Source organism: Ornithodoros turicata, chromosome 5 (genome assembly GCF_037126465.1).
Source record: "Ornithodoros turicata isolate Travis chromosome 5, ASM3712646v1, whole genome shotgun sequence".
Classification (NCBI taxonomy): domain Eukaryota; kingdom Metazoa; phylum Arthropoda; class Arachnida; order Ixodida; family Argasidae; genus Ornithodoros; species Ornithodoros turicata.
Genome location: NC_088205.1, coordinates 56676772 through 56932870, shown reverse-complemented (window position 1 = coordinate 56932870; position 256099 = coordinate 56676772). Strand labels below are relative to the sequence as shown.

Genomic DNA, 256099 nt, shown 5'->3' with positions numbered 1-256099 from the left:
AAGGAGGAGCCGCGAAACGATTTCATTATCGATGCATTTCAATACGTCCTAGACATGGTCGTATTCGGAGATATGGTACAAACTACAGAACTGAAGGTGCAAGAATTTATATGCCGAATCTACAATACTTATAAAAATATCTGCACATCAACGTCGGAAGGGCCACTAGGATTGATGGCGGAGTTTTTGAGATTTGCTAACGAAGAATTGAAATACACTAGACCAGATGTAATTGTAATCATTGCAATAGGCATTGCGTACATCAAGAAAACAGTCGGATCAAGCGGTCTATATCGCACGATTCGTTACGGATTTGTTGAAATTACACATATCTGAGATGGAAAGTACATAAAATCTTATCATGTGATATGTTCCACTACCACGACAAACGCAATTATTCTACCAGTCAGTGATGTCGAATGAACAGAAGTTCAATATTGTTGTGCAAGGTCTGATGTATTGTCACCTATTGAAACTCAACAAATATATCAATTGCGGTGGACCACTGGACGATTTTCATCTAATACTCTCTTGTACGCCATTCAAGAATCTTCATACAAAGAGAGGAAACATCAATAAGAGACTGTGCAAGTTCATCGCGACAAAGTGCAAGTTGTTGAAGCAATACAAACACGGCGACAACATAGCGCCTGCGTTAATCAACGCTGGATTCATGCGCCCAATAATCAGAATAAACTATTTAATGTCTTCGGAATTCATCAATGAAGACAACAAACGAAAACTTCAGAGTTTGAAATAGAACGGTAATCTATCGAAATAAACAAGTGTATAACTGAAACAATAAATGTAATCTTTGTCATCATATAATGAATTCTTCGCATCACAATGAAAAAACTTTACATTTAGCATGGCTAGACTGAGAACAGTGATCGCTAAGGAAACGAATATTCCACAATTTCTGTAAGAATTCTCATATGGAATGAGACTTGACCACCAAATAGGTTTTACTCGACTACACTCTGTACAGGTTCAACACCCGAAGGATAGAATTGCCGGAGAAGGATCGATCATTGAAATTTAAAGATATGATACATCAGTCTATGATTACAAAAAAAGGATCACTAATCTCATGTGAAAACTTATCATATTTCATAAATTAAATTCTACAGTGCGTGTATATTTCTCAATCAGTTGCACTAGCCCAGACATAGTAAAAGAAGAAGAAAAGGCGTCTTTGACAAGCAACCGATTGGAGTGCGGAACAATTAAATAAATAGTTTTGTCAACACAGTTGTCCGTTTGTATGATTGGATAGGAAAAATGAGCCGTCCAAGATAGGGCAAAACGGGAAATAGGGCAAGATAACTGATTGCGGCGGGATAAGTCAAAGCGTTCGCGACACAGTGTCATCGACTTTTACAATCGCATTGGGGTTCACTGCCTGGGAGATAATACGAAGCCCTCGCGAAAAGCGAATCTATTATCAGATGCCACAATGCAAACGAAAGATTTTACGAGTACGACGTGCAGGCCAAGTCTACACTTCTAATCACATAGTCTTCGTAACACACGGCACACAAACTTATATGAAATAATTTCCAAGTGGCAATCAGATTTTGGGAGAAGCGGATCACACAACAGCCATTAGAAGTGCTCAACCAATATACAATGAAGATGAGCGTTATGCATAAACACAATGGAAGATATGTTATATTATTTATAATAACCAGATCAGCGCAGGTCACACATAAACGTAGATCAAATTCTCAAAATATACTCGAGATTTCCCGTAACCATACAGAAAAACTACCATTTTATTTTAGTGTCATAGCATCCGGGCACTACAAATGGAAAGGCCATACTTTAATTTTATAAGTCTTTAGCTCATAACGTTGTAAAACGCAAATTCCACGCTGAAGATCATTTTCTTCTTTAAATTTTCAAAGTCAAAACTGCACGCTATTTCTTGCATTTCTCTAAAGATATAGATTAAAAAGTTGTGCATATACTCACAGAAACTATACAAGATATTCGATTGCGGATTAAATGCTAAAATTTATCGGTTCACATTCAGGAGAAGTGGTGACTACCACACATCAGTAAGAGTTTAATTAAAATTTGAACAGGTGTTGCGATTTCTGATCAGTGTTGTAGAATGTGTAATTTCACAATACGCGAGCTTTAGCTCGATCACTTTGACGAGCACTCTTTCACGATGTCAGAGAGTTAATCGAATGGATTGATATTTTCTGTATACACTATAACATAATGCGATTTCTTTATGTCGTGGATATTAAAAGTTACGAATATTTTCCGAACGAAATTTACTTAAGACTCGAAGAAAGAATCACCCGCGTCGACGAAGACGTTTCGGCAACACGCTCGCGTGCGGTATCGCGTTAACGCGTCGGGCGCAGAATCGCGTTCGGTTTCGAGTACGGCATTCGGGAAACGCGGCCAGGCGTGTTGCCGAAACGTCTTCGAGGATGCGGGTGACCCTTTCTTCGAGTCTTAAGTAAATTTCGTTCGGAAAATATTCGTAACTTTTAATATCCACGACATAAAGCAATCGCATTATGTTATAGTGTATACAGAAAATATCAATCCATTCGATTAACTTCTCTGACATCGTGAAAGAGTGCTCGTCAAAGTGATCGAGCTAAAGCTCGCGTATTGTGAAATTACACATTCTACAACACTGATCATAAATCGCAACACCTGTTCAAATTTTAATTAAACTCTTACTGATGTGTGGTAGTCACCACTTCTCCTGAATGTGAATCGATAAATTTTAGCATTTAATCCGCAATCGAATATCTTGTATAGTTTCTGTGAGTATATGCACAACTTTTTAATCTATATCTTTAGAGAAATGCAAGAAATAGCGTGCAGTTTTGACTTTGAAAATTTAAAGAAGAAAATGATCTTCAGCGTGGAATTTGCGTTTTACAACGTTATGAGCTAAAAACTTATAAAATTAAAGTATGGCCTTTCCATTTGTAGTGACCCGATGCTATGACACTAAAATAAAGTGATAGTTTTTCTGTATGGTTACGGGAAATCTCGAGTATATTTTGAGAATTTGATCTACGTTTATGTGTGACCTGCGCTGATCTGGTTATTATAATTAGTATAACATATCTTCCATTGTGTTTATGCATAACGCTCATCTTCAATGTATATTGGTTGAGCACTTCTGATGGCTGTTGTGTGATCCGCTTCTCCCAAAATCTGATTGCCACTTGGAAATTATTTCATATACGTTTGTGTGCCGTGTGTTACGAAGACTATGTGATTGGAAATATAGACTTGGCCTGCACGTCGTGCTCGTAAAATCTTTCGTTTGCATTGTGGCATCTGATAATAGATTCGCTTTTCGCGAGGGCTTCGTATTATCTCCCAGGCAGTGAACCCCAATGCGATTGTAAAAGTGTGCGATGACACTGTGTCGCGAACGCTTTGACTTATCCCGCCGCAATCAGTTATTTTGCCCTATTTCCCGTTTTGCCGTATCTTGGACGGCTCATTTTTCCTATCCAGTCATACAAACGGACAACTGTGTTGACAAAAATATTTATTTATTTGTTCCGCACTCCAATCGGTTGCTTGTCAAAGACGCCTTTTCTTCTTCTTTTACTATGTCTGGGCTAGTGCAACTGATTGAGAAATATACATGCACTGTAGAATTTAATTTATGAAATATGATAAGTTTTCACATGAGATTAGTGATCCTTTTTTTGTTTTTGTAATCATAGACTGATGTATCATATCTCTAAATTTCAATGATCGATCCTTCTCCGGCAATTCTATCCTTCGGGTGTTGAACTTGTACAGAGTGTAGTCGAGTAAAACCTATTTGGTGGTCAAGTCTCATTCCATATGAGAATTCTTACAGAAATTGTGGAATATTCGTTTCCTTAGCGATCACTGTTCTCAGTCTAGCCATGCTAAATGTAAGGTGTTTTTCATTGTGATGCGAAGAATTCATTATAATGATGACAAAGATTACATTTATTGTTTCAGTTATACACTTGTTTATTTCGATAAATTACAGTTCTATTTCAAACTCTGAAGTTTTCGTTTGTTGTCTTCATTGATGAATTCCGAAGACATTAAATAGTTTATTCTGATTATTGGGCGCATGAATCCAGCGTTGATTAACGCAGGCGCTATGTTGTCGCCGTGTTTGTATTGCTTCAACAACTTGCACTTTGTCGCGATGAACTTGCACAGTCTCTTATTGATGTTTCCTTTCTTTGTAAGAAGATTCTTGAATGGCGTACAAGAGAGTATTAGATGAAAATCGTCCGGTGGTCCACCGCAATTGATATATTTGTTGAGTTTCGATAGGTGATAATACATCAGACCTTGCACAACAATATTGAACTTCTGTTCATTCGACATCACTGACTGGTAGAATAATTGCGTTTGTCGTGGTAGTGGAACATATCACATGATAAGATTTTATGTACTCTCCATCTCAGGTATGTGTAATTTCAACATATCCGTATTTGTTTCAATTGTTCACTCGATTGACATAAGTAAGTACATCTAAGATGGGAATGCCTCATAACTCAGAGTTGCATTTCACATTTGATATTTCTGTGTGGTTCATTAGAAATTTCTGTTGAAAGATATTACAAAAATTGACGTAATTAAATTTGTTTCTCGTTTTTGATTGAGTATCGTTGCTACCAATTAATAATTTGGACTTTCTCTACATCTTCAATAACAATATCGCATCTCTACAAACTTAGCCGACTTGTCAACCACTTTGACAAAAGATTTCCGTTTCAGGGAAAGGATGCGAAAAGATAGTGACCCCCGCGAGTGATATCGACATCTATTTGCGCTGCACGATAAAATATATCGCCTTTGAACTCTCTCTTATCTGACCTCTAGAGCGTTCTGTTTGCGGGACGAAGGAATATAGCCCCCAATCCTTTGAGTGATAAAGCATGCGCAGTGCTTTGGCCATATAGATAGAGACACAGTCTCCCGGCTTTCAGGAAAAGAGTGAAAACAGTGCATATTTCCTACGTCTTGGATACCTCCATTAAGGTTCGTAGTGTTTGTTAGAATGAAAATTGTATATTGGTTGATTTTATGATGGTTCAATGGTAGATTATTTTCCTCTGTTGTTGTTTACGTGTCGCCGCGTGTTCCTCTCTTCTTCAGCGTTAAGTCTGTGCTATTTCGCCTTTGATAGATTGATTAGCTATTATTTCTCTATGTGTTGGATGGTGCGCAGGTTTGGCTCTCTATTAATTGTAGCTGTTGATTGTGTTGTTTCTCATTATTTCCTTACGTCTATGCTATTCACTTAATAAGAAATTAAAAGTTGAGTAATGTTGGAATATGAAACTTCCCTATTGCGCTCGAAATGTTATGACAGATATTCACGCTATTGCAATGATGGTTCTCACGTCTCAGACTTTTTATAATATAACCTGTAATTTGATTGTAATCGTATTGATTAAGAATATCTTCTTTCTAGTGGTATAGATTTTATTTCCTCTTGTGTTCTTGTCGTTCGTGTTCTGTTTGTTGGCTAGGAGCGTGCTATGTGGTGAAGTTCATTTTTAACATGTCTATTTTCTGATGAGTTTGATTTTTTCTTCTGATTTTCTGAATGATAGACTACTCTCTTGCTTTGATTAGGAATATTTTCTTTGTAGTGGTATAGATTTTATTTCCTCTTGTGTTCGTGTCGCTCTTTGTTCTGTTTGTTGGCTAGGAGTGTGCTATGTGGTGAAGTGGAATATCTTCTTTGTATTGGTATAGATTTTATTTCCTCTTGTGTTCGTGTCGTTCTTTGTTCTGTTTGTTGGCTAGCAGCGTGCTATGCGGTGAAGTGGAATATCTTCTTTGTATTGGTATAGATTTTATTTTATCTTGTGTTCGTGTCGTTCTTTGTTCTGTTTGTTGGCTAGGAGCGTGCTATGTGGTGAAGTGGAATATCTTCTTTGTATTTTTATAGATTTTATTTCCTCTTGTGTTCGTGTCGTTCTTTGTTCTGTTTGTTAGCTAGGAGCGTGCTATGTGGTGAAGTTCATTTTTAACATGTCTATTTCTTGATGAGTTTGATTTTTTTCATTTTCTGAATGATATATTACTATGTTGTTTTGATTAACCAATGCAGTGGTATAGATTTTATTTCCTCTTGTGTTCGTATCGCATAGTCCTCCAGAGTCTCTGCTGTTCACATTTAACTGCATACAACTATCAAAACTTCCCGCTATTGCACTGATGGTTCTCACGTATAGGAATATTAGACGTTTTATAATACAATTTGTAATTTTGATTGTAATCGTATTGATTAAGAATATCTTCTTTGATTAAATGCGCTATCAATTCTGATTCATTGAAAACTTGTGATTACTGTTAATAAAAATATTGTGTTTGATTTGTGATACCTATTCAATGCTAATGTACCATACCTATAATAAGTATATTCTTTGTTACGTGTATTGTGTTCCTTCTATTTCAGATTTTTGGCTAAGTTTTTCCCATTCACGTAGAGTCATAACATAATTCCTAATGACTTTAATAAATATATTTTCACTTGTACTTTTGTGTATGGCTATCCTTTGCATGTAAACTGCACACCTGTTGTAGCTGGAAAAATTACGATTCAAGTCGACTAAGGCTGAAAAATGACGAAAGTCGGCGGCCTAGGCTGAAAAATGACGAAAGTCGGCGGCCCAGGCTGAAAAATGACGAAAGTCGGCGGCCCGGGCTGAATGGTAAACGCGCACGCAGCCCTCCGGCCACGCGACGCCCAAGTAGGAAAATTGTGAAAGAAGTCAGCCCAGGGTGAAGGGTAAGCACGCACGCAGCCCTCCGGTCACGCTCCGCCCACCACAGCAGCCCTCCACCCGAGCACCGCCCACCTGTCACGGGAAGGAAGTCGGCCCAAGTAGGAAAATGGTGAAAGAAGTCAGCACAGGGTGAATGGTAAGAGCGCACGCAGCAATCCGGTCACGCTCCGCCCACCACAGCAACCCTCCACCCGAGCACCGCCCTGTTACGGTTGGTGAAGGTTTTTCGGCTGGGTTTTTCTCCTTCACCTGATTGGCATCACAATTCCCAGCACTATTGACTTTAATAAATATATCTCAACTTGAATGGCATTAATAAATATATTTTCACTTGTCCTGTTTTGTGTATGACCCTTCTTTGCATGTCTCTGCATGTAAACCGCTCACCTGCTGTATCGGAAAAATATGTGAAGTCGGCCAAAGAAGTCTGCCCAGGCTGAAAAATGTGAGAGGGTAAGCGCGCACGCAGCCCTCCCCCGCCGATAATCACGTGGACAACCCTCCGCACATGCGCCGCGCAGCGAAAAATACGCGCAGGGCTCAGGGCAGGGATCCTGTAGTTTCGCCACCCTGTAGTTTAACACAAGTCGGACTACTTACGTGTCTCGCCCGTCGCTCAGGCTTGCCTATCATGTTACTACATATGCTATCAAAGCTCTCCCGCGACGTTGGTATCTCGGAGGCTGTCAACTGGAACTAGCGACTGTATATTGGGCTATAAACACATATTGGGCTGCACACCGCGCTTACAACGTCGATCTGGAAAATCTAGTGCTCGAAACAATACTTTATTCCTGCACTCGCTTACACTCAATTTACCTTGATAATACCTCTATTATTCATGCAAAAATGACATTTTGGGATACCATATATTTCGGGTAAGTAGGTGTTACCAGGTATCTGAATTCATTTTCAATGCGTTGGTGCAAAATACTTTACAAAATTTCTGTCTCAAAATACACTGCTTATTATTACCCGGAAACTTCAGTCATATATTTTACAGACTCCTGTCCTCCGTGTTTTCCCTTCTTTTTCTTTCACATAACACGAGCCCCGAAAAATGACGTCAGTGGAGAACCCTCAGTGACAGGGAACTTCTTTTTTTGTTTTGACTGATCCTCCTATAGTGATAAGCCGTACAAAGAAAGGCGGACTGGGGGGGGCAGGGGGAGGATAGAGGCTTTGGGTCAACAACACACACGAAACCAGCCAATGTCGAACGGCGGAGCCTCGCAGCGGGAGTCGCGATATTTCCAACAGAGGCTGTTTCTTTTTTTCCCCTGGACACCAAGAGGAACGATGCGACAAATAATAAAAGGACATAGAGTAAAAAAAAAGTAATAACGGTCATTTGACAACGTAACATGTCGTGTCAGTGTAGGAAACAGTGCAGTTCGACCTCCTTATATTTCATGTGAAAAAATCAATTCGTGCTTTTTTTTTTCTTTTTTAAGAACTCTGAAGCGTAAATTTTTTCCTCCAGATTTCATCATGTTGGACGCTGAAGTCTCAATTAATTCAATCCAAACTTGAAAACGTGTAATTCGGTCTTGGAAAGAGCTGAAGAATGGGACACCTGAGTTTATGCGTTTTAGGCAAATCACTATTCTTGTAGGGCAAATGGGCAACACAGACACAAATGAAGTTAAAAAAGGGGGGTTTCCAGAGATGAATCTGAGCGTTAGTCAATTCCCAACTGAAGGAATGATCACGGAGAAGTTATTTCATATAGTCGATCAAGGTCGATCCAGAGTTACGCTTTGGAGTACCACCTTCCTTCACGCGACGAACGACGACTGTCCTACATAGGCTTGGACAGACATCGAAATTACGTGAATTTGTGTGGTAAATAGCGATCTTGGATTTTTAAACACGGCATATCATGGTACGAAGCAATCGAGCATTGTCGTTGGTTTTCCTTGTTTCGAGAACGTGAATTTGGGTTCCGGAAAAAATGGTTCTTCATTGCGTGGGCGGAAATAATGGTGCAGCGGTCGCTTGATCGTTTTTTCTTATTTGTTCACCTGTTGGTTCACAAAAAAGATAAAAATAAATCAATAAAAGAAAGAGAAGAACAAAGAAAGCTGCAGTTGTCAATGCCGTTATCCTAAGTTCCCCAGCCCTTTTTCAAGTAATAATTGATGTCAAATAATAAACATTTTATCAAATAAATCAGTCAAATAAATAAAATAACATCTTCGGATGATGCTCACTGGGTGGTGCTCCTATATCGCATATCGTATTTCCTGTGTCATATTTTCCTGTCTGACACAGACTTTGCAGTTGTTCTCTCATACTTTGGATGTCGATGAACCGTATCTTCAGCAGAAGCGGAGTTGTACGGGCGATGAAACAATGAATAAATGGGTGTACAGCTTTCATTCTACATAAACATCGACACAGAAAAGATGCATGGGACAACTGTAGAACCCGTGTCTGGCCAACTGTAGAAGAATATTAGCATCCAGAGGACGATATCACTAGCGAACTAGTGCAGCGAATTATATCGATTTTATGTTGCCTACTGAATGGAATTTCAAATCAGGAGAGCGAATGGTAACACTTGGACTTGGTCGGCTGTGATGTGCTCCATCGGCTATCTGCAACTACGCCCCTGTATTTTTGGCAGCGCAGGTGCTTGCGGGACCATTTTTTCCGTCCACACAACCAGGGACCTTTTTTTTTCTTATACCCCGCGAATTTCGAGATCGTGGATTTCGCAACCGGGAATATCGAGGTCCTCCCGAAAGCTTCAGAAGTTTGGAACTGACTGAGGAGTGCACTCTTAGCGGAAAGAAAAGGAAACGGCGAATTATTATTATGAGAGGCGACGGTAGAATTTATAACATTTTTTCAGCATTACGAACACTACAGCACAGTCCTGTTGAACGCTACTGTAAAGAATTACTGTAAATCCCGGCTTGCACTAACCGGAAATACGAGAGATTCTCGTTAGCCTTATGAGACAGTTCAAACAGTAGGCTGAGTCCGCACAAACTCGAACCGGCAAAATCGGGCGAATTCACGTTTCACCGTGAAGCTAATAAACTCGTCTCACTCTTCTATACGCGCACCGTGCGCAGAGAGAGAGAGGAAAGAAGAGGGTTGTTGGTCTCTGTGTGCTTTCTCTTTACATTACACAGGCACGACTATGCAAGCTCAGGGGATAATCCCTTTACGAGCAGCTAAGCAACCTTTTGTACTGGTCTCCAAGGCCATGCTCTATGTCAGTGGGCCATGAAAGTAATGAGAAGAGAGGGAGAGAAAGAGGATGCAGGAACCAGCATGCCATCCACACTCCATACGACCTAGCACTATGCTGCGCATGTGCACCGCTTGCTCGGCGGATGGATACGGTCCGCGCGGTTTCTCCTTTGCGTCACCAGATGGCGCCACAGAGTGACATGCTTTCATCGGTGTGTATGTGTACTTATATTTCATGCTTTTTTATAAAAACGAAAAGTGGTAGACATATAAATTTGGTATCTATCGATTCCTGAAATATTTCGAGAGAAAGTAAATGGGAAGTTTTTTGCGAAATGGCTATAGAAGTTTAATAAAAACCTGTTCAAAGAGGGAAGAGAAAAATTGTGTATTTTTCTCACATTCGTGACGTCGCCGTAAAATACATACAACATGTATCAGAAATGTATCGTTATCCGATTCATCTCGTCTTCCTCTTTATAGTGAAACCACCCGCGTTAAAATCTGCGCGGTGGTTACCGAGAAAAAGCATAAAATATGTTCCATAGGAAATACATTGGGACGGAGAGCTGGTATGCCCTCTTAGTAGTATAGAGTCTGGTCCAGTACGGACCCTAGGTGCCTGATTCGAACCCACACAGCGTCTGGGCCGACTTCACTCGCGTATTTTTTCCCGCGACCGGCGGGCGGCGAGAGGGTGGAGGGTTGTCCGCGCGCTTACCGGTGGGCGGCGCGTGGCCGGAGGGCTGCGTGCGCGCTTACCCTCTCATATTTTTCAGCCTGGTCCGACTTCTTTCGCCATTTTTCCATCTGGGCCGCCTTCAATCGCAAATTTTTTCCCGCTACAACAGGTGTGCAGTAGGCGGTTTACATGCAAAGGATATCCATACACAAAAGTACAAGTGAAAATATATTTATTAAAGTCATTAGTGTAGGAAAGTATGTTGTGACTCAGTGTGATGGTGAAGAACCAAGCCAAAAAAAACCCTGAAGCAGAATAAACACAACACGATACACGTAACAGATGTTATACTTATTACAAGTATGATGCTATAGCATTGAAGGGGTATCACGCATCATACACAATATTTTTTATTAATGGTAATCACACAAGTTAAGTTTTCAATTAATCAGATGGGATAGCACATTTAATCAAAGAATACATTTTTAATCAATATGGTTACAATCACACTTACAAGTTTTATTACAAAAAGTCTAATATTATTATATGTGAGCACCATAGTGGAGTTTTAATTACAAAGTTCTGGTAGGATGTACGTAACTTCAAGAACAGCTAAGTTTGGTTGTACATTCGTTTACCGTCGGGCATTTTCAACTTGGGCCGACTTCTCTCGCGAATTTTTTTTTTCCGGCGCACGGTGGGTGGTGCGCGGGTGAAGGGCTGTCCGGGTGCTTACCAGTGGGCCGAAGGGCTGGGCGTGCCCTTATCGTTGTGCATTTTTTCACCCTGGGCCGACTTCTTCGGCGATTTTTCCGCCTGGGCCGACTTTGTTCATAAGTTTTTTCGATACATCAGCTGGGCGGTTTACATGCAAGTAGGGACATGGGCACCGGCAACCCTAGCAAGCGACGATGCCATCACACCTGGGCCGAATTCATTCACGATTTTTCCGCCTGGGCCGACTTCATTCGCAATTTTTTCAGGTGGCGCGTGAGTGGTTTATATGCAAGTAAGGGCATGCACACTGACAACATCTGGGCCGACTTCGTTCGCAATTTTTTCAGGTGGTGCGTGAGTGGTTTACATGCAAGTAGGGACAAGCGGGTGAGGGGCTGTCCGAGTGCCTACCAGCGACCCTGTCCGAAGCGTCCCTGTCCGTCAGCGAAATAATATCGAAACAAACGATCAAAACAAGAAACATTACAAATTTAATAAATGGAAATGGAAGTAATCTATCTTTTGAACTATCATAGAATCATCCTTGCGACCTAATCTAGTCGAACAATATACAATTTTCATCCTACTCAGGCACTATAAAAATTACCTTGACAGAGGTATCCAACACATGCAGTACAAACAAGCTTTACACAGTACAGCCAATCTTTGCTACTTGAGCTCGGTGGAGGTCACTCTCTCTCTCCCTCTATACAGCCCAAAGCGAAGAAACCCAACGTCCTTTGTCAATCTAGGGGGTGGGGAACTCTCTCTCTCTCTCTCTCTTTCACATTCTTTCATCCAAACGGAAATATTCTTAGGACTGGTGTACAGAGGCGAAATTTTTTATTGATCAACTATCTCAAATAGACGTTACAATTATTCGATTCTCAAGAACACAACAAGAATTCTATCAAAAACAAACAATAGCACGCCAAAAAAAAATCTAAGAACAGACTTCCATGTCAGTGCAAACTGGTCTTAGAGAAACATTATCTAAGCAAACGAGAAATATTATCGATGGAAACAATACTCAATCAAAACGAGAAACGTTGCATTTAATGTATTTCAGATCAGACACAACTATCATGCATACATTATTCTCAACTCACAAATTATCAATCGAGTGAAAGTCAAGTTTATTAAGTGATAGAAACAATAGTAATTCGAAAACGAGAAACAAATTTAATTACATCATTTTTTATGATAACTTTGCAATAGTAATTTCTACACGCAGAAGCCACAAACAAACAATTCATCTGAAATGCAAATTATTGTAAAAGCTTTCTACAGCGGAAATCAACGCACACAGCTCAAAAATACATTCCCAACTAGTAGAATATTTTTATTAATATCAATCGAGTGATCATCTGAAACAAAGTCAAAAGCAGTAATTAATTTAGGCAAACATTTTTCATAACCACGCAGCGTGAACTTGTCTTTTTCATTCAGGACCCAGTAGTGGAAACGAAAAGAGAGGGAAGCCGCTAGCCATAAAGTTCCCGTACACTTTCGTAAAGGTTACGCCCGCAGGGAGTAGGAGAATCCAACAATGGTCTTGGTGCACAATGTATAGTTGAAAGCCATTAACTGATTCCTGCAAGTCAAGTTAGGGAAGGGGGGTCTCTAGCGCTGTCTTGTACGTAGAATCATTGAAAGCACACGTTTTTTCCTTACACATCGCATCGTTTTGTAAATCAATTTTCATAATTCTCACGACAGGTTCATATTAATAACATTCTAAACCAGATAATAAATTTTCAAACAATAAAATGAGCATAGATATGCTTTTAATTAAGTGTAGAGGCACACTCGAAAACAGAACAGACATTTGCTCTACATTAAAGAGATGGACGGATTTTGTACTCGCTACCATAGGTCATGGGAGGACATGATAAAAAGCTGCTTCGAAAAAGAAGAGCAGCGAAATGATTCTATTATCGCAGCATTTCAATATGTCTTAGACATGGTCATATATGGTTCTGGTTCAATATATGGATATGGTTCAAATTACAGAATTGAAGGTGCAAGTACTTGTATACCGAATCTACAATAGTTATAAAAATATTTGTACGTCAACATCGGAAGGGCCGCTGGGATTGATGGTGGAGTTTTTGAGGTTTGCTAACGAAGAATTGAAATACACTAGACCAGATGTAATTGTAATCATTGCAATGGGCATTGCATTAATCAAGAAAGCAATCAGATCAAATTATCATATACAAGCAGTCTATATCACGCGATTCATTACGGATTTGTTGAAATTACACCTATCGGTTGAAATGGAAAATACATAAAAAAAATTTATCACGTGTTATGTTCCAATAGAGCCTCTACACATTTATTTTTCTTCTACTAGTTCTTGCAATGATGTCGAATGAACAGAAGTTCAATATTGTCATGCAAGGTCTGATGAATCATCACTTATTGAAACTCAACAAACATATCAATTGTGCTGGACCACCGGACGATTTTCATCTAATACTCTCTTGTACGCCATTCAAGAATCTTCATACAAAGAAAGGAAACACCAATAAGAGACTGTGCAAGTTCATCGCAACAAAGTGCAAGTTGTTGAAGCAGTACAAACACGGCGACAACATATCACCTGCGTTAATCAACGCTGGATTCAAGCGCCCAATAATCAGAATAAATTACTTGATGTCTTCGGAATTCATCAATCAAGACAACAAACGAAAACTTCGGAGTTTGGAATAGAATTGTAATTTATCGGAATAAACAAGCATATAATTGAAATAATAATATAATATTCGTCATCAATGTAATGAATTCCATGCATCGCAACGAAAACAGCCTATTAGTATGGTTAGATTGAATATTCCACACTACGTACAAGGATCATCGCATGGAATCAGCGCTGACAATCAAAAAGGTTTTACACGACTACACTCTATACAACATCGACATCCGAAGGATAGAATTGTAGAAGAAGAATCGCTAATTGAAATTTAGAGGCTTGTTACATCTATCTTTGTTTACAAAAGAGGATCACTAATATTTTGCGAGGGCTTATTTTATGAATTAAATTGCACAGTGTATATATTTCTCAAACGGTTGGACAGTTGACAATATATATTGAAAGGAATCTATTATCAAATGACGCGATGCAAGTGATGGACAAGCATGACGCGCAGGCGGAGTCTACAATTCTAATCATCGTAACACGCGGCACACAATTGTAATCAGATTTTGTGAGAATCGAATCACACAACTGTCATCAGAAATGTTTAACCACTATACAATGAAGATGAGCACTATGCATAAACACAATGGAAGATATGTAATTATAATAAGTAAATATTCCTTTTGCAAACTAACCAAAGCAGCACAGATCACACATAAACCTAGATCAAACTCACAAAATGTACCTGAGGTTTTCATTAGCCATACTGAAAAACTATCAGCCTATTCATAATGTCATAGCATATGAGGCACTACAAATGGAAAGCGCATAGTTTAATTTTAGAAGTTTTTAGCTCATAATGGGACAAAACGCAAACTCCACACCAAAGATTCTTGTTTAAATTTTCAAAGTCAAAACTGTACACTCTTTCTTATAATTTTATAAAGTTATAGATTAAAAAATTGTATATATGGTCACACATTGTATACAAGATATTTGTTTGTACATTAATTGCTAAAATTTATCAGATCACATTCCAGAGCAGTGGAGACTATCACACATCCGTAAGTGTTTAATTAAAATTTGAACGGATGCCGCAATTTACGAACTCAGTTCTAGAAAGTGTAATTTCACAGCTTTAACTGGCTCACTTTGACAAGCGAAGGTTTTAAGAACTCTTTCATGATGACAAAGAATTTAATCGAATGGATTGATATTTTCTATATACACTATAACGTAATGCAAATTCTCAATGTCGTGCATATTAAAAGGTACGAATATTTTTCGAACGAAATTTACTTAAAACTCGAAGTTCCATTTCAATTTATTAAATTTGTAATGTATCTTGTTTTGATAATTTGTTTCGATATTATTTTCCTGCATGTGTCTGTTGTTTACAAGTTGGCAGATGCGCCGTTTAGAGTGTTTCTCTGCTATTCAGTGTTAAGTGCGGGCATGTTTCTCGTTTTGATAGATTGTTTTTTCAATTATTTATCCTTTGTGTACCTCTTGTTTACGTGTTGGATGGTACATTGTTTTGGCTCTCTATTAGCTGTTGATCGTGTTTCTCATTATTTCCTTGCGTGTGTGCTATTCACATCATAAGAAATGGATTAATTGTGTCGTGTTGGAATATTCAACTTAGCTTCCCATATTCTTTATTATGTGTATTGCGTTCCTTCTGCTTTCTTTTTTGGATGAATTTTCTCTCAACTTAGCTTCCCATATTCTTTACTATGTGTATTGTGTTTCTTCTGTTTCATGTTTTTTGACTGGGTTTTTCTCCTTCATGCAGAGTTACAACATAACTCCTGCCACTATTTGGCTTTACTATACTTGCATGTAAACCGTCCACCGCACGGCTGTTGTAGCGGAAAAAAAATTATGAATGAAGTCGGCCCAGGCCGAAAATCGCGAATGAAGTCGGCCCAGGTGTGACGGCACCATCGCTTGGTGGGGTTGTCGGTGTGCATGTTCCCACTTGCGTCTAAATCGCCTATCGCACCGCTGTTGTATTGAAAAATATTATGAAAGAAGTCAGCCCAGGAAAAAAAATTGCGAAAGGAGTCGGCCCAGGTGTGACGGTATCATCACCTGGCTGGGATGACAGTGTGCATGTCCCTACTTGCATGTAAACCACTCACGCACTGCTTGAAAAAAATTGCGAACGAAGTCGGCCCAGGCGGAAAAGTCGCCAAAGAAGTCGGCCCAGGTGAAAAAATACAGAACGATAAGGGCACGCGCAGCCCTCCGGCTCGCTGGTAGGCACTCGGACAGCCCCTCACCCGCTTGTCCCTACTTGCATGTAAACCACTCACGCACCACCTGAAAAAATTGTGAACGAAGTTGGCCCAGGGTGAAAAAATGTGAATAAATTTGGCCCAGGTGTTGTCAGTGTGCATGCCCTTATTTGCATGTAAACCACTCACGCGCCACCTGAAAAAATTGCGAATGAAGTCGGCCCAGGCGGAAAAATCGGGAATGAATTCGGCCCAGGTCTGATGGCATCGTCACTTGGTAGGGTTGCCGGTGCCCATGTCCCTACTTGCATGTAAACCGCCCAGCTGATGTATCGAAAAAACTTATGAACGAAGCCGGCCCAGGCGGAAAAATCGCCAAAGAAGTCGGCAAAGGGTGAAAAAATGCACAACCATAAGGGCACGCCCAGCCCTTCGGCCCACTGGTAAGCACCCGGACAGCCCTTCATCCGCGCACCACCCACCGTGCGCCGGAACAAAAAAATAAAAATTGGCGAGAGAAGTCGGCCCAAGTTGAAAAATGCCCGACGGTAAACGAATGCACAACCAAACTTAGCTGTTGTACTTGAAGTTACGTACATCCTATCAGAACTTTGTAATTAAAACTCCACTATGGTGCTCACATATAATAATGTTAGACTTTTTATAATAAAACTTGTAATTTTGATTGTAACCCTATTGATTAAAAATGTATTCTTTGATTAAATGTGCTATCCCATCTGATTAATTGAAAACTTGTGTGATTACCATTAATAAAAAATATTGTGTATGATGTGCGATACCCCTTCAATGCTATAGCATCATACCTGTAATAAGTATAACTTCTGTTACGTGTATCGTGTTGTGTTTCTTCTGCTTCAGGCTTTTTTTGGCTTGGTTTTTCACCATCACACTGAGTCACAACATAATTTCCTACACTGTTGACTTTAATAAATATATTTTCACTTGTACTTTTGTGTATGGATATCCTTTGCATGTCTATGCTTGCATGTAAACCGCCTACTGCACACCTGTTGTAGAGGGAAAAAATTTGCGATTGAAGTCGGCCCAGATGAAAAAATGGCGACAGAAGTCGGCACAGGCTGAAAAATATGAGGGGGTAAGCGCGCACCTCCACCCTCCTAAACCCTCCACCCTCGCCGGTCGCGGGAAAAAATACGCGAGTGAAGTCGGCCCAGACGCTGTGTGGGTTCGAACCAGGCACCTAGGGTCCGTACTGGACCAGACTCTATACTACTCCTCTTAAGAGAAGGGTTGAGGATTGGGCTAGTTGGTAATGAGACATCTGAACTGAGAGCGCAAGATACACGGACAAAGAACGGAGAAACAGACAGGACGGGCGCTAACTTCCAACTAGGTTTATTGAAGAAAATGAAGAATTGAAGAAGACACGTGTGCTGTGAAGGGTTTATGCTTTCTTACTCATTTTCTTCAATAAACCTAGTTGGAAGTTAGCGCCCGTCCTGTCTGTTTCTCCGTTCTTTGTCCGTGTATCTTGCGCTCTCAGTTCAGATGCCTCTTAAGAGGGCATACCAGCTCTCCGTCCCAACGTATTTCCTATGGAACACGTTTTATGCTTTTTGGAAATACAGAAAGGGCCGCTCCTTCTTTCAGCATGATGTACTTCGTTGACAAGCCAAGGCTAATGAGCGACTCTGGATTTGTTTTGAACCATTCGTCAACAATATGTCTGCGCACTACTTGTCTTGTTTCACCTGTCTGCAAGTAGGCACAGGCGGATTCGCGGCGAGAATAAGATTCCTGTCTTTCGGCAACAATTGAAATATGACAGTCATCAAAAAAGTCAGACATGGGCGGAATTTGAACTTCGCATCTCTCGATTGCCAGTCGAGCGCCAATGGCCCATACGGCCACGGAAACAACCACAGACTGGTAGAGCGTGTTTGTTCTGAAACATATCCTGGCCGAACGCAAGGTAAGACAGCCAGCAATGTAAGCAGCAAGACTCTCACCCCTAGACAGAATGAGATCACCTTCCTTCGAATGGATTTTGGGGGCCAGCCTCGGTAGTGTTGTCTTTGTAATAAACGTCAGGCGATGTTTGATGCTGTGTTTGTGCTGTCTATCTGTGTGTCGTTCGTGCAAGGAACACTATGTCCTCGCGTTGCCGAAAGGAAGTCGGCAACATGCTGTGGCACAGCTAGGAAAGACTTCACAAGTATGAACAATTTTTCTTGTCGCGAAAATCAACCTCCGATCGCGAAACAACCGCGAAATGAAAGTCGGGAACTCCAACAGTAGAGACAACGTGCGTTATCTTCCGTCACTGATCTCGATTGTAAAAGGCTGGATCGCGGATAGGGAGCGCGAGCGTGAAGAAACCGGCCGCCATCTTACGGTGCCCACAACAGCCGCCGCAGCGATCATGGCAACTTCTTGCAATTACGGTCGTACCAACCGTACTGGCAAGGTTACAGGGCCTAAATTTATACAGGTGAGTCACTCTTTATCGAGGAATAAATAGGCATTCATTCTGTATATTTAGTTGACCATTATGAAGATTTTTTTGCCCAAAACGAGCACTGGATGCAGGTTGCTTGATCGCTCTTCCGACGTTCAATCGAGCACACTTGCATTTTACTCGGCGGCAAATACAGTTTGAGTGCATAATATGCTTGAAAGAACATGTTACACTACCCAGGTAGTGTTGTCATCAATATACGTGCGCGCACTCGAGCGCTTTTTTGCATGCATTGCTAGCATGGTACACGGTGTTCTCTGCAGAAGCAAGTGCCACATTCATTTCTTTGAATTACCTTCACGCACGAGTTCGGTATTACGTCATAATGAGACCACGATTGTCACATTTTTTTCATGTATTGGTATTGTTTTGTGCCTTGGTTTGATTTGTGACAAAGAATCCTATGTAACGGTGGTGTGGCGCGACATGAATAACGCCTTTGTCTGAGCTGTATCGTCAGCTTGTTACGATAGTAATAATTTGTAGCGTGTCGTGCTATTTGAAGCAGTTTTTAAAGCAAAAGTGGTCTCTCAATACAGGTTTCGTCATGAGGGCTACCCAGTGAATAATCTGTGTAGTGTGATACGGCTGGGTGTACAGGTAAGTATCACGTTCCTCATCCACTGGTTTCTACTTTACAGGAAGGAACAACCTCAGTGCACGCACTGTGGTTAGCCTCTCTCAGTTTTGCATATTTTCTTACATGTTCACATCAGAAACACACCTTACACTTTAGGCTCCTTCACCCAGCAATATAATAATTAGAGATTATAATTCTTTTTAGAATAGTTTTTCATCTTTTTAATTTTTAGAAGATACAGGGATTGTAAACCATGTTTTAAACTGATGTTTTAACATTTGTCCAATGCATTTATTAAACAACATATTCATTTTTAACTGGTTGTACCCAAACCAATGTTCTGATGTATTATTTCCTTTGTTGTCGATGCACCATAAAAATTGGAATAATCATCATCAATGCAGGTTACTTCACAGCTGCCTCGACATACTGAAGAAATGGGTGCAGAACCTGCGTAATGCCCACAAACTTTGATTACCACAGCACCTCCAAAAAGTATGTGTCACATGGGATTTTTAAATGTATTCACAGTATATAATACCTTGTATTAACTGTTGTAGATCTAAGCCATCTCTTCAGTACACTCTCAGAAATTAAAACCGTGAGAACCGTGATAATTGTTTCAGTTAATAGGCATCCACATATATGCTATAAGAAGAAATTATTTCTTGAGAATGCACTTCTCTGGCTACTGGTGTTGTTTACATCTACTGTTGATCACATTCATTTATCACATATTATATGCTTATATATATTATTATATTAACACGTATTTGATCACATTAAATTCAAAATTCATCATATATAAGATAATACCGGGAGGGATTGCTCATTCTAACCTAAAATTGAGTGCTACAAATTTAGAGAGAGTACCTGTCCATTGTCATTCCTAAAATATATATTGTCATTGTAGCAAGGTCATAAAACAATAAATGTAGTCTTTTGTGACCTCCCTGCACATTCATTGTATCCTGAAATGCATAAGTGCAAGAAATAACTTGAATAAACTTGATGTTGTATAAACTTCATATAAAATGTTGAATAATATAATGTATGATATAAAATGTTGAATAAACTTGAACTTGTATATTCTCTTTACTCACCATCAGTGACCTTCTTTACAAAAGCATATCGTGTTAGATTTTTTTTGTTTACGTTTCACAGACGGGGTACACGAGGGCCAAAATGACAAAATCACAACTGTTTCAAGCTCCAAATTGTCCTGCTGCAATTATCCTGTTGCAGACCATACGTGTGTAGTGCAAGAAGGCCCTTGCACATCAAAATGTAAGATGGGAGTCACAGTTAATGCAAAGTGGTTCCTATGAGAGACTTCGATGCTGAACAAAATTGTGCAAACTGCGGAAGGTGCCATAGAAGATATTCAGAAAGCGTGTCTGGTCTCACAACGGTGCTACGACGCTCTCTTTTAGATGACGATGATACTCATTGGAGTTTCAGATGTGCAGCTGCATTTTTTCGAACGTGCTCCACATAACAAGCATGACAAAGTCAGCACTGGATAGCAGGCCCCCGTTCCTAAGCAGCTTTGCTCACGCTGCAGTTGTATTCAGCAAAAGCATGTGGGTACTCGAGAAGGACATTCAGTTTGGCACAACCGCGCCTGCAAATAATCAGAACAAATGAAGGAAGAAACAAACAAACATAGAAGGGCTGTACTTCAAAAAGAGGTAAATCTTGTGTCTCAAGGAGGTGTTACCACTTTTAAGTAACTTAATTGATTAAGCTTACATCACTACCTGATTAACTGTCCTAACGAGCGTGTTCTAATTGCGTGAAGCAATTAGATCACGCTCACAACGTATTTGGGCTGCTTCGGTGTGCCCATATTTGCGAGGCAAAGCACCGCAGTCGTTCACTAAAAGACACTTTCTGCGGCGGTGCTTGATATAAATCATACGAAACCGATACACGGCTAAAACAACGGCTGTGATTCTACAGAACGATCTCTTTCTGCCATGCTAGTATATCCTTTCCCGGACCGTTCTTTATGGAACAATTTTTGTCCAGAACGCAGCGCGGGATATTACATACGTGGTGGTTGTTAACCTCACATCGTTTCTTGTTGAAATATTGGCTGGGAAACGTACTGTAGTACAATCCCCAGCGCTGCACTGCTGTGACGGTCTAGTTTCGGAATGCAAAACATAACGTAATTAAGAATCGAACGGCAGGACACCTGTGAAACACTGTTAGGATACATCAGTATACTGGCACCTTACAAAATTGTGTGATGACAAGCAACGATCAACGCCTGCAGCGCTATAAATACTCACAATCTCCGTTGCCTGCCATTGTTTTCTATGGGCGCACACTGCGCTTTAGGGCCTCCCAACATGGCGGCCCGAATGCACGCCTCTCCCCCGCGAGCCCCTCTCCCATGCGCCATCCAGCCTTTATAGATAGAGATCAGTGTCTTCCGTGGTCTGCTATGGCGGCGCGGCGACGCTCACCAGGGGCTCAGAGTGCTCCGCGGTCGAATTTTATATCGCGATTATGGCGGCATTTCAACTAATATACTAAATATAATATATATAGATATATATAATATACGTAAATCTAATTCGAATATATATATATAATATACGTAAATCTAATTCGAATTCCGCATTGTTTTGGTACACACCGCAATATGAGGTAAACAGCTTTGCAGCTTATTTTCGCTTCCGTCGTCCTTTAATGCGTTCCACCTTGCTCGCTATTCTTCCACCCAAAATTCTAGTCCCCTTTTCGTTCTGTCTATGTCTTCGTCGGTCCCAAAACCGAGCGCTTCTGAGAGGGAGTCTCTCGCCGCTTCGGGGGATATTTGGCGGCACCACAAGACAATGGCTGCGTTCCAATACCCCGGTTAGTCGACTGCCTAGCGGTCTAACCGGAAGTGCCGCCATGTTAAGTCTCATTCCAAATCTCGCCAAGTCCGCTATTCAGTCGGCTACCGCCCAGTGCGCATCGATGCAGTCTAGTTATACGCCTGACCATCTGACAGCCGGGATGGAGACGCGCGTTGACGGTACAAGCGTACCCGCTGTTTCTGCTGGCTTTAAATGTAAAGTTGCACAGAGTGGTATGTTTTTTAAAACTGCGTAGAGGGTTGCAACATATGTTTAGTTGTGAAGGTGACAGTTTATGCACGATGTCCTACAAACTTAGCGCATTAGAGTCCTGCTGCGCTTGCGCCGTACGCATTTCTTGCGTGAGCAACGAGATGGCGCCAGGGGCGCCTCGGCTAGGCAAGCCTGTTCCAATAGTGACAAGCAAAGGGGTCTACTCAGCTGCCTAGTCAGGCGGCTTCGCGGGCGCGAGGTATTGGAACGCAGCCCTGGTTGGTCATGGAAGGCGTAGCCTTCCGTTGGCTGCTTGATTCCGCTAAACTTGGCGTGGTCGTTTTCCTAAATTCATCACTTGCTATCTAAATTCGGCGTGATATGTGGGTATCTCATATGTATTTGTTAAGCAAATAAGCAGTGAATACTTTCCCACTACATCACTTACTTGTGTGCTGTCGTTCGTTCGTCACTTTATTATCACAAAACTCGACAGACCAGAGCATGGAACGGCGGGTGGTTTCGTTTTTGCCATTTCCGGTTCCCGTTGGTTCGCAGAGCAGAGGCACGTTTGAACATGACGGTTTACTGCGTGTATTCATCTTTGGATTATTGTTGTCTTCGGAAATACATGCCTACATGTGTTACGATGGGTAACGATTTATTGATTTCGCTCGCAAAGCATACAAACGCCACTTCAACACGTCATAGGCGGTAAATTCATTCTGGCTTCCATTAACCTTCTTTCTCATGAGATCAACCACTAACTTTTCATTCCTTCCCAATAAGCCACAGTTGCTAGTCAGCGCTTCGTTTGTCTACTCACGTCCTGTCTCTGCACTGTTTTTTGTGTCAATAGGCGGTAAACTTCTTCATGTGTGTTGGTGGAAAGCAAAAAGTTGGCGGTGTCGCAAGTAATCTAATAGATAAAATATGATTCACGTTTGATATGACAACGTTTACCTTGTGATTCCGATAGCACTACTCAATTATGCACGTATCCCGAAGGTTCGTACATACTCAACGCAATTACACGACTTGCCTCGCTTCCTACGCTGGACGTCGTCGACTACATCGGCTCGTTTCCCGTTTGTTATCCCACGTGACTGCACAGGGTTGGCAACAGACGGAGCATCTGCGCTGTAGTTAGGGGGCAGAAATTCGTCCACTAACACTGTCCATTCATGACCAACGGATGGCTGCGCCCGGGCCATCACGCTCGAGGACAGGAGAATCCCATTGACGGCGCGCCAAGTACGTTCTCTCGAGTCTTCCTATATTAACTCTATGCGGCATTCGGTATGTGGGAAGCTATCCCAGCTAGAGGTAAGACAGACAGGTCCGGCCAGCAAGCCCAAAAACGAAGGAATGATTTATTCTGCACGGCCTCACGCTCAGGCGCGCGGCGTGGGGCTGACCGCCTTCGTCGTCGGCAGTCACCACAGCGCCAGTGTGGCCTCCTGCCAGTGTTCCGGAGTGCTGTCCTTCCTCTTGCCCCCTCCACTCACCGGCCAAATGACGAAAAGGCAGAGTGAGTTCAACACCTGGACAATCACAAAGCCTGATATCAGGAAGACCAGCCACGTCTGGGAATTGACGGATCTCAGCATGATGTTAAACGAAGTAAGAAAGATCTATAGTGATCCGTTTGTGGATACAAGCGGTAGGCGATGGAAGATGTGCATCACGGCGCCGAAGGTAATATTATCTAAATATTTCGGTCTCTATATTCACCTTCTGGAATGCGAGGCAGCCGAGGTCCGTGGAACCTATCTGATCGAGACGTTTAATAACGACCAAAAATTAACATCTAAGACCAGCCGAATGTGCACATGGTCGGTAAGAAACGTAGTCGGGACCTCTCGATGGCTCACGAAGAGCCAGTTAGGACACCAGATAAAGGTGGTCCTGGAGATCTCAACCTTCCAAGGAATTTTGCATAAAAAAGTGATGACCTCTTCTGCCCACCGCGATCGGGATTTGAAAAGTGATATCACTAAGTTGTATTTGGATCAGGAAACATCTGACTTTGCGATAGTCGCAAGGGACTCAGTTCTGAGAGCCCACAGTACGATACTGTGTTCGAGGTCAGAAGTATTCCGCAACTTAGTCCTGTCCAAAGAAAACAAATGTATTCTGATAGAATATAACAGCGACATTGTTTCAAAGTTCTTACATTTTATATATACCGATATGTTGGAACCTAATTTCGAAGATTGTCTACAGTTACTGATATTGAGTAACCTATTTAAGGTACCACTACTTGGAAAATTATGCTCGTCGTTTATCTCAGACAAAATTACCGAGCAGAAGTGCTACGAGCAGCTTTCTGCAGTAGTTCTGAAGGGCTGTTGAACTCACTTGCAAGCTTCATTAAGAGTAAGCCAGATGTGGTTAAATCTGAGGTCTGGAATGAACTCTTGCAGCAGCAACCAGAGGCTGTGGCTGCAATGTTAAAAATTGTTTTCTAATATGTACCAAACGCGCGTACCGTACTCCAAAATTTTCTGTGAAAATGGCCGGTGGGATGGGCAAGAGGAAGGCTGGATTGCTAATTTTAAAGGTATGTCACAAAGCAGTTAAGCATTTCACATTTTAGGTGTTGTACTGTATAGTATTTGGAAACAGACGCATAGGTAGATTATCAGAACTTATGACAGTTGCATGTGAGCTTGTAGGCGTATGTGAACACAATAATCCGCACATAAATGAACCTATTGTTAACGCTACCACAGTATAGAACTATACACTCAAAACTGAACCGCGGTATTGCGTTTTGATGTCTCTGACAGCAATCCACCCTTTACAAGCAGAGGACAGATCACTGCCGAAGCTTAAACTTGGAAAAAAATGCGAGAAAAAGCGCTTTACAAAGTGTCAACGACTGCTAATTATTGAAGCGAATAATCAAACCATGATACCGCAACCACGCAACAAGGTTGTGTGCTTTGTGCTCTCCCCAACGTGTCACAACCGGTTCACTTTATCATTGCTACAACAAGTGCCTACTTCACACAATAGGAACAATCCGGGTTGTTGGTATAGGTTCATGATGACGAATAGCAGCAAGAAGACAAGGACAGGGTAGAAGTAGACAGGACAACTGCAGAATCTCAACTATGACCTAAAATGTACAGAGAGGACAAAGGTTTATGTAGCCGTCTTTGATTAAACTTCAGTTGAGAGTGTGCAGTTGTCCTGTCTACTTCTACCCTGTCCTTGTCTTCTTGCTGCTATTCGTCATCGTGAACCTACTTCACACTCTTCGCGGACGTTTCAGGTCCAACATAGACTTCGGGTGCAATTAAAGGCATGGGTTGATTGATTTATTGAAATATTTAGAAAAGATATGGAGATGTGATGCCCGACAATGTGGGTTCATGCTACTGCAGAACTCTGGAATACAAAAGCAAGTAGGAAAGAAAAAAGGATGGCCAAGAGGCATTAAAAAGAGAAACAAACAAACCCGAAAAAGCGAGGGGATGAGACGGCAAACTTGGGATCTTTCTCGGATATTCACCTATCGCCCAGGCAGCACAGACCATCGGGAAAAGCATGGAAACACAATGGGGGCTTCGGCTTCAGAACGGGTTAGAGATGTCAAGAACTTTTTGCGAACCCGATGTTCGCAGTCGAACCTGGTGGTTTGCAAGGGTTCGACGAACCTTCGAGCTTCAGTCGGGTTCGCATACGTTCGCAGATTTGGCCTTAGTCGTGAAAAGTTGAAAATTCTGTGACTAATATAGCTCTTCAAATGTCTGAAGAAAGGAAAAGAACACAAGCTTGAAATGTCTGCCTGTCAAACATGACAAAACATTGGTTTGGCTATAGTCAGTACAAGTTCACGATGAAACGAGCGCAGCACGGAGAGGGGCCGAGAAAGAACGACACCACGCAGGCGCTCAGTAGCAATAAGTACGGAAATTTTGTTGAAAACAGTTCTTATAACCACTGGAAGTGTAATCGAGATTGTAATAATGCACCCGAAATCGCATGTTATGAAAACAAGCGACACACAGGAAAGTACGGTTGTTGTCCGGCGGCGTCTCAGTAGTGCCAGCAGGTGGCTAGTTGGTCTCTGGTAGGTGGATGAGGCATCCAAGATATCTGGTCTTTGAGCACGCTTCTCGAAATTCTAAACTGGACCTACCTGTTTCTCCCAGGATCCATCTCCCAATTTCCCCTTGCTGTCGTTCCAATGATTTGATCGTGTCGTTACGGTAACGTAGCACTTCATTGGCGTAAGTTGCGTTCGGGACAGCGACTGTTTTCCAAAGTAGAGTCTCTACGATGTACGGATTATACGAGTGTTGGGCGAGGTGCCAGACATGGCCTTTCCTTCTGTTACTCGTTGTTAACATCCCCTTTTCATGTGCATCTATATAGTTTACTTGATTTTGTAGAATTATTCCCAGGTATTTGTATCGCGTAATTTTCAAGGCTTTGAAACCTGGAGTGAGAAGGATTCGCTGGCGTCGCTCTCTCTTCCAACCTTCATCCATTGCATCTTTGCTTGACTAAATTTGATTCTGGTGGGCCGTGCTTCTTTGGTACGAATGTCTAGAAGGTGTTGTAGGTCTTCTGATGATTTTGTTATGAGCAGGATATCGTCCGCGAAAGCAAGTACTGGGATGTGAGTTTCGATCAGTTGTTTTGTCGTATTCATGGTGGATATCCTGATATCTTTGTTACTGTTCTGTTAGTGTGCAGGAGTTCGTCAAGGAAGATGTTGAAGAGTGTTGGTGATAGCGGACATCCTTGCTTGAGACCCGCGGCATGATGTATTTTCTGTGATTGGAGATTCTCAAATTTATACGAGCAGAAGCAGCCTGTGTACATATTTCTGAGTAGTGATTTTACGCTGTCCGGGAATCCGACCTTTTGTATCTTTTTCCAAAGGATTTCCTGAGGGATCGCGTCATACGCCTTTTCTAGGTCAAGGAAGGCTAGATATAGCTCGTCGCCCAATTTCTGGTAGAGCTCCATGAGTTGGGTTAGAATAAACAAGTTATCACTGCCCTTTCTGCCGTTGTTCCGGAACCCGTTTTGCGATTCACTTAATTTGTCGTCACATCCCTTTGCTAGTCTTTCATTTATAATGGCTGCAAATAGCTTTGCGACATTACTTTGATGTGTGATAGGGCGATAGGAGTTAAGTCTTCTTTTGGTTTACCTTGCCGTTTGTATAGCAGCTTCACGGTGCTGTACTTCCATTCTTCTAGTATATTGTTGAATATTTTCCTTAGGTTTTCCCTAGCGTTGCGATCCACAGCCTTCAGCATTTCATTCCGTATTCCGTCGGGGCCGGAAGCTTTCCCCTTCGCTAACTTGCTGATGTGTCTTGACAGTTCCTGTTCCCCTATTTGCCTTCCTAGATCAAGAGCTTTGAAGTCTACAACGAATAATATTTGTCAGCCAAGGAAGGGTTTTATGATGATTTGAATGAAACCCATATCGCTGATGATGACTAGGCTTTCGCTCGGGAAACATATGATCCTTTTGATTGTAAGTCACTGAAAGATAATACTTTGATATACTTGGAATGCGATGTCCTGCTCTTGTTAGATGTCACGCAGCATTTTAGACAGCTTTCTCTGAAGACATATGGCCTGGAAGTGCTGCACTTTGTCAGTCTACCTGGATTCAGTTGGCAGGCGGCACCGAAGTATACGAAGGCTGAGACTGAATTGCTTACGGATTAAGATATGTACCGGACCATTGCATCTTCTATCAGAGGTGGTATTTGCCAGCAAGGATTGAGATACGCTGCCACCAATAACAAACATTGTGCAAACTTTGACACTGAGAAGTCACAGAGCTACATCTCATACTGGGATGCAAACAGCCTTTGTGCCACCTGTCAAACCCTGCCCTTGCCCATTGGAGGATTCGAGTGGATGCCCGAGTCCGGGTTTTCAAATTTGGACCTCAGTAATCATCCTCAGGATGCAGAGTTTGGTTACATTTATGTCTGTGACCTCATCTATCTACCAGGTCTACACCAGAAGACCAGGTATTTTCCATTAGCTCCCGTAAAGCAGAAGGTTGATGAGAGTTGGTTGACAGAGTACCAATTGGCTCTAAAAGAGCAGTTGAATTACAAACCTGCAGCGCAGGCTAAATTACTTCTCACATGTAATGATAAAACAGAGTATGTGGAGCATTATCGTTTGCTGAGTCTATCTTGCAGGCTGGGTATGCGGGTGAGCAAAATTCATAGAGTGCTGAAATTTCGTCAGTGTACAGTCTTTCATCCGTATATTGAAATGAATATTAAGCGACGTATCGCAGCTCAAACGGACTTTGAGAAACAAATTTTGAAGTTGAAAGTTGGAGTAATGCCCTTTACGGGCGTTGTTTACTTTCCCCTAGGCGATTTCGATCAATTAACATAGCCTTCACCAAGGAAGAGGCCGAAAGATATCGCTCCTCAAACGATTGCATTCGCTTTGAGATTTTGTCGCCGAATTGTGTGCTGTATGAGATGAAGAAAAGGAAGGTAAAATGCAACTTTCCATTGCAGGTTGGTTTTTGTATTTTGGACTATAGTAAGTTGGTTATGTATGAATTTGTCTATTGCACTCTATTGGAAAAGTTGAGCTGTGCCATTGCAATCATGTATTCGGATAACGATTCTATTATTGCTGTGTTTCATACGTCAGAGTATGAAGAGGAAATTTAGAAAGATTGCAGACGATCACCCCTATCTTTCGTCCTATACAGCTGATCATCCACTGTATAGCAATAAAAATAAAGGGGCATTGTCAAATGGGCAATAGTGTGAAGGTGAGTCATCCTCAAAGGAGTATATGTAGTAAACGTAAACGTGAATGTATGTATGTATACTGTTGAATTAACAACCAAGCTTGCCCTCATGCCATACGATGACACAAGATATATCTTTAATGCTATTTAATCATAATCACATGGGAGCTGCGAAATTGGTAAGGGGTAAGTACTATATTCTTTGATATTTGAATTGTACTGTCTTTCTTGTCTCTATTTCAGATCGTGAAGGTTTTTCGGCTGGGTTTTTCTCCTTCACCTGATTGGCATTACAATTGGCACAATTCCCAGCACCATTGGCATTAATTGGCTTTAATAAATATATTTTCGCTCGTACTTTTTATGTGTGACTATTCTTTGCATGTCTATACTTGCATATTGGAAGCGCAGGTGCGCGCCGTTATGCACGAGAGGGATGACGTATATCACGTGCGGGGGGGTTAAAGGGCGCAGCTGGCTGTTGCTAGGGGACTAAATGGACGCTGAGATGATACGAGTCTCTCACTCACGCTATTAAATGGCGGGAGATCGGGCACTTTCACCGGGTACCTGTATTCGTTGGACATAGACAATTAAGTGAGTCACTTGCTCCTGCAGACCGACTGGGGCCCTATATTCTCGTCAAAGTACTTAATCGGCCTCGATTACTTTGCGTCTCGTCTGTCATTGGTCGTCACGCCTTCTTCACGTAACGACCAATGACAGGCAAAGACACAAAGTAATCGAAGTCGATTACTTCGACGAGAATGGGGCCCCGCAGGAGACACGACGCACACAGGGGGAAAAGGCGACAAGGTCGGCAGTTGGAAATCCTAGTCGAAGCAGTGCATGGCTAGTCAACGGCAGCGCTGTCCAACTGCCCAAATCACGTGCTACGTGACATGCTGACGCCATCCGCTCAAACGTTGCCTGCATGCGTACTGCTGACGATGGCCCAATAAGGCCGAAACAGCTGTCCAGTACTGGCATGGCGACGTTTGAGCACTTTCAAACATACGCTATACGTGCAGCCAAAGAGCCTCCGGTTATTGTTTTGCTTATGTACCCAAATGAGTTCTCCCTGAATTGCCTAGTGAAAGGCCCTTCGTGGCTCCTTCGGCTTTCGCTTGCCTCTGACGCCTCTTTGACTCCGCTTCGGCGGCACGCACTGCAGGTTCTTCGCGTCTATGTTGTTTTGTCTCAGGTTCGGCGGCACGCGCGTTGGGATCCGGACGTCGCTCTCTCTTGTTTGCGGCCTCGGCTGCACGACGAGCTGGGTCTTCGAAGACGAAGAAGTTCGATTATATTTGTTTATGGTGCCCTAGAACATTCTAGGGCACCATAAACGAAGATAATCGAACTTCTTCGTTCATAGTTTTTACATGCTGCGGACGATGCAGACGCCACGATCTCGGGAAACAAGGCACTAACCTACACCTACATGCGGTAACCTAACACCTAACCTAACCTAACCCGTACCTACATGCGGTACACATGTGCGGAAACCGCCGGTGGTTTACGCGGCTCTCAAGATATCTACGCTGACGACGCTGTCAACGTGCTGCAGACTGTGTGGGTGGCCGGAAGAAAACAAGAGCGTTGACCACCTGATTGGACAAACATGCGTGGCATGCCGCTAAAGATCGTGCATTGCGCAGTCAAGGGAACGCGGACGCTGAATCTACCACACCGCGGCAAAAATTTGCCGCTCCGCATATACGCGTTACTGCGCGCATTTGCCGCATGTGAGTACATTTTGCCGCGTACTCACAGCCGTCGCTGTAAACAAGCCGTCGCTGCAAAAAAGAAAGTTGTCACGGGGAACATTTTCGTATTTCGCGCGCTTTCTTTTTTCCCTTCTTTTTTGCAGTACACAATGAAACACAACGAAAATAATACGGGCGAGTATGGCACGAGACTGAAGAGGCTTCATTCGTATACTGTTCGCTCATGGTCACAGTTGTCTCGCGACGTAAAGTCCCGAATTATTATTATTGTTATCATTCGTGTAGTGCGCCCCGTCTATTTTTTAAAGTTTGGTGCATTCTACTTGGGACAGCCTGTCAATGTTCACCATGGCTTAGCATAGGATTGAGCACGCGCTCGTTGCACGTGCAGGGAGTGCTGCCAAAGATATTGAGAATGAGTCTGGCACCCGTACATACATGCGAACGGGCCATATAGTTCGGTTTCCGTAGTGTTTCCTGACGAACTAGACAGCCCGTAACACGTTTTTCGCGGAAGGCTGGGTTGGTGGAATCCCAACAAAGGGGTAAGGAGGTGAGCAGCGAACCACATAATGCCATATGACCATTCATGGCTAGAGGTCGCGATAGATCGCGTGTTTCATTGTGTCCGTGTTCCTCGTGAAGATATGCTATTGTCATCCAGATACCCTACCGTCGGCCCAGTCTCGTACAGTAGTTTCGTTTCCTCCGATGGCGCCCTCCAAACAGAAGAATACCTGCACGTGTCCCGCATACATGTCGGAGGAGGAGGAGGAGGAGGAGTGTCGTTGGGAGGAACCCGAGAGGTCTGCCTGCCTAATTAGGCGGCATGTTTCTCGGGAAGGGAAAGGTGGTGGAGAGGAGGAGAGGAAAGGGTGAAGTGGAAGACCGAGCGGAATCCGCTCGGGGGGAGGATAGCTGCGTCCATGGGCCGACTTCAGGGGAACTGTGCCGGCATACGCCTATTACACATCTGAGGGAAACCCAGGAAAAACCCCAGACGGCACAGCCGGCCCGCGGATTCGAACCGCGGACCTCCCAGTCTCCAAGCGCACGCGTTACCGCTGCGCCACCGGAGCTGGTTGCATACATGTCAAGTGCCTTTTCACGGGCTTTCTGGTTGAGCACAACCTGCCGCGGAACGTAAGCCACCCAGTGTGACCGCTGTTCCAGATGATGTTCCCAAAATGTGACGAAGCGAAGCGCTACAGGTGCGGTCAGACGAAGACCACCGTCATCATCGGTGAAATGGCTGCGTCCGCGACAAATGCACTGTTGGGGAGCCAGTTCACGACGCGTCTTGGCAATGGACCTTTTTCACATCTGCTTATGCACTGTGACCTTGGATGCGCCGGACAAGATTATCCTGCGTTCAATAGATGGTGCTGGATGGGGGCGACAGGAGTAGGAACCAGGGGGTACATCGCACGATCTTGTCGGCCCCATTCCAAGAGCGGTTTTGATCCTTTATGCTACCCACGCGGGTTTGTTTTGGCGCCCACAAAGGATATGGCTCGCTGGGATACGACGCGAATGTGAAAAAGATCCTTTGCGATCGACGGGAGTAACGACAGCTCCGCCCGATAGTGGCTACGTATGACGTAGAAGGTGGCAATGATATCTTCAGATCCACGCCCCTGAGGTCAAGATCCAGGTCCTTTTGCCGAGCTATGACATCTGTCATATATGCTACTTCTAGAAGACGTGTCTTTCTTCCATGATGTCGCTTCATGCTTCACGAACTCATGTCCTGAATATCCTCTCCTTCAGCGTTCTCAGGAAGCCCTTCCACACGCTTCAGACCTGCGAAAGCCTGCATTCCCCTACTTTATCGACCTCCTTTGCAGGTGCGAAGACCCATGCACGCTGCTGCAAAATCATTCGCGTATCGAGAAAAGCAACTAGCACGAACGCCATCTCAACTACGCGTTTGCAGACCACGAGCTTCTGTGTCTCGTCGAACCGTACGAGAGAAAACGATATACACAACCGCCAGTACAAAGAAAACACACAAAATTCCTACTTACCGATGTTGTTCTAGATGCTGCTTAAACTGAAGGCTGCCACGTGTCCACTGTTGCCGTTATCAGCATCAATAATTACTCGTATTATGGTGGGCTGGTCGTATCCTGAATACACGCGCAGTGATATCAGGTCATCGTCTGCCGCGGGGGAGAGGGAATAAGTTGGCGGGCGGCCAGCAGGTACGGCGAGAAGCTTCCTCTTATCTTCTTCGTCTTCGGTAGACAGCAGCGTTACGTTCTGCTTTTGTCTAGCCGTCAAGAGCACATCGTACGGCTAGTTGGTGATACTGAATCGTTGACAATTGAGTGCTCACACAAATGAAGACAGGAGACAACCAGACAGACCTGGACTCACTACCAATATGCAAATTTAATAAAAACAGGCAATAAACGTAATATTGTTTATTGCAGCGCTGCTTGTTGCATCTTTTTATCAAATTTATCAAAGGTAGTGAGCGCTGGTGTGTCTCGTTGTCTCTCCTGTGATGATATATGTTAACATTTCATGGTCTAGTGGTCAAACACGAATTCCATCGAAACGTGTCTGCACGCTATATAAACTCACTGAAAATATAATTCCTCGCCACAGTTAATGAAGTGCGCTGCCACAAAGCCATATTACATGAAAACCATATAAAACAAGGCATATAGGCGTCGACTGCGGGGGGGGGGGGGGGGGGGGGGACTCTCCGGAACTTTCCCAGGGTGTGCACGGCCCCCTCCAGGAAATCTACCCAGCTGACACTCAAGATAAACGTTTCGAGGGATATCCTAAGGATCGCGTGTTTCATGCGGGTGATCATGAAAAGCCTGTAAAAAATTGGGTTGTGCCTCATATGCACCAAATGCTCATAACCTCCAAACGCTCAAAACCTCCAAACGCTCATATGCACCGAAAAAAAGTTGGTGGTTTTGAGCGTTTGGTGGAAATGAGCAGGAGGGGAGAACCTGCTCATAAGTATCCAAACGTCCAGAACATCCGAATGCTCATATGCACCGAAAGGCGGGCGACCCTTACCAGCTCCGGTGGCGCAGCGGTAACGCGTGCGCTTGGAGACTGGGAGGTCCGCGGTTCGAATCCGTGGGCCGGCTGTGCCGTCTGGGGTTTTTCCTGGGTTTCCCTCAGATGTGTAATAGGCGTATGCCGGCACAGTTCCCCTGAAGTCGGCCCATGGACGCAGCTATCCTCCCCCCGAGCGGATTCCGCTCGGTCTTCCACTTCACCCTTTCCTCTCCACCACCTTTCCCTTCCCGAGAAACATGCCGCCTAATCAGGCAGGCAGACCTCTCGGGTTCCTCCCAACGACACTCCTCCTCCTCCTCCCTCCTCCTCCTGCGGGCGACCACAAAGGCCGGGTCTTCCTCTCCCGCATTTGGAACAAGGTCAAAGGGCGAGAAAGGTGGAATGAATGGCGATTACCAAGGCCGCTTAATGTGTCAGTTTGAAGTTTATGTAACAGCTTGGTCCTGCTTGTATTTAGCCAGAACGAATAGCGCCTTCTCGTTTATGGATTTCAATTTGAGCTTTATTTTCATAGACATGGAGGCAGCCTAGGACAAAAGACTTGATTCTAGCTCGAAAGGCACTCGGCTCCCAGGGCTGTAGCAACAAAGAGCGTGGTCCCCTCCGAACATATGTCCGGGTTCACTTAAGCTGGAATACAATACTTATATAGGGTTTATATTATGCATACATAGGCCTGCAGTGAACATTTGCGCAAAACCCTTCTTTCGAGCCTTGTTCTTCGCAAGTTGGTTAATCAATGCGTCATAGTCCAGAGATATGATGATCATGTTTTCGGTTGACTACGAACTGAGAAAGCCTGACATCTCTTATATGGTTAATTGAGCGCAGGATATTCTTGATCGGTCAGTTTCATTGTGCTGAGACTTCTTTCAGCATCAGCGACAGTAGCTGGTGTGGTCAGAAAATAAAATGCTGACGCAAATGCAAGGATTCAAATATATCTCCTGGAGGCTTTCTTGTATGTGTACGTTAAAAATTGTTTGGCGTCTCTTTGTTTGGCGTCCTCTCTTTTTCTCAATGACACAAAAGGATATTTCATTATAAGTTCGCTGGCATCGATGTCTACCATTTTTACTTCAAATTTTTTTGGTGCGATTCTCCAGTTCAAGTTCCCATTGACGCTGCCCCAAGTTGTTAGCGTTTTACAGAAATCCAGACAACTTTTACCACTCCACGAGTTGGTCGATAAAACAGAAGATATGGCCTGATCAGTGAGAATAAGAAAGAACTGAGATTTGAATTTTCGTTCTGCAGAAAGACGACTCTTCCTTTTTATTTATTTATTTATTTATTCACTTTTAGGAGGAGGTAGCAGACATTGCAGAACTGCTTCATGATCTTGTCGCGTTGTCTGTACTCCGCAAAATAAAGAGAGGAACAGAAAGAACAGACGCAATTTGTACAATACAAGCGGTGCAGCAAATGGAACCACTTTTATGTTCCTCATTAAATGGCGTGCAGCATTTATTGTTCATTAAGAGGGATGTTAATTTAAAAAAACATGTCTTCCAATTTCGAACAAATGAGGGGTGCGAATGATAGCACTTGATTGGCTATGATTCGGTTTATCAGATGTCCACAACGACGCTCCTGTATTTTTGGGCGCACGGAACCGCACGGGACCATTTCTTCCGCCACGCAACCAGGGACCAATTTTTCCAGGGCGAACTTTTCCGGGATTTTTCCGAAACTCCATCCCACATGCTCTACACATTCTCGCTCCTATAGTTATTCTACCTTCGGTCTGGAAGATGACTGGCTTGGTTCTTTGGATGATTGGTTTTCAACTCATTTCTGTTTGCGCACCGTTTTAGGCATTCAAGAACAACATTACTTCCTCTTATAAGTAGAACTCGGAAATTTACGTGCCAAAACCATGAAAATAGACAGATATTTAGACCCCCAAAAATACCTAAACAGGCAAGAACATTCGAAAACAGACACGTTGTAGCACATGCCAAAACTACTTCTAATGTACGCTTCACGACGCAGACTTTATACTGTGGAACTGTAGCGAATGCTAAAGAACCATTCGATGACGCCAGTGCCTGACTGCGACGCTGTGCAGCGTCAATCCTCCTTCGAGCACCGCTAGTTCAAGCTCACTGGGTGTTATCGTTGAACATCTAACATATATTCAGTTTAATGTTATTTCTTCAGTTTATTTTTACTACTCGTTTTCTCTTGTGTTTACTCGTTTATGTAGCTTAAGGTGCTATGGAGTAGACGGCGTTTCATGTTGATATCCGTTCATCGGCCACATTTTCTCTTACACGTTTTGTCAACCACACTCTACCTCAGGTAGGCGAACTTAATTCACTGTGGTGACGATGAAAGGTCTCGCCGTTGTTGGCCTCACAGAGGTGGGCAACGTCACGACTGACGGCCTGGGGGAATGTGCGTCCTGGTCGGCTTCTATAGGAACTGTGCGGACATATGATTTGGTCGAAAGACATTTCATCGAAGATCGAAACGGCAGCGGTCGTTTGATCGATTTTTTATTGGTTCACTTGGAGTGTTGAACGCCGGAGTTCTAAATGCCGTTATCCTAAGCAACATTTAACTGCGTGTAACCCGTTTGCTCGTAAACACATTCCTCATGGTAACCCACTTTGTCAGATAATAATTGATTTCAAGTATTAAACATTCTTGGCAAATAAATAAAAAATAAATTAATGACATTTTTCGATTATTTATTCCTGTTGAATGTGGATAAATTTTAACAATGTATTATTGTTTCTGACAATCAACTGACCATTGTGTAGGAGAAAGAACAGTTTTAGTTTGTTTACTTTTCGCCTATGTGCAGGTGAATCTAAATTTAGTTCTTGCAACAGACATGTAACCGAAGAAGTCCTTCGAAACCTAGACAAGATAGGCAGGGCAGCAGACCTTTGTACTTTCTCTATTTTTTCGGATAGCGTGCATGTGTAGTGACCCAGATTGCAGATGCATACACTAAACGAGGTTGGTGTTATATGCTGTTAATTTAATATCTTTCGTTGTGCCATGGCGAAATTTCCTTCTTAGCAACCACAGACTTCGAGTGGCTTTCGCGCACATATGGCTATCCCGTTTCAGACCGTTCCCTTTAAATATGTCACCAGCAATGGTGCTCAGAAGAAACACAGACTATCGGCTGCTCCCAACCTGAGGCCACTTTCTTCAACATGTGTCCGACTGGTTCGTAAATTACAAACGTCTGCAAGTAACCAGCGGTCTACCTGCAAAAAAAGAAAAAAAAGAAAAAGAAATAATACAGTCAAACTCCTTTACAACGAAACTCAGGGGACAGCAAAAAAAATTTGCAGTAAAGGTATTTTCGTTAAAAAGGATGTCCGTTATTGGACCTATAGGGCTCCAGCGGGACCGCAAAAAAATTTGCTGTAGTGGTATTTTCGTTGAAAAGGTGTTCGCTATAAAGGAGTTTGACTGTAGTAATAAAAATGAAAAAAAAAAAGCAGAGTACCCTGATTGCCAGCTCCGTATGCTCGAGTCAAAAGTTACAGAAAAAGAGGTGCGGATGACACAGTGCATGCAGTTTTGAACTCCCTTCGAACAAATGTCTCTCGAACAAACGGCGTCGATCAACCGGCTTTCGATCAAACGATTTTCGACCAAGCGGCGTTCGATCAAACGCCTTCGATCAAACGTCATTAGACCAAACGGCGTTCGACCAAATGGGCGGACACTACGGCGTTCAAACACCCATTGACTCACGATAGATAAAAATAAACTTCCATGAAAATTCGTTCTGACTACATACAAGCAGGACCAAGCTGTTACATAAACTTCAAACTGACACATTAAGCGGCCTTGGTAGTCGCCATTCATTCCACCTTACTCACCCCATGACCTTGTTCCAAATGCGGGAGAGGAAGACCCGGCCTTTGTGGTCTCCCGGCTTTCGGTGCATATGAGCATTCGGATGTTTTGGACGTTTGGTGCTTATGAGCAGCTTCTCCCCTCCTGCTCATTTCCACCAAACGCTCAAAACCACCAACTTTTTTTCGGTGCATATGAGCGTTTGGAGGTTTTGAGCGTTTGGAGGTTATGAGCATTTGGTGCTTATGAGCTACTACCAAAAATTGCCTCACAACACGGCATTCCTGATACCCTGCGTGACCTCTGTGTATGAAAGGGGGGGGGGGGCGTTGTGCCCCCTCCGGCAGATTGAAAGCTCAGGCATCTTAAAACGGGAAATCGCGATACAGCTAAATCCTTTAGATTCTTGGGTAACTTTTAGTCATACTGAGAATGCCTACAAGGTGACTGAATGCTTTATTTGCCAATTTATTGCTAGTCTGCCATTTGAGAAAAGATTGGCGCCGCCAGGAAAATTTCAATGCCAGGAAAAAGGGGCGGGGTAGCAGGTAAACAAAGGTGCGTTTCCGTGTCAGTAGACGAGAAAAGGCCATCACAGCTTGCTTGCCTCCTGTTCATATATGTTCTGTTTTATTGTGATATCGTCTGAGGCATAATATGCGTGTACCGTCAGGAAATAAAAGTGAACAAGTCCGCATTGCCTTTGTGCGCTGAATTCATGCAGGTGAGTAAGGCACCACAGAAATTGAACAAAATATGTTGAAAAAGGGAAACCTCGATATTCCCGGTTGCGAAATCCCCGATCCCGAAATTCACAAGGAAAATCAAGGAGAATGCTCGATTGCTTCGTAAGATGATATGCCGTGTTTGAAAACACGACATCCCTATTTAACCACTCAAATTCACGGGTTTTCGATGTCTGTCCAAGTCGTTTTAGCGAACGAAAGCCACATTTTAGCGGCCGTTAGGCTTAGCAGGCCGGACACGACGGAGCAACACCTTTGTCAGTTTATTATTTGGTTAGATCCAACTTCGGTGTTTGTCCGGTGTTTGATATGTCCAGGTTAGTCTAAGTTCGCTGTTGGCAGTTTCCCGCGCGCGACTGTGCATTTTATAGTCAGATATAGTCAGACCCGCCACCGTTTCGCGCATGCGTCGTCATCTTTTTCTCAAATGGCGGATTATGCCAATCATTTACCTTGGAGCCTACACAGAAAGGAAGCTGCCACACTATATAACCCAAGCAAAAGCGCTCACAGGTTAAGGTTTATTTTGTACTGTCAGGAGCTGAGCAGGGGACAATAAAATAAAAAGATAGTTTTTCCTATGTCTACTGTAGCCTAGCAAAACTGCTCTAGACAGTGGATAATGGGGCATTTTGGTCCAAAACACAGGGGAAGGTGCCATGATTATCCCAGTCAAAAATCACAAGCTGGAACAAGTTAGGGATCATGCTGGTTCTGAATGGTTCTTGTGGGTTTGAACTGGTTCCAGCTTACCACGGGAGACCAGCTGATGTGGTCTAAGCAGGAAATCTGACCAGCTGCGATGGTTCCAGCAGAACCGGAGTCCATGTACAGTTGGTTTAAGCTGGATAATATCCAGTTGAAAAGGTTCCAGCAGAACTTGAGTCAATGTACAATTGGTTTAACTGTGTAATATACAGTTCAAAGGGTTCCAGCAAAACTGGAGTCCATGTACAATAGACCTATCCCTGTTTACAAACAAATGACGTCAGATGGTACAACAGCGCCGCCAACTTGGTAGACTGGAACTACTATAGCAAAAAATAAATAAGTCACAAGAAAGTTACGTTTAAATGTGGCTTCTCATATTGTAAGATTCTTTTGTAATCTAATTCTAATAAAATTCTTTTGGCAGTCCTAAGGACATCCGATGTATGTCTGAAGCTGGATGTTGGAATATCCTGGGGATAACGAGTTTCGTCCGACATATATGTACGCTCACAGGTCCAAGTGGAGAAAGGAGTCCTCTGGGACGTCCGACAGACATCCAGTGTTCTGCGCTGCTTGCCCCTGACATCGTTATTTTATTTTTATTTATTTTTTGTGAGATTCAAGTGCTTGATATGACATCAGACTTGTGCCCGTTACCCAAAAAAAGGAACTAAATACCGTTACCCGTTACTTCAGAAAAAAGTAACTAAATACGTTACTCGTTACCGACATACAAAAGTAACGAGTTCTCGTTACTCACAGGTAACGAGTTACTTTTACGTTACCAACAGACATGCCGCCACACATGTCAACGTGATTAGTGACCGTTCGTTTTGTCTTGTTGCCCCTCTGCGTCGCGTCTTGGGTCATTGTAATAAACCTTTTGCTGAGTCTGATAATGTGTCATCCATCCTTCGTGGTCCGTGTCTCTCGGCCCCTTACCATGAGGCTATATCAGCTTGCCTGGACCCTTCCTTCTTTCCGAAGTGGGGGTGATCGGAGACTATGGAGACACAAGAAAAGACACCGGTTTTCGTGCCACCGATCACCAACGGTTCCCGAAAACAGACGAGGGGCTGCGTCACAATTTAGGGCGCTCAGAAGCTTAGCAAAGACAAGAAAAGGCTAGAAGTCGAAACGCGTTTTTTTGTAGCCATAACACAATCGGTGCCCATTCTTGGGAAGGAGTGATGGTCGGAGATTACGGAAACAAGAGAAAAGACAACAACACATCCAGCCAGTGATTGCAATAATACTTTGAGTCACACGTGGTCGTGGGTCACGCAAGTCAGATCCGCACGCATTGCGCCACACGGAGTGCCGAAATGTGCTGCCCCGCGCTGAAGAAAAGGAACGAGTAACGTCAGTAACGAGTTACCAAATTTTGTAACTGATTCCGTTACTATTACCATATTTTGAAAAGTAACTGAATCGTTACTTCGTTACCAAAAAAAGTAACCGTTACCAAGTAACGAGTTACTTGTAACGAGTTAGGCACAACTCTGTATGACATATTTAGTAAAACTAGTATTTTTTGCACCGTTAAAGGGACTATGAAATGATTTTTTTCTCGTTTTCATCAGAAAGAAGACATTTTTCTGAGTCTAGAACCAAAATTTTACCTTCGTCATGCGAGGAGTTTTCTCGGGAGCGAATTTAAACGCAGCGGCGAAGGGAGTACAGCTGGCGCCGCGCCGTGGCGAGCTGCCGCGCGGAGACACAGTGAGTAACTTGACGTGGACCACGGCCGGGTCCGCGACACGTCATCGTGACGTGTCGTGGTCCCGCCATGAGCGTGCGCCGTAGGATCCCGCGTATGCGTTCATCGGGAGTGGAAATCTCCATGACGCCAGCTTCCGCGCGGTGGTCGCAGGCGCATCCTGTGGTTTTCGCCGACATACCGAGACGATGTTGGATGGTTGGTTGCCCTAATTCACGTCAATATTCGCCGAGCATCCAGCGTCATATGCTTCTCAGTGACGAGACTTTTGATGCCAGGAAGCAATCGGATCACCGGAATGGAAAGACGGCGCGGTGCCATCGACTGCCCGTGTTTGTAGCGAATATTTCCATGATTGCGATTACGAAGGAGACGCTTAAGCTCTTCAGCGTACTGGATACCGAGCTCAGTGTCGTTTGAATAAAGGTGCAGTGCCATCACAATACCTGTCCACACCGGGGAAAGAGCATCCACCTAAACGGCGCAAAAGTGTGAGTACTTTTCGTTATTGGGGCTAACAAGGTTGGAACCTTGCGGCCGCTTGGGGCACACATAAGGGAGAGAGAGGGAGTGTCAAAAAAAGACAAAATAGAAGTTACCGAATCTCGTCACTAAACTCAGGTGATGCACTGTTGATAGAAATAGACTTCGTTTAGCATGACCTTAGAAACCATGCTTTAACATATTAAACATGTGTATCCGTTCTTTTCTCTTCATTTATCTGCTTTCATGTTTAGAGGTAATTTCCGCAGCAGAGCCTGAAACCCCTGAGTTGAGACAGCATGGCCAAGAGCTGCAACCCACTATTCAGTAGACAAATGCTGTGCAGCCTCCTTCCGGATTCCTTTTTGCATCATTATCTTGCCTACCATTCAGGCTCTGTATATTGTTCACAAGTATTTTTTTAAATTTTGTTATTTGATTTCAGTTTACCTTATCACATGCACAAATATGATATTGAGGGGGACATTTTCTTGTTTGCACCTGAATAAGCTAGGGTGCTTTTAAGAGGTGCAGACTTTTGTTCCTTATCTTATAATCATTACTCAGGTGGACTACATCCATTTGCATTCACCGGAACTGGAGCTGCATACTGTGTTATTCATTTTCTTCTCTCAAACCAGGGAGGCCCATGTGTATGGCAGCTGAAGTCTTTCACCAGGGTAACAACGCCAGAACAACTCCAGCAAGTGTTCTGCAGGTCACCTCTAAAATTAAAGAAACCTACGTTTGATGCACTATGTCCTCATGAGATTTTGTTCCTGCTACAACTCTGCACTTTGTTTCACGTTACCAAAAAATAACCTTACCAACCATTGCCATATCAGTGGTGTACTGCTGTGTTCAACCAGTTCAACTCATTCTGTAAAGCCTGTGCAGCTACTCCTGCCCTTATTTGCTGGTAACACTGGTGCCAATACAGTTGTTAGATGAGCTGTGTGACAGTGTATAATAGAATACATCCTGTGTTTGCATATGCATAAAAATTATGCATGTGTAGCATATAATGTGTATATGTAGATGTTAGGTCTTATGTATTTTAGTTATCGTACTATTTGAGCTAAATGTCGACATTTCAGCTGTTTGACCCTATTGCCCTCAATCTTGACACACATACAAGTGTGCCCACACCCTCGGTGGAGCCTGCACAGCGGAGGACTCTCTGTCCAGGTGGCAAATGGAATAGTTCTTTCACGAAGAAAGCAGATTTCCGCCAGAAGACAGTTTATTTGAAGAAGACAGATTGAAGAAGACAGCAGTTTATTTGAAATAGTACCAATTACATGTCTTTGTAATTGCAAAATATAGGGCATGCTACGCGACTACTGGGGCTTCTTGCTTCTTTTCAGTTACCTCAACTCGTGACTTCAGACTTATGTAACACAATAATAGAGGGTGTTCAAAATTAAGCTTTCGCTAGCATTTTATCAATAGGCGAACAAAAGAAAACTGGTGCTCTTTTTTCTGTTCCTTGAGTAAGAAACAGGTGCTACATAATTAGCAGCACCTGTTTCTTACACAAGTAGCATAAAGTTATCATCCGGTTTCCTGTCATCGCTGTGTTTGCGTAGCGCTCGTGAAAGCTTAATTTTGAACACCCTGTATAAGGTGACAATGACGCAGGTGAACTGGTGTCGTTGGATTGTGTTCCTCAGTCTCGGGGTTATGGATGTATTGCACAGTATTGGAAACCTGGTTGAACAATAAATGTGTTAAACAACAAACAGTTATCAGAAATATATACGATGTGCAGAATACTCTTACAGAATATGCTGCAGTTGAGTTTCTGTAGGCACGGTGGGTGTTAATGCTCAATGTTCAGATTTACGACGAGCTCGACATTGAATACCTTGTAGCAGACAGCAAGTCAGGAAACAAAGATGTTTATTCGAAGCTGTCTGGCTACCAACTCAAGAATACCGGCACGGAGGCCGGGTGTTAAATTCGGCGGGTCGCGCGCTGTGAGGCCGGCGCGATGGCGCTGCGGCCGCTACAACCTCATAAAACATACATTCTTGCGTAAAACATATTCTTAGGAAAACAACAAGTCCGTAGCAAAGGAAGGAAATACAGCCGTCCCGTCTGTAGACCAAGCAATGCAGAGTAAATCAGAATCGCTTGAAGGCGCGAAGCTGCTTTGAATAATAATAGTAATGATGACGGAGAACACGGGTTGAAACAAAGTAAAACAATACATTAGACCACCCAGTCTTTTACGACAATCCGTGCAAACAAATCGAGCAACAAAGGGGGACATCTTCCAAATATCACAGTCGCACTTCACAACGCACTTGTTAATTGTCACGTTGCCAACATGTAAATATAACTGCAACGCCAAGCAACCACCAGACACTTTCCACTGGTGATGGCAATAGAACCAATACAACGTTGCGGTGAATCGCTAGAGGCCCACGTAACGCGTCAGCAAAAACCTCATAGCCACGGAGGTGGGTGCTTGGGTTCCTTGTTGTGAACAGCCGCCGAGCAGAAGACGATTTCATTCATTGAAAATGCACAGCTCACATGTCATACCTGCCAGCGCAAGTGTAGCAAACGATTCACACACAAAAAGCTGTTCATTATCGCGTGTTATCCGAACGCCTTCAACGAACGAAGAGAAACTTCAGCTTCAGCCCTCAGACGCGACCAGAGACATTGTGACCTTGTAGGTACGACTAGAGTCACCAGCAGGCCCCAACGCCGCCAAGGAGGAGGAGGAGTGTCGTTGGGAGGAACCCGAGAGGTCTGCCTGCCTGATTAGGCGGCATGTTTCTCGGGAAGGGAAAGGTGGTGGAGAGGAGGAGAGGAAAGGGTGAAGTGGAAGACCGAGCGGAATCCGCTCGGGGGGAGGATAGCTGCGTCCATGGGCCGACTTCAGGGGAACTGTGCCGGGATACGCCTATTACACATCATACATCTGAGGGAAACCCAGGAAAAACCCCAGACGGCACAGCCGGCCCGCGGATTCGAACCGCGGACCTCCCAGTCTCCAGTTACCGCTGCGCCACCGGAGCTGGTCCAACGCTGCCAACGGGGAGCATTTCTTGGCATTACGCAACACCGGTGACGTAACGGGGGCCAAAAAGAGAGCCCGTATAATTACCCGATCTGCAGGAGAAAGCGCGCGGCAGAGGAGGAATGCGGAAGAGACACTTCAAGCGCGCCCTTCTCACAGAGTGGAGCGATTTCGCCCGGAAAAATTTCTGGCATATTAGTTTCTCGACGGGAAGAACAGTTTCCAGAAAAAAAAAAAAAAAAATATGGGGGTTCGGGAAATTTCATAGTCCCTTTAATGTGGATCGACAGCTAAGAATTACTGAAACCGGAATCCGCAATTTTGTCATTTTCGAAACATAACTCACAACAAAAAGTGACGGTAGCTGTGACAGTAGAATCCACCCTCCCCTACGATTATTGTACCCTATACACGCGCCTTTCCTTTTTCGGAAACATCAAAGAACCAGCATAGTGGTGTTTCTTGGAATATTCGAACTTGGCAAGTGCGCACAATACGTCAGCGCACCGACACAAAGCGAGCAATGAACGGACTTCTCCCGCTGGAGAAGTCCGCGAGGTTTTGAGCGTAGCATTTACTGTGTTAACCATTAATTTAATGTAGTCCAACAATTTCGTTTTGATTAATTAAATTATTCACATTAGTAATATAGCGTGTGTGCTTTAAAATTTATAATATAATATGTCTGCTTTATTAGGGGTATTAGCTGGAAGAAATGTCCAGAAAACGTCCCTCCCCTCGTCAGCACTCTTTCTTGCTCTCAGTTGGACGTGTGAACGTACATATATTGGACGAAACTCGTTATCTCCAGGATATCCCAACATCCAGCTTCAGACGTACATCAGATATCCCTAGGAAAGCCGTGTGTTGTTGGGCTGGATGTCTGTCAGACGTCAAAGTGGATTCCTTCTTTCTCTCATTTGAACCTCTGAGCGTGGATATATCGGACGAAACTCGTTATCCCCAGGATATCCCAACATCCAACTTCTGACGTACATCGGATATCAATAGGAATAGGACAGCCTTGTGTTGTTGGGGCTTGTTCTGCTCCATATTCTACCTGTAGCCCTATCTTTTCGGTACCCTTTCTGAAGATGGCTACCGGGCTCTTCCATCTTCTGTAGCCTGAAGGGGACGAATCTCTCTCGGAGTGCACGTGGCGCCTCTATACAAAGCAAGCGCGAACTAAATCGTAATAACAAACCACATTCTGCACAGTATTACGACATTGACTTTCTGACGATGCAACTCTTGGTATGAAGCCTTCTTTTCTTTCCGCGGTGGACAGGGAACGCGAATGAAGACACAAAAGCGACTAAAAACGTGACCTCCCCAGACAGAACACCATCTCCCACGGACGTCCGAAATAGATCCCAATGTCCATATCCGAAAATGGATCTCTGTGGGACTTCCCTGGGAGGTATATCCGTAGCCGTATATCCGCAGGAGGTCCCGTTGTGGTTGTTTCACGGATTGTCCAAATCGACTCCGTGATGGGATGCTGCATGGATCATGTATTCCAAGAGAGAGAGAAACGCGGGATGATGCAGCACAGCACAAATTCGACTTGCCATAAACCAACTCAGTTTCTCAAACTGAATGAGTAAGAAACAGAGACATTACCTCCACAGTGACTTAATACGCCAAGCAGTTTCTCACATCACTGTTGTTTCTGCACGCAATCGAATTAAACTTGCACATCCCACCCTTCATTTCGACCCACAGGCGAACAGGGCTCTCGTACTTCTAGAAGCTCGCGAAAACACCAATGTACAGTGTCTGTTTTCTGCTTGGAAGTTAATACGACTTCATATCCAAAGCTTTTCGGCTAAGTGGCCCAATCTCTTGTTGCTGTTTTTTTTTTTTTGAATGCACAAATGTGCACTGGTCCTGCCTGTCATATACTACAAGTGCTTGTACTTTTTTTTGCGGCGTTTCGCGTCTTAATTGCACAAGTACGCTGTGCAGAATTTGTGATCCTGGTGAACGTTGAAAATTAACACTGCATTCCCATGCTACATGCATTTGTAACGTTTAAAAATATATTGTTCTTAGTTCCTACGGTGTTTTTCTATATGTTACATGCTGTTACAATAAATTCCAATAAAAACACTATGCATTTTGAATACGTGTCTGTTAAGGCTGATAATCCTGCTAAAACAGCTGTGGGTGCATGAGCTGTAACAGTCCCATACATGTCCCTGCTATGACCTCTGAGGATCATAACAGGACTTCCACAGGATATCAAAACTGCGGCCACGCGGAGCTCCACAGGACATCCTCTACATGTCAACTTCCCAAAATGGTCATATCCTGTGGACGTCCGGATCTCCACCTCAGGTTTTCCACGGGAAATCCACAGGAGAGCATTGTTCCCTCTGGGTCATTTGTGTGTACCACTAATACGAAGAAACCACCGGTGACCTTCGTGAAGGAAATGGCTTTGTGAAACGGCGGTGTTCTCCGCCCGCGCTGTTTCGGTTTCACGGTCTACCAACGTCATGATTACGTCACAGTGACGTTTCTTCGGTAGAGGCCTATTGGTTCAAGCTGGATAATACCCAGTTGAAAGGGTTCCACCTGGATTCATCAAAGCTGGTCTATGCTGGGATTTGTTCCATGAGCCAGCTCAAGATGGAATCACTTGAGTTTCCAAATGGTTCCAGCTTGTGATTTTTGACTGGGTAGGACATGAACCTGCCCCAGCAAACCATTAATATCCCTAGGACATCCCTACAAGGTCGCGCACGTCCTGAATATCTCGACATCCATAGGATATCTATGGGATATCGCACAATTTTATTGCGTTTTGGGCTTACTCCAGTAAACAGATGTCCCTGGTATGTTGAAAGGATATCGCCCACTGGATGTTTGAATGTCCCATGACAGGCAGCCTGCAGATCCAATGGGATCTGCATCCAGAGGGATATCTATGGGAGATCCAGGAAATATTTGTTTGTCCTTATAGAGACGGTATCCTGAATTAAAAACAAAGTAGTTGATAGGAAGGGATGTCAGAAATGTTGGGTATACTGTGGGTTGATGCAGAAACACAGGAATTGCGAAGATACATCCTCGTCACCGTTACAAATGGTTTACGCCACGCTACCCCTAACGAACGTGTGTGTAACGATTTGTATTTCAGTATATGTTCCATCCAGTTCGCAAATAGAGGTTACTGCGGGTTTCCCCAAGTGGTCCAAGTGTGGCGGGCAGGGTTCGGCACATATGCTGGCAGGTCCCACGGTGTTGCTGTACCGTGATGAATCCTGTTAGGCTAAGGTAATGTTTCTGTTCCCAAATGGGAAACAATAGTATCAAATGGGTTAAAACACACAATAAATATTATTTGCTGGTACACAGTTGCAGTGGTCTCTACGCACTCTACAAACACTAAAGATCTGATGCACAAAATTTCTGAAAGCAAAATATGTACGATATTCGTAACCTCCCGTATATATCCAAATATCCGTGACAGACGTCGCAGGGACTTTCAGTGGATCTACAAACATGGCAGAAATGCTAGTCGCTGGGATATCGCATGGATGTAAAACGGATCTGTGGCAAACTCCAATGTATATCCAAACATCCCGGGTGTGATATCTTACGGACATTTGCTGGATGTATCTGGTTCGCTGGGATGTACATTTGGTGGGACGATAAAGTGACTATCTGGCATTTGTCAGTGTTGCTACAATAGTTCCTAAATGTCAGTGTTTAGCTGCTGTGGCCTTATGTAACCCACATATGAGGTATGTTCAGTAATTTGTGTACCTATCTAGGAACGTAGTAAATTATGTGTAAAAGAAAAAAGGTAATGACTCCTACAATGACTTTATCCCGTTTGAAAACAATTCTTATGGTCGACCTTCTAGCTAGTACTTCATTGCCTCCTTGACTTTTCCATTGCTTGTGAAATACTGTCCAGGAGGATAATCTTCGGAGCTCGAAACAGGTAACAATCCAACGGAGCCAGGTTTGGACTGTAGTATTTGTGATATAGTTGCTGAAACCTACATTGTTTGATGGCAGCCTGCACATTTCCCTGCATGTGTACTGTCATGTTGTTACGAAGGAGGAAACCTTATGGCTATTGTCACTTTTCCTCACCCTTTTCGCTTGAAGGACTCTCACAGAGGTACCGTGGTCACACCATAACACATGCCAGTCACCATGACTTCAGGGCCCACTTGAACAAACATTGAGGAAATTCGTCAGTGATGCTCTCAGTAGCTTCGGTAGTGCATATGGCACATGCCACCGTATCCAACACTGCTCGCTCAAGATGAGTTAATGAAGAGCAAAGGCAGCGAGGAGGCACTGAGGAATTTCCTCAATATTAATCAGTGTTAAGGGTAACTTCTTACGGTAACTAAGTACCTTTTTTCTGTTAACTTTTAACTTCGCTCGTTACTTTTGAGTTCCAGTAACTTCATTAAGAACTCGTTCCATTTTTGGCTAACTTTGACTAACTTGGAGTAAGTTCCAAGTTCCTTTTGTGCAATTGTGGTGCACAAACGTGAGCTGTGTGCATCTCTAATGAGACGACAGCCGTGTGCATACTGGTTGCATGTGCATGGCGTGTCTGACTCTGCTCCCTTGTTGTTGGGCAGCGAAAGCTGCAAATCCAGTTTTGGCATGTATTCAGAGCAGGGTGTCGAACCGCAAAAAATACGGGTACGGTTCGGGTTCGGGTTCGCGTTGTTTTGATTTCGTTCCGGTTCAGTTCCGGTTCGGCCACGCCAAAAAACGAACCGGTTCGCAAACCGGTTCGCAACCCCGAACCGGTTCGCGAACCGGTTCAACGCTTCCGTTTTATATGTTCCATAAAACTGCTTTTATCAGGAAATGCGTGGAAACAGCTTACTGCTGTTGTCTGCATTGACGTCTTTAGCGGTGAGGTAGCTCTTTAGCGAGAGAAATAAGAAAGGGATGAACACTTATTGCAAATAGAGTCCACGCTGATGAAGAGGTGTCGTCCCGCTACTTTCTGTTCCCAAAATTGTTTTTCACACGCACAGTGCCAGCAAGATAAACTTAAAGGAAGCCTAATAAGATGGACAGTACTTGCCGGCACACTGCCTTCGCAGCGTGAATCGATCTGAAACCGTACTGAAGCATGTCGAAAATAAGCCTGCCAGCCTTACTCTGTCCCAGCTCACAGCAGTGTACTAGTTAATCCACCTCACAAAGGCAATGTATCACGACACAACTGTACTACCAATAAGCAGAACCACATTTACTTTTCAAACCACGACCAATCAAACAGGCACCATTCTGCGTACGCTCCTTCTCCACTTCTCATGTTTCTGACTTGTTTAATTTTTACTGCTCACGTGTAAAAGGAAATCTTGGGCGCTTATTTGATCACATATTCGTCGTGTAGAGCTACATAACTGGCCTACACCATTCCTGTTGCATTCGTCCGCGTGGTACCTCGTCTCTAAAGAGTAGACGCCACATCACCGCGTGCGTCGGGCGCCAGCCGCGTCGGGCGCCAGCCGCGGCGCTCACAAGGACAACTGCGCTTCAACATGTTAAAAAGATGCTGTAAGTATACTTACTATACGTCGTCGTCTGACTGCTAGGTGAAAATTTCTGAAATCCATGATATAGGCGCGTGATGATGATACCGATGTGTCTTCGTTCGATGTGTGCTGACTTCTATGTCCGAACCGTTTTGTTGCGAACCGGTTACCGCTATTATTTTTTAGGGTTCTGCTCCGGTTCGGGTTCAGCAGTGTTATGAAAATTTCGGTTCGGGTTCGGGTTCGGTTCCGGCAAAAATAACGGTTCGGGTACGGTTTTCGGTTCGGGTTCGGGTTCGGTTCGACACCCTGATTCAGAGACACAGGTGGCATTGCTCATAACAGAGAAAAGCAGCATAGTTGTAATGGTGGAGGGCACTGTGTAGCTAGATAAAATGCCACACATAGCACTCTTCTATGAAATATGCGCAGATGATGGCAACTCATCGAATTTAATTCCGATGCCTGCCTTCATCAACAGCTGTCCAGTGCGGATATGGTGACGTTCGAGTTACAAACTCATCTCTTGCTGTCCTTCAATGTAACTGCACATATTATTTGACGCTCTTCAGTGTCAGACTTCAAATATTTGCTGAAACATTTTTTCTTCTGATACGCAGACATCATAACAAATGCAACTTCTCTCCTGCTTCTTTGGGCCGACAGAAAGAGCCACTCCCTTTCAAGGTTAATGACAACAACAACATCATCATCATCTCAAGATAAAGTTGTTGTTGGTAAATGACAAAATCGGTCAAGACTCATGAATACTTTGAACTGAATTCTCAACAATGCCGTCTTCTATCATGTGGCTAATCTCACTACTTTGAATTACTGCATCTCTGAACATTTGCTTTCTTTGTATTTTCTAGGGTAGATGGCACAAAGATATTACTGGAGACTTTAGAATGCTACTTGACTGACATGCTATCCTAAAAAGCAGCGTGTGCTTTTTTCACTCATCCTCCATCATGCTCTTTTTCACTAATGACTGCCCTCGTGTAAGGACGTTCTGCTGGGTTAGGGCACTGATTGACTTTCTAGATTTGGCTTTGTACTCAGCCAATGAGGCTGCCAAGATCCCCTGCATGTGCCAGCTGGCACATCTACATGTTCGGCCACTACTTCACACAGCATGACAGAGGAACAAAAGGTAGTGCAATGGTAATTGCTGGTAGGTATATTTCAGCAGGTATACTAGTGGACTGAGTTCAGTTCTGCTTTTCAGCATTACAGCTCAACGTAAAAGAGCAGAATTCTTTTCATATGTACAATGGAGCTATAGGGAGTCATACTTATTTAGTGACAAGTTCAAGTATGAATTTCTCCCAACACAATCCATTCCTGAAGATGGACTGGGAACAGGCATGTAAGAAGAGAAATGCTTTAGTGAGGCACCTACAGGGGCTGACAAACATTTACTCTCACACTGCATAAAGAATAAGCTCTAACTGTTACCCACCGTGTCTTAGAATAAACATAAAAAAAGGGTGTTGTCCTAGTGCAGGTCAAACTGCATCGTTACTGGGATTATCCCTCAAATGCTGCTGCCTCTGCTTGAAATACTGTAAATGTATTTTTATTCTCGATGTATTAATTTTTGCGAATCGCGCATTAAGTCATTTTCAAAGTTATTTGCGAGTATTTAATTTCACGATTCCAGGGCTGCTGCCTTTCGCGGGATAATCTTAAAGCTGTGTTCGCAAGTACAATTTTTCACAATCTTTTAGCGGTCGCGAAAATTAATACGTCGCGAATAAAAATATGTTCACAGCACATCAGTAGAGCCAACATAGTATTCACCCAGGAGATTGTCAGATCACTGCATTAATGCTGTTTTTTAAACTTTGAGCCACTAAATATTCTGCACTTCAGAATACCGTTCAGCACCCGTTGTTGGCTGTTGCAGCACCCCTGCCATTTTGCCAACATTAGCGGTAAGCAGATTAGCCAAGCTTGCAAAGAATGGGAAAACAGAGTTCATTTTTTATTACAACATAACTACAATGAGTTGTAGCACAACCAACCCACTCTCCTGTTTCCAAGCTGCAAAAGGAGTGGTACATAACTGTACATCGGAATATGAAAAAACACTGTCCAGTCACAGTCACACGTGAATTATAACTACTCTAGACAACTGCAAAGCTTATGCGGCCTTGTCTGCCTTTCAGACGACAAGCTGGTCAAGCTTAAACAAAATCATTCAAATAAAAAAAGGCTCATGTTTGGTCATGCACGGCTCTCATCCTTGATGAAATATAGGCGTGGGACTCCCATCAAAACATTCCGAAACCTTTGGAATAACAAATGGCCTTGAGCAGACGCTCTTGTAACTTTTCTTTGGAAGAGTATTCAGGGAGCAGAAGAACGTTGAAGCACGTGTGGGCCGTTGGAAGCCTGTCAAAACAAAAATTTTTCTATTCCAGTTGTCAATCTGTCTACTGCAAATACTGTATTTACTCGAATGTAACGCGCACTTCTCTTCCAAATTTTTTTTTTTCGAAAATAAGGGGTGTGCATTAGAATCGGGGACGGTTGCGACAGGTGGCGTGGAGGGCAACTGACGACGTGTAGCGTCCCCACTTTGGTTGCGTCCCGTGGTTCTCCCGAAGATAGTGATCTCTGTTCCCCGTTCTCTTCGTTCGTCACGAGGTGAAAAGCGAAACCACGTGTCACGTGGTTCTCCCGAAGATCGCAATCTCTGTTGCCTGTTCTCCCGAAGATAGCGATCGAGACCTGAACTGCCTCCTCTGCCTGTTTTCTACCATCAGTTACGATGAAGCAAGGGCGGGTCCACTACGAGGCCGCGTTTAAGAGGAAAGTCATCAACTTTGCTGAAGAAAACAGGAATCACGGCAGTAGGATATAGAATCACGGCAACGAGAACTCTTTCAAGAAATTTTGCATTACGAACGTGCTTGACGACACAGATGGCGCACCACATGCTGTTGTGCATTGAAAGTGATAAGGAGTTGTCTGATGACTCTAACGATGACTATGTGTGATAAATACTTTTGTTGCTGTTATCTACCTTTTCCCTCGTGTTTACAGCGTATTTTTGCACCCTCAACGATGACACGCTTTAGATTCGGGGGCGCGTTAGAATAGAGTTATTTCGCGTTTTAGTGGGTGCGCGTTAGAATCGGGACACGTTAGGCTCGAGTAAATACGGTATGGATGACATACACTGGGACAATCAGGCTTTGCATAATATTAGGTCAGGCTGATACTGTTAAGTGAAATACACTGCAGGTAGCACTCACATTTGAATGCAAGAATCGTGGACACATAATAAGCGAAGGGTTTGCATGTGTATCGTGTCAACTACATTGTGTTGCCTTTGATGCTATTCTATGCAAACAATCCCTCAGTGCACCAAGCCAGTTTGGTTTGATCCATGTATTCCACGGCGTGACAGGGAACAGGTAACGTAGCGTGGCATGTGTGTGTCTTCCGTTCCCCTATTCACGTCGTGAACTACATAGGCATGCAGATAAGTTTATGCGCTCAAATAAGCTTACCTGTCAGAATCAGGTCCATGACGTGCAATGACAAGTCTTAGCTTCGATAGGCCACCGACGGGTACACGGTCACTGCCAGTTGCAAATTGTAGTAGCTTTCTTTTCTGTTCTATGCTAAATTCGTGGACCAGTTCCCAGAAATGCCTGCAATACGAACAGTGCCCATTGGTTAGCCATGCCCTCCATGACGCAAGATAAAATCACATAAAAGCAAGATTCTGAAACAGGAGGTACTTAAAGAGCTCATCTGTAAATGAGCTACATTGAATGGATAGGTGTCATTACAATGCTTGCTGACAAGAAACGTCAGTGCCTACATGAACGATGCAGAGTAATCTTTCATGGGATGTTTTCCTTGGAATGGTGGTGGACAAGCTCTCCCGCCATCTAACTTGTGGGGGACAGCATCCCACTGATTTCTCTCTGCTTTACACCTTTTCTTACCTTATTATTGGTGTGCTAGCCATATAACCTCCATCATACTCTGTTGACTCCTCAAGAGCATTGAAGTCGAAATTCTGGGGAGAAATAAGCAGAATATTTTTGTTACGGTTTTCATGCAGGTAGAGCAGAACATTGGTCAAATACCTAAACATTTTTGGAGCCCGATGTTTATCCTATAATTGGGAATTCCCGCGTGTTACATATTAATGCATGCTGCACGTACAATATTCATGTTCAGTTACTGTCCAATGAAGGTCCGACTTTTTTGGGCTATACCCGATTGCACCCGATTATTTCCCCCAGATCAGTTTTGGAACACTTTGGGTTAAACCCGACTAGCCCAAACATGGGTGTTTTTGAAAGTAAAACAATACATTGTGGAATGGATTAAGTGATAGGGTCTCTCACAACACCTTGGATATTGGATATCAAACAATTTCATGGCACAAAAAACGTAGCATGCAGCACTCTTCTGGGATAAAGGTTAGCTTTACATTTCGATGTCTTTATGCATCTACTGACCTCGCGACTTAGGGTGGATTCACACGAGGGACCGGAGCAGAGAGAAATCCTCATGTCGTGAGCGAACCGTTTGTGTGAGAGGCAAATGGTCAGCGCTCCCTGATCTGGTCCCTCGCGGACCGGAGTGCACCCATTTCCATGACGTAAGCTGCGACATTTACGCAGTCCGCGGATCAATCCTGAGGATCCGTCCGCTGTGTGAATCTACCCTTACTGGCTTCAATGGCTTTTGTGTGTTCTGTTACTCTGTCAAGGCAAAACCTTGTCTAAACTATCTACACATACTTCTTCGGGCTATAAAGTCCAACCAACCAACCAACAAGAGCAAGTGACGGCATTGCTGAAGTTGAACAGATGTCCCTCATTTACCTTGCTTCCACAGACAAGAAGCTCCACCTCTTCAGGCCTAAAAAGTATCTGAAGTGGAGAATCGTCTGTAACCAGCAGAAAGCCACGTCGGAATGCAGAAAATTGTTTCTCAATGCTCTTGTTGAGGAGGAAGTCAGCATAAGCATCTACAAATTCCTACATGGAGAGGAGAAAGACGCATATTGTTAAAGTATGGCAGCATAAAAACCGACTTTTATTAATGTGTCACTCCCGACATATATATACAAACAACTATATTTATTTTACTTTGCAAAAAAATTGTGCTAGCTCAAAAACTCAGTACGCAAAATATCATCGCCGTCAGTGAATATTATGCACTTCCATGGATTTTCAAAAGAACCCACAAAACTTCGTAGTTTGAGATTCTCCAACAGTAGATGAGGTCATCATGTGCTCTGGCATCTGTCCTAGCAGCTGTGCGTCCCAGCTCTCCGCCCAGCGTTGAAAGACTCGGTGCATTAAGTAGGCGCCCCTCTTTTGGCGCACCCAAACGGTGACTATGAGACAGCCGGAGTGGCCACCTAACAGCAAAAAAACAGCTTTGGGGCATCACACTGCTCTCTTGCTGACGTCACTTCCTGTCGACTGCTCATGCAGTGAACGGTTTTGAGGACGCTTTCTCTCAATAGCAAATGAGACGCAAACGATGGAAATTTGTAACAGATACCATAGAAGCAATTTTCAATGAAGGTGACTGCTTAGCATGAACATGCTTGCATTAAAACCCTGCGTGACCAGCAAATAACCTCCGACATCCCGATGGAAGTGGCCAAACAATTATAGTTTCGCCGAAATGGAAGAATTCAGTAACATAGCACGTCTATATTTTGCTTCCAAGCGTACCATTCAAACTAATTAGAAGTACTTTTCTCCCATCGCCAGACATTTGCACCCGGTGGATCGCACGCTCAACAGGAAATACGTCACTCCAAATGTTTCGAGCACCAAGCACTTGTCGTCAGCTTCAGTGCACCCATTTAAGATGGGAGCGCGAAAAACTGGTTGGTGTCTGGCACTCTGAAGTGCGCCGATGGCTGAAGTCGCGGTAAGCGAGTGGAGTATGAAACAGTCATGCCCTGGGGCACCTACTTAACACACCCATTGCAAGCAGCTGTGGTGGGGAGACGATAGGCATGACCTCGGTGGATCAGTGTTGCCAAACGAGTGGCAGATTGTGCACACTGCGACGACATGCTTATCAAAACTAGATATTAATTTTACCATGCTTCAACATAGAGGGACCAAATTCTGGGATAATACAATGTGAGACATGTAGACTGCAATGGCATAAATTTAGTAGGATTCTGAAGACATAGGATTTAGTTCCATAGTGGTGCTTCCTCCCAGTTCCATCTTCATTGGAGCTGCCAATTGCTAATTGTACACACAATACCCGTATCACGGTATGTACATGATTACTCGGGTTTCCAGACTGCAGTGTTTAATTTTTCTGAAATTTGGCGTGAAAAATCTGTGGTCATTTCGCTCACTACGAATGGTCGACTTTTGGTGAAATATTTTAAACGTGAAGACACTGAGTGAAAATCGGCGAGAAATGAAACTAGCATTTCCTATGCATACAGTGAACGGAACACTTTTCTTTACATTTTTTTCAAAACGGGGCCAACTGCTAAAACTTGACCTTGTTGTAATAAATTAAAATGTGGGTTTCAGGCAATATCACGCAGCACTACTTTTGTTGCAACAACATTAAGCCTTTGTTATCCTGGTACCAGTTAATTTCAAATAAACAAACCAACTATCACTTGCAGCAGTTTCATGTACCGCCAGGTACCTTGATGTAGCAGACAATTTGAAGCGCTTATTCCACTTATTATCGGTGTATAATTATTTTCACAGACCGCAAAAAATATTTACCGGCATACATTTACTGGTGCGTTACCAGAAAACACAATTGTTATTAAGGCTCCTTCATTTTCGTGTTGAACCCAATTTCCACGATAGTTGCACCCCAAACACAGTTTCTGAAATTTAGGTACAACATGATTTCTACCGGGCCTACAGTAAGGCCCCATTTCTACAGTAAGGCCCCAGAGGGGTGAATCATGATATCAGCTAAAACAGGTCCATGATGCAACCTGCATGTCCTTCTTTTATAATCCCGCCCTGCCAATCCTGAAGACAAGCAGTCACGGTGAAGGTAGGGCGCCAAACAGATGTAGACGAAGACAAAGAAAAGTTACATGACACAGTGCTACTCATTATTGGGAAAATGGGAGGGAACACAAAACACCGCCCAGAATGTGACATCAGACGACACAAAACAAGACAAAGCAGGTCAACCACAACGCAACCATCATCACTGGAACAGTTACGGTAGTTTATTGCACGCTAGTTTCCACTTTATCAAGGAACGCAATCTCTTTTGTGCCTCATGCTATAAATGGCTGGCTAATATAAAAGTTTGGTCATGTTCTTTGTATGTTATACTTAGGGCCTGACTTTTTTGGGTTATATTTTCCAGCAAAATCTGGGGTAAACATAGGGTTATTTTTTACTTCAATAATTTGGGTGTAACCTGATTCAGCCTAATTGTGGTTGAATCAGGTTGGATCAGGCATACATCTTTGGTTTATTCGGCATAATACACATGACACCACCAGTAGACACAAAGCATCAATATTTAGTCCATATGCATCTAAGAGACAGCAGGGTCTCTGTTTTGAGAGTTTGTATGAACATATTTACGCACTTACAACACAGTTTGCAAAGTTGTGTGTTAGTTGTGATAACTTCGGATTCCCATGGTCCAGCAGTTTTCGAGGAAATACCGGGTAAACCCCATTTTTCCCAATTTGAATCGGGAGGTAAATATCGGGTGTAATCGGGTATAACCCTAAAAAGTTAGGGCCTAGCTATACTATGCCTTAATTATCTTTCTCGTCACCTGGTGCCTAGAAGAGCCAGGACTTCCACATATTCGAATCTTACTTGACATCCACAGTCACGTGAGTGAACGGCCCGATGCCCCGAGGGTGTCAATTTTTGTGGTCGACCTGCTCTTTTTTGTTTTGTGTGGTCTCACGTCGCAGTCTGAATCAGGTTTTGTGTTCCTTTCCCTTTTCCCCAACAAACCTTCAGGTGTGAGTAGAGCTTCGTCCTGTCACGTTCCTCTGTCTTCGTCATTTTGGCGCTCTACCTTCATCATGAACCGATACCAACTAGCCCAGCTTCTTGTTCTTGGCTGTCATGTATCTGGGACACGTGTTGGAAATCCCCTGGTCACTCAGTGCCCTAGTTCCAAGTGGTTTGTGTCGAGTGACCTGTTCCCACCAGTGCGAGTGCCACAGGAGGTCAAAGAACACAGTAATGACATGTAGATACACAGCACCTGAGCTTTCGTACAATGGCAAAGTTTGTGCGCTGTAACCGTGGAACATTAAAAATTCTGCTTTCTGGACTCATTATCACAATGGTGGCTTGAATCAGGTGACTTGGGTTTCACCCAAAAATCCCAAATAGCATATGAAATGGTGAAAGAAACACCAGATTTCGCCAAACTTTTTGTGTGAAAATATCACCCAATTTTCACTCCCGAATTGCAAAAGTCATAAAACCCAACAATGGAGAACCTCAATTATTATGTACATATAAGGTGCAACATTTCAGTTTTGCTTGGGGCTATATGCAGGATATGTACAGGAACTTTTCTGTCCAAATGCTCAAAATTCAACTTTGCGACGTATTTATCATTGCAGCAACAACATCACACATTCACATGAAACAAGCAGCAGGCACCCACCCTTTTGTTCTGCTGGTTGACTAGTATTTTATCACCATCTTCCTTGAGATCATGCGTGAGGACAGAACCAAACACGTCCTGGTACGTGATCCGAAACGTCTGCATGAAAACGTCTTCAATGTTGTCACCTTCATACGCCAGTAGCTGGTCTAATCCCTGAGCTAGGGACTGGGCAAGAAATACAAAGTTAGACTTTTTGTGGACAAAGTGAAGACTTTTCGAGCTAAGCATGCAGAAACAGAACCTGTGCGCTTACAGGATTCCAATCGGAGAGATCACGATAAGTCCCTCGTTTTCCCAGCAACTTGTAGTAGACCACCATTGGGAAATGGACGTCCAATATGATGTTGTTGTAGATAGCCAATCCAAGGATGATCCCAATCAGCTTGAACTGGGCGTCACTCTCAAAGGATGTTGGATTGAACCAGTATGTTTGTGTCTCGTTGTTTAATGTAAACATTGCTGTTATAAAGAAAAGTACAGACCTTGCTTTAAGGGAAGTTACGGCATTATAGCATCCCAGCACTGCGCGACTAAATGTTACTGGAAGCTCAATGATTGCAAAACTGTAATGTCATTCATTCGGTACAGCTTCTTTTATGTCTTGCCAGAAACATTTTGAGCAAATTACATCACACTGAGACTATACCGTATTTGTCCGTGTTTCTCGGCATGCCATACTACTCCAGAGGGTTCACTTTTGAGATTTCTAAAATTTGGTCATTCACAAAATACACAGCTAGGATGACACAAAATTAGAGCTGTGCAAATAGTAAAAATGTGGAGTACAAATCGAATACGAATATTACAAATATTTGACTTCGAATATGTAATCAAATAATGGCTTCAAGCAACCCTGCTTTCTGCAATGTGCACATATACCACATACAACCACATATTGATAATCACAGAAATAGGTAGGGAGCATGAACTATTAGAGCTGAGCAAATATTCTAAACTTAGAATATGAATCAAATAGTTTATGCTATTAGAATGTATACTTTATATATAATAATATAAATATTACGAGTAAATTAATATATATGTACATTAATAAATACAAGGAAATTATATGTATAATAATTTACTCGTATTTGCAACAAATCTTGTCTATTTGATATTTTCGAATAGTTCTAGAATATACCGCGGCACCGCTGTGACGGTCCGAGCTTCTTGATAAAATCGGTTTCACAGACTTTTTCCAATTTTCTAACATCAAAGGGACAGCGCACCCTGCTGCTTTCAAACGGTCGCAAAAGCTCGTGTTCCCCCACAGATGAAAGCCATAAAACTTTAGTTGACATGTATGCAGTGTCTCTCCGTGGGAAGGGTGACATCTGCTCCCATTAGACAGTGTTGTTTTCCCCTAGAGGTGGCTTTGTGTAGAAGGCAGCATAAATGTATGTTAATGGAAGCAGTGGCAATTACAGCGTTCTTCGAATGCAGTGTCGGACGCACATGTGCTTTTGGTTTGGCGTACGTGACTGACCCGGACTGTGACATGGCGCGGGAAGGTTATATAAACCATGGATGACTTCGAGAGAGGGGGAGGGAGACAGTCGCCTAAACAGTCAGTGGTAGTTTGCGTCGAGAGTCGGAACCAGCGAAGAGTTGTCGAGATGTGATCCAGAGCGGGAGCCCGGACGGATGTCCGGAAGGAGATGGACGGCGCCTTGATGCCTGGAACCCACCTTCGACCTGAGGGTTCGTCCCCGAAGTCTCCTTCCACCAGCGCTGACATCCGGGCAACTGGCCCAGCTGGTGGTGACAGACTGGAAAGAGGTGCACCCGACAACGATGTGGCGATCGAAGAGACGGATCGTGAGGGCGGTAGCCGAGCTCCTGGGACCGAGCCTCCAAGTGGGACGGTAGGCCTCTCGTCAAGTCACTGTCTTCACTATTGTTCGACCCGGCCGTGGACCAAGAATGGAGACTAGAGCGGATGAAGATCAACGGAAGCAGCAACTGAAAGCCACAGCATGGAAAGCCGGCCGCATAGGTCACTGCCGAAGTAGTCTTCAGAGCTCGTCTGCCACGCCATCGTCCATGGCCTGGTGAAGATGTGGTATTGTCGGGGTGCGCAAAGTCAAGGTCAGTCACTCTTGCCGCAATGTTATGTCTCCCGCACTTACATTTCTTGTGCCAGTTTTCAACGCCGATAGTTTAAGGTGGACAATATCATACATTTGAGTTGTGTTCACTTTATCGCATGTGGGTTATTGTCGCGATTTGTGTTATTGTCCATTTGAAGTATCATGTCTTAGCATTTAACAGAGTTCATACTAAATCATGTTTGTTATTTTCGCGGTTTGTGTTATGGATAATTTAAAGTGAATACAGTCAAACCTCGTTACAACGAAACGCGATACAACGAAATTCGCGATAGAGCGAAATAATTTGGATTCCCCGGCAGATGGCAATAGAGATCAATGTATTTTAACTCCCGCTACAACGAAACACTTTTTAGCCGCCGCCTCGATACAACGAAAGAACGAGATAAGGTTTATGACCCCAAAGCCGACTTTAGGGTCATGAAAACAAAGGGCGCGAGCTGCGTCCTGTTCCCGCGGCGAAAGATGGCACGCGCGATTATGGTCGGGAGGAATCTGGTGCCTACAAAAGGAAGTCTTAGTCATTGGAAGGTTAGGGATTTTCTTCCGAGGCTTCTCCTTTTCGCGCTTGTTTTGAACTGTCCGGTTGCAGCCAACTAAAAAGAGCACGAGACGCAAGGCGCCATCGCGCGCGTTGGAAACGCTTCGTTCGCGTGGCGGCGTAAATGACGAAATCAGCCTAGATGATTTTCTTGACAGGGACAAACATGCCGTAGCAACGGAGAGCCTTACGGAAAACGCACTGTCATAGACGTAGAAGGTTTGCGGGAGATCGCAACACGATATGGAGAAAGCTGCGGAGGCTTCGGCGGCGTACGAACAATGCGTGATACCGCGTCTTCTAGGCACGACGCAGACGCGTATAACCGGCTATTTCACGCAAGAATAAAATGCCGTAGGTGCACCTTGGCGCTGTATTTGTAGTTGTTGTCATTTTTCACGAAAAACATTTCCGCATCGTCGCGGGAGTTATCGACGCTTATCTACAGCGCGCACCCTCGCAAAGGTCGCGATCCGTGACCTTCAATTCGGTACAACGAAATGTTCGATACAACGAAAGAAATTGCAGTCCCCGTGGGTTTCGTTATATCGAGGTTCGACTGTAATACGCGTTTCGTGGTATTCATTAAATTATGTGTTGTCGTTGTTAACGAAGTGCGTGGTGTCATTCCTTCTCGCCTCTGCGGGTGCCCACGTTGAGTGTATCTCCTTTTCTTGGTGAATTTTGTGCTCCGTCCCCTTCGGCTACGGCGAGGGACGCCACAATTGGTGGCAGCGGTGGGATTGTTGAGGACACTGAACATATCTTATCCTGTCCATGGTATCAGCAGCACAGACAATCTCTACAAGCTTCCTTAGCTCGGCTGGATGGCAGACCATTTGATGTTGTTAAGGTTCTCGGCCCTTGGACACCTGACCATCAGTTTCATGTCATGCAGGCGTTTGTGTGATTTTGCGCAGACTCCAAGTTGATGGACACAGTGTGTATCCTATCTGTGTCCAGCAGCAGCTGACTGCCGACTTAATACATAACATCCAAGACCGAGTGGTAGTACATATACACAGATGGCTCCACAACAATGACTGGATCGACAAGTGCCTTCGTCATACCTGCCTGTGGTGTTGAAAGTGGAGTGCGTTTGTCCCATGCGACATCGTCTACAGCAGCTAAACTGTACGCTCTGCTCATGGCTATGGAATATATAGCGTCGGCTCATTCACGGACCAAGTGGGTTATTATCTCGGATTCCCAGGCTGCTCTGCAGTCCCTTATTCCTGCAGGAACTACCAGTGCTGTCAACGCTGTAGTTGCTGATGATGTTATAAAACTACACGCAGAGGCAGTGGCTGCTGGACATGATATGTTCTTTCAATAGATTCCAGGACACTGCGGCATACCTGGGCATGATGCGGCTGATGCTGCGGCACGCAGAACACATCAGATGTGTGCGTCACGACTCATATATTTCACCAAGTCCGACGCTAGGGCAATGTTGACTGCTTTGTGGGGCCAACTGGCTAAGGCACAGTGGCTCTCTGGCGGGGCTCGCGCCTCGCTGCTACACCGCGTTGACCCGGAGCTTGCCTCTACTTTCCCGACATAGTTCCCTAGGCCGTTTGCGTCACTTTACCACCGGCTCCGCCTCAACGTGCCCTACAGCCGACGTCTTCTTCACAAGCTTGGAAAGGCGGATTCACCCAGCTGTGGCACCTGTGGGACTGTTGAGGACACTGAACATATCTTATTATCCTGTCCACGGTATCAGCGGCACAGACCATCTCTACAAGCTTCCTTAGCTCGGCTGGATGGCAGACCATTTGATGTTGTTAAGGTCCTGGGCCCTTGGACACCCGACCATCAGTTTCACGCCATGCAGGCGTTTGTGCGATTTTGCGCAGACTCCAAGTTCGTCGACACAGTGTGACTGACTGAGAGTCTTTGTCACTCATTGGTTTTATTGTAGATAGCCATTTGTGTTTTCCTAAGTCATCTGGAGTGGCCGGCTCTCGTAATGAGTGCCTATTTCTCCATTTTTTCTTTTCTTATCAACTCAACTCAACTCTAAGTGTGTGGTTGTTATTCCTTCTCGCCTCTGCGAGTGCCCACGTGAGTGTGTCCCCTTTCCTTGGTGAATTTTTTGCTCCGTCCCCTTCGGCTACGGCGAGGGACGTCACACCGCTTCGTTGCTGCGCTTTGGCCCCATTGTCATCACCATTGTCATCATGGTGGGTGCGTGTGGTTGATACGAAAATGGGCGTTTGATATGGAAGTCTTGCAGTCTTGCACTGCCGCAGTGCTGTTCATATGGAGGACAAGGGGATGCTTGACGAGTCACTGGGAACAGGGGGAAGTGCCATATGGAAGTACTTTGACTACTCCAAAACCGCTGGAGCATGTAAAACGTGTGGCGCAACACTACACACGCCGACGGGAAGATTGGCTTTCAACGTTTCTGAGAAGGAGAAGGAAGAGTGCAAAGACACAAATCAGCGAAAGATAGCTGACACGATGCAGCCCAAAGATCGACTCCCCGCGCGAAGGAAACAGGCGCTGGACGCTAAAGTTGCGCGAATGGTTGCAATCGACTTGCAGCTGTCCTCCCAGCGCAGTTCTCAGCAGTATCTCCGTGTGCGAGCCACATCGGCACCAAGTGAGCGCCTTTTCTCTGTGTCGGGAAATATGTTAACTTACGGAGAAATTCACTCAGCCCGTAACGTGTACAGCAGCTTGCTTTCCTGCATGACAACTTGCAGTGCTGGTGATGCGCTCCTATCTAAGTCTACAAGCACAGTTCTGCTACATAGATGTGACTGTGCATCTCTACTACACATTATTGTAGTCCCTAATGTACAATGTACACTACAGCTCCCAATAAACATATTCACAGCTTCTACAACTGTATTCAGCAATAGGGAAATATTCATACTATAGTATAGTTTGTAAGCTAATGTACTAGCGCACTAAGTACTAAGCACATGCTTAGCAGCAACATCTTGAGATCGATGGTGGATATGAGAAGGTAGCAGGTCAGACTCAAAATGCTACGGTTTGCTCGCGTCCACGTATCACCCGTGATGCTATCGCGCTGGTCCAGTCGGCTTAAACCAGCCCTCTTATGTCGTGGCAGGTGGTAGAGATGCGGCATGACCAGAGCCCGGATTCCTAGGCAAATGCCTATTTTTTTCGTGTGGTTCTAATAGTGGCTCTTCGATGCATGAGCACGAATTGGGTGCTGGGGAACCTCCTGTATCGATTTGATAGTGCCTATAAATGCCTATTCCGGCGTAGATGCCTAAAACTCTGATTAAACACGAAAAAATGCCTATAATGGCCCCAAAGCGGTGGCGAAACACGTGCTCGTGGCGAAATTGACATGGGTGACGTCGCACGTCCTTTTGAAACCATCGATCATTTGATAAGAAGCAAGTATAAAGCTATTGGAATGTAAGTTGAGAATTACAAATCGATTACTCGTACTAAGCTTACTCATTCTTTCTCTCCATTCCAGCATTGTAGTGTCCCGTGGGTCATTATTAAAAAGTATAAGCACGTTTCGTTACGTTTTTCTGTCAATCTAGAACACGCATTGTTATTGCCTGCTTACATTCAGAAGAGTCCCCGAAGCTTTCCTTATCTTCTTTTTTTTGTCAACGAGAGGGCATGACGTATGAAGGTAGGTACAGCTCCAGTCAACCTTAATAATAACACTGGAAAAAATGTGGTCTCGTTCCCGAGCGCGATTACAGCAACCCTTGGGGCCATGAAGAAATCTTAACTGAACAAAATTATTCTGTCAGTTTAACGCAAGGATTTTGTTCACTTAACATTCCTCCAGTGCTCCAAGGGTGGCTGTTATCGCGCTGGAAAATGAGACAGAATTTTTTTCCAGTGTTATTATTAAGGTTGACCGGAGCTGTACAAGCCCCTACAGTTTGGCAACCTTAGCAGGCTCCCTTCCTCGCGGGCTGTCGGGGCCACAGGTACACAAGCGAAGATGACACGTGACACCGTGTTCAGTGTGAGCAGAATTGATCCGCCGTATTTGGTCCCCCATATTATTGCGACCCTTGTGATAATGCTGAAAACGAAATCCAGAAAGCGAAGCCTAAAACATTCGAGGACTAAAAAATTTTATCGTCACACTAAAGCTTCCGATGCTCAAATATCGCCAGTACATGCTGCCCGAGACAAGTCCTCCAGAGAAGTGTCGTGAAACCGGTGGCAATGGCTAGAAGTCTTGCCTCTTGACCATAGTAGGATCAATAAGTTTTGCATTTCGTGCAGCAAACAATTATAGAAACAGTCACAACCGCCATTTACAGTATTGTTCCTGTGGATAAAACTGATTTATTCATTTTCTTTCTGCGCTTTCAGTGCTACAGATGAAAAAAACGTAACAATTTATAGAGCCTATAGTGCCATTTTTAGCACCTAAATCGGGATTTTTTGCGCCTTTTATAGGCACCTAAAACATGTTTTTTTCGTGCCTAAAAATCCGGGCTCTAGGCATGACATCTCTCGAAAATGCATCCTTGCTGGCTAATTGTAACCAGGCACTGCTGCTCTCATTGGAGCCTTGAACCTCCACCTTCTGCAATGCTAAAAGGACGCACACTAAGTGCTATCATTCCAGCTATCTTTCACGTCAAAGCTGCTGTTCTCTCACGTGACAGTGGTTGCTTTCGCTTCATGACAAATGTGATGGCTCGGTCACCTCCCATCACGTTCACAACTACCACCTGTTTGGAGAACTCGATGCAAGCATTTCTGCAGTCACCGGCGATTTGCGCGTTAAGTGCTCCCTCCTGTGTGTCTTTGCCAAGTGGCAGTCTGAACGTTTACATGCTGTGTAACGCACAAGCAGCTTTCGGTGTATGTGTCATTCGAATATCCATGTATTCACACGAGGGACGTCCCCGTGGAATATTCTACAGACATGTAGTGGCAGGAAAAGTAAAAAGGTGCTGACAGGACCGAAGTTCTGCTGCGTCTTATGTTGAGCATTTGCACTGCACCGAGATATCACGAGTTGGCGAGCAGAAGTATAGCAGACGACACCATTGGTCATGTCGTCCGCTACGGAATATGTTGTGACTGATCTGCAGGATATTCCCTGCGGTTAGCAGAGTGCGAAAAGGCATGACGCACATAGCAGACGACACCATTGGTCCTGTCGTCTGCGAACGAATATATTGTGACTGATCAGCAGGATATTACCCGCGGTTAGAAGACAACGTAAAGGCATGACACACATCTTGCAGCTGAGTCACAAGATATTCCGTAGCAGACGAGAGGACCAATTGTCGTCTGCTATGTGAGTCATGCCTTTCATGCTCTTCTAAGCGCACGGAATATCCTTCAGCTCAGTCAGAAGATATTAGCAGATGACAGCACCAATGGTGTCGTTTGCCGTACTCCCGCTTCCACCCCCAATATGTCGGCGTCGTGGGAATGCTCAACATAAGACGCGGAAGAACTTCAATCCCATCACCACCTTTTTTTTTTTACTTCTCCTTCCTCTACAATATTCTGCGGGATGTTCCTCGTGTGAATACACGGTATCCCAACACTGATTCCCTGTTCTGGTACATCATTCGAACATCTCAATCAGACGAGGAGAGGCCACTTATGCGAGCACAACACGAACCCACGCACAAGAACGGCGAGATGAAACGAACTCCCGATAGTGATTGCACACGCCCATGCAACCTGCGCACGCCGCTGTTGCGTAGTTTTGTATCGTAGAAGTTTTATTCATGCGCTGATGCATCTGTATGGATTTCTCACGTAAAATTTCAGCACTCTATTGTGTGCGTTTCACTACTGGAGGTTCGTTACTATGAAAGAGCGGCTCCGGACAACGCGCATCCTGCCAGACTGTCGAGAAATCGTTTGAAGACGTGCTTGATTAATTCGCATGACTCTGACATCACGAGCATGGAACGCACCGTTACAGTGTGTTCCTGTCAGAAAAACGTTGCGCGAGTTAAGCGCGTAAGGTTCGTGAATTTGGGAAATCTCGAATATTCGAAGATGTTTGATTTATTCGAGAGCCAAAAATATAAAATAATTGAATAGAATCGAATACGAATACTGAAAATACTCAATTCCTATTCACAATGTCGAATATCTGGCCTACTTTCAGCACTTTTATCCTCAAGCATATGCCAACATGCCTGTGACAGGTTTTAGCAAGTTATGGTAAAGTGGCTACTGCCACACAGAATCACTCCAGTGAGCCAGAAATCAACAGAGAAAGGACACATGTGAGAAGGGACAGCAGCTAGGATCACAAGCTGGACAAAAATTTCCAAACTTTTTTAAGGGCCCCAAGACAAGGCCCTTTGCACGGTTTTTGTGATTCTGTACTATAAAGCATGAAATAGCATGTATCTTGACAGTTCAAAAATTATATTTTTACTGTACATCTACAAACTGAGCTCAATGCATCTCACTGCCACAAGACAGATAAGCAATTTGCTCCAACGCTAAACATAACTGCTACTTACCAAAATCTGGGTTGAAAACCTCTTCGACAACAAGCTGAAAAAACTCTTTCGAGACCCCACCCTCATCAATGCCTTGCTCCCCTTCAAATTCAACAACCAGCTGCTTCTTGAGACTTGAGGGATCTTCCAGTGCTAACATCTCTAACTGCAATATCAAAAGTATGCGAGCATGAAAGAAAATACAGGTACAAAGCCTCTTTGTGATTAACAGTCCAGGTTTAAAAGCAGGTTCTGGTTTAAAAGCTGATCCACATTGGAGTGCCACTGCCATGCAATTATTGCAATTGATGTGCAATATCTTCCAAAACTAACTCTGTGGTAACTGTTGTTCCCTACTACTTAGTACTTACCCTATAGAGAGCATCATCAATGATGTGATCCCTCCTGACATTTAGTCTGAGATACGGGTTGGCAGGATTCCCCACCAGCATTTGGAACATGGACAGGCTTCGTTCATTATACATTCGTATCCGGTTATCGTAGTAGAGCCCAAGGGCCTTCACAGCTGGTGTCAGCACAAAGGCATGGTTCAGGAAGGAGAAGGGACCATCTTTGGCTCTGCCATGGGCAAACCCTCGATCTGTCTCTAGCTGCTCACTTAGGGGTTCGTTGTAGAACTCTTCAAACGGGATGATGGGCTTTCGACAGTCAATCACCTGAAAACGCCGAAGTGGAGATTTATTTGAAATGGATAATGCTAGCAGAGCTTTTTTGAATGTGTGTTTTTCCATACAGAAGTCACCAATGTCAACGATTCCACTGGTGTTAGCCAGCTAAAAATATTACATATTACATATACATATTACATATGTACATACCACAGTCAAACCCCCAACTTGAGGGAAACACGAAGGACGACACAGCTAGCCGCTGTTCTCTCAGTTCTCTCAAATATTCTGGATAGTTAACACAGCTCATAAGTCATAACTGCTGGATGGTAACTACAGATGACATCATATTAACAATTGTACCTTCATTCCTTTGAATTTTTAAAACATTTTGAGAGAGTACATGTGTTACCATGTCATAGCTGTGTTGTAAGGTTTTGCTGTTGTATTAGAAGCATTGAAGTGATGCATTTAAGAAAGAATTCCTTTTCTTGTTGCGCACTACATATTAATAGTATAGGAATCCTGCCACTGTACCGATATAAAATAAAGCTTTTGGACTGGAAAATTCATCCTGCTGTCAGTCACCTGAATTTGCATGAATTTGGCCATCCAATATATAGTACCCCGATTTGTACACCCCAAACTGAGAAAAAAGTATTTCCCAAAACCTTTTCGTCCTAATATAAAACCCATTTTCTCCCTGCACCACAATGCACTAGCACAGTGCAACGAATTTCACCCGATATTTGCAGGAATTTAGGGTATAAACGTATTTCCCCGATTTTTACTCCCCGAATCTGAAAAAGAGGAAAACCCGAAAACTTCTGGCCCTAGTCATAACCAAGAAATCACATTGTATTTTCATGATCTTAATGAGTGCCATTTATATTTCCACTGTGTCTAGATCTCTTGTTACTTCAGATAACGCCTTCAGTATATTTTGTGGTACCCTTCGTAATGTTGTGAAATTTATAATCTGCTCATTTTGTATGACATTTCCTGTATAAGCACTTCTTCCTGTACACTTGGAAGTGTCCCACTGCTGTTATGTAATGCCCTCACAGGGCCCTTGATGTATCATCAAATAAATAAATAAAGATTGCACAGGTCTAAGAGGAGGTGCCATGTAGAACAGACTTACTCTGATTCCCAACTTTTCACAAAGTGGGTCCTCCTTAACAGCTGGCACAACCTCCACAATGCCTTTTCTGCCCGCAGTATCTTGTCTGTTGCGAGCGGAGTCTTCGGAACAAAGCTCAGTCTTCTCCAAATCTCCACCCAACATGTTAGCCATGAACAGAATTTTCATCATCTGCATCGAAAAATGTAAAATAAATTAAGTAAATGCCGTTGGTAATGGAGATGCGCAGTTATTTATGTTTTAGAGAACCAATAAGAAGACTTCTACTTCAACATAAGACTGTATTCAGATGCTTCGATATCCTTCGTCAGGACACGCAGCGCAGTACACTTTTTTTCAGAATTACAAGCCAGAATTTTTACCAGTAGATATTTGCCCAAAAACCATCCCTGTTGTCAAAGGTTGGATGGATGCATCAACACTGACTTTATCACTTGCGTTTTGAAAAGGAACTGTCAGTGCTGTGGCAGTACCAGCTCAACAAGTGTAGCGCACTGATAATACAGAATACACAATAACAACAACAAACAACAACTTCATTTTGTAATAATGAGTGGGGTGTTTTATCACAACAGGCGGTACTCTATCCCACTGCTGGTGGTAATTTGGTGAAGATGTAACGATGAGCTCGTGGGAACCACCGGCCCACAAACCCATCAGGCTCTAGCCCCGACCCACCACAACCCCAAAGAACACAAACCACAGCAACAGCTAACAACAGGAAGAGCGAGTTTATTCACTCACATCACAAAAATGACTCGAGAGCCTCCACCAGCGTTCCGTGCTCCCAAATACAGTTTAACCTCTATATAACGAATTTGTAAATGCTGACTCTTTGTTTCGTTAAATCGAGATATTCGTTAAATGGAACACGCCAAGTTAAACGAAGATGGCCGCCGCACTACCAGCGCCGCGCGTTCCGCAAAACGTCATTTGTCATGAAACAGGTACTAAGGTAAGAAGGGCACAAAATATCAAGCTTTATTCATTATATAATGCTAGGTAACACATAATTTGTGCACAGTGTCGCTCTGAGCGTTCATTACCTTCGTAACTCCGGATGAACCTCGACTGCTTTTTCCTACGCGCTCGCGTATCGAAGTTTCTTTGGTTCACTTTCACTCATGACGTCCGGAAAGAACAATAGTACGCCGCCGAAAAGAACGAGAAATGGGTACATGTCGCGTAGACGCCTGCGCCGATGGAACCTTGAACGGCAGCGGCATCATGCCCATTTTACCACCGTCAGCATTAGCGGCGCGAACAAAAAAAAAGTAATGAAAAGGCACAAAACCACAACGTACTGTCGTCGTCATCAACACAAGCAGATAAGACTTCGCGAGGCGTGAGCAAAAAATGTCAGCAATGCGTGTTTTCTTGTCCGAAAACGGGTGCGAAGAGAGCCTTGTGCCGGCGCGACGCACCGTCGCGGCGCACAGCATCGGCGCACCGATTATCGGCAGAGGCGAAGCACACGTCGGCACGTTCGCGCCCCCAGCACGTGACAACCGAAGTAACCAACGAAAACTCGCGTAAAACCAACGGAGAAGGAAAGTTTCTCCTCCTTTTCTTTGTGGTTAAGGGGTAAAGACACGCGCAGGAGAGCCCGGGGACTTCGTTAAATAGAGGTGACCAAACGAACGTATTTCGTTAAATCGAGCTCAAAAATACATTGGCGTCTATGGGGACGCGCTTGTGCAACGGAAATTTTTCATTAAACGGAGGATTTCGTTAAATGGACGTTCGTTATTGAGAGGTTCAACTGTACAATGTGTTCTTCGGCTCCTTGGCGCATGAAGAATACGCCCTCACCCCAAAACTTCCCGTTTAAGTTTCGTTCGGGAAAACTGACAAACTTGAGGGGCGTGACGGCACATGCAGTGCCGGCGCGTATTGCGGCTCGCGATCAGTGTCGATCACATTCTGGTGATAGTGTCCCCACAAGCTTCACAGTGACTGAGAAGTACTACAGAAAGGTAAGCAGAAAGGTAAGCAGTGCTTTTAGGGCATGGTGCTGGTGGGCTCCATTTGACCACGGACGAAGCAAGTTTCCCATAGTGAGAGGGTGAGAGCCCAGCTGATTTAAAGACACTGTAAGTGTACTCCTGAAAAGGTTGGTACTATGGGCAATGGAGAACGAAGTGCTCAAGATTTCCCAAGTGGTCACAGCGGCGTCAGCTTAGCGAGCGATAACGCGACTGACTAGTAAAAGCGGCACCGAGTTGCATCCGATGCATCCTGACGAGAGATATTTAGTGACATCTGGAAAGTGAGTGTTATATTGACTCTTCCAAGCATAGATGTGAAGGGAATGTCGGTTGACCTCTGGCACTAGGTCACAGGTTCCATTAAGTGTCTAAGGATGGACTGACAGTCTCCACTTAGCAGTTTGTTACTCGTCTTTCTGCTAGAAGAGGTAGTCGCTTCTACAGCGTGCCCAGCCTGCTCCTTCCTCACGACTCCATAGTGGGCCGGAACCCACTGGAGAGTCAGCCTGTGGCCTGCTTCATGCACCTTGTGGCAAGTCACTAGCACTTCTATCTCCAAAGGGGTGGGCATCTGTGCGCCATCTGCCACTTGAGCTTCAGGGCAAACTGTTCTGTTGCTATGTGTGGTGCAACATGGACGATGCGGGTGCCTGGTTCGCAGACACATTGGTCGAATTATACGATGTGGACTGCCTTCACATTCGAAAGAACAAACTTTTTTTATCAATTGAAACATATGGGCATTTGACGGGACCCTCAAATTCGATCGAATTAAGCGAAAATACGAATTACCGGAAGTTGTATTAACGGGAGTCTACTGTATTAAAGCTCCATGCTCACTGAAGGCATGGAGTGTACCAGGCGCCCATAATTCAATGAACAATAGAAATATGGCAGTTGTTGAAAAAGACAAACACAGGCAGGATTTGAACCACGAACCTCATGATTGCCACTCAAGAGATACTTAGGGCCTGACTTTTTCGGGTTTTATTTTTGGCCAAATTCGGGGGGTAAATATCGGGTGATAGTTTTCATTTGAAAATTCGGGTGTATTCGGGTTAAATCCCGTCACGGCATATTCTGTCGTCAGGAATTCGGGTGATTTTTTTTTTGTTTAATACAAATTTGTCTTAACATGGAACTAATGTTTAGCAATGTTATCAAACTTTATTTTAATGCACGCTTATGAGTGTGCCACGCGACCCGGATGTTTTCGGGTAGATTCGGGTTAAACCCAAATTTTACAGATTTCGTTCGGGGGGTAAATATCGGGCGGATACGGGTTTAACCCTAAAAAGTCAGGCCCTAGAGATACTATGTCGGGTGCAGTATTTAGTGTGTTACATTAGTCCTTATTATCATAGTGTGATTACCTCTATAGCCCCTGAGTGGGTTGTTCTGTTACGGCATCGTGCTCTCAGCAAATATAGTTTTGTTGTAATACTCTACAGGGTGTTCAAAATTAAGCTTTCATGATTAAAAAAAAAAAAAAAAACACGAGTGGTAGAAGGAAGCCGCTTGTGCAGGCAGGTTTTGCGGCCAGGCGGACACAAGGTGAACTGGTGGTCGCCGCCCTTAAACTCGTAATTAGCTAAAATCGATTAATTAACTTTTTAATTATTGCAGTTAGCGGGCAAGTTTATATTGGAAATTTGGAGGCAGTCATGTTCCAAGACTATTCCACTTTGTAGAATTTTCCTAGCTCACCCGTAGTCCAAAATATTCGCCTTCAAATTTTCCACCGAAACAGTCTAATTACGGATGCAGAACGAGAGCACAAGGCGGCCCCTTTGTGACGCAAGCTGTTGCGTATGGTGGTCAGGTGGGACATGGGCGTGCAGCTTCAAGTGAACCTGATAACTCCGTTGTTCCGGAAGGTCATTCTCACATTTCGTTATCAGAGTGAAAGGGAAAAAGTTATCAGTGGAAAAGTTAAAAAGTGGAATAGTCTTGGAACGTGACTGCCTCCAAATTTCCAATATAAACTTGCCCGCTAACTGCAATAATTAAAAAGTTAATTAATAGATTTTAGTTAATTACGAGTTTAAGGGCGGCAACCACCATTTCACCTTGTGTCCGCCTTGCCGCAAAAGCCGCCTGCACAAGCGGCTTCCTTCTACCACTCGTGTTTTCTTTTGTTTTTTTTTATCGTGAAAGCTTAATTTTGAACACCCTGTATGCTAAATACAAATTTCCCTTTTTATTCCCACTGTATCTCTTTAGATGATACTCTACACACACCTTGGTAGCAAGTACTATGACGGAGTCCTCACTGACGCCGAGCTCCCTGCCAAAGTGACCTTCAATGACCCGGGTGGTGATGACATGGTGAAGGGCGTTCACCATGTTACGAAAGTGACGTGGAGAGGAGTGCCGTGCCCAGTGGTGCGCCAAGCGACAGTGGGCTTCAATTGGAAGGAGATCACAGGCCCTACAGATGGCCTGCAGGGCACCCCCACAAAAAGGCCCCTCCAGCAGTGGGAGCTCCATGAGGACCACAAAGATGTTTAGAAGGGACGGGTCATTCTGGTAGGAATTATGGTACCTGCGAGAGGGATCAAGGTGTCAAAAGATGAGGTCCAGGACAGATTAAAAAAGGATACTTCAATGTGTCATATCCAGGAATGCGGTGAAATCCTCCAGATGCTGTTTCTTTTTTTTTTTTTAGCTTTTTTTCGTGTTCATAAGAATACCGCCCAAGACTCAACAGGTGCCGTTTTTCTCACTCAACAAAACCTGTTATGAACAGCCTCTGTGAGGATATCTATGAAAATTTCAGTGAATGCATTTCTCTTGCGTGCTTGTTTGTTTCAAAGAAAGATATTCAAAAAACTGCAAAATTTTTTGCATTTCCAGTAGTGCTAAAATATGCGTCCCACAGAGTACCTGTATGGAGGACAGAACAAAGACGTCTAGATGCGACGAGATCAGCTACGGAGCTGATCGTGATTTTAATTCGGCCGCGAGCCTTGAGCTCACTTCCTCTTTCTCGCCACAAAGGCTTCCCCCCCTTAGAAGGGACGGAGTCACTCGTGGTCTTCAAATGTGAAACTGGAGGCCGAGACGTCGGCTTCGGTAAAAGCAGGTTTGAGCCGCTCGATCGATACGGTGTCTGGTCTCCCGTTGAAGTCGATGGTGAAGTGCTTGGGCCCGTGCTTCAGGACGGTGTAAGGGCCCGAATATGGAGGTTGGAGAGACTTGCGGACCGCATCCGTGCGAACGAAAACTTTCGAAGCGGAGCGGAGGTGCGGGGACACGAAAGTTGTTCCGGGTTGCTGAGCACGTGTTGGAGTCGGACGCATCCTTGAGAACTGCTCACGGAGGCGGGACAAGTACACCGAAGGGTCGACGGGAACCTGCGAGGGGCTGTCGAAAAACTGGGCCGGAAGGCGAAGAGTCGTACCGTAAACGAGCTCAGCAGCCGCGCACCCGAGATCTTCTTTCCAAGCGGACCGGATCCCGAGAAGGACGAGGGGAAGGGAGTCGTGCCACCGAGATGGGTCCTCTCGCGCCATGATGGCTGCTTTGAGGTGCCGATGAAAACGTTCTACGAGCCCGTTAGCTGCCGGGTGATACGCGGTCGTACGGCAGCGGTTGGTACCCAGGAGCTTCGTCAAGGCCGTGAAAAGGCGAGATTCGAACTGTTTTCCCCTGTCGGTTATGATTTGGGAAGGGGTACCAAAGCGGGCGATCCATGTTGAGACAAAAGTGCGGGCGACGGTGTCGGCGGTAATGTCCTGCATCGGGGCTGCCTCAGGCCAGCGCGTGTACCTGTCGATGCATGTCAAAAGGTAACGATGGTTGTTCGAAGGAGGAAGCGGCCCGATGATATCGATGTGGACCTGGTCGAAACGCGTAGTTGGCAATGGGTATGTGGACAAGGGGGGAACAGTGTGTCTGTGCACCTTGGCTCGCTGACAAGACGCGCAGCACCTTGTCCACACGCGAATGTCAGTGTTCATGGACGGCCAGACGTAACGGGCGCTGACGAGGCGCTGCGTAGCCTTGATACCCGGATGGGAAAGCCCGTGGAGGGCTGCAAAGATTGGGCGCCGGAGGCTCCTAGGAACGAATGGTCGCTCCGAACCCGTAGATGTATCACAGAAAATAGGCTCCGAAATTCCGTGATAGCGTACTTCGTGTAGGGTGAGGGAAGAACGTCCAGAGAGAAGGTGCTGCAGCTCCTGATCGTCGTGCTGACGCTGTGCGATCTCCTCGAGGCTAATTGGGTTGTGGTGAATGGAGGATATGCGGCTAAGGGTATCGGCGGGGATGTTGTCAGCGCCCTTGACATGCTCGAATGTTGCGTTGAACTCTGCCAAGAAAGCGAGCTGACGGATTTCTCGAGGGGAGTAGCGGCTACTGCCGGATTGATAGGCGTATACGAGTGGCTTGTGATCAGTGTAAACGATGAATTGCTTGTCTTCCAAGAAATATCGGAAGTTTTTCACTGCGGCGAATGCAGCCAGAAGCTCACGACCGAACGTGCTGTATTTTTCTTCTGCTGGTGAGAGTTTCTTGGAAAAGAAAGCTAGTGGATGCCAATGGCCACCGACGTGCTGCTGCAGGACCGCTCCAAGTGCCTGACCGGAGGCGTCCACCATTACAGACGTGGGAGCTTCGCAGACAGGATGGAATAACGTTGTTGCTGATGCTAAGGCACGTTTCGCTTGGTTAAACGCGTCGGTTTGCTCCGGTGACCAAACGAGACCCGAAGACTTACTGCGGGCATTCTTAAGGAGCTCCTCGAGTGGACGGAGGATTGTCGCACAATGGGGGACAAAACGCCGGTAGAAGTTTACCATGCCAATAAATCGTCGGAGTTGCGTACTTGATGTTGGGAGGGGAAACTCCTGTACTTTAGTGACTTTGCTCGCGAGTGGTGTAATCCTGCTGGCATCGACCCGATGACCCAGAAATTCGAGCGCGGGGACTCCAAATTCGCATTTGTCGGCGTTGATAAGAAGGCCGTGGTCGGCAAGGCGGTGGAATAACGTACGGAGATGATGTGTGTGTTCTTCACGGGAGGTACTGGCCACAAGGAGGTCGTCAAGGTAAGCAAAAACGAAGGGCAGGCCCCTTGTGATATTATCCATGAAGCGTTGGAACGATTGGGCTGCGTTTCGCAGTCCAAAGGGCATTCGGAGAAACTCGAATAGGCCGAAAGGAGTCACGATTGCGGTTTTGGGGATGTCCTCTTCTGCCATGGGTATCTGGTAGTATGCCTTTGTGAGGTCAATCTTTGAGAACATCTGGGCTCCTGATAGACTCGCTGTGAAATCCGATATGTTGGGTAATGGATAGCGGTCGGGAACGGTTGCCAAGTTAAGTGCACGGTAGTCTCCACATGGCCTCCAGTCGCCAGTTTTCTTAGGAACCATGTGGAGTGGCGATGACCAAGTGCTGGCTGATGGGCGAACGATTCCGACGGCTAACATATGATCGAATTCTTGGCGTGCAATTGCCAGCTTTTCGGGACTCAGCCGTCTGGCCTTAGCGAAAACTGGCTGACCGGATGTGGATATGCGGTGGACTACGGGGTGTTTGACGGGCTGGGTCCAGTCACACTGCGACGTTAGGGACGGAAATTCCTTGAGGATCGCGGCATAGGTCTCATCTTCCGGAAGGAGAGTGGCGAAACCCATTGAAGGAAGGCTTGTGGTCACTCCGTTGATGCTAAGGCCTGTAAGAGCGTCAAGAAGCCTTCGCTGGCTGACGTCAACCAATATGTTGTGATGCGCCAGGAAGTCACTGCCCAGAACGCTGTGCGTTGTGTCGGCAACAAGAAAAACCCAGTGAAATACTCTTCTGAAACCAAAATCAAGGGTCAAGGAGCGCCGGTAGTAAACTGGAATACGTGATCCATTTACTGCCCAAAGGTACATAAGTGGCCGTCGCTTGCGGTCGGCAACAGAGGCGGGGAGGACGCTAACTTCTGCCCCGGTATCTACTAAAAACTGCTGCCTTCCGATCCGATTCCTGACATAGAATAGGCGACATTCTTGCCGATGGTGATGGGAATCGCTCGTCGCCGCTAGCGATCCCCGCGGAAGTTTTCCTGCCAGTCGCAGGGTGCCTCACAGCGCCTTGCGCGATGGCGAAAACGGCTATGGTACCAGCAGAGGCGTCGAGGTGGGGGCGATTGGGCAAGCTCGGAATTTGCACGGTTCGGGCTGCTGTTACGGCGCGGGCGGGAACGGCTCGGAGGGCGAGGAGAGAAGGAGCGGCTGCGTGGAAGGTTGCCGAAACGAAAGTCCTCCATAATGTCCACAAGTCGGCGCACCTGCTGACGTAGAGACGCGAAGTCTGCCTGGCCACTCACAGAGACTGCCGCCTGACAGGAAGCACCGGGGTCGTTGCTGGGTGACTGGAGCGCAGAGATACCAGTTGCAAAATCGTTGCTTCGCCCTAGCTCCATGAGTTTGTCCGCACGCTCTGCCAACGCCTCAATGGTGGTATCTTCGGAGGCGGAGAGGACCATCTGGACCGAAGGTGGAAGCTTCGACAGAAACATTTCGCGAAGAATCCTGGTGTCGAGGAGCGGCGGGGGGCCACTGAGCAGGTACCGTAGTCTGCGGAGTAGTTGGGAGGGTTTGCGGTCCCCTAACGGTTCATTCGATGTCAGCTCGCGCAGACATTCCCGGTCCGACGGAGAGGCTCTGCTAATGATAGCGTTTTTCAAGGCCTCGTAGGGGTCATCGGAAGGAGGGGAGCTTAGGATGTCTGCGACCTCGATCAGTACGTCCTCGGGTAGCACTGACATCACGTGATGAAACTTTGTTGTTGGTGATGTGATGTGGCCCAATGTGAACTGGCATTCTGCCTGGCTAAACCACAGATCAGGCCGAGGGCGGATGAATTGTGGTAACTTGATCGCGAAGTGCGACAGAAGAGGGGCTGGTGCATTGTCGTCCATGGTGAAGAACGTCCGGGTCACCACTATGGAGGACAGAACAAAGACGTCTAGATGCGACGAGATCAGCTACGGAGCTGATCGTGATTTTAATTCGGCCGCGAGCCTTGAGCTCACTTCCTCTTTCTCGCCACACCTGTATGGTGTAGGGAAAAGATTAGTAAGGCAGCGGATAGAAGAACATTCCGCTAGCAGAAGGCACGTTCACATCCAACAACAGATACAAAAAGCATTCACCCTTGTCACACATTCCCTTACATGCTGCTTCTTTCTTATGTTCGCATAATGAGGCAGGCTACATCCAATGACTTCTGTTTGTCTACTATTGGGAGAGTTACCCCAATTTCCTTGCTATAACTATTACTTACATGAGGTACGCTAGCTATTTGCCACTGACTTGAAACACCCGAGCAAGGCTGTCAAGTACAGTGAAACCTTCCTATGTTGGACACCCGCGGTGCAGCCGAAGCGTGTCCCACTTATAGAGGAGTCCGAGTTACAGAATATGAGGGAAACAAAAAATGGAAAAGATCACAGCTGTGTTGCCAGAAATGTCCCCTTCTTCAATTTATGGTCCTTCGTGGTACCTGGTGGTAGTGGTACCTCTACCCATTCTTCACTGATAATTATTACTGATTTTGGTAGATTCAATTCCGTTCAGATTCCACTCAATGGCATTACCTCTGGAGCTTTTCGAGCAGCGAGGACATGTCTCTGAAGCGTCAGCCCGCTTTTCATTGCTTTGGTGCAGTGCGCGTTCAAAGGCTCTACACAAACCGAAGACAAGTGCTCACGCAAAGAATTACAATGTGGACTGACAGCACTTGTTTTTGGACTCGAAAAACTAAAGCAACAAAATGCTGAGACCAGTATAGGGGAAAAAAGGGGCGAAAGTCAAGGGCCACTGGCTCATTTTGAGTCTTTGGTGCAAAGATGGGCCGAGATTGAGGTAATTTGGCCAGGGTTTTGTCCGACTTAGCAGGGAAAACCCTGTCCTACTTCCGGGAAAGGGAGGTGTCCGACATAGAGAATTTCGTCCCCATGTAGTTTCAATGGGAGCCTGCCTGTGCAATGAAATCTTGTTCGACATGGGGAGTTGTCCGAGGTAGGGAGGTGTCCGACTTTGGAGGTTTTACTGTAGTAAGGCCAACTAAATAATCTGTGCTGCCTTAGCACATTGATGAATTCCTACGAAAGTTGCTAAATATAGCAAAACCTCTTTAAAGTGAAGTAGGTTGGACCACTAAAAACTTCACTATCTCAGTAGGTCACGGTTGGGGTTTCAAAACATTGGGCTCTGGGGTTACTTCACTGTATGCACACTTTTACTATGTGCATGTTCACCATACAGAGGTTCTACTGTCCCATATAAACAGCCTAAAGCATAGATTCACAAACTGCATTCTCTCTGGGTTCTGTGAGCAGCTCATCGCTTGCATCCCGTCACGTCATCAGAACTCCCGTGGCTTGACTCGCCACAAGTACGTGAGCCAGGACAATGCTAGCACGGCCCGAAACAACAGATGGCAGCATGACAATATCTTGTTCAAAAGCTCAATGTTCTCTGTGCAGATTTGGGGACTTTATATGGTCATAGGGGAGGGTGAAGTTGTGCGCTTTCACCTCCTCTCTTCCTCATCAGTAGACATGCGTGCTTGTCTCCTTTCCGAGGCAACCTACTTTAGAGTTGCTTACGATGGTTATATCCCAGTCTCACTCTGTGTTGGTAGGTTCCTTGCTACTTTTCTAAAGTTGTTGAAGGGTTATCGATAATGAAAGTTTGAGAACCCATGGTCCAAAGCTTTGAAGTAAATATGCAATGAAAAGAACACTCCTGCCATATAACCCTACACAGGGCACGACAAGTACTGAAAAAAAAAATTCCTTGCTACAATACAACTCAATTTCCCCAGAACCTGTTTTTAAAGGGAATATTGCATCCGGAAACGTGTGTATGAGACGGATACGGTAATGCTCATCACCGTGTCACGGTCAACTTGGCCAAGTTTTTCTTCGGAAGACAGCTTACACTTACATATTCAATAAACGAGTTTCAAAGCTTCACACTCCCTGTGCAGTTAAGGAAGCCCCAGCGGTAGTAACACCATGACGATGCCAGCCAGGCACACAAGGCGATTGTCTCCGAGGTCACCTGCTTCGCGTTCGTATCACAACATACTACGTGAAAAGACCTCTGTAAATACGCCTACTTTTGCTCACCAGTGTGAGTTCTGACTCAGCCATGTTGCGTGGAACATGGTGTTACACTCCTGGCTGTACAAACATGTCCGATGCTAACCAAAAACAGCATTCCACAAGCCGATCGCAGTCTCTCCGCGACCAGCAGACACTGTCCCTCCCGCCTGCCGGTTGGCCTCCCAGCCTAACAAGGGCCTTCCAGTCCCACACTGGACTTGCCCGTGCCAAAGGGAACTCACAGATTGGCCTTGTCCGAGTGATGTTTTCTCTGATTTCCAGAGAAGGAGTTCCAGAATACTCTCAATATCTGTCGTCTGCTCTTGCCATGCATTACATCAAACTGCACAGGAACAAGTTCACCAATTCGCGTCCCATTTTTTCGGCGTCACTGTCAGTGATGAACGCGGAGTAAAATGGCACTATAGTTTTGGAGTCGACCGAGACGGATGCGACGGTCCCTTTAAATTGGCTCAAGTGGCTCAGCTTTGGCTCAACGAAGGAAAATTCGGCGCCTCAAGCTTTTGCACGATATAGTTAGCGGTACTAATGGGCTCAAGTTCTGCGATTACTTAACTTACAATTCGAGCCGATCCACAAGACTGAAACATAGTAAATTAATCCGTGAGTTTCGTTGCAATAAAGAGGTGTTTAAATTTTCTTTTTTTTTCCTCGTACTGTACGAGAATGGAACAAATTGCCCTCTTGTCTTACACAAATTTCATCACCAACCCGGTTTTTACAAGGTCTTGTAGGCTAACTTTCTTTCTTGACTTCAGATGTTTAACACTTGACATTTTGCACTGTGTATAGCCGTATGTTGTATGTGTTGTATGCAGTGTACTCACCTCATCTGCCATGGCCATCAAGAGATGGCCGGCAGTATCTTTCAAATAAATGAATAAATAAATGCTACCCACAGTTTTTGAATCTATTGTGGTGTTTTCCCTTACCTATCAGAGCATATGTTTCAACTATAGATATCATAAATTAAAAACACTTTGTATTACAGAGTGTTGGGGTAACTTGCGCATCCTTTGCAGGTGCACTGTGCCTCCACATCCGCTGCTTCGTTCTTGTACTATCAAAGCTACGAAGGCTACAAATTCAGTTTTGGCCCTGCACTCTGACACTCCGGTGGCACTCATCATAGCGACAAGTTGTCCATTTCTAATGGTGAGAAGCACTCTGTAGCTACGATGTCACACTTGGCATGGTTCTACGAAATACAGTAGACTCCCATTAATCCAGACCCCGATATTTCGTACTTTTGGTGAATTCAAACATATTTCGAATTTTTGTTTGGCCCGCTATATTTTAAACGCAATGATAAGCTCCTTCATTTGACCTTCGCGTAATTCAAACTCTCCTAAAGTGTTTCTGCACGCAGGAAGCGACAAAACGAAGCTTGTGAAGAGCCAAGCGGCTCCTGTTTTTGATTGGTTATGCCATTTCATGTGGCATCGTGAACCATGTGCCAATCGTGCAAGCACAAAACGTGTGCACAAAACAAAACTTTAGGTGCTTGGGTTGCCCATACACAGACATCGTCCGCTGCTGCACGCTTCCTGAAAGCGAGTTACTTCAAATGTGCCGCACATAATGTCTTCACTGCTGGGGAAATACAGTCACCAACTGATAATTCGTACTTTACAATTTTTTTGACAAAACTGTTTGCAACGTCAAATGCCTCATAGAACCAAATGTATTTCCACGTCCAGTGGCGCAGAAGTGCAGAGCGCGCATGCAGGAAGGCTGAGCTTATTTGCGTGCGACTGAAACCAAACGACTGCTTTGCTTCAGACTTGTTGCAAAAGCTAATTTTCCAATACGCGTGTCTTTGATTACAATTATCTTTGAGCATCGGAAATACTGGAATATTGTCCTCAATTTCAAGTGGGGATGTCGATGATACTGCAATAGACGTGTTTAGTGGGGGCAACATGGAAAAAATGTGCTTTATATATGCAGATTCATACATAAGGAACTATAATTTTGTCATGCAGCATATACATGCAGGCAAAATATTGCTAAGTCAAACTTTCAATATTTCGAACAAGAATCTGTGGTCCCTCGAGGTTTTAACTAACGAGGGTCTACTGTATGTTTAGAGAACGGTAACCCATCAAACCTAAAATTCCATGCCTGCTTTGATCTCCACTGAAGAATTTTATGGTGCCGCCAAAATCACCAAACACCAAGCTAAGGAAGCACATGAAGATACCACTTTTTTGATGATACACATGATTGGTATACTTCTGATGCATCAACAAAACTATTAAAAAATGTCTGGTGCAACCCATTCTAACATCAAGGTCTGAACTAGTAATTACACAAAGTTAAAAGAACTAAAGAACACATGCTGTCTAGCAAGTAACTTGAGAGTAACTCGTTTGCTTTTACAATGTAACATGGCAACTTCAAGTTCATTTTTATAACTTATAAGTTCGTTAGTGTCAAATAATTCAACAAGTAATTCACAAAAAAAGTCAATGTGTGCTAGTGCAAATTACTTGTTGACTTTGTCCCTCAGGCTCTTGGAGGCTGTACGTTGAAGAACATCGCAAGAGGAGGCAAGCAAGCTGGTGTGAACTTGATGAGGGTAACATATGCTTGAGTCTCAGGGAGGTAGACGGGGAGACGAACACGCAACGTCTTGTCCACTTCGTCGCGTGTTCGTCTCTCCATTTACCTTCCTCGGACTCAAGGATATGTTACCCTCCTCAGGCCCTATGTGTTGTGTTTGTCCCTGGATGGAGCTCACCTCAGCTTGTTTGCCTACCTATTTGTTAGTAACTTGGTTACATTTTTCACACAGTGCATCTCTGCTTCTAACCATGGACGTCACAAGGTCGGACCGACCATGGCGTCCGAAAGGTTCTACGAAACTTTAACTTTCTGACAATTCTACGAGGCCTGCATGGTTCAGTGTCATTTCAGAGCAAAGCCCTGATAGAGGTACAAGGTCCAAGTACTGTTCCATGTATTGCTACAGCAGCTAAGGACAAGGAAAGATTTATTGGTTCAAAATAATGCTCATGGAGTACCTAAATGGATTGAAGCTGGTGAGATAGAGATTTTCTCTTTTATGCAATTTTCTGCCAAATCTACTAGCAGTCCAGCACTGCGAGCACTGATTCAATTGATAAGAATAGTGTTTTGCTTGTGCATATCTGCCAACCTGACGAACTCCACATTTGGGAGATTGCCCGCAGCACGACATGGAGGGGGGAGTATGAGGCAACTATTGTTGCTTGACCGCAATTGCAGAGATGTGTCAGCAACTCTGCATTTCTCACAGCATTGCATTGCATTGCATTTCTCACAGACGCAGTCATTTGACCGATGATTGCACTGGTCTTTGTCTGTCCACGCCTGCAGCGCTTCGCTTCGTCACATTTTGGGAACATCTTCTGGAACAGTGGTCACACGTGGTCGCTTACGCTCTGCGGCAGGTTGTGCTCAACCAGAAAACCCGTGAAAAGGCACTTGGCACGTTTGCAGAACACGCGCAGGTATTTCTTCTTGTGTTCGGTGAGCATCATCGGAGGAAACAAAACTACTGTGCAAGACTGAACTGACAATAGGACGATAGCATATCTTCTCGAGAAACACGGACGCAATGGAACATGCGATCTGCCACGACCTCCGGCCATGTCTGGTCATGTGTGATTCGTTTCTCACCTCCTTACCCCTTTGTTGAGATTCTGCCAACCCAGCCTTTTGTAAAAAACGTCTTACGGGCTGTCTAATTTTTCAGGAATACGTTTGTACAGATTTTAAAGGAAAATGAGAGCAAAAAAGCCCAAGTCCCCAAGTTTCTGGAAGATTCGAGGGTGCGACAATCGGTACAATCTTGAGACTGAACGAAATGCGGGAGTCTTCAATGCACATTTCTGAGCATCTCCCGTGGCGCTTTGGCTGTCAAGAGCTTTGCAAATATTAGAAATTTCAAATATGAAATGAACGTCTGATGCTATTCGAATGTTATTTGCAACTGTATTTCATTGTTCGAAATTTTCGAATATTTTTCGAATAGTACTGAAACGAGGAATCAGTATCGCATTTCTGCAAGTGCGCTTCGCCTCATTTCATCCAAGACTTAGGTGAAGCCCACTTCACGTTATCGCCATTTTTTTTTTTTTTTGCTGTGCGACTTTGTTCTGCGAGTCGGCTTCACCTCATTACACTCGAATGTTAGGTGTAGCCCGCTTTACACTGTTCACAATATTCTGTCACTAAAGTCTACAACTTCTGTGAGATCATGGTCAACACTGTACTCTGGGCACGGCATGTTCCGCTAAAAGTACTCCCAACTTTCAGAGTTCTGTTCAGTAACAGATGAAAATATGCGCAGTTTCTAAAAAAAGTACAGGAAATTCCCGATGTAAACACAGAAATGAGGAGATGCACACAAAGCAGGCTGCATGGAACATGTTGACTAACTCTCAATGCAGTTCATCCCACTAATGCAGTCTACCATACACAACACAGAGGGACCCTTCTCTCACGATACGTTATGCTGGGTGGAAAGGCTCACAAGTTTGGAGCAGAACATCATCGAATGAGCACAACACCACAAAATATTTCACCATGAGGTATTAGAAATTATTCGAATTGGGATTTTTCTGATTATTCAAATTTGATTCGCCGTCTGAATAAATTATTCGGATTCGATTCGCAGTGCAAGTGAAATATTCGTAAACTATTTGCAATGGAAATTTTGCTCTAATATGCATACCGAAACATTTAAGCCAAAACAGGTATAAATAATTGAGCTGTTTCTCAAAAAATTAGTCCAAAATACTGGATGTGAAAATACACTGGTTCTATGAAGAGTTGCCAATGATCTTCGAAAAATGAAAAAGCCAGAATTTTGGGAGTCTGAGAAATCACTTGGAGACTAATTGCGATATGAGCATCCTAGAATGTTGCTTCCAACTCAATTCCGTAGTACAGTTCACATGATGGGTATGTGAGTGAGATTTAGGAAGTCCTTCTAGTGGCAGTTCATTTAAATATACAGGGTGTTTCAAAAAGCGTGTCATTCGGACTTTATAAAAAAACGGGGCGACGGAAAAATATGGGGTAAACGGCATTTGTGTGGCAACTGAATTTGCCACCTTGAAAAATTATTTTCATTTCATTTTAATTAAAATAAATTGAATTTCTTTAATTGAACTCCAAAATTTCCCAAGTCAACCTAACGTTTTTTTTACAGAATTAGAGAGCCCGTAGCGAACTTAGTCAGATCCACTAAGAAATCCGCTCGATATTGCAAATGGAACTGCCCAAAAAAGTCCCGAAATTGAGGCTTCAAAGTTTCGGGTATTCAACGGTGCACCAAATCAGACGCAAAGATTTGTGGAGAGGAGGACATGCTCCTGCCCCCATGAAAGATAGAAGGTGGAAAAAACACAGGGCGGGAAAAAAGAGGCGGAATCATTTTGTTTGCCGCTTATCAACGTATGGTGGAATGTCACCTGCCTTGTTATCTGCGCGTCTTGTGCTGCACGCCGGTCCGGCGATAAACTGTTCTAGCTTCATGGGGGCAGGAGCATGTCCTGCCCCCCGCGCATTTTTCCCGACTGATTTGGTGCGCTGTTGGATACCCGAAACTCTGAAGCCTCAACTTCGGGACTTTTTTTGGGCAGTTCTATTTGCAATATCGAGTGGATTTCTTGGTGGATCTGACTAAGTTCGATACGGGCTCTCAAATTCTGTAAAAAAAACGTTAGCTTGACTTGGGAAATTTTGGAGTTCAATTAAAGAAATTCAATTTATTTTAATTAAAATGAAATGAAAATATTTTTTCAAGGTGGCAAATTCAGTTGTCACACAAATGCCGTTTACCCCATATTTTTCCGTCGCCCCGTTTTTTTATAAAGTCCGAATGACACGTTTTTTGAAACACCCTGTATGTTGCACATTGCATACATATATGTGGTGGCAGAACGAGAACAGATAGAAATGTTTGTGCCACATCTCTTTCAAAAGCTGACACTAAAACTTGGTTGCTGCTAACTAGCAGAGCAAACTACATAGAGAAACTTACTTCAGACTAATCTCCAGTGTCTCACACAAGATCAAGATAGCATTGACCAGGGCATCCGAGAATGGGTGGTCGGGAATGGAGAAAAGAGCACCGTACGTTTCTCTCACAGCATCCACATCCACAGTAATTTCTTGTGATGTGTTGCTCCTAGGGCTGGAACAATGTAAGTCAGTAACGGAATATGCGCATGGAATGAAAATGGTAAAAGTTTATATAATCAGTTGTGTAAGGCACAGAAATCAACAAGTTCAAAGAGCACAGATCAACTTTTCGATAGTATCCTTTAGATTAAAAAGAGTGTCATGTTTCTTGCAGTAGACCTCAAACAAATGTGACCATGGTGGCTGTATTACATCACCCTCGCTACAACTGTGCTGGTGAAAGTATGTGCATCAATTTGCCGAATAGCACAAAAGGTTTTGATGTATGCAATTTTTTCCCAGAAAAAAAAAAAAAAAAAAAAAAACGTTCACAAACACAGCCGCACACGTTTACTCTCGATTCACTCCTCTTGGTGTAACGAGGAGGAGAAGGACGATGCGCACGAGACCGATGACTGCATAATGTCAGCGCATTCCCGTTCACTGGTCAGTTGAGGTCAGCACCTGTCTCTTCCTTTTTGTCTTGAGGGGTTTCTTCTTTTGTAGCTGGTAAACGTGTTCCCTCGGGGGATTCGGGATTGAAAGGGCGACTGTGCGCATGGAGGATTTCATTGTCCCACCGGAGTTTCCCTGGGAGCAATGCTTCTTCAGAGCCCTGAACAGCTGGCTAGCAGACAAGATTTCCCTGAACCAGTCAGCGAGCGCTGACAGTATGACGTCAGCGCAAGGTCAGAGGACGCTACTGCTCTCCACCACTGTCGTGCACAGTTGCATTTTGTGGCTCACTTTAAATTCCATTTCTGCGATAATTATGACTCTGTGAGATGAATTACTTCTCATTGTGCATTTTACTGGTGCATTTTACTTTCAGCTTTACAGAAAAAAAACAGGGTATTGAAAATGACTTCTGCTCTACTTTAAGCCGTAGCACCGTGGGCGCGACAGAGGAGAAGGCACCCTAACGACTGGGGCAAGGATCATGTCAGCATCGAGCAGCAGTCCAGTTCTTCTTTCGTGGCAGCCGGTAGTTTACGGCAGTTGTATACTGCGGGGAATGGTGATGTAAGAATAAGCATGATTGTTGTTCATTAACTTGTGCATTGCTTGTGTTCTTTGGGGCTGCGGCTGTGGTAAGACAGGTCAGGCTAGGAACCACGTGGGATTTAAGGTGGCATCTCCCACAGTTTTAATGATTTGTTTCAATTATATACATGAACCTTAAAAGCTATTTCCATTTGGAAATTGTGCCATCCAGATCAGAATCCAGTGTAATTCTTGTACAATGAAGCAAGACACATAGGTATAAGTTCCCATGATAAATAACACATATCATATTATGACATTACAAAGGAGAGAAAACCTGGCATGAGCAGGGCATGAGCAAGAGCAGTGCATTAGCTGAACAGGAACAGGTATGATAAGCATGAGGCAGAGTACACTTCAAAAAGTTGTGAAAGCCAAATGCGGACCGTTTTAAGTGGTCTTTGGTTGCCACACTTTGTCGAAAGGTGTACAAATTCCTATCAAGAGTCTGTACGTAACCTTCTTAACATTGCCTTCCCTTAATTATCGCAAAAACATAAATCAAACATGACTGATGATGCAATGCTCAAGCATGAGTGGAACCACCAGGAAGAAAAAGGCCCACCTCACTTGTATGAATAGTGCATGAAATTTCACAGCAAGACAGTGTTACCAGGGTGGTGATGCTGTGCCACCAATGGCAGCCGCAGCACTGTGCAGTTCCTGGCAGTCTTCATCCTTGTCCATATCCACTTCCATGGCTCTCAGGTCCTCCTTGGTGACGCTCTGCTGCCGTGGGAAGCTCCGCTTGAGGCAATCTTCCCGCGAGTACACTTGACCCAGCGTATGAATCAGGGGAGTGTAGTTGGTGGTTTTTCTACACTCTTCGATTAGGCACATCAGGGAGTCCTTTGTCACCATTGGGCATTCGTTCGTTACCTTAGAGGCTGAAAATTAAACCACCACCTCATTAATCTCGATTACAAACATTTAACTCTTATTCATGTGCATATGTGCATGACGTGGGCAGGTTACCCCTCAGTATGGGGTTAAGACAATGGTTCGAAAAAACAAACATACAACAAAGGACAAGAGTCAAATTAGCAATGAAGCTTTATACGTAAAAGTGACAAAAGGGTAAGCAGAGAAAAGGAAGGCCACAACAGCAACGTGTTGCGCTGCATGTTTGTTTGTTGACGCCAGCTGCCTACACCCAGGGTGTCGGAGCGAACCCAAAACTGGAACCGAAAACCGAAAAAAACCCGCTATTTTGGTGCGAACCTGAACGGAATCGAAACCGTATACGTTTTTTTCGCTCAGGAGGGAAACCGAAAAATATACTTAACGGTTTTCGGTCCAAGAAAAAACTTCGTCGGTTTGGACTACGGATAGGCGAATGAAACAGACGTCGTGTGCTCTGAAGTCATGTCGTGCATACTATACGAGAGTTACGGTTACGGTGGAATGTATGTCGGTACACTATGACCCTTAGGCTCCCTTTGTAATGGTTTATCGTTCGCGCACGTACACAGACTTAGAGGTACATGTGACTCTCTAGCAATGTGCCGTGGTGTTCGTTTTAATTTGATCCTCCCAAACTCTCCTCAACTAAACAGCGACCCAAGGGGCTGCATAACGGCTTCTTTATCGGTCATGTCGCGCAACGTGTCTCTTGTTTGAGAGCAGCTAAGTTGAACACATTTACGTATACGCGAGGGCAAGCCCGTGCGAAGTGGCAACTCTTCTGTGGACAGGACACGAAGAAAATAAAACGGAGCCGTCGAGCGCGCTTGTGAGAGAGGGTGTTCCTCGATTTGCGTCGTACTCGTGCGGTGGTGCGTGCTGGCTAGACAGTAGCAACAGACGTTCGGATGGGACGCGATCGCTGCAACCCAGCAAGAAAGTACTTTACGTATGACATCACAACAAACAAGTCCGTTTGTAGCGTGCGCTTCAAGAAAGGAGAAAGCCCATTTGAACAGACAGTAACCTACAGGAACCAAGAGCTACCAATTTCGCAGCTGTCTATTAATATTAAATACCATGTATGCGGAATAAACGGGTTTACATTTTGTAACATTGATTTTTTTTTGTGGGGATGAATATTCCCAGCAGAAGCGGAACCGGTTAAAAACCGGTTAAAAACCGGTATGAACCGTTATTATTTTGCTCCGGAGGAGAACCGGTACCGGATCGTTTATGATGTAACCGGAACGAAAAACGGAACGAAAAACGTTTCGGTTCGACACCCTGCCTAAACAAGCTCGCTTGCATAATTATTTTATGCTCATATGTGCACTTTTCCAATGCCACCAAGGAACAAAAGCCTAATCACTTAAAGTCATTTCATGCCAAACATTTATGGCCAGGACTTTAGTATTCCACAACAACGTTTATCAGATACCAACTATTCCATTTCAACACAGTAGTGCTTTTACATCCCAGGTTGAATGACTGCTAAGCCTTAGAAGGTCCTTGAAAGACCCGAGAATTTTTGTACCAAAATTAAGTGGGAACCATGCATAGCTATGGCTGCTGGAATCACGTTCATGATTGGTGGATTCTTAATGACCGCATCATGTCTAAAGGGTCATTCCATGCCAAACGTCACAGACATTGCACTCGACCATCCCCAATTTTTTTCAAATAAATTGTGGTTGATTGTTCCCATGCAGCCAATGTACTCCCGGCTTATTTTTGCCGCAAAAAATTTCTTCGCGCCATGGCAGCCTCTTGAAGATTGCGATTTGAACCTACCTGGCGAAAAAAAATTCTAGCAAAATAGCTTTTGCGCGAATTCCAACCAAATCTCTTCTGAGTGAAGGCAAAGCATAATACTTTCGTGCAAAGACCAGTTGAAGGTTGATGGACACTCTTTATCGAGAGTTTATACCCCAAGAAAACTGAAAAATTTCGGGAACTTTTGGAATTTTTTACGGAACTCTGCAATGTTTTCAGAGCTATTTAAACTGTTTAGCTCTGCTGTGTAGGAGGCATAGAACGTGTTAAAAATATTTTGAGGCACGCAGACTTGGAAGAGTACGCAGAAAGAAATCACGAATTTCGGAAATATTGCTTTTTACCATATATTCAGCCTTAATTGCACACTGAGGTGGTCCTGATAAAAATATGAGACAAATTACATTTGATAGTGTGCCCCTTGAACATTTTATTTACGAAGTTTCATCGAAACACTTTTTGTTTTAGCAGCAAAAAAAATTTTTGAACTTGACCACACCCGCACTCATCCGGCATTGCCAAGGCTGCTTCACCCGAAGACGCATCGGTACCGCTGCCGCCAAACGCACACGGGAGCTGCCCAAACCGAAATGCGTTCTTCAGCGAAAAAATAAACAAACAAACAAAACAAAAAAACTAAAGAAATTAATCTTCCAAGCTTCAGGTTCTCACGAGAACGGCCTACTGCGGCGACCCAGTTCAGCAGGAGCACTGGGCCTAGGGATGGACTTCGGTGACAACGGGCACTGGCGGGCTATTGAATAACCTAATTTGTTCGAGCGATGACGCACACAGCGCTTACTAACACTGACTCTACAGCGCCAGGCAATGATGGGTGTGGGAGGATACGTTTAATGATGATTAAAAAAGGAAGGGAAAGGTTAGTTATGATGGAGGCTTGCTATTCCCAAAAGCATAGAGAAACAAGCAAATAGGAAGAAGAAGAAACAGAGACACAGAAAGTTATGGAGCAACACAGAGAAAAAAAAAAACAGCTCCTTCACTAGTCGACAAAAACGATAACTTCACTCTTTCGGCTATCACCAAAGAACACAATAAGAGAAGGGAAGACTTAAAGTAGCACAGAAGTCATTTTTAACACCCAATTTTCTTCCTATAAAACTGTTAAGTAGGCCAGTAAGATGCGCCATGCAAAGTAATTTACACCACAGAGTCATAATTATCGCAGAAATTGAATTTAAAATACGCCGCCAAAAAAAGCGACCGTGCGCAACGGTGGTGAAGAGCAGTACCAGCCTGTGATCTGCCTGGAACCTCGCGCTGACGCTATAAGGAGAACGCTCTCTGATTGGCCTAGAGGAATGTTGTCTGCTACTCCGCTGTCGTCTGCTACTCCGCTGTTCGGGGTTCTGATAAAGCCTTTCTCCTTGCTCGGTAATGCTTCGGACGCTCCTTCTATCCCCAATTCTCCGGGAAAACTGGCAAAACAGGTTTACAGTGGCAAAGGGACAAGGCGCTGACCCCCAATGACCGGCAAACCAGAACGAGTCTCCTTATGCCGTCATCGGTGACGTGCCATCATACCTCCTCATCCTCGTTATAGCTGGAGTGGCGAGTTAAGGGTGAACGCGCGGAGCTATGTTTATGTGAGTTTTTTTCTGGGAAACAAATTGCACACATCAAAACCTTTCGCGCTATTCGGTATAATGACACACACACCTTCATCAGATGTCTTAATCTGAAATTTTTTTGGATGGCCCTCTGTACTCCTTTAAAACTGTCCAAATGACGTCATTGAATATAAGCAGCCAGCTCTGGAGTACGGTGTCGCCTCCGATCAAAGTGAGCCAGATGTAATAGACGCAAACCCGTCGTCGTCGAGGTACATCCCTAGTACCCCTGCTCCTTGTGTACAGCGCCACCGCAGAAGGCTGTTCTCATGAGAACCTGAAGCTTCAAAAAGTTAATTTGTAGATAAAACATGTCTTTGCAGGCAACACAAATCGGTTTGGACAGCTCCCGTATGCGTTTGGCAGCAGCGGCGGCGATGCATCTTCGGGGAAAGCAACCTTGAGGGGATATGCCGGATGAGTACGGGGGTGGTAAAGTTCAAAATTTTTTTTTGCTGCCAAAAAAAAGTGTTTCGATGAAACTTTGTAAAATAAATGTTCAAGGAGCATACTATCAAATGCAATTTGTCTCATATCTTTATCAGGACCACCTCAGTGTGCAATTGACGGCTGAATATGTGGTAAAAAGCAATATTTCCAAAATTCATGATTTCTTTCTGCGCACTCTTCCAAGTCTGCGCGCCTCAAAAGATTTTTAACACGTTCTATGCTTTCTACACAGCAGAGCTAAACAGTTTAAACAGCTCCGAAAACATTGCAGGGTTCCGTAAAAAATTCCAAAAGTTCCCGAAATTGTTCAGTTTTCTCGCGGCATAAACTCTCGATAAAAAGTGTCCATCAACCTTCAACTGGTCTTTGCACGAAAGTATTATGCTTTGCCTTCACTCAGAAGAGATTTGGTTGGAATTCGCGCAAAAGCTATTTTGCTAGAATTTTTTTTCGCCAGGTAGGTTCAAATCGCAATCTTCAAGAGGCTGCCATGGCGCGAAGAAATTTTTTGCGGCAAAAATAAGCCGGGAGTACATTGGCTGCATGGGAACAATCAACCACAATTTATTTGAAAAAAATTGGGGATGTTCGAGTGCAATGTCTGTGACGTTTGGCATGGAATGACCCTTTAGACATGATGCGGTCATTAAGAATCCACCAATCATGAACGTGATTCCAGCAGCCATAGCTACGCATGGTTCCCACTTAATTTTGGTACAAAAATTCTCAGGTCTTTCAAGGACCTTCTAAGGCTTAGCAGTCATTTTACCTGGGATGTAAAAACACTACTGTGTTGAAATGGGATAGTTGGTATCTGATAAATGTTGTTGTGGAATACTAAAGTCCTGGCCATAAAATGTGCCTTACATAGACATAGTGAAGCACAAGCACCCAAGGACAGGACGACAAACAGAAACAACACAAATGGAGTTGAGAGTCAGCAGTTGTGCTGTTGCTGTCTCTCGTCATGTCATATTGAAAATGCAGCACGGAGACAGGACTTAAGGGTGTTAAAACATACAAGGACACACGATCTTGCAACTCTCAGCTGGCAGAAATTTTATTGTCAAAAGCCTTTTAAGCACTTTGAAGGTTACATCACCATCGCAAACTTCATTTTATCAGGAAGGCACGTGTACTGAGCTGACCTAAAACATGGCATTGTTATTGACAGTCTTGACTCAGATAGGCTTTTCCTTGTTCTGTCAATGCCAATGATGGAGCACTGATACATTGCATACCCTTCTTATCAATATAGGACGCCTGTATGACTTCCTGCACTGTCATATCTGCATTCATGGCCAGCACAGTTGTGTTTTCGAAAGAAGGTGCACAGACACAATCTCTACAATGCAGCGCTAAATTTACCTGAAGGTGTGCGGTTAATAGATGAGGCATGCTCTGACAGACGTACATTTAAGCAACGCCCAGACTGTCCTATATATTGGCTGCCACAATCCAAGGGCATAGAACAAATGGTTCCCAAGGCACATTCAACAAAGGGGTTCCTATGGCGAATGTTACACCCTGACGGAGGAGACTAGCTGTTGGTTCTAGAACAGAAGTTCTGTAATTTGTATAAGCAGAAAACAAGACTTGAACCCCATATCTAGCCCCCACTTTTTTGATATTGTGTGAAATCTTATGTAAATAGGGCAAAACCACAGTCTACCTGGTGGCCTATTGCTCAGATTCCTGGGTGGGCATTGTTTTAGCTGCCTCAACGACTTGGCAACATCAACTGGGTCAGTATCTGGAAAGCCAGCATTCCTGAGTCTATTCATTTGAACATCAAAACAGTTACAAACTGTTTTCATAGTGAAGCAACAACTGTGTGGTGGCACAATTTCATTAAGGCTGAACGCATAGTCGATTTTGCCACCCCTCCTTAACTACCTTAGAATGTGCAGAATAATACGGCAGGAGCCCCTTTTGTATACCTTGGGCAGACTTGTGCCCGTTACTCGAAAAAAGTAATTGATTACTGTTACCAATTACAGGACTTCAAATGTAATTGAGTAACGAGTCGAAAAGTAACGCGTTACTCCGGTCGTTACTCTGCATTCACGCAAATTATACCTGTCTTTGTGCGCCTCAGCAAAAAAAAAAAGAAGAAAAAGGAAAGTTCAACAGTGGAACAGCTGAAATAACCCAAAATATGTACGTCTACTGTAGTTATCGCCCGGGAAGACGTGACCCGATTGTGGAAGATCATACGTGGAACTTCCCAATGACTCACTAAACCTCCAAAGCTACCACAAAGGTACCACCACACTGGTGTAGGAACAGATTAGGGGGAGAGACCCTGAAATTCCAGAACAAAGGCTGACGGCACGAAGATCTTGACTTGGGGCAGAACATCTAAAAGATGAGTTAGTCTCTGCCGGGAAAGCAATCAATTACTGAGTAATCGATTACTCAGAAACGTAATTGATTACTCGAAAAATTACTTTGACTATAAAGTAACTGATTACTCCAAAAACTACTCAAAAAAGTAATTGATTACAAGTAACACAATTACTAGTAACGCGTTACGCACAAGTCTGACCTTGAGTTATATGTGTAACATATATGCTGACCAGTTTTTTGGATCAGAAGATCCAGGTACTGTAGTTTATCGTCAGTTGGTTGTTCTACAGTAAGTTCTAGTCCCCCCATACATTTCCTAAGCACTTCTACAAAATCAACTGAGTCCCCCCCCTTTTTGTTTTAACCCCCTTTAGTCCTGCCTCCACGCTGCATTTTCAATATGAACTATTACCAACTTCGCCGTTGTATACCACTCTCGTCCTGTCCTTGGCTGCTTGTGCTTCACTATGTCCATGTAAAACACATTTTATGGCCAGGACTTTAGTATTCCACAACAATATTTATAGCCTACAGGTATCACACATCAGAACACAAAGGGACTGCACAATAGTGATCTGTTCACAAATGTGATTGAGACTTCCTGAATGTTAAATATCATAGCATAGAAAGGAAGGAAGGCTAGCGAATACAACGAAGGGCACCGTTCATTTCTCACACTTCTGGTATTGCAACTGATTTCTGTTGCAAAGAGTGCTAACAGCTGTGGTTTTGAAACTATAGTTCTGTCTTTGGATAAGTAGAATTTGCACCGTAGCTCCATGTGAATAAGAAAAAGACACAAAATGTCGAGGATTTTCAAGGACTTCAGAAGATTCCAGGTTTTTCCTGACCTTGAAAACTTGAAAACTGCATTTTTGAATTCCAAGCTATTCAGCATCTTCAAGGACCTGTGGGATACATGGCTATGGGGACGAGTCACCATCAGCTGTGTGGGCAGCCACTGGCACCATTTCTCCGAGTAAGGTCACTTTCCTTACTGGGAACCTGTTGGGGGCTAGCCTCCTGACATAGGTGTCTTAATAAATGTCAGGCGAAGGTGAACACTGTGTCTGTGCGTGTCCATGTCCGTGTCCTTTTGCGTTCTTTAATTATGCGTCAAGCACAGAAAGCCTCAGTTTGAAATCACCTGTGGCGACTCGTTGAAGCGGATGACATCCTCAATTTATATGTCCACATCCCAAAGAAGGGAGAGTGGGCATTATGCAGGCTTTCTTTGTCTAGGTGGCACTGCACAATCTCCCAGCCAAAACACCGTTTATCCCTACAAACAGCCTGAAAAGATTGTGCGCAGCAAGCTGTACACTGGAGTGATTTACCTGGTAGGGTACCAACACAAGCAGTGTGCCATAATTTGCATCTGTGTGCACATCTGTGCACATCACTCAGAAAGAAGAAGAAAAAAAAAAAGAGCCAGCACTTATTGTAACAACTTTAGTTTACCATGAGACCAACTACAGAGTCATTCTCGTGTATCTACGTGTACGATAATATAGGGGGTTGGGAGACTTTCATAGATGTGGTTCATTACATCATGGATGCATTGCACTGCAAGCTGGAATACAGAGGAAAAAAAGGATTCTTCTTCTACGTGTTGTACTTAGCGAGATACAAGCCCTCGAATGCACTCCCGAGCAAGGCACAGACATCACAGAGCTCAGAGTTGCGTCCATTCCTATTGGCAGCCGTAAGCACATGAGTTCTCGTGTGCTGCCTCACTGGCAGTGGCGAGGGCCGTGTTTTCAGAGCCGCATGAGTTTCTGTATTCACGGAGCCGATTCACTCCTATTACCCTCTCCATTGTGAAACTTTCAATGCAGGTTCATATCTGTGCAAAGAATCGTCTTTTACATTCATTTGGGTTAACTTGGGATGACCTATTGCAACCCCTTTAAGAGTACAATGCGGTGTCTAGCACACAGCTGTCTGCACCTCCGATTCCGCAGCTTTCGTTTGAGAACTCTTCTGCATGCACAAACTTCCAACACAAATATTTCACACTGGAATGCAGCCCATGAAATGTTCCACAGTGCCAACCTTCTTTTGGGTCTGTTAGTAAAGGCTCCACACCAGGAAGCATCTGTGCAAGCTTAAAGTGTTACAACGATAGCAAGCGTATACGACGAGGGGAGTCAGGTCCTGTAGATCACAAACAAAAGTGCAGAAGCCGACACTGAAAATTTTTGTTTAGGTTTAATTGATACAACCTTTCGCGTGGAGGACCATGCTTATTCAGGTACAAAGTGGAGTGGGGACACGCGTAAGTATATATAGTATAGATACTTACACACGACTAAACACAATGTAGTACAAAGAGGGGGAGAAGAGAGATGGTGCCACATGTCTGTGTACTACGAATTGCTGGACGGGTGGATAAGTGCTGACCTCTAACAGTATAAGAAGAGTAAAAGGTGTTATTGTGAACAAAGTATGAAGGGCGCGCCAACCTGGTTTCGTGGAAAGAGGGGTCCATGAGTGTGGGAAACGAGTGGCCAAGAATGGACAAAAGGGAAGGTTACGGATTAACTGAGGGCTCAACGGTGACTAAAGCGAAGACTAAAGAGAGTACACAAATATAGGTATAGAATTTATAAAATTACATCAACTGTTATAACGATCCAGGACTAAGATTCAGGCCATTTGGCGTTAGGCACTTCAACTGAGGAATTAAGCAAGACTCGTAAGACATAACGTAAGACTTAAACGTATGAATAGAGAGTCTTACTTAATTATCAGTAATCATCAGATAACCTTGGTTTCTAAACATTTCTCAGGTTCCGGTCACACTATTGGAAACAATCGTGTTATCGTTCTCCGCTCCGGTTTCCATACCTCAAACTCGCGAAAACAGGAAGAAAATTGCCTTATCCATTATCACAACACTATCCATCCAAAGGGCCTCAATGAAAGAGTGGCTCTAGGCTTCTGGACTCTTGTCGACCGGTACTACACAGGCTGCTCTAGATTGCACTTTCACGTACAGGCCCCAGCGGGCTGGGCACTATATTGAGCATCCTCCAATACTAAGCATTCTGCCTTTTTTCCCTCTCTCCCTGATAAAGCGAATTTGCTTGAAACAACAACTGCATTTTTCCACTCACCCTTCATTTTTCGTCTCCAGCTACACGAGTCCCACCTTTTTTACGGTTGTTTTGTATACCTGGCAGTCCATCATATCTTCATAACCAACCACATCCTTGTGTGATTTCAATGTAGCTAGATGCAAGCGTGTGCACGACTCATAGAAATTTTTAATCGGTGGAATCTCAACAAGTTAAAAAGCATATGAAATGTCAGAAGCACAAGTAGCATTTTAGTGCTTGCATAATGAAAGGCACGATTCTTCACAGCTTCTGAAGCAGGTGACAGCTTATACCACTGTTATAGCTTCTTCTATGAACCTCCGTGTTATTCATGCTTTATCACACAATGTGTTACTGTTCCTAGTGCAGTACACACTGCTGGGACTAAGTAATAATACTCATACTCTTACAGAAAGCGATGACAAACATTACACAAATCATGTCCCACAGTTCTGATGTGATTACAAGGGCACTGATTGGAAGGGCAGGAGGGGTACCTCCGTGGTTCCCACAGTTCCATTGGAAAGTGAACTGGAAGAAGCAACCCACAACAACATTTGTCTCTGGCATTACTGTACTTTACAGGCACTGCGGAAGCACCTCCCTGCGACAATGTGGATGGCAGTGTGATGTGCTAATAGCTACAGCTGAGACATTATGCCTCGTCTTTGCCACGCTGTGAGAAAATTATGTCATGCAACTCCAGGCTGCTTATACTCCGTCAAAAGGAGACAACATGTCCTGCCAAGTGCCCTCAGCTACGTAAACATCGGAGAAGGACTAAAGACGATGGTAAAACATGTCTCTGGACGCCTGTGCAATTGTGTCCCGGGTACGTATGCACAGATGGTTACAGTCAATGATATATGTCCATAGGCAAGTTTACCAGTTGGGTGATTTCACGTCAAATCAGGCAGGGTGGTCGGCTCGACCTCCCTGATTTTTTTCTTCCGAACATACCTACATCAAAGCCTAGTACCCTAGGAAGCACATCGGCAGTGAAAGTAGTTGAAAATAATTGGTAGTTATTTTTTATTGAATTACCATTCAGGTGCGGACGTTTCGACCACAGCGCTTCCCATGAAGTGTGACGCCATGTACCTTCATAACTATTCGACATATTCAGCTGATCTTTTTTTCCCATACTGCCCATGATGGGTCACATTGCCTCCATGGTTCTGAAGATTCTAAGGTGTTCTTTGTCCAGTTAAAAAATCGCAAATTTGCCTCTCCTGTAAAATTCTGCACTTTTTGGGCACCCCACAGATCTTCTTCCAATTGCGATACCCGAAAGTAATTTATTTTTAATACACGTCATTGCGTTCAAAATGCCTTTTCTTGTCGTAGCAAGCATGTACCGTAATTTGACGCGTATAAGCCGCATCACAGATAAACCGCAGGACGCATTTTTAGGAATGTTTTGAAATTTTTCTGGCAGAGAAGCCACGGGCAATACGAGACGACTGATTTGTGCGACAAACGAGACCATAGAGAAGGCCATAAACCCTGTGGTCCATACTCCGGGGTCGGCATAGTGTACAGCAAAGGAGGTTTGTGTCCTTGTTGGGCATTTTTCGTGGAATTGATGGGTCAGTGGTCTTCCAGAAGACGTGGATCACTGTCACCACTTTCGTTAAAGTTGCTTGGGGGAATGCACCAGCAAGATCAATCTACTCGAATGTGTACCCGTTCCTGTTATGCACTGTTCCTGCATCGGCAGGGCACTGCTGTTCCAGAAACACTGTCGGCCCTTTTGTTAAAACCCACATATGGGGAAAATACCAGGAAAAAATAGTCATCAGATAAGCCGCAGAGCACCCGTGAGAAAAAGATCGTGCATAAGCCGCGGCTAATACGCGTGAAATTAGTAGTTTTAGAAATTAGGTAGTTTTGTGATTCAAGGCGCCGAAGGCAGTTTTGTGAGGGGTGGTCTACAGAAAATGCATAAATTCAACAGTGTGCTAGCCATATATTCCCACTTATGATTAGGGTTGCCACTTTTGGCCATCATCAAAGATACCTGCTAAGTGAGGTAGAAGGAGAGAGGAGGAAATTCAAGATTGGGGGAGGGAAATAGAGAGGTTGGGAGAGGGGGAGGTAAACTCTTCAGGGGCAACATCGCACATTTAGCAGTGTGCGCATAAGCATATAGTGTCCGTGCTCCCGTTGTGACTGCACATGGTTGAATGTGCACACAAAAGAGGTTGCGGAACCCGGAAAAAATCAAATCAGTCAGAAATCATGTCCTGAAACTCGGGAATTTGGCAAAATTTCCGCATGAAATTCCTTCAGTTGGAAAATAACCGGCAAAATACTGCCGGTATTGCCGTTAAACTGGCAACTTGCAAGAGATGCAAACAACCGGCTGCGGTGGCAACCCGACTTGTGACATTGTTCATATTTCTCACAAACGTCGTTCGTGATGACTGAAAATAGCACATTCAAGAAAAGGTTGCTTCAGAGATGGGCAAAGTTACGCTGCAAAGGTGCGAAATACCTCTGTGAATGGAAAAACCTCTTACCGGTGACACGCATACAGTCGTTACATGTCTGGAAATGTGAGACAAAACATGAGGGTGTCCGCCAACTGTTCATAGGAAGGACAGGCAAGACCCAATGGAGAAAAGTGCTTTTGTGTTAAATATTCTTCATCGCACCTGCAGACCTCTTCGGTCTCAGTCTTCCCTACTCAGTAGTCACAAATTGTACCTTCTTCGAAAAAGGGTTAAAAATTTGGCTGTTTGATGTGACATTAAAATCGATAAAAAACCCAGTGCAGGGCCCAACCCTGTCTTGTGTTGTCTTTTAAGTGTTGCTCTGCATTGGGGTTTTTAGCGATTTTAGTTAGTACCTTCTTTCTTCCACGCAGAACCTTCGCATATCACGTTTCTCTATAGCCTGTAATCTTTTCCTCCTCAAAGTCGACGTCGTTTGTTCAATAAATGTTCTTGAAGTCATATCTTGTCTTTCTTTCATATAACAGTGCACTTTTAAGTCCAGGGGTAAAAGAACAGCCTTTGCCATTGCTGCACCCTTTATTGAGAAGTCACTGCAGGGATACTTTGCACCTGCACAATGTAACTTCGCCCATCTCTGATGATTCCTTCGATGTGCCATTTTGAGTTATAATTAAGAATGTTCGTGAGAAATATGGACAATGCCATGAGTGAGAATATATGGGAAGTGCGCTGTTGAGTTTACGCATCTTCGGTATACCACACCCCACAAAATGACTGTTGGGTGCATTGCCTCAAATCACAAAACTATGTGCTTGCTACGAGAAGACTAACACAATGAGGAACACAAGACGAACACAATAACAACTTACTTTCAGGTCTCACAACTGGAAGAAGATCAGTGAGGTACCCAAAAAGTGCAAAATATTACAAATGAGGCATCTTTGTGATTTTTTAACTGGACGAAAGCAAACCTTAGAATCTTCTGAACCATGGATGCAATGCAACCCACCACTGGCAAAATGTAAAAAAAAAAAAAAAAAAAAAGAGAACAGAAAATTCAGCTGAGTATGTCGATATGTCGAAGATACATGGTATAAAACTTCATAGGAAGCGCTGTAGTTGAAACATCCACATCTGAATGATGATTAATTAAAAAACAACAAATGACTACTTTGAACTACTTTCACTGCAAATATGCTTCCTAGGGACTAGGCTTTCATATACTGTATATACTCACGTATAAGACGCACATTTTTTACCCAAAAACATCGCGCCATTGAGGGGGTGCGCAATACGCAGGGGAGAATTGTACCCCAACACTTAAGGTACACTGAACTCCCGTTTTATTCCGAGATATCCGCGGCGATCTACCCAGAATTAAACGTCGCGATTCTCCCACATCCAATGGTCTTCCGTTCTATCAAGCGTTGACGAAATACTCCTCGATGTCCGTTGCATTTATCGTTCATGACTCTGGCTCCAGGCGCTCCATCTCGTTGAGTGTGCCAGACGATCTGGCTGTGCTACTAAAGTTGGGGTGCGTTTAATGAGCGGGGAACAAAAAGGTACCACCATTTCGGCACTCAAGTTGGGGTGCGTTCAATATGCGAGTAAATATGGTATGTTTAGGAGAGAAAAGTCGGAAAGGTCGACCGTACCACCCTGCCCCACTCAGTTGACTTTCTCATAACACCGCAATTTACTTATAAGAAGATCCTACCTTTTTCTGTGTGATCCGTAGAAAGCAGGTTTGATCTGCGGTTTTCCCCACCTGAGGAGCTGCATGTTGCCTCAGACACTTGCATCGGTTTGGGCTCACCATTGTCAAGCATAGCTCCTACTCCTTGGCTATGGTTTAAAACGTGGTTCGACACACCGGATGAACTGGATGTTGTCTTCCTTTCACACAGTTGTGCTTTCGTTATGAACAGTTGTATTGCACGAGCTGCAGCTTCGTTAGGTGAAAGCGGTTGTAGTCGTCTGCTTGATGCACAGTTTTCATTTGTGCAGTTTGGCATTCCACATCCATCTGTCAGCTGGTAGTAGTAACGCTCTATAAGCGCCTTCACAGCAAGCTTTCTGCAGGAAAACAAGGCACTGTGTTACTTACATATTTTGGTAAAAAAACTTTCTAGACCTCGTTGACGTTATTTGTTCGAAATATTGCAGTTATGTAATTTCTCCATGCACAATACACTACGAAATCTACGGGAATTACTAGTGCTGCTGAGGCTATTAGTCTTTGCTCTCGCTTGGGACATCAATCATGACGTTTTGTGAACCTTCGTACAAATGTGGTAAACGCTGAACTGAAACAGAAATTTAGGCATGTCATAAAACGTGAACCAATTACCGCATAGGCGTTATAATTTCAGTGCAATTACTACCTATCCCACCTCTTCGCAGTCACTAAGATGACCAAACCAATTTGTGCCCACCAGCAACGCGGCAGGCATCTGCGCGCATTCATAACTTGGATGAGCTACCAAGCTTCATATGTCACACAGCTGTAGTAGTAGTCGGCATCCTACACCTACAGAGTATCAGATTGCGCTGGCAAGGTTCAAGTGGACGCGGCAACAGAATTAAACACGTGTGTGTTATTAACCTATATCGTTGGGGATGAAACTGTCATTATTTTTAACAGGACGACAACATTCGCACTTCTGCTCGCAGTGGAAGTGTTGCAATTAAGCCTATATGTTACATACCTTGTTGCTTCTGGCCCATCAGAAGCTTGGCCTTGTTCTCCAGGATTCATAGATCCGTCCTTAGCCTTGGGGTAGCTTCTCAACGCATTCAGTTCCTCTAAACGTGACACGAAAGTTCGTACATCAGTCCGCTCAAAACAGTTTCAGCTAAAAACACATAAGCCCTGTTGCTGTAGCTGAAGTTTCGTATTCCATTGATCCGCTTTCGTCGATTGTCCGATTGCAGTACTCTTATTAATTTTACTCTTACACGTTTACCTAATTACAACGATCAATATTTACTTATCTTTGTAAGTAGCAGTGCGTATACTTTGCGACGCTTTGGAAAGCAGCACTGCCAACAGCTCTTTTTTTAAATTTGAGCACACTGTGGCGCCATCTAAATATTTTTAGCGGGCGTGAACAGTTCTATAAATAGGAACAATCTTTATACCTTTGTTGACTTTTCTGACAAGCGTGTTTGCATTCGCAGCAGTGTTTGTATCGCTTATGGGGAGATAGCGGAGGAGCGACTCCACGTACGAATTGGGTAAGTGCATTTAATGTTTTCCGAGTGAACTTTCTTTCGTGGCTAGTGTACGCCAACTATTTGCATGATGGTCAGCACGAGTCCAAACAGCAGTGCAAGCATTGTGTGCGCGATCAGTGCAGCCTTTGGCGTATTTCCAAATTGCTCTTTCGTAAACAAAGCAGGAACGAGGGAAGGACCTTCTGACGGAGTCTGACTTTTTTGTCAATTCAAGTAAGGAATATATTGTGAAGCACAATTACCTTGGAAGTTACCGCCCCACAAATCTATCCCCATGCATGTGGCTAGTAACACCTGCAAGATGCAACAAAAGTATATGTTATCAGGTGCAAGCACCACTCCATTTTGTTTACCATTCCACGGTGCTGCGCACGTGTATTGTTCAATTTGCTGTCTCCCAATACTCGCCAGAGCCAGTCGATTTTGGTGCTGCTTCTCGTGATGATCGATCACAACAACAACACAGGCGATACTCTACCCCATTGCCCCCGTGAAATTCTGTGAAATTATAATGATGAACCTCGCAGGCTCACACTAAGGACCGATGCACTACATAGTCGTGCTTTAAGGGCAGAGTATTGGTTGGTTGGATTTGACCGTGGACCAAGTACTTTCGTCACAGTGAGAAGGCGGGTTTCTATCTGACTTAGAGACACTGGGAGTTTGGTCCTGATCACTTTTCTCTACTGTTACGTTTTTCGAACAGCTGGCATTGACACTTTATTATGATGTTGCACAGCATGTAGCAGTCATACCACATCGACTTGCTCTAATCCCCACAGTAGCTGATAAGTTTGTAAAATCCTTCCAGCTTGCATAGCAATATAGATCAAAACAGTATACGTAGTAGTAGTAGGCCCGAGTAAAGGATTGTACATTATGGCTTTTGGAGTATATATTTTAATGCAGTGGCTAGCAGCAACGTTAGCTGATTTTGCCATTCCTTAAAGGCACGAAACACGAAATCCTTTCACTTAAATAAGCAGAGCAAATTGGCTCAAATCACTGGGCCCTTCCATTTGCCCCTTTTTAAAGTTGCTCATTTTGAGTTTTAGTTCATTCTGAGCGGCATAAACTATGAAAGCGGTCATGAAAGAACTGATGTTCTGAGGCTGGAACAACATAGAAGGGCAATCCAGAAGATGTGGGTTCGAGTCCTACAGCTGGCGAACCTTTTCAATGACTTGCATCTTTCATCATCTTTCATGAAAGCGGTGGCAGGCGTAGTTTCCTCACAGCATTTACCTTTGGGGTGGATCCACTTCTACAGCCCCTGAAGGCTCCTGATGTAGCCACCGTGGATGTAACACATTTTGTAATGCAACTGTGCACGTGTGGATGTTTGAATGGTTTACGTAGTTTGAGAATGACGGCTGCTGTTTTATGGCTGCCACAAGCCCAGCCATTTTCCTCGTCATATCCTGGATATCCTTCAGAATTTCGCCAATATACAGTCAACCCCCGTTTTATGATCTGTGAATTTCTTCGCTTTATGAACAGTTTGCTGAAAAGCCAAATGTATTCTTCTACAACAAGGTGAGATGTTGGACATGTTGGAACATACTTGTAGTAGAGTAGCGCAGAAAAAACACAGATACTGAAGAAAACAAACTAGTGCTTTCTTTCAACACTTTGCAAAGAGATACATAAAACATATTGGGCCACACAGAACTCACAAGAACCTAACCGTCACATTTCGTTCCGCCAGAGAAATTCTATCTCCTTTCCTGGTAGGTTGATCGACAGTGTCACCACGCATTCACCTCCCAAATTATCAATTATGTTTGCCTCGACTATCTCTCGTGTCAATCAGCAAAAAGACTGACACGCGCATGGTGTCTGAAAACCAAGGTACACACCCACATGACTTGCAGTGGAGTGCCAACCATCCTTCCCTTTTGTTGTCAACATTATGTGAATGGTCTTTTAGTCTTTCATTGAAGCAGCACCCCGTCTGACCGACATAATACTTCCCGCACGACAGAGGTATCTTATACATAGGGTTCCGGGTTTTCGGATTTATCTGAAAAATGTACTCCGGTACAATTTTAAGTAATTGGGATTAATCCAAAAAAACTCCGCTTGGCAGATGTTTTCCCTGATAACCGGGTTATTGTTATTGGCCTCCTTTTGTGTCCTGGGTTTCTTCTAACCTTGGATAGCGGCCCCACAGCAACATAATAATGCTTTCCATGACCTACCGTTTTCTTCGGCGGTCATCTCGACCACTTAAGGATTCACCGCCCGGGTTTTCCGGCAGTCTGTTTCTCGATTTCTTTCTCCGACATGTTATCTAAGCACTAGAATAAGCATCGAACAGGGGTCATACGGAGTGGTCTCTTTGAAAGGGCAACTAGTTGCAGACGACAATATGGGACGCAAGCGAAAGCTGCCCTGCGACTACGTCAAGGAGTACCCTGATTTCGAGGAGTTCACATCGTCCCGCGATCGCGATGCAGAGGTTGTCATATGTAAGTACTGTCGCATAACAGTGAGCACTGCGCATGGAAAGGGTGCATTTGGAATTGCGGAACACCTCAGCGTACGTCACGTGATATGCATTGTTAAGCTTGTGTCTCTTTAGCGTTGAAGCAATAAATGTGAGAACTACGTTTTCGCTGCGCAACTGTGCGTGCGTCATCAAGTTTTCTCAGAATTTCCGATATTAACTGAGCTGTAAACCATACACTCCGAAAAACTCCACTTTTTGAAACAACAATAAACTCCGAAAAACATCCTCCGGTAACACCCAGAAATAAACTCCGAAAACCCGGAACCCTACTTATACACTACATTTGATGTACACTGTACTGGTGGGCTTCTATGCTTAACAGTACACGCACCGACGACAGCACCATGGCTGACTTCATCCCAGACATTTTTCTTAACTTCTCTGGAGCTGAGATCACATCAACATCCCATCTCTCACATATACGCTTCAATCTACGGGGTATATTATGAATATGGGGGATCACCACTTTCCCTCTTCGTACCCGATCAGCATTACTATCGTGCTAGTACTAAGCACTAGTTTGTGCTCTTCTCTGTCCGTGTTTTTTTCGTGCTACTCTACCAACTGTATTCTTGTAGTCACCTCAGATCTCTTTTAATTCCCTCGTTCTGTGAACGTCTTTTCGAGAAACATTTGCAGCTTATAAATCGAGGTTTGACTGTATTTGTGATACAGTCGACCCGCGTTTATCCGGACTTCGTTTATCCAGACTTCGTTTATCCGGATCCTGTGCTATCCAGACAAAAAGCATGGGGACGGGTTTCTCCCCATGTATTTCGCCCTCGTTTATCCGGACTTCAGCTTCCGGACTCTGTCGAGAATTCCAGGGAACAGAAGTGACTAATACCCAACAGTCGGCTTCAGTTATCCGGCCATTGTCCAGGAATTATACTTGGCCCACACCTAGTCAAGCGAGGTCGAGGACCCTAGTCGTGGCCTCTTTTTTACTGACACAAAGAGGGTGTTGTTAGGAAGAATTTTCTCTCTTTCCGACTTTGCACGTTACACAAAAGTAATCCACTGAGCAGACTGAGAAGGTCCGCAACGAGGACCCCTGCGCTGCAATAACTGATGAGGACATCGTCAGTGTTGTCGCCTTCGATAGTGTTCAAGAACAATCTGTTGATGAAAGCGGGGGTGGACCAGCTGTGACGGTAGAAAATGCGCGGGCGGCACTGAGGACAGCGCTAGTATTTTCCGAGCAACAAAATAATATTTCGCAAGTTAATGCCTTGGCAAAGGTTTGCAACAACTGGATGCGTGTATTAGAATGAAACAGATGACAATGGATAGTTTTCTGTGTAATGGTCAATAAAGATGTCCTTTTAGGATCACGCTGGATTTTTGTGTTTCACTTATCCGGTTCCTCCGCTATCCGGACATTTTCACAGGAAACGAGGCCGTCTGGATAAACGTGGGTCAACTGTATTATGTTGCAGCAATTATTTGTGCTGATACGACAAACACCTAAAAGCTAATAAAGAAAATCGAGTAGCATTATCCGTTTTCTATATCCATAGCTCATTCTTTCATTCTTCCAGCTTAATTTCCGCACAAGATGACACAGACAAGTCGCTTGGATGCTGTGTATCGAAGTGCACTGCTGTCCAAGTATTTCATCAAGGGCTGGGGCAAGCCAGACAACATGAAGAGGTGGGTGCATCTTTCGTGTAACCTAATGTATAATGCACAGATAACTGAATTGGGGCAAAACTTATGCCAGTGAGGCTGCAGATAGACCTCATTGTGCTTTGTATGCTTTCAGTCGTTCCTGTGCAGTCAAGATGAGTGATACTTAGTGGATCACTGTAGTTTCATTTGTTGCGTACTACATTCGGACAGATAAAACATTGTAGTCTGCAACGATAACATGTTCCTCTGGTGCTCATGAGTGAAGAGCATCAGATTTTTGTTATCGGAAATAAATGTTGAACCTCTTCACCCAGATCTGCATTTGAAATGGAATACGTTCCCAAATGTATTCAACTGGGCCAGTTGGTCCATAGTCAAAGGGACAAGGAGCAGCACACTGAAACAGGGACACAGAGAGGCACACAACACAAGCTCTCCTTTTGTGCTTGTGTTGTGTGCTTCTCTTTGGCCCTGCTTCAGTGCACTGGCTTTTTGTCCCTTTTGAATGTATTCCACTTCATACTTCTTGCATTTTCTGGTTTTGCTGGTTTGCACAGAATTTACCTCTGTACACACAAGGTCAGACAATCCAGACCGTCGGTTTGGGGGAGGGCGGTTTCGTTGTCAGACGCACATAGTGGGGGAGAGGAGAGAGGGAATTCCCATGTATAAACTGACTTTTTGACGTTTTGATCCCCTGACGTTTTGATCACCCCTGGATCCACCAACTGAGGTCAGATGATAAACACAGTGGTTTTGAGCCACAACACCAGTTTTAGTATTTCATATCAGACCCAGTTAACTTCACAGCTGTTTCTGCTCATAAGCCAATGTCTACATAACTGGTTGATTTCAAGTGTCATAACATGTAGCTTTCAGTTGTGCCACGTAAGTTCTGGAATCTCGATAGGAAATATGGTTGTGATCCAGCTGTCTGCAATAGTCAGAGGAAGCAGCGCTGGTGGGAAATGTTATTGATACCTCTTTATGTAATCAACATTGAGTTAGTACGTGGGTGTATGTTGTTGCTTTGCTTACCCAAACACACCAGTTGCTTTTCACTCCTAATTTTAAGGTTTTAGTTTCTGGCACTTGTGGGAAGCCTTTGTCGATGGCCTCAGTATAGCCCAAGACTTTTAATTTGGTTAACTGTAGGTGCATGTTCCACTTGGTGTTGTGTCCTGCCTTCAAACTCCTTCCTAGGTGGCACTCTATTGTACTGCCATAAGTGCTAATGTTCCTCTTTCCCCTTATCCTTGGTGAGGTATGTAGTGCACTATGACATGTAAAGACATGCCATTCTGTCTTGCTCATACAGGCTGTTTGATTTCAAGAAACGCATGACTTCTCGTGAAACATGCAGTCAGTTGGTGCCTTCAGATTACCCTGTCTCAATTGACAAGGTAAGGAGACCTCTGTAAGTGAGTAAAGGAGCATACAACTCCCACAAAGAAGCCATCGAGTCATTCCACATGAAGCGATCCTGTCGCGTGGCTTGACCACCACAGGTCTTATAAAAATTTTCAACTGGTTGACACAGTAGAGAAACCAATGCTCACAAAATATTTTTGCCGAATTCGGAGACATTTTCACGTTAGGTGGCACTAAATGTCTGGGGTTCACCAAGAAGTTGGGTGCCTTCGAAGGCTTCACCTCGGAAAATGGCTAAAGATATTTTAGGTCCTTACCTTTTATGGACCTAGGAATCATGTTATTACTATGTGTTTACTACTTCTTCCTTTTTTCTTTTTTTGAGTCATTGCCTGCACATAGGGGCATAAAAATTTGGTACATGTGGAGCTGGTCACTTGGTGAACACACCATCATTTTAGCCAGTGATTGATCCAGACTCTCCTCCCTCCCCCCAAACACCCTTCTAATTTTGTCACCAGTGCACCCCCTACAGAGGTACCCTTGCTATTTCAACTGTAACGATATGTTATGACACTATATGTACAGGGTGTCTTTTTTTAGGCGATACAGATTTTTCATAAAAAAAACTATAAGGGCTATAGACATGCTGTTTTCACTTCTATCATCTCTGGGCCAGCCGACGTTCTTGGCCATACGTTGCTCGACCGTCAAATGATTAATTACCTAAAAATCATTAAAAAACTTTTTAATTATAAAAGCTATAAAGTTGTCCCAATGAGAACATCTGTTCCTTTCGGTGACCTGATATCGTAGCTGTTTTCAGAACAAAAATCCGTTAGGTAGATCGTCCGCAAAAAAATTGTGAAGGAACACCATTTTTTTTCTTTATTTTCTTCATTGCGCATCTTCAGAGAAGTTTCTTTCCTTCACCACCAATGTGAGATGGTGAAGGAGCCTCATGCATCGAAGATGCCACCACAGTGCCGCCTCATGCCTCGGAGATGAGCTTTGACTTGCGGAAACAAAGCAAAAACACATGCATCTGGTGACGCTATCGGAACTGCCCTTATCTTGTGTTGCATTTTCTGTTAATCTTTTTCCAGGACGCAAGAGGCGACAGAGTGCTCTTTCACCCTCTCACATTGGGGGCAAAGGAAAGACTGGTCTCAGAAGATGCGCAATGAACAAAATAAGGAATAAAATGGTGTTCCTTCACAAATTCCTGTAATGACATTTTGGTAATGATAGTGGCTGTAATAATGACCCCCACCTGTGCTTGGGATTCCCGATAAACCACTGATTTGAGCACTGACAGAATGCCCGTAGTGTGATGGCCACACCAGTTTTTTTTTTTTTTTTTTTCAGTTTGCAATACAGCTCATTTATCAATTTTTGCATATTTCATAATTTTTTCTTAACTTGTCTTTACATCGAGGGATTTTTTTTTTCCACGTGTGCCAAATTTTGTTCCTATACGCAGGTAGTGGGTCAGAAAAAGAAATAGCAAACATAGATTACAAACAATAGAAAACGTGGACCTCTAGGTCTATGGTATGGTACGAAAGACGCAAAAGATTAGTTTCTTTATACAGAATAAAATCCGTTCCGACGACCCTGATGTTTACAGACATAAAATACCTTTAAGTGTTTAAGATTTCAAAGGCAAACATAAGATGTTTAGTGCTACCTAACAAGAAAATGCCTCCAAAATTTAGCAAAAACATTTTATGAGCAGACTATCCTTGCGTTTGCTGACCAACAGAGAGGGAGGCTCCGCCTCCTGGACGCTGGCCAATAGGAGGACGTGGAAGCCAGGCACTTCCCAAGCCTCTGCTCTCGCCTAAGAGATTGTCACGAATGTGGTCGGGTTCATCACCAACTCCAAGGGGGATGACCTAGTAGGGACAGACCAGTCCGCTCTTAGTTTAAGTTTCCCGGGCTGTGACGCCACGTCGTGCAGGTAATTTGAACCTCGGCGAGAAGGAAATGGGGAGGCTAGCAAAGGGGGGAGTCGACATTTGCAACATTTTACTGAGGAATACAACAAAAGTTAACAATGATATCAGTACTGGTGTGGTACATATCTGTCCGGACTCCTGCGAAGTCTGGTGCTGGGTGCGTCCAGTGGAACTGTCGACGATGATGGGTCACGACACTCTTGTGCTGGTGGTTTCTTTGATGTCTGGAAACGTCCACAGTCGCACACGGCTCCAGTGCGATGTTCTCACTCAGTCCATCGCATCGCAGAGTTCTCGCACACAAAGTCCGGAGTCGGCACCACGGCCTCAGCCGTCCTCACTTCACGGCCACACCTTGCCAACTACCCTCTCAATCCCACTACGCTCCCAGAGGTCTTTTCATTTCTTTCTCCCTCTTTGTTTTTAACACTTGTTCTATGTGTGGCACTTTAATGTCTACAGGCTCCTTATTGCGTTCCTTGGGGGAGGAAGACATAGTGCGCGAAGATCGGTTTCCTATTACGCACACCGGGATACACACAAGCACAACATGCTTTAGACAATCCCACAGTCGGCCCAAGTCCACCTGAGTTATTGATCCTGACAGCCGTAAGCTCGAGACCCTGGGTCACTTGTAAAAAGACCTCTATAAACAGTCCCCACACACATACACTTTTTGCCAAACATTTCGGGGGATCCAGTGTACGGTCTGTTGCCCTATTTTTTCTTTGTTTTTTCCTGGAGTGAGATGGCAGTAGATTATGACAGAGATGGCGCAGCATTACGGTTGTTTAGTGTGTTGCAAGTTTTCTGCTGTGGCGCACCAATCTAACCAACTGCTTCGCCGTCCGTGAACCAGCAGCTGCCACTGTTTTGCCTGCCGCAAGGCTTCGGCCATGGCGAACCAATCTAACCCACGGCTTCGCTGTTCGTTAACCGGGGTACGCGACTCCCGCTTGGCCTTGCTCCCATGTGGATGGACGGCGAAGCCGTAGGTTAAATTGGTGCGCCATGGAAGAAGCCTTGCTGCAGGCGAAATAATGGTAGCTACACTCGTGTCTATGCCTCGTTTAGCAGCTTGTTAGATTGGTGCGCCATGGCAGAAGCCTTGCGACACACGAAACAATGGTAACGCTGCTCCATCTCTTAGGCGAGAGCAGAGACTTGGGGAGTGCCTGCCCTCCACGTCCCCCTATTGGCCGACATCCAGGAGGCGGAGTCTCCCTCGCTCTTGGACAGCAAATGCTAGGATAGTCCCTCATTGGATCGCTTCATGTGGGGTTACCCACCATTCAAGTTTCTAGGTGTTAAATAGGCTCTGAATAAGACTGATGCTGGAAAGATCAGATGATGAAGTGCAAGATATGAGAAAGAGGACTTGGGAGCATCCCCCATAGCAAAATATGCAGCAACCTTTCCACTGAAATAAGGCAAAGTCTCCATTTCAAGTATATATGATGCAGTTGTGGCAGTTTAATACCCCCGTCAGATGTGCACATTTAAGGGAGCACTGAGGTGGCCACCAAAATTTGTTGTTTTTCACTCTGGCGTGTTCTGCAATGAATAAAATGAGCTTCTGCGAAAGAACCACGCTTGCTGGTGACCTGCAGAGCTTGCGCGAGGCGTCTGTTCGGCACACCTTTACAAAAAAATCCTCCACTCATTAAAAGAGCTTATCGGAGCACGAGGGAATGTCGTGATGTGACATGATGTGACATAGAGTGGTACAGCTCAAGCAGGTATACACAGTGCATGAGCTGAGAAGAAGGAAACGAAGAAAAAAAGCCACAAAGGCTTCCCTGCGTCACTCGAGGATCGAGGGCAAAAATATTTTGCATGGTAGTTCCTGATGGACAGCTTCACGAATAGGAGAGGGTTTCGAGCCACGTCAAATGTCACCTCATTGCTCTTTTGAGGCCTTAAAATGATAATGTCATAAATAGACCTCACCCTGTTTGTAAACAAATGACATCATAGTGTTGGACAGCGCCACCAGTTTGGTAGAGTTGAACTATGCTCGAAGCTAGGGGCGAACGAGGTCGCGCCTGAAAGCCACGGTCTTGAGGGGATTACGAGGGTCCCTGAAAGGGACGTGACCTTCGGTCCTACGTTTCTGTCAACAGGAGGCAGCGAACAAGTGCCCCTTTCATGGAACCCAGCCCTCCCCTTCCGACTTGTTTCGGTTTCAGTCTGTCTATCAACGCCATGATGACGTTTCTGGGGTAGAGGTTTATAAGAACTGAGGTTGAGGTCATGCCACATAAAAACACTAAGGCCTTCGGGGAAAAACGGTGATGCAAAGGGAACAGTGTCCCAAAACTCTAACTCCAAACTGCCCAGTCTCAAACGCAGAAGGCAACAGGATACTCCTGACAGCAGACGCAACCATGTAGACTTGTTATCTCGCCGGCAAAACTGAACTTCGCTCCACACTGTTCAGTGGTCAGTTCCAAATTTTAACATGTGGGAAGGAAAAGCTTCATGGATGGAAGCGGCGGCTAGATCGTTTAAGTATGTGCCTGAAGGAAATGTCAGGAATCGCAGACACCAAAACACTATCAATGGCCCTGTTGACCAGCAGATGCACAATGTACAGTGGTATCTGTTTAAATGGAACATGAAGGGACTGGGAAAGTCTGTTCCGTATCCTGAGTCGCCTTTGATTCCAAGTTGCAGAACGAATTATTCCGCCTTTGCATGAATGATTTGTCTGTTGATTGAGACATTCTGACTGCGGGCCTGCCTCATCCACACTACCAAGTATTTTTCAAGTTCCTCGTGGTCGCCGAGTCAGTCTTCTTCTTTGGTGTCCAAAACGTGAAGCACTAAAGGCATCGCGCAGCTTGTCCTTTTATTTTTCGAGAAGCATTCTTGTTAGCGTTCTTTTCGCTATTCCATGTTTCGTTGCAAGAGTTGTTTTAGTGTAGCAGCCATTCTCGAAATTGTTTATAATTTCAATCTTCCTTTGAAGAGGAAAGGCAAGATGTATACGCTTCTCTGATGCCACACTTCTCTGAAATGACGTTAAGCCCTTAACAGCTGGCTTTAAACTGAAGGCTTTAAATAGTGCCGTCTGACTGGAGTATCAAAGGCTTTACTGTCCTGCCAATCAGCCCTAAGGGCTGATGACCTTCAGCGATTCCATATAGTGTGTGTTTAGACGTTACTGTCTTTCACACACATTTTACAGTTAGTCTCTCTTGTTCTTGACAGGTCGAAGAACATTCGTCGTATAGGATCCTTGAAGGCCACATGACCAGCCCCTTTGTACAATACTTGCCCGAAGTTGTGCCAAAGGAATCCCACAAAGCCTGGTATGTGCCACCTGCACTTCTCGAGCAAAGTTGTTTTGTGCGGACACGTTATGGATGAGCTCAGTCAACATTTTGTCACAGTATGTTCGTCTCAAAATGGCATGACATGTTTTCGATATAAAATTCTGCTACTTTGAAATTGCAAAGGAATCGAAACTTGCTATTCTTCTGCGCTGATTGGCTATAAACCTGGGCAATTTGCACAGCATTATGCGCAGCACTACTGAACTGAGTCAAGACTGGTAGCTGAAATTAACAGCCAAAGAGCTAAACGAGGCATTTAAAAAATGGTCTGAGACAACACTGTTTGGCCTTGTACAGCTGTGCAGCTTATCAGCTGCAACTTTACTTTTTGGCAGTAGTGGAAATAGGGCATGTACTGATGAGCTACAAACATGAGGCACACTCTTAGGAATGTGACTTAGGGAGACATTTCCTGAACAATTGTGACATTTGGCCAGTCTCTTGCTTATATTATTCAAAAGCAGCTGATCATCAGAAGGGAGGAATAGTGATGTACCCACAGGCTGCTCACTACTGTATTTGCTCGAATCTTTAGAAGCTCCACTGTCCGCCAAACAAATCTCTGTTTCTAGCTGGGTGTCTCTTCTGCACTGCTTTTAATTGTGTTACATCATTGAAGGTACCAGGAATCGGAACCGGTATTTTTTTCTGTCCAGTTCGGGTTCGGGTTCAGGCATATTGGTATGGTTGGGTTTATCTCCGCTGAACCGAAATTATCAGCTTGAACCGGTTCAGGGAAAAACGAAAAAAAAAAAGCGTCATGGTCGGCACACTTACAGGGATTGGAAGTGTTACTTTTTTCGGTCCTGGTTTAACCGGTTCATCGGCAGTAATTTTGCTACATGAAAGTGAGCTTACCCTAACCGCACACAGTCGTAAGAGAAGGGTGTGAGATAACCGTTTCAGGAAGCGTCTACTGCTGCCTCGCCACGACCACTTGCTTCACGAGACGAGGCGTTCTTAGGGAAACGCACGAAGTTTTGCATAGTTTCGGTTTCACTCCCTGCCACTTTCTTGAACTAGATGGTTAGGGCATCCGCAGGGAGTAGCAGGACTCTGATATTTTATTGTATTGCACTCCTGTGGTCGTCTGCTAAAAATGAAAATGAAATGCTGGAAGACCTTTGGCAGAACCCGGTTAGGTCCCTCATTTGTTCCGGCAAAAAGTGGTGACACAGTCACAAACTTTTACTCTCATCTGGCATCGTACAACAAATATAGAAACTAAAAAAGAAAAAAAAAAGGTCGGTCGATAGTACAGTGGGTATTTCACCTCTGAACTGATTCCAGAACCGGTAACCATATCAAATTTTTTTGGTTCAGTTCCGGTTGGGTTCAGGACAAGCAAAAAAAATTGTTTGGGTTCGGTTCGGGTTTGGTGGAAAGTAACGTTTTTTTTCCGGTTTGGGTTTAGTTACGGTTCCGACCCCTGGAAGATACCAATGGTGCCTCTGAAAGCATCTGTAAATAATGTAATGAAACATGGTGCAGGTTTCAAGTCTTGCTACCCCGCCATTGGGTGACTGAACCACTGAGGCCAGTATGTATCCACTTAGCCGGTACAGGCGATCACGTGAGTAAAATCATGCAGCATCCATTGATAGAAAGCGACAGCTGTGAAATGTCATGCTCACAAGAAGAATGAGAAACTACCTCACGGGCACGGTTACATGGCAGAACATGCGGACAAAATCTGTATTGTGATCGCCTGGCAATGTGAAAAATCTCAATATGCCTCAAGATATCTGCAAGCCAGTTTTCCCTTACATCCCATCACTGTCCGCACTGCAACGAAGTTGCAATTCCAAGTTCCAATTGTCCCTTTCACGAAGACAATTTTTATGTAACCTGTGCTCCAATTTGGAGATGATCACAGAACATGGGATAGGAGAACCCTAGGTGCTGGACGTTTTTCTTGTAGACCTGTGACACGTCTGAAAAGGCCTCAAAAGACCTCGAAATGCCCTCATGTCGAGTGGAGTCACTGAATCAGGAACACTATTCAGTGACTCCAATGTCAAGATGCCTCTAGGGCCTAGGCAAGTATGGAGTTCATCCATATTGCACGGATGTGTCATGCATTGTTTTGTGAAAGAAAGCTGCAGAGTGAATTTATGTCGAAAGAGCCTTCCTCTTTACGGGGCCTAGTAACCAGCAATGTGAGCCAATATCAACATGAAAGGCAGCAAACCCTGTCAACTTGTCATTCGAACACTGCTTTTCTTGCTGAGTTATTGGTTACTTGTCCGTAGACTTGTTTCTTTTTCTTTTTTTTCCCACAGACTAGATTTCAAGTAGTTGACGTTGGCAACATGTCGATGAGCTTGGGGGAAGAACAAAAGACAAAACATAAAAACGTGTGTGTTTTGTCTTTTGTCCTTCCCCTAAGCTCAGGGACATGTTGTCAACGTCAAGTATACATCAGCTCGCTTGCATTTTACTTCTATGTTGAAGATAATATTTAAGCTCCGTCCCGAAACCTTTGGAGCTAAGCAGCAACAAACATATGGCTGGCATTTAAATTCATTCCGTAGTGTGGGAAACCGACTGAACCAATATTTCAAGATATCTGGCATATCAAGGCATCTGAAATGGCAAAATTGGATATTAAGGGGACTTAAAGATGTAAATCAGGGCCCCCTTGCATGAACAGCGAGGGGATTCCTTAGTGGTGTCCTCGGTAGCTTCGGTAGTCTTCAGGCACGCACTGCTGTCCTCGGTCCTTCTAGTGCATAAAGGCATTGCGTAAGTGCATTGCCAAGGCTACTGAGGAATTTCCTCAACGTCTGCACACCATTTGCGACAGCAGAATTCAATTGACACCACCCCACACAGACAGCTTTATTAGCTGACTGCAGGCTAATTTGTGACAAAGGTTTTAGAGGCTTGTCAAAATCTACAGGAAACAACATGTCCACTGCCACTATAAAAACTACCTGTGTATGTGCACACATATAGTGAGGATGTGTAACACAGTATTGGAAGACAGAGAATAGTACACCTTTCTTCGCCTCACTGTGGGTTGCCTGTTTGTGTGTATGTGCTAGCAGCAGTCCTCTCGTTAAGATGATAAAAAAAAACACTGCATGTGTGATTGCATTTCTTCTTTCTCTGTTCACAATAGCATTTTTGGAGAAGAAGGACGCTAACTTGTAGGCCATTGCTCAAGGAATGTGGGATTGGTTCTATCATCCTCGAGAACCCTTTTTATATCCTTTTGATGCTGCGTACGTATAGTACTTCTCAGGAGTATGTGTGCACCAATCTAGTGTGATGTCTTTCAAAAATGGTTAAAAATTGGGCTGTTCGGTATTTCATACTTTAAAAGCGATAAAAATCCCCGTGCCGGGAAACAAATAAAATCTTTGTTCTAACAGGAGGGACTCCTGTCCTGTGCTTTTGAAAAAGATAAAGGCACTAGGCAGGTTTGAGGGTGATAGGTAACCTTGTGGAAGAGGGCATTGCTGGCCCAGGATATTTAAGAAGCACTTTTGTCAATAAAAATCCTTGTTTGTCAATCTGCGCTGTGTATTGTGTCATCCGTTTATTTGTTTCCCGGCACGAGGGTTTTTATTGCTTTTAAGGTATGTATGTCTTTCAGTTACACATCAAAGCAGTTTCCTTAACATGTGAAAAATGGCCTAAGAAAACCGAAAGACCAGGTGTAAGTATGATTTTAGCACAGTAAACGTGTGAGTGTATAAAAACAACTTTATTTTGATGATGGGGTTTTTCATTGGCAGGGTTACAGAGTAGAGCGTACAAAAAGAAGCAGAAACAGTACACTAAATTTCATTTTTGATGCGTCTTTGTCACAATCTACTAGGAGAAAGACATGAAAATGGAAACAATATTGTAATAAAATTGGAGTGCATAACAGTGATGGAAACAAACAAATTTCTTGTCTGCAACTTTACCAGTTGAGTGACAGAAGGGTGCAGTGACGTAGAACCAAAAAAGTCAGATGCTTGAGGTATGGGCACAGATAACAGCAAGCCCGGTTTGCGACTGCATTTTCGGTTTTACAATGATTACAGGATCAGCAGATTATGTTTAAGTGATGTACGATGCTTGAGGATATCTAAGCATTCATTCTGAATTTTTTTTATGTCTTGTTTCACTACAGTCGATCAAATCTACACTGTGTATCTGATATCTTTGTGATGGGAGGCTGCCTAGTCTTAGAGTCCCTTGCACTACTTCATTGGTGTGAACGGGAAGGGTTTGGACCTCTCGGCATTACCGGAATTTCCATGGGTGGACATGTGAGTATGACAGTGACCTCAGCATGTTAGTAGTGTGGTACTTCTATTAGTGTCTCAGTAAGCAAAAAAACACACACACACACAAATAAAGCTTCACATAAAAAGTTTCAAATGAAACTTTCTTTGAAATGTGGTTGCCAGCACGTGCTTTCCACGCTTTTTCTAAAGCAAGCTTCTCCTAAAGGATGCATGTGTTAGGTGAAGCCAGCTTGCGGAATGCTGACGCGTATGTTGCCGCCAGAAGTTTTACTGATATATGTTCCCTCCACGTGTTCTGGTCGTTCTTTCCTAAGCCAGCGCGATGTCACACAGCTTCGCGGTTTATTGTAGTGAGGGGATAAAAGGTCAAAACAGAGATAAGATTCCATACCGGGTAATCCCTTTTATCTTATCTCCTTCACCAAGGGAGAGCCATTGCTTGCATTACGCAACATGATGTAGGGAATTCGTGGTGAGGATCCCCCCCTTTTTTCAAAAGAAGGAGCAGCATGCGCCCCGTCACGCGAGAGCGTCACGGGGGAACAACCTCTGTTGCGCACGAAAGCAGGAGTGTGCAAATTATGCGAGTTTTTAGTTTCACAACTTTTTTGGTGAAAAAGTGGAGGTGCGCAAATTACGGGAGTAAATACGGTAGTTGGGGTCACACTTGTAGCAGTTGCCCGTTGACATGTCCCGTAACTACGTATGTGAATACTTTCATAGCCCATCCAAGGTCATTTTGTTGTGTGCAGCACTGCATAGATTTGGGTTTCAAGATAATTTTCCCAGGCAAGGTTTGATGTGTACAGTGCTACAGGAATCACTGTCAACTTGCAAGGTGTGGAAATAGGATCAGCGGCATGAAAATGCTCAGTACCTGTCCGATAATTGCATAATATGTTGCAATTTTATTGTTTAAGTTAGAAACAGCACATCTAGCTAAATTAAGTATAGTATCTGCTCAATTCTATCGCCTTGCGACGTCCACTGTGACACCCTGACGGAGACGGAGGGAGTTGAATGGGGCTCTGCAAGCGGTCAGTCGTCCATGTGGACCCATGGTTTGATCAGAGAGGCCTTGAGGAAATCCAGACTACAATAAGGAGTAGACCAAAAGTACATGATTGAATAATCACTTGGGAAGTTTCAGGTTACCAACTTTTGTATACCTATAGCCCCTAGACGTCTATTTAATAAACACTTCCTTTATTTTTGGTGGCTGTATTACTGCTACTCTATATGTTACCTTGCCTTGCCTTATTTACATGCTGCATATAAATGCTCTTCTATAGATGGCGTCACTGGCAGGGGCAAACTGGCACAAGCCTCTGGGCATCATTCCATGCCTCAGCTGGACGACGGCCTCCTGTGTATTTACGCAGGCAAGGATGAGGTTTCTTAAGTTGTTCTTACTTAATAAGTAAACAGGTTTAGAATGAATCAGCTTTTCTTCGTTAACAGGGTGTAATGAGTGGTGCCATCCCGTGGGATCTTCTTCAGAGTCAATACTTCTCGGATCATGTTTTCAGGGAAGAGATTGAGCAGATTATCCATTCACCTGAAAGGGTAACCACTTGTTTGACGTATCTTTTAATTCAGAGTGATGTATCAGGTCGTTAGGAAAGTTCGTAAGGCTTCTAAAGACAAATCTCTAGCAATGTTTTTGTTACATTTCATTTTTTTGTTCTTTTGTTCTTCGGTCTTTATTTCCCTGCTTTTTACCGGCTCAAATACAATCACTTGATTCTCCAGAACTAGTATCCCTATGTGAACTTCAGTTGCAGGTATAAGTTATTTCCTGTTGAATATAATTAAACTTGTTTTGGCAGCCCCCTGAATTGACAGATGATGGCAAAGAGGTGGAACAATGTTGGTTTGTGATTATGGCTTGTGCAACACAAACACAACCTAACAGTTTTTTTACTTTGGTGCAATAGACCTTTTTAAAAATGCAAGTGCCACCTGTGGCACGCAAGGGCTCATGGGAACTTAGAGCGCCTTAGAGCATCACGCGAAGGCCAGAGGCGGAGGTAGAAGAAGAACAACTACATTTCCGGTGTGCGCAGCAGCAGCGTCAGCTGGGGTAAACCATAACCGAAGCAGACGATGGAGCAGTCTCTCTTAAAGTTCCCATGCTGCTTTGCGCCGCCCGCTTGGTGGTGCGCGCATCTTTTTAAAATCGTCTATCCTGTACAGATTTCAGCTTATAATTAATCCATGAACCGCAACAGTCGAAGTTCACTGCTGGTTGTTACAAATGTACATTCAACACCATGATAGGCTGTAACACTTGGTCTTCCTCATCCTCACCTACTAAGTAGTTCTGTTCTTAGTAGTGCTACTCATAAAGAGCCAGCATGGGAACTGCTGAAATATCCCCTGTTTGTTGCAATTCCTGTTGTATTGGGCAAGCTGACGAAAAGGAGGAGTGTAAGTCATTACTGAGGGAAAGGCTTTTATATGTTGAGCTGTCCGAATATTCGAAACTACGAATTTCAGTCGAACAGTTGATGCTATTCAAACAATATTCGAAGGCGATGTTGAGTATTCGCAGTTTTCGAAGATTTCTGAAACAAAGTGTAGCAGCTTCGTCGGCACACTTTCACATCAGCATTGCGGACGTAGCCGAGGCATCTGCAAACATTTGCATTTTGTGAAATCTGTTGTCTCACGTTCATCTTCACGGACAGTAACGAAAATTTTGAAATGGTTTTGGACTATCAGAATGAAAAAATCGATTACATAAAACAGAGGAGCTGCATTCTGAAAAACAGATGGAAGCCTCTACATTGCTTAAACAAATAGAGCAGATAAACGGGTTGTGTGGATTCAGAGGAGCCGCGTATGCTATCAAACTTACTGTAGTTTATAGTACTGTGTCAGTTATACAGCTTTTGACTATAAGATAGTCAAAAGATATATTTAATTTGTTATACAGTTGAACATCTATATAACGAATTTGTAAATGCTGGCTCTCTGTTTCGTTAAATTGAGATATTCGTTAAATGGAACGCGCCAAGTAAAACAAAGATGGCCGCCGCACTACCAGTGTCGTGCGTACCGCAAAACGTCATTTGTCATAAAACAGGTACAAAGGTAAGAAGGCCACAAAATATCAAGCTTTATTCATTACATAACGCTAGGTAACGCATAATTTCTGCACAATATCGCTCTGAGCGTTCATAACCTTCATAACTCCGGATGGACCTCGACTGCTTCCTCCTGCGTGCCCGCGTATTGACGTTTCTTGGTTGGTTCACTTGCACTCGTGATGTCCAGAAAGAACAATGGTACACCGCCGTTGAATATTGAAAAAAAAAACGAGAAATGGGTACATGTCATGTAGACGTCTGCGCCGATGGAACCTTGAACGACAGCGGCATCATGCCCATTTTACCACCGTCAGCATCAGGGCGCAAACAAAAACAAGTAATGAAAAAGCAAAAACCGCAACGTACTGTTGTCGTCATCAACACAAGCGAATTAGACTTTGCGAGATGTCAGCAATGAGTGTTTTCTTGTCTGAAAACAGGTGCGAAGAGACCCTTGCGCCAGTTTCCAAACAGCGGCGGTGTACCGAAAATTACCAGCGGCGGCAGCGACGCACATGTCTGCACGCTCATGCCTACAGTACGTGACAACTGAAGTAACTAATGAAAACTTGCGTAAGGACAATGGAGAGGGAAGGTTTCTCCTCCTTTTCTTTGTGGTGAAGGGGAAAGACACGCGCAGAAGAGCCCAGAGTCTTCGTTAAATAGAGGTGACCAAACGAACGTATCTCGTTAAATCGAGCGCAAAAATACATTAGCGTCTATGGGGACGCGTTCGTGCAACGGAAATTTTTCGTTAAACGGAGGATTTCGTTAAATCGATGTTCGTTATTGAGAGGTTCAACTGTATAGATTTGTAATGCTTGAAGCATTCTGCTACTTTCAGGAATCTTTGTACGGGTAATTTTACGCACCCAGTGGACGTCTTGACTGTTATCACTCGGCAGAACTGTAAAAATGAACCACTTGGAAAAAGTAAAAATTGTCCACGTTCTTCACAAAGCCACAGTTTATTAACAATGCGACATTCCAAAAATGTCACAACGGTCCACCCATCTTACATCATAAAAGAACACTATGCCAAAAACCATACAGTGCAGCAATCTTTTGTGTTTTCATGTCATCGTGGTACATACAGCAGGTAGAATCGAGCAAAAGATCAAGTTCGTGACTACATGGCATAACAGCTATGCTCTGTACTGAAAAACTGAGAACAGTCCACACTAGCCACTAGCAGCACCTTTCAAATGATGCCACTATCTTCGAGAGCATGCATAAATGAATGACGCAGTATTGGTACAAAGACGCCCAGTTTGGAACGGGGTAGTAGGACCATAGCCTTAGGCTGATGCAGTAGAAGATTTTACACTAATATCCAAACTGCTAGATTTCACATCTGTCTCTGTCACATGTGTCTGGTTAGCTGCGTAGATTTAGCTGCGTACATTTGACGAAGTGTTCGCAGTTTTACACGGACTACCCTCATTTTCATTTTTATCTATGCTTTCTGCTTCTGTACCACCAAGGAATCAGTATTGTAAGGTTGATTATGTTTTCTTTCTTCACATCCTGGCAGAATGCAGCTTTCAGCGCCGGGCAACATTTTGCCCGTAACTATCCAGCAAGCATGGAAAACTACAAAAAGCTGTCATCGGAAATCGAGAGCGAATCTCCTCAGCTGCAAGAGGTTCGACGAAACTCTATTCTTGCATCGCTGGAATTTCCATCACGGCAGGTGCAGCAAATGGAAGCTCTGAACTTCATGAGAGGGATTATGGACGAATGCACGCACTTGGAAAACTTTGCCCGCCCCATTGACACATCTCTGGCCGTGTGTGTAGCAGCGATAAGGGATGCCTATGTACTGCGCGAGGGTCTCAAATCACTGCTTGAGATCTGGCCTGGCTGTGAAGTACGTTATGTAGACTGTGGACACGTCATGGCTTTCATCTTCAGTCAGCACATCTTCAGGTAAGACAAAACACAGCTTCTTCGTGTGCTTTAGATTCATGCGAATTCTGGTGGAAAAACGTCCAGTATGCTAAATTCAGGGAAAAGTCTGGCTCTAGTACTCAAACAAACTGTACTGGTTTGGTACAAACTTTGATGTAATTGTGTTTGCTGCCAAACAAGCTAGTGTGCATTCCTACAAACATTTCAGTGAGGGCAATTTGCCAAGTAAAGATCGGGTTTTACCCTAAAGAGGCATCCTTCAATTCAGGGTGCAAATTCAGGGAAGAAACTAGTTAAACCCTAAAACGGCTCTACCTATACAGTGTCGTAACCCGTCATTCAACATCAACTCCAAAACATATCAGTTCACATGATTGGACATAAACATCTTAAGCCATCACCAAACAAAGGCCACCATTTAAAAAAAGCAGTGAATTCGGGCAAGGAGATATTTGTTTCTCAGAACTGTGAAAAACAAAAGTAATTCTGTTTGAACACAATTTTTTGTCATTTTTTGCTTCTGTTTTCTTGGTTACTATACGAGTCTTCTCACTGATGCTCAATGAATATAGTTTTGTTTGTCATCCAAACTCTTGAAATCCCGTATTTACTCGTGTATAACATGCACACTTTTTACTCAAAAGCTTCGTGCCATTGAGGGGTTGCGTTCAACACACGGGGGAAAATTGTACCCCAAAACTTAAGGTGCACTTAACTCCCGTTTTATTCCGAGATATCTGTGGACATCTCCCCGGAATCGAACATCGCGATTCTCCCACATCAAATGGTCTTCTGTTCTATCAAGCGTGGATGAAATACTCATTGGTGTCCGTCGCATCTGTCGTTCATCACTCTCGCACCAGGTGGTCCATCTCGTTTGCTGCTATATGAGCGGCCGTGCGAGCACGATACGTTGGCTGGCGCTACGCAAGACAATCCGGTCATGCTGCTGAAGTCGGGGCGCGTTTAATGCGTAAGGAACAAAAGAGTGCTAGCATTTTGGCACTCAAGTTAGGGTGCGTCCAATGCGCAAGTGCAACCAATATACGAGTAAATACGGTAAATCATAACCGTACTGTTCTTAGGTAAGAACGGGGGAGTAATAAAATGACAGAAAATTTTTAAAATTATATAATTTTTTCATGTCATGTTGTCAGATATGCCAAACCCAATTTGTGTGAGTATTTTAGTAGAATTATTCTTCAAGGAACATATTTCATTTGGTACTAAATATTTTCTCTTGGAAGCACTAAGTGCATTTAGTACTGATGCTCCCATACTCCACCCAGCTGGAGCGCTTCCCAAACCTTTTAATTTTAGTGGAATCTCGATGATACGAATCTCACGGGGTAGCGGAAAGAAATCGTATCAGACGAATTAAACCAAAATAAAAATTGAGGCAAGAAAATACAGTGTCTGTTCATTTTCCGTTACTGTCAGTGGAAGAGGTCGGTCGTAACGCTTTTGTGTCTCCGTTTTTGGCCACTGCTGCCCAAATTCGCGAGCTGATTCAAAAGACCCAGCACGTGCTTTCCATCCGCGAGTCGCGCGACAGTGTTCTAAAGCGAGCTTCTCCTAAAGCACGCAGGCGTTAGGTGAAGCCGACAGGCGGAATGGTGACATGTAATGTCGCCAGAAGTTGTCCTGATGTGTTCCCTCCAGTTGTGTTCTGGTCGCTGTTTTCTGCCAGAGCGATGTCACACAGCTTCGCGGTTTATTGTTGCGAGAGGGGTAAAAAGATCAACACATAGATAAGGTGATAAGGTTCCCCACTGTGCAATCTCTTTAATCTTATCTCCTCCACCACCACCAAAGGGAGAGTCATTGCTTGCATTGCGCAACGTGATTAAGGGAGTTCGTGGTAAGGATGGTGAGGTTCGCCCTCCCTTTTTCGAAAGAAGGAGCAGGAGAAGGAGTCGCGCGCTCTCGCGTCACGGGGAAATGACCTCTGTCGCATCCTAGGCTCGTTCGTATCATCCGTAAAGGCAATATAACGCTTTCGTATCATCCGAACTCGAATACATGGGAAGAATAGGCATTCCAGACGGGACCGGAAAAGAATTCGTATCATCGAAATTCTACTGAGCATTGTTCTGATGAGCAGGTATTGTGCCACATTATGTACTGAAAACTTGCCCTCTTCCAGCTATCAGAATTAGCACGGGGTGAGGATAAAACACTGGGAATTCTTAACACAGAACTACTGTTTTCATTCTCAAAAATATCTTGACCTCTTTATCACACTGGAAAAGTAATTGGAAGCCATGCACATGTGCTGTGGAACAGAACAGAGTCTATGCAACATTTGTAATTGTGTAGGAAGGTGGTTTAATTATTGGGGGGAAGTATGTGGAAGAGGAGTTGGAGAGAGCAGAAAAGCGGCCAATTGATTGTTCTTTTTTTCATCAGCTCTGTGCAGTATTTTTGTGTTTACATATTTCTGGAAGGCAGTGTTGAGAAAGCCTGCATGTCATATGTAGTATATATCTGTGCTTATGTGCTGCCGTGCATGTATGTCAGGGCAGTTTGAAAAATATTTTCAGTACGCTGCAGAGACATTGGAGGATTGCAATTATTGCATGCTGTTTTTGCATTTGTTCCCAGTCTTTCCCAAGGGCACGTCATGTAAAAATGTCCGTGATGCGGATTTCTTTCCAACAGGAAGGCGATTGCAGACTCTCTGGATAAAACCAGCATAAAATATTATGGCCGATCATTATATGAAGAGCAGCAGCCTGCTTTGAACATGGCAATCCCAAAGCAGGACATGGAAATGGCGAAGAAGTCAGAGGCATAGCCTCACCTGTAGCTCTAGTGGAGAATTTTAGCGTTGCCAAAAAGACGTTTGTGCAATACATCTAATGTGATGGCACAATTCATTTTTTAGAAGGTGCTAGAGATGATGCTTGACAAAGATGGGTGTTGTACATAGCTTTCTCTTTTATACATTACTAACCAGAAGTAAGAAAACATTGTTTAAGACAAATAAACAGCCTTCCTATAGTATGAGCAAGAGCTCTGTAATATATGTTGCATTGACAATGTACAGGATTTAATTTCCAGTGTGTACTTTGCAGACATTATACTATGTCCATGCATGTTAGCAGACAATTGTAATTGCAAGTCCAAAAACAAAGTCCAAAGTGTGCCAGCTGCTGCTCCAAAGTAAACAGGAGCAGCCAGCAAACAAGAGGCATGTTTCTTAGCATCGCTTTGGTACTTATGATTATGGCAGTAAACTATGTGCCTTTCAAAAAGGAGATGGTTGCAAGGACATTCTATGACATCTGTAGATCATGGTGTATTGCTGGTTTACACATGTAACTGTAATATTGTATGAAGAGTCCACTTATATAACTTTGTATGTGATGGACAAGTCGCTGAGGACTCGCGTGCATGTAATGTGGACTACCAAGGCCTGCGCTTGAAAATTGCATGCTACCGTGACAATAATTTGGCACTGCCACATCCTTGTATCCTGGCAAGAATTGCTCAAGAAATAGACATATGTACATAGGGTAAATAAAAGAAACACTAAATTAAATCAATTAGGCCGAGAATGGATGCGAAGATGCTTTTGACATGCTGTATGACGTGACTTGCTGGTGATATACCACAGACTGTATATGATCTCGATTTGAAAATAAACATGTCGCTCGAAGTCGTGTCTGTGTTGTTCAAACCTTTTGCATCAGGGAGTTGAACTGAAAATGCTATCAGTTCAGTTTGGGGCAACTACAGCGGTTCAAACTCATTCCGATCTAAGATTCTAAACAGTTCCGTTCATGAACCGGTTCAATGATGTGGACTCGACTCCATCGGAATTTTGCAGTAGGCGAAATTAGCCGTAGTTTGTGTATTGTGCTACAGCATTTTATTATTATTTGTTTGTTATATTTTATATGACGGACTGGGACAGTAGATTGCAATGCTCATAGCGGATTTTTGGGATGACCTACGGTCCCAGTGTGTTGAAACTCCAGCCATGAACTACTCATGTAGTAAGGATGCTGATATAGTGAAGTTTCGTAGTGGCCCAATCACCTTCACTACAGAGAGGTTGTACTGTAGTCACAAAGGTGGTGCTTTTGAGATTGCAGTTCTTCGCCTCACTGGTACATACATCATGACTTGTACTCTAAGGGAAAGGGGGGATAGATCTTCTTAGGCTGGACTTGACAGAGAACTGTGCCCACGTCTATCAAAAAATGGACGCAGAATTGTTACAGAAATGCATGTTCCTTGACATTCTCACGAGACTGAGCGATATCATTCTAAATGATGATTAGCTCCAACCATGCTACTTTTTCCACACTATTCGGAGGTGCTTTTAAGCTGCGCCATAACAAAGTGGCAGAGCTCTCTGCTCGTGAAATCATCAAAGGTTATAAAGAGTGTCAAAGTTACGATGGGAAACAATAAACAAACGTCTTCTAAGTGGCACTTGTTCCAGACAACAACAAACGACTTACCCAAAACTCTTAATGCAGTGTGCATAAAATTCATTGCCTTCCTCATTATTTCTTTTTGTAAACTGAACTTATTTCTGTAATTTTCCAGCAAACACACACAACTATCCTGCCGTCCAATTATTGGCAGCATCGCCAAATCTGTTGTACTGAAATGATTTCGACCATGCTCAATTCACTATAATCTTAGTGATTCATACACAAATGAGAGGACGTTTGAAAAACAAAGATCCCTGTGGCAAATTTAAGACACAAAGGAGGAGTAAACTGTGGAGTAATGGCAGCTTCTAGTTCCCTAGGTTGCAATTACTCCCCATATTAGGCCCCTGACATTTATTCCCCTGGACTTCAAATAGCTACTAAGCATTGCAAATGGTCCTCAATACAACAATTTACATAAGTATGTGCTCTTTGTGAATTTGATGGAATAAAGCTATATAATTAACCAATTTCTTGCCCACAGAGTAAGAAATAGTGCTTCCTTGGCAAATTGTGTCTCATGCTTGTCACAAGATTTTATCTTACTCGATATACCACAGTCTATGGTTTAATTCAAAGTATTCCTGTGTGCAATACAAAGTGTGAAATAGTCCCCACTCTGTGACGTTCATTCAGTCCAGTAAGGGACTAATGGTTCTGGCAATTCATTTAGACCCCAAAAGGACTACTCTCACAAAGTAAATTTAATCATTTGTGCATTGTGCATATGACAGTCACTGGCATACATCAGTCATGCTCTACGTAGCATAAATTTCTCCCACGGTCAGTCATTTGGGTAGGTATGAGCTGTTATTTGAACTGGTTACAGAATCTTTTAACCCTTTAACTATTTTGTTGATGATGTTCAAAACCGGCGTTCTCTGAGGAGGAGAGAGACTGAAGAGTGCGGACACCTACACATTACTTCTGAAACAATGTTCTGTTGTTTGACTAAGTATCGTGACGATAGGTGTCATGGGTGGCATCTAAAAAGCTGCTAAAAAGGAAGACTACGGCTGCGCGCCAAAAGTTGCGGCGCTTTGGAGAACGACCGTCTTTGTGCAGGACATTTCTGCCGACGGAGATCAGGCAATGCGTCCAAACTTTTTTTTGTAATAATATGGCCCTTGTAGACCGTACAGAAAAAAAAATCGTCTCTCTTCTTTTATTGGGCTCTCTGCTAACACGCATTTCCGAACTCTACAAATTGTCGAGGGGGTAATACAGGGGGGTAATAATTGTTCAGGGGTAATACGTGTACAGTGAGTGAGAATGACATAGCTTCGGTGGAAGCTTCATGTTGTTATTAGCTGTTTGTAAGGGTTGGTGGCATATTTTACCAGTCTATCAGCGTACTTCGGACCGGTTGAGCTCACTGACATCCGATTTGTATAAATTTTCACAATTTCCACAAAGTTGTGGAAATTTCTAAACGGAGTGTTGCAGCGACCTGGCGCTTGCATTTTTACACTTTGACGACTTGTTGAAGCTTCATAAATGCATTAAAAAAATTATTTGACCATGCGTTCTATTTGTGCCAGGGTAGCACCAATGGTTTCAGTCCAGCTATAAAAAAAATGGTTAACGGTTTTCGGTTTAGGTTCGGTGCGACTTTCTGCTTTGAGCACTCAAGCTTAGAAAAATGGCCAGAGAAAGCAGCCCCATCTTTTTGTACAACACCAGCAGGCTTGCAAGCTGCCAGAAGCCTTCGATCGTTGGGCACCAAAAATTCATTCGCTACTGCTACAAAAAATATGTTGTGCAGATGTACTATTGCTTTGTGGCACTCAAAAAAACTAACCTTCACCCTGTGCTTTTCCACCACTACGAACCTCTATAAGGGCCTCTCCCAGGTTTTAGATGACAAAGCATCCAAAACCCTATCTGCGTGATGGAAGCAGGTCTATCCATCAGCCGCAAAAATAAAACATGGACGTGGTACAGACACACATCAAAAGATAAACTTTTATTGTGAAACTTCCACTTCAAACATTATTGAAGAAATCTCCCAACCTCAAAATATGTCGTAAGAAGCATAGGGGCAAAAAACTGACCCAACTCTGTCTCTTGCACCGCCCACCTTGCACCTGCACTAGTTTTGAATAACCTTGGCACTCTTCACATCCACAATAGTTGTCTCACATCATAAAACACAGTTGCCACAAAACCATGTTTCTGAAAAGGTCCAAAAAGGAAAGGACTCAGGGCTATAAATACGAAACATACATCAGGTCAACACAGCTTGAAAATATGTCCTTCCATTTCTGAATTGGACACCCATACTTCTGTGATGTGGATTTTCTTTTTTCCCCCTTTGTGGGGGTAAACATGAGACACCTCTTACCTAAAGTCAATATTAACATCCTATAGAGCAGACTCGGCCATTAAATACCAGACACTCAAAAGATAGAGAAGGTATTCATGCAGTCATAGCCAATTAGCCCTGTGCAGTCGGCCTAATGTTGAATAAGACAGATTCAATATCTGAGTATGAATACATGACATCCAAAACTGCAGTAGTTTGAAATGTTGCACTTAGGCCGGCACTATGGTAAAACAAATGCCATTGCCAAAATTAGTTTATCTTAGGATTTTATTGTACAAGATTTAGCATATTCCATGCAAGTCGTACAGGAACCAAATTACAGTCACTACGAACATATTTTGGAAAGTACGTATCACGAATGACAGAATGCTACCTGAGGTGCTAAAGTGCTTGTGATGTGAACTAAGAGCCAGATTGAAGTTTAAATGAAGGATATTTAAAAAGTAAAAATGGCAGCAATTTAGCTGTGCTGGTAAGCATTGTGAAAGATACACTGCAGTGGTTCATCACAGGGCTAACTGCACGTAATGCCACTGATGCCCACATGGGCATATCAGGCAGCCACTCAGCACTATATTCAGCAGCAACTGCACTGGCCGTGAGCTGAGAGGAGATTGTACTGATGTATGTCCTACAACTGGAAAAAAGCTGGAAATTTTACAGAATCCTTTACAGTTCCTTCAATCTGTTTTATGCAGGTACTTTCAATGAACAGCTGTGGTCCTGTATGTTCAGTACAGCCGCCATCTTGATTCTTACACCACAAACTTATATTCTAGTAAATCACAATTCACACAAACAAACCTCACCCATGTGCAATTCAGGGAAAGGGATTCCTTTTCCTGTGTGTGTGTGCAACTTTGCATTGAAATAAATGACAAGAAACAAAACAGATATGACAATCATATCTAACAGGAGTGGATTTTATCCTACCATTTTCATTTTCCAGACACGGTACAGGGGTGAAAAGTCCATGATTAAGTGCACTCTTTTATTTTCCTAATGAGAAAAAGTATATAGCGATAAATAGGATTAAACATCAGGGCAAAGAACACATTTGTCATGATACAGTGGCCCATAAAGTCCAACAGAAGACTTCTGTCCCATTCATCTGTATTCGGCGCAACATTTGCCACAACGCTAAAGTGTGCACTTTGTACATAGAGCAAAACAAAAGTAGAAGAAGCAAAATATCGGCTAAAAAGCATGCTTGAAACAGCCGGCACAAAGCAATGACTAAAAAATAATCAAAAAACGACTCTTACTGAATAGAATATATTTGCCTACTCGGAGTACCAACACGTGCAAGCACTGTGTCACCCTTGTTCATGGAACAGTCCATTGCATTGAAAGAGAGACCATGTGTCTCCTTTCAAAAATTCCTTTCAGGTAATGTACAGAGACAGGATCCACCATCCCATTTAATCGATACAAAGGGATGGGGGTGGTTGTGAGAAGTTACACCCTGCACAGCACAAGTGCTGGGATGCACGGTGAGGAAGCGAGACGTGGAAGCACAACGGAACGTCATAGTATTTGGAAGAGTTTCTTCAGTTCCACCATGAGCTGCCAGTCAGTCTTGACGAGATCGTCCCGGAAATAGTCCTTGCAGGCGTCTATAGACTGCCTCGTTATCTAGATGTTTGAGAAGGGGAAATCGGAAAGGATGATCAGCACGATGCAGCGGGAACATAGCTTGCAAATTATCACTCTGCCTCATGCTACTGTTCAGAACAGACTAAAAAACATTGTCTTGTTGTCCTGTGTAGACCAAACTAGGACACATGCTCCATAAAACCTCTATTTTAAAACTGAAGGCATATGGAACTTACACACAGGCACTTCAATTTCACTGTTTCAGACTAATGTGTTACGTTATTTTGTGCAATACAGTAATGTCACATTACACCATAGTTTTAATGGAATGCTAAGCTCTTTCTGAAGCATTGATTGCGAGGAAAACAAACTGGGGGCACACGCTAAGCATCAATAATAGAGCCTATTTTGTTTGTTTATGTTTGCTAACTTTGCTACTGCTTGCTAACATATAACTTTGTTTGTGTTTAGCCACAAAGTTGAATATGCAACTCCCTCGGCAGTGAAACTGGAGCACTGAGCCTTGTCTCTTTGTGCACTTCATCTTCAGAGGCATGAATGGCACACTGACAAATTCACAATGGATACACCGCCGCATACATTTGTGCTGGGATGTGTACCTGAAGCAAGCAAGCTAATCACTTTTTATCTTATATCTCGTTCGTCCACACCTTCCATGGGATAGTTTCGTATAAAATTACGTGGAGGCGACTATTACTTCAATCAAAATATTGAAACAAAACCATCATAGAATGGCAAGGGAACATGCGCATCACATTTTAGCGTTTTGTGTTTGATTTGGTGTTTTAAGCTAAATGCTAAACTTCAAACACAGCATAATCCATTAGTCACTGAACAAAATTATATTCATTCAACAGACTGATGCTGATAAAGCAGAAAAGGTATTGTTGATGCCTCTGCAATAACACGCCTTCAACACTTTCCAACAAAGCTATGCAATACAATATCATATTTATTGGGGAAAGGATGAAATGTCAGAGGAGGAGGATGCTTTGAACACGGGCACTTGGTGGATACCCACAAGTAGCTCTGTCTTAGCTTCAAACACTTTGGTTTTATCTTATTTATTTATTTATATATTTATTTATTGTGGTATCTTATAGCACACATAAAGCTAGATATCCACTCTCGACAACACTAAGAATGGGATATTCCTCAAGGGACAAGGATTCTGCTGTCATGTATCATCACTAATATCCAAAACAGTAATAAAAATAATTCAACAAAAATAAATAAAACACCTGCTTCTTACCTTACTAACAAGAAAATCTGTGTGGTCAAAGTGTCGGCCATACATTTTAGGAGCATCACCAGAGGAGGACTCAATTTTGATGCACACTTCCTGTCCTTTTCTTGCACTCTCTATCTGCTTGTGGTTTATTTCTATCGTTGTGACAGTACCTATTTCCAGAAACTAGCACAGAAAACAAACAAATTTCATCATATTTAGGCCAACATGTTTTTATTATCCTAAAGAACTCTGGGTAGCTTTTCACTTTCCAGCCTCTATGTGATGGAAAGCTTTTCAATAGGTATAGAAATGTGCTGCAAAGTCGCACAAGGTGCTTAGCATAGTTTATTGTTGCATTCAAATAATATTTACGTCAAACATGCACACAGACTGCTACTAAATATGTAGTGTACATGATAAGCGACACAACGTGATAAGCGAGAGCAATTGGGTTTAACCCAAATTGGCTTGAAACTGATCCGTGGGGGAATAATCAGGAGGAATCAGGTTTAACCCAAAAAACATCTCACTAACTCTGAAAATATCTCGGCAAATTTTCAGCCTAGAAAGTAGTTTTGTATGAACATGTATCTGAAACCTTGAGGACAAGTATTTGGAATGCATGAAATTCTTACTATTAAGTAAAATATAATAAGGGTGTTCCACCTACAAGAACACACATTGAATTGCAAAGCACAGATACTCAATGATTATTCTACAGCAGACCTACGGTATTTTGGCACAGGAGAATAGCTCTCTGCTCTGCTCCATAAAAATAACCTTTGCTGCTAAAAGATCACTTCAGAGAACTGAATCTTAGTTATAGTGCACCTGAAATTAAACTGCAAACTGGATAAAGTACTATCATCACTAGCGCGCAGATAAATATGCACTAAAAGCTCCCAAAATATGCATGCAACTATGCATTGAAAATCTTTGAAATATGCAGTAAAAATCCTCAACTTAGGCAATGTTGTTTCGTTGTTCTTGGTATGAAAGCAATGCACCAAATGCCTACTTAAAAAAGATGTATCTTATTAGAGGTCAAACGGTAAAATAAAGCCGCCCTCGTTCTGCAGGACAAAAAAAGAAATACTTGCGCCACAGATATAAACCATGGAGCTGAAGGCTCTGTGCTCGTGGTTGGTAAAATAATGTAAATGCACGCTAGCTGGTGAACACAACCCATGATGAAACAAGACTGAGTGAGCATGGGCAACATGATGCGTGATGTAAAACCCCCCGAGACTAGGGAACACGAAGGGAAAGACACAAACACGAAGTGTTTCGTGTTTGTGTCTGTCCCCTCGTATTCCCTAGTCTCGGGGTTTTACATCATGCATCATCTTCACCAGCTCGCTTGCTTCCTAGCCATTTTTTCATGGGCAACATGTTTTCCGTGTTGCCCATTCTCAGGCGTGTTTCGTCAAGGCTTTGCGTTCGGCACTGCATCATGCCGAGCAAAAAGCGAACATCGCCAGTCGTCATAACAGTAATGTGGCAAAGATGAAGTACCGCCCATTGGCCATTCACGCAGTGGAGGTTGGGGAAGCCAGGGTACGGACTGAACACCGCACCTCACCCCACCCCACCGAAACAAGGGAATACTCAATTCAGACCAGAACGTTCACGAAAGACAACCCAATGCCACCCTGAAACCAGCAAAACCATGCACGAAAAAAGAAGTAAGCCCTCGCACGTGAAAATATGGCAAAATATGCACTTTCATGCGAAATATGCCACAACATGCAAAACATGCATTTATATGCACCATAGAATCCTTCTGATCGGTCCCAAACCGAGACCAAAAGTTTTTTCATCGTCCAGATACAAAACCATAGAGACAGAGAGCAAAAACAAAATCATATTTTAAGATTTTCATGCATCTGCATGGAAATCTGCGCTCTAATCATCACTAACAATCTACATTGCACTGCATACGATCAACTGTTAGGTTGTACATAGATTTACTGAATCATCAAGTCAGCGACTAGATTGTGATGTTCTGCAGTCCGATGTAAAGAAACTATACATGTGGTGCTCAAAAAGCCTAAAACGGCTACCATTTTTTCATAAGCTTAAAATTTCTGTTAAAATGTTAAGGAATGTTAATTAAAATGTTCTTACGCATATCATCACCCTTATCCTGTATACCACTCACCTCCCCCAGACTATTCTCCAAATGTGATCATCCCACCAAATATTCCGTTCTACTATTTTGACAGTTGAATATACATATCAGTGACTATTCTCCAGCTCAACCAGGCGTCAAGACCATTTCGTTATTTAAGACCATTTAGACCATTTAAACGTAATTACAGTACATACCCTACATATACATATATGTTTCTGGCAAAGTATGAATCCTAGGCAATCTATAGAATGCCTAGGCATTCTGTAGAGTACCCAGCTCTTTTTGGCAAAGTATGAAATCTTCACGGTAACGCTTCACAGTAAAAACGTTTTTCACACTCTGATTAGGCATTCTACAGAATGCCTAAGCAATCTGTACATTGCCAAAGACACTTCGAGCAAAGTATGAAAAACGTTTCTTCTCGGCAGTAAAGACTTGTTGGTGAATGAAAAATTTTGGTGAGTTTTGGTCTATTTTTTGCATAAACACAAGACCAGAGTGGGTCCAAGTAGACTGTTCATCCGTCATGACTGACTTTTTTAGTTTTGGGCATTTTTTTGCATAAACACATGGCCAGAATGGGTCCAAGTAGACTGTTCATCCGTCATGATTGACTTGGTTAGTTTTGGGTAGTTTTTTGCATAAACACATGACCAGAATGGGTCCAAGTAGACTGTTTAGCCGTCGTGACTGACTTGGTTAGTTTTGGGTATTTTTTTTGCATAAACGCACGACCAGAGCGGGTCCAGGTAGACCGTTCACATCTGTCATGACTGACTTTGTTAGTTTTGGGTATTTTTTTTGCATAAACACACGACCAGAGTGGGTCCAGGTAGACTGTTCATCCGTCATGACTGGCTTTGTTAGCTTTGGGCATTGTTTTGCATAAACACATGGCCAGAACGGGTCCAAGTAGACTGTTCGTCTGTCATGACTGACTTGGTTAGTTTTGGGTATTTTTTTGCATAAACACACGACCAGAGTGGGTCCATGAAGACTGTTCACCCGTCGTGACTGACTTTGTTAGTTTTGGGTAGTTTTTTTGCATAAACACATGACCAGAATGGGTCCAAGTAGACTGTTTAGCCGTCGTGACTGACTTGGTTAGTTTTGGGTATTTTTTGCATAAACACATGACCAGAATGGGTCCAAGTAGACCGTTTAGCCGTCGTGACTGACTTGGTTAGTTTTGGGTATTTTTTTGTATAAACACACTACCAGAGTGGGTCCAGGTAGACTGTTCATCTGTCGTGACTGACTTTGCTAGTTTTGGGTATTTTTTTGCAAAACACATGACCAGAGTGGGTCCAAGTAGACTGTTCATCCGTCATGACTGGCTTTGTTAGCTTTGGGCATTTTTTTGCATAAACACATGACCAGAGTGGGTCCAAGTAGACTGTTCATCCGTCGTGACTGACTTGGTTAGTTTTGGGTATTTTTTTGCATAAACACACGACCAGAATGGGTCCAAGTAGACTGTTCATTCGTCGTGAGTGACTTTGTTAGTTTTGGGTATTTTTTGCAAAACACACGACCAGAATGGGTCCAAGTAGACTGTTCATCCGTCGTGACTAACTTTGTTAGTTTTGGGTACTTTTTTGCATAAACACATGATCAGAATGGGTCCAAGTAGACCGTTCATCTGTTGTGACTAACTTTGTTAGTTTTGGGTACTCTTTTGCATAAACACATGACCAGAATGGGTCCAAGTTTCATATGTCGTGACTGACTTGGTTAGTTTTTGGTATTTTTTTGCATAAACACACGACCAGAGCGGGTCCAGGTGGACTGTTCATCCCTCGTGACTGACTTTGTTAGTTTTTAGTATTTTTTGCATAAACACATGACCAGAATGGGTCCAAGTAGACTGTTTAGCCATCGTGACTGACTTGGTTAGTTTTTGTCTGTATTTTCTTTTTGTGTAAACCACAACACGATGGCACCACAACAAAAACAAACATTTTTATACTTTGCCTGCCATGGCGTAAGCATTCTATAGAATGCCTAGGCAATGTACCAAATGCATTTCATTTCGTACTTTGCCGGCCAATTTCAGGCATTTTATAAAATGCCTGGACCTTCTACAGAATGCTAGATTTAACACTTTGCCAGTAACATATATGTTACATACGGTCAAATTACACATACAGTGGCGTGCATACATTACAAGTCTATAACATCTCCAATACAACAAAAAGAAAAGGGCTGCATTGTTTTTCGGTTACAAGCTGTACAAGCACACAAATACAGGGAACGAGACAAAAGGAACAAAAGGAAAGTAGTAGGAGCATGCGTTAGTCTTGCCTCGTTGTGTCTTGTGTGCTTTTACAGCTTCTAAATCGAAGCAGCACCAAGAAGGCCAAGTGTACACCCGTTTAATAGCATTGTTTTAATTTGAACTGCTTGGTTTTAAACGCACCACTGTATAAAACAAACACTGAAAAAAAAAATCCGCCTTTACTTGATGATTAATCCCCCTGTGCCACGAACCATCCTGAGACCCAGTATTCAGAGAGCAAAAATAAAAATTGAAAATCGGGGCCTGGATAATAAGAACATCAACAAAAACACGCAGTGTTATATAGGGTGTTTTCACCTAACGTGTCATAAAATTCGATTTAAAAATCTGCTTGTCTGAACATTATGGGATCAACGCTATTTATCTCAGGGGAGATTTTGTCATTACTTCTGAGCACTTCTATCAAAGTTAATTCGCGAGAAATTGAGTTTTGCCAACTGAACTCCAAAATCTACGAAGTCAGTCTCACATTTTTTTACAGGAACTGAAAGTGCATGCAGGATTTACCCCATTCGAGCACAAAATACATTTACTACAAAGGTAATTGCCGGAAAAAACTGCGAAAGCTGTCCCTTCGAAGAGCGCAAATTGGCGGTCCAGTTCAGTTCTGCGTCAAGTTAATGCAAGAAGCGGCAGAAGGAAAATGGTCACCCAACCCTTCCTGTTACCTTCTCTCTCTTCTTTCAGATAACTTCACATTGAAACCGTGTTGCCATTAGCAGGACGATGTTGGAAAAGAAAAGTGAAAGGCCAGGTACATGGCCTCCCCGCATTGCTTCTCTGCGAGGTCCGAGCCCAGCTGGCAAGTTGCGGGCCGCGAGAGGACAGTTTTCACAATTTTTTTCCCAGCTATTACCTTTGTAGTAGTGAATGCATTTTCCGCTAGACTGCGGTAAATCGTGCATGCGCTTCCTGTTTCTGACAAAAAAAAAAAAAACGTCATTTTGACTTGGCAAATTTTGGAATTCAATTGGAAAAATTAAATTTCTGGTGAATTAAATTTGATAAAAATGCTCAGAAATAATGGCAAAATCTCTCCTGAGAAATAGTAGGAGTGTGCGAATGTTCTCAAATACGAATCGAATATCCAATATTCGATTTTTCGAATATATTCCACGAATATGAACGACACAACCCGAAAGCGGGCTTCACTTGATGCTTCCGTGCATGAGGCGAAGCCTGCTTTACGAAATTGCCCTTGCTGCAGGACCAACACAGGAGGGACGGTGTTTAGTTTAAGATAACGTTATCCAAAGTTAGTTTTGTAAATATCGTCTGTGGAAGGGGAGGCACTACTCCCACATGCAATTCAGCGGTACCAACGGCGGACTTTGATTTGATGTCTGATAAAGTTAGGAGTCTTGAATAATGACTAAGCCCACGAACAAGAAGGGTCTCTCAATGTCCCTTACGTCTAAAATTTCAGCAGTGCAACTTCCTCGGGTGAGAGCAACGAAACTAAAGGGTGTTCATGGCAAAGCTGAGGCGGGATGCCAATTCGTTTGTTTCACAAGTGGCCTGTGGTTGTCTGAAACAATTACAGCCTCATCCGTATAACTAGGGCCTGACTTTTTAGGGTTAAACCCGTATCCGCCTGATATTTACCCCCTGAACGAAATCTGTAAAATTCGGGTTTAACCCGAATCTACCCGAAAACATTCGGGTCGCGTGGCACACTCATAAGCGTGCATTAAAATAAAGTTTGATAACATTGCTAAACATTAGTTCCATGTTAACACAAATTTTTATTAAACAAAAAAGAATCCCCCGAACACACCCGAATTCCTGACGACAGAATATGCCGTAACGAGATTTAACCCGAATACACCCGAATTTTCAAATGAAAAATATCACCCGATATTTACCCCCCGAATTTGGCCAAAAATAAAACCCGAAAAAGTCAGGCCCTACGTATAACATGCCACTGCCTGACATAAAATTTTGAAATGAAGGCAACCACTCCAGCAAGTGTAGGCTCACCTGAAAAGCAGGAAGCAGTCTCATGTAAAATTAAAGAGTAGGGGCTTTTAGCAAAAGAATTGAATGTCTCTCTTGTGACAGTTAATGCCAGAAAAATTACACTAAAGCCATGGGCTACAAAATGGAAACCTTTAGTGCGGAAGTCACATATTGTAAATTTTGCACAAATATTCGATTCGGTATTCAGAATTTTTTTCCCCCATTCGATTCGACTTAAAATATTCGGATTCGCACACCCCTAATAAATAGCGTTAATCCCATAATGTTCAGACAAGTAGATTTTTACACAGAATTTTATGACACATTGTGCGAAACACCCTATATATCCCAGAAATAAGAAGAAGATACTGTTTTCATCTATCTGCTTACCTCTTTAGATGGCACACAGAGTGGTGTGCCTTCTCTCACAATCCCGGCTTCAACAGAAACACCAACCACAATGGGATCTCTTGAGTTGAACACGAACTGGGGTAGGATACGCAGACGGCACGGAAACACTGCCACTGACTTGAATTCTTCCCGCTTGCGCTGTTTCAGTTCATCACGATATGCCGTGAACTTATCAAATAAGTGATATATAATGTCCGCCTGAAAAATCTTTACACCTAACGAGTCTGCAAGTTCTTGGGCATCTCGCTCCACCTTCACATCAAATGCTAGAATCACAGCATACCTGGGAAACAATGCAAGTTCCACAATTAGACTCTTAGAACGAATGGGTAAAATAGTACTGCTGAGCACTGAACTACTTACTGGTTGTCGTGTTCAAGCATGATAGACGCTTTCATGACATCCTTTTTCACTACTGGGCCTATCCTTATGCCAGAGTACTGTTGGCAATAAAAAGAAGATGCAATATTGGTAAAGCAAATGCAAACAGTTAATTTTGTACAAAAATTGTTCCATATAAACAGTCCTCCAATGTGCAGCATTGAAAGTGGCGCTGACTTAGGTCAGCCCTCCCACATCAATATCCCTCATATAGCGATTAAATTCGTGCTAACTACCAACGCTGTTATATGCAGGGTTTAGTATACAGGGTGTTTCATTTATCTCAAATCCCACCTTTAAAAAATAACGGCTCATTGCATCACAACGAAACCAACTGCATAGTATTATTAGTAGCCTAAAGTGTTTCAGAGTATTTTTGTACTGCAATTGACTAAGTAATAAGTGGAAATTAATTTCCTAACTTTTTAATTACGAGGATTACAACGAAGATGACAATTGTGAAGTTGTAGGCGCTGCCATTAGAAAACAAATCCAGTTGGTAGCAACTCGCTAGCTCTAACATATCTTTGCCTTGTGGGCATCAGGTGTTGTCGTGCCCTCGACGTACACGTGGTCCTTCACATATCCCCATAAGAAGAAATCCAGAGGCGTAAGGTCCGGGGACCTGGCAGGCCATGGCACTGGTCTGAACCTTCCCACCCACTGGTTAGCAAATGCATGGCCGAGATAGGCGCGAGCTGGGCTGGAGTTGTGTGCGGGAGCGCCATTGTGCTGAAACCACAGCTGGCCATATCGCGCGAGTGGGAGGTTGGCGTAGAACTCTTCCATGGGGCTCTGAAGAACCTCGTTTAGGTACCTGTCCGCAGTCAATGTTCCATCAAGGAAGACGGGTCCATTGAGGGTCTCGTTGCAAATGCTGCACCAGACGTTGAGGGACCATTTGTATTGATGATGGGACTTGCGAAGCCAATGGGGATTTGTGGTACTCCAATAATGAACGTTGTACAGGTTCACCTGCGCGTCCTGGGAGAAGTTTGCCTCGTCCGTCCAGATGACGTTACTCAAAAATTGCGGGTTGACCGACAGTGCGCAAAAGCCAGTTGGCATAGTTCAACCGGTTTTCGAAATCTCCTTGCTGCAACTGTTGATGCAGTTGAACGTGGTAAGGATGGAGGCAGGCCTCTTTTGCTACCCTCCACACCGTCGACAACGGAACGCCACTATGACATCTGGCCTCGCGGATGCTGGCTAGAGGGTGTGCCTCTAAGAACATCCTGCCTCTAAGAACTCCAGGATGTTGGTTCAAACGTCATCTGAAGGTGTCGATGACCTGCGACACTTTCGGGAAAACTTGCCAAATTCTTTTAGAGTCTCGTACTGACGAACAATCAATCGTCGCATGGCTTGGTCTCCTGCACGGATGCCACATCTGAAAAATCTTCACTGCCCTTTTCTTATTACTGTGCAGCACCTAGGGCAAGCGCCATGTCAGCTCTTTCTTCGTTGGAATAGGGCATTATTTGACCCGCATAGCACCCAACAAGGAGTGCGTGTACGGAGACGAAAGTGAACAAAGAATCAAGGTGCTTCGGTTGAAAGATAACATTCCTTGTCCCGTACTTTCAGTTGCATCACGGCGAAAGAAGAAAAAAACAGGAGGGAATCAAACAAACAATAAAAAGACAAAGCGCCGCGTTGTCATTGTCACTGCGCCCTCTGATCGTCTAGCAGATACGGCACCATGCAAGGACGATAGATAAGAGTTGAGGTGGAATGGATCGCATAAAGTCAAACTCCTTTACAACGAAACTCAGGGGACAGCAAAAAAAATTCGCACTAAAGGTATTTTCGTTAGAAAGGATGTCTATTATTGGACCTTTAGGCTCCAGCGGGACAGCAAAAAAAAAATTTGCTGTAGTGGTATTTTCGTTAAAAAGGTGTTCGTTATAAAGGAGTTTGACTGTATCTCCTTTTTCGTCAAGTGGACGTGGGAGGGCGCTGCGATCGAGTGCTCTTTTGGCGTGACGGAAACATGCTCCATCCAAGTTTCGGAAGTCCGGGCACATTTCTGCACACCCGGGACCCTGTTGCAAGCCACTGGATTATTTTTCTCATGGCAGTGCCTACAACTTCACAATTGACATCTTCGTTGCAATCCCCGTAACTAGAAAGTTATAAAATTAATTTCCACTAATTAATTCATTAATTGCGGTACAAAAATACACTACAAAAAAAAAAAAAAACTTTAGGCTACTAGTAATACTATGCAGTTGGTTTTGTTGTGATGCAATGAGCCGTTATTTTTTTAAGGTGGGGTTCGAGTTAAATGAAACACCCTGTATACAAAATTTTGCATACATCTACACAACACCAGCGATACTTACAGGAATTTTGGACACTCTGAGAAACTCCAGGAGAGCTTCAAGGGAACCCAGGGTTGACGCCTGAACATAGACGCCACGCTCAGCTAATTTGAATCCACTCATGACCTCCTTCAGTGCTTTGGCTACTTCCTCCTTCAGAATATCCACCTCATCCGGTTGCTTAGCGACCCAAACCTGAAGCCCAGCTATGGCCTTGTCTAAGTCCTTGGCTGCTATCTTCACACCCTGAGCACCTTTTACTTCTTTGTATTCTTGGTAGGGGTTTTTAACACGTAGTTCCTTCAGAGGCTGGGGCATGAGAAGGGATCGGATAGGCGTAGTGAATGGTCCCTCGTGGCCAGCCAGTACCATCGTATCTCCTTCCCGTAGTCTCCCGTTTACCAATATCACATCAATAGTGGTACCCAGGCCAGGAATCGCTTTGACCTAGAAAGAGTGAATTTGAAAACTGAAGGCCCTGTAGATGCAGCGTTGCATGGCGTTAAACATTTTTATTAAGTAATGCTCCTGTCATGACCAAGTTTATTGTCAAAATGTACCCAGGTAAGTCGAGTTTGAAGATGGGTACAGTGCAATCCCATTAATTCGAACTCGTAGGGGATGGAAGATTTGTTCAAATAAAGCGGAGTTCAAATTAAGGGGAGTTACTCTCAATGAGGGCTTGATGCGTGGCAGCACATACTAGCTCCGTGGGAGACGCATCGAGGCTTGCTAGGCCTTGCCGCATGTTCGTGGCAAAGAAGTCTTACGTAGAGAGGCTAGAAGGAAAGACTGGGAGGAGGATCGGAGGAGAGCAAAGGGCTTCAATGGGGCTCTTCCCCCTCTCAATGTAGGCACCTGGAGGCTGCCATGTTGAAACAGCCGATGGAACGTCGCATATTTTTAGCCCATGAAAACGGGCACAATTCCGAAAACTATTGGCAACGCTTGCTCCACTGCTTCCATTGGCTACAGATTTTGTCACTGTCCGCTCCTGTCCAGGCTCGTAGGCAAGGCTGGTCGAGGCAGCGGTGGTGGCAGTGTGGGGTGGTGTGGGCATCCTGTGGACGAACGCTCCTGTCCATCTCGTGTCTGTGTCTTTTTGTGTTTGTGTTTTTTGTAGAGGTGTGCGAATCCAAATATTTTAAATCAAATAGAATACCGAATCGAATGGGGGAAAAAATTCTGAATACCGAATCGAATATCGAATATTCGTGCAACATTTACAATACAGTAAATCTCGGTTATAACAGCCCCACTAATAACGAATCTTCGGTTATAACGAATGCCTCACGAACGACCGTCAAAATTTGTATTGAGCCTATGGAAATTGCCCCCGCCTATTATGAACGAATTGCCGGGGAGCCTTCGGCTACTGCGACCGAAAGAGCTCCCTCGACCACTGGAGAAGGCGAGCGCGCGACGTCAGACACCCGCGGATTTGTCAGGCGCCGCTTGCACGTGACCTCGCTTTGCAGCCAATGCGCTGTTACCATCAGCGCGCGCTGCACGTGCACCCGTTTGGCCGATGATTAAGGCGTCATGGATGCAGGTAAAGCGGGAAACTTTGCGAAACTGCTTTAGAAAAGCTGGATTTGTTCATCAGGCACTGGCTACAGACGCCGATCGTGAAGTGGACTTTGGTGTGCGTAATACCGACACAGAACTTTGGGACAGAGCAACGGCTGCGAATTTGACTGACGGCTGTCAGTCTTTCGAGAAGTTCGCGACAGCATATGACGACGCACAGGCCGTCGCGGACTTCAGTGATTCGGACATCATTGCCGACGTGCGCCCGCCGCCAAACGAACTTTCCGATGACGATGATGATGACACTGTCTTCCCCTCCTTACATTTTAACTACAGCGGAGGCACTCAAGTACGTTGCTTCGCTCCGCGATTTTGTGTACGCGAAGGCGCTCGCCGCGGCCCACCTGGACCACCTTAATGACTTAGAAAACGCCGTGATCTCCGCAACTGTGTATAAACAGGCGCCATTAACGATGTATTTTCAATGAACGGCATACATGACTCATGTTTCTTACACTGCTGGCCTTTTGGATCAAATTTTTTGTCCATTCCATTTATAGCGAACTTCGGATATAATGAACGGGTCGCGCGCGACCGTCGAGTTCGTTATAACCGAGATTTACTGTATGTGACTTTCGCACTAAAAGTTTCCATTTTGTGGCCCACGGCTCTAGTGTAATTTTTCTGGCATTAACTGTCACAAGAGAGACATGCAATCCTTCTGTTTAAAGCCCCTACTCTTTAATTTTACATCAGAGTGCTTCCTGCTTTTCAGGTGAGCCTACACTTATTGGAGTACTGGAGTGGTTACCTTCATTTCAAAATTTTATGTCAGGCAGTAGCATGTTATATGGATGAGGCTGTAATAGTTTCAGATAACCACAGGCCACTTGTGAAACAAACGAATTAGCATCCTGCCTCAGCTTTGTCATGAACGCCCTTTAGTTTCGTTGCTCTCACCCGAGGAAGTTGCACTGCTGAAATTTTAGACATAAAGGACATCTTTTAAACACCCTTCTTGTTTGTGGGCTGTAGTCGTTACTCAGGAGTCCTAACTTTTTAAAAGCAACCTCACAAACATCAAATTAAAGTCCCCCATCGGCACCGCTAAACTGTATGTGGGAGGGGCGCCACCCCTTCCACAGACGATGTCTACAAAACTAAGTTTGGATAACGTTATCTTAAACTAGACACCGTCCAGCCTGTGTTGGTCCTGCAGCAAGGGCAATTTCGTAAAGCAGGCTTCACCTCATGCACGGAAGCACCAGCTGGAATAGTCGAATATTCGACAAATCGAATATTGGATATTCGATTCGCGAATCGAATAGTTTGAGCGTTTGATATTCGATTCGAATTCGAGAACTCAAATATTCGCACACCCCTAGTTTTTTTGTTTTCCTCCAATCTCAGGGTTTGCCGCCCCGCTAGCCATAAAAATATAGATGACCCCAGCACGAGATTACGAGCACCAAGATTTCTATGGTTCGTGGTCACACAATGCTGGAAATATGAGACCCATTCATTCCAAAACGTAAAAGCAAGCATCAAAGCATCTCAGGGTAGAAAATACGTTTGTTATACATGATTGCATTCATTTCTTCAGCTGCGACTCAATCAACACAGTCCACGTCTTTTTGTTGGCTGCGTTGTCAAGAGGAAAGGTCTTGATTCCCTTAAACCAGCAATGCTTACTTGTGTTGCTTACCACTAGTAAGCATCATCGGTAGCCATTACATATTATTACATTATTACATTACATATCCGCCATTACATACATCCGGGCCGATATGTAGTCGGAAGTTGCTCACGGCTGCACAATCCCATTCGAATATGTTTGAATTACTGAGCGTTTTACCCCCTATTGAAATGCACTTTGATAAAACCTGAGCACCGGTTCAAATTATCCTTAATTTCTTATTAATGGGATTGCACAGTAATAGATCTGAAAGGCAGTTTTGAAACTCTGCTAAACTGTGAGGCTTCAACTTCTGTCAACACGTGGATCCCTGTGGCAGAGCTGGATTACGGATATCTTAATGCCTGGAGTTGGCCAGGAGTAGAGCCCTTGGTAGGGACCCTCACCATCGGGGACAGATACACATTTTCTTACTGCTGTTTTGGAAAGAAGCAAACTTCGGAGAGTGCATTTTCTTTGTAGAAATGTGTACAGAGCACTGGTACTTAGCAGAAAGGCACTGAGCGCACAAAAAACCTCACAAAAAAACCTTACTTTGCTGTTTTTAAGAATAGAAAGTGCTTTGATCAGCAAAGGGCCATACCCATTGCTCTATTTATCCATATGTAAGGTGCACCTCGGTATAATGCAAAGTCGAATTTTTGCTTTTCCACAAGAGAAACTTTAGAACTGTGTTTGATGGACCCTGGAGTGCTGGACAGATGCACAATGATATGCAAAGTGAATGCAGTAAACTGCTCTATGATTAAAAATGTTATGTGTGAGGGTAGTGTCATAGCATTGTGATGCATTAGTTATGCTGCCTATACATCCTTGGTGTCACACTCCCTGTAGCCACCAAGGACCAATATTTGACTTGTTGCTGCCAAATAGTGTCCCATACCGCAAACCTTGTTGTGGTAGCGAAATGCAAAAGTATCTTGGAGGCAGAGATTATTTTTTTTATAAATAACTTCGAAACACAGAGCGCCAGACACAAGCACTAAACCCTGCCTACGGCCAACGACTTTCCAGTGATGCCACATTTTCCCTGCCCTACACAGCGGGTGCTCGGACAATCAATGAAAAGTGTTGGAAGTTAGACCCTTTTTATGCTGCTACATAGGGAGGGGTGTCCCTCCCGACATATTACTAGAGCTATACGCTATTCAAGTAAGTCAAGGGACAGCACATCCCTCTAGCTTCCTGTCTTTCCCGTTAGTGAAGGTCAGCCCTCATGGGGAGTCTCACTGTTGTAGGATATAGAATGACCCCACTTTTAAAAGCTTCTTTTCCAAGTAAAAAAAAAAAAAACTCACATTATACGTTGATATATGTAGTACATTTAGACCCTTGCACTTTCAGGTTTTGTTTTTTTCCAGATCTGGGGGTAAAAATCGGGTTTTGTGTTAGAGGGCTGCAAAACAAGATAAAATCCGGCGATATCATGTGACAGAGCAGATTTTGGGGCGGAAAAGGAAAAAGTGAAAAGGACACGTCATGGCAAGAAGCGTCGCCAAGCGTCAAGCATCTGATGTCCACCCATGCCTATACAAGTGGCTGAGTTTGTGCTTGGTGAGTTTGGGCTCTTCCTGGTTTTACTTGAACGGAAGGTGATGCAAATCAGGGGAAGATAACTGGTTTTAATGGGTTTAACCCTAACATAGAAAGCTTGAAGTATATTTTGGTGGCTGCAAGACAGGTTATTTCTTGCACACATAGCTTGCCACTTGAAGAACAAACAAGCTCAAAGCATTCCAACAGCTCAGCAAAGGCACAGAGGCAGCAACTTACCTCAAGAACTGTGGCTTGTAATTCTTCTGAGAAAGAAATACGTTTTGCCATCATGTCCTGAGTGAGGCTCACAATAAGGCTAATGAGGTTGCCCATGCCATCACCACTGAGGGCTGAAGTTGGTACAAGGGAGATGAATGTCCTTAGGTCCGCATTCTCATGAAACAGTGCTGCATTCATACCCTATTATGGATGTGGGACATAGGATAAGTAGAAGTACATTATCTTGAGAAACATTTGATCTAAGCAAATCTACAAAATCTGAAACAGACTTGTAACAAATAATATGGTTTACATGCTCATTCCATTTGACAGCAGTGGTCGGAATAGAATTTAGTTTCTTAGGGTGATGAAGCCATGCATAACATCAATAACCATGGAGGAGTGGGAAAAAGCTAAGCCAGTATAGCGAACACAAATTTTCTGGTCAAGTTTAACATCACCATGAGGGAACTGAAACAAGTACTCTAGGCAATGTGGTTCGAGCACTGAGTCATAGATGTACCAGCTGAGGTTACAGAGGTGAGGCAGACATGTCTGGGTCACAGACACATCTGCATTACATTTAAAAAAATGCCAGCTGATAATTTAACATTTGAAGCAGTACGAGGGTACCAGGTGATGTCAGTGTACTATAGAGGTGGACAGGTAAGACTAAATTGGGCAGCTAGTTGTGTTTGTTTTGTGCAGAATGATGCACTGCACACTGCACGTAGTAGACTATGATTCGCTTTTTATAGCATTAGGTGCACGTTAGGTGGTCATTTTCGATGTAACGAAATTACAGTTCAACGAAGTAAATCGTGGATTTTATCGACTTCGTTATATCGAGGTTTAACTGTATAACAAAACTCACGGGGAACACGATTTCTTTCGTTGTACTAAATATTTTGTAGTATCAAGCATGAGGAAATATGTCCACTGACTGCGGCAGGGAATACATATTTCGCTGTACCGCAAATTTTGTTGTATAGCGTTTCGTTATATCGAGGTTTGACTGCAACGTGCTCCTGATTGGGAAAAAGGGAAAGCCAAAAGAAAAGGCATCACTATGCAAAACTATCTTGTTGATAAGGAGATAGATCAAAGATGATTCTTGCAAGCATTATACAGGGTGTTTGCTCTAACGTGTCCAGAAATTTTATTCAAAGCGAGCGATAAAAGAGAAACAAGCGCTAGTTTTCAGCTATTTGACAAAGAATCAGGTGCTACTAATGAAGCAGTACCTGTTTCTTACTCCAGTAGCAGAAAAGTACCACTTGCTTTTCTTTTATCGCTCGCTTTAAATATAATTTCTGGACACGTTACAGCAAACACCCTGTATATCAGACTGTGCATTTGCTTGATCTCATTTTGCACTTCAAAGGAATTCAGATTTTAATAAATTAGAAGTGTGCAAGTGTTGTACTGTAGATAGAGACAGTAGTATTTCCTGGGGTATAAGCAAAACAGATGCAAAATGAACAGGGCAACGTGAGCTACAATAAGCTTCAAGTGTAGAAAATCGTTAAGGAAAGCACCTCCGGACGAGAGCCGCTGATATTTTGCACAGTGACTGTTTTTCTTGGAGAGATGAACTGCCCCTGTTCAAAATGTTGGCGGCTTTAGTCCTTACGCTGTTCCCTTAACAACAAGCTTGACTTGGTTGAGCAAACATGCAGATGCAACATTTTTGTGTGCGTGGCTTTGTACATGCTGTAAATGTAAGGTATGATAAACAGCGTCACTACACACTCGTGCAACTATGTGACTTTGTTACATCGACATTTTATTGTACCACTTACCGTGTTTACTCGAATCTAATGCGCCCCCAATTGTAACGCGCACCTACCAAAACGCGAAATAACCTGATTCTAACGTGCCTCCAAATCTAACGTGCATTATACTTGAGGGTGCAAAAATGCACTGTAAACACAAGGGATAAGGTAGATAACAGCAGGAAAAGTACCTATTTATTACACGCAGTCATCAGGAGAGTCACCACTCACTTTATATCATGGCATGTCATCCTCCGTGTCGTTAAGCGCTTTCGTAATGCAACATTTCTTGAAAGAGCTCTTGTCGCCATGATTCCAGTTTGCTTCGGTAACGTCAATGACTCCCCGTTTAAACACGGCCTCGTAGTGGGCCCTCTCTTGCTCCATCTTAACCGATTGTAAAAAGGAGGCAGAGGAGCAGGTCTCGAGTAGATCGCTATCTTCGCAGAAAACGGGAAACGTAGATCGCTATCTTCGAGAGAACTTGGGTACGCGTGGTCTTGCTTTTTGCCACGCGACGAACGCAGAAAACTGTGAACCGAGATTGCTATCTTCGAGAGAACCACAGGGCGCGTGCTTTCGCTTTTCACCACATGAACGCGACCAAAGTGCATGCGCTGCGCCATCTCGTGCGGTCGTCCCCGATTCTAACGCGCACCCCTTATTTTCGCAAAAAAAGTTTAAAAAATAGTGCGCGTTAGATTCGAGTAAATACGGTATAGTATAAAATCTTTCTCCCTATTCACTGATTCTGATATTAACAGACCTGAACCAGTTGAGTGGTTGCCTCACATAAGGAGCTTTTGCTCTTTGGTTCCCCCCCCAATGTACATTTCCTCGTTCTCCCTAAGCTTACCTGCTCTGCAAACTGGAGCACCACTTCTTTAGTACGCTCTTCAAACTCCAGCCGTGTATTTCGTGACTGTGCTTTAAGGACGTCAACGATGTCCTTATTGCGGTTTCCCTTCCAGTCATAAAGACGATCCACTTTGTTGAGGGCCACCACAAATGGAGTTTTGCGAGCTCGAAGCATATTTAGAGATTCTATTGTTTGTGGTTCCAGACCGTGCATTAGGTCCACAACCAAAATTGCCATGTCACAAAGCGACGAACCACGGGAACGTAGGTTGCTGCAAAAAAATTCAGATTGAAACAATACAACAACAAACCTTCGCAATATTACGTTACACTCAAGTTACATGTACAACATAGAAATTTAAAAGTTCCATCCTGTATAGCAGAGTTGGTGCTCTGCACTCTTCCTTTCAGCAAACATGCAATGCAGAAATCAATACATCAATTGCATGCTGCATTACACCATCCATATCACTGCACATGCACAGCAAGAACTGCAGATTAATCAACTGTCAGAGTTTATAAGAGTCATGGTAGACTTCAGAATAGAGGTGTGCGAATATTCGAAATTTCTAATATGAATACGATCATTTTGCATATTTCGAATATTTGCAATATTTGATTCGTATTCGTATTCGAAAATTTGATATCCGAAGTTTTTGAATATTTGTAAAAGTTCGAATATTCGATTTTTTTCAAACATCATTGCAGCTTATTACAAAGCTGTTGCGAGTTGCGCGCTCTAATTTGTACGTTGCGGTAACAGCGACGAACATGTATAGTAGAACAGCTGCACAGCGACGCGCGGAGCTTTCCAAGTACGCTGGTCTGCGAATGCGTCGCTACATGTTCTGTAACCGGAACCGAAACTACAGTGCACAGTTGTGTGCAGCTGCCATTTTAAAGTCTGCCCCAACCAAACGCAAATCCGCAGTACGTACTCCTCATTGTCAGCACAGTCGTAGCTTTAGTGGATTGCGCGTGCGGCCTGCAGTTCGGTGACATTCCGGTTTATTATCAAAATTTTGTTGGCGTTGAGCTGAACACCGCTGTCCACCGTGCCACTGCATGCACAGCCAAAAACCTGCATCTCGAACACGTTTTTTTTTTTTTTTCCGATTTGTGGTAGTCGGCGATATATAATAGAATCGTGGTTGCGTGTGATGATGACGGCGGTAATCGAGGAGTGGGACGTGACGATATTTGGACATAGTTTCTCCAACTCCAGCGCTGTACGACCGTATGTTAAAAGTGCCAAGGAGGACGATAATAACGCTGCAAAGCCATTTGAAACTGCACTAACGGTTGTTACAGATGATAGCATGACACAGGCCCGCATGGAGCGATTTTTAGAGCTGTGCGAATAGCAAAATTTCCATTGCGAATAGTTTACGAATATTTCGTTTACACTGCTAATCGAATTCGAATAATCAGAAAAGGTCCAATTCGAATAATTCCGAATACCTCATGGTGAAAGATTTTTTGGTGTTGTGGTCATTAGATGATGTTCTGCTCCGAACATGTGCGCCTTTTCAACCAGCATAACATATCGTGAGGGAAGGGTCCCTGTATGTTGTGTATGGTAGACTGCATTAGTGGGATGCACTGCATTGAGAGTTAGTCAACATGTTCCATGCAGCCTGCTTTGTGTGCATCTCCTAATTTTATGTTTACATTGTGAATTTCAGCAAGCGTATACGACGAGGGGAGTCAAGTCCTGTAGATCACATAAACAAAAGTGCAGAAACCGACACTGAAGATTTTTTGTTTAAGTCTAATTGATACAAGCTTTGGCGTGGAGGACCATGCTTCTTCAGGTACAAAGTGGAGTGGGGAAACGCATAAGTATATATAGTATAGACACATACACATGACTAAACACAATATAGTACAAAGATGGGGGGGGGAGAGGAAAGATGGTGCCACATGTCTGTGTAGTACGAATTGCTGGACAGACGGATAAGTGCTGACCTCTAACAGTTTGAGAAGAGTAAAGGGAGTTATTGTGAGCAAAGTATGATGGGCGCGCCAACCTGGTTTCGCGGAAAGAGGGGTCCACGAGTGCGGGAAACGAGTGGCCAAGAATGGACAAAAGGGGAGGTTATGGATTATATAACTGAGGGCTCCACGGTGACTAAAGCAAAGACCATAGAATAGTACACAAATAAATATACAGTCGCCGACCGATTATTCGGACTCATTCGCGCAACGGCCGCGGGTCCCATAGAGATGACGTATAAGAACGTCCAAAATTTCGGACGTCGTGCAGCTCCGTCGCTCGATATTTCGGACTCTGTTTGCCCAACCCGCAAATTTCTCTCATGGGGTGACGGAAAACATTGGTATCATTTGAAATTCGTATCAAAAGAAATCAACCAACTAGAATATTGAAGAAAAAAAAACGCAGTGATGATTGTTGAATTTCCATTCCTCTGAGTAGAAGAGGTCTGTCGTAGCCCTTTTGCGTCTTCGTTTTTGGCCAACGGCCCAGTACGTGCTGTCCGCCCGCGAGTCGCGCGATAGCGCTGTAAAGCGAGCTTCACCTAAAGCACGCATGCGTTAGGTGAAGCCGACTTGTGGACTTGATGACGGCGGTGCCTCTGTCAGTGTACTGACAGTGACGAAATGTCGCTTCGGGAAAGAGAAGCTGATGTTATCAGGCAAAGTGGAAGCGAGTTAGGAAAGCATCGACAAATTTTTCCAGCCTACTAGGGCTTAGTAAAGTTTATTTTGAAGCAAAATTCGTTTTTTCGGACTGCTCGATTATTATTATTATTATTCGGACTTGCACGACCCCCGCCGAGTCCGAAAAATCGGACGGCGACTGTAGATATAGAGCTTATAAAATTACATCAGCTGGTATAACGAGCCAGGACTAAGATTCAGGTCATTTGGTGTTAGGCACTTGAATTGAGAAATTAAGTAAGACTTTCTATTTCCTGTACTTTTTTCAGAAACTGCACATATTTCCATCTGTTACTGAACATAACTCTCAAAGTTGGCAGCCTGCAATGCCTCCAGTATAGTGTTGACCATGAGCTCACAAAATTTGCAGACTTTAGTATATTGTAAACAGTGTATAGCATGCTTCACGTAACGCTCGATCGTAACGAGAAGAAGCCGACTTGCATAATGGATCCCCACACCAAAAGGACAATGGCAGTACCGTAAAGTAGGCTTCACCTAACTCTTGGATGTAATGAGGCGAAGCCCACTTGCAGAATGGCGATAACGAAACCTCACTACAGTACCATTCAAAAAATATTCGTAAATTTCGAATACTGAAAATAGGTTGCGAATAGCATTCGAATAGCATCAGATATTCGTTTCATATTTGAAATTTCGAATATTCACACAGTTCTAGCGATTTTGCTTGCGACTCGTGTGCATCGGCGACAAAGCTTTGAGGCACACGCGTAGATTTTCACCGTGAAATGAAAGAAGCGCTGAACATGAACGTCGTAGAAACAATAACGCGTGATGAGCACAGCCATACAACAACGTCGAGGATCGCTGTTTTACTGCGCTAATGAATGAGGCTGTTCCAAACTATGTATTACCGTCAGGAACGTTGCACGTGAGTGCACAGTGCAGTGGAACCGTGTTGTTTCTCGCCTACACGACAAATGCGGAAGGCATTGTCAGTGCAAGAAAAGAGCACTTGCCACCTTCATTTTCCTTCTCAGATGTTCTCATCACGAAACCTTCCCACATTCTGAACATGTCATTGTCTTTTGCTCCCATTCTGTCTGTTTCACCAGTACTTACAATGTCAACACAGGTATTCACTGTTCATGAAGATGTTTGAAGTGCAAGTTGTTTTATGGTTTTCAGCTTGCCTTTCAGCTTGCAATTTCATTGTAAAAATAATTTTACAATGAAATTTTATTAATTTTACTGTACATGTGCATATAGGCATGATTGCCCTATGCTAAGCCAATACATATTCCTTATTAGCACTTGGGGCATTTTTCTAAGGATCAGCAGAACACAACTGTGACCATGCATGTTTTTGGGGATTAATTGTTACTCTCAGAAGTCTTTATCCTATGATGTGATATTCGATTTGATATTCGAAGGACATAATAATTGGGGGTTTACGTCGCGAGACAACTGAGATATATTCGATATATTTTGCAGATATTTGTATTCGATTCGTATTCGAAAATTTCAATATTCGCACACCTCTAGTTTTGTGGTTAAAACACATAAACAAAATACAGAAGCCGACACTGAAGATCTTTTTTATCTTCAGCGTCGGCTTCTGTATTTTGTTTATGTGATCTACAGGACTTGACTCCCCTCTTCGTATACGCTTCTGGTTAAAGCACACAAAAAAGACTGCGTGTTAACACTACCACCCTTTGGCTTATTTTATTAGATTTAAGTACTTAAGTATATGGGAGTAGCAGATGCACATGTAATTATTTGTACACTTTTCCATGTTACTACATCAATGATGAGCCCCTTGCTAACACAGAACAAGGTAGTATACCTGTTCTGGGGAATCACAAATAAATGAAAAGTAATTGCACAAATATGGCTTGAGTAATGAAGCTCAGCTCATTACCTTTTTTATATTACTTTTTCCTCATTTATTACCTCTTTTCTAGCATTCCTTTTCTTTTCTTTTTTCTTATGACAATGCTAGTAATGCGTTCCCCTCATTCTACCACGTAGTCAGTCTAGTACACAGCATCCAAGGCTTCCCTGTGAAACATTGCTGGCACACGGGTCATTATAACTAAGGCCTGACTTTTTTCAAGTTATATTTTTCAGCAACATCGGGGGTAAATATCGGGTTATAGTTTGCTGCAATAATTCGGGTGTAATCGAGTCGAACCGAATCTGATTCAACCAGTTCTGGTTGAATTCAATTGCATCAGGCGTAAATCTTTGGTTTACTCAGCATAATACATACGACACACCGGTAGACATAGCGTACCAATATTTAGTCCATGCATCTCAGAGACAGCAGGGTCTCTGTTTTGACAGTTTGCACGGGCATATCTATGCATTTACAACAGTTTCCAAAGTTCTGTGTTAGTTGTGATGACTTCGGATCCCCTGGTCCAGCAGTTTTCGGGGAAATATCAGGTTAAACTGGTTATCTTTTGGTTAAATAAATAGTAAAATTTAAGTTAAATAATAAAAGGTTATCTTTTGCTGATTGGAATCGGGGGGTAAATATTGGGTAAATCGGGGTATAATCCTAAAAAGTCGGGCCCTAATTATAACCTGACTTAAGTCTTAATCTTAACATAAGAACAATTTTTTTTTTCTCACCTGAAAGACTCGTGACCAGGTGTGTCAATGATGAGCAGTCCAGGAATCTTGAACTGAATGTCAGGGAACTAACATAGAAAAAAGTATTATAATAAGGCACCAACTTGGACAGATTTCATGTTCTATAGTGCATTACTCATACAGCTACAAATGAAAAATAAATAAAAAAACAGAAGAGGAAAAATGAGAAAAGCTTCGAAGCTGAACACTGCTAAAAGTTGCCCTCTGTGTGTGCTGTATCACTTCTGTCCTCACCCTAAAGTTCTTAGGGCTCCCAAATACAACTACAGCATGGCACCACTATTGATTGGTGAACATAAATGAACACACATGAACCAAATGATTACCATAGGTAGTAGCATATGCTTAGTGCTTTTAACACAAATATGCTTACGTCTTTAGTCATCTTGCATTGTTCCTTTATGGCATCTAGAGGCACCATAGTTGCACCAATCTGCTGCGTGATTCCACCAGCTTCACTGTCTTGTACGTGAGTGTGTCGAATCTGTCATAAAGAGCAGATCCATCACGTCAGGGCCGCTGTTACAATAAACCTGTTATGGTACACTTTGTTGGAACAAGAAAAGGCTGTCCAACCAGGAACTCACAGTGTCGAGAATTTTTGTCTTTCCGGTGTCGACATGTCCGAGGACACAGATAACTGGAGACCGAAGGTTGTCCACCGACCGCTGTTTCTCTGCCTCTTCTCTTTGTTTCTATGGAAACGTCGAGCACGAGAGAGTTACAGAAATGTTGCGGATACGTATTGCGTTGCCCCAAGCTGAACAGAAAATTGGTGCAACACTGAGAATGCACCCACATAATAGGAATACTTGCAACTGAGCATTAGAGAAAGGCTGAGCATAGTACAGTACTAATCCACCAAGTTCCTTTTCAACTAAAAGTAATGTATACTTTCCCAGCTGCATATGGTATGCTCAGATTTATGCAACAAAGCCTTGACTATGCCCATGCATCCCTAAGACCAATGTAATGTAAGTAAATTTTTTATCGAAATGCTTTTAGACTGTCATATTGCAAGTTGTGTGCATTTATACCCACATGTAGCATACCTAGAGCCCAATGCATCCTTTTGTTTCCACCTGAAAGTCTGCTTATTCGCATGATATTACCAGAATTCGCCCTGTTTTACAGGTTCTAACATAAACCCTAATTTTTTTCCCCAGCCTAAAAAAATATATATAAAGTAAAAAAGAACTAGTGTTGCACATAGAATACTACAGTAAAACTTCGTTAATTAAAAGTCACAGACAGCAAAAAAATTTGAATTAAGCGAACCCAGACAAGCTGACTAGAATCTATTTTTATCGGGCATGTGGAAGGGTGCAGAAAATGATCTGCCGCGCACAGTAACTGGCATCGAAAGTAACTGTTCACTCAAGGCGGCATAGGTCAGGACCATCAAGTTGCTGCATGTACCGTTCACTTCCACAAAGCTGCGCACAACACTTATCGAAACAAACACTTCTGGAAACACTGAAACGCGGGTTGTTCATCATGACAGTTCTCGACTGTGTCATCGACCGTTTTCAGCATGGTCAGTCGTATTACAGTTTGTGTTGAGTATGTCCGTAACAGTTGCAGCACAGGTTTGGTGATTCCCTTCCAGTCAACCGTACTCTGAAGTAACTGTACTCTCGAATGACTTGAGACGTTCTTCACAGCTATCAGCGCCAGCGTCGACATGTACTGCATCTTGTTGCCACAACTTCTCAGGAGACAGAGGACGCTAAGTTGATATGCAGGGTGCATTTTTGAACACATTGCATCCTCTCCAGCATCAATGATCGCTACCTCTTCTTATTGTGAGAGACTTGTACATCGGCATGGTGTTATGCCGCACCGTCGCAGCATTATTTTATGATAACTTGTGCCCTGCCACCAAGTACCTGGCATCCTCGACCGGGTTTGAACCTGCAACCTTGGAATCAGTAGGCGAATATGTTGCCAACTGAGCCATTGGGTCCCGTCCTTACTATATTTAATTAGGGCAGTATTGCACATGCTTGTGCTGTAAAGCAGTTCAAATGCTTACTGGCAACCAAGGGTGAGCACCAGGCCCCAACTAGTTTGGGGCTAACATCTCGATTTTTTTTCTTCTTCTTTTACCAATCAATCTATCAACCAGGGGTGAAAATAAAGTTTCCAATTGTAACGCGGTTTTGTAAGTGTCAATTTTTGCTCAAAAGTTTTGCATGCTCTTAAATTTTGCCAATTTTTCAATTCGTGAAAATTAGGGGCGCGCGAACAGGCTTTTACAGTACTGCGTAAATGCGCAACACTAAAGGAATTATTCTACAGAGTGTACACGGGATATCAATGTGGAGACTTTGTGATGAAATATAGTGATACGTATACAAACACCTCCCCCTTAGCAGGAGCATAGGAAATCTGACTTGCCTTTTTGTTTTTTAATGGACACATTTGGGTAAATATTCCCACTAACTTGGAAGCGTATAATGTTGGGTTAGTTTGTACATACCTATTGAAGGACTTAGGGCAGGTAACACAGGACACAAGATAGAGCAGACAAAGGATGGGCGCTCGTCCTGCCTTTGTCTGCTCCATCTTGAGTTCTGAGTTTCCTGCTCTAAGTCCTTCAAAATTCCCACTAGCCATTATCTCGAGACATTTATTACTCTTCTAGCTTATTGCATGCTAGCGAATTGTAGCGTAATGGATTTCCAGAGAGTTTTCTTCTTTTCTAATGCGATAGCATTATTGAGCTACCCCCTTGGAAATTCATGTGATCTGCGCCGAAAACACAGCTAGGACAATAGATGGCGCCACGGGAACTGTGAGCGCAGAAGCATTTATGGCAGGGTATTCAACGTAACTCCTCTCCTTCCTCCGTGCGGAGGGTAGCTTAAGAACCCGCTGGCTGCACCCCATATAGTTTCAGATAGTGTGACTGTACGACAGCGAAACGAGGAGCGCCTAGTAAAGCTATATAGCATCAGACGTGTTTGCTAGGTGAGGTTATCACGAGGCAGCTGCGGACATGGGAATGCTACATTATATATTACATCTTGCAAGCGAGTCTGCCAAGGCGGGAGAGTGACGTCTTGCTTTGTCATGACGTGGGCTGGCTGACACGAACAAACAGTCTTTTCGGACTTCCCATGTTTGTGGCCGCTGCCTATGTGTTGCAGTAAATCCAGTTGGGCCTGTCGTCATCCCCACAGGTTTCATGTGAACGCTTCAGATCATTAAAATCAATGGCTCTCGAAATACACAGCAAAAAGATTTAGTGTGATTTATGCATCGTTCACCCTAGGTGCCTGCCACCAGCAATGGCACGACAATCGACTTTGAGTTTGATTGTGAACTTGGCACACTGAAATGTACCGATTCTGTTTGCAAGAGGACTGAACATGCTGAACTGCGCGGATTACATAATGTATTTCAGCACTCATAAGTCGTTACTATGCATACGCTAAACCAGTGTACACAATGAAGAAGAAACAAACAAGACCGGCTTCAACAAAAAAGTTTGCCTCTGATTCAGGTCAGTGGACATTATTTCTTCACGCCAAACCCCACAGCGCATTAACCTCTACTATAGCATACTAAGCACCTCTACAAAGCACTACATCATAACTCATTGTAGTTCTGCTCCTACATTTGACCCATATCTGCAAGCCATTACATGCAATTCAAAATTATCCCCGCATTTTCTGAGCAGTTCAACGATTGCTATTTTTTTTATCATCTCACCTGCAGTCTCTGCAACACTCTCTCTCTACTATGAATGTTGTCATCCTCACTTTCTTCACTTTCAGACTCTGACTCTTCTGAGGATTCAGACTCTGATTCTGAAGCCTCTTCCTTCTTTGCTGCCTTTTTGGGTGCTGGCTTGGCTGGACCCTTGGCTGGTCCCTTGGCTGCCGCTTTAGCTGGTGGTGGAGTAGCCTTCTTCTCGGAGCCTTCCTCATCTTCCTCCTCCTCTGAGGAAGTTGCATCCCAGGCATCCTTCACACCCTCCTCCTCTTCTTCTTCTTCTGCAGCATCTTCCATGACTTCATCGTGTTGGTCACCAACAGCAGGCTCATCATCCTGTTTGGGTTCCAAGATCTCTACCTCCACCTGGCGGACCTCATCTGGCGACCCTGTGGACAAACCAATTGGGCTTAGCAACAGGGTTACACGTTTTCGGGTGTGAAACTTGGAGTGCTAATTCTTAATTCTATATTTGACGTGAAGTCAGGCGCTGCTCATGTGATCAGGTGCCATATCATATAAAAAGAAATTTGGTCAACACTGCGGAGGATCACATCCTACAATATGCTTGCACAAGAAAATGTACAGGTGGATAACCGAACCAAGCAAACTTCAGGGGAAACCCGAAAAATTTGTGAGTCCTCTTTATAGTACCAGGAAACGAAACAAGAAAAAGGTCATTACTTCAAAAATTCATGCGAAGTGAGATGCTTGAAATTAGTAGACACGCGTGCGACAGAAAGTTGGTCCATGCACATGTTTTTGTCTTTTTGCAAATGTCTTTCGCATAGGCCAAAAGACAGGTGATGCTTTCGGACGACCTGGACACTGACGTCCGCACGTGGATTTCTTGCGCCTGGTGGATACAGGGCACCTTTTCCGCTTATCGTTTACCGTGTGCCCGCACACACCAAAAGGGAGTGACCTCTGAAGAAAGGGGAGTCAAACAGTAAAGAATGCCCAGGCGAGCTGTGCCCTTTTTCCGGAATAATGCGAACACAGCACAAGCCAGAGGCAGAGGACATTATTACTTTTCCAGATAAGTGAATCGGAATGACCTAGGTCCTGGGAGATTGGTCCCTGCATTTGCTGTCTGGATAAGGATAACGAATTCCGGATAACCAAGACAAAATCCAATGGTAGTAGGTTCGTTTCCAGTAATGAAGTCTGAGTAATGAGTTTTCCAGATATCTGAACTGCGGATAAGCGAGACATGACTGTATATTGTTATGCTTGTACTGAATATATTGTTATATTGCATGTTATAAGGTGATGAAAAGATTTAAACTGTGAATTGACGAAGAGGCAAGCAAAACACTATAGCTGTACGAACAGCTAAATTTCTAAATTGAATCGAATACAAATATCTCACAAGCACTGTAAATCGAATTAGAATTGTTTATTTCAACTTCAAATAGAATTTGAATATTTCGAAAAAGCCCAACTGAAATATTTCTAATATCTCACTTTCAAAAATTTTGTAATTTAGTGTCTATTAGGGGAACTGCTGTTCCTAATGAGGGAGCCCACAGCTCTTCAGTCAGGAAAAAATATGATAAGAAAAAAAAACGAAAAGACCAGCGACTTCAGATATTGAAACGTACATTACATCACTGGGATCTGAATCCATTCATTTCGTAATGCAGTACAAAATATTGGATGCCAGAGCACGTTCTCCTGTACTTATAGCGTTCGTGTGACTGTCCCAAAAACCATGCAGGTTTGAAGCGAGATGACTACTAATTAATCAGCAAGTCTTACGGGGAATGGTTCGAATTACTGGACGTGGAAATACACTGGTTTATGTATTCGTATACCCTCACATTTCAGGGTGCCAACAGGTTTGTCAGAAAAATTCTAAAGTGCAAATTTTTTGTCTGAATTATCGATCAGCGACTGTATTAGAATGAACACTTGTCATGTTCACTATAAATGATGTGAACAGGCAAGCTCCCGTGCGCATAGTGCGCATCACTCGTACTTGCGCTGGAAACTGCACTCCATGAATCGGCTGCCTCCCTCTGCTGCATCCCAAGTGGAAATTGCAAACTGCCAACCATCGGCCAGTGGTCGGTTTTTGGCCGGCAAGCGACTTAGTCGGCCACTGCACCTTGGACCAACGTCAGTCTAATGTCGCTCACAGTGGTGGTTGGCGAACAACGTTGGGCTGAGAATGTTGTGCGACATGTTGCGGACGTGCTATTGAGAGTTTGACATAATAAAGGCGGGCCGATGTCAGCCCTGCGCTGCAAACGAACTCTAAAACAACGCAGCAGCTACTCGAAACAAAACAGAAAGAAAAGACGCTATGTCTTTGTAGTTCTCCGAATTGAACGTATCTGAGTAAATTTCTTCCGCTTGCAAAATTATTTCGAGACGAGATGAAGGTTACCTGCCGATCGCCCTCGGTAGCTCAATCGGTAGCGAGCTGCCTTGCTGAGCTGAACATCGTGGCTTCGACCCTGGTTGGGGATAGTAGCAGTATGTTCTTTGAGTACCCTCCGAGCACCCTGTGTCTGTGGTCTCGATTGCACGCTGGTAGAAATTACCTGCAGTCCTGCACTCTGGTGCGTACCACATCTAGCTACACAAGTGCTGTCTAACCCGTCTTACTTGTGAATCTACTTCCAGTGATTAGCAATAGTGACTCAGTTTTGTGACACCCAAACAGATAGCTTTTTTTTGTTATTATTGTTGTGTAGCGATTGTATGCTTCTATGACCAGGGTTCCCGGTTTTCGGTGCTTAATTTTTCAGAGATTTGGTGGGAGAAATCGGTGGCCATTCCACTTACCAGGAATCAGTGTCTTTGGGTGGTAATATTTTGACATGTGAAGACACCCGGTGGGAACTGGACGACTTATATTCGAACTGGGGATTGCGACGACAATCGGTGAATAATTATTCCCACTAAACTTGTAAAAAATTTACCAGCATATGTTTATCGGTGCTTTTCAGCAAGTACCGAAAAACCGGCAACCCTATCTATAACTGACACTGAGGGAATGCAACAGCATGGCATCAGAAAAAAATCTGGAACCCGAGAAAAGGATAGTCCTCTGTCCTTTTCCCGGGTTCCAAATTTTTTTCACCATGTACCAGCTGGCCTGCACCCTTGCCCTTTTGCCATGGCATCAGAAGCTGCATGGTACTGCACTGCTATAGGATTAGAGTACTGCATAACCATAGGCCCTGCTCTTGTTACGAGCGGTCCATAGTTGGCCCATCATTGCAGTTAATCGGTGGGCTGCCATCAAACAGACTAAGGGACAGCCACTGCCCAGCCTTGGTTCTACACTGGCCCTGTGTTGGCCCCATATCTTATAGGTCGGTCTGCTACATTGGTCCAAAGTTTGGCGGTATTAAGTCGGGACAAGTAAGGCCAATGTCAATCCCCAAGCTTGGCCCAACCTTTTTTTGCAAGCACAATCCAATGACTTTCAGGTCAGAAGCATATGTCGGCCCGGCACTTTGCAGTGTTTCTCCTCTCTGACGTTGTTTTCCCCCTTGGGATCTCCCTCTCCAGGTACACCGGCACGGGCAATGCAAACCCTATCAGTTGTGATTACCATAGACGACGACCTTTTGCCTTGCAAACAAAGTGTGGTTGAGGTGAGAGACAGAATAAAAGCATCACAAAAAAGAGCATGCACACTTTTTGATTGTTTTTTTTTACCTTTGGGCATGCGTTAGGGACACAGTAAATGCTGCTTTGGGCATTTTCCTTTCGTCGTATAGAGATACTGTCTTGAAATGCAAATTGTAGCAGCCGTTAAAGTGCAATGTTCCCAAGTCAGCCTGACTATACTGTATTACGAATTTCGTTCTATCACTTATCGCTGTAATGATGTTTGACTATATTTCAGGGGGAATCAGACTGCACCAAACACGATCAGGCCTCACACACATACACACTGCTGTACCGCACCTTGCTTTTCCTCTTCTTCTGGCTTCTTCTTTTTTCTTCGGTCCATGGTTCTCGTTACCTTCTGCCTCTTTTCACCGATCTGGGGAACCTCAATACCTGCAACAAACAGAAAACCAGAAAAAGGCGTTCATTATTCCTCCTCATTCCCAGTTTCACTAAAATAATTTTTGTTAGTTCTAACATAGTGTAGTCCTCTTAATTCAAAATCTCTTAATTTGAACTTCCAGATGATCCGAAATGATGCTCAGTACCCATCAAAGTTATATGTGTATCGATGGGGGAAAATCTCCGGTAATTCGAACATGCCCGGTTGCACCCAGCTATGCATCGGGCAAGAAGAGCCCGTCCGTGTGCCGGCAAGGGTGCTGCTGGCATGTCAGGGATGTGTTACTTATCACCGTTGTAAGACCATTACTTATAAAATCAATATTTGTACCATAGGAAAGAGGAATAAGGAATGAATCATCGTAATGATGTGTGTGAACGCACGGAACGATGTCGTTCGCTTGTGGTCGGTAAAGCAAGTAACCCTCGCTGTTTTGAGGGGATCCAGACCCTTCCTGCTGACAACACAGCCAACAAAAAGACGTGGGTGACAGCCGACATGTTCTAGAATTTGGTTGGCTATATTTGCGTTTGCAGGGTTTGCCTGCGGGTTGTATCAACAATGCAAACAGTGCTGACTGAGTCACGGCCGAAGGAATGCAACCACGTAGAACAGATTATTTTCTACCCTGAGATGTTTGACGCTTGCTTGTACACGAGATGGTAGGGGACTGCACACAGTGCAAAGTACTTCATGCCTGTATAAGTGGCAGAGTTTGTACTTTAGCAAGCTAGGTTCTTGGGTTTTACCCCAAAGTGATGATGATGCAAATCGTGTGTAAAAACTGGTTTTACCATGCTTAACCCTAAAACTCAAAGGTCTATATATCAACACTACAGATCACTACAAACTCATTTTTCTTCACTTGTGCCATTCCAGGAACTGCATTAAGAAATATCCAAGGGCACATTGGCAATGTATGCCAATACATCAATAGCATCTTGATTTGAGTCAGCAACGCATCAAATAGGCATTTATTGAACTATGACACAGCAGTAAGTAAAGCTGGCCAAATCAAGATGACACTGCAAGGAGTGCATGAAGGAGTGTACCATGTCGGTCTTTGTCCCCATGAAAACGCTTGTCCCCGTGTGCAATGGTAGCCACAGAAACCAGTTGCAAGAACTGTACTGCTTTTGTGCAGTGAAGCAGACACACATTGACAGGACGTTGAACACACTGACTATTTTGAACAAAGTATCTGGGAAAGAATGTGAATTTTTGTCTTTGAAGAAAGAATTGAATTGCTCAACAATCCCAACAGTTTCTACAGCTGAGATCTGAGAAACATTTCAGTGGCTGCACACTGGCAACTTTGGGTGCTGTACGCGTTGCAGCATGACCACATCATACAGTGAAATGTAGTTAATTTCAAGTCACATGAGCGGCAAAAAGTCTAATTAAGCAGGTTGTCAAATTAAGCGAAACGAGACAAGCTGACTAGAATCTACCTTTATTGAGCATGTAGAAGGGTGCAAAAGTGTTAAGAGTGCAGAAAATTACTTATCAGAATTATCCGCGCGTGGTAACTCTCGTAGAAAGCAACTGGTTGTTCAAGTTGGCATAGGTCAGGACCGTAGGTCGCTGCATGTACTGTTCACCTCCACAAAGTTGAGCAAAACATTCAACAAAAGTAATGCTTCTGAAAACGTCAGCACATGCATCTGGCGGTTCATTATTACCATTCTCAGCACGCTCATCCGTACTACAGTTTGTGTTAAAGGAGTACAGAGGGCCATCAAAGACGTCTAATGAAACTGTGTGTGTCATTTTACAGAATTGAGCAAAAGGTTTTGATGTGTGCAATTTGTTTCCCAGATAAAAACTCACATAAACATGGCTCCGCGCATTCACCCTTAACTCGCCACTCCGGATATAACGAGGAGGAGAAGGTATGATGCCACGTCACTGACGACGTTACAGGGGGAACTCGTTCTGGTTTGCAGGTCAGTGGGGGTAAGCACCCTGTCCCTTCGCCACTGTAAACCAGTTTTGCCAGTTCTCGTGGAGAATTGGGAATAGGAGGAGCGACCGAATCATTACCGAGCAAGGAGAAAGGTTTTTTTCAGAACCCCGAACAGCGGAGTAGCAGACGACAGTGGAGTAGCAGACATTTCTCTAGACCAATCAGCGAGCGCTCTTCTTATAGCGTCAGCGCGAGGTTCCAGGCAGATCACAGGCTTGTACTGCTCTTCACCACTGTTGCGCGCGGTCACTTTTTGTGGCGTATTTTAAATTCAATTTCTGCGATAATTATGACTCGGCAGTGTGAATTACTTCTCAGGGTGCATCTTACTGGCCTACTTAACAGTTTTATAAGGAAGAACACAGGGTGTTAAAAATGACTTCTGTGCTACTTTAAGTATGTCCTCCACAGCAGCTGCAGCACAGGTTTGCTCATTCCGTTCCAGTCCACCGCACTTCAAAGGATGTGAAACATTCTTCACAGTTATCAGTTCCAGACCTGTACTGTAGCTGGTTGCCACAACTTCTTGAGCGACGCGGGACGCTGAATTGATACACTTTGTTTTGCTTTTGCTTCCATCCAAGTTTTCATTTGTTGCGAGTCTTTTACTTTAGCATGGTGTCATGTCACACTGTCGCAGCCATAGTTGCAGTATTATTGTATTTAAGTGCGTAATTTGCACACTTCTTCCGAGCTGTCATCGCTGTTATCCCACAGGACGTCGTCCTCAGTTGCACCTAGTTCATTAGCAATCCTCATTTTTTTATAGCTTCTTTCTACGATATCAGAAGACACCATCTCCCACGCTTGACATATCCATTGGCACGCGAGTTTGAATGACAGCAGCTTGATCTACCCTGTTGGCGTGGGGCAATGTTTGCCGGATGCCATCCACTCGATATAGAGTTTTCACAAATTGTCCTTGAACAGTTGGAGCACAGATGTCAGTCCCCCCGGTATGACTACTAGGTCTGTCTTCATCTCCGCAATTGTTGTCTTCATACAGCTGATGAGAAGGCCCCTAAAGCTGTCTGCCACAAGCAGTGACGATAACTTTAGCGAAGTGCCTATCAAAACAGTTGCCAATCGATTTTCGGACTTCTAGGAGCCACGAATTCAGTCAGAATTATCGGCAGTCAAAATTTTTAGTGAATGACAAAAGTCCACTTTATTTCAAAAGCCTTCACTCAGAACATTCAAAGTGATTTTAAAAAATTACATACCTGTCTGTGCCTGCTTGGCAGCGCAAATGCTCAACAACATACCGCAGCAAATTTCAGCGAGTGTACAGGGTGTGTGCAGAAAAACGTGACCCGCATTTAGGCACATGGCTTGTTGCCTACCTAACTAACGAACTTCCGGTGGCGCACGATGGCGCATTTGTGCGCGCGAAATCTGCAGAAAAATTGTGGAAGCCATACCCAGCTTAAAAATAGACAGAGCAACGAAAACTTCGACCTCCGTGCATCAGAATAGGGCAACATGGCGGACGCAGGAGAGTTGAGTTCTAGTACCGCTAGGGGAGCTATCGGTGCAGAAATCGAAACGATGTCCCACATGGATGCTCGTCCGTAGTACCCCTAGCAGTGCCTGCACATAACTCTCCTGAGACTGCCATGCACTACCATGCACTCTCATGACCGCCCTATTCTAATGCATGGAAGCCGATGTTTTCGCGCTCTGTTTATTTTTTTACGCTGAGTATGGCTTCCAGGATTTTTTTGTAGCTTTCGCACGCATAAATACGCCATCGTACGCCACCGGAGGTTCCTCGGGTAAGTAGACAACGAGTTACATGTAAAAATGCGGGTCATGTTTTTCTGCACACACCCTGTAGTATCGTCCTTGCACCACGCACTCATCAGTGTAGTCACTGCAGCAAGGATTGCCGTCGTGGATGGGGGTGCTTCAAGCACATTCTTGTCACTGCCACTGTTTTTACCTATTTTGTCAGTGTTGAAGACAACGCTGATGCTAATGCTACTGAAGCACCAAATGACGATGTTGTTATGTTAGCACTCGATAGTTGATGAATTTATGTCTTCACCTCTACTAAGCAGTAACATCATTGCAGTAACATCACCGACATCCTCACCTGAAGTTGTGGTTGACATTTCAGTATTTCTGATACTCATAGTCTGAGACTCGTAGTCAAATAGAAGAGTATTGAAGGTTAGCTCTTGCGAAGCGTCTCATGCGGTTTTGGTTGGCAGTATAAAATATCATGCTCAGGAGCACATTGTTCAGCTCTTTTTCTGGCGCTCGGGCGACCCAAGAATGCAGATTTCAAGCGAGATGAGTACGGAATATTCAAGCATATCTTTCGAGGAACAGTCCGAATTATTTGACATGGAAATACATTGGCTCTACGGGTCATTTGATGGTGTGATGGGGTAGGGTATCACCCCTTGCGATGAAACTCTCCACTAATCATCGGTGAAATAAACAACAAACACCGCCAATGGTTTTGTCCTAAAATTTGGGAAGTTCAAATTGGTTCAAGATTGGCGTCCGAATTATCGGTCGGGCCCTCTACAAAAAAGGAAATGACTCTCCTGACACCAAAAGGTGGTTCTTACAGCCTTCTTACCTGACACATTTTTAGGAGTTCCAGTGCAGAGTAATACTGTTATTGCAAAACATTTGCTCACCTTGTTCTTTGAAAGCTTTGAGTGTAGCCTCCATGCGGGCCCGGGCTGTTTTCTGGGCCTTAGTGAGGAGTCTTCCTTCAGCCTTCGCCTTTTCTCTCCTCTCCTTCTCCTTCTGTTTTTTCTTCTCCTTGCGCTCCTGCTCCAGCTTCACCTTCTCCTGCCTCAAACGTTCTGCCTCTTCTTCCGCCCTGATCTTGGCCTCTTCCTCCTCCTTTCTCCGCTCTTCCTCTTCTTTCAGTTTCTTCAAATGTTCTTGAATTGCTGCAATCTGGACAGAAGAAAAACACGAAGAATGTATCCAAAATAGCGTTGACACGAGCGAGTTGGTTAATTCAGACACTATTCATGGTGCGGGAGGGGACAAGAACACGACACACGAGGCAGGTAGGTGTGTGTGGGTCATGTTCTTGTCCCCTCCCCGAAAATCCTGTGTTCCAAAGTCGGGAGTCGTCCAGACTTGAGCCCTTTACCAAAAAAAAGGAACTAAATACCGTTACCCGTTACTTCAGAAAAAAGTAACTAAACACGTTACTCGATACCAACACACAAAAGTAACGAGTTCTCGTTACTCACAGGTAACGAGAAAAGGTAACAAGTTACTTTTACGTTACCGCCGCACAGTTAAAGGACCCAACAAACATGCCATCACTTGTTCAGCTCTTTATTAATGAGGAATCGCACTTCAGAAGAAGCTGACACTCAAAATTTGTCGTCCGTCCTTCGTGTTCCGTGTCTCTCGGCCCCTTACCATGAGTCTATATCAGTTTGCCTGGACCTTCTCCTTTCTTTCCGAAGTGGGGGTGATCCAAGATTATGAAAACACAAGGAAACAAAACTCTGGTTTTCCCAATTCCCAAAACTCCCAATTCGAATACAGTAGACTTGTGCTAATACGACTCCCGATAATTAAATTTTTTGCTTAATTCAATTGAGTTCGAAGGTCCCATCGACAGACCTCGGTGAAATCACGCACGATCGTGATAACCCACAATAACCGCCATCACGATCACCAAAATGATGAGTGTGGCTGTGATTGCAATCGTCACTGAAGTGCCCTTGCGATGATGCGATGATGCCCTCGCGTTGAAATAACATCAGGAAAACCGGTGGTGATCGCGATCACGCTCATGGCAGTAATCTGTATTTCGTGATTCCTGTATTGCGATAACGATGCCGCGCCTCTGCAGGCGCTCATGGGAATTACAATGTGACTGCGATCAGGCTGTTTGCGCCGAGCGCGATTATTGTGTGATCGCGCTCATCACCGCGATCATGTTATTCTGCAAAAGCGCAAAGTATAGGGAAGCTCGCACTTTCTGGGCACGTTTGCAACGCCGTGTGTTCAGTCCCACTCTGATTAGTTTTATATTATGGTTGATGCTCTGCTTGACTGCTGTCTACCCTCAACATGCCCCTGCCCATAAAGTTCAAATATAAGAGGGGATATTTGCATAACACTCGTCTTTGGATGCTTTCTCAACTGTTGCTATCATGCTCCAACGTCTGTAATTTTTCGTATCTCGTCTTCGCCGGTCACTGTGTCGTTGTGAACCTGTTGTCGGGTGACCAGCTCAAATGTGTTGCTGGAATTTTGCAATGTCAGCATGTGGTGGTGTGCGTCGTTTTCTGCTTGCCGCACTTTGCTTCGGCATGTAGACATACTGGTGACGAGAGGGCCAACAGCCACGACAGTTACGAAATCTGTCATAATCGGTAGCCTACATTGTGCTTCTAATACCAATTATTTATTCAGCTACGTCGTGGAATTTCTCCGGCTTTCTGCCACGAGGATGACTTTTTCCACTGTAGTCGGGAGAAGTGAGGATTGTCACGCCCTTTGTATTGCACCGGCCACCGAAAAAAGGCGTTCGACGGCACCGGCAGTGGCTGGTATGCCAAAGCGGACCTCCGCTGGACGACCCAGCTTATGATATGTGTCGTGTTTACAAAAGGTACAGACAGCTTGCCCGTCATATTCCTCTGCAAGATACTCATCAAGTTCAGACGTCTGCCGAACTTCAGGCACCAGGAACGTGGTATCAAGGACACCGTGGATGCCGAGGGCTGTGGAAAGATCCACAGCGTGCTCTGACCGTGCTCGAAATTTCCCACTGCTCTTCTCTTTCCAATTTTCGCGTGTTACAGTGAAGACACATCATAAATGTGTTCTCACCGTCACTAGAGCTGCCGATATATTTGAAGTGGTCTCGCAGCCAATCGGAGACAGTGAAGTCACCCACGATGTGGAGCTCGTCAACGCGATCAGACATGATTCTTCGCTGCAGCAGTGGCGCAACACCTGTTGCCTGCACAACCAGTGCCCAAAGGACCCACACCCGGGCTCGAACAGCTTTTTATTGCCATTGCGATCTTTGATTTGCCTATTTTTGGCCCAAAAGCACAATCACAAGAGGAAATTCACACCCTCCCTGCCTTTGCTGTGTGCAAAGTGCCATGTGCCAACAGTGCAACTACATGGTGATCACGTGAGTGCGATAATGCCTAGATATTACACGAACGGCCTTTGCCTAATATCGCGATTCACTCATGCAATCACCCTCATGATGATCGCTGCATGCGCAATCAACTCATTTGTTCGACGTTCTGATCGTGATAAACAGTGGCGCGAGGATGAGTGCGATCCAGTATCGAGCTCATGGTGCACAGCGATCACGCGCCATATCAGCGTGAGCGTGAGCGTGGGTCGGCTTCAGCCTCACGCTCGCCTTATCAGATGATCGTGATCGTGAGTTCTTTCGGGCCGAAATGCCGACCTCTGCCCGTCGAATATCCATATCTTTCTATTGGTAAAAACTTTTGTTATTTCAACCGTGAAAGCAGTCCACATTGTTTTATTCGATCGTGTACCAGTGACCCACGTCGCCCGCAGATTGCAACCATGGGAGAATATTTGCCTCAGAGCTAAGGCGGCAGATGGTGATAAAGCACCAAGAGCCATTTAGGGTGGTAATGTAGATTTTTTATCGTCAATGGCATGCTAGCATTTGCGTCAGCACACCCAATGGCAAGCCCGCCATGATTTCCTGGACGAGGTGGAGACGTAGTTCCCTTTTTTTCTTTTTCTCTCATCTTTGTTTCCACTCTTCCATTGCTTTCGTCATTGCTCAACCCTGGCTGGCTATGGCAAAACGTGGCAAATACCAGACACTGTCACTCGGCACCAAGGTGGCCATTCTAGAATAAGTCGCAAAAGGCGATCGCTGAAAATTCTGGAGTGACGAAGAGCAGACTCGCCACATTCATCGCAAACAAGGGGAAAATCTTGAACTCACGGGACAAGGAGAACTTCGACCGCCACCGAAAACGAATGCGGACATAGACGCATCCTGACATGGAAGAAGCAGTGCTGGAGTAGATCCGCGATATGAGAAACCAGAACTTGCCCCTCCGCGGACCCCTTGTGTGCGAAAAAGCAAAGGTACTGCAAACGCATTTTTATTCGCGATGTATTAATTTTTGCTAATTGCATTTGGGAAGTTATCCGCGAGTATTTAATTTTGCAATTCCAGGTCTGTTTCCTTCCGCGGGATCAATGTCAAGCTGTGTTCGCGAGTACAATTTGTTGCGCTTTTTTAGTGGTCGCAAAATTCGCGAAAATTAATACATCGCGAATAAAAATATGTTTGCAGTATTTGCAGCACGGCTGAATGTCGACAATTTTGTGTGTTCTGATGGCTGTTGACATGTTTCACAAGTTGCCACAACCTCGCCTTTAAAGAAGTTGGTGGTGAACATGCAGACATGAACCCAGAAGTGTGCGTGCGCTGGGCCAATGATCGCCTGCGCGATATTTTTAACACTTCCAAGCCAGAAGATATTTTAACGCTGATGAGACAGCCTTTTTTTACAAGATGCTTCCCGAGAATGAATGATTATTTTATTTCCACTTTAAGTAGAGACTTTACGTTTGAGCAGGGAAGACATTGGCATTCAAGGATGACGTGTGTGCCGGGAGAAAATGGAGCGAAAAGCGCATCACAGTGATGGTATCCTCCAATATATCCGGCACTGGGAAGTGGCGCCTTCTTATTCTGGGAAAAGCATCCAAGCCTCGGTGCTTCAAGGGGATCGAGACATTTCCAGCGGACTACGACGCAAATTCCAAAGCTTAGATGACGGCACAATTGTTCCGAGAACAGATAATCAAGCTTGACCGGAAGTTTGCATAGAAGAATCGCTGTGTTGTGTTTACTGTGGACAATTGCAGTGCACATTGTGATGTGCGAGGAGTTATGGCAGTGCGCCTAGTGTTTTTTCCGGCGACCATGCAGCCCATGGACCAGGGCATCACAAAAACCTCGAGGCTCTGTTCCGAAAAATGGTCCTGCAGTGAATCATCATCTGCCTCGAAAGCGGTAAGGAGTATGGCATCAACTTGCTTAGCGCAATGCACATGGTTGCCCATGCGTGGGAGATGGTGAAGCCGGAGACGATATCAAATTGCTTCTGCCAGTGTGGTTTCGTCGTCCCGGCCCATCTTGATATGCGAGCACCGGAAGCTGCTTTCGAAATGAGCCCGGAAGAAGAGTCAAATATGCAACGTGACCTCGGCGATGTTAGGTTCGACGAGTTCGTGGAAGTGAACAGTAGCGTCGAAGTGTGCGGGCTGCTCACGGATTATGGCATTGTAAGCAGTGTAAGCGACATGCCCAGCCGAGCGGACGACGGTGGAAACGAAAGTGAAGATGACTTGGTCGACAGTGCTCAGTGCCAGCGGCCAAGCGAGGCTGACGTTGAGGCTGGACTCAACACTCTCGAACTGTATTTATCTTATGAGGAGTAAGCAGACAGGGCATTTTATCACGAACGCCCAGTGTAATATGTTTTGTGATGTGCGGTTGTGATGTTGCGGTCTATCCCGAGTTGCGCGGAGAGGGAACCTTCCGTTTTGCGAACACATGTAGGTCACAGCCTGGGCTATATAACTACAAAATATGAAGGAACTCGGAGGTGGGGTTTTTGAGAAACGAGAGTCCAAAAAGTCCAATTTTTGAGAACATAGCTGTACTCTACACCGCCTTGCCGAAAGGGGCAATGTACAGACAAGTAAATTTGACATCAATTCAGAGAGCACGCTTCGACCTACACTCCGGTACCTAATATATCTCGATGGCGTGTATAGCAGAAGTACAGCGCAAAGACAAATATGAGCAAAATGTGAATTTTCTTGCAACTTTGGAGATTTAAAATTGAAGATCAAAATACAATTGACCCGTGCTGTTTGCGCACGCTGAAAGTCATTGTACCTGACATATTGTGCAAAAAAAATCTGTAGTTTGGGACCGCTCCATGGCGAGGAATAAAATGTCAAAGTCGGTCCGTCGGAAAGCTCCGTCGCCAAGTCAATTTCTTGGGGATTTTTCTTCTGGCGGACCACAACACATAGAGCCAAAATATTTATTGATCCTTTGTGTATGCGTGTGGCGATACAACATATATTTTTTCAAAGGAAATCGGTGATGGTGTCCGGACCACCCTGCCTGAGTTGAGATGGAATCACCCAGGTACTCTTTTGTGCTATATTTGTCGTTGTCGTTTTTCACAAAAACGTCTTGTGGACCGTAGCGGGAGTTATCGACGCTCATGTACAGCTCGTGCCTTCGCGATTCACGACCTTCGGCTCGATATATCGAAATGTTCGATACAACGAAAGAAACTGCAGTCCCCGTGAGTTTTGTTATATCGAAGTTTGACTGTATTTGAAAAATATTCGAAAACTTCAAATACTTAAAATCGCCTGCAAATACTGTTCAAATAGCATTAACTATTCTATTAGAATTTGAAGGTGATGGGCAGTAACTACTTTGAAAGTAGTTTAACTACAACTACTAACTACTTGTATGAATAGTAATTGTAACTACAAACTAACTACTTTTTAAAAACAGTAATTAAACTACAGCTCCAACTACTACGAAGTAGTTTCAATTACTTTTGCAACTACATTTTCGGTACAAGGCATAAATGTTGGCGGGAGGTAGGTAAAATGTCTCACTGGTCATAACTCTTCAACTAAGAACACCAATGCGGAGATAAACGTGCACAAGATTATGGCGCAAGCCAGTATATATATATATATATATATATATATATATATATATATATATATAGATTAGAAGCTTAGGAGGGCGGTTGACCACGAGAATGAAATAAGCAGGAAAAATCAGAAGATGACAAAGAGCTTACAGGAAAACACAAAGGGGAGTTTATTAAGACATATAGGGATAGGGGTCGACGTTTCGGCAGTCAGCGCTGCCTTCGACGGGACTGGGGTTTGGTGACAAGAACAAGCTTTATATATGGGAGAGGGTTATGTACAAGGGAAAGAGAGCAGCGCATGCGCTTTTGTCATGACTAACATAGGTTGGTGACTAAGTGAAAGGGGAATGACCGGGTCTGTGCAGCAGGACCTTGAGGAAATACCCGTGAGCCTGAAAAAGAGACAAAAGAGTGTATGTATTGTGCTGGATTAGGAATGCAGGTTGCGAATAGTAGAAAGGATTCCTGGATCTTCGTTTATCTGACACTGAAATTTATGAATGAGATAAGACTCACGCTGTTCCCTGAGCCGCTGGGAAAGAAAGCCTGACTGCAGGATGAAAATAGATATATTGGTAATTGAGTGTCCTGGTTTACTGAAATGGCGCGACACTGGCAGATTAGGTTTCTTCGCGACGTCAGATTTGTGGTTATTGAATCGCGTTCTAAATGAAGTAGCTGTCTGTCCGATATATTGGGCGTTGCATTCATTACATTGAAGAAGATAGACAACAATGGAAGAATTACAGTTAAAGTCGCCATTAATGTTGACCCGATAATTAATTACCAATTCAAATTATCGGGTCAACATTAATGGCGACTTTAACTGTAATTCTTCCAATGTTGTCTATCTTCTTCAATGTAATGAATGCAACGCCCAATATATCGGACAGACAGCTACTTCATTTAGAACGCGATTCAATAACCACAAACCTGACGTCGCGAAGAAACCTAATCTGCCAGTGTCGCGCCATTTCAGTAAACCAGGACACTCAATTACCAATATATCTATTTTCATCCTGCAGTCAGGCTTTCTTTCCCAGCGGCTCAGGGAACAGCGTGAGTCTTATCTCATTCATAAATTTCAGTGTCAGATAAACGAAGATCCAGGAATCCTTTCTACTATTCGCAACCTGCATTCCTAATCCAGCACAATACATACACTCTTTTGTCTCTTTTTCAGGCTCACGGGTATTTCCTCAAGGTCCTGCTGCACAGACCCGGTCATTCCCCTTTCACTTAGTCACCAACCTATGTTAGTCATGACAAAAGCGCATGCGCTGCTCTCTTTCCCTTGTACATAACCCTCTCCCATATATAAAGCTTGTTCTTGTCACCAAACCCCAGTCCCGTCGAAGGCAGCGCTGACTGCCGAAACGTCGACCCCTATCCCTATATGTCTTAATAAACTCCCCTTTGTGTTTTCCTGTAAGCTCTTTGTCGTCTTCTGATTTTTCCTGCTTATATATATATATATATATATATATATATATATAGAGAGAGAGAGAGAGAGACCAGAAAAGGACCACAAACTTTATCCCCAGACCTCATGTGTTCAGGTGTATTAACACCTGTGACACACATACGTTGTGCTGACTGAACACCATGGAATATCAAGCACCTTGTATATTTAATTTGCTTACATCTGGCTTCAATGTTAAACGATTTTTTGTACACTTACTCTCAGGTACATTTTCATTGGAGACCCCACATCAGATTTCGCGGACAGACAAAGGGGCTACAAAAGGTAACAAGAATTTAAACAAAACAATACCACGTGAAATGGTGCTGGGGTGTCTGGCGCTGCTATTGTAACGGAAGCACTACTTTACATTCACACTTTTCCCTAAAACTTATGTGCCACCTTGGCATCGGTTCACTGTGACATTAGTGTATTTTGACTAGAAACCTATGCCGGGTAGATGTAAGCGTTGCTGTAGACTAGAAACTGATGCCTTCTTGGCACAACCATCAAGTTATTTGACTAGGACCCTTTAGCTTTTGACGTTCCCAGATAGGATGCGATGAGGGCAGAACCTGCAGGCTGCAGTGAAGTTTTCGCTTTCTGCTCTCACGTTGACGTCCTTTTAGCAGTGTTCAATAACGAAAGAGTACATCTCGACAACATTAACAATCAAGCAGAACGCGAAGAGACACAGCAATGAGCGTGCAAGACACAACATGTTTTTTTGCCTATTTTGGCTTGGATCGTGGTTTGGCGCTTGTCTTCGGTCTCAGCCGTGTGCAACTTGCCGACGGCAGTTGAGTAGTTAAACTACAGTAGTTAACTACAGTAGTTAACTACGAAAAATGTAGTTTAACTACTGGCTTCTAATTACTCCCCGTTGAGTAGTTGCAATTACCTTGTAACTACATAGAAAGTAGTTTAATTAGTAGTTAAACTACATGTAGTTAAACTACTGCCCATCACTGTTGAAGTTTTGACTATTCGCACAGCTCTACAAAATATTGCTATTTCAAACTTTTTACAATTCAAATAAACATCTGTGGTTCCTCTGGGTTTTAAAGGAGCATTAAAGTGGTATCTAACATGGCCAAAAACTGCTGTCATCTTGTAAAGCAGTATGTGAAAAGCATTCCCACAAAATATTTATGTCCAAAGTTGTTTCACCACGGTGCAATTAATTTGGAAAATCGCTGCCGCGGTGACAGGCCGGAGCGCTCCAACTGCAGACCACACCCACTCTACTGTGACGTTGGTGGTAGAGAGCCCCTCATTCGTTCATAGGAAAAACCGCCTGCTACGAACATTGCGAGCTGTTTCTTGTTGACTTTATTCTTTATGATTTATATCACGTTTTTTTTTTTTTAAAAACAAAGCATATATGCAGCCTGAGAAAATAAGATTACGATCACAAGAGTAATATATCCGTGGCTTCTGTGCAATCTCAGAATTCACAGTAGGCGAAATCAAGCTATGGCGGCGGTATTGTGGTGCCACCTGTTTGGCACTGAACCAACTGCGCGGTGAAAACGGTCGGGCAGGCTCCACACTGTCGAGAAGCACGGGATTTTTGCTGTACAAGCGCAGTTAATTTCGGGCTGCACCAATCGTTCTTCCCGTGGTGTCTGCGGTCCCAAAAAATTGTGGTTGTGTCGTGGACAGCCTTCAAACCCTCCATAGCGGACATCACGTAGCCGGAGAACGCATGGCGTTTCCGAAGCGGTAGCAGACGCTCCGGCCTGCGCGATATTGCTCACCTCGACCATGTGATCCTAGGTCTAATGAGGAGCGTCCTCACCACTTGCGTCACATAGTGACGTGTGTGGTGGCGCTCATCACGTGCCTATCGTGAAGGCGAAGGAGGGTGTTTCGCGCACGGGAGGTTCGGGGAGCTATTGCAGGCGTCCCGATTTCGCTACGGTTGCACTAATTGTGGGACAACTGTTTTCGGCCGCCTAACATTCCATACTGACCAAAAACAGAAACAAAGTTGTGGGCCTCTAGACTGCCCCTTTAACTAACGGGAGTCTACTGTAGAAGACGGATTTTATCATGAGACACTTGTGGTGTGATACGTATGACGATCACTACCTTTGTAGCAGCTCCCCTTGTCATTTTCTCCACTGAACCATGCTATGACCAATAGTACACTGTGTAGGAAACATTCTTCAAGATGGCAAAGAAGGTCATTTTGGAAACACATCGATGTTGTTTAAGTGCCAATACCACATGGCAACCTGGTCCACAACGTAATATTTACCTGCTTGTTGCCTGGTCTTTTGAGCTTCTTCTTGTCCTCCTCCTCATCCTTCTTCTTCTTTTTCTTTTTCTTCTTCTTATCATCACCTTCCTCATCAGACGCTAAAAAACAAGATGAAGGGTTACATGTATTTAAGCAACTCAGTCGCATAAAAAATAGGCACTGTCAAATGAAGAATGCAAGGACGAAAAAGGAACATGGAAAGGCTAAAAAAAATATGTCAGGAGTGGAAATTAGGTTACAAGCCCTGGGACATATATTGGCACGATCTCGCGAGTTGGAAAAGCCTTTCCCCTTGGCTGCCAGCCTGAGACATCATTGCATCCATCCCAGAGTGAGGTATGCGCTTTCTTTTTTTTTTCTTCCTTTCTTTTTGCGGTTGTATTTGCTGCCCCTCACTTGAAAAGCCCATGCCAGAGGGTGTCACCGTTTTTCGAACACTATCTACAATGCCAATATCTTGACAGAAAGCTCGGATGCATCACATAAGGGGCCGGTGTCATTCCTGGGGACCTCGCTCTCTTCGCTAGTTGGATGAAAGATAAGTTACCATTACCGGTTATCCGCATGAGCGACTTTATCTGGCGAGATGTTCGCCGAGGAGAGCGAGGAGGAAAGCATGCGCCAACGAGATATAGCCAAAGAAATGCCAAGAGCGTCCGAACGATGTCCGAAGTGACTGTGGAGAAGTTGCTCAAAAATGCGACGGGCGAAGGCACTGAGGGCAGCGCAGCTAACAGACGCAGTTTCTCTTCCCGCACAGCACAGAATTTCCCGGCTGCGGAAGAGTACACGAGAAGACGTGACGTCGATCATGTGCACCTAACAAGCTATGGTGCCGCTCCTGTCACCCTCGTATCTCCACTCAGATCTCGCCCAAAAAGTCGCTCGTGTGGATACCCTGTTAGGAATGCATACACCACAGCGTGGTAACAAGTTTTGCTTTGCTCAGCTACATCAGGTTCAAATATGAGGAATGGACCACTCAACCCACCAGCGTGTACAGTCAACCCTCGATTTATGAACACCTTTGGTTCCCCGAAAAATTGTTCATAAATCGAGGAATTCATAAATCGAAAAATCTGTGAAGTGAGTACTATCGAGCAAATGGAACAGTATTTCCGAGTTGGGATTGTGTTTATAATGTAATATATTGTGTATTTTTTGCTTTCGACCACGCCTTCTGCTGTATCAATCTCACAAAGAACAGACTTTAGCACATTCACACTCTGTCTATTATGCAATACTAAATTGTTTAATTTTGCTTTGGACCTTCCCCTGTGTCAATCTTGGAAAGAAGAGATGTCAGCACATTCGCACTCGACTGGTCTCGGATTTCCTCCGGGATTTTTGACATCCGTTTACGTATTAATCTCCGGGTGTTGGTCACCCCTTGTGCGACACCGGAAAACCCGTTTGTTGTTCAGATTTCGAGGGGTTAAGAACCGAGGGTGCAATACCTACAGAAAACGTTTTGTCCATTCAGGCGTCATTCATAACACCACGGAATAATCTCTTTGAAGGTTTCTGTTGACCTCGGAACGATCCGTTCATAAATTGAGGGCAAAAACGGTGGGCAACTCCTAGTTGGTTCCCAGAAATTCCATTAATTATTCGGATATCGAGGTTCATAAAACGAGGGAAGAATGCATGTAAAAAGTTTGGTTCCTCGTGCTCGTGTTCATAAAACGAGGGAATTCATAAATCGAAGGTTCATAAATCGAGGGTTGACTGTATATATATAGGGACTGTGTGACACCTAAAACGGGCACATTGCTCATTCGCGACCACACCACCAGCGGCGGTGTTGAGAGTATCCGATGTGATATCACTCCGCCTGTTCTATGTTCATGTGATATGTCCGCCCGTTCAAGTGGAACCGTACATTTGTGTGGCGACTGCCGTTGTTAGAAGGGTTGATTGTCGAAGTGCGAATGATGTGGAACCTTTCAGGGGTGCGAACGAAGAGAAGGGAGACAAACTGCACAGAAGCAACCACCATGTTTATAATTAGCCCTTAATTAGCCCTTGCACTTCTATCATTCGTGTTGTCATTTTTCTGTTCCGTGCCTCAGGTTTTATCGTCGTTTTATAATTAGAGCCTGAAGTTTTAGGGTTTAACCCAATTCTTCCCCGAATTTGCACCCCAAATTGAAGGTTGCCTCCTTAGGGTAAAATCAGATTTTTACACATCACACCGCAGTCACTGAGATGCCTGCAGGAATGCACACTAACTTGTTTGGCAGAAAATGCAGTTACATCACTGTTTGCACCAAACCAGTACAGTTAGTTTGAGTAACTGGGCCCGACTTATCCCCGAATATAGCATAGTAGAAGTTTTTCCACCTGAATTTGCATGAATTTAGAGCACATGTTGATTTACTCAATTTTTACCCCCAAATTTAGAAAAAAATATATTTCCCGAAAACTTCAGGCTCTAATTATAATGTAACTAACCGTGCACAAGAAGGTACAGCCACTCACGTCTGTTTGTGTCAAAACACCTGCAAGTGATACGTCGAGAGGATGGTTATTTGATGTCTCACAAAATCCTGCCTTGCTAGCAAAGGCTAGGTACATTTCTCTGGCCCCAGCCACTTGTGACATCATGTTTTTGACTTAGTCTCATGTTCTTTTCGTGCTTTTGGCAATTACGGCACACGTACTTTCGTCGCTGAAGCCTACATCGTGCGTCCGCATTATCCATACAAATAAACAGGTGTGGTCAAAACATATTGTCTGTACTTGGGCTGCTGTTTTTCCAATATCTTCAGAAACAATAACGCTAAAGAGATCCTCAAAGCAGAAATTATATATATCAGTTAGCTGTTACCTCAGCCCCTGTAGTGGGATCTCGGCACGACGGTTGTGAAATGATCGATGCGTAACTACTAAACTTTTCGGACAACGTAGAACTTCCGTTCTCACTGTGAGACTCCTCAACCAAATTACCAGGAGCAATATCGCCCCTGGGCTCTGGCGATGAAACACCCCAATCATTATCTCTCTAAGTAAAGTTGCCGTTTGGTCGGTGCATTGATGGCGATACAGTGTCCAGCGGTGTTCCACCGTCGCGAAAGCGGCAACTATAAATCATTGATCATTTTGCAGGCCCTTATTTCAGTGAAACTAGAACAAAGGAAATAGAATATATTCGCTCATGTTCTGCACGCCTCATACGATGGCTGAACGCGCGTCATGATACGCTTTGCGCCGTGAATCTAGTGCCCTCGGTGGTATTACTCAGAACTCACGAGCAATTGAACATCTGGTTCCTAGTGAAGATTTCTTTAGGTGCTTGTACAGTTAGCGATGCAACAGTTCCGCAAAAAAAGACGCTCGCATCTCACATGTAAACAGAGCTGGCTACCAGACGGTTGTAATTGTGTCACGCAAGGTACTTTTTCAGGAGGCCCCGTTGCTCGATATTTCGGACTCCGTTTGCCCAATCAGCGATTTCTCTCTTGTGGTGACGGAAAATATTGCTATCATCCGAAATTCGTATCAAAAGAAATCAATCAACTAAAATATTGATGAAAAAATAGGCAATGATTGTTCATTTTCCATTCCTCTAAGTACAAGAGGTCTGGCGTAATGCTTTTGCGTCTTCGTTTTTTGCCAACGGCTTGATTCAAAAGGCTCAACACGTGCTGTCCGCCCGCGACAGTGCTGTAACGTGAGCTTCATCTAAAGAACGCATGCGTTAGGTGAAGCCGACTTGCGGACTTGATGACGGCGGTGCCTCTGTCAGTGTACAGTGACGAAATGTCGCTTCGTGAAATAGAAGCTGATGCTGTCAGGCAGAGCTGGAAGTGCGTTAGGAAAGCATCGACAAACTTTTCCAGCCTACTAGTGCTTAGCAAAGTTTATTTTGAAGCGAAATTCGTTTTTTCGGAATGCTCGATTATTCAGACTTTTGCGCAATCCCCGCCGAGTCTGAAAAAGCGGACTGGGACTGTACACCCCCAATTTGCGGCACGCGCAGCAGGGTAAGCAAGAATTACAGTCACCTTCAGGTTTATCCCAATTGCTCGCGGCTGTCGCTGCTGGAAGCAGGAAAGGCTCAAACTACTACAGTGGAGACAGCTTATAACGTATGTCGCGGGACCGCCGAAAATCCGCACTATAAGCGGTACCGCACTTATAACCAAATATCACATTTTTAGGCCAATACATGCCTGAAATTGAGTGCCCACCTTTCTGCTTTATCCTTAATCCTTTATTTTTAAGAATGTGTGGATATTAAAGTTCTCAAATTCGAATCGAATATCAATCCCTCGAAGTATCCGATTCGCGAGTCGAAATACCCAATATTCGGATTTCCGGATAATTCGACTATTCGGCGAATGCAAACGACACCTCCCGAAAGTGGGCTTCACCTGACGCTTCCCTGCATGAGGTGAAGCTGCCTCTACAAATTGAAGCCTGCTTTACGAAATTGTTTATGCTGCAGGACAAAACAGACAGATTGTAGTTTAGCTTAGGATACCATTAGGCCAAGTTTATTGTGTATACTTTGTGTATACCTTGTGTATACCTTGTGAATACCTTGTGAATACCTTGTGAATACCTTGTGAATACTTCACCTGAGGAAGGGGCGGCGTCCCTCCTGTATGTTGTTTAGCGGTAGCAGTGGGGGATTTTCATTTGATATCTGGGAGGTTGCCTAGTTAAGACCTTTAAATAATGGCTACAGTCCAAGAACAAAAAGGGGTGTACTAAAAATGTAACTTCCCCAGAGCATGTATTGTAAACTCCTTCCTATAAAGTTCCTATGAACTCTGTAGATGCTGAAAGATCTTTCAGCAGGTATAAAATGGTTTCAGGCAACAGACCGCATCAGATGAGAATGCAAGATATCGTGTATGTAATGCTGAGCCACAACAGCGCTTTGAACCTGTAATTTTACAACATATTTTTTGTTCCCACATTATCCAAGCAAAGTAAGTGTCTCCCATTTCATGCAGCTGTTGACTGCTCGCCGACGAAAATCGCGGAATTTACAAGTCAGTGCCGCAGAATTTTGAATTTGCCGCAGCAGAAAACAGAGGGCCTTAATTATGGTCTATGGGAAGAATATAGGGGGTCGGGAAAAGCCGCATTATAAGCGGTCCCACACTGTAAGTGGTTACGTTATAAATTGGCCTCCACTGTATGCGCATAGCGATGGCTCTTGGAAGAGTTGAAGAGCACCTAGAAACCATTCAAGTCGGTTCCGTTTACCCAGTGATGCCAAAATTTTGCTTCCGAGAAATGGTAATAGTTTTGCGTTGCATGAATACAAAACCAAACAACTTTGTCCCAGTTGTTCCATTTCAACGGAAGAGATTTCCATCTAGAGAGATTCTGCTGTACTGTATTTACAATAAAGCTGTGCGAACAGCAAAGTTTATATTGGGAATCGAATTCGAATAATCAGAAAAGGCGCAATTCAAATAATTTCGAATACCTCATGGTGGAATATCTTGTGGTGTTGTGCTCATGAGATGATGTTCTGCTGCAAACATGTGAGCCTTTCCACCCAGCATAACATATCATGAGTGAAGGGTCCCTATCTGTCGTGTATGACAGACTGCATTAGTGGGATGAACTGCATTGAGAGTTAGTCAACATGTTCCATGCTGCCTGCTTTTGTGTGCATCTCCTAATTTATATGTTTACATTGCAAATTTCCTGTACTTTTTTAGAAACTGCACATATTTCCATCTGTTAGTGAGCATAACTCTGGAAGTTGGTACATTTACTGAAACCTGCAATACCCACAGTAGTATTGACCATGGGCTCACAAAACATGAGACAACTGATACAATAGAACCTCTTTATAGTAACTCCTCTTGTAGTAAAACTCTGCTTATAGTAAACAAGAACTGCGGTCCCGATAGAATACCATACATTCAATTGCACACCTGATATAATAAAACTCCTGATCTAGTAAAATTTCATCATGGTCCCAGAGAGTTTACCACAAAGGGGTTCTACTGTATTGAGATTGAGATATTGAGATATCCAGAAGATGTGGGTTCGAGTCCTACAGCTGGCTAACCTTTTCAGTACTTTCATCTTTCTTCACAAAACATGTTGACTTTAGTAAGTGAATATTGTAAAGAGTGTAAAGCGGGCTTAACCTAATGATCGAGTGTAATCCGCTGAAGCCGCCTTGCAGAATGGTGGTAGCAATACCTTGCCTTCAGTACTATTCGAAAATTTCAAATACTGAAAAAAGTTTGCAAATAGCATAAGATATTCATTTCATATTCGAAATTTCGAATATTCGCACAGCTCTAGTAAATACCCAAGACACGTTTCCCTGTACACAACTTCAGGATCATCTGTTAAATTTATGTACCTCCTTCTGCTGCTTCAACAGGTGCTGCCTCTACTCCATCTGTTGTTGCTGCCATGGTCTCCTTGCTTTCGCCTACTGGAACTTCACTCTCTGCTTTGACTGGAGCCTCTTTCTTTTCCTTTTTCTGCACAAACATTGCACTGGCCTTCGTAATATGCACATACTAGTTTTGGGAAGCATATGCGACCCTACTGCAGTTATGTAACAGTTTCCAGGAACAAGTTGTTTTACTCCTTTTTGGTCTATGTCGTTGCTGATTGCTCAAAACTATACCTGAATATAATTTACTGTCACTCTCCAAAGCCTCTCAAAACCAGAAAAAGGCCAAACAGAAAACAATTAGCATTTATGGGTGCACTAACCTTCTTAGACTTCTTGGACTCTACTGGAGGTGCAGATTCCTCATTTCCCTCTAGCTCCATGTGTTCTTCTTTGACGGCACCTTTCTTGTCCTTCTTCTTTTTCCTCTTGGAAGCCTCCTGCCCATCAGCCTTGCCCAGAAAACACAAGTAAGACTGAAGGCAGATTTGAAAAACAACTGATCCGCTGATCGACAAATCTAAGTACATAAATGTAGTCCTACGATGCTTCTTATGAGCTTTTGTAAATCTCCCATAGCAGCATAGCTGACAACATGTGCAACAAGTACCGTATTTGCATGAATTCAAGATGACCCCGATTCCAAGACGACCCCCACTCTGAAACCGTGGGAACAAGAAAAGAAATTTCACACCGGTGTTTGCTGATAACTTTATTACAGAAGAATCTCGATGATACGAATTTTTTTCAGATTCCATCCGGAATGCCTATTCTTCCGATGTATTACAGCTCGGATTATACGAACATGTTATCATGCATTTTACGAACGAGCCGAGCAGGCAACAGAGGTCACTCCCCCATGACGCGCCAGTCTTCTGGTTCCATGCCTGGTTCCCTTATATCATGTTATGCAATGCAAGTAAGGGCTCTCCCTCTCGTGGCAGAGGAGATAAGGCCAAAGGGATTAGACGGCCCTGGACCTTGTCAACCTATATCTCTGTTTTGGCCTTTTAACCTGCTTGTCCTCGCAACAATAAACGCTGTGTGACGTCACACTGGTTTAAGAAAAGAGTAACCATAACACGTGGAGGGAACATTCCAGTACAACTTCTGCCAAAATAAGAGACTTGCGAAGGTGCGGCAGAGCTCAATCGAACCTCTGGCTTGATTTGAGAGTGGAAAGCACGTAGTCGGCCTTTTGAGCCAACTCGCGACTTTTGCGAAAAAGAAAGCCTTAAATACGGTACAACCGACGTCTTTCACTGAGAGACGTGGACGCGTGGTTTCAATTCGAAGACGACTCGGATATTTGGCATTCTATACTGCAGAAGTGTTTCGTTTTTTTTTTTGCGCGGATTAATTTTTCGCGTTTTTCGCTCATTCCTCCAAAACTGCGAATTTAAGTTCCCGCGAATAACTCTGGCCATATGAGGGTGAAAATCTTGCGGTGCTCGACGCTATACCGTGACTACCTCGACCCCTTCTACTCCATACGGCATAGGTAGTTTAAAGGGACTATGAAATTTCCCGAACCCCCATACTTTTTTTCGATGGAAACTGTTCTTCCCGCAGAGAAACTAATATGCCACAAATTTTTCCGGACGAAATCGCTCCACTCTGCGAGGAGCGCGCGCTGGAAATGTCTCTTCCGCGTTCCTCCTCTCCCGCGCATATTTCCCTGCCGATGGTGTAACTGTACGGATCGCACTTCGGTTCCCCGTTACGTCACCGGTGTTGCACAATGGCAAGTAATGCCGCGAACTCGCCCTGTGGCTGCCGCCACTGCCGAAATCTGCCGGTCACGCGAAAGCTGCTGTCATGAAGATTTCCACTCCCGATGAACACATACGCGGGATCCTACGGCGCATGCTCCTGGCGGGATTCCTCGGCTCGGCAACACGTCACGATGACGTGTTGCTGAGCCGGCCGTGGTCGCGTCAAGTTACCCGTTGTGTCTCCGCTCGGCAGCTCGTCACGGCGCGGCGCCAGCTGTCCTCCCTTCGCCGCTCCGTTTAAATTCGCTCCCGAGAAATCCGCTCGCGCGACGAAAGTAAAATTTCGGTTCTAGACTCAGAAAAATGTCTTCTTTCGAACGAAACGAAGAAAAAAATCGTTTCATAGTCCCTTTAAGAAAGCCACAGAAGTCTGTTTTATCTCATCAGGCAAGATGTAAACAAACAAAAATTGATCACTCTTTTGTTACTCCTACAAACGCATTCCATCGTACATATATACCGCTATACCACGAAGCCGCAACATACATTTCCCCGCCTACTTAGAGCCAGCTTGTATGATAGTACGACATCTCAACCAAACTGTTCACTGCCCTGAGTGATAATGACTGGTGCTATGATGAACTGCTAAAATTAATTGGCTGGCCGGCACACAGCCAGTACTATGGCACACAGCCAGTACTATGGCACACAGCCAGTACTATGGCCCCCAGCCAGTACTATGGCCCCCAGCATGGTCACTAAAGGCCATTGTACAGGGCATTTCCTTTCATGTCTGAGAGGAGAGGAGAGGGATTGACCTAGAACGCCGCCATCCCCGTGAACAACAGATGTCTTGGCACGTGCCGAAATATACCAGAGTACTGACCGCGGCACGATAGGCAAGAGCAAAGCACTCCCCGAATCTTGTGTCGCGAATTTAAGTTCTCGTGAATCCCTCCTCCAACCAGCTTTGTTCAAAAACACAAAAATATTTTCCACGCGGAAAAAAACACTTCTACAGTATTTTGGAAAAAAATAAAACTCCTCTTGCAATCGTGCAAATACGGCATCACGGCAGGTGCATCCAGCAATGAAGTACAAACCAGGTTGGGTGCACTTTTATGCTTTACTGCAGTAAAATCCGTGGATAGCGATATCGCGTATAACGATATCCCTCGTAAAACGATGGTTCATGATTTTACCCTCAAAATAGACATTGTTTCTATGGGAAAACGACCCGCGTACAGTGATGGAGGCCGCGGTTTCGAGTACTCGTATAACGATATGGGACGCTGTCTCGTGCGCGTAACCTCGCTTCGATTTTCACCGCGATGAGATACAGTAATCCCTCGATTATACAAATCTCACGGGGTAGCGGAAAGAATTCGTATCATTCGAAATTCGCATCAAAAGAATTAAACCCGCGAGTCGCGCGACAGTGTTCTAAAGCAAGCTTCTCCTAAAGCACGCAGGCGCTAGGTGAAGCCGACTTGCGGAATGGTGACGTGTAGTGTTGCCAGAAGATGCCCGATATGTTCCGTGATTCTCTCCACGAGTTCTGGTCGCTGTTTTCCCAAGCCAGTGCGATGTCACACAGCTTCGCGTTTTTTCTTAGCATCTGTTTCTTTTTGTTTTGCTACACGCGGTGTGGCGCACGACTTTTCGGGGATGCGCTATTGAGGTCCGCCCTCGTTTAACGATGTACCCCGTATAACGATGGAATTCGCGATTACCATCAGTATCGTTATACGATGGTTTCACCGTATAGCAATGTATCTATCCAACAGGACATCTTCCAAACTGAGACGCTTGAGAATGCCAAAGCTGTAAAGGTTGTTTTACCTCTTCCTGTGGTGCAGAAGCATCTTTTGGGGTGTCTTTTGTAGCTCCTTTGGGCGCTTCCTTCGGGGCAGGTGGCTTCTTGCCTTCAATTTCCAGAGCAAGTTCCTCCAGCATTTTGTCCAGCTCGTCTTCATCTTCATCTTTCTTCTTTTTCTTCTTCTTCTTCTCTTTTTTCTTTTTATCCTCTTTGACAACCTGGGAACAGTGCAACTCCTGCATATTACGACTCTAGGGTGATTCCGCTATCATATCTTCTGCTGCATCCACTATGTTCCCGTGGAATATAGAATACGTACATATAGAAATGAGAATACGTACCGGTGCATATTAATTGTAAAAAAGACACAGGTGCAACTGCGGAAACTTACATTTTAAGGGTTTTCTCAATTCCAACAAAAATGTAAATCCTGGGACCCGTAACTACTCAGAAGTGTAGGTCTGAGTTTTCATGCGTCAAAACGTACTGTGAATTGCTAAATGCAACATTATACAGGTGGGGCATCTGTCAACATAAAATGCTTGCCACCTTACTTGCCAGTAACAATCACGTGCCTATGAGGAGAAAGTGTCCCTACAAATATTTCTGAGATGCACAGGTCTTCGATAACATTGGTAACAAGATTACAGAAAATGAAATTTGTCTGTGGGAAATGAAGTTCACATGTCCTCAATACAAATCTAATGAATTTCCATGCACTCTTTTTCAAAAATCAGGTGATTTGAACAGGACAGTCACTGAATCACAGGATGCTTAAAATGCTGAAGGAAACAAAAAGGCACAAGCCCACAGAAGTTGGCACTGTCATAGTGCAGAGAGACTGGGAAGCAAAAGACTGCACAAACCTTTTCCTCCTCCTCGCTTTCTGCTCCCCCAGCTGCTATGTCATCGTCAACATCCTCCACCTCCAGCAATGCAAATCCACCAGCAGCCCCCTTCCCTCCTGTCTTCTGTTTCTTCCCAACTTTGGACTGAAGGTGAGCATCATCTTCGCTTGCATCCCCACTTTCACCCTCCTCAACGTCCAAAAGACCAAAGCCACCTTTCTTTACCCCCAGATCCTCATCCTCTGAATCACCTTCACCCCATTTCTTCTTCTTTTTGTCCTTCTTGGAAGGCTTCTTGATGACACTCTCCGGCTCTTCCTCGCTTCCGCCACTTGCGTCACCTCCCACATCTAAAAGGGCAAAGCCACCCCCTTTCTTGCCTTTCGGCACGGGCTCATCCTCAGATCCTTCATCTAGAGATTCATCGGGCTTCTGCCCTTTCCGCTTGTCCTTCTTTCTTGCTGGAAGAGCCACATTGTCATCATCTTCATCTGAATCGTCCCCTTTTTTCTTTCCCTTCTTTCCTTTCTTTCCTGGCTTTGGCTTGACATCAGCTTCATCGTCGTCGTCGTCATGTGCTTTCTTCCCCTTTTTGCCCCCTTTTGGTTTAACATCCGCTTCATCATCTTCGTCGTCATGCTCCTTCTTCCCTTTTTTGCCCCCTTTCGGTTTAACTTCCATTTCATCGTCTTCTTCATCGTGCCCCTTCTTTCCTTTTTTGCCTCCTTTTGGTTTAATGTCTATTTCATCATCCTCATCATCATGTCCCTTCTTGCCTTTCTTACCTGCCTTAGGCTTTGCATCAAATTCGTCGTCGTCATCATCGTGTCCCTTTTTACCCTTTTTTGTTGCTTTAGGTTTAGTGTCAACCTCTTCGTCATCCTCATCGTATCCTTTTTTGCCCTTCTTCCCTCCCTTAGGCTTGACATCTACATCATCATTGTCGTCATGCCCTTTCTTTCCTTTGCCACCTTTCTTGCCTTTTGCAGGTCGAGCATCTTCATCGTCATCAATGTCAATGTCCTTTGCTGCAGCTTTTCTCTGCTTTCCCTTCTTTGGAGCATCGCCATCATCACCATTGTCTCCACCCTGTGGAATGGAACATGCAACATGACAAGTGAGCAAACATGACAAGTGTTCGGAATTCCAGGAGAAATCAGGTCTAACCCGAATTGGTTCTAGGCTGACTCTGAAGGAAATAATTGGGAGAAATTGGGTTTAATTCAAAACAGTCAGACCCTAAACATATACAGGGTGTCCCAGAAGACGTGTAAATGAATTGTAATAAAAACACTACGCCACCTAGAATCAGGCGGTCAACAGCATTTGTGCTTACTAGGCTTTTGCAACCTCCTGATGTTAATGTCATGTAACGTAAGTTTATTATGTACATTTTTGCAAACTCAACTCGGAAATCTGCAAAGTAAAGGTCACTTTTTACCCCACCAATGTGAAGAGCGTGCCGAATATATTCAAACTCATGATGATTGACAGAGATATTGAGGAGATATCATATCGGAAAAAAATAGCCAAACATCATGCTTTTCGGAGCACCCAGAGCATAGCGCTCGACGACTTTTTGAGCGCAACTGTTGTCAGTTCAATGAAAGGAGGCTGCAAACCCAGCCCACAGAGAGATAGTAGAAAAAGTGTCCGTTCTTGAAACTAGGAGAGGGAAGGCATTTTAAAAGAACCAATTTTTTCCTACAGCAAAGAGACCTCACACTGCACCTCATTTTGGATCCATGACTTTTTTTCTCTGTTAAAGGTCCCTTATTAGTAAGGCTGCCCTACTTTTCTGTCAAATAGCTTCTGAGCTTCTTTCTGTCATAGCTTCTGAGCTTGTCCTATTGGGAAGCTGTTGCTCGCTACAATGTTGCTGCAGAGTGGTCGCTCAACCGCACTGAACGGCACTCGCGATTTGCTACATATCGTCTTGGCTCTCATCTGCAATTTTCCCTTACTTTTCCAGTCACGTCAAAATTCCCTGACACTTCCCGGGTTTCCAGGTTGGCAGACACTGTGTTAATCTATCACTGCGGTCTTTTCTTTGTATGTCAAATGTGTCAATTAATTATTAAGATATCAACCACTGTGCAGTATCTCTTGATAGCAACCATTACACATCTGAGTGACGTCTGCAACAATGATGTGTTCGATACTTACAGCCTTGCCCTTTTTCTTAAGATTTCCCTTTTCAGAAATGTCGAGGCCTTCCATCTGTTCTGCAAGACCGTCATCACTGGAATACAACGGTAATGATTACAAAAGACAGCACTTGCGTAGTGTGATCGTGTTAACTGGGGTGCAGCCTTTCCTATTAAGAGCAAAGTTTGCTTCACCTACACGGCTGAGCCCTAGCCAAAGGAGAGTTAATTCAGGATATGCCACATGCGCCAGAAAGCAATGAGGATTTATGCTCACGACCATGTCCCGGTGTTTTGGTAGCGGTGCCGTAGAGTCTTTGAGACATGTGCAGCTTTCTAATGACGCAACTATTTCATCAACCATAAATCACCACAGACTGGTCACGCAAAGTTTAACGGTGGTCATCAAGTATAAATACTGATAAAACACAAATGATACGATACCACGTTTTCGCTTATGTTAGGCTTATATGTGGCTCATACAAAACATACGGTGAGCTCTGCTGGCGGAACAGACGACCCATTTCGAAACCAACGTAAAGTTACTTACTCGTCTTGTTTGTCGGGTTTGGTCTTCTTATCTTTCCCCATGACTATTTTACCGCACCCCTGGTATATACAAGATAATCTTGTTTTTGGTTGAACGCCGAACTAAACTCAAACCTCCGTAAACTAGCATGTATCTTATGGAACAGGTTACTTGGATTGGTTTGGACTGGCTGCTTTTGGTAGTGATACGTGACCGATTTGCGATTTAATGTGGTGCAGTGTCGCTGCGGCTCCTGATAGTTGATCATGTTTCTTACAAAGTAACTGGAAGGGAATTGCAAATAGTTAAATTTGCGGGCCCAGTTTTAACGTACATAGGTGCGCCAGGATACTGTGATGTTACTTGCAAGGGCAATATCCGGTGTACGCAGCAAGTCAGCGAGTGAAGCGAGTGAAGCCTGGAAGCAGCACACAAAAACACACAAAAATGACTTTTGCCAAAGATGATGATCAAAGTTGAGGCACATTATTTATAAGTTCGAGTGCGCGACATTTCATATTTGGTTTGGAAGACTTTAACAAGCTAACTCCAGAAACGCGTATTTAAATTACGAAACTATGGCTGGAAGCTAAAGCCGCCGGTTACAGCAGGCGACAAAAATGGCGCTGTTGAAGGCGAAGAAGGTGATCAAGGTTTGACCTGAAAAAATGAAAAATGGTGAGTATATTTTCTAAAAATCTGCGTCTACGTCTGCATGGAAGACATCTACATACACGCTCAATTTCTACGAGCTGCCTCTCTTTGAAGCGTATATAACGTTGAACACCTGATTGCTCTCGGCTGTTACTCATCAAGACACGATAGAATGTCGGCTTTACAGTTAGATTTCACAATGTACAGCAATTTCGAGGTGTCTTCGACTCCTGTAATTCACATTTAAAAGCATGTTTTTATGTGGCAGACGTAGACAGCGAGCAGAGTTCTCTTTGCAAGAAATTTGATGACCAACGATGTATTTGTGGTTGCGTCAATGTAGTTCAACTCCTCATCAGATGTAACTGTTGATAATCTGATAGCGCAGCTCGGTCATCGTTTCTAGTGGGATGATGTTTTATCATCATGCGCAAGCTGCACCGTTTTCTTGCAGTGCTTGACAGAGTGTTTAGTATGTGCGCTGAAACATATTCTTTACGCGGTTTGGTTTGAGCTTGAACGGATATTTTTCTATATAGCCGAAAAAGCTAAACTACTCCGCTCTCCATGCCAAACGTGAACAAACCGAAGCGTGAGCGTTTGTATACAGTGCATCATGGGAGGTTCAACATCGTTTACATACGCAAACTAATCGAATTTCTTGCGGGATAAGTTAATTATATACTGCAGAATCCTTCAAATTAGTTATTTTTTATATATTAAATCAGGGCTTCAAGCACTCACCCACCACAAAGTAACAAGTTTTCCTGTTTGTGGTCGTATTACCTGTAAGTGGGGTGCAATGAATCATAGTAATTTCCCAACAGGGCAAACCCACACTGAAATTAATTTTGTTGACTCTTTGCGTTGCCTTTTCTGATGCTATACTGCAATGTCTGTGTGCATTATGTGCTTTTCTTTTATTTTACAGGGAGCAAATGGTTCATTGTTGGAGAAGGAGATAGGTCACGATCAGTTTCCGTCAAATGAGCACTACTTCGGGCTCGTAAATGTATGTTTGTAACCTTTTTGCACCCTTGTCTGAAATCTGTTTGGATATGTGTATTTTAATTGTAGAAACTTTTTTGTGCACTGATGCCAAAAATTCTCTTTTACAATCACCCAAGGTACAGCAAATTTATGCTCTGGTATGCCTCACGAACCTAGGGGGCTCGACCTGCCAGAACAAAATGCCGTATATATATTTTGGTGCTTCCTAGTGCTTCCCAACTTTTTACTTTCATGAAAATAAATGTGTGGGCACTTCAAGAACACTTTAGGATTTTGACTCTGAGCTGTAACACTGTGTGTGTGTGAACTACATAGCTGCCCAAAACACTAATTCCCCAAATTCCGTAAAGCACAAGGTGTACCTCGCTATCAGAGCCGTAGTGACGGGGGTGCGAGAGGGGCAGCCGCCCCGGGCGCCCTCGCCAGAGAGGGCGCTGAACGGCAAGCCCTGCCAGGTTGGTTACACAGTATAAAGTAGGAATTAAGAGAATTTGAATTGACGGTCTTGGCAGTGTAGATGGGCGTTTTCGTTTCTTTGTTTGCAAGGCTTCTGGCGGCAGCGTGGGAGGGGGGGGGGGGAGCTTCAGATCTGCCCTGCGATGGCTCTGGTCGCTATGTAATGCATAGTCGTCACTAGTGCACCATTTTGAGATGCCAGGTATTTTGGGTCCCAGTAATAGCTTTTACCACACAGATGATGTGGGTGATGATATAGGAACAGTTGTGAGATATATGCAATAGGTACGACGTTTATCCTAAAATTTGTCCGCTATAGATGCTGCGTATGATGTGACAGATCCAGTTCAGAAGGAGGTCAAATGAAGGTGGACATTTGACCTCCTTGTGTAACAATTTGCTGTGAAATATAATATTCTAATGAAGCACATAGGTAAAGGCAATGTTGATGGTGTACCACATAAAATGCAAACTGCTGTGCATGCAAGAGCAGCCTCAAAAGAAGCCTTGAGCCACAAAAAGATGTAGACAGCGTTCACTTTAAAGCAAGTATTGGCGGGGTACGTGAGGAACATCACTTGCCATCAGCCCCTCTCTTGTTAGCCTCTGCTATGTTTTGAGGAAAGGCTGGACCAGGAAATGCCACATGATATGCTGTAACATTGTCTTTGCTGTGATATTGCCTCTGAATGGTGGCGTGCATTATGGCATGCAGCCTGTATAAGTGACATCTCTGTAGTACTTTTGGGCTGTCAAGTGAAGGAATCGAGTTGCGAGCAAATTGATCCCCTTTATAAGAGACACATGACACTCAGAGACACGTGACTCAGAATGTTTACAGGTTCTTGGAGTTTATTTGTTGGCAGATTTGGGGGCTGCCTTTCGGAGTTTAGTTTCTCTAACTGGCTTTTAATCCGAAATTCAGAATAATAGTGGAATCATAGACTGATCTCCAAGAAAAAGTACACACAACAAAAACACTGGAACCTCTGCGTCTTCACGTTTGTTGCCGTACTCTGTTGTCTCATCTGCAGTGGACGTAATCGAATATACCACTTTGCAGATTAGTTTTATTACAGTAAAATCCTACTGTATTCCCCCATTTGATGGGCAATGTTTTCTCACAATTGAAGTTTTAAAGGGACAGTGAAATTGACACTTGAGATTGCTCTGAACCCTGTCAGGAGCAACCACGTAAAATAATTTTTCTGAATGTTGTCTTATCACAGAGCAATTCAACCCCCCATTCCCACCCGTCACAGAGTGACATCAACCTCCCTCATTCTTTTATGGGCTCTCTGAAGGAGTTCAGGGGTTTTGGAAGTGTGTTCTGGCCAAAAGGCTCACATGCGAGCTATAGATCAGCCAGGATCATCGTACCTCTGTGAGAGCAGACACTGCTTGTTGCACAATGTACCGCAGATGAGAATAAAGGTGATGAAGGGGTCTTTCACTCCTCCTTTAAGCATTCATCTTAAGCAAGCAACTTTTCGCCCAACCAGATGCCTTGAGTGAAATTTTCCAAAGTAGAATGCAAGAACAATTCCTTAAAATAGCCATAATGGACTTCTCTCCTAAGTGCTTGTGTGCATGCTTGTGGCACATGTGACCTTGAAAGTGACCTTGAATATTCTCTGTTCACTCGAAAGGCAGTGTTTAGCACGCGTGCAATTCACCCGGTCGGAATGCCTCGGCCCGAGTATGATATAGTGGGGTCGAGCGTCGTCCCCATGGGTTAGCTTGGCGCGCGACTAGAGTAGTTTGCTGAAGAACCACTAGACCACGACGTGATTATGAAAGAAGTTAATTAGCAGCATCAAAGCACCGTCTGCCAGCCATTGTTCCGCAGGTTGTCATTTATATGACGCTGCACAGCACTGCTTGCATTTATGGGTGGTGCAATTTGAGATATAGTAGAACCTCTTCCCAGCCTACGTTTCCTCATTTTTTGCAGCATCACACATAAGATACTTATTGCTAGAAGTAATGACAGTTGTGTCCCTTACATTTGGTTGCTCCGAGTGACTGAGCATAAACGCCAGTAACATGACCTTGTTTGGAGCAATTGCGATTGCCGGAGTGATGCAATGGCAGAATGCGTGCAATGATGTGATGCAATCTACAATGTGTGCAGTTTGGCAACACGTGCTACTGCAACTCGGTGCTGCAAGCCCTGTACTTCTGCAAGCCGTTCCGGGAGAAAGTGCTCGAGTACAAGGCTAAGAACAAGAGAACCAAGGAGACGCTGCTCACCTGCTTGGCTGACCTCTTCCACAGCATAGCCAATCAGAAGAAGAAAACAGGCACCATTGCCCCCAAAAAGTTCATTGCCAGGTTGCGTAAGGAGAACGGTTAGTAATGCTTTGTATGAATTGAATACCGATTCAATAGAATAATGGCAGTTGAAGAAAAGGGCTCAACTGCCATTATTCAATTGTAGTATGTAACTTGCTCTTGTGAGGCTTGTGTTGTGTTTGTCCTTCTATACTTAATTGCCTCATCTACTATTACGCTTTGTGTAAATTTGAATCTGCAGGTTGTTTGCCCAAGAATCTTTGTGGTTCCTGAAAACCCCAAGATTTGCATTGACCTGGAAGTCATTTCAACTATTTCAGCTTCACTTTGAAGGTTGCTGTGTTACCTGTGCATGAGACTATTACAGTGTAGTGGTGCTAGGGAATACGAAATCCTAGTGATGATTGTGAATACAAAATCTAGGGGGCTCTTTCTGTTGGAGGCACCCGGAAGGTTTGGTGCATCGCGTTTGCTTTTATGACACTTGATTTGACATTCTGTTAATTACGTTAGCTGACTAATTATTAATCAAAATGAAATTAATCGCCCAATTTAATTTAACCCTACACCAGACCATAATGCCAAAAAGTTACATGAAATTTCTTAAGTGTCAGTAACACAACTATTGTACTGTTGAGAGGTGGCCGTCGTTGAACTCTGACGACTTAATGGCACCCCCCTGGCTACCTGGCACTGGGCAACGGACATTCTTTCCACATCATGCTTGCAAGAGTGGACCCAACACTTGGTTTCCAGATGCCATGAAATACCTCTTGTCAGGTTGCTGCGTTAATTCATTGGACACGACTCGTCTTTTACGACTCTGGCTTTACCGCTTGCAACAAGTTGACTCTCCACTCCAGTCATTTCTGAAAATCAAGAACATATCGTCCTCCACTGCCCACACTACCAACCTTTCAGGACCACCCTTTGAGTCCCTAAATCAGCTAAACTCTCGCAGTCTGAGAAAATTGCTTGGTCCATGGTCAAATCCAGCCCATCAGTGCTCTGACCAAAAGGTACTACTAGCCTTTATGGACAACATAGGACTTTGGCCCACATTGTGAGGCTCATCAACTAAATTACCGCCTGCATTATCGCCCTTGGTGCTTTAACACATCACCGATCATCATAAAATGAAGTTGTTGTTGCCGTTGGATTTTAATGCTCTTCACTGTGTCTTTTCAGAACTTTTTGATAACTACATGCAACAGGATGCTCATGAGTTTCTCAACTACCTCTTGAATACCATTGCTGACATTTTACAAGGTACTGTTTTATTTTTTTGCACTTCTCTCTTTCTTTTCTGTAGGGTGTGCTATTTAAAGCTTCGAAGTCTGTAAGCAATTTTGTTAGGGTTGATATTATGCAGCCGTGCAGCAAGATGAGGTATCTGGATAAATTCACCATGTAGTCTTTATCTTCTGTCACTCACTATTGCTGCCTGCTAGGCTTCCTTATCTGCTGAGAACATTGCTCTGCTCATAGTCCTCCCTTAGTTTTTGTGCTATCCATCCCAGCTCCATCATTTGAGGTGAGAAGGTGCAAGTCTCCTGATATTCAGTCTTTGATCATTAGCTAGTGGAGCAGTCAGGTGCTTTCATGTAGATCGTGTCATGTAAGGAAGAGCCCTCCCTAGTTGTTTTCTGGACTGCCAGACCAGGTTTAACAGCTGAGGTAAAAACCTATGTCCGCTTCATCTACCAAGAGGCATCATTGCAATAAAATCATCATTGCCTAATAAAAAGGCCACGCATGATATTACGGATAACACCAATCATGTCCGGGTCACCAGATTATTGGAGGCATGATAAGAATGGCTGAATTGGATGAGGAAGCCATTTAGTGACCGAACATGCAATGACTTGAACAAATGTGGATGCAGCGACTGCTGATGATCATGCAGATGAATTGCTCAACCATGAGGAAGAATCTGAGTCGCAGATAGCTACAGCTTCATTAGTAGATGCAACAAAGAGTGTGCGGGCTCCTGTTCGTTCAAGAAGGGCGGCATATATAAAGTTTGAAGGGAAAGATCCCAATCTCAAACTTTATTTTATGTGTGTCCATGAACAGTACGTCCTAATAACGGTGCACAGAAGAACTGACACAACTGGCAGTTAATAATTAAAATGTCACTAATAATTAAAAGGTGGAAGGGAAAGGGCAAAAAAATGTCACCTCTTTCTTTTCATACCTTTATTTTCTCTCAATCTCCAATCAATTTAATTGTGAAATGAAATTCTATGTTTATAACTTATGGATGCACATTACAAATGCCTAATAATCATTTCTTCATTGTCCTTTTTGCTTTATGTAACTAGAAGACTGACATTTCATATTTTTTTGTATTGTCATCTTTTCAAATATCCATATTTTGTCTGTGTGACACTCAGGTCATTCTTAACTTTTCTGCATACATGCTTATTTCACATCATCATTGAACTACATTTCTATGTTGTACTTAAATAATGTCATGCTTAGAGTGTCTACTTTTCCACACAGAGGCAGATCAAGACATCCTCAGTAAGGATTTGTTGACCATATAGCATCACCACATCATTTTTGACACATGTTTCTTAGCAGTATTCAAAAGAAATTCATCTGTGAAAGAGCTTTTTCTTTATTGAGAATTTGTGGGAGTTAATTAATCACTACCTTAATTGAAGGGGTTTTTCTCAGCATCCTTGCATGTTCTAAAAAGCCAATCATGAAGCTGTCCTCTGAAATTCTGCAAAAGTCCAACATAAACCCAGACCTGGACACAAGCTTGAACCAGGGCTGCTTTCTGGTTAACAGGAGAATAGCCCCTGCCTCAAAATGTACTCCGTATGTGGAGCAAGGACTGAACCAAAAAAATTTCACGAGCAAAATGCTGCACACTTGTGCACTGGTGAGCATAGTGATATGATGCAGCTTCTCGTTCGCACTATTGGTAATGCCTATGCATCATTTCCTACAAGTGCACAGTTATTGTAGTGTTGGCGTTCAGCTTTGACAGTACAGACAGTAGCATGAGGACCTCTTGGAAAGAGGGAATAGTGCCTATGTTTTGTTTCTCTTTACATTAATGTCTTGTGGACTGTTATTGAGAGTGGTGAGAGGCTATCAGCTTGGAGTGTTATCTTTTCTGCTGAACAGGTGTACACATTCACATAAATATGATATCAGACCTTAGACTATCTGTAGTAGCTCTAGTAGTGTTAGTAGTCTGGAACACCAAGCAATGTGTTCCTCAAATTTCAAAAAGACTCTAAAGCTGTAATCAAGTCTAGTTTTATGTTTCTGATTAGCAAATAATGGCAGGTATAACTCCCAATGCAGCGTTACCATTCACACATTATTTCATCGCTGCAACTTAGCAGCATGGCGTGTGCATGATGAGTTACACACATGCAAAATGTTACAGCTGAGAAACAGCAGCAGGCTCAGAGCAACTCTAAAGGAAGCAGATGTTCGTCAGCTGGGGAGCAGAACCCCTCCCAGAACTGCACGCAGGCGGCAGCTGGTGTAGGGCAGCAAATGTCTGGAGGAGGTCAAGGCACTCAGCAGTCCAAGCCCGAGCCTACATGGGTGCACGACATCTTTCAGGGCACACTCACCAACGAGACGAGATGCCTCAACTGCGAAACGGTTAGTGTTCTTTGTGCTGCAACAACAGCTGAGAAAACTCTAAAGTGAAGGTAATGAGCCTGCATCTCCAGTGTGACAGTGACGTTTTAAATGTCATTTTCAGTAGAACCGATAAGAAAGCTGTGTCGAAAATTCGGTTTACTATGAGTAGAGCCTGAAGTTTTAGGGTTTGACCCGATTCTTTCCCGAATTTTCACCCTGAATTGAAGGCTGCCTCTTTAGGGTGAAACCAGAATTTTACCCGGCAAATTGCCTTCACTGGGATATCTATAGGAATGCAGTAACTTACTTGTTTGGCAGCAAATGCAGTTACATCACGGTTTGTACCGAACCACTACAGTTTGTTTGTTTGAATAACTGAGCTTGATTTCTCCCCGAATTTAGCATACTGGAAGTTTTTTGACACGAATTTGCATGAATTTAGTGCACATGTTTATTTACCCAATTTTTACCTTCCAAATGTAGAAAAAAAATATTTCCCAAAAACTTCAGGCTCCAACTATGAGTGCAATGAATAAAAGATTGTTACGAGCAATTTATTAAAACAAAAGGTTAACGAGACCTTCGTGCAGGGCTTGCACTTCATCAGGCTCAAAGTCCAACTCAAAAGTGAAAGGCGAACTGTCACGCTGTCTTGCTCTAGCTTCACTTTGAAATGAATTTTGACGTGAATATGCAATAAAGTGCACGTGCGATAAATGCAGGTGAGCAGCAAAGATGAGGACTTCTTAGACCTTTCTGTGGACGTGAGCCAGAATACGTCCATCACTCACTGCCTACGGGGGTTCAGCAACACGGAGACCCTCTGTAGTGAACATAAATACTACTGTGAGAACTGCTGCAGCAAGCAGGAAGCACAGAAGAGGTACTGCACTGCGTTTTTCTTCTGCCGTCGCCCCACACTCACAGGACAGTTTCTGATAGATTCTGTCTCTTTGCAGAATGCGTGTGAAGAAATTACCCATGATTCTAGCGCTGCACCTTAAACGATTCAAGTACACAGAACAGCAGAACCGGCATACAAAGCTCTCGTACAGGGTGGTCTTTCCTCTAGAACTTAGGCTATTCAACACAGTATGTACAACACATTTTCGATTGTTTGCACGCCATTCTATTTTCTTACTCTTTGTCGTTGAACCTCTTCAAGAATATTCAGATGTGTAACTGTATCAAAAAGTAAGTGACTTTTATGAAGCAGTCCCTTCAAATGTAGAGAAATGCCCTCACTAGTTTCCTTTTGTTTTGTGGCTATGGTGGTGTGGTTACTGGTTTGAAGATTGATTCTAGCAGGTTCCTTAATTAAGTTCAATTGAAAACTGAGAGGGATCAAAAATATTTCCCAGATTGTTTCATATCCCTTCTCAGACACAACCATAATGCCTCTATGATGTGCTGCGTCATCGCTAAGTCATGTGGTGATTTTGCACGTTTGCAGTCAGATGATGCCTACAACCCTGACCGAATGTATGACCTCGTGGCAGTAGTCATCCACTGTGGGAGCGGTCCGAACAGAGGTCATTACATCTCCATAGTGAAAAGTCATGGTCTCTGGCTCCTTTTTGATGACGACATTGTTGATGTGAGTGCCTTATTGCGTATTTTGAAATATTTATTCAATTGTTCGTTGCTTCAGTTTTGGGTAGTAACGAAGCAAGAAGTAATTGTAACTGTAGTTACTTTTTGCAGTAACTAGTTACTTTTATACAAGAATAACTTTTAACTGTATCTAGTTACCACTTTTGGTTAGAGAAGCACAGAAAGCACTTCAGTCACTACCCTTTTTTTAATCCAAACGGTTATCCTGCCTATTAAAATGCACCATGCGAAGGGATTAATTCGACAGATGTATAAATATAGCAGAATTCGATTTTAAAAATTGTGACCACGTGCAACGGTGGAAATGCCCACAACTAGCTTTGACGTCACTATGGTACAGCCTGAGTGGTTCAGAGAAATATTATCTGCTGCACAGAGGGAAACAAAACAAAAAAGGCGGGAAACGCCTACCCCGATTGGAGTGTGGTTGCCCTTGGAACCGTAATTACATCACCGGTGACGTTTTTGTCCTCCTTGTTTTGCCCTGCAGAGTGAGTTAAGTGGGCACGCGGGCGTCGATGTTTGGTTGCCTTTTTTATGTGATAAATATTGCGTACAGAGATTTTTTGTATTAGTGGTCAAATCAAGTCCCATCCTTTCAGAACGTGTCAGAATGCGTAAAATGTAACTAACTAAGTCACTCAAGTACGACAATAGTATTTTCCATACGTTCCACCAGCAGTTCCCTGGTGTCGTTTTGTCGGGGCTTCCAAGTACACTGTCATTTTTTCCAAACAGGAATTCCAGGAATTTTGTCATCTCATGTAGAGCCAGGACGACCTAGACTGACTCCCATTGGAAATCCTCTGTTTATAACTAGAGCCTGAAGTTTTCGGGAAATATTTTTTTCTAAATTCAGGGGTAAAAATCGGGTAAATAAACACGTGCACTAAATTCATGCGAATTCAGGTGAAAAAAACTTCCATTACGCTAAAATTGGGGAGAAATCGGGCTCAGTTATTCAAACTAACTGTAGCGGTTTGGTACAAATGGTGATGTAACTGCATTTTTCTGCCAAACAAGTAATTTGGTGCATTCCTACAGACATCCCAGAGGTGGCAATTTGCCTGGTAAAAATCGGGTTTCACCCTAAAGAGGCAACCTTCAATTCGGGATGCAAATTCGGGGAAGAACCGGGTAAAACCCTAAAACTTCAGGCTCTATTTATAACACGCTATAACTGCAGTAGGACAGTACAAGTGGAAAAACACAGTTTTTGAGTGTTATATTTAGGGTCTGAGGTTTTCTGGAAATATTTTGTGCAAAATTCGGGGGGTAAAAATCGGGTGGAAAACAGGAGCACCCAGTTCTGGTGAATTCGGGTGTAAAATTTCTGAAATGATATGATACGGGTAAAAAATCGGGGCTGACATGCTTATTAGGTATACATACCAGAAATGTAAAAAGAAAACAGTTACAAAACGAGAAGTCGCGCGTACGAGAGTAGTGCTTCTGCTTTTTACTGTAAGGTAAGCTGCGCGAACCTATCCTTAACTAACCTCACTAACGAGTGATACACTACCTCACTTCTGCCACAAATGCGGCTTCCGGTTTCTCGAATAGCCTTGTTCCCAATGTTGGATTTGAGCATATCAAATGTTGAGTGTGTGTAATTTCCGCAGTTTTCTTGCTGCGACCCTCCATTACACCACAAAATGAGTTCACTAGTGAAAGTATTCAGTGAATGTGTGAACGAGCACGACACACGCAGGACGGCCAGAAGCCACGTGCGCCTCCACATGACGCCTGCAGTGTCTTTTTCCGTAGGTAGTACGTCTCTCTCTCCCACTACTGCGGTCATGCGTCATGATTCCGGGGTTCAAAAGGTCCCAGATTCGGGGAGAAATCTGGTTTCACCCGAATCACTAAATGTGCGATTTGGGAGGTAAATTTGAGGAAGAAACAGGTAAAACCAGGGAAGGATAACGGACGTATTTTGATTACCGTTTCCATTTTCGTTACTGCTATATTTTCGTTTCCGTTATCCGTTTCTGATACCGGCCTTTCAATTTCGTTTCCGTTTCGTTTCCGTTACTGTTTCCAGTAATGGAACGGTTGTCACAGAGCTGCGGGAGGACAGTCCGTCCGGCTCTATCAGCACCCTGCTTTGCTCAAGTGCTGCTTGGTGTCACGCGTACACACTACACAAGTAATTTTACGTCGTTGGGATGCGCACATGTTGCAAGATAAAAAAAATATAACCTCCACCGAACCTCCATATAACGAAATCGCAAATGATCGAGCATTCCTTCGTTACAGAGAGCAATTCGCTACATCGAACATGCCAAAATGGCGCCGACCTATTTTGGGCTACAGTCGTAAAAGTGCACCAAAAATACGCACGGGACGCTTGTTTACGAAATACCGAACTATTTATTGCACAAATTAGTTGCCGAACTTACGACACCATTCAGGTTGACACAAAAAAGTCCGTTAGCTTCGTCTGGACCGTTCTCTGTAGTGTCGGCTGCACACAGCGTTCATAAACTGAGACAGCTTCCAGGGCCTTCTCCTGATCGTCCAGTGCACTGGCGTACCGTCGCAGAGTGTCTATAGCGGTAACTACCTCAGCAGCTGTTGGCTGGGGTTCCTCCTCTGGATCACTGTCTTCATTTTCCGCAGCATCACGCAGAGAGTCGATGATTTTGTCATCGTTCATCTCCTCAGTAGCCACAACACAGTCGTCGACAGCGAGGAAGTCTGAGAGCCCCACGCCCGCTGGCACAGAGTCTTCGCGTTCCTGTAGGGATTCCCAAGCAGAGACAAACTCAGGTGGCGGCTCCGTAGCGTCTTCGACTTCTTCGACTGCCGCTGTGTCTTCAACAGCAGTAAATCCTGCTTTCCGGAAGCAGTTCGTGATCGTTGTGGACGTCGTTGACTGCCATGCCGCTGCCACCATTTCCACCGCATGTGAGACTTCCACTTTCGTTGGAAGGTCAAGCCTCAGGTCAATCAGGCGATGTCTGTAGGCACACTTGAGGCTGTTAATAATTCCCTGGTCCAAAGGCTGAATGAGAGACGTGCAGTTGGCAGGAAAAAAGCGTAGGTCCACGTTGCTCAGTCGCAAGTCTCCCACATGGTGTGCAGAACAGTTGTCAACAAGCAAGCAGACATTCCGTCCACTTTTTTTCACATCTGCGTTGAATTCGTGAAGCCATTCTGTAAAGATGGTCCGTGTCATCCACGCCTTCACATTCGCGGTGTACTTCACAGGTATTCTCGTCGCCTTCTTGAACGACCGTGGTCTTTCACTCTTCCCGATGACCAGCGGGACACGCTTATCACTCCCGTCCATATTCGTGCAGAGCAGAATGGTCAGACGTAGCTTACTCTGTTTTCCGCCATGACAGTGGTCACCTTTATGTGCCAATGTCTTCTTTGGCAGCATTTGAAAGAACAACTCGGTTTCATCGGTGTTATAGATGTCGCAGGGCTCGTAAGTTGCCAGGATCTCCGGCAAGCAATCCTGGCTCCACGCCGATGCCCCCTTCATATCCGCTGCTGATGACTCTCCGCTTGCAGTCTTCCCGACGATCATATGCCTTGTTTTGAACTTCTGCAGCCACCCGGTGCTTGCCTTAAAATCATCACAACCCAGCAAGCAAGCGAAGTCCTTCGCCTTTTGCTGGATGACAGCACCACTTACGGGGATGTTTTTGGCTCTTATGTCCGTGAACCATTTAAACACGGCTTTGTCCACATCTTCGAAGGTGGCAGCCTTCAACTTCATTCGTTTGCCACTGCAGGCTCCAGAACTTGCGGCCTTCAGCAGGTTCTCCTTCGTCTTCAGTATCGTTGATAGCGTACTCGGTGGGATGCTGTACCGTGAAGCGACGTCTTTCTTCTTCTCCCCGTTGGAGACAGCATCGATGATGGCAATTTTGTCGTCCAGTGACACCGCCTTTCGCTTTTGGGCCGCACTCATAGCAAAGCCGATACGTGTACTACAGGGAGGACGCACGAAACGGTAATGGCGACGTACGGCAGGCAAGTGGAGCAGTGTACAACAGCGTGACGTGGCTTTCGACAACACACGTGATGCGGAGAGGGAGCAGCTCCCGCTCTGTCAATCCTGCCAATGATCTTAGGCCTTCGCTTTCACGTGACAATCTCCACAACCAATTACGACACTCGCGATCGCCCTCTCTCCCTCCCTCCCGTGGCGGGGAGGAAGCATGAATCATCAAGCGACGAGGCTGGTGGTGCTGTGTAATGGCGGATTTTTGCTGTCTTCCGACTTCGTTACACAGAATATTCAAATGAAAATGCTTCATTATGGGGAATGCAAAAATACATTGATGCCTATGGAGACATGTATGTGCAACAGACTTTTTTCGTTACGTAGAGGATTTCGTTACATGGACGTTCGCTACATCGAGGTCCGACTGTATATATACGTACTCGTAGGAAAATGTTTTCAGTCTTCAGTCATCCAGCAACTCAAGACGGGCATAACTTTCATCCAATGTCGCATTCATAGGCGGATGCTCTCAATAGTAAATAATACTGCCATGACCACAGTGACAAGAAAAAAAGAACAAGATGTGTAACTGAAAATCATAGGCTGGCATCCTCGTGCTATGGTGGAGTATAGGCATGTGTTGATGTCAGGGGTTATGAGGACTGGGGCGACGTAAGTGAGGAATGCATCCTCGAGATCCAATTTGCACTTTCTTTTCATGCTCTTGTGTAGTATTTAGGGCATTACAGGGAATGAAGTCATCAAAATACAAACAACAAAAATGAAAAGTCACTCAAATGTCGTCGCACAACAGGAACAGCTATTACCCAAATTCAATACCGGATGATAAATTCGTTTCCGTTTCTGCTTCTGGTAATGCAGACCCGTGGTATGCGTTTCCGTTTCCGTTACCATCTCCAATTTCGGTAATATACCGTTTCTGTTTCCGTTGGTTGAGCACAGCTTTTGTTGTATTTGCATTTATAGGCAGGCAATTTATTGCGGCCCAACAGTTTATTGCAACAAGAGCTACATTAGCGTGACCTACAATTTGGTCAAGGGCAGAACCTGAGATAAACACAGTCGTATCCTACGCATAAATGTAAAATTTAACAGCTGCTGCTGTGTTTGCTATGTCATTTATATTACAACATTAACAATGGGCCTAGAATACTGCCCTGTGGCACATCCGACAATACCTCGAGCTTGCTCAAGCAGTCCCTATTTATCGAAATGTACTGCTTACATGAGGTTAGATACGATTGAAAAAACAAAAGGGCTATACCCCAATTCCCATACCTCTTCAATTTGCCCAAAAGCACTGAATAGTCCAGAAAGTCAAATGCCTTAGTGAAATCAGTATAAATCCCTAATGTATACATACAGTCGTGCCTTAATTGTCAATACGGACAACTTGAATTATGGACGATTTTTGTGAGGACCAAACTTTTTCAATGCATTTTGTCTCATTAATATGGAAACTCGCTTTTCGGACAATGGACAGTCCAGCAAGGTACAAATCACATGTAGTCTATGTATTTTTGGCTCATTATTATATGTACGATATCGGTATGAAGAGCAGCCCTTTCCCTACATTCTGCAGGAGAACTTTTGAAAGTAGGGCTTTCCCTTGCATAGGGAGCTATGCCCTTTCCTTCACAGCTGTCCACAAGAACTATAAGAGAAAGAGGGGTTATTTGTGGACATGAAAGGCCTAGAAAATCCCATATGACGTCATGACTGTTCCGAACACGTTCACATGGGATTGACCCTCATGCAAGGAGTTGTGCTTTTAGTTTAAACATAGTGCAGTCGCTCTGCAGCTTACAAGAATAGAGGCAATACAGTTGTCAAGGTAAGTTGTCAGGCTCTGGCATCGACGACTTGAGCAACGCCGAACCAGCGGTCGCATCTGCTATGGCTCAAACGGTTCTTCAATTCTTTGAGGAAAATGATGATGAGTAGCAGCCTCTATGTGTTGCCAAGGGTTTGCTAACCTTAAATCGATTTGCAACCAAGTATAACTGCAAGCAGGCACTAATTCGGGAACTTTTTTCAACAAACCTTCATCGCTGTTTTTGTTATTTCCTTTGTATACGATAATATGGACGATTTTGGTCGAGGACGAAAGTGTCCATATTAACGAGGCACGACTGTATATACAGTGTGTCCCAGCTAACTGCGAACATATATGTCACCTTTTTTCGAGATGAAATCAATTCCATTATAGCATATGCTGAACGGCATTCCTTAGGAGGGCATCAGCAAGCACCTATGGCAATGTCCTAAGTAAATTTCAATAATTAACTTTTCAATTATGAAAGCTACAAGGTCGTCCCAATGAGAACATCTGGTCCCTTCGGTCACCTGGTACCATTGCCGTTTTCAGAACAAAAATCCGTTCGATAGATTGTCTGCAAAAAATTCATGAAGGAACGCCATTTTTTTCTTTATTTTGTCCACTGCGCATCTTCAAAGATGTGTCCTCCCTTCACCCCCAATATGAGAGGGTGAAGGGAATATATATCTTTACTGATCGAGCGTGCCACAATCCCAGCTGTGGACGTCCGTTTCGAGCTTCTTGGCTCTCATCGGCACAGCGTAGGGATGTGACACGCTCTTGGGTCGGCACAAATGCTGTGTCTTTGCAAGACATCAATGTTCCAGGGTGTTAACAACAGCTCTGGAGGCAGCAGTGCAAAGCCAGTAAGTACAGATACAAATATGAAAATGAGCAAATGCTCCATGGCTGCACGTGAGGCATATGTTTACTGATCGAGCGTGCCACAATCCCAGCTGTGGACGGCCGTTTCGAGCTTCTTGGCTCTCATCGGCACAGCGTGTCACATCCCTACGCTGTAATATGGCTATTGCCATATTACAATCCGGATTCAAGAGCGATAGGAATCGTGAAATGAAGGAATCATTTTTAATACATAAATTCAATCCGGCACTAAACGAACACCCGGGATCGCTGTCCACTGTGAAAAACATGAAGAAATAATAACGCCTACAACACAACAAGAAGCTACACCCGTTTACGCGACGCAAACGAGTCCTTTCCACACAAATGCGTCTTAGGGAAAGACCCCCCCCCCCCCCCAAAGCCCCCACCCACGTGCGAAACACACTCGACAGGACCCCGCACACAGAATTTATGACCTCCCTTCGGCAACCTCAACGCACTGCGATTTCCCTTCCCCCACCACTGTCGAAGCACACGAAAGTGAGTGTTTTCTGTTTGACCAACTCATTATATCTTTTCACTTGAAAAAGAACGGTCCACCGTTCGAAATGTCGTGTCTGTGTAATTTCAAAATGAATTACCGTATTTTCACGCGTATTAGCCGCGGCTTATGCGCGATTTATTTTTTTTGCGGACGCTCTGCGGCTTATCCGTGGGTGCGGCTTATCTGGTGAGTATTTTTCCCTGGTACTTTCCCCATACCCCGGGTTAAACGAAAGGGCCGACAGTGCCTCATGTTTTTCGGAACAGTGCCGCCCTGCCAGTGCACGAACAATACCGAACGCGGGCGGCTCCACTCCACATTCGAGTGGACTAACCCGTCAATCCAGGAAAAACACGCAACAAGGGCACAATCCGATCTTAGTAGAACACTAGAACTGACCTCCTTTGTTATACATCATGCCAACACAGGAATGTGGACAGGGTTTGTAGCCTTCCCCACGGTCTCCTTTGTCGGCAGACACACAGGAAGGGTTCAATACACCTGTCATCAGGATAAAACGTGGTCAGCTAAGCGTCAGTTCTCATTTGACGAGAGCAGCAGCATTCGTGGACACGGGCACGGCAGTTAGAGGTGAGGCATGGCTCCAACACTGAGGCACAGCCACGACAGCGGCTTCAAACTAAAAGTCGTCGACTTCGCGGACAAGTACGGGAACAGGGCAGCTGGCAGCGTGTACGGCGCTGACGAGCGTTGAGCATCTCTGTTGATTTTGTATGTGCATCACTGGTTTAGCGCACAAAGCAGTCGCGTCGTATTACCCGCGGCCTATCTGCGAGTGCGGCTTATCTGCAAAAACATTTTCAAAATGTATCTAAAAAGGAGTCCTGCGGCTTATCTGCGGTGCGGCTAATACGCGTGAAAATACGGTAAATGAAGTCATCTGAAAATATTCCTTTGGTGGTGCTCTGTGCGAACTTATTTCTTCTGTATATATATATATATATATATATATATTTTAAATAATTTGCCTAAATTTATCTAAATATAACTACACATCTATCTACTGTAGTGGCTTCCTGCAAAACAATGTGCCAGAGGAGAACCTATGAATACCTTAACACTCATAGTGGGTCAGTGCTGTCATCTGTTCACTATTTATGAAACTGGAGGCTTTAGTTTTGTATTTGAAGCCCCATATTTTCGTTCTGCTCAGTGGATTGCCAATAATGGCCATGCACTACAGAGGGGGGCTGGTTGTACATGGTTAGGAGCAGTCCAAAAGGCTCTTGTTAGTTTGTAAGACAAGCATAGACCAATGCAGCTCAAACGAGTCAGACAAGAAGAGTAACCCCAACGTGTTTATTGTCTCTTTTGCAGAAAATAGACGCATCAGCCATAGAGGACTTCTACGGACTCACGTCAGACACGCCAAAGACGTCGGAGTCTGGTTACATTCTCTTCTACCAGTCGAGAGAGTGACTCAGTGATTTTGATAACTTTGAAGCAACCAGGTGCAATAGAGCGATGAAAACTAGGGAAGCAGAGCATGGCAAAAGATTCTCACTAGTGCTTCAAATCTCAACCCCCAACCAACGGAGATGGCACGAAGCATTTGGTGATCAAACCTGTACATATGCAGATTTTATATAGACAGAAAAAGACGCTATATATTATACGATGGATGCTTTTGCGTTTCCCTGTCTACATCGACCCCCGTGTGTTGCCCCTTTTTTTTTCTCTCTTTTAGTTGACGAAGAACAGCATTTAGTTTTTTTTTTATTGAGTGTACAAAAATAGTGAGAGAGTTTCTTTTCGAAAGCCGTCAATGTATAGCGTGGATTAGTGACATAGGTCTAGTGTTCTCTTTTATGAGCAAAGAGCGACGGTGTACAGATTAATTTATAGCATTTCATTATTTTACATTATGATCCAGGCCTGAAGGAAGTGAAGGGAGAGGCTTTCTGAATCCAAATACTAGTTGTTCTGCACAACGGAAACAGGATGGAAGGGCGTGTGTGGTAAAGCAGGACAGCTACATGCATATATCACCTTCTTTGAACAGTGCGCTGAGTGCTCCATTTTGAGTAAGCAACTAAGGTGACTGCACATTTAGGGATTGCATATGGTTACATAAAGATTGGAACTATGGTGAAAAAAGTGTGCTTGCAAGAACAGGGATCTTCAAGGTAAGAGGGAAATGAGAGCAATATGCAAGTGAGTATGCAGCTCAACATTTGTGCCCCGATACTTTAGTATGGAGATGTCCAATCTCTGGGGGTTGCATGATCGAAAACTTGCTTCTGGTTTTTGATGCCACCATTGTGTCATGATGACTGCTGCCGTGAGCTATTATGGTCTGGACCCTGAACAAGGATACTTGAAAGCGCTTGAGCTCTTGTTATGTAATGATATTTCTCGACTGCGTCATTGTGTTACAGACAAGGAGGCGAGTGAATATATAACTCTACTGTCTTCCTGAGATCATGAGAAAGTGTGATGCAGTGTTCTCTTTTTTTTCTTTGAGAGAGGAACATGTATTGACTAAAAAATAAAATTGCGGGCAGTCACTTCCTTCTCGCTACAGGGTCTGTTCAGAGTCGAGCCTTCCCTATCGTGTAAAATATTGTACAGTTACATCGCTTTTGAATTAAATGCCACTGAAAGTAGGGTTGTGTGTTGTTGCGTCCTTCGCCTGCGGGTTATGTGTGGATAGTGTTCAGAGTATTTGTGTAAATGGGCAAAATTTTGTGAAATAGGAAAAAGCCTTCATTTTTTTTTCAATTTCAATATTCTAGGTCACCTGGATCACCTTATGGTCGCAACAGTATGAGGTGTTACCCTAATAACTTTGACTAATGAACATTCTAATTATGAAAGGCAGAAGTTTTGCACAACAACAACAACTGCGCATTTTGATGCGTGACCCCAGAAGTAAAGGCACACGGTCATTTTTTGCCATGCTTTTTGTCATGCCCTCAAATGGGGAGGAGAAAAGCTGCTGCAGTGCTCTCTGCGGCGGGGAAAAGGTAACTTGCAGAGACAAAAGATGAAGATATATCAGGCTCGTGCAACGCGTAGGAAACGCAAGACCCACCTCTGTGAGCTTGCATTTCAAATCACTGGGTTATGTGTGTCTGACATTTATGGGAAAGGCAAGCACAGATGAGGCTTGTCCATGGGCTTTTATCTCACATTTAATGACATAAACAACGGGAATTAGCCGAGGCAGACTACGAACACGTGCTGTAGTGGTGTAACGGTAGCATCCCTGACTGGAAATTAGGAGGGTCCAGGTTCGATTCCTGGCGTCAGCACCTTTTTCCAGGGTTATTTGATTTCCTTGATTCGATGACAGCTAGTGAGACACCCCATGATAAGAACACGCAGCAGTTCAAAGAACGTCACTTTGTGTTTCTTTCGCTTGCTCGAGTTAAAAGAGCAAATGGAACGCACCTCGAACATTTGTTTTTTTATGTGTTAGCATGTGTTAGTCCTCGCTACGAAAGAATAGACCTCTACCTGTTTGTAAACAAATGACGTCATAATGTTCGACAGCGCCACGAGTTTGGTAGAGTTGAACGTTGAACTACGTTCAAAGCTAGTGGCGAACAAGGTCGCGCCCGAAAGCCGCGGTCTTGAGGTGATTACGATGGTCTCTGAAAGGGACGCGACCTTCGGTCCTACTTTTCTTTCAATATCAGGCAGCGAACAACTGACCATTCGTGGAACCCAGCTCTCCCCTTCCGATCTGTTTTGGTTTCGATGTGTCTACCAACGTCATGATGACATTTCTCGGGTAGAGGTTTATAGCGGCGTGGTCCACGGCGCGGCGCGGTGAGTGGAGAGGTAAGGAGAGCGCGGCGCGGCGGCAGGTCCGCTGTGATAGTGGATGTGTCTGCGTGGGCGCGCTATGGGTTATGAAAGGTGTGCGGAAGACCGGCGGCGAAGGAAGTCTGATGCTGCGAGACCCGAGACGGCGCCGCCAAGCTGAATCGGAGGAAGCCCGAAAGGCTCGTTTCGCTGCGGATGCTGTCTTGCGTTAGCGTTGTGTAGGGTCGTGTGAAGGATTGTGTAGCGTTGTGAAGGAGAGTTCCCAAAGGGTTTTCAAGTTTTAATGCTAACACATTTCCGTCGGATCCACAAATGGATCGACCTTGTTTTTCTTTTTTTCTTTTTTCGTGCGATTACGAACATGCTACATTCAGGAACAGTCTCGCAAAACATTTCTTTTGGGAAGCACGCGTTTTCTGGGGAAATTAATTTATAAGAGTAGGCGCAGGTGATCTCTCCCAGTTCGTTCAGGCGCGTTGTGACGTCAGATCAGCGGAGCACTTATACTGGCGCGGAAGGAAGCAGGGCGACAGGTCGACTGCTCCGCTTAAGACGCGGTACGGGAAACGCTAAAATACAACCGCAAAAAGAAAGGGAAAAGAGCGTATGTATGTTGAAACGTATTCATGACGGGCTTAATTGCAGCTTAGGGCGCAGCAAAGGACCGCGCTGGCCTGCAAACCCGAACCTGGCCCTCCCGTCAGCGGGCTGAAATCTGGCCTGAATATCGTTTTGCCTGCGGGATCGGGCCGGGCACGAGTTCTGAAAGTTCTCGGGCCTGAGTCGAGCCGAGCTTCTGTGAGCTATGCTTTCACATTATTTAATCTTCTGCATTTTGAAACATTATGAAGGTTTTAATCTTTGCATTTTGAAACGTTTGAGGATCCCGCCCTCGCCACGATATGCACCGCAGACAGTCGCGCAAGGCGAGACCCCCAGCAAACCACCAGGCACACAGACGTGCATAAGACATACCTGCCAACTCCCCCGATTCATCCGGGAGACTCCCGGATTCGGACCGGTTTGTACGCAGGGCTGGGCAGTATTACAAATACATTGTATTATAATACCGTTACCGTAATACTTTAGAGTATTTGTATTACGTATTATAATACAAAAAATCCCGAGGTGATGGGTCTTACACGTGTATGCTTTCGGTACCATTCCAGTCCTACGAACACGACCTAGTTCTGCCAACAGAGGATCACACTTCACGTGCAACAAAGGGACGATCACAGGAGCTGGCTGACTCAAATTTCTGAGAAACTTCTCCATTCTGGGTGAACAACCCGGAGCCCTTGGGGGTCATATCATAGAATGGAGCCAGGGTCGGTGGGTCAGAAAGTAAGGCAGAAAAAAAAGGATTATAGACACACACACCTGCGTCCCGCGAGAGAATGCCCTGAGAGCTGTGCACTGTGCCGGGCGAAGTTGGAAGTCCTCATGTACCTCGATGACAAGCGCGTAGACTTGTCCATGTTGGACGACTACCCATCAGTTAAGAGTGTTTTCTTAAAATTCAACACTAATTTATGTTCGTCCGCGCCGGTTGAACGATTGTTTTCGTTTGCGAATCTGCTACTCAGACCAAACAGACGATCGTTAGAAGATGGCGTATTTGAAAAGATGTTTCTTCTTAAGTACAATCAACTGAAATAAACATGCGTTGACCGGACCGGTGGCTTCAGAAATATGTATATATTTCTGACTGATCTTCTACGACCCAGTGGCAGAATAGGAGATCCTTCTGTTCATGTTCATGCGCGCATTATTCATGACAGTAAAGATCGTCATTTGATGTCTGACCTTAGTCTGGTCGTCGTTATGTAGCTCCGCAATTGGTGACCCGAACATGATGATAAACAACGCTTGACTGAGCAGGGGAGGACCTGTGCTGCATCACCACAGCTACGACCCAGTGGCATATAGGAAGCTCCTTCTGTTCATGTTCATGCGCACATGATCCGACCGTGAATTGGTGTCTGCGGAATTACCTCGTGTGATCTCTTTTATGTAGCTCCACAATTGGTGACCCGAACGTGATGATAAACATAATGCTTGACTGAGCAGGGGAGTATCTATGCTTGGTCACCACAGCTGCGACCCGGTGGCAGAAGAGGCAGATCCTCCTGTTCATGCTCATGCGCACATGATCCTTGACAGTAAAGATCGTCATTTGATGTATAACTTAGTGTTGTCGTCACTATGTAGTTCCACAATTGGTGACCCGGACGTGATGATAAACAATGCTTTACAGAGCAGGGGAGCACCTGTGCTTGATCACCAGAGCTACGACCCAGTGGCAGAATAGGAGATCCTTCTGTTCATGTTCATGCGCGCATTATTCATGACAGTAAAGATCGTCATTTGATGTCTGACCTTAGTCTGGTCGTCGTTATGTAGCTCCGCAATTGGTGACCCGAACATGATGATAAACAACGCTTGACTGAGCAGGGGAAGACCTGTGCTGAATCACCACAGCTACGACCCGGTGCAGAAGAAGAAGAACCTTCTGTTCATGCTCATGCGCACATGATCCTTGACAGTAAAGACCGTGAATTGGTGTCTGCGGAATTACCTCGTGTGGTCTCTTTTATGTAGCTCCACAATTGGTGACCCGTGATGATAAACATAATGCTTGACTGAGCAGGGGAGTACCTATGCCTGATCACCACAGCTGCGACCCGGTGGCAGAAGAGGCAGATACTCCTGTTCATGTTCATGCGCACATTATCCATGACAGTAAAGATCGTCATTTGATGTCTGCCCTTGTGGTCGTCGTTATGGAGATCCACAATTGGCGACCCGAACGTGATGATAAACATAATGCTTGACTGTGCAGGGGAGTACCTGTGTTGCATAACTTAGAGGAGGACGATGGGCATGCGATTGCGATTAGCGCGCGGCTCCTGGCTCGAGTTGGGATTCGGGGCACTTGTGGATTAAACCTTGTTGGTGTTGGTCACCTGGAGCTTCGGTCGGTCTGACTCATTACGTAATACAATTTGGTGCCGAAACCCGGGATCCCCCCGCCCTCCACATCGAAGCCAGATTACTCCGAAAGCTCCAGCAGCCAGCCATGGAACGCCTTAAACGAACCCGAGGTGGAACCCTCCAGATCCCAAAGTTCTCCGGCAAACTTCAGGAATGGCAACAATTTTGGGAGCATTTCGACGTGTCAATTCATTCCAACCAGGCGCTAGCCGCTGTCGAGAAGTTCAAGTATCTAGCGTCCTACCTCGTCGACGACGCGAGGCGCACTATCGAAGGCATACGCATCAATGGGGACAATTACCCCACCGCCATCGCGGCCCTCAAGCACAGGTACGGCCGGCCAGGTTTATTGACGTCCGAGCACATCGACGCGCTACTAGCTCTTCGTCCGGTGAATTGTTCTGGACAGGTGTCCCAGTTAAGGCATCTGCTTGACCAGGTCTCCTTTCGCACGTCTGCGTTGGCGGCGTTGGACGTTCCCAAGGAGCACTACGCTGTTATCCATGAACGCGTCATCACGCGGTGCCTTCCCGAGGATCTTTGTGTGCTCTTTCGTCAACGAAGGGTAGATGCGACCGATGCCTCACGTCGAGAACGCGGCGGCGACGATGCTACCGATGCCTCACGTCGAGACCGCGGAGGAGGTGGCGCAGTAGATACGCCGACGGAAAACGTCGAGGCTCTTATCTCCTTTCTCAAAGTCCAAGTCGAGACGCGGGAAGAAGTTGCCTTAACTCGTGCAACCGGTCAGGCCAACCAGCGTCCGAGCCGAAGTCCAAGCATTCTCCCTAGCCCGGCGACTGCCTCAGCCCTAGCAGCGACGAGCGGGCGTTCTCCGGGGCTAATGGATCATCAACTACGTTCGAGTTCTCGCCCACCGTGTGACTCGTGCCCGTTGTGTGGGTCCACCGATCACCCGCTTCAGTCCTGTACCGTCTATTTGCCCACCGCCGACAAGAAGCCGGACAGGCAGATGTTTTCGATGCGGGAAACCTGGTCATCCTTCGAGACTGTGCAGAACGGCAGCGCTGTTGTCCTGCGCCAATTGCCACGGCCGGCACCTTTCTGTACTGTGCGACATCCAGAGGCGTGATGCTCCGCAGCGCACCAGCGAGACACCCGTTTCTCAATCGGGGAGGCAGAATTCGACTCCGCAACCCCTCAGCCGTACTACGACATCACTAGCCTCAAGTCTGCAGAATACTGGGGGAATTGCTCGGCTGCAAACTGCTACAGTCTGGGCGTCTGGCCCGGCGGGCAGAAGGCAAGTTCGCATCCTCCTCGACACCGGAAGCCAGCAGACGTTGATTCGACGTGACCTTTTGCAGCAGCTGAGGTGCGAGGTCGAGGGTGAAGAGAATTTGTCTGTATTCTCATTTGCGGCGACGCATCCCAAGCATTACCGCTGCGAGCAGGTCACGGTGCGCCTCGAATCCCTCTTCGAAAGCGACTCCGTTGTCGACTTAACGGCTCTTTGCGTCGACGACCTTTGCCACGTCGTTGTTCCTCCATTGGGCATCAAGACAATCAGGGTGATGCAAGAGCGCGGCTTGCCATTTGCCGACACATGTCACACCGCAGAGATTGGAGTGTTGGTGGGAGCAGACCAATATTGGAAGGTAGTCACCGGTCATGTCGAACGCCTCGCTGCCGACCTCATAGCCGTTGAAACCATCTTCGGATGGATTGTACAGAACGTCCGTGGAACGATATCATCGTTGGTGTCAGTTTTCTTCCTCGCACACGAAGATCAGGATCACTTCGAGAGTATTGACCCGTCAGAGATGTGGCGTCTGGACGCCCTCGGTATTGCCGACCACGTTGCCGGCGACGACGACTCCGTCGCCTCACTTTGCTTCTCAAGTCAAGTAGAAAAGCGTAATGGCCGCTATGTGGTTCCACTTATGGTTAAGGGCTCTGGACTTCCAGCCGAAGCAAACAACCGGGTAACGGCGGCGCAGCGGCTGGTCGCGCAGTTGCGGCGTTTTCGTTCTTCCCCGCAGCTACTTCTCAATTACGATTCCGTCATTCGGGAATACTTTGACGAGGGTCATGCCGAACGGGTTGCTGATGTTTCGAACCAAACCGACAACGTGTACTACATGCCCCATCACGCCGTGATCCGGAAAGACGCCGTAACGACAAAGCGTCGCGTCGTCTTCGATGCCTCGTCTCACTGCCCCGGCCAACCGTCTCCTCATGAAAGGACCCAAGCTGAACGCCGACCTCATACATCTATTACTAGTGTTTCGCTGCAGCACCGTCGTCCTCACGGCAGATATAAGAAAGGCGTATCTACAAATCAGTATTCGAACAGATGATAGAGATCTCCTCCGCTTCCTATGGGTGCAGGACGTCGCCGCCCATGAGAGCCCGCAGATTGAGGAGTGGCACATGACCAGGGTCCCCTTCGGCGTCACATCCAGCCCTTTCTTGCTGGCGGCAACGTTATAGCATCATCTCGCTTCCGTGGCCTCTCGATACCCGATGACGGTTCCTCGGCTTCGTACAGGGTTTTACGTCGACGATTTGGTTGTGGGATGCGCGTCAGAGCCCGACGCCCTTCAAGTGTATCGCGACACCATTGACATACTCCAGGAAGCCGGTATGGATATACGGAAATGGACCTCAAATTCATCTGCACTTCGCGAGCGGTTTCTGTTTGACGAGGTTTCCTACGACAACGCATCCGATGGCAACGCAACGATCAAGGTGCTGGGCTTGTTGTGGGAACGGGACACAGATAGGACGGGAACGAGCACTCACGTTGTCTGCGTCCCATCCTCCTACGAAACGTACGGTGCTCAAGACATTATCCCTCATCTATGACCCGCTCGGCTATCTCGCACCCTTCATCGTAACCGTCAAGCTCCTGTTTCAAAATTTATGGCGCAAGTCGTTGCCATGGGACGCTGAGTTCGCAACGGAAGACCTTGTGGTCTGGGAGAAATGGAAGGCTGAACTGTCAGACATCGATGCGCTGCACCTGCCGCGTAGCGTCTTTCCGAAGAGCAAGGCCCTGCTTGATGTGCATTGCTTCGCCGACGCTAGTCCCAAGGCCTACGGCACAACATTATACGTTCGCAGCCGCCCCAATAACGGCACGACTTCTACGCAGTTGCTTTTAGCGAGAGCCCGCCTAGCTCCATTGCAAGAACTCTCGTTGCCGCGTCTCGAACTGCTGGCATGCCTGCTGTCCACGCGTCTTTATCGCCATATCTTGACGGTAGAAGCCTTAAAGGTTGCCCCCATTCACTTCTGGACGGATTCAAGCATCGCGCTCCAATTGATTCAGTGCGACGCGAACACTCGCCCCTCCTTTGTCAAGTCGATGGTGGCAAAAATCTTATCGTCTTCACGACCAGAACAATGGCGGCACTGCAACGGACGCGACAACCCCGCAGACCTAGTGACCCGCGGCATCTCCGCCAGGTGCCTACGGAACAGCCTGCTGTGGTGGAGTGGTCCTCCCTGGCTGTCCGCAGGCGATAACGGCCCTCCTACCATCCCAGACCCAAATGTCAACGACACCTGCATGACGGTGAGCGCTGCACCGGAAGCTCCCGATACCGAAGTGGTCCGTTCATCCAGTGTCGGCTACGCAGAACTGGATGGACCTCTCAGCTTACAGCACCCTCTCTCGACTTCTCCGAGTTACGGCTTGGTGCGCTAGGTTCGTCCGCAATAGTAGGCCCCGCCAACCGTGTACAACGGGTCCACTTACGTCCGAAGAGCTTCGACACGCCGAAACCATATGGGTCTCACATGTCCAAACCGAAGCCTTTCGGGACGACATCTTGGCGCTCAGACACGGCAGTGTTGCTGCGGCATCTTCGTCGGTACGTGTTTTCCAGCCATTTCTCGACGCCTCCGGAATACTGCGTCGGCGGTCGTCTTCACCAACTTCAAGATTCGTACCAGATCAAGCATCCCATCCTCCTACCCCCTAAGCATCGATTCACGGAGCTCATCATACTCGACACCCACCAGCGCTTGCTACACGCCGGCGTGCAAGACACCATCGCCGAGGTCCGAAGCACATTTTGGGTTGTCCGCGGACGGCAAACCACAAGGCGTGTCCTTCGCTCATGCTTGACCTGCCGCAGACTAAGGGCGACCTTGAGACAGCTCTAGTGTCACCTCTCCCTCGGGAGCGTATAACGCCGGCAAATCCATTCACAGTTGTCGGCGTAGATTTCGCGGGACCGCTCTATATCTCAAGGTCCGCTTCTCCCAAGACGTACGTAGCCCTTTTCACGTGCGGTGTCACAAGGGCCGTCCACCTCGAACTTGTGTCCTCTATGAGCGTGCCTGATTTCCTGCTTGCCTTCCGACGGTTCATCTCTAGGCGTGGGATACCCTCCTTCATCTTTTCCGACAACGCTCGCACCTTTCGCAAATGCTCGTCTCTCCTCTCCCTGGTTAGCGCAAGAGATGTACTAGACTTTGCCACCCAGCATCGCATCGCCTGGCGATTCATTGTTGAGCGAGCTCCTTGGTGGGGAGGCTGGTGGGAACGGCTCATACGAACTGTGAAGGAAGCCCTAAGACGCTGCCTTGGGAGAAAGCACCTCACATTTGAGCAGTTGACTACGACACTCTGTGAAGTAGAAGCCATCGTCAACTCCCGCCCACTCACGCATATTGGAGCTGATCCCGGAGAGCTTGAGCCATTCACCCCATCCCACTTTCTGTTAGGGAAACGAGCAGTGGCTTTGCCTGATGAATTCGCTACCGATGCATCACGCCAGAACGACCTGCGGCTCAGTTTTCGTGTCATTCAACAGGCAAGGAAGCAGTTCTGGAAGCGCTGGACGCGCGAATACCTCCTTCAGCTGCGGTCAGCGCACGCAACCACCTCGCCAGCAGTGTCCGAGACTCAACTGAGGGAAGGCGACGTCGTGCAAGTGCAAGAAGACCATGTCCGTCCATCGTTTTGGAAGTTGGCTCGCGTGTCAAGCGTCATACGAGGGCGAGACGGCATCGTACGGGCATGCTCGCTGCGCCTGGCCAACGGGTCATCAATCGTCCGACCCGTCCAAAGGCTTTGTCGCCTCGAAGTTGACGCGCCCCAAGTCCCGGCGCGGGATGATGTTGCATAACTTAGAGGAGGACGATGGGCGACTAGGCGCATGCGATTGCGATTAGCGCGTAATAACCTGTGCTTGATCACCAGACCTACGACCCAGTGGCAGAATAGGAAGCTCCTTCTTTTCATGTTCACGCGCACATTATCCATGACAGTAAAGATCGTCATTTGATGTCTGCCCTTAGTGTGGTCGTCGTTATGTAGATCCACAATTGGCGACCCGGACGTGATGATAAACAATGCTTGACTCGGCGTGGGAGTAACTGTGTTTGAATCACCAGAGCTACGACTCAGTGGCAGAATAGGAAGTTCCTTTTGTTTATGTTCATGCGCACATTATCCATGACAGTAAAGATTGTCATTTGACGTCTGCCCTTAGTGTGGTCGTCGTTATGTAGATCCACAATTGGTGACCCGAACGTGGTGATAAACAACGCTTGACTGAGAAGGGGAATACCTGTGCTGAATCACTACAGCTACCACCCGGTGGCAGAAGAGGAAGATCCTTCTGTTCATGCTCATGCGGATCTGATCCTTGACAGTAAAGATCGTCATTTGATGTCTGACCTTAGTGTGGTCGTCGCTATGTAGCTCCACAATTGATGACCCAAACGTGATGATAAACATAACGCTTGACTGAACAGGGGAGGACCTGTGCTGAACCACCACAGCTACAACCCGGTGGCAGAGAGAGGAAGATCATTCTGTTCATGCTCATGTGCACATGATCCTTGACAGTAAAGATCGTCATTTGATGTCTGCCCTTTGTGTGGTCGTCGTTATGTTGATCGACAATTGGCGACCCGGACGTGATGATAAACAATGCTTGACTCAGCATGGGAGTAACTGTGTTGAATCACCAGAGCTACGACCCAGTGGCAGAATAAGAAGTTCCTTTTGTTCATGTTCATGCGCACATTATCCATGACAGTAAAGATCGTCATTTGATGTCTGCCCTTGTGGTCGTCGTTATGTAGATCCACAATTGGCGACCCGGACGTAATGATAAACAATGCTTGACTCAGCGTGGGAGTAAGTGTGTTTGAATCACCAGAGCTACGGCCCAGTGGCAGAATAGGAAGTTCCTTTTGTTCATGTTCATGCGCACATTATCCATGACAGTAAAGATCGTCATTTGATGTCTGCCCTTGTGGTCGTCGTTATGTAGATCCACAATTGGCGACCCGGACGTGATGATAAACAATGCTTGACTCAGCATGGGAGTAACTGTGTTGAATCACCAGAGCTGCGACCCAGTGGCAGAATAGGAAGCTCCTTCTGTTCATGTTCATGCGCACATTATCCATGACAGTAAAGATTGTAATTTGATGTCTGGCCTTACCACCCCGGGCAGAAATTTGAGCTGAAATCCCAAGTGCATCCACTTGGGTTCGAGCTCAAATTTCTGCCTGAGACTGTGTGGTCGTCGTTATGTAGCTCCAGAATTTGTGACCCGGACACGATGATAAACATGTAATGATGACTGAGCAGGGGAGTACCTGCGCTGGATCACCAGAGCTACGACCCGGTGTGAAGAGGAAGATCCTTCTGTCCATGCTCATGCATACAAACTCCTTGACAGTAAGTTATAAACACATAAGGCATGGACAAGGAACACTATAGGGTGACTCAATGGGCTGACTCAGCTTACGAGCCATGACGAAATCCAGTCCACCAACCCCTCTGCCCTAAAAGCGCTTTTAAACGTTTGGTACACCGTAGGACTTCGGCCCTCTCTGTGAGGCGACATTGTATTTGTAGCATCTTCGCCGCCTAAAGACGCTGGAGCGAGCGACGACGAGCGCTCAGCTGACCCGAGCGCGAGCGCCTGGAATTACGCTGGAGCGCCTTTCAGTTTTGACACAGAACTAGCTGGTTGTCGGCTCTTTCTTCCGTGGCACCTTTGCCAGATTTCTGGTGACCCGCGTTTGGACATACGCGCTTCTGAGCTAATGGATCCACCCACTGGGGCAGTCCCGTCTCCCATGACTGACCCATCGGCTGAGGACCGTGCCTTGCGCGCAGACGATCCTGCGATCTCGACGGCTGCTACGCCCCTCCGCCTACCTCCCTTTTGGCGACAAAACTCTCGTTCCTGGTTCCGGCAAGTGGAGGGCCAGTTTCATCTGCGGCACATCCAATCCCAGCAGTCAAAATATTTTCACATCCTTGCTGGCCTCCCTCCGGAAATCGCGGCGGAGTTGGATGACGGGCTCGCTACGGTTCCTGTTGAACGCGCTTATGACGTTCTGAAGGCCGCCATCTTCAAGCGAATGGAGGTGTCTGAACGCGCGCGACTCCAACAGCTGCTTAACGAGGAAGACTTGGGCGACAGGAAGCCTTCGCAAATGTTGCACCTGATGAGACAACTTCTCGGGGACTCTTCAACAGCCCCTTTTGCGTGAGCTGTTTCTCCAGAGGCTCCCCCAGGCAATGCGAATGGTTTTGGTTGGCTCTGAGGACCTAACGTTGAACAGGCTCGCTTCGTTGGCAGACCGAATTGCCGACTACTCCGCACCTCAGCAACAGCCGCCTACCCTTGCTGCGGCTACGACGTCCCAAGCATCGCGATTAGATCGGCTCGAACAACGACTGGAGCAACTTACGGACGCCTTGCAGTCCCTTACTACTTCCCAGCGCCCAAGGCTTCGTCGCCGTTCTGCTTCGAGATCCTCATTGTGCCGCACCCCTTCGCCCGCTGCCCCAACACCTCGCGATGCCACCCAGACGGGGGCTCGTCTCTGCTGGTACCACCACCGCTTTCGCCATCGTGCCCAGCACTGTATCCCGCCCTGTGCGTGGCAGGAAAACCAACGGGCCGACCCCTGATGGGGGCAAGTGGTCCTGGCCCTGTTTCCAGCCGTCTCTTCATCATTCGCGATCGCATTGCGGGATACCGCCTCATTGTCGACACTGGAATTAAATCACCTTTCAGTTCTGACACAGAACTAGCTGGTTGTCGGCTGTTTCTTCCGTGGCACCTTTGCCACATATTTGACCACATTACCGCCAGCAATAGGGTAGAGCATTGCCCCTGGCGATGAAGCTCCCCAATCATCATTGAAATAAAGTTGTTGTTGCTCAGCTCACGAGAAACTTAACCCCAGTTATTATAATGAACAGTAACGGAAGAAGCTGAATGTTGTGGTTATCTTATGAATAAGACCCTGCAGCAAGGTAAAGGTAAAAGGTGAAAACGTACCTTGGATTGGATGTAGTGAGCGACGAGTGGAAAAGGACAACGGTATCAATCTACTCATCGCGAAAGAGAACACATGGAGACAGTGGAGGAAACCACCTGGTATGCAACGCATCGTCTCTATCATCGCAATGGTTGTTGACTTTGTTGACTCATCGCGGTCTTTGGTGACGCTCGCCAGCAAGTTCAGAATGCTGAGGCGCCCAGAAAACCCACAGGTTACATTTTGACGAGATCCTACTACCTCATTCTTGAAAACCGTTATCGGGTACTCATCTTTTGAGTTTTCTCGAAGACTTACGACAACAAGCAGGCAAGACGTACAGGGGCGTAGCCAGGGGTGGCCTGGGGGGCTTTAGCTCCCCCCCCCCCTCTCCCGAAATGTAGGCGGCGAAAAAATTTTAGTAGCAATTAGCATAGTTATCATTGTTTTCTTGTCGATGCCGCACTACTGTATGCGAGACGATCCTCGTGAAGTAGCATTCTGCGGGTTTTTGCTCATTCCCATTTCGCACTTTGGTGAATAAAGTATTATACAGTCATGTCCCGCTTATCCGGAGTTCAGATGCCCGGAAAACTCGTTATCCGGGCTGTATTACCGGGAACGAACCTGCTATCATTGAATTTTGCTTCGGTCATCCGGAATTCGTGATCCGTATCCGGATAGCAAGTACGGGGAACGACCTTCCAGGACATAGGTCATTCTGATTCGCTTGTCCGGAGAAGTGTCAACGTCCTCTGTCCCTGGCATGTGCTGTATTCGCATTACTCCGGAAAAGGGTCACATCTCACCGAGGCATTCTGTACTGTTTGACTCCCCTTTCTTCAGAGGTCACTCGCTTTTGGTATGTGCAGACACAAGATAAGCAGAAGAGGTGCCCTGTTCTCACCAGGCACAAGAAATCCACATGTGAACGTCATGTCCAGGCCGTCCTTAAGCATCGCCTGTCTTTTGGCCTATGCTAAAGGCATTTTCAAAAGGACAAAAACATGTGCGCGGGACTCCGTGAGACATCACCCTTCTTTGGACAGCAGGGCGACGCAGCGGCTGCCGTGGCTGTGACCAAAATTCTGTCACACGCATGCCTACTTATTTCAAGCAGCTCACTTCGCATGAATTCTTGAAGAAACGATATTTTCCTTGTTTTCTTTTCTGGGGCTGTAACGAGGTCTCCCAAATTTCTTGGGTTTCCCCGGAAGTTTGCTTGGTTCGATTATCCGGAAATCCGTTATCCGGTTGAAAAGGGACGACTCCCGAGGTGTCCGGATAATCGAGACATGACTGTAATTGCTTTTATTCTAATCTCATTCAATAGCTTTGTTGGTGTCTGTCGCCTATTTCAAGCTTGGCCCTGTGCTTGTCTCTCCGGGCCATCTCCATGATCTCCAACGTTCTCCTCTCGCCGTCCTACGGGGCTGCTCCCCAGATGACGATGTCGTGTTTTGTTTTGTCATTTTCAAATCTCTAACTCTAGACCTACATTGCCCCATCGGCCAGTTCCGAATTTCGCGGTTTGACTTCCTGTCCCAACTCGCCACCTCTCAAGTGACGGGGTCTGCAAAAACAAGGAAATAGAGCCATAAAACATTTGTGCCGCCTTTCTCTTCTTCTTTTCTTTTATTTTTTACGTGTGTGTGTGTGGGGGGGGGGGGGTTCAGGTCCACACGAACTTGTATCTTTGGTAGTGCATGTGGGATGAGGAGAACGAGAGTGAAATCCTCCTCCTAAGTGGAAGTTTCCATAGAACCCCACCCGAAGTATTGTATTTTTCTCCCTATGTTACTGCACTGCAGTCTTAAAATAGGAGGGAACAGGGCAGCTTCGGTCAAAGGAAAATAAACAATAAAATGCTTCGAGCTCTTCAATTCGGCAATCTTTCGCGCCAGAGATGGCATATGATACGTCTTCTTTGTCCAATGGGCAGAATTATCGAGGAGGAATTGGAAAAGTAGCAGTGCCGTTATCATCGTGTGTGAATGTCTTGTGAATTGTCATTGGTATCATACTGTCGCTTATACGATGTCCGGACCTCGGAAAATAATAAGCAGTTTCTTTGTTCCGGTGTCCAAGCATGAGTGCCTGGTACTGCAACTGTTGAAGGATATACAAGGGTGGTTCCATAAGTTTCCGGCCCGACCAACTTTTAATAGTCATAGAGACGAAACAAGTGTATCACTTTTCGACACAGTCACCCTTAACTTCGATGCACTTTTGACACCTTTCAACCAGCATTCTTATACCATTGAAAAAATAGTCCGAAGTTCTGTCCGCAAAATGCTGGAAAACTGCCTCTTGCACCTCACTATCATTTTGAAATCTCCGTCCTCTGAGATCCCCCTTCAAGTTTGAGAACAGGAAGTAGTCACTCGGTGCCAAGTCTGGACTGTAGGGTGGGTGCTGGTTTTCTTCAAAGCCGCACTCCTTCAGTGCAGCCTTGGCAACAGAAGCACAGTCCTTGAACAGTCCTTGATGGCGTCTCGCAGTCGGTGCAGGAGTGAAGCATAATAAGTCGCATTCACTGTGGTGTTCCTCTCTTTGAAGTCGATGAGGAGGATCCCGTGACAATCCCAAAATATTGTTGCCATGATCTTCTTTGTGGATTGTGTGACCTTGGCTTTTCTTGGGGGTGCTTCTCCTGGTTTGTGCCACTCCATCGACTCCTTTTTCGAAAAGGGATCATAGTAGAGCACCATAGTCTCATCCCCTGTGACAATTGACTTCAATATTTCTTCTTCTTTCTCTAGACAGAGCTCCAAAAACTCTTTGGCACAGACGACGCGCTGTTGCTTTTGAACTGACGAGAGAAGTCGTGGCACCCATCTCGCATTGACCTTTTTCATGTGAAGGCCCTTGCCGATGATGCGAAAAACGGTTGTTTTGGAAAGCTCCAGCCTTTCTCAGATTTCCTTCACTTTCAGACGCCTGTCGCTCAGCACTTCCTCCTCGACAAGAGACAAATTTTCTTGTGTCACCACTTCCACTGGACGACCATCGCGTGGATCATCTTCAATGGACTCTCGCCCCAGTCGAAACTGCTTAGCCCAGTCTTTTACCGTTGTGTACGACGGAGAGGCTTCCCTGTATACGTTGTCCAGTCGCGCCTTAATTTCTTTAGGCGAAAGTCCCTCTTTTGTCAAGAACTTTGTCACAGCGCGGATACTCGATTTTTTCCATTTTAACTGAAGAGTGCACCCTGGCTGTTTGAAATGCCACTCTCCAACCGACAAAAGCATGGAGAAGGTTGAGGGTGGTTCTCTGGCCCTCCAACAGATGGCGCCACGCGTCCTTAATCGCATTTTCAAATTCGCGCGCATTTTCTACCTCGGGCCGGAAACTTATGGAACCACCCTCGTATTACTCTTTATTTCTCGTCCTAGAGTAGCACATTCTGTTTGCACGCGAAATTTCTCTCCTCACTGTCTCCAGTGGTCGAGACGCTTCTAGAAAATGTTCGGAAGACCGCGATGCTCGATCATTTTTCGAGACAATGACCGGGCATAAATAACCAGACACTGTGGGCACAGTTCAATTTGTTGACTTTTAATAGCGCTCGTCAATTCCGCTTTAGCCGAGTTCGTTTCCTTGACCTCTTTAACAGTATCTATCTATCTAAGGTTTCAGTTCGAGTTTTCTCAAAGTGACATACTTCTTTTGAAATTAAACAATCCAGGGAAAAAAGGTGCTGACGCCAGGAATCGCCTCTATTCCCTGAGTTGTTTGAATTCGTTAATTTCTGGGCGGTTGAGGCTTACGTGTCTGTGTCGTCCCTAATTGTGGTCCGCCTTGGCCAATTCTTGTTCACGCTCTTTTGAAAGCTGATGACCATAACTACTCCATTTACTATCACCCATATTATTTGAACAGGAGCCGGCTCTCTCAGCTCTCAAGACAATAAAGAAAAGTATTTAATTAATAGTGCGCAGATTGTCATGCACTTTGACACTTGTCAGCCAGCTTTTTATTTTTCCTTATGGGCCCCGCCCCCCGCCCCCAACAAAATTTCTGGCTACGCCCCTGAACACGTATGCTGTGAGCTGTGGAGTCAAGGGGTACCATATTTAGCGACAGAGAAACAGCAATGACCCTTTGGGGATTTTAGTTCGGGACGTCTGTAGAGTCGACTGTCCCGCCGAGGGGGAAGCTACCACTAAGGTAGCTGAGGTAGCAATGCATGTAGCTGCTACGACACAACCTACAGCACTGACGAATCTCAGAAACCATGCAGATTAATCAAGACACCCGTACTCGTCTACCGTGCGAATTACGTTAGTTACAAGATCGTGACGCTGAAAGAAACACCGTCAAGAACAGTGACAACCCTTAAAGGAGGTAGGAACTCCACTCTGCAGGTATTTAGTTACGGGTGTAATAGGTGTAATATTGTTCTTCTACGCTTCGCATTTTTCTATTTACAAGTTCTTGTTCAATACTTCTCCTTCATAACGTGTGCAGCCTTAATACACAACCTCGCTTTTTTTTTCGGATACGGGCGAGTAGGCGTACCGCCATCCAGATACCTCTATCCATTGTTACGTCATTGGAAGAATTGTAGCACCCAATCAGACGCCAACGCGGAGGTACACATAACGTTCTGCTCTACACTCTTAAAAATGAACTTCACCACATAGCACGCTCCTAGCAACCTTCTGGACAGAACCTCCGAACCTTCTGGACAGCAGAGATCAGGTCCCCCCTCAAGTCCTCCGAGCCCATTTTCATGCTCTGGTAGACGAGAAGTTTCTACGTTTACGGCAGCATATACAGATGGCGCATCCCGCAACAACAAATCCGCCTCAGCACTCGTCATACCATCCGAAGGCGTAGTGCAAGGACGACGCCTTTCACATCCAACCTCCTCACTAGCTGCGGGACTCTATGCCATCCTTTCCTTCCTACAACACATCACTGATTTTACCCCGCGGGAATGGGCAGTCTTCACAGACTCCAAATTTGCACTTCAAGCTATTGCAATTTCCGGCATACGAGGCCCATCCGCACCCCTAGTCACAGATGTGTTAATGGCTTACCACACTGTCTACGCAGCAGGCCACAGGCTAGTTCCCCAGTGGGTTCCAGCCCATTGTGGTGTCGTGGGGAACGAGCAGGCCGACAGCGCCGCAGAAGCAGCACTCTCGTATCGGACACGGACCAGTATTGCTCTGCTCAGAGGAGACCGCCGTCCCATTCTTCGACGCCTCGTGACACCCCTGGCTTCCCGCCAATGGACAACCGACATTCTCCCCCCATCTATGTTGAGCAGAGTTGATCCAACGCTCGCTTTCCGCATGCCACGAAACACCTCTCGTCAAGATGCTGCATTAATCCACCGAATGCGCCTCCATGTGGCCTTTACAGCTCAGTGGCGTTACCGCTTGAGACAAAAGTTGTCTCTCCCGCCTGCTGCCACTGTGGTGCTCTTGAGGATCTGGAGCACATTCTTCTTCATTGCCCCCACTACCAACCTTCCCGAACCGCACTCTCCGAGTCTCTTAGTCAGCTGGACTCTCGCGCCTTCTCCCTATCGAAATTGCTTGGTCCCTGGCCCAATCCAGCCCAGCACGCCTCCGTCTGCGCTCAAAGCTGTTTTGACATTTCTGGACACAATCGGACTTCGATCGTTATTGTGAAGGGGCTCATTATTTTATTCCCTGCATCCCCACCAGCAATGGGGTAGAGTATCGCCTCCCCACTCTTCCTCTCAAAATAAAGTTGTTTGTGGCTCCTAGCAAACCATCATCCCGAATGACAACGTTGTCCTCCCTGATTTGTTGAAAACGGGAGGCGGAGCCTATTTTGCAGTCGTACATAATGGTTACATAATAGGCTCCGCCTCCCGTTATCAACAAATCAAGGGCGAGAACGTTGTCAGTCGGGATGATGGTTGGCTAAGAGCGTGCTATATGTGGTGAACATACGGACCTAGGCGGGCTAGCTTGGTAGAGTTCATAGCCCCTTTAAACGAGCAACACAGTACTGCGTCCTTGTGGACTCTGGAAACAAAACTTGACAGCATAACACGCTCGTGACCAACCACTACGAGCGTGTTATGTGGTGAAGTTTTGTTTTAGAGCATCTGGAACCTTGCTGAAGTGCAACAGAACTGTAGGTGCAACACAAATATGATGTCTGTACGACTGATTGATGCTAACATCAGAGGGCATGAATTTCTGCACTTCAAAGTATCCGATCAAGGACGGGAGCTGATTGGAGTCTGCGACGTCATTGTCACTCAGACCGGAAACGCCGCGAAGATCTCTTCCAGGAAGTTTGTGTTCTACTATACTGTAGAGGACGATGGTCTTCCTCTACACGAGTCCTGACCGGCGATGACGGAATGTCCCCAGCGGGCAGACGTGCTTTGCCTCACGCTAGGACGGGGCCTGGCCGGGGTAGAACTGGCTTGCAGGCGCAGTGGCGCGCGCCAGCAGAGGCACGTCTTCATCGTCGTCCACGGGCCGCCACATCACCCCCCCCCCCTCAGACGCGGAGCTGTCTAGAGCTAGCGGTTGAGGACCGCGTCGATACGTGAAGAGGAGAAAAAAGAGCGACACGTCGAACAGGGACGGCCGGACTTGCGTCTTGTGCTGAATGGGCTGAGGTAGAGGTAGCGGATGAATGTTGCGGACAAGTGCTTGCCGGGCGGGTTCCAGAGGCGTGCTGATGCTGAGAGCAGGCAGGTAGGCCGATGTGATGCAGAGAGGGCGGCGACAGAACCGGGAGCGGTTCATGAGCAGTAAGCTTCTAATGTTTTTGCCAAGGACGGTGCCGGGAATGACCATCATGAAGCACGGGGAGACCGGGAGTAGAACTCAGTGGCGTCCGTGCGGGTCCTCGGTGGGACGTCGGTCCCGGTGCCTCTTGACCGCAATTGGATGAGCTGCCTGGATCGAAGCCTGGATGGATCGAAGCCTGGTGGAAAGGCCAGGCGGGCAGGGTTCTTGGGACTGGCATGGCGATGCGGTTGGGGCCGTGCAGTCGCCAGCGGCGTTCCGCAATCGCTATGGGAGCGTGATGCTCGGGAAGCCGCTGCTGGAAACCCGAGGTGTGCCACCGCGAAGCGTGTGGCGACGTGACGCAGAGCGCGAGACCTGAGCTACGTGAGCTGGGTAGATAAGCGAACTATAGTGTTGAGCGGCCGGGCGTTGCGATGAAGTACGTTGAGCGAGCTGCAGTGAACTGACGTCGTCGCCTAGCGGTTCCTCGGTAGAACGGTCCGCCGGACCTTCAGTGATGGCTTCGAACGTGGTCTTGCGGGAAGGTTGGCAAATTTGGGATGGTAAAAGGCTGAATTGTTCACCGAACTTAGGTGCTCGTACCTCGGGTCACCAACTGTAGAGGAGGTGGTCTTCCTCTGCATGAGTCCTCCTGACCGGCGATGACGGAATGTCCCAGCGAGCAGACGTGCGTGGCCTCACGCTAGGACGGTGCCGGTAGAACTATAGTAGAACTGGCTTTCAGAAACAATGGCTCGCGCCAGCAGAGGCACGTCTTCATCGTCGTCCACGGGCCGCCACAATACTAATATCTCTGCGCCTGTATACACATAACAATTTCGGAGGCTTTCATCACAATTCCCGTCCTTATGTACTGTGGCGTGCCACGCTCCCCTATCTTATCGGGTGAGCCACCACGAAAGCCGCCAGGGGGCCGCAATCACTGGGAGGGCGTGGCGTTAAGCTACATAAGAGGCCACATGCCTCTTCGGAGGCTCTGTTTGTTCCCGCTGGGAATTGAAGCTGTTGCTTGCGAATAAAGCCGGTATGTTGCATTGAATTTCTGGTTGTGCTGCTTGCTTCCTGGCGCACGGAACGGACGGGCTGACGCCCCGAGGTTGTGGGAACTAAGGTTTCCACAACTGGCGCCCAACGTTTGGGGTTCGAGCTCGTTCGTCCCGTGGCGGGGAACACGCGGCACTGTTCGTTTGCATAGTTTGTTGTAGTTTGCGCAGTTTTCAGTTGTTTTAGTTTGTAGTTTATTGCTGTTGTTTCTTTGTGTGTGTGCGTTTTTCGTGTTTTTTCTTCGAGTTTTTCAGCTCCCACCCGGTGGACGAGCCCTTGGAGCTGATGGCTGACAAGGCGAAGGTGCCCACGCCGCAGTCAGACGCCATCGCAACAGCAGAACTCCTGTCACGCATGACGGAGTTGTGCTCGTTGGTGGTTCAACGCCTGGATGCCGGGTCGGTTTCCCCACCGCAGGCACAAGCACCTCTACGACTCAACTTACCGGTGCCTACCTTCTCAGGTTACACCGATAAGAAGTCTGTTGCCGATTTCCTGGATGACCTCACCGCCTATCAGACGGGTATGGGAATTTTGGACGAAGTCCTAATCCAACGCATCCTGCAGGTTGCTTTGGTCGGAGACGCCGCCCGCTGGCTTCGGTTGCAATCGGAGTTTACGTCCTTGCAGGACTTCCAGGAGCGGTTCAAAAACGAATTTCTTCCCCCGGATTACGAATACCGTGTCCTAGAGGAATTGCATAAGCGTACTCAACACCCTGAGGAAAGCTTATCTGAATTCGTTCGGGCATTGCAGGATCTGTACAGCAGAGCGGATCCCACTGCTACGGAAGAGCAGCGCGTCGCACGGGCGATCCGTCAGTGCCACCCGCGCTTCCGGCCCTACTTAAGAGTCCATCACTTTAAAACCCTTGAGGCGTTGGCCCAGGAGGCTCGTTCAATACAAGGTGACCTCCTGGCAGAGCTCGAATACCGGCCCCCTCCACCCCCGGAGCTAGCGTTGGAACCGCGCTGCGCGTGGTCGGGAGGAGCCGCCTCGGTCGAACGCCTGCATGCAACAGGTTTGGGTGACAACCCACGTAATTCATACAATGCGGAGTCATCCCATCGAGCCCTAGATCCGTTCCTCTATGACCAGAGGACGATCCCCGCAGGAACGAGCCTTGACAGACCCGTCCCGCCCCGAAGTCGCAGTCAACCTGGCCTTTCAGCTAGCGAAACCCCACGGCAGCGGGAGCGGCATCATCCTGCGCCCCCGCAGCCACGAGCGCCCAACGGCTGTTGGAATTGCGGCAGCCCTGACCATTTTCGTCTGGAATGCCCGCGACAAAGACCGAACACCCGTAATGTGCCATCGGGAAACGGTCGCAGCCGGCGTCCATGAATTCTCGCTCAACGACGTCGGCAAGTTGCGAAGAAAGCGAGCAGACGGTTACTATCCGTGGCCTTGATCAGTCAAAAACTAGCTCACCGTCAAACTGCCGCAGTACTTGTTTAAGCTGACGGCGCTCCTCCTCGGGACCATGAAATTACCCCAAGACAGTTGGGAGCGGGGACGGTTCGACGGACGTTGCTGCAGCTTGCTTAGCTGAACTGCTGTCCTGTGGCACGGCGAAAGGAAAAAATCCTGACGATCCGTGGTAGACGTATCCTCCATTGGGCAGGTCCAGCACAAATTTCTGCCGGATGATGAAGTCCCTGCCCAGGATAACGGGCACTGCCAGGCCAGGAAGGTGGACGAAGCGCTGCTTTCGTCGTCTCCCATCAAAGCGAAGCCAGAGCACAACTGCAGTTTGTGCTGGAATCACGTCATTGGAAGCAAGACGTAGGGTGACATCTGTGGATTGCAATTCCACATTCCGTGATGCGCAGTGCTCGTAAACAAATCGCCGATAAGGGAGACTGTCCCAAGCAGCACAATGTACTGAAAGTCGAGTGCAATAGGGGTGGACGGGTAGGTGGAAGGCCTTGAACAGACTCGTGAAACTAAAGAACTTTGATAAGACACATACCGTCCACCCCTATTGCACTTGACTTTCAGTACATTGTGCTGCTTGGGGTAGCTCCCGTGTCGATAAGGGCGATGTAATCTCTCCCCAAAATTCGAACAGCGATGTTTGGTTCCTTATCCTCGATGTAATCTCGGACAGAAAAAGCAAGAGGAGCCAAAGCATCTCTTTGCGTTATCTTACCGCTTGCAATGTCTTCACGGAAAAACCCGGTAAGTCGTCTGTGTTACAGCATAGCATAGACACGGGTAACGCTAGGCCCGGGCGTTGTAATCCGAGACCATTGAGTGTGCATAAGCGTGCTTTGTTAGACGCTGCTCTTGATGAAATGCTCCAAACCGGTGCAGTTCAAAGGTCCCAGAGCCCTTGGGCGTTTCCTGTCGTCCTGGCTCCGAAACGTGATGGTACGGCTAGGTTATGCGTCGATTACCGTCGACTTAACGCAGTAACTATAAGGGACTCTTACCCCTTTCCGTCCATCGAGTCTATTATGTATTTCCTGGGCAACGCTACAGTGTTTTCAACGCTTGATTGTAGTAGAGGGTTTTTGCAAATCCAAGTTGCCCCGGAGGATGTCCCGAAAAACAGCCTTTACCTGTCATAGGGGTTTGTTTGAATTTGTACGAATGCCTTTCGGACTGTCTAATTCACCCGCCAGTTTCCAGCGGTTGATGGATACAGTGTTGGGAGATGCGAAGTACAATTTCGCAATGGCATACATGGATGTCGTAGTGTTTTCTAGAAATTTTCAGGAACACTTGGAACACCTATCAATCGTCCTTGCAAGGATGAACGAAGCGGGCATTACGATCAACCCCCGCAAGGTGCAGCTGGCATCGTCTAGGATCAGCCTCCTCGGCTTTATGGTGGACGGAGGTACCATCCGTCCTAACGACGACAAGCTAAAGGCGATCACGGACTTTCCGGTTCCCGGTAACGTCAAAGCCTTGCAGCGCTTCCTAGGTATGGTTAGTTTTTACAGACAATTTATTCCTAATTGTGCCGAGCTAGCGCAGCCGCTTAACCAGTTGTTGCGCAAGGACACGCGCTGGAATTGGGGAGAAGAGCAGGAACAATCATTTCGAGCTCTATCACAAGCAATCGCTGATACGGCTAGGCTTTATCTGCCCGACCTCAACAAACCATTTGTTGTGCAAACAGATGCAAGCGATTATGGTGTTGGCGCAGTTCTCTTGCAGGAGCATGACGCTACTCTTTGTCCAGTGGCTTTTGCAAGTCGCACGCTGAATCCGGCAGAACGGAACTACTCCGTGACGGAAAAGGAGTGCTTGGCGATAATCTTCGCTTTCAGGAAGTTCGACCTTTACCTGGACGGCAGTATCTTCACTGTCCAGACTGACCACCAGGCACTTTCTTGGCTGCAGCGGCTCCATAACCCGTCTGGACGACTTGCCAGGTGGGCCCTGATGCTACAAGGCTACTCCTTCAACATGGAGTACAGGCGGGGCTCAACGAACGTGGTAGCAGACGCGCTGTCCCGCGCGCCTCTACCGGAGGGGGAAGAGGAAGGCACCGAGGCGCCTTCTCAACTTCTGGCAGCAGCACAGGTGGCACGAGACGTATCTTCGTCTTGGGGCACGGTCGTGAGCAGAGAGCAGCTCCTAGACGCTCAGAGAGCGGACGGCCTTTGTCAGCGGGTGTCGCAGTGGATAGCTGAGCAAGACTCGGCAGGCACCGGAACGACTGACGGACGGCACGACTCCTATCTGCTGGGCGAGGATGGCATCCTGTTCAGATACATACCCCAGGCGGATGACGATGACGGCTCATCCCCATTCAGAGTCGTGGTGCCACGGAAGTTGCGTAAGTCTTTCATACGTTACTTTCATGACTCTGCCTTGGCAGGTCACAGCAGCGGCAGGAAAACTTATGAAAAGTTGTGTCGTGTTGCGACATGGTCAGGAATGAGGCAGGATGTAACAAAGTATGTTCGTACTTGTCCCGTATGCCAGAGAGCAAAACCTCGTGGTGGTTTACCCCCTGGGCGCTTACAGCCTGTTCAGAGCAATAGACCCTGGCAGATAGTTGCTTGTGATGTGATGGGACCATTTGCCCGTAGTCCTAGAGGTAACCAGTATTTGTTCGTCGTTACTGATCATTTCACGAAATGGGTTGAGCTGTTTCCTCTCAGGACACTGACTTCCCAGAGAGTGTGGGAAAAGTTACTCGACACCTTTTGCCGGTTCGGGTTTCCCGCACAGCTGATCACCGACAACGCAACCTACTTTACAAGTAAGGTGTTCTCAGATTCTTGCGCTGTCTTAGGCATTCAGCATAAGAAGACTTCCCCGTATCACCCTCAGGCTAACATAACCGAACGTGTTAATCGGAACCTGAAAATGATGTTGGTTGCTTTTACTAGCCAGCACCACCGTGATTGGGATCTTCGCCTGGCTGAACTGGCGTTCGCTACACGGACGACGGTCAACAGATCTACAGGATTCACCCCGGCGTTCCTGAACTTGGGACGAGAGGCCCCTTTTCCAGTGGAGAATGCTCTGGGCCTCCGGGATGGTGCTACCCGGCTTCCTTATTCAAGGTTTGCTGAGGACCTCCGGAGTCGACCGGACGATGCAGCCCGGACGGCTCGGGAGAATCTGGACGTCGCAAGGTTGGACCAGGCTCGCCAGTACAACCGCGGACGTCGGAACCTCACCTACAGCGTCGGTGACCTCGTCCTTCGACGGACTCACCCGCTAAGTGATGCGTCACGAGGCTTTGCAGCTTCACTCGCAGATAGGTGGGATGGCCCCTTCGAGGTAAGTGCGTGCTCCTCCGGCCTCACTTACAGGCTTCGTCGCTGCGACACCGGCGAAGAGACTGGGCCAGTTCACATCTCGGACTTGAAGTCTTACCATCTCCGAGACCCGGACGGAGAGGAGCCCGATTTGCAACCTGCCTCCCTCCAGGACCTGGACCTGGATCCCGTTCCCGGACCTGCGTCCAGTCGCTACAACTTGCGTCCCCGCAGGCGGCGCATGTAGCTGCCACTATCTCCATCGCTAAGCATAGTGCTTGTGATTTAGTGATTTATGAGTGTGATTTCTGTTCCACAGTTTTCCGCAATCTGTTTTAGGGGGACGCCTTCTCAGGCGCCCACGGTTTGAGGCCGCCTTCTTACCGTTCCCTTTCTCCCTCGCAGATGCAACGACGTCCTCAATCCTCCGCCCGCCGTGCATCCTCCCGCTCCCGTTCTCGCGGAAGCCGCCCGAGTCCCTCCGGACCTCCAGACCGAGCCCAGGTGCAGCGCCCACAGCACCACTCGGTCGCCACTTGGACGCTCGTCTCTAACGAGCAACCCGTCTCCTGGGCATTCCGCTCACGCTGGACAGCCCAGCCACGGCCTCTCAGAGGTGACGACCTGGGCCGCACACCGACACCGTTCAAGGGCCTGGCTCTCTCAGAACGCCACCCGACCGACCCCCTTCAACCTCTGACAGCAGAGGAAAGACGGATCCTGTGCCCACTGTGCCAAGTTCCCGAGATACACCGTGCCACACACCGCAGAGGCGCCCTCCACCAGGCCCGGGTCAAGGCTGCTCGCACCGCAAACGACGTAGCCACGGCCATCTCGACACTAAGGTGTCTCCAACCCGAACTCCTGGCCGAGACTAGGCCTCCTCCACCCGCCGCACCCTCATCGGTCCTGGAGGATGACGCCGTACTGGAGCTGTCAGACGACCTCATGTCTCTCTAAAAGGGAGGGGGGATGTGGCGTGCCACGCTCCCCTATCTTATCGGGTGAGCCACCACGAAAGCCGCCAGGGGGCCGCAATCACTGGGAGGGCGTGGCGTTAAGCTACATAAGAGGCCACATGCCTCTTCGGAGGCTCTGTTTGTTCCCGCTGGGAATTGAAGCTGTTGCTTGCGAATAAAGCCGGTATGTTGCATTGAATTTCTGGTTGTGCTGCTTGCTTCCTCGCGCACGGAACGGACGGGCTGACGCCCCGAGGTTGTGGGAACTAAGGTTTCCACAGTACATGTACTGCATGTACGCTGGCAGCGGATTGCCTCTTCTTCGAAGGGAATAAGATAAAACGGAACTTCACTGCACAGCATGAATCTTGCCAAGCTGCATCCCGAATTACATTGTTCTTGATGAAAACGGGACGCCTTTTTGTGACAATCATGCATGTTGTGGTGCACTCTTAAAAACGAACTTCACCGCATAGCACGCTCCTAGCCAGCCATAATCTCGAATGATATCGTTATCTGCCCTGATTTATTGAAAACAGGAGGCGTCCTCCTTTTTGTGACACTTATGCTGTTCACAATTGTCACAAAAAAGCTTACGTCTCCCGTTTTCAACCAGGGTAGATAACGATATCATTCGAGCTGATGGTTGGCTAGGAGCGTGCTATGCGGTGAATTCATTTCTAAGAGTGTGGTGGTGGAGGTGCTCATGAAAGAGCTCGCCGTTGTCGGCCTCACAGAGATGCACTCTTAAAACAAAGCTTCACCACATAGCACGCTGAAGTCCAACCACTGTACAGGGTGATACCCCTATCACCCTTGATTTGTGGAAAGCGCGTTTTTGTCACAATTAACATTTCTACATAAGTGTCACAAAAAGGCGTGCGCCTCCCGTTTTCAACAAATCAGGGGAGAGAACAATGTCATTCGGGATGATGGTTGGCTAGGAGCGTGCTATGCCGTGAAGCTCATTTTTAAGAGTGTGGACAACATCGCAGCTAACGCTCTGGAAAAATGTGCGTCCTGGGCCGACTCCTAAGGGAACTGTGCCAACATACGTCTGACAGCGTCTCAAGAAAACCCAGGAAAAGAACCTCAGATAGTACAGCCGGCACCCGGATTCGAACCCGGGTACCTCCCAATCTCAACGCGACATGGTCAGCACGTTAACCACTCAGCCAAGTGAGCTGGTAAATGCATGCACACTCTAAAAACAGAACTTCACCGCATAGCACGCTGTGCGTCAACCATATTGCCACGAATGATAGGGTTATCGCTTCTGATTCGAAAACAGAGGGAGGGGGGCGTACACCTTTTTGTGGCAATTTTCATATGTCCAAATTGCCACAAAAAGGTGTACGCCCCCCTCTGTCCTCCAATCACCAGCGATAACACTATCATTCGTGGCAATGGTTGGCGCGCAGCGTGCTATGCGGTGAAGCTCTGTTTTTAGAGTGTGCAGTTGCGTACAAAGGGCAGTTGCATACAAAAGGGCGTAGAGCCTGAGCTTTCAACGAATTCAGAGTGATATCGTTAGTTTAGGTTCATTTTGCTTGACTGAGAAATTTATTTTCTTCCATACTTGAACAACATTGGAGCGCATTGCTTGAGACGAATAGGTTTCCGGTATAGTTGCTGGAAAACGCAAAATGGTGGAAATCAGCTCTTTGCGCATTGCGGGTAAGCGTCGCACGTAAATGCATTCTATCGCCTACTATATGCTGTGCACATGCGTCCCGGGTATCCTATAGTATATCCATTGAAGTGCAGAGTCATACATTTCGCCTGCTGTCGGCACTAGTTGCTGGCGGTCGTTTGTCAGTCCCAAGGCTACAGGAGCGAACATTAATTCTCTATCTTTTCTGGCCATGACTTGCCGCCTTATATCAGCGGATAAAGTCATTGCCCGACAGTCTCTCCATTAGAGCAATTGGACGTTCCCCTTTTGTCTGCAAATGGAGCTTGGGGGAGTCATTCTTCTTCAGGAACACTGCACCGGTTGGACGGGTAGCAGTGAAGGAGACAATAGTAATAACAATAATATTTTCGGGAATGAATGGACATTGGAGGATCATAGCATGACGGTTACTGAGGATATAGACTTCGAGTATTATTTCTATTGGAGAATTTATTTCTGTTAGCTGGTACTCGTAGATCGCACGAAAATGGCGCACGAGGTCTCCTAAGGTAGTCGCTGTCATCAGCGTGGATTTGTTGGCCGATTTCACGGGCGATCAGGCAAGGAGGTCGCCATCGAGCTTGTGGACATATTATTTTATTGTTTGAAGCCCACAATATATTGTCGCAATTGTCAGTAGAACTAATAAATTAGGCTAAATAGTTTTTGAGACAAAAAAAAAAAACACAACGAATATCTGGATGTGGACCCAAGGGTTTGCATTTTGTCGTTTTTAGTAAAAAATGTGCGGTTGTGCACAGTGATTTCGTTTCCTACTCCACACTTATTTCTGTAATTCATACTTGGTGCACCTCGCGTCAATTTACTCGCCTCTAACATATCAATCAATCAATATAAATCGATCGTACGTGCACTTTTCGCAAGTCTTGGCTAAAACAAGCATAAACTTGCTACTTAAAAAAGGCAGATTTTGCGCGTCTGTTTCTTATACCCTAGTCAGACGGCAAAACTAAGTCATTTAGCGGAAAGGCCGTTGCTTCACCTGTAGTCCAATCATCATTTGAAATGACATCGTTCTCTGCCCTGATTTGTTGAAAATGGGAGGCGTACACCTTTTTTATTACAAATATGCTGTTCATAATTGCCACAAAAAAGGCGTACGCCTCCTGTTTTCAACAAATCAGGGCGGAGAACGAGGTCATTCGAAATCATGATTGGACTACAGGTGAAGTAACGGCCGTTCCGCTAAAGGACTTAGGTTTGCCGTCTGACTAGGGCATTAGAAAAGGCCCACTTGGATTTCATTTATATTTTGCTAGGACATGGCCTATTACAAGACGTCTTCCCTCCGGCGAGAATTCTTCTGTCTGAGAGTGAAGACGAGCAAGCTAATCTGTAGTGCCATTATCCCACACTCCTAAAAATGAACTTCACCGCATAGCACGCTCCTAGCCAACCATTATCTCGAATGATATCGTTATCTGCCCTGATTTGTTGAAAACGGGAGGCGTACGCCTTTTTTGTGACAATTATGAACAGCATAAATGTCACAAAAAAGGCGTACGCTTCCCGTTCTCAACAAATCAGGGCAGATAACGATATCATTCGAGATAATGATTGGCTAGGAGCGTGCTATGTGGTGAAGTTCATTTTTAAGAGTGCAGATGTTACTTTCAGAGTATTTTCTAGTGATCGTAATTGCACTGGGCGGTAGATTTAAGGAGAGAACACCGGACGTTGAGTGGTGGTGACTACTACCAATTACAATCGTATGTGATGGACTTTCAAATATTGTAAACATATTTTTATTCGCGATGATTAATTTTCGCGAGTTTCGCGACCGCTAAAAAAAATCGCGAAAAATTGTACTCGCGAACACAGCTTGACATTTATCCCGCCAAGCCAGCCCTAGCTTGGCTAACCTCTCTATAATCCCATAATAAGTAAAAAAGAAGGAAAGAAAGAAAGAAAGACAGAAAGGAAACAGCCCTGAAATCGCGAAATCAAATACACGTGAGTAATTTCGCAAATGACTGAATACGCGATTCGCGAAAATTAATACGCCGCGAATAAAAATACGTTTACACTTTACAGTATACATGACAAATAATATGATCAGATGAAAGGAGGACACTGTCAACGACCCAGGATCCCAAGTCCCGATCCCAGGATCCACATTTAGAAATCCCGCAGCCCCAGGATTGTAGAAGCGGATTCTGAACCCATCAGGCCATTAAGGCTTTGGCGACATGCAGCACCAGAGCTCATGAGTCAAGATTGTGGCGGTGATCATGAATGGACAATTCGAATAATAGGAAATGTATTTGCCATCTACGTTAATTTGCGCCACAGACATGCGATAAAGCGAAGGAAATGTGATTTTGTAATTGGCATAATACGCGTTTAGGTGCACAAATTCGTTAAGCTAAAATTTATATTTACGTGTAATCTTACGTGTATACTTGCAGGTAAATCTGCTCTTAATTATTAATTATATTTCCACATTGACCGTTACCAAGTAGAAGTTGGGAGCAAAGTTTCCGTAACCCCCTCGGGAAACGGTTACGAGATCGTTCAAAATTTCCAATATGCTCAGAAACCAAAGACGCAAGCCTGCAACGCGAATTCGATCTTAATAGAACAGGCGCAGAATAAGGTTGGTTATATTATTGCGGAGCATTGTTACGGCAGTCAAAAACCCAGCAAACGGAAAGGAATGTAATAAGAACTCTCTCGCACATAAATAAAAAGTCCGCCTCGCAGATCCACTCTAATAAAGGCACACTGTTGCTCCCCCAATCATCCGCCGAGTGAAATCTCTTCTTTTACTCCTGCCTCTTTCTTTTCTTCCCAATACACACGTACAAAGGAAAGCAAACACAAGGCACGAAACTAGGCTTCGTCTCCAGCCGAGCATCTGAAGAGCATTTCAAACGAGGAGTGACAGGGCAATTTGGGGACTTCATCCCAGCACTCTCTCTTCTCTCGCGAATGTCTTAAATTATTTCCCGCGTGTCGTCTATATATACGGCCTTTGCACAAGATTAAAGAAGGAAAAGAAAGAAATAAGAAAAAAGAAGACTGCAAGGAGACGGAAGGGAATGACTGTTTTGTGAGGTTTTGCTTTAGGTTAACTCTTGGCTCTCGATTGTTGCAGCGTTCAGTGTTGTGTGTGCTTCCTACCCCCATGGGTGTGTTGTCCCCGAGGTAAGGTAGTCTTTGAAGGTGGTTCCCCAAACGGTGTGGGAGTTGTTTTACGGGAACTCGAAGCCCAGGCACTCTCGAAGCAAAACTTCATCACATTAACACGCTGAAAGCAAATCATTGCGCAAAATGGTATAGGTATATGACTCCTGATTTGTGGGAAGCGCGGGGAGTACGACCTTTAACATAATTGCATAAGTGTCACAAAAAAGTGCGTACCTTCCATTTTCAACGAATCAGAGGAGGGAACGCGTCAGAGGAGGGAAGGAGGGCGTACCAGTCCAGGAGCATCTCCAATTCACAATTTTTTTTAACTAGATGGCGCCACGTTCGCTGTGCCTTGTCACGCCTTTCGCATCCGACTCCGCAAATATTCCCCATTGTGCACTGATTGTGGTAGCAAGTTTAAGGCAGCACGCCCCCCTCCGGTGTCCGGCACGCCTCCCCCCCCCCCATTCCAGGCTGAGACTGGGAGGTGAACCTGGTTCGAATCCGTGCGCCATCTGTGCTGTCTGGGTTTCGGACGCTTTATGACAAATATCTGCACAGTTCCCTGTGAAGTCGACCCAGGACGCACGATCCCCCCTATGATTGTCGTGACGTTGCATGTTTGAGCGTACCCAAGTACGGGAAGCAGTTCCATTACCACCACCACCACCACCACCATCTGCTTTAAGAGTGGGGTCATTTAGGAGTTTTAGGCCTAACTGATAAAGAGACAATGGACCATCAATCGATCATGACGGTATGATAAGTGATAACTGATAGGTGTTGTTCAATTTTGCCCTCTAAGCGATGTGGAGTAGCAAGCATCTCTAATCTACTCACATTTACTATTAGAAATGATAAGGGTATCATCAGTGATTTATCCAGACCACCCCTATCACCCCCTAACACTCCCAAAATCTGGACGTTACCCCTTAAAATTTTGTGTTATTACTCAATATTTTGTCAAAAGCATGTAATTACACCCCCTGCGGAGCCCAAGCCCCGCCCCCCCCCCCCCCCAAGGACGAAATTTTGGTAAGACCACTGTATGTGACAATGATTGATTAGATGTGTGTTGAGGCAAGGACTGAGAACTCAATACTTGTCTTTTTCATCTGAAGTTCTGAACACAAGACATTGCTCTTATGCAAGATCAATCGTGCAACAAAATATAATTATATATACGTAACAAAGAAAAGACGAAGAACGTTAAACAGAGCCCTTTCCCCCGTTCACAATAATATCACATGCGCACAAAAAATATTTCTTTGATTAAGCTTGTCGACCGTAAATCAGAAGGTCCAGGTTCGAATCCTGGCGTCAGCGCCTTTTCCTGATTTGCTTAATTTCAAGATTTCAAGCATTCAAGGCCACTCCGCAAGCGTATCCCCCTGTCTAATTCAGGAAGGAAAAAAAAAAAGAAAAGAAAACCACGGAGAAAGAACGAAACGCGTATGTGAACATCATAGACAAAAGCTATTCGTATGAACTGGCCTTACACGGGCGATAAATAAAAAATGGAATGATACGGTTCCCCCGACCCATATTCGAAGATCGAATCCAATCCCATCCCTGTGAGGTCTAGCAATATTGGTGGTGGTGGTGATGGTTCGTTCTGGGACTGACTTGTCCTGGGATTGAGCATCTCCGGTGTGGTCTAGTAGCTAGGATATCTGGCTTTCACCCAGAAGGCCCGGGTTCGATTCCCGGCATCGGAAAGTGGTTCCATGGTGTAATGGTTAGCACTCTGGACTCTGAATCCAGCGATCCGAGTTCAAATCTCGGTGGAACCTGATTTTTCTTTTGGTTATATGACTCTTATGCACTCTTTGTTGCCACCTAATAGTACCACGCAGTTTATACTGCGCAACGGCTTTTTTCTAGAGATGAAAGTCTTATTAAGTTACAGCTATGGATATATTTTATAAACAGAAACTGCGAACATAAGACAAGAAAGCTGGTGTACCGAAGGTGTACTGGTGGGCAGCACGACATTGTATAGTAAAATCTAATGTCAACTAGAACGCAGGAGCTTGTTTCTGAACCGATGCGAAAGCTCCTTTCACATTACACCTCTCTTAGAAATATTCCAAGCAGTGGTTTATCCAGACCCCCCTACAACCCTATAACTATCACCAAATCTAAAGAAGACCTCCTAAAATTTTCCGAGATTGCGCAATATTTTGTCAAAAGCGTGTAAATCAGGGTTGCGGAGTTGCCACTCCGGGGTTGGAATGATTCCGGAATCATTCCAGGTTTATCAGAGCCCGGAATGAAATCTGAATGGAATGGCGGAAACTGTCCTAGGAATGGAATGGAATTAGGCATTTTTTTTTGCAGGCGGAATGGAATTGGAATGGGTTGGTCTGGGTGCCACACGGTCAAGTGCGAAATAGCCTTGTCTTTTTGCTTTTTCTGTGATGGGTAATGTCAATTTCCTCTATGGCACTGCTGGGCTACCCAGCACGGTTACCAGTCCCTTTTCTTTTATTGATGGAATTAAAGAAATGGAAAGGGGTTGCCAAGCCATTCCATGAGTGGGAATTGGCCATACCTTTTCATTCCGAGGAATTGAAAGGAATGGAATTATCACAAATCTCCATTCCTCGGAATGGAATTGGAATGGAATGGGTGATCCCATTCCGCAACCCTGGTGTAAATACACCCCGCTGCAGAGCCCAACACCACCTCCCAAGGACGAAATTTTGGGTAAACCACTGGGTATCATCATGAAGGGAAAGTTGATGTTCTGAGGCTGGAACACATAGAAGGGACAAATACATACAAAGCCTCAAGTGCCTAAGAAATCAATGAAGAAAGAAGGAAGCCACTGAACAGGTTAGTCCTACAGCTGGCTAACCTTTCCGTGACTTCCTTCTTTCTTCACTAAATTCTTAGGCACCTGAGACTTTGTATGTATTTGTCCCTTCTATGGGTTCCAGCCTCAGAACATCAGTTCCCTTCATGTTCAACAGATGCCGCTTGCGCGGTCCCGTCATTTAAATGTGTGTGCGAATGAGAAAACAGGTAAGAGTGAAAGGTTAGCGAGTGAGGGAGTGTATGTGTTTGTCCTTTCAAATTACGCACCCATGGAAGTCACGGGATAGGCGTGTTAGCTTAGCTCAATTGGTGAGAGCCCTGGTCCAGTAATCTAGAAGATGTGGGATGTGGGTTCGTGTCATACACCTGGCTAACCTTTTCAGTGACATCCTTCTTTCTCTCGTGGGTATCACCATTAGAGCTGAGGCGGGTGCGGTTATAACCGCGGATAACCGCAGTTACCCGCACATCGTCACGATTTGCGGGTAGGAATTCGCGATCGCTGCGGGTGTACCCGCAATGCAACCGCGGGTAATGCGAGTATACCCGCATTACCCGCACTCCATGGCCAACTAAGTGATCCCTCTCTGTCACACGCGAGCTCAGCAGTGCCCTATGTCGTTGGCCGTATAAATCCATGTGCCAGACTGCAGCAGGCAAGTGCTGGCGGGCGAGTTCGATTATTAATGCAGACATGTATGGCTCTCTGTTGAATTGCAGTTTTATTGGCATACGATTGAAGCCGTCCGAGACACGTAGCCAACACTCAGAATTTCCATTGTTTTAAAATAGAAACAGCGGTAAAGTGGACGAGGAACACTTCCCCCTGCGGGTCCCAATGCGGGTATGCGGGTATATAGACAGCACTGCGGGTGCGGGTCGCCCAGATTAAATTCTTGCGGGTGCGGTCACACACGCGCGGGTACTGTGCGGGTGCTGGTCCAAGTTGACTTATCCGCACTCACCTGTATTCACCATGCTCTGCAATTGTTGTCCTTCAGCGTTCCTTTCCTGTTGTCCTTGAGTGTACTTCCTTAGAGTCAGTAAAAATTTGCAGAACCATTCCATTTTCACGAACACGAGGATGTATTATACACGAGTATTACACGAGTACATTTATCACGAATAAACTGCACCCGAAAGGCATTTTACATTGTGGCGGCGGGAGCTTCAATAGGGGAGGAGAAGGAGAGGTACCGTCGATGGGGCTATTTTTCACCCTGCTACAGTGGTCGTCCCGCGTAGTTTCATAAGTGAAAAGTATTTTAACTGCAGAGCACTCTAAACAAATAATTTCACATAGCAGTCTCACATTTTTTAAGGGGACACTGCCGCTCCGCTCAAACTGGCAACAGTCCTCGAACCCTCAGTGCCCCTGGGCCCGTTCGCATAAACGTTGAGTACTAGTTTCAACAACGTCAACAGCCTTTGTTCTGCATTGAGCATGCACTCGCTGCTCGTGCGGGAAGCGCTGCCAAAGCTATTGAGAACGAGCACGAGTCTCATACTCAACTTTTATGCAAACGGCCCTGCTGATAAGTTTTCTGAACTGTTCTCCAGGACAAAATACGGGAGTCAAATACTAGTAGCAACAGTGCTACTTGAATAATCTGCGTCGTCTTGATAATGATTTGTCTATCATATCATTTAAATATCTCAAGCAGTCTATGTCAGAGAATCCTTTGTCGTTATTTGAACCAACTTTTTGTTCAGCAACCCATCCCGTAGTCCGTTAGCCTTGGTATACGATGTTTTGTAAATTTTTGTTATCTATTGTTGTCGTCGTTGTTGTTGCTGTTGTATAGCTAACCGAACCACTGTTTAATTTCTTTTCCATTTATCTGGGTATTTAATGATGTACGATTGTAATCTATATAGGGGTGACGAGGCGTCCTTCAAGTAGTTCCTGCTTTTTGACTCGACATCGCTCATCGCATGATAGAAATAAATTAAATTCAATGAATCCTGGACCAACATCCTGCAACGCTGTCGCGCCCTGCAGATTTTCCTGGCTTTCCTGCAAGACACCGGTCTCCTTTATATGAAAGTCCTTTAGTGAGCCTCTCCACATTTTGCGCCTCTCGTGTCTTCCTTCGTTTGCGGGGTCCTTCACGCATCACCGATCATCACCGCTCCGAAGCATCCTTGACAGACGATCGCGGCAACAAGATCCCTGAAAATGCATGCCCGAATATATTCAACAAATTCTTCACCAGCGTGTTTACTTCTGAATACACAAACGACCTACCATCTCTTTCTAGGGTAAATACCGAACCGATGGGTTCAATTGCTATCTCCCCGTCTGGCATTGTGAAAGTAATTGAGTCACTTAAAAATTCGTCATCGTGTGGTCTCGACAACATAAACTCTAAAATCTTAAAAGGTACGAGGCAACTGTCGAGTCTTTTTTTGTCTATTAGTACATTCCAGCAGTCGCTAGACCATGGTTACGTCCCTCATGACTGGCGCACTGCTAATGTTATACCGCTTTATAAATCGGGCGACAGACATTCCCCTCAAGACTACCGTCCGATATCCCTTACAAGCATTCCATCTAAAATATTGGAACACGTCATTCATTCTAACATAATTAAGTACTTGGAGGCAAATTCCCTAATTTTCCCACAGCAACACGGTTCTCGTAAGGGTCACTCATGTGAGACGCAACTTTCTGTATTCGTCCATGATATTCATCAAGCTCTTGACAATCGCCTTCAACTCGACGCCATCTTTCTCGACTTTTCTAAAGCTTTTGACAGAGTTCCACACAAGCGCCTTTTATTAAAACTATCCCATCTAAACATTGACCCTACTATTCTCTCCTGGATATCCGCGTTTCTCACATCCCGTTCACAGCGTGTCACTGTTAGCCAGTTCTCTTCCGATTTCTGCCCTGTCACTTCTGGTATTCCCCAGGGTTCCATCCTCGGCCCCCTTCTGTTCCTCATATACATAAATGATTTACCTGCTTCTATTTCAAGTTCTATTCGCTTGTTCGCTGATGATTGCGTCTTATACCGTGTAATATCCTCTGATACTGACCAAATCGCCCTACAAAAAGACCTAACCTCAGTCCATAACTGGTGTGAAAAATGGCTAATGTCATTAAATATTGATAAATGTGCTCATGTCTGTTTTCGCCGAATTACATCACCGTCCTTGCGCACATATTCCATCAACGGGCGCCCTATTCCATGTTCCTCTTCATATAAATACCTTGGTGTTCACCTTCAATCGAATCTCTCGTGGGTAGAGCATATCCAGGCAGTGTCTCGAAAAGCCAATCGAACTCTAGGTTACTTACGTAGGAACCTAAAGTCATCACCATCTAATGTAAAACTCCTCGCCTACACCACATTAGTGCGGCCTCAGCTGGAGTACGCGTCCGCTATCTGGGATCCGCATAATAAATGTTTAATCACTGAAATCGAAAAAATTCAAAACCGGGCTGCCCGATTCATTACATCTGATTATTCTCCTTTCTCTAGTGTATCCCAGATAAAGCAACGTCTTCAGCTAGCTGACCTCTCTCATCGTCGACGGATTTCTCGTCTCTGTCTCTTCAGCCACATTTATCGCTCGAACTCGTTACGCCCCCATTACATATTACCTCCTACTCGCATTTCAGCTCGACTCGATCATTCTTACAAGGTTTCCCGTATTCGGTCTCGCACCACTTCTTTCAGTAAATAATTCTTTCCTAATACTATCATCGACTGGAACAACTTACCTCAGGACACTGTCAATGTCATCGACCCCCATCAGTTCCGCATTGCATTACAGCGTCACTTCGCTGTGTCATAAACATTTTTGTATTTTGTACAGAATTTTTTCGTGTTATTTCCCTCCAGTTCCTCTTTTTTTTTCCTTTTGTTGTTGTACACTTGTTGTTTAGTATGTACATGTTGCCTGGCCCACACCCCTCATGTAATGCCCTCTGGGCCCTTGAGGTGTATGGAAATAAATAAATAAATCACCGAAGAGCGCGAAGAGCCAGTGTTGTACCCGTTACCGAAATATGGTATCGCCATGCCGATACTCGTTACTTGAGTAAAAAGTAGCGAAATACCGATATCAATACTTCATTTTTAAAGTAACGGGGTATCGCTGCCGTTACTACAAAAACCTGATACTTTACCCAATACTTTCGCTTAATGTACAAAGAAGTTGCGTGAAATCTGCAACATCGGAATCTCGCTTACGTTTAGCGCTCTGTTTGTATAACAGCGAATAGGAAGAACACAACTTTGCAACAAAATTGCGGAACATTTATTATACAACTTAGACACTTTGGTTGACTCTTACCAGTAACTGACGCTTAATGTTTTCGTCTGTGCGCGCTAGACGGATCAGTCACAATGAATAAAAGTAAGAAACATGACCGGCGAAGAAAAAGTGTGGGGTCACTGTACACATATATCGGTATCAGTACCGACACGGAGATCGCGTCACGATCAATTTCTAAAGGAAGTACTTTTCCGTACCGGTTTAAAAAAGTATCGATTATGGTAACTGCGTTCGCCACGTACATTTAACATGTTACGTGTTATTTGAGGAAGTTCTGTTCCTGAGAGTGCGCGGAGCCTCGGAACAGAAACAGAACTTCATGAACGAAGACCCGGAACGATATCGTTCCGTCTCCTGATTGTTGAAAATGGCAGTGTGGCAATTTTGGCCAATATATGAAAATGGCAATAAATTTGGCATTAAATCTTGCTGAAAAATGTCCCTTTTCCAGATGGCACCGAGGAAGCAACACTCACGCCCGGTGAGCAACCACCAGCTATGGAAAACTGCGCTCCGTATAATTCCCACGGACACAGAGACCAGCTAAGTTATCCCCAGTGGTACAAAACGACACTGTACTCCACAGGTCCCACTCGCACGGGCATCGCCAATTCCAGCAGAAACGTGCAGTTCCTTCTCTCGGCACGGCATGCGTATACACCTGCACCCAACCGAACATACCACCAGGGATTAGTTTTCTACGCAACTTTCCTCCCCATCTATTAGGCGCAAACCCACCCGTGTTAACAACGCGATATTACATCCTGGAACAGTTGTACTCGAGCATTGGGCCGGCGGGGGTAAGGGAGAGCGGTTCACACGGCTCGGAAAAACTCCTACAATGACGAGCATTCCGAAACATTTCGTCACGTACTCCCCAGAGGAATATAATTTCTCTGTTCCGCTCCCATCAGTGGAGGAGGCAGTAGGGTCACGTGAGGAGGGTCACGTGTCGCGTGACGTTGACAAACGACGCGGGCGTTTCGTATCGCCCGCTACGCCGATAACATCCGCGCCTCACGCGTCCCAGAGGGAGCCGCCGGGGACGTGGGAACGCTCTTCTGGACGACGTTGGCGCTGGACTCGGGGGATGGCCAAGTTGTCGGGAGGAAGGAGTGAGCAGAGTTGCCGTCGTTGTTTCCCACGCTAGGGAAGTTTTACGGCGACATCTGTGACTGCTTCCATGAGATGCGTTGCAGATAGCAATGTCATTGTGTGCGCCGGTTGCAATGCAGATATGTTCAGACGCGTCTAAGCTGTCTGTCGCACACAAAACGAAAGGTGAAACAAAGAAAGATGTGAGTATGAAAGAGTTCGCTCCTGTATTGGTGATGTTACTTCAAGGGAGAAAAGACAGCCCGGAGATAAGAGAACCCAGCACTCTAAAACCTGAACTTCACCTCGTAGCACGCCCTGCGCCAACCATTGCTACGAATGATAGGGTTATCGCTTCTGATGCGAGGAGAGAGGGAGGTGTGCGCCTTTTTGTGCCGATTATCATGTATCTACATTGCCACAAAAAGGAGTACGCCCCCCCCCCTCCTTTCTCTTGGAATCAGAAGCGATAACCCTACCATTCGTGGCAATGGTTGACGCAGAGAGTGCTATGCGGTGAAGTTCAGGTTTTAGAGTGAGGCAGTGCTTCGCTCTTAAAACAGAACTTCGCCACATAACACGATGAAGGCGAACCATTGAGCAGAATGATATTGATATCACATCTGATTTGTGGAAAGGGCAGGGCGCACGCCTTTGTTGCGACAATTACCACAACTGTGTAAGTGTGACAAAAAGGCGTACGCCACCCGTTTTCAACAAATCAGGAGGGAAAGGATGTCATTCGGGATGGTGGTTAGCAAAGAACGTGTTACGCGGTGAAATTCTCTTTCAGGAGGCCGACAACGGCGAGCTCTTTCATTAGCACCACCTCCATCTCTTTTAGGAGTGTTGAATAGCGAGGTGAATGTTACATTGTGCCTCATTCGATGAAAGACGGTGAAAATTCTCGCCATGTGTAGCGACAGGGGGGGGGGGGGGGGACCAATAGAATGCAAGAGGGAATCTCGAGTGCGTGTAATTCTGCTTCTACATTCTAAAAACAGAGCTTCACCGCATAGCCCGCTCCTAGCCAACCATAATCCCGAATAACAACGTTCTCTCCCTTGATTTGATGAAAACGGGGGGGGGGGGGGGCGTTCGCCATTTTTTCAGCAATTATGAAGTGCATAATGTAACAAAAATGGCGTACGCCCCCCGTTTTCAGCAAATCGGGGGAAAGTACGATGTCACTCGGGATGGCGGTTGGCTAGGAGCGTGCTATGCGGTGAAGTTCATTTTTAAGGGACCAGGACGCACATTCCCCCAGGGCGTTAGTCGTGACGTTGCCCACCTCTGTGAGGCCGACAGCCGCAAGCCCTTTCACCATGACCACCACCACCACCTCATTTTTAGGAGTGTAGTGTGTCCGAGCGAAAGCGAGATCTAAGCGTTGCCTGTAAAGCGTGCTTACACTGCATTGCACAACCCATACGATCTACACTCTTAAAAATGAACTTCACCGCATAGCACGCTCCTAGCCAACCATCATCTCGAATGATATCGTTATCTGCCCTGATTTGTTGAAAACGGGAGGCGTACGCCTTTTTTGTGACACTTATGCTGTTCATAATTGTCACAGAATAGGCGTACGCCTCCCGTTTTCAACAAATCAGGGCAGATAACGATATCATTTGAGATTATGGTTGGCTAGCAGCGTGCTGTGCGGTGAAGTTCATTTTTAAGAGTGTAGGACTGTAGCCCTCGTCAAGTGGCGCCCTTCACGTATCCGTGTCACGTGACATTCTTGACGGGTGCCCCGCCCCCCTTAGTTTGTTAGGTGTGGGAATTATTAACAGTTGGAATATGGCAGTCGTCGAAAAAGCCAGGCAGAAAGAGCCTGTATGTCCGACTCTCGGGACAATTACTTTCCATCATGAGCCATTAAGCCCTCTGAGTTTTGAGCCACAACGTCCAAACCGATATCGGTGAGCATGCACTCATGGACGGAGATGTCTACCATAAAGGCGCGAAAGGCGGGGCATATGACAGGATATACAGATTATCGAGATATCGAGATGGGATAAAAAAAAAAGTTCAGTTTGCGAACAGCACCACCGCACTCAGTCGCCGGGCAGTCATGCTCTGCGGCCCCAAGGTAGTGGAAATGGGTAATGTACCGCGTTTTGCCACGGAGGGTCCCCTTGTCACGTGAACTGTGTGCAGGCGATTCCCGTTCTTCTGCTAGAACAGATTATATATTTGTCGTTTCATGTGCACGTAAACAGATGGGGAGGCTACGGGGCTGAATGTTCAAAAGTTTTCGCTCTACACAGTATCAGTACGTTATATGTATTGTAGGGTCCCCAGTACCAATGAATTGTCAGCTTGGCATGGGTCAGCACGTGGAGGGCACCACACTCTCAAAAATGAACTTCACCACATAGCAAGCTCCTAGTCAGCCATAAACCCGAGTGACATCGTTCCTTCCCCCGATTTGCTGCTGGGCGGCGTACACCATTTCCTGCCTTCAGGAATATCTCCCAGCACCTGGGCACGTGTCCATATGCGTAGTATTCCTGTGCTCCGGGACTTGAAAGAGCTTGTACTCCCCATTACCTGCAGAGCGCGCCTTGCTGCGTCTTGGTTTCTGAGTAAATATTGGTATTTAGCCAATATCTCCATCCCTCCGCGGACTACTCTTCAGGCCGCTACACGTGCGGCGTTTCAGTTTATCTGGGGCGGTTCAGTAGAATGGGTATCGAGAGGTCGTATGTATCGGCCTCGCGTAGATGGCGGCCTTTTGGTGCCCGATTTCAAATTGAAGTGCCTTGCCTTAGGTCTGCGCGAGATCTTTCAGGGTCTCCTAGAGCAGCGGCATCCTGCTCAGGGTCTACTAACTTTTCTGTTAGGACCCGACATTCGTTTTTTTTCTCAGCTGACACACACTCGCCCGCGCACAGAGTCCGTGGCTCCCCACCTGAAGGCATACGTTGTGGCAATGCGCAGCCTGCGAGCTTCTTTCCCTGATGATGACGTAACATCATGGCCCGTGCGGCGCCTTTACATGGCACTTCTTGCGCTTAATCGGCCACCCCCGAACTCGGCGCCTATTCAGCGCCACATAGCGTGGCGTACGACCACTGCTGTCTGGTTGGACGCCCGGCGGGCCAGTCTTCAGTGGCGCTTAGCGCATGACGTCTTGCCGCTGCGTGAGCGTTTTTCCCGTTTTGGTGTAACGTCACCCGGCTGTCCCTTCTGCGAGTACAGGGAGTCAGCAGAACATGCTTTCAGTTTATGTTTGTTGCCGGGTGCCCTGTGGCATCGTGTAGCAGGCCTCTATAGCCTGACGGATGTTGAGTGGAGCACAGTTCGTGGTCTGTACCCCCTCCCTGTCTCGCTGCGGGATAGGCGGCATTTTGTGCTCTTGGTGGTCGAAATCAACTACCAAGTGTGGATTTCACGCTGTCGACGAGTGCACGCGCAGGAGAGCCGCAGTGTGCAGGAGGTGATTCGGCTAGTTAACGCCGGTATTCGCAAAGTTCTTTGCAGGGAGCGTGCGGTGCTTGGAGCAGTTGAGTTTCACCGTCGCTGGATGACCTCTGACATCCTCTTCAGGGTGGACAATGGCAAGTTCCATGTTAATCTATGAGATGTCCACATCCTCGTGTTGTTCTCCCACTTGCAGCTTTCCAGTGTCATGGACTGTTGCATGGCGAAACGGACACGTATAGCAATCTCTGACCAGCCTTAGTCGCTGGGTGAGAGTTGGTATTCAGAATGTTGTTCGAGTCTATTTGAGATGCTGCAGGAAGCCTGCCCCTGTGGCCGGCCTTCCATTTGATGCCAATACACTCTCTCTCTGTACACCATTTCTGTGGCATTATGCAGTTCATGATTGCCACAAAAAATGGCGTACGCCCCCCGGTTTCACCAAAGCAAGGGAGAGAACATTGTCATTCGGGAAGATGGTTGGCTAGGAGCGTGCTATGCGGTGAAGCTCTGTTTTTAGAGTGCAGGACGATCCCGAGATATGACACAGAACGTTTCTTGATGTACGCTGTTAGAAATGAACTTGACCACATAGCAAGCTCCTCGTCAACCATAATCACGAATGATATCAAGGAACGTGCAACTAGCGTACAAATGCGAAGCGATGTCGACCGAATAAAGTAGAGGCACTTTTAAATCGCTTATGCACGGAACCTAATCACGTGCTGAGTATGCAGGTGAAGCCTGAGTTATGCTTTTGTCCCAGATTGTTGGGAACGCTGGACTATACCAGCATGAACATGCCGCTTCATCAAGAGCAACGGAATACGGAACAGGGGAGTCTCCTAAGTCATTTTCGTACTACTCACAATGTTAAATCTCGCAGTGTCGAACAACCTAACACAGTTAGCAGCAAACGAAAACACGAAAAACGTCGCAAAGTAAATACTTATCTCGGAAAACCTCACCCCATTTCCGCCGTTTCAATTCCCTTCGCTTTTTTTTTTTTTTCGACGGTCTCTCCCTCCACAGAAACAACCCATCGCGAAGATCATTATTTTTCTTGCTCTCACTTTTTTAAAAACTCGTTTAAATATTACAGGAATGGGGAAAAAAGCAGCCGGGATGTTGGATTCTCCTCCTCTACATCGTAAGAAGCGTCTCTAATTTGATTATCCCACACACGCGGGGAATCGCTGTTGAACAGGATATTATGCACCCTGTATACTGCGTCCCCCCTGGACACTCTTCGAGGGGGATGGGGGTGACAGTGGTCGTGCAAACGTCTATATTAGTATGTCTGGGCTGCTGCATGTAGCAGCGCGACGCCTAGTGTCAACAGAGCGCTGAAGAGCGAGTGCGCGGGTGGCCAGATCGGGCCCTGTTTAATCGCGCCATTGTTAGGTGGCCGTGCGTTGTGCACACAATTGTCTGCGGGGTGTTCCATCTGTCGTTGCTTGTTGCCAAGTTGAGACTGGCGTTAAACGTTTCCTAGTCAGAGCCGCATCTTTTGTAACCTGTCTATGAGAAAGGGCTGGTATGCGTTTTCAGCACCTATCACAGTTTTCCTTTCCCAGTAACATGCCGGACAGAGGAAGCGGTGTTGACAGCGCGGGGCAACATGCAGTTTACTTGGCTCTTGCTGTCGTGTGGGGCCGATGTCGCCGAGTTTCTTTTCGTTTTGATGCGTGCTGCTTGTTTTACCCGGTGCTCTCTTATATGTGCTGCGAGGGCTGGCACTTTTCCATGTTCAAATCCAAAGTGTATGCTCCTATCCCAGCATTGCCACCTCCCGTTCTACATTACGTGTTGTTGTTTCTGCGCTTCCATATCCGAATCAAATCGTTTCGTGTTACGCGACAATAATCTTTCTCAAAGTGTTACCGTATTTTACGGTGTATAACGCGCGCGTTATGCAGAAAAAAGTGCTCTGAAGAGGTCCTACGCGTTATACACGGAAGTATTTTCCTACAGAGTTCCTTTTCTGGTCGGTGTCGTACAAATTCTAATCTGTCCCAGTTGCGTCGTGAGTTTCTCACAAATCTCTTAGGGTCAGTTGACAAAGCCGGCGGATGGGCGCTGGACTTCATAAAAATTAATGGTGCTGCTTAAGGATGCTATTGAGCAGTCAATAATCATGAATTCATTTCAGAAGCTGGCGTGATTGACAAGGACGCGAAACTAAATACGTTTCAATAAAGCATACACATACATTATACGACGCCTTGGTTTATTGTGTATAGTGGTGGCAGTACAGAAGCTTGCAGCAATATTGCGGTGCGGTGTACAAGGAACGTTTTTCAAATTCGGCCCGTTTTTAGCTGTGCGCGTTATACACCGGAAAATACGCTATATATGTGTTCCTATGTTTTAGTTGAAGTCGGAACTCTCGAATTCCCTTCTGCGACACTTGCACGAGCCGCTATAAATAAAACTGGAAAGCGTGTTGCGAGTTCACAACGGATTCAAACTGGCGTACAATAGATACACAATTAGGACTAGAAGCGTGCGCGGGTACGGTTATATATCCTCTCGTTTGCGTATAGATAGTTTATGAGTCTATCCGGATAAAACGAAAATGAAGCCAAAACGGTGTCGAAGTGCGCCATGCCTTGCATCATTGTGCCTTAAACTGCTATAACTGGACAACTCCAGCCGACGGCATAACGCTCCTGAGAAAGTCTGTAGATGCTAAAAAGTAAAGAATACATTAAATATTGTAAATTTAAATTTCGCGTTCGCGCCGCGAAGCAACTATGGCTATGAGCGGCGTACAGACGTGGATAGATGGAGAGAGGACA

General features: G+C 45.0%; 7 protein-coding genes, 1 long non-coding RNA gene and 2 other non-coding genes across 15 annotated transcripts; 8 read left to right on the top strand and 2 right to left on the bottom strand.

The window, feature by feature from the left end:
• The first annotated feature begins 23653 nt into the window (after positions 1-23653).
• LOC135394490 (uncharacterized) lies at positions 23654-29533 on the top strand. 3 transcript variants are annotated; one of them, XM_064625251.1, is made up of 4 exons: positions 23654-23737; positions 23810-24974; positions 28935-28959; positions 29135-29533. In XM_064625251.1, exons 1-2 carry the CDS (start codon positions 23699-23701, stop codon positions 24764-24766), a joined length of 996 nt encoding a protein of 331 aa, XP_064481321.1. In that variant the 5' UTR covers positions 23654-23698; the 3' UTR covers positions 24767-24974; positions 28935-28959; positions 29135-29533. The 3 variants fall into 3 exon arrangements, with proteins under 3 accessions (XP_064481321.1, XP_064481322.1, XP_064481320.1); XM_064625252.1 differs by lacking the exon at positions 28935-28959 and having other exon boundaries at positions 29420-29533; XM_064625250.1 differs by having other exon boundaries at positions 28935-29533.
• Positions 29534-50351: 20818 nt separating this feature from the next.
• LOC135394489 (uncharacterized) lies at positions 50352-51112 on the top strand. 2 transcript variants are annotated; one of them, XR_010422918.1, is made up of 3 exons: positions 50352-50542; positions 50622-50738; positions 50874-51112. It is a non-coding gene; the product is annotated as an uncharacterized LOC135394489 (long non-coding RNA). The 2 variants fall into 2 exon arrangements; XR_010422917.1 differs by lacking the exon at positions 50874-51112 and having other exon boundaries at positions 50622-50850.
• Positions 51113-51967: 855 nt separating this feature from the next.
• On the bottom strand, positions 51968-103535 carry LOC135394488 (ubiquitin-protein ligase E3A-like). The gene is made up of 14 exons (XM_064625248.1): positions 103232-103535; positions 102241-102599; positions 88465-88738; positions 86668-86820; positions 73745-74048; positions 69516-69686; positions 68114-68419; positions 67764-67908; positions 58898-59103; positions 58642-58809; positions 54858-55013; positions 53967-54040; positions 53523-53666; positions 51968-52398 (listed from the first exon to the last, which is right to left on the bottom strand). Exons 1-14 carry the CDS (start codon positions 103279-103281, stop codon positions 52278-52280), a joined length of 2631 nt encoding a protein of 876 aa, XP_064481318.1. The 5' UTR covers positions 103282-103535; the 3' UTR covers positions 51968-52277.
• Positions 103536-103654: 119 nt separating this feature from the next.
• On the top strand, positions 103655-127482 carry LOC135394487 (protein ABHD18-like). Of its 2 annotated transcripts, XM_064625246.1 has the most exons (12): positions 103655-103760; positions 107814-107925; positions 109223-109307; positions 114450-114550; positions 116066-116147; positions 117699-117785; positions 118213-118238; positions 118701-118839; positions 120111-120200; positions 120280-120384; positions 123445-123839; positions 126483-127482. In XM_064625246.1, exons 2-12 carry the CDS (start codon positions 107831-107833, stop codon positions 126616-126618), a joined length of 1341 nt encoding a protein of 446 aa, XP_064481316.1. In that variant the 5' UTR covers positions 103655-103760; positions 107814-107830; the 3' UTR covers positions 126619-127482. The 2 variants fall into 2 exon arrangements, with proteins under 2 accessions (XP_064481316.1, XP_064481317.1); XM_064625247.1 differs by lacking the exons at positions 103655-103760; positions 109223-109307 and having other exon boundaries at positions 107850-107925.
• Positions 127483-130220: 2738 nt separating this feature from the next.
• Positions 130221-191679, bottom strand: LOC135394486 (eukaryotic translation initiation factor 5B-like). The gene is made up of 20 exons (XM_064625245.1): positions 191486-191679; positions 190955-191030; positions 188807-189877; positions 187964-188158; positions 184730-184858; positions 184368-184491; positions 178022-178122; positions 168240-168507; positions 163517-163612; positions 159587-159978; positions 156457-156564; positions 156243-156353; positions 155849-155916; positions 150564-150837; positions 147951-148133; positions 142973-143398; positions 140610-140686; positions 140226-140529; positions 133465-133626; positions 130221-132230 (listed from the first exon to the last, which is right to left on the bottom strand). The coding sequence occupies exons 1-20, from the start codon at positions 191524-191526 to the stop codon at positions 132123-132125; spliced, it is 4314 nt and encodes a 1437-aa protein (XP_064481315.1). The 5' UTR covers positions 191527-191679; the 3' UTR covers positions 130221-132122.
• A 356-nt stretch (positions 191680-192035) lies between these two features.
• On the top strand, positions 192036-210927 carry LOC135394484 (ubiquitin carboxyl-terminal hydrolase 46-like). Of its 2 annotated transcripts, XM_064625243.1 has the most exons (10): positions 192036-192142; positions 193050-193130; positions 195720-195936; positions 197069-197149; positions 198386-198406; positions 199290-199513; positions 200218-200378; positions 200455-200587; positions 200949-201092; positions 209639-210927. In XM_064625243.1, the coding sequence occupies exons 1-10, from the start codon at positions 192140-192142 to the stop codon at positions 209738-209740; spliced, it is 1167 nt and encodes a 388-aa protein (XP_064481313.1). In that variant the 5' UTR covers positions 192036-192139; the 3' UTR covers positions 209741-210927. The 2 variants fall into 2 exon arrangements, with proteins under 2 accessions (XP_064481313.1, XP_064481314.1); XM_064625244.1 differs by lacking the exon at positions 198386-198406.
• A 4244-nt stretch (positions 210928-215171) lies between these two features.
• Positions 215172-217407, top strand: LOC135395877 (uncharacterized). Its single transcript, XM_064626965.1, has 3 exons — positions 215172-216158; positions 216252-216350; positions 216415-217407. The coding sequence occupies exons 1-3, from the start codon at positions 215172-215174 to the stop codon at positions 217405-217407; spliced, it is 2079 nt and encodes a 692-aa protein (XP_064483035.1).
• A 1767-nt stretch (positions 217408-219174) lies between these two features.
• Positions 219175-220188, top strand: LOC135395876 (uncharacterized). Its single transcript, XM_064626964.1, has one exon. It carries the CDS (start codon positions 219175-219177, stop codon positions 220186-220188), a length of 1014 nt encoding a protein of 337 aa, XP_064483034.1.
• Positions 220189-243313: 23125 nt separating this feature from the next.
• Positions 243314-243385, top strand: Trnae-uuc (transfer RNA glutamic acid (anticodon UUC)). The gene has a single exon. It is a non-coding gene; the product is annotated as a tRNA-Glu (tRNA).
• A 3-nt stretch (positions 243386-243388) lies between these two features.
• Trnaq-cug (transfer RNA glutamine (anticodon CUG)) lies at positions 243389-243460 on the top strand. The gene has a single exon. It is a non-coding gene; the product is annotated as a tRNA-Gln (tRNA).
• The last annotated feature ends 12639 nt before the right edge of the window (positions 243461-256099 follow it).

Coding starts and splice junctions, on each gene's coding strand:
- LOC135395876 (XM_064626964.1), top strand. CDS start 219,175: ATGCTTGACCTGCCGCAGACTAAGGGCGACCTTGAGACAGCTCTAGTG.
- LOC135394488 (XM_064625248.1), bottom strand. CDS start 103,281: ATGAATCCTGGAGAACAAGGCCAAGCTTCTGATGGGCCAGAAGCAACA. Junction 58,810..58,897: donor ATCTCTCCGATTGGAATCCT/GTAAGCGCACAG, acceptor TTTCTTGCCCAG/TCCCTAGCTCAGGGATTAGA. Junction 54,041..54,857: donor TTCTTGTCTGTGGAAGCAAG/GTAAATGAGGGA, acceptor ATTTCTCCCCAG/AATTTCGACTTCAATGCTCT.
- LOC135394484 (XM_064625243.1), top strand. Junction 195,937..197,068: donor CAGGTTGCGTAAGGAGAACG/GTTAGTAATGCT, acceptor GTGTCTTTTCAG/AACTTTTTGATAACTACATG. Junction 200,588..200,948: donor AACTTAGGCTATTCAACACA/GTATGTACAACA, acceptor GCACGTTTGCAG/TCAGATGATGCCTACAACCC.
- LOC135394490 (XM_064625252.1), top strand. CDS start 23,699: ATGCGGCATTCGGTATGTGGGAAGCTATCCCAGCTAGAG. Junction 23,738..23,809: donor GGAAGCTATCCCAGCTAGAG/GTAAGACAGACA, acceptor CCTCACGCTCAG/GCGCGCGGCGTGGGGCTGAC.
- LOC135394486 (XM_064625245.1), bottom strand. CDS start 191,526: ATGGGGAAAGATAAGAAGACCAAACCCGACAAACAAGACGA. Junction 189,878..190,954: donor TTAAGAAAAAGGGCAAGGCT/GTAAGTATCGAA, acceptor TCCATTCCACAG/GGTGGAGACAATGGTGATGA. Junction 178,123..184,367: donor TGTTGAAGCAGCAGAAGGAG/GTACATAAATTT, acceptor CTTGTTTTTTAG/CGTCTGATGAGGAAGGTGAT.
- LOC135395877 (XM_064626965.1), top strand. CDS start 215,172: ATGGAACGCCTTAAACGAACCCGAGGTGGAACCCTCCAGATCCCAAAG. Junction 216,159..216,251: donor GGCCGGCACCTTTCTGTACT/GTGCGACATCCA, acceptor GCAACCCCTCAG/CCGTACTACGACATCACTAG. Junction 216,351..216,414: donor TCTGGCCCGGCGGGCAGAAG/GCAAGTTCGCAT, acceptor GACCTTTTGCAG/CAGCTGAGGTGCGAGGTCGA.
- LOC135394487 (XM_064625246.1), top strand. CDS start 107,831: ATGACACAGACAAGTCGCTTGGATGCTGTGTATCGAAGTGCACTGCTG. Junction 116,148..117,698: donor TAGCCGGTACAGGCGATCAC/GTGAGTAAAATC, acceptor TGTTCACAATAG/CATTTTTGGAGAAGAAGGAC. Junction 118,840..120,110: donor GAATTTCCATGGGTGGACAT/GTGAGTATGACA, acceptor GCTCTTCTATAG/ATGGCGTCACTGGCAGGGGC.